We start from the raw sequence: 288,358 nt of genomic DNA, 5'->3' as shown, positions 1-288,358 counted from the left end.
GAGTAAGAGAAATGGGCTTGGAGGCAAAAGTTTAACAGCCATGGATATATGAAGTGACTAAATACTGATTTTAAAATGCAGTCAGCCTGGCACTTGAAAAAGGAAAAATCAGATTACTTTCTTTATTGGAAAGTATTGACATTTTCACTTGATACCATTTTATGGTTTTCCTACTTTTGAGTCAAAAACTGTACAATGTCTGAGGAATAATAGGTTTGAAAAAGCTTCAGGAGACTGACCTTTCTAACATTTCCAAGAATTTGTGTCTTCAGGCTATGTCTGGACTGCAAGAGATCTTTCTTATATTATGTGGTTTTCATTCACGGCACTTACTGTGTGTTTCCTTTGTGTTCTCCGATTGCATGTGTAGGCATGAATATTATTTTGCATTACATCCACTGGGTTGTTCCTGTATAGTTTTGTGGAGGTGGGGTCATACCAAGAGAGATTCCTTATAAATTACCTGCTTAGACTGTTGTTTCAAAACCTTTTTCTTCTTTGTGCAACATACGCAGCACTGCAATATTAGAATATGGACACATATTGAATGAGTTGAGGAGATATATGAGACATTGTTATGCCTGCTCCAGCTATGCTACCTCAGTGAATCCCAAGCTCTCTCCAAACCTTCATTCAAGGTGAAGAATTGTATATATCTCTGGTTGTGTACTAAAAGAGGGGAGGGGGGAATGGTCTGTCCCTGATGCAGGTAATAGAGATGCTGCTGCCAAACACACAAGGAGGGTAGTGGCAGGTGTGGAGATCAGCTGTTTGGTGGATGCCAGTGACGGAGGAAAAAATTGTGCCTTCAAGTCAGTTTTGACTCCTGGCGACTGTCTCCTGCAGTTTTCTTAGCAGCATTTTTCAGAAGCAGCTTGCCAGTTCCTTCTACCTCAGGCTGAGAGAAGTGACTGGCCTAAGATCACCCAGTTGGCTGTGTGGCCTAGCTGGGACTAGAACTCACAATCTTGTGGTTTCAAGTCTGACGCTATAACCACTACACCATACTGGCTCTCTACAATGAAGGAGGTAGGTGTTAAAAAATGTTCCCCTCTGGGTGTCAGATATGCTAGGTACATCACTGTATATCTCTCTTTTGTACTAATGCAATGAATATAAAGGTGGGAAGGCCACAAATCAGGAAAGGGAAAATACAGAAATGTCACCAGGAGTTCCATTAACGTAACTATTTCAATAACAAATCCTTAATGTTAATAATTTTCTTTTAAAAAATCCAGTTAGTTGCAAGCTGCTAAATCCCTGGTGGTTTAAGGGCCCATGAAGATGACCTTGGGGAAAATAGTCAGAAGTTGTTACAAAAACAAAAGGTGCAGAATCATTTGTTGAACGTGAGAAAAGAAAAAGTATTTGGAAGAGACTCAGACTGGTTCCTCCCTGACTCCTTGGGGTGTGCGAGGGAGGGAAGGGAAAACACAATCAGACTTACAAGTTTATATTACTATAACCTATCACAACAAAGTATAGTTCTAGTCTTGGTGTGGAGTCTGTTTCCTGATCTGGACAACCTCAAGGAGCTAACAGGTGGTTTTGAATGCATCTGCAGGTAATTGTGCCACCTGTAAACTCTTATATATTTTCATTTGTTATTAGACAACAATTTTTTCCTGGGAGGATGTGGACATCCCCTCCCCAGATACAATGGAGGATTCAAAAGTATAGGCCAGGCTTTATAGCATAGCCAGCTGGGAAGCCTATAACCTCCAAAAGCACATCTTTTGGCCTCCAGGCAGAACTTTTGGTATGGATTCCTGTTTTATCTGTTGCAGAAACCCCTGTTTGCTCAAAGGACAGAGCTAAGTTGTATCTAGTCCAAGAAAGTCAAGGGACCCAGAATATAGGCCTGGGAAGTACTTCCAGACTAAATGCTTTGAGAAACAGAACTACTTCAGGTCATTATTCACTCAGAAATGAAGCTTTTCTTGTAAGTAAAAGATTTCTTTCAGATCATCAGTAATGACTTGCAGTCAGGGGAATTTGTGAGAGACCAGACTGCTAAAGCTCCCTATCTGGACCCTCTTTAGCCCAACTACTAAATCATTTGCCCAGGACTACACTACGGAGTGAGTTGCCCGTCTTCTGTTCTATGGCCCTCTTTTTATTTGCAATGGAAACAGAGTTGCTTTTGAGGCAAAGTCTAGGCTATTAATTTCAGTACGAAGCATTGATTTCAAAAACTCTGCTTTAAAATATTCACAAGTGTTTTAAATTCTATACCTCTTTTAAAAAATTGTCTTGTAAAAATGAATACCCTGATAGTTAACTATACATTAACCAAATATTTAGAGAAATCTTTGTTAGCATCTATCAAGCTGTCAAAATACTCTGCTAGCTATAATGTATAAGAAGCAGAGTTTCCTATTATGTTTTAACTTTTTTCTGTACTGTACATCTTGAGCCTTTTTTGAACCCATATTAATTTACTTTCTACTTGAAATCTCTTTAGCCCACCATTTAAGATCATTGGGAATATTTATTAGTATTTTAAAGTTTAAGGTCTTTTCTGACATCATTGCATTGCCAGATTTATAACAATAATGAAGTCAGCCTTACAACTTCCCATGATTTTTTTGTTCATTAAATATAGTAATATCCTATTATTCTAAATTTTCAATTACATATCTAGTTTATGGAGTAGTAACCTTTGTCTGTTATTCCATATATTTAATTTATAATAACTATAAAGAATACTCTAACGATCTTCTAATTTATATGACAAAACTGAAGACTTAAGGCCTTGAAATTTTTCAGATATCACTGGCTTGGAAAGAACATTACAAGGGCCAATGTTTTTAATATTGCATAATAATATTTTCATAGATGATACCACTAAATCAATTGTCTAGGCTCCAGATTCATACGAGAACCCTCTTTTGCAAAAATGCAAATTTGTCACAAAATCATAGTGTTACTTAATTATTCCCTATATTTCTGATGTTCAGAGGTGAATGCTGTTGTTTCTATGGGCAAAGCTGTCACTACTAACGTACAGGAGGGTATCTATAAACTTTGCAGTCTTAAATCATTCACAATCTCAGAGAAAATACTTCCAAAGGCAATTCCATAAGGAATAAACTGACATGAAATGCTCACTATTTGGGGTGGTGTAGGGACAATAGTTAATTCTTTGTGGCTTTTTCCATTCGTATAATTGATCATTACACCTTATTTGGCATATTTCTATTGTGTGTCATCAGTCAATGCCAGGGATTACAGAAAAAAATCCAAGCAAACCACCAAACCATCTGTCAGTAAAGTAACTAACCTAACCTAACCTAACCTAACCTAACCTAACCTAGCCTAGCCTAGCCTAGCCTAGCCTAGCCTAGCCTAGCCTAGCCTAGCCTAGCCTAGCCTAAACTGAGTTTGTCCTAGAATTCACTTTTTATGCTAGACATCTTTACTAATAAGGAAAATGCATCCTGTTCCATTTTATTTTACAATATATAGAGACTCCCTGTAAAAATAAAAATCTCTCAAAGGTGTTATCCAAAATCCATAAAACATCAGCAGGACATCAAATGGCAAGTAAGTGCCAGCTAAGACTAATACAGTAATTGTTATATTGATTAATAAATTAAATATTAAAACCCTGTGCCTGTAGCTACTCAGCAGCATGTTACTATCGTCTTACTTTGTTCTGAGTTTCAGTCCTGGCACTGGAAACAAATTAAGCCTGCTTCTCACTGAAAAATGCATAGTGTAAAAAGGAGGTATCACAGGAAAATCTCTTGAACAATATGCTTGGCTCAAAGAGATTCTCTCTTTCTCTCTCCTTGGTATTCTTTGTGCAACGGGAAAAGTACAGGACTATGATTCACCCAGTTGGTCAATGTATCTCTGACAAATCTCTGACAGTATCTCTGATAATTTCTGTATCTCAGAATACCAGAGTGATAAGGTCACAATGATATATACTGAGACTGCATCTTCTCCAGCTCAGCAAACCATAAATCTTAGTTTAGCAGCCACCCTTTCCTTGTGTCTGCCTGTCCTGAAAGACTTATGCAGAGAATGGGGCTACTTTTTCTGTTTATGCCACAGTGGTTAGCAGGTTTTATTTTCTGTTGAGGGCAGCATTCCCTGAATGGCAATCTGTTTGGGACTGCACACCAAGTGGTAGACAAGTCCGAACCAAAGGCCGAGGCATTCATTTTCTCCCTTCTTTATGCTCACCATTTTGACACACACGCCCTTTCTCCCACCATCCAGCAGGATGATGGAAAGAGACAAATCACTCTTGCCACAGCTCTAAATTGATCACTTGCAGAGAGCTTGTGAAATTAGGGTGAGGGCAGTAAGTTTCTTATTCCTGGTTTATGCAATGAAAAATCTCTCTCAAACACTCAACAGTTTATACAGAATTCAGAGGACAGGAGAGAAGGTGATATTTCTATTGGAGTGCCACTTAAAGGTGATGATTTAGGAGGGGGTAAGTTGTACAAGAGATAAAAATAAATGCAGCCAATGTATTCAATAAAACTATTGCACTACAGTTAATTCATGGAAACATAATGAAAAGAGGAACTGTGAAAAAGCCACCTACTCAGCACCCCCATGGATATTCAGCAGAGCCATTGTAGAAGAATCAGTCTGTACATCTAAGCAATGCCAGTAAGTTTAATATTGATGGCATCAAAATCCTACCATGTATGCTCAAACATGCATGGGCATTACATATATGTGAACTGGACACACATTTACAGGATTTCATCATCTTATACAGCCATAAACAAAGGCCATAAACAAAGTTCTGAAAAGTGATCATTTGATTATTATAGTAGAATCAAACCAAAACACACACCAAAAATTAGAACTGCAAATAAACTAAGAATGTCAAGGGAAATAAATAATTTTAAAAACCGTAAGAAGAAATATTGCAGCAAGATCCAGTGAAACTAATGTTGATCTTTATAAGAGTTGGACAAGAAAAGATGGGAAAGGGGAGGACTAGAAATTATCTAAATGTAGAATCAGAAACAGCTGGTAAAAGAAGCTGAAGAACAATATTTAAGCTAGTATACAAGCAAAGCAATAGAGCTGACCTCCATGGGTCTGTGATATGTGTTCCCTGGGCAACCCAGACAGTTATCAGCGGGTGTGTTTTGGCCCATAGATTGTTCTAGAGTTAACAGATTTGAAGGGTTCTCTCCCAATCCCACATAAATATGATCTTTCATGGATTTTAAATGTTCAAAATACGGTATTTATTCTACTATCTGCTTCCATTTATTCTGGAAAGCACAAGAAACGTCTTTAAAGTAGATAGGTAGTTCACATCTTAATATCCTGAGAACAGAAAGGGGGAAGGATCCCTAATAAAATAAAGGAATAAAAGCAAGCAAGCAAGGTTAAGAGCCTCCGAGCCACATCATGGTATAATATACCATGATATAATCATGTATACCCTGAATGCTATCAGAGTGGGTGGGGGGAAGGTTTGTATCTAATCTGGGCAGGAGTTCTGGTGGTGTTATGGCTGTGCATGAATGTAGCAGAGACTCACAATGAAGAGTCAAAACTCCAGCTCCCTCTGCAATGCCCAAAAGATCTTTTTATTTCACTTCAAATATTACAGGGATATTAGATCAATATATATCCATCCTCTAATAGAAAGATTTCTAGGGAGACCAGACAGTTTTTATGAGAACCATCTTCTTCAGGACTCAAATCCAGGCATTACTCATACAGTAGCTAAATTTTTGTGCTGCCGCAATGATAATAAGGCAAAACCAGTTAAAGAAGTAAGGACTTTTGATTATATTTTTATCTTTACCAATAGCCTGGTCAGTTATCCTTTAATAATTTTTAGAGGATATATATTTTATAGCATAGTTTAATATATTGGATCTATTAATGTTTAGGTAAATAAATATGTTAGGTTATTATTGTAATAGGGATCTATAGATTATACTATAATTGCTTTATTTCACATAAACAATTGTTCTATTTTACAGTTGTTTATATACAGTTGTATTCATTTGATTTAGTCTGATTCTTTCTGTTATCTTTTATTTTGATTTTTATTAATTTTATGTTGCTGGTCATTGACTGAATAAATATTACTTACTTATTACTTACTTTCACTTCAGGAGAAGCACACATTCACAGGAACTATTACTTAAACCTTTTGACACTATAGCTGGAACAATATTCTGGCATTATTTTTAGTCGTAAATTTCCTGCATTAAAGACTGCAAGGAGGAGCATTTGGAAGAAGTTGGGGCAGAAATATAATTCTGACCCATGTTCACATGGCCAACCTTTGGGATAATCCCAGGCTGCAAATAGTATCCTGCTTTGCTTTGCTTTGCCTTTTGGGTGTGTAAAATGAATGAGATACGTATACAGTGTACTATATACTGTATACTACAGTATATAGCACACACTCATCCTATTATTGCCCTGTTTTGGTTTGAAAACCATACATTTGTTAATATGGTGCTGCAGTTTACAGATGTGAATGTAAATAATAATAATAATAATAATAATAATAATAATAATAATTCATTAAACATACACTGCCTGACTCTCAACAACTCTGGGTGGCTCACAACAATCAAATAAAGGAATTACAATAAAATCAATAAAACATAAAATTATATACCAGAAACATGGGATTTATCACAATCTGAAGAATTATGGAACTATGAACCATGGGGGCAGCAAAACTAGTCAGTGTTGAGAAAATAGACCCAACCCAAATTTACTGTCTTGGGCTGCAGATATGTACTTGATTTGTATTTATGAGTTTCTCTTTATGGGCATAATAGAAAGGCTGATAAATATTATTTATGCGGTCAAGTCTTAAGGATGCATTTAAATACCAGACTGAATTATTTCTTTCATGCAACACATCTTTTTGTTCTTTTTTCAGTTCATTTTTTGTTTTCTCTCTTTTGTGTGTATATATAACAGATTTTTAAAAATAACTTTAAAAAATGCTTGCATCCCCCCTTTGGGAGGAAAACCTTTTTCATTGGTACTCTGCTCCCTGTGCTCCCTCTGTTCTTGTGGGGTGCTCATGCCTTTTAATCCGTGGGTTAAAAAAATAGCAAGGCGTGAGCACCCCACAAGAACATTTACCTTCCACTGGGAAAGGTTGACATCCCAATCAGTTGCAGTGAGGTTGAGCTCATTATTTCTGAAAGGAGCTGTAGGTGCTGATATCAGTTTGTTGTGCAGGAAATCTGAGTCCCTGAAAGTTTTCTTCCCTTTCCTCCCCTTTTTTGTTGCTTTAGAATTTATTGCTTTTAGAAGAATTTCAGAGCTTACTTTATTTTTATAAGATGGGGTGTTTTTGCTTTGTTACCCATTTTTCCATCATTCTGGGTTGTACACACATCTTAAAAAGCTCAGAAGAAGCTGTTTTTCTCATGATGTCTTCCTTTGGAGTTTAGTTAAAATGTAGAAATTCAGGGAGGTTACCAGTTTCTGGAGAACAGATCACGCAAAGACCCAGGACGTTCACACAAACCTTTCATCCACTCTGTAATTAAAATAAGCACAAAGAACTTTTTCCTCCTCTGTGAGAATTTCATTTGTTTTCTCTTTTGGAAAAAATAATCCAAAGCAGTTTTCCTTGCATCAAATGCAAAAGAGTTTAAAGAAATGCAGAATGAATTATTGCCTGTACATAAAAGCTTTGCCTACGTTTATCAATAGTTTCATGTTCAACCAGATATTTGGAAGAAAGCCTCTTAACAAAAAGGACATGGCAGGACCCCATATATATCATCCTTTGAATTGCACACTAGCCTTGATTCTTTTCAACAGACATAAAAACTGCCATCTCTGAAGAAATACCTCTTTTCTCATAGTAAGGCAAGAAAATTTGAGGGAAAAACACAGTCATGGTTTGATCAGAATAATATGGGAAAAGCTTGTACAATGTTTTCAGAATCCTATTTGCATTTCTTCAGGATATTCTGCTGCCCAACCTTCTGGTTTTCTTTAAACATTTTTTCAGAGGTGATTAAATCTTCTCAGAAGCAACAGTTTATTATCCTTCTAATGCAGTGTTTCTCAACCTTGGCGGCTTTAAGATGTGTGGACTTCAACTCCCAGAATTCCCCAGCCAGCAAGCTGTTTTAATGTATCTGATTCTAATGGTTCTTGCCAGTGGCCACACTTTTCATTCTTTGTTTTGGAAAGAAAGGAATTGACTCCTTCATTTTTCCAAATATTCATTTTTTGACAGACGATAAAGTCTATCAAATCTGCAACTAAGATAATGTGGAAAGAAGAAAATTTTGAGCAGCAGGCAAGACATTTGCTTACTATAAAACTATAGAACTTTGCTAACTTTTCTGTATGTATTGACATTTTTATTTGGATTGTAACCACTTTATTCAGAAACTCAACTTGGGTAACAAATATTTCATTGGACCTTTCATCCTCTGAACAGTGTGAAGTAGTTCATGATTATCTCAGCAAAATGCAGAGACTAAGGGAACAGAAAATACATGGGTTAACCTCTGATACCCCATTCTAAAGGCTAACCACACATTAAAGATTATGCAGATTGTAGGAATTAAAAGCCCCATCCAGATCAAAATCACACCCGGGAACAAAGCATTTAAACATTAACTTGCCATGACAGTTCCAATCTAGGTTAGGTCACTTTATTTATTTATTTATTTATTTAAAAAATTACTGCTGCGGTGGAATGCTATATGTATTCAGCTTCCCCATAACATGTAATTTCTGGCTGTCTCAAAGATACATCGAATTAAAGGACACTATTGTTAATCCAAAATAGAGTCAAAACACATATTATACATAATAAATTTAAAAGGTATACATTTATTAGTTTGATTGATGGGCTGATACCCTGCATTTCATTCAGGTATTCAAGACAACATACAAAGCACCTTTTTCTATTTTTCCTCACAGCCATCATCATGTGAGGTCGATTATACGACTGGTCCAACGTCACATTTGGATTTCTTGCTATTAAAAGTAATGGTAGAAAAATCTTTGTACATGAAAATGCTACAAAGACTTACTCTTTAGGGTCTGCACTGATTGTCAATAGAATAAAAAGATTTCAATTAAGAATATTTAAATCAGGAGATGCTAGTTTTTATGGGGTCAGTGGGATGTTAACAGCATGCACCTGGCCCTCTTGCAAAATGATCATCATCATATGAAGCTATTCCCAGTCACAATATCATTACCATTATGGATATATCCAGGCACAAAATGCTGATTTACAAGTGTGGATGTTTCCTGCTGTCTCCTCCAGCCCCTTCTCCCATCCTTTTTACTACCTTCTCCATTTATCCTTTTCTGTTTATGCAGTCTGTTAGGCATGAAGGGAAATATATATATATATATAACCACACTGCTGCCCAGGGTCACTTGCTAGGGACCTTAAATATGATCTACAAATGAATGTCTGGTATCCTAAAGCTTAGATGGAGCCACCATAATCAGATAAATTAGGCTTATGCATCACAGATGCTGGATACTAAAGAGATGTGATGGAATGGTTATTTCCGTCCTGCTTCGCATATAAGCTTCCTACAGGGCCATGGTAGAATATGCTGCTGAAGCTGAGCTACTGATAACTGATCAAGAAAGTGACACTGGGTGAATAGTTCAAAGAAAATGTTGACTCAAATGTTACCACGGTGAAAGCAACACATTTCATTTTGCAGATCATTAAGAAAATACTGGAACTACATTTGCTAATATCACAATGTTCTTAAATAAATATATGGTGCAATCATGCTTGAAATATTGGCGTCTATCTCAAAGCAGATAAAACACTGGAGGAAAAGAAGTACAGAAGCAAGCCACCAAAATGATGATTATTTCATGGCTTAGTTTTAGGTGGTTGGGGAAGGTGAGGCAAAGATTTGTACAATTAGGCATGGTACAGAGAAACCAGAGATGATTCCCTCTTTCTTTATATTTGTCCCTGGAATCATCCAGTGAAGCTGAACAATGAAAAATTCAGGACAGATTTAAAAAAGTGCTTCCTCCCATGGTGTGTAGTTAAATTAGGGAATCTGTAACCAGACGTAGTGATGGCCACCAATTTAGACAACTTTAAATGGGGATTAGACAGCTACAGTACATGCAGGATCTGTTATTCTAGTATGAGTCATGGGGAATAATGAAGAACAAAGCAAAGGAAGATGGTGGCTGAAAAGCAAATAGTGGACATTTTAAGAAGGATATAACACAATTATTTATTAATTATTTTGAAATATTTTGAAAATGTTTCAAAAATATTTTTCTCATTATATTCAAAAGCTTTTCTCTGACTCCTGTCAAATCTTTAACATCTTTTAAAAAACAGCTAGTCAGGAAAAGCTAGGATTTGTTACTGGCAGTTTAAAAAACGAATAATAGGCTTTATGATTAAGTAACTCGGATGTAAGGTTTGGAAGTTGTGGTTCCTTGATTCTTTACAATCTAACTAGGTAAAAGACAATACCTTGTATGCTGTTTGTGATTTCCTTTCGGTAAAGGAAAAGGTAGACAGATACAGTAAATTATTAGCAATGGTTAATCGCAGTTGCTGGAAAGCAATAATGGAAAGCTGTTGCTTTTATGTCCTGTTTATAGTTAGCTATTATGGAAAGTAGAATAAGAACATAAGAAGCTGCCTTATACTAAGGCAGACAGTTGGACCATCTAGCTTATTTACACCGATTGGCAGTTGCTGGTCAGGTTTAGTCCTACCTAGAGATGGGGGACTGAACTTGGTACCTGTCATATGCAAAATAGAACCAGCAGGATTTTTTAGGCCCAAAGTTTCTTAACCAAAAGATTAGGCAGAGAAGTATTATTAGGAAATTCATTTATGGGAGCCTTAGTTCTTAGCTCACTAGGATTTCAGAGCAGCTTTTGGAATCCTAGATGGCGCGCACGTGTGTGTGTGTGTGTGTAGATAGATAGATAGATAGATAGATAGATAGATAGATAGATAGATAGACAGACAGACAGACAGACAGACAGACAGACAGATACTGACTAAGCAGTAAAAACTACAATAATATTTTCCCCCAGTGGAGCAGAGAGATGTGTAAATGGATTCTGAGACATCTTCTACTCAAAACAACGGGACAGACTCACCGTATACATAATTCACAGTATGCATAAGTTGTGTTCACACTACTAGTTTGTTTTACTGTAGATGCATAAAATAGCAAGATTCTGCAAATGAACGCAGAAGCCTATACATGTAGAGCCTATATGTATGTATGTATGTGTGTGTGTGGGGGGGTATATATGTGTGTGTGTGTGTGTGTGTGTGTATGCATGTATGTGTGTGTGTGTATGTGTGTGTATGTACACATACATACACATACACACACACACGTGCGCATATGCATGTTATATTCTGACAGCATCCTGTATGTGTAGAATCTGAAGAGAGGTCTTACCTCTATAATGCTGATTTGTTCTAATTCTTACCTACTATGCCACAACTATTGTCTGTAGCATGTTTAGTAAAGAGAAAAAACACAATAATTGTGTTGCTGAAAGGAAAGAAATAGATTAATATAGAATGCTGTTTCCCATATCAATCTGGGGAATCTGCTTTCCCCACTTGTGGGACACTCTCTAAAGAGGATTATTTGTCTTCACGTAAAAATGTTTTCATACTAGGCTAAAAAAAAGTTCACTGAAGCATTCCTAACTGCTACCTGTTTTCATTCTAAAATTATCTGTTGTGGTCTTGCTGATTTATGTTGTGTTAACTGGACATTCAGTGCTATGAATCTAAACAAAACTAAGGGTAGAAATAAAATATTTTGCATTATTTAAATAAATGAAACTTTTAGAATAGTTATTCAGGACATTAGCATATGCTATGCTGTGATTTAAAAAATAATTAACAAAAGAAACTGTTATCTGATATGCCACAATAATAATCAAGTGGACATTTTTGAGATACATTTTTGTTCTCTCTGTGTGACTACCTTTTTTGTTTACTTTAAAAAGTCAGAAAAGCGTTTTTTTAGTGCTATTTCAGATAGAAGACTATGTTGCTGTGTTGGGATAATGGAAATTGTACTCTCATATTCTGATAGTGCTAGATTGAGGAAGGCTGGATTCATCCCTTCCAATGATAGGATTTTGTTGGTTTATAATTGGCCAGATATATTTTCTTTTTTAAAAAAACTGTATTTCATTGACACATGTTAGATTTTTCCTCTTCAGTCTTTCCTTGTCTTTTAAACAGCATGGGAGAAAAACAAACACATGTTCATGGTATGATAAAATTACCCTTGAATTGCTAGCTAAACACCATTGCAAGGATCAAGAAAAGAGGCCTCAACAGCATTAGCAGCTGTTATTTGGAAATTTCCCTGCTTGTAAAGTTCAGACAAAAACTCTTTTTGTTTATTGATCTGAACATTTTAACAGGAAACATGGGTTCAGGCATTAAAAAGCAACTTTTTCCTCCCTGACATAAATTTTGCCATTGTGCTGTGATTGACAGCTGTCCCCACTGTCTGTAAACAATCTACAAACCTCCCAGATTGACCATTCAGATCCTGCACCCAACATCTAAAGGCTGAGCAGTTTGCGCCCAATAAAATTCCTTTTCATTTCACCCCGGGTTGCCATGTCTCTTCAAACACAGACAGAAAAGCAGTGCTCTGTGTCCAACGGATTTTAATTTTCAGTCCTCATCCATTCGCACAATGTAGACACAGTCAAACAAACCATCCCCACAGCCTAGCAACCTGTGGTTTGAACAGTCTATGTGTATAAGCTGCAGGGATGAAGGCCTGGACCTGTTCACACATGAATAAAGAAGATTAAGATTTCCTTTCAAAGACATGAAACTTTTTGACAGCCAGTGTCAACAGTGCTGTCTGCCTCTCAATGTGAAACAGTCTTCTATCACAGGTTCCCACAGGGAGGTCCTGCTGATTAGCATGCTTAACACTTCCATTCCTTGTCAGTGTTTAATTTAAGAATAAAGGTGAAAGTTTTGCAAACTCTAACTTACCCACAAAGAAAGGATAACTTACTAGAAACACTGAAAGGAAATATCAGCTAATGCAAACACCTACTGGGTGTATTTTTAGAAGAGGATAATGTGAGGGTACTGAAAGGAGCAGAACATTGGATTCTCTTAACTAAAATATGCCAGTAACACTGATGATAATAAATGCAAATCTTTAAGAGTGGGCTTATTCTGTAAAATATGAGCAATTTAATGCTAAGCATTGTTTCTTGGAAGCGTCTCTTAAATGTGGTTAAGATTGCAGTCAAAAGTGCATATGTGTTCCGGAAGACCTTTATGATCTGTTATAAGATCTTTAATGTTTTTTAATGTTTTTTTTTTAATGTTACTACTTTTTATAGGGGTTTGTAGAAGATTTTTTTCCCCATCCTCTCAGCAATCTACTACCTTTCAGCAGAGGTGCTTGCCCTAAAGAGATTGCCAAAGACACAAGATATAAAATACAATTGCTTCTGTGAAACTAGTCATAGTTCCAGCAGCAACTGAGAAGATCCAGCAAAACATCAGGAGAAATTTCATTTTTAAAAAATAGTTTTGGAAAAGGCACAAAGCTTTGCTTATAGAATTTAGAAGATGAAACATTTGATCTCCTTCTGTGTTGTGAGGGGAAAAAAAACAGCATTTTATTCCATTGCTAATTGTCTTGTCTCAACTGGCTTGTCTTTGGCAGATTTATAAGAAAGAAGGGAAATAGAAATCCATCATATATAATATCAGAAAAGAAAAAATACGAATGATTGTTTGAAGATGATTTCAGCTTTTGTTTCTATTTTCAGGCAAACTGTAGCAGTTGATTATAACTCAGTTTTGCCCCCATATAGGGATTAAATGTTCTCTTACTAATGTAAATTTCACTGAGCACTGAAGTGGAGTAAAGTGGATTGCCTATGCTGAGCATAAATTTTAAAAAATACATTCATTAGGATCGTATGGATCAAAACTGGAAGTTTCAAAGATTAACAAGATCTGAATATTTTCTGTGTTAGAAGAAAATGTACAGCAGATGCTTCTTGAATGAGCAAGTGAAGTGTAATGCAGGCAACTGTACTTCATAATCTGGGTTAGATCACTGACTGAAACTAAAAGTATAATGCTAAGAATTCAACTGTCTTCATTAAATTAACGGGAATAGAAGATTCTGTTTTGTTTTTGTGGACTATTCAGAAAGTTGAAAAAAAAATTTGTATACTAAAGTATCAAAGAAACAAATTGACATTTATTTGTGTCAAAAGGTAGATTATTTGCCTGCATGTGTATTTTTAGATTCATTTTATAATTTGTAATATATTTGCATTCCCCCAGCTACTCATTTGCATAGCAGATATAAATGACATCTTTGGTTTTTCACTTCCTTATGCTTCCTTACACTGCATCCTGAGTGCACATTGCCTAGACTTCCTAGCTGATGGGATGTGGGCAATCATACATTGGTTTTCAAGATTGTTTATATTACAGATCCTAACTTGCATTGAATAATATGACTCTTCTTGGGATAAAACTGTTTTGTTATGAACTTGGCATATTGGACAAAAAGTGCCCAAAATGACTGGTATTATTGCTACCATTAGTAAAAAAAAAAAAATGCTGTATGATGTGCAGCTGTCTGGTAACCTAATTTACACTTTCTTTATCTTTCTAAAAAGCAATATCTGAAAACCTAGATTGGCCAAAACCATGGTGAGAAATGGAAATCAGTATCTATCCATTCTTCTGGCGATTGTGACTTGGAATGTAAGAGGAGTACAATGGGAAATTGATAAAGAACATGAATGATCACATAACGTCAATGAAAGACAGAAAAATAAATACGATGCATGCTGTGAAACTAAGAGAAAGGGGAAGGGTAGAATGGCTCTTTATGAAGGTGGTCTGATCTTAGAGAGTGGTGTCAATAAACAGTTTAGGTATAGTTTTAATTATGAATGAAAAGGCAAAAATGTATGTCAGAAAGTATGAATTAGTATAATTGAGGCTTTCATGGGTGCATATGAAAGAAAGAGTGAATAGGTAAGAGTTAGTTGCATGTTAAGCTCTAATGAATGGTGACAATGGTGACAAGAGATACTTTTTGAGGAAAACTGCAACTTTCTGAATGAATGATTTCCAGAAGGGGAGAAATTCTGCTAGATGACATGAATAGATGGATGGGAAAGAGATCAGAGAGTGATTGGGTCATTCAGAGACCCAAAAGTGAATGAGAACGGTGATTGCTTAGTAAGTGTCTGCTTAGAAAAAGGTTGGTTTGTTTCAGATAGTAGGTGTAAGCATAACTCTACTCATAGGTCTTAAGGAATGCATATAAATCTATAAATAATATTGATTTGATTGATTCTGAGGAAAGACCGAGATAATTAGTGAAGAATACAAGAGTAAAGAGAGATTCTGAATGTGGGACAGTCCATTTCTTAGTTGTGTCAAGAGTAGATCTTGGAAAAATTGGGCACAGAAAAAAAGGAAAGAAGTGAAAGAAATGAGAGCGAAAGTAGAATGGCTACAGGAAGTGATAGTATAAGTCTTATAAGGAAAAGGGCAAGGTGGTTTTATGCCTGGCACAGAGTGTGCAGACCAGATTATTACTATGATTATTATTAAAAGTATTATAGATACTTTTCTAGGTATGCATATGATACAATGGTGTTGGCTAAAAGCCCAAATTATTTAAAATGAAAGATGTAACCAGGAGTATGGACCTGAAAATTCATGTATCAATAACGAAGGTTACTATGTTTTACATGGAAAACGGAGCGAACAATTTCAAGTTAAACGTAAATGGCAAAAAACAAAACAAAACTAGAGCAAGTAGATAAATTTGTGACCAAAAAAACCCCCAGGAGTCTATGTCAGTCTAGCCACTATATGCATCTGATGAAGTAAGCTGCAACTCACAAAAGCTTATGCATTTTAATAAACATTGTTTAAGCTGGTCTATGACCATAATAAAGTTTTGATTTTGTTAATATAATAAATATTGTTAGTCAGAAAAGGTGCTACCAGACTCCCTCTGATTTTTTGCCAACATGGCTCTCCTACAATGGATTAATGTGTGTAACTTGTATAATGCTTAGCAAAGATGAGGAAACAGGAGGAGAAATTTTAAGATATGCAAGTGCTTTTAGAAAGACAGTGGGTAACATGTGGACTTTTGTAAGGAATGAATTATTTGTTAAAGGAAATACAAACGCCAGTGTATAAAAGCATGTTCCTTCCCACTTAGTTATACAAAGGGAAGAGTTGTGAATATTAGGAGAAACATAAAGCATTAGGAACATGTTACTTAGGAAGGGCATATCGTCAAAGAAGGAGATAGGGTTAAGAATGAAAGAGTATTGAATGAATGTGGATTGATACAAAGGTGAGTGACTCTACTAAAAAGTATATTGAAGTGGTTTGGCTAACAGAGAGAAGGAATGAGTTGCAGTTAAATGGAGAAAATGAGATTCTGAAAAAGAGGCAGATGAGATTAATGAACAAAAGGGTATGAAGCAGTGTATGGACATGGTAGGAGCAAGAGTGGTTTGCAAGGATAGAAAGATATGGAGAGGTGTAGTGAAAGATGGGTAACTGGTTGTAGCTATGTTTTCTTCTTATCTCACGCTTTCATTTTCTCCGGCTTATTCCTTTCCTATGCTCTGCATAATGCTGCTTACCCTGAAAGGGAATCTCACAGTGAATATGTGTGCATGTGTGTGTATGCATGTATGTATGTAATAGATCTAGACATCCCAGGAAAAAAATTGCATTGAGCAGAAAAATAGATAAGTAAGAAAAATGTACAAAGGTAATTGACCTATCTTGATTTTATTGTTCCACAATTGGTTATTTATAGATACTTATTTTACAAAGAACATTGCATTCAAGTTTGTGTTAGTGTCAGAGCATAATTCAAATGTAATTGCAGCCATGGGGGGTGGGTGGGGTGTAAATACAATTGTTATTCTTTTTTATTTTTATTTTAGGAGTGGGGGAACTGTGATCCTCTAAATAAAAATATACATTCTGCCCAGGAAAGCCTTATTTTGAGAAGACAAGGTTTCATTTTCACCTTTTCAGAAGAGCTCAATTTATTCATGATATTATCTTTGCATTCATCATATATTTTTAAGTTTCACATCTGACTAAGTAAATGATAACATTCTTTTTTCTTAAACATACAAGACACAAGAAAAATATGTTCTCACTTATAGTTGCTGTATCCATTAGTAGTTTGGGATTTTGCATAGCTGAGGCTGCAGTGCTATGAATACTGATCTGGAAGAAAGCCTCACTGAATTGAGACAGGCTGACTTCTTAGAAACATGTGTAGGTTTACACTCCACAGCTGCTATGTCCAAATGAGAGAACAGACACATTTTAAAAAATTAATATACAAGTCCTCTAGCAATGCAGTACCCAAACAGATAGCAAATGCATTTTATTTAAATAACATTATGGTACCTAGTCAAGAAAGGTCCTGGGAATCAACAACCCCAAATCAATAAGTAATGATATAATCTTCACTGGTTATATTTTATAATGATTCTAATCAACAGCGTCTAATAAAATCCTTCCAATAAGTTAACATCCCACTGATCACTTGTCTGGGCCTGATGGATATCCAAACCATCTGTAGAACACAAGGTTGTCTACCTGTCACATCCTGCTTGGACTAATGAAACTTCAGTTAGAGTATCAACCGGGGCTGATAATATAGAGCTTCATATTCTACTACCACAGCTCTGCTCATTAAGCTTGTAATTATGACTTTGGAACAGGCTATTTGAAAGAACACATATTCTATATGAACCTGCCCAGATTTTAAGATGTTTGGAAATGCCCTTCTCTCTGTTCAGCCACTATTGGAGGAGTAGAAGATAAGGGCCCCTCAGTAGTTGTTCCCAGATATTGAAACATCATACCAAGGGAAGCTAGACTAACACCATCTTAGTTTTCCTACTGGCAGGAGAAAAATATGCATATTCAGAGAGATTTGTTGGCATATAAGACAATTTGTAGCAGAAAAAGAGTTTAATATGATGGGAAATGTTATTTCTTTCTGCTTTATATATTGCTGTTGTTTCATCTAAAGAGCTTTAATATGTCAATTCTGAGTTTTTTCCTGTAATATTAGCTGCCTCAGTTCTATGCTTTTATAGTTAGCTCCTTTACTTGGAAAAGTGAGCTACAAATAAAATAAATAAATGTTTCAACCAAGGACTAGCTAGAAGGTTGTGGTTTTCTTAGGAGAAAAATGTTTTGCTAAAGAAAATAGCTCAAATGAAACATTCAAAGTAATAACCAGTTAAGTACTTCAGCAGAGGTATCGAAGTTTTAAAGGAAGAATCTTTGGGGAGCCACAAGTTAGCAAAATATCTCCCAAAAGTAGTTGGTCTGAATTAAAAGAAAGAATATTCTGACCACACAAGTAATTTAATCCAGCCTTTATGATCTGTGTTCTTTAAGGTTTCCCACTTTTTAAGTTTATATTTCGTAATCAATTATTCAAGGGTTATCTTCAGTTTTGATCCATGGAGTCTTATATGTAACATACTGATATGGTTATGACATAACATCTTCTGCATATTTGATCATGTGAACTTTTATCAGTGGAAACTATTGGAGATTTGAATCCAGCGAGACTGATTCTTCTGCATCTCACCACCTAATAACTACAGGGAGAAATAGGATATAGGTGGAGAATTAAGATTTTCTTTTTGCCCCCTTTTTATCATTCTGCCTGCTCTTTGGCTAAGAAATGGCTAATTTGAGGTCATTTCCCTCTGCCTTTATTCTCAGATACATATGCACACACACACATACCGAGCACATACTTTTTGTGGTACACCTTTCTTTCAGAAAGATTCTCTTTCTGGTAGATGCAGCTAGTCTTTGCCTATCCCTATAAAGCTTCTTTTATAACTATAAAATCTGCTTTACTAATCCTTGTTCATATTAGATTCCTACTCTCAGAAATGTCCCCATGCATACATAGAACATTTAATCTCCAACAGAAACTATGGATATTTTATTTATGAGACTGTTCCCAGATACCTGGGAATTTCTCACTAGAATTTGGAATGCAATGCCGCTCAATGTTTGGAGAATATTGGCTAAGAAACAACTAAATATACAGTATGTGGCAGTTGGATGGAGAGGGAGAGAAACACACAGAGAGAAAAAAAGCTGACTGCACTTAACACATACCGTATATAGCCATGGAGAACTTGTATAGATCATTTTCTGCAGATCTGCTAAATAAAAAGTATATATTCATTTGTTTCTAAATGTTTTCTGGGGTCTGTGTGTGTGTGTATGTATGTGTATATATGTATGGATGTATATATACATCCATACATACACAGACATACACACACAGACATGAATGTGTGTAAATGTAAAGACTTTGCAGAATTGTTACCACCAAAAGAAACTGAACTCCATAACACTTATCCTGGAACTTCTCACTACTACAAAGCAGGGGGCCCGAGGCTGATATTTCACCATCAATCTACATAAAGTTATTATCAGTAAAGAGCCCGTTTCGTTCCTGAGCTTTTGTTCACTGAGCGAATCTGAATGATTATATCCAGCCATCACTCCAATAACATGATAAAATATGTAAGCTGACAGATGCACTGTTATCAGTCAGCAAGTAGAAGACATGGTGTTTTGTCCATGTGAATAAGATAAGATAGGATATAAGCCACAAGGCTTCATATCAGCTGACATTTCCTCAAGAACAGTACCTGGTTTGAATCAGGATATTCTGTAAGGGCCATGCATGTAATGAAAAGGGATATTTGCCAGGAACATGTATTGTTAGCCTTAGGTGGCATAATTCATTGAGATAATGACCATCTGTTTTTGTTTAAGGGGTTAGTGAGTTGAAAAGGTTAACCAATGTTTAATGGTCAAAATGGGTATTTCAACTGCTTTGCACTTGTGTGGATTTTTTCCCCCCACTAACAGGCAGACATCATGCCACACATTCGATTTTTCACCTCTGCATACTTCTTTGATATATTTTAGCCATTCATTGGCTTTCTGAGCTACAGAACGAATGTAATTTTTCAACAGTTTATGGAGAAAAGTCTGAGATTTCAGACTGCACAAAATTATTATGCATTTATATATCCCTCGTATAAATATACAAAAACCCCATTTTAAAAAGCCAATCCTGTCCCAATTATTCCTCAGGGATCAGCTGTAATTGCTCATAAGTGCATAATATGGGGAACAAGGGGAGCATTTACAACTGCATATAACCTCTTCACATAAGAGACTCTATTGGGGTTTCAGTAACATGATCATATTCAGACCTTTTTTCCACTGACCCCATAAGATAAAGATCAATGAGCAACTACTACCTGTAAAAGGCTTCCTCAGAACTTCCTTTGGCATCATCTGGGGCCAGGAAAAAATGTTTTCCTAAAAAAAAAAAAATCTCAGATACGGAAAATATATTTTAGTCTGGAAAAATTCACTTTAGACCAGAATTCTAAGATGTCCAAGAGGCCCTAGAATAGAGGAGAATCTGCCCTTTAAGTCTTCTCAATTTTGAACAAGGCAAGCTCCAGCATTTTAGTTGTCCTAGAGTCAGTAATGACCCAAGAGAAAAAAGGAACAATTCCTTCTATTGCCGTGTTTAATTTCTCTTTGAGAGGCGCCAATGGGAAGGAAAATCCCATGGAGAAAAATGGGCAAAAGAAGAGAGAAAGTGTGCCTCTTTTTACTTTGGCTAGTAGGAACCCAGACGGGCCTTGATCTGACAACCAGTGACCCACATGTCTCCCACCTCTCAATTTGGTCTGCCCACTGCTTCTTCATTTTAATGCTGCATTATATTGCTATTGTTATTTTGATAAGTTACTACATCTTAAGTTTTTTATGTTACATTGTAAACTAACCTAAGGGTGCTTTAGTGAAGTCTACAAACTCAGATCATAAAAATTCCCAGCTCCTAGATTTTGTTTATAAGTGCATTCATCAGGTGGAAGAAAATAACATAATGTATAGCATTTTACACATATCTGTTAAGAATTCATCTTAGCATTAAAATTACCTTGAGTTTGATTAATTTATTGATCCAGTTAGCAAAAAAACCTTTTCCATGTTTTATTTATTCATTTATTTATTTATTGCAATTTAGTTACTGCCCAACTCTAAGTTGACTATTTAGAATACTATTTAGAATACTTTATTCCATTTTGCAACTTTGAAAGTATCCCAGATATCTTTAAATGAATGTAATAAAGTGGCACAAAACAACGATAAATAAACTTAAACAATTATAGTATAATATTGCATAATATTATTGAGAGACATTTTTTATTCTTTAAAAAAATAGAGGATCGGCTTGCTGTTTCCATTGTAGAGCTACATAGTTGATACTATGGTTTTTTATTTAAGGTATATAAAGATATATTGAAGAATAAATGAGAAAGGAAAACTACCAGATGCTTTCTGAAGCTATTAAAGACACAGGAAATATAAATTAATAGCATTTGGCTTTTGTCTAAACAAAACATTTGGCTAAGACAGACAATAATGCTCTGAAGGTCTATTATTTTATTGTAACCAGATCTTCAAATAGAGAAGAAAGGCCAATTAAATTCTAATACCACCACAATTCTAAATACATGGCAAGTTTATGGATTCCAGTGGAGCAAAAATATGCCATCAGAGTAAGTATTCAAACGGAAGATGGATCATGGGTACAAAAACTGGGGTTGGGTCCTATTCCAAACTGCTGTTAAAGAACACGGGACTGGGAGAGTTTAAAAATGAAATAATAGTTTAGTCCAAAAATCTACTGTGGATCCAGCTCTTAAGCTCACCATCATCTAAATCAGTGGCTGTTGGAAAGATTCACGTTAAGACAAAAAGTGCCTTGTTAACTTCATGTTTTATTTTATTCAGCTTTAACTTCAAATATCTGTTCCCTCCTTCTCCCCATGGGTAATAGCAGGAGTAGGGGACCTGAAGCCCTAGGGCCCTGTGTGTTATAAGACCTAGGGTCTTATTTTTGTTCCTGAGATCCATTGAGCATAATTGCTGAATACTGATGGAATAGTTTTTCACCATTTGGAAAAGGGAAAGAGGTGAAAACCATCCTTAAGCCCTACAATAAGCATATCACAGTTTAAAAAAGAATAAAATCTGCTAAGGATGCCCCTGAAAACTAACCATGCCCACATGTGTCATGTAATCATGGCATTTCAACAACATAAAGAAAGAATTTTTTCCCCTGTTGTTCACACTAATAACAATTGCTCAAATTTTCCAGTATGACAGATGTAGAATCCAATAATATAAAATACATTTTGTATCCCCTTTTAAGGACTATACAGAGCATTAAATTAATTCTAAATAGGTATTTTATTGTAATTCCTGATTCCAACCAACCGCAGGGGTCCTAAATTACCCTCGCTAAGGATTCCACCTGCAGTCCCCAAGCCCACCTTCCACAATGGTTAGCATATCCAACCCAGAACTCTACATCTATACAATCATTGACAAATGCAGGCAACAAACCAGACATGAGGTCCTAAAAAATTGAAAATGTGCTAGATGCCAGGCCAGGAGCCTTTAAGACTTTCAGTTTTGGAAGAAGAGTAGGGTCTAAGAGGTTGCTCTGACCCACGAAGTTTAAGAGGTACCAATAGAGGCAAATATGTGTAGCTCAGGGTTGAACTGTGGAGTCCTTGGGGTTCTCTGAGCTTGGTTCTTTTCTTACAAACGTTTCATTACCCAGCTAGGTAACATCTTCAGTGCTAGGGTTCAGTGCTAGCATTGAAGATTACCTAGCCAGGTAATGAAACGTTTGCAAAAAAAGAACCAAGCTCAGAGAACCCCAATGACTCCACAATTTAAGAGGTGTCAGTCCCTTTTTTAAACCATGTTGACTCAGTTGGAGCTATCCCTGGTGCTGCAGCCAAAACCCTTACTTGCTACATTGTGATCCCCTTGGAACCAGAGCAGAAGATGAGACTTGAACAGAGTATGGCTTTCTTAAAACCAACAAGAGTTTCATACAAACAGTAACAGGTATAGTATTATACCAACATATACCATTAAGCTTCTCTAGCAACAGAGATCCTGAATCTACAGAGAATCTTGGTCTACAAGTGCTGTTTAGCTCAACCACTGAAAATTGGCGAGTCTTAATTTTTAGATTAATTCTTAGCATTATAATAAAGGAAAAAAGAAAGAAGCTACAAGAAATCTAAAACAGAGAGAGAAAAAAAGAAGAAAAAAAAGAGCAGTCATGATAAAATATATGAATAAGAAAATAACTTTGTTTTTAAACTACAAATTAAAGCTCTACAAAGACATATTGGTTAAACCTTCTTCTACTTTGGTACAAAGCAAGTTTATAGGTGGAGAGTGAACATATTACATCAATCCAAGTTTTAAAATCAGGTGTAAGAAAACCTTTACTTTGAAGTAAGCTTTTTTTTTAGCTAGAGTTCATACCCAATAAATCTAGAGTTCTTCATATGTTTTGGTATATAGTTCAGTATTACATTAACTTCTTTGAACCTTATTTTTCTTCCCAACACCCTATTAATATTTCTTAGTACTGAATCAAAAAGGAACAACAATAGAGGCCCAAAATATATGTTTCAGTGTCCTTTCCATCATTATATACTTTCAATATATTAAGGATGAAATCCAGCCCCTATGAAATATCCTCGTAATCACATGTTAAGATTTTTTAAAATGTATATTCACCATTTTAAACATGTGAACTCATTGATTTAAATAAAAAAACAGGGTATTCTAACATTTCATTCCTCTTTTCTTGTAAATTCCCAGTATCTGTTTTCATTATACTCTTCAACTATTTGTAAAAGGAAAGTTTTAGAATCAACATATAGCAGTTGGACTGCTATGATATTTCTTTACATCTATATTATCCTTCATGACTCATAATAGAAGGAAAGGCAGAAGTCTGCTATCTTTCTCAGTCATGCTGCCCCATGTATTTCAAAAATAAATGCCACAGGATAAAAGTGATGAATTTTCTAATGCACCAAGAGAAATATGCATGAAATCACAAAGCTATTGAGTCTTCATCTCTCCCTGCCTGCAGCTTTGCCCGGCTCCTGGATCAGCACTCTGCATTCTTTATGACATTCTCATTGAATGATTTGTCCTCTGCTGTACATAACCTGAGGACAACAAATATATTCACCAAATCATAAGTATGTTGAGGGTGTATTTGTGTTCAGATGCAATAGTGTACTCTCAAAGTATCAGAAATCATTTCACCAAAAAATGAAGGATTAGGTTCCCTCTTGCAACTATCACATCCAAGACCCAACCCAAACTGATATGCACCAATACTATACTTTGGGTCTATCGCCTAATAGCAAATATTTCACAATAAGCAGTTTGAAGTCCAGGGTATCCACAAAAGGGGTCAAAAGTCAGGATGACAGGCACAAACATACAATTGAAGACCTGCCTCTTTTCTATGTGGATTATGTATACAATACATTAAAAAACAGAAGGGGAGCTTTAATCATTCAGCTGTGGCTGACATCTTTAATTATTTTTTGTCCCTGCCCTTCATAGACACCTCTGTTAGAGTTTGCATTATTTCCTACATAGAATGTTTTTCTCCAGATCTACCCCTCCTTGCTCAAAAGTGGATTCCTTTGTATGGCCTTTTTTTGCTTGCCTGAACTTTAGAACTTTTCATACCTTTAGGTCCAGTGCTCTTTCACTGCTGTAGGAACAGGGAAAAACTCAAATGGGTAAATGCCTCTTCATCTCCTGTTACAACAAGTTAAGTGTCTTGGCAGCTGTATAACATGGCCTGCTAATGGTAAAACTAGTCAGATGATTACAATCCATGAACATTAAGTAGCATTAAAATGATTACCATGTTAGGGCACTTGTAAATTGGCTGATACAGAACTTCGCAAAGTATTGTATCAGCCAATTTGTATCAAATATTGTAATTACTTTAAATGAAATTAAAAAATAAATCCTAAAACTAATTTCCAATGAGTTGAACCATTTATTGCTCTTCTGTAACAACCCTCTGGATTGCACTGAAAATTTAATCATGTGAGGCCATAAATGCCATTTGTCTTGAATATTATTGAAGTACAGACTTTCTTTGAGAGAACCTACTTTTTTACTATACTTCAAACCCTCACACCCTTCCCTCTATTGAAAATGAATGATCAAAGAATTCACAGATGTTTAACAGACATCTAGGTTTCTTAGCATAGTCTCTTCTGTTTAACATCATACCAAGCTCTTGAGGAAGGAGATTCACAATTGTGTTCCTGAGTATGCCAACGACAGTGAAAGCTGACAGAGTTTGTGAAAGTGAGAACTCTCAAATCAAAACTGATCCAAATTGTCTTATCTACCTCGGCAAGTAAGGAGTGTCAGTCTTTCTGTGACACAGAGTATGATAAATCAAACATGTCGCATTTGTTTTAAATAAGACTATGTAGAACTTTGAAGAGGTGATACTCAAAGTTCAATGATGTGCCAAGTAAAGCATTTATAAAGGTGTTTCATAAAGCAACATAGCTCTCCCTTTTGAAAGAATGAAGCAAAACTTCTGCTTCGTGGTGCTCCTCTTTAGAAGCTGCGGAAGCACCAGAAGAGGCTCCTCCAACTACTGGTCCCCAGAAGAAACTGTCAGAGCAACACTGAGGGTCTCACTGAACTGAATTGTGTCATTGCAGCACCCTGAAGCATCACACTGAGGCAAGTGGCAACTACTTCATTCTGATATAATGTGAACGAAATACACATTCACATAATATTTTGTAAAAGTATGTTGGATTCGACAGATACTATAATTTCTTGCCTGTGAAGATCATTCGGTGACTAGCAGACATGAAGAATTTGAGCATCCATGATAGTTATGGTTCACAAAAACTTCATTGTCCATAATGTAAAATCCCATGTTGACCCTTATTGTTAGTTGTAACACAGGCTTCTCTAACTTAGTCACCTCCAGGTGTATACATATATTGATTATGCTGGATGGGAATTCTCAACACACTTAGAGTGCATCAGGTCAGAGAAAACTACTTTTAAATATAATTGGGAATGGATCACTTATGTCCAAGGAATTCTGTAGAACAATTTATATTCTCAAATCTAGATTTTTTTTAGAAAGGGTCCCAAATCCTATTTTTCCAGGGGCAATGTAGTTGTGCATGAGGTCTTCAATCATATTAGTCATAGTGATGTAATGCAAGCCACAAATTGCCAGCTATAAAGTATGTACAGACAAGTAGGCAGCAGAGTTTATGACATCATGATAATAAATTAACAGCACCATAAACCAAACCAAACCAGTTGGAAAAAAAGGAATGGAAGACAGAAATTCTGTTTTTGTAGCTTCTAGATTCATTTACAGTCCATTTTTATTTATGGATATTAAACTTCATTACATGTCTAGCCATACTTCTTGGCACATACATTCAGATATTTTACCCAAATTAATTTAACAATTCCAAGAACAAATGTAATGAAGTACTAAATTTAGTAATGGAAAAATATTTTTAGCAGGTTAAGAGTAATAACAGCATTTTCATACTTTGTATGATTATGTCAGTTGAGAGTTTGCTTTTTTGAAAAAAATTTAAAACATTTTACTGAACATTGGATATTTTATTCAGCACTAAACTAAGCTATTAACAGAGCTTGTTCACAATCCTATTATAAAGCGGCATGGTAAAAATTTTTATAAGATAACTATTTGTTAGCACTGATGTTATGCTTCCAAATCAGTAATTAATAAATCACTTGCTTTATTTATGGAATAAAAGGTACAATTCAGATAACAGTTCTGTCTTTTGGTAAACTGCTATAAAAACCAGAAGTATTCATTAATTATGATCCACCTCAAGAAAATATGGTTTATGATTCCAGAACTAGGGAAAATTTATATTTTCATCTTCTACCCTTCCATCTCCACAATGCATGTGAACCTGGCCAACAGGTTAATATACTGACTTGTTCCACAGCAGTTAATCACTATTTCCACTGGTAAAGGAAGACTTCTTGATTTGTTTGCTGGCTTATTAGAAAAATTTCACTACTTAAGCAAAAGGCTTTTTCACTATCAGCTTATCAAGTCAAGCTCTTATTCCCCAAACTCTAATTCTTCTGATATATTGCCTCACTACTCTCTACTCCTGAAGACAGTACAATTTATAAATCTCTGCAGTGTAGTTCTAAACATCAAAATGGTCAGTATGTCACAGATAACTTGGGAAGATTCTAGGGCAGTTAATTCACCTAAGCATTGTGAAAACAATATGGTGATTCCAAAGATAAGAATGGATTTGCCAGGCTAACCTTGCTTCATGTTTGTAATTTAGTGATTGTTGAACTTTAAATGGACAGACCCAGGTTGAAATTCCCACTTGACCATGGAATTCACTGAATAACTTTGACCAAGTCATTCTTTATTAACACAGTCTCCTTCATGGGATTGTTGTAGGGAAACATTTTGAGGAGATCCACCATATATGCCACTTTGTGCTTCCAGATAAAAGATGGAATATAAATGCAATAAATAAAATAAATATACTGACTTCAGCAAAGCCTTTGACAAAGTACTCCATTGTATTCTAATTAGCAATCTAGGTAAGTATGGACTGGATAGCGTATATGTTAGATGGATCCTCAGCTAGCTTAAAACATCCTTCAAGAGTGTTCATTGATTGTTTTTCATTAAACTGAAGGCCAACATTGAGTGGGATGCTAAAAGTTCAGTCCTGGACCCTAACTTTTCAGCATTTTCATTAATGACTTGGATAAAAAAAAAGAAAATGTGGGGGGGGGGGAAAGGAGGAGGAGGAATGCTATTAGCAGATGATACAAAGTTGGGTGGGATAGTTAGTATGCTAGAAGCCAGAAACAAAATTCAAAATAAATTTAATTGGCTAAAGAGATGACCTGAAATCAGAGAATGAAATTTAAAAGAAACACATTCAAAGTTTTTCATGTAGGTAAAAGAAATCAAATGTACAGCAGAGAATGGGGAACATCTAGATGTAATAGTATGTACAGTACATCTAAAAAGATGCGTAGAATTTACTAGAATTTTGTCAAGGGGAATGTAAAATAAAATCAAGAGAAGAACTGGTGGCGTAAGGATATAGTTGCCAATAGTTCTCTTATTTACGGTTATTACAAAGATTTAAAGTAGACAAAAGAGTTTACGGTTTTGAACATTGTAAGACTTTATAATGTAAATTTTAGTTATAATAAAGAGATGGAACAATGGGAAAATATGTGGCTGAAAGAATTGAAATTTACACTATGTTATAATCTTAAAGAGGATTTTAATAAAATGATATACCATAGGTACATGTCACCAGAAAAATTGTCTAGAATGTATATAGACATTTCAAATTTATGTTAGAAACGTGAACAACAAGAAGGGACATTTTATCATGTTTGGTGGACGTGTAAAAAAGTTAGAAAATTTTGGATTCAAATACACATGCAGATTCAGGGGATTTTAAAGATTAATATACAATTGAGACCAGAGGTTTTTCTTTTGGGATTGATGGGCAAACAGTTGGAAAAAAGTCATGGAACTTTTTTGTACATGATAACTGCAGCAAGATTATTGTATGCACAAAGAAGGAAAGATTCGGCACTACCTACAATGGAGGAATGGTTGGTGAAGATGATGGAACTTGCTGAGATAGCTAAATTGACTTCTTTGATCAGAGAAAAGACAATATCTAAGTTTATAGCTGACTGGAACCTCCTTATGAATTTTTTGCCTACAACAGAAAAAAAAGAATTTATGATTCATGGTTTTGGTGATTAGACAGGATAGATTATAGAGGGTTATGTTGTAACCATAAAGTAAGAGGTAAATTATTAATTGTAATTATAACTGCTGTAAAGTTCAGAAGCTACTTCTTTGTATCTTTTTTCTGTCTTTTCTATTTTTTTTACTTTTTTTACTTTTTTGCACTTTTAGCATTCTCTTTGATTTCTTTCTTTTCTTTTTCTTACTTTATATTCATTTGTATTAGTTTTTATCTTCCTTTTTCCTCTGTCATTCCAGAGTGCAGGACATGAAATAAAGGTCTTAAGTTACAAGAAGGACATTTCATTTGAATACTAAGCAAAATTCAGCACTTTGATCATGGAATCAATTATTGAGAGAGGTAGTGAGCTCTCCTTCAGAAACTGAACAGATACCAATTGTGGATAATCTAACCATGATATTTTAAATTTAAATGATAATTTAACTCAGTGGCCTAGGTGTCCCCTTGTTCTATTATTATGTCTCCACATGTGCTTACTTTTTATCAATCAATTTAAATATATTTATCACAGTATGATTTGAGGAAGCTAAGAGACAATGTTCTGTAATGGCTTGCTAAAGAACATTTTGACTTTCTAGACTAGTTTTAAAATAATTTTATATTTTAAGAATGTCTAGTGTGTGTTTATGTGCACATCTGTTGTTTAATGAGTTATTTTTATTGTGTATTTGGAAGAATTGCCCACTTACGGGGACCAGTTGATAGATATCTAAATGTTTAGCACACAGGCACACCCTAAAGAACTATTTTATAATTGTATTGTTTCATTGGAACTAATTTAAGTAAATGTTTTCATAATTGTCCTTGAGAAAATTTGTTCTTTTTTTCTTAACCAATTGTAGCAAAATTAAAGAGTCCTATCCCATATGTTTTTCAAGGGTTTTATTCATATTTAAGAAATGACAAACTATCATAGACATTTAGAATGCTAAACAGTTGAATTTTTAATGCTGTTTTTTTCATCTAGCTCCTGTGCACCTCATCCAAACTGGATTCCCAAACCAACAGGACTAACATGTTGCTTAAAGATGCCAAGTGCCAACAAGTTTCCTTACTTAATATCATAGTTTAATTACTTAGCACTCCTGCCAAGTTTTTCCCCCCACCTTTGTGTCAGTTTATACACAATAAAGTGAGGAGAGAGAGAGAAAGAGAGAGAGAGAGAGAGAGAGAGAGAGAGAGAGAGAGGATGGTTCGTGAAATGCAGCTACTGTCTGTTCTATATATATTTTTAGTAAACTTGTGCCAAAAAGAAATTCATACAGAGCCAGAAAGTCTGTATGAAATCATTTATTGCCCCTGCTAAAATATGTTCCGGAGAGAAATTAAGTTCTGAACTTTCACTAATCTGTAATGTGGCTTTCTACAAGTCCAAGTTTATTGTTCATGGGCCAGCACTAAAAATGTGATTAATACTAATTTATAAAATATGCTTTGATCATAATTATTACATCTCTGAATATACCATAATTATTTCTTTAGGGAAATAAGCAAGTAAGGCAGGCTGTTGGCGGGTTTGAAGATGCAGACAGCTTCATAGTTAAAATGGCGTGACTTTGCATGTGTGAACACCAAAGGCCATCAATCTTCAGTCGTTCAAATCAAGCATTCCAGTTCTACATCGCTGATGAAATTCAGATCACCAAAGGGTTACAGCCCCAAAGCCTGGTTTCAATCCACCATTGTAAAGGAGGAAAAAAGGGATAAAACTAAAGCTGATGAGATCAGCCTTTTAAATGCTTTCATGTACGGTACAACATAAAATATTCTAACTATTGCGGTTTTAAAAATATAACTTCAATGTGTCTGCCTCTGCTTTGAAAGTAACATAGGAGCTTATTGCAATTCTGGTCGGTAAAGACAAAATGCTAACACAGCAGCAGAAGATGGAAAATAAAAACACATTTTCCATCTTGCTTCCTTGGAAATATATTCTATTAAGTTCAGTAATGCTTTCTTCTAGCTAAGCATAGAAAGGGATGAGGGCAATCCTGTAGTGGAGGTTACTGAACTAAAGATGATAAGATTTTATGGAAACTTTGCTGTGCTGGCAGGTTCTTGGATTCTCTACCACCACACAAATACCTCAGGAATCCTGGCAAACATTCTTCCAGCATAGTTAGGGAGCAGGGAAGCTATGCTGGCAGAATGACTGAAACAGGATGTATTCAGGGGCAGTTAAGGGAGAAAACATGCTCTGTCTACATCAGGGGTGTCCACAGGAAAGGGGATCAAAAAAGTCATGATGGTGGCCTTGATCATGTAAATTGAAGCCTTGCTTCTTTAATGTCTTTGTGCATGTGACATGTGTAAAAAAGGAGCATGGGATCAATCGCACAGCCTCAGCTGCCATCTTGATTTTTTTTTTTATTCCCACCTGTGGACACCCCTGGTTACATTCTACACCCTGTTTAATTAAAAGTCAGGCCCATTCAAAGCCACAACTTTACATTAACTTCAGACTTAGTAAAAATCATTTCCCTCTCATTGAAGCCAAAGGACAGGGTAAATAAATTATGGTTCAATCTCGCCATGTGCATATGCACACTTAGAACTCATAAGGAAGAACTCTCATGTACTAAGGAGAAAGTACATTTTTCCATACAAAGAATGCACTTTGCATAAAATTGCTCAGAACACCTATGACAGCTAGAGCACATTATTAACAACTGCTAGTCTAAAACCTCACAAGGATCCTGGATTCCAGATATGAAAAACAGAACTTGATTCAATGCAGCCACCCTGGGAAGTCAGGACTGGGTATGTTATGTACCTAAATAAGGAATTTGATGATCTCATGTTTTCCCCACATTTTTTGCAATCCACGGACATCATATTCCAAGAGCTTTATAGACCAATTAGCACAAGAGTTTTCACTATGCTGTAGCATTCATTCAGTGGAGTTTAATCATTTTATTCCACAAATCAGATAAACTGCTTTTTGGAGCAGCCTACAGAACTTGGTTTTATCATTTACTGGCAGATGACCACATAAGCCTAAAATTGTGATTACGGTAATCTTTAGAATAGGAATTCCTTGAAAATTAATTGTTCCTGCACCTTCAGTGGTGACCTAAGTTCACTTTGATGTGCATGAAAGATGGTAGATGTGTATCCTGCAATTTTAATGTATGCCACATATAGCCCATTAGTGTCAGCAAATTATATATATATATATATATATATATATATATATATATATATATATATATATATATATATGGGGGGGTGTATGCTGGAGGGGATCTTGGTCATGCATCTATTTATTTTTTTCACAAACACCATCCTCTTTTTTTACTCAAATGGAAGATAGTTTCTCAGTCAGTGAGTGTTAAAACATAGAAATGTCAAAAGAAAATATTCTGGTTCATTATTTTGAAAATGACAGAAGCCTTTACGAGGTCCTGGAAATTATGGAGAAAAGAGATGAGGAGAAGCAAACTTTTCTTAACAAAGAACTTCTCAAATGCTAACACAATATTAGGCCTGTTTGCTTCATAAAAAATTTTTATAACAGAAATCCTAGTAGATTGTGCTCTCCAGAATGTATTTAAAATATCTGTTTTGTTTTGTTTTAATGGGAAAACTAGCACAGAGCCATTGAATTTATGTTTCTCTCTACTTATAGAAAGAATCTTGCAGGATTAAGGAACAGTAATCAAATGGTATCATTTGTCTTTACTCCTGTCTTGAGAAGTCAGATCACTGCTGAAGGCTTGCAGGGTTGCATAGAAATAATTTGAAATAATTAAAGCTGCCTGACTTTACATGTTCTATTTCCAGTCCTTAAACCCAAGGAGCCAGACTTTATAATCTGTTTGCTGAAGAGACTAAGTATAATGTTGGTATTGTTTTAATTACCATAAACAGAATCATCAACTGTAAAGAATTAAGAAGAAATGTCTGGTTGTGACAATAGCATGTGTTAATGCCTTTTCATTTTCAGGGGGTGGTCTCATATGCAAAGGCATACACACTATTTATTTAGTTAGCTAGCTTGCTTGCTAGCTAGCTAGCTAGCTGGACAGATAGACGGACATGTATCTGTATAACCCAAGTGCAATCATCTCCTTTTCTGAGTTTAACAATGATCAAAAACAAATTTTAGATTGAGAACTCCTAATTATTTTCAACAATAAAGCTGTTTCTGCTCAAATCCGCTATGGCTCTGCTATTCCTTCTTCCACAGAAAGGGAGAAGACAAACATTAGCCACCCAAGGAGCAAATAGATGTACCTTTAGTTCTTAATGTGTCTAAGACTCTTGATGTGTGTAGGGTGCTGGGATTCAGCCTTTTTTTCTGATCCCTATAAACCTTAAATCTGTTCTCAGAAGAAATTATTTATCTACTTCATTTTGAGATTTATTTGGACAGATTTGGCAGTGTTTTGGTACTTATCAGGAGATGAAAAATGAAGGCTTTCTATTAAATAAAATATTACTTTTCTGATGAAAGATAAAAGAAATTGTGAATTACTGAGGCATCAGTAAAGAATATCTGCCAGCACTAAAGAAAAACAATATTCTGCTATGTTTACTAATGACCTAAATTTACCTACTACTGCTTATTTTTACAACCTACCTACTGCTTGATTTTTGAATACTTAAAATACTATCAGACAAAAACGAGCATGAAGGGTCTTTAGACCAAGCAAACTGCAAGGCAAAACTTTGATGCCATCACCTGTCCCATTCACTGTATTTTATTAAAGGAAATCTAGACAACTTTGCCACTGTTCTGTGTTTTTCCATTGTTCTTCCACTGGTTTTTCCTTTCCATAAAAAAAATTGAGGATAGTTAGAATAGTTCACAATTGCTACAATCGCACATCACCCTAAGCCATAAAGTACTTATGGGCTGAGCTGCACTGCCAAGTTGCTCTGTCGTGAGCATGAGCTAGCAACCACTTCTGGAGGGCAAGAACAGATGATGCTCAGCCTACTATGAACATACCTTCCACCTTTGTTTTCCTGCTCCACATCAAAGGTAGTGTTTTCTGATTTGTGCTGGCTTAAGTTGTGCCATCCAGTTTGCCTGTTATGTTTTACTTCAATTTAGGCAAGGTTGCTGAACTAAACACCCTACTCAAGAGGAATTTCCCCAGAGTTTAATACTTATTTGTTTATATAATAATAATAATAATAATAATAATAATAATAATTTAATAATAATTTAATAAATAATAATAATAATTTATTAAACTTGTCTGCTGCCTGATCTCAATGACTTTGGGCAGCTCACAACAATCAAACAAAGAAATTACAATAAAACATAAAAGATAAACCAAATAAGATGGCAAGTGTGATGAAATGAGGGGTCTCACTCTCTCTCACTAAAGGCCTGGGTGAATAACAGCAGAGTAGGAACCATCTGGATCTCTTAAAGCAGGAGCTGGGAGTCCAGGAAGACACTCAAATTGTGCAATATCCTTCAGTGGGGGAGTGTAACCCCATCCAAGGTCAAAGATGGAATAACTCCAGATCTGGGCAGTTCAACACACACAGCCACTCAGTCTTGGTAGGACAGTTCCTCCCCATCCAAACCCATACAGCCTCCAGGCATTGGGACAGAACCTTGACAGCCTCACCTGGCTAGCCCAGGGTTGAAAAATACAATTGGGTATCATTGGCATATTGATGAAGCCAAACCCCAAACTGGTGGATGACCTCACCTAATGGCATCCTGTAGATGTTGAAAAGAATGGGAGAGAGAATAGAACCCTGCGGCATCCCACACAGGAGGAGCCTAAGAAAGGAAGAATCAGCTCCAGAGAAAGGAAGAGAACCACTGTAAAATGGTGGCCCCAATCCCCAATTCACGGAGCCAGCTCAGATGGGTACCATGGTTGACAGTACAGTACTGAAAGCTGATGAGTGATCAAGGAGCACAAGGATGGATGCACCACTGCCATCCCAACTCCTCCACAGATCATCAGCAAGCATGACCAAGGTTGTGTCAGTACTAAATCCTGGCCTGAAACCTGACTGAAATGCATCCAGGTAATCTGTTTCCTCCAGGCTTTTCATCAGCTACAGACTGACCACCTTCTCAACAACCTCCCCAAAAAGGGAAGTTTGGAGGCTGATCAGTAGTTGGGTTTAAGGATTACTAATATTATAATTATATAATTATACAATATAATTATATCATATTAATATAATAATATAAATATTATTACATTACATTATTAAATTTAAAAAATGTAATGTCCTTTACAAAGTTAAAGTATCAACATGCCTACATATAGATACATAGGAACTGGCTATAAAAATTCCTCTCTTGTGTTTTCCCAAGTTTTGCTTCCTAATTTCTTCTGCAGCTACTCTTACTGTAGTGTCCTAGTAATGAAGCCTAATGTGAAGAGTGTTACCAGTCTGAAACGTGGCAGAACTCTTATTTTTAAATACTACTAGACAACCCTGTGACCCATTGGGTCATCCTTTGAGAGAAAGGTAGCGTAGAATGTGACCAGAATGAATATTAAATTTTAAGCTGACCATATTTTTTTTAACCCCAATGCTGGACAGTCCCGTGATCATCTAAGAAGAGTATATATCATAAACATAAAAATAATTGTAGTGGCAAACAAACTTTAATAATAAGTCAATATTTCCTTACCTAAACAGATAACCAGAATGACCACAGGTGGGCAAAAGAGCAGTGGGAGCGGGAGTGACTTCCAACTTCCTGCCAGCTTCCCCATTGACTTTGCTTGTGGGAAGCTGGCAGGGAGCATTGGAAATCATGATCACATGACTGCAGGGACACTGCAATGGCCACAACTTTGCAAATAACACTCATCGTGAAAGAAGTAAAAGAACATTGTGGAAATTTCAGTTCCACAGGAGTAATGGGTCCCGGATTTTTTACACATTCTTTAAGTTAGCAGATTTTAAGTACCTTGATTCAAAAATCGTTGCAGTATAATGCACTGTTTGGGCTAACTTGAGGGTACAAACAGACAAACATAAACGTAATGAGAGTTTTAGTAGTACTGTATATAGATTTTTCTTTCCCCAAGCTACTCACTTTTCTTTTCTTTCCTTTTCAAATGAATGCAGAGATAAGGCCTTTGCAGTAGTTATTCATTTGGGAGCCAGGAGGTGAAACTCTTCTACCTCAAGTGACAGCGAAAATAATGATACAATGCATGGAAGAACTGGTTAAAAATAAAAGCAGTAAAGGGGATTGCTGAAGGAAAGACACACACACACACACACACACACACACATATTCCCTGGCTGGTTTCATACTGGCGACTCTGCCTATCAGGCAAATAATCTAACCCCTGGCTGCAATCACATTACTATAACTGTCGCACAGCAGAGATTGAAGAGCCAAACCTGGGACAACACAAGGCAAGAAGTTTTATTTTAAAGCTGGTTGCTGTGAATGCAGCTTTAATTCATTACAATAATTTTTGATGCTTTAACTTTTGAACAGTTGACATATATCTCTAGCTATCTTGACCCCCCCCTCCCTGCAGGCACCCTTGCTGATCTCTATAAATACCCACAAAGGGTCACATCAACCTGGGCACAGAGAGAACTGCTCCTGTCTGTGCTCCTGTCCTCTGAAGATACCGGTCACAGATGCTGGTGAAACGTTAGGAACCAAAACTTCCAGAACACGGCCACACAGCCCGGAAGACCCACATCAGCTATCTTGAATCTCTTTCTCTCTTTCCAGAAAGGCCAACTCACAGAAAAGAGAGTGAGGGGCAATTGCTTTTCTAGCAAGAAAGTTGTAACAGCACATCAGCTGGGGAATTGTCCAAGGTGGGGGCGTGGCAGCCAGCAGCCTCGACTGCACACATGGTAAACTTCTGCCAAACCCCCCCAGTGCCGACAGCCACCATGTGGGATATGAGCAGCTTAAAGCTGCAGTGTGGAAGGTAAGAATTTGGCTACTGTACTTTCTACATTGCAGATTACTTGTTACTAGCCTTACTTAATACAATAAATAAAACTAACAAAGTGAGTCGGTTAGTTTACTACAATTGGCTAGAATTAAAATGGTTGTATCCCACCAATTCTAAACTCATTCCTGCAATTACCAATTTTCATGTGCAGCCAGAGTAATTCTGACAAAACCCTTTCCTGCCTGTGATAGCAATGGGTTCTTAGCTGGAAATTCACACGCTTCTGGAACCAGAAGAAGTTATTTCGAATCCATATGCAACCTGTGCCACAAATTGGTTTATTGTGTAAGAAAATTAAGTGTTGATAGTTCTGTAAAGACTAATACTGTATTTAAGGGTTCTTGATGTCCAAATGTTACTGTGTTTCAAATGTATAAGGCCAATAACATGGTACCCTTGTTTATAATTCAACTATGCCAGTATAACGGAAGGGGCTCTGTTCTACAGAACTGCAGAAGAGCCAATAACTTTCTAGGACCCCTCAATGCATTGTGTTGTCCCATCCATGGTCTTAGTGCAATCCTCCACTCTTTGTGAGCAGCTGATGTGGATTTGGAGCAAAGGATGGAGGGAGAAATGCCATATGGGGCATACTGATACAGGTTACTGGATAGAAATCAAAAACAGTGTGTGTTGTCATCACTAGTATCCGGCATGGCTTTTTTGAAATTGAAAGCTAATTTTTCCCTCTCAAACAAAAATGTGAAACCAAAGAAGCCATGGCAGCAAATGTTAGATGAATAATTTTATCATGTTGTTTGATTATTTGAAGAATTTCATATCATTCTTTGTACAGATTTTCATGATAGCAAAAGCTTGGGAATTTGCCAAAATTACTACACAAACGTGTCATATAGCACAGCTGCTAAAAATCTATTATTTCAGCCAAGGATTCAGCAAGAGCTCCACTGCACTGCATAAGCTGAATGTAGTAGAAAGTAATAGCGTGTCTCCAAATATACCCCTACCTAATTTCTAACAAAAGATCCCAGTAATGTGCTTGGAATCCAAGCATAGAATTCAGTGCAGAAATTTGAAGAAAACTTGTGACTTGTGGTATGATAGCCTTCCTTAATCTCTACCTGGATAGATGTCAATTTATACTTAACTCCCCAGTTGCAGGGGTGGGGGTCAAAAAAACTCAATATGGTGGTCATAATCATGCGATTGAAGTCCCACCCCTTTCTATGTACAACACAAGATCATGCAGCTGTGAATGCCGTCTTGACTTTTTGACAGCCACAAGGAAACACACACATAAAGCAGGTGCCCCAGCCAGTGTGATAGATAGACTTACCCACACACCTTAAATGCTCCCATTTCTCCAACCTGGAGAACATGCTGTGCTGTTGTCATTGCTGTGCTAGGCTTCACAAATAGGGTTTATAGGAAGGTAAATAAAATTGTCCTGTGACCTGGAGAACTTTCCAGCTGATTATGTATGTGTCAGTTTCATCCAACCTAGTTAGAAAAGCCATTCTAATGACATCTCCTGGGTTTTTTTTTCCCTCTTAGAAGTATTCCCCCCCTCCCCATTTCCTGCTAGAAGTACACTAGGATCTACGATCAATCAAATGAAATGTGAGAATGGTAGTTTTAAAAGGCAAAGACATCTGATAACTATGTGAACATGTTTATGCAGTTTGCCATTTTTCTGTGTTGCTTTTCCAAGTCTGGGCAATAGCTCTGAGATCATTGGTGATCTCCTATCCAAATACTAATGAGATCTAATCTTCCTTATTTGGGATGGGAGAAGATTAGCCAAAGCTAAGTTTTGTGTAGTACAAGAGAGCCAACAAGGGAAAAATGTGCATTGTCAGGCAGTAAATGGGCATAGCAAGAATAAGAAATCTTAAACCTTTTCATCAGATGATTTGTTCACTCAACCTCTCTGCTTAAAACCTTTAAATTTAGGTTTAATATACTTTCCCCAAATTGGCATCAGTAAAGGAAGAAGTTATATTTGAAAGTTGCCATAGAAGCATGATATAGAGAGTAATGAGGGTGGACTTGAGGGAGAGAAGGGATAACTGTATAATAAAAATATAAATAAATAAATATAAATATAAATATAAATATAAATATAAATGAATGAATGAATAAATGAGAAGGAAAATATACATTAAGTCCAGGACATATAGAAAGTATGGGCAAATGTATCAGACAGGTATCTCCCTAAATCATGTGGTTATAAAAGAGAGAGGAGGGGCAACAGAATCAGACTTGAAAGATTATGACACTATAGCCAATCTCAATAAAAGTGGTTTTTAGTCTTCTGTGGAGTTGTTTCTTGATCTGGTCTACCTAGTAGGGCTGACATCAAACTTTCAAGGCTGACTATGCTTTCTTTCATAACCATGTGATTTAGAGAGGTGTCTGCCTGAGATATTTGTGTCCACTTTCTAGATTGAAGCTTGCTGGGAGAAAAATGGTTGGGATACATGTTGTGGTATTACATGGTTTAGTCGCTATAGTTGGTATTAATATGATTGTGTCACATGGAATCAGCAGTTTCCTGTTATTTGTTCAAGAGAGATAATATCTAGCCAACTAAACTGGAAGATCATCTGAGGAGGCTGAGGAGAAATCACTGAGAGAAAAACCCGGGCTTAGGAGGTCACATATACTATATCTCCCATTTTCAAATAATAGTAATTCAGCATGACCTGGATTTAGTGTATCTCATTATTTATTTCACAAAATTTTATGGGATTGTAAGTTGTCAACATAAATTACATATCTTCAACATTGCAAATATATTGTACTATGATAAATGTAGATACATTTCTAGTGTGTCAGTATATACAAATCAATACAATATGTGTATATATATTAATTTTTAAAAACTGTAATGTCCAATTCCAAAATTCAGGGTGGGGTGTGTACACACACACATACACAGTCCTCAGTACAATCATTCTGTAATGAACCATTTGTATTCCAATTAAAGCAGATCCTTGAATAATATGAACGTGTTTCAACAACTATTTGCTATTCAGTTTCCACCTTTTCTATATAATCTTTTCTTGAAAATTGTCTTTTTCATAAACATACAAGCCTTCTGTTCTCTCTCTATAATCATCCATCCAATACAGAATGGTTAGTGGTTTACATTCTTCCAGTATATATTTAGTGGCTTAAATCTTTTTTGACTATAATAGAGATGGTAGAACTGTTTGGAACAGGAATTATTTGGGTTGATTTCAACAAGTGATTACTTGAAAGGGAGACACTTCTGGTAATAATACATAGAACTACACTACATTTGCATGAACCTGACAGACTAATTACATGCTTATGTAACAATTATGCATTTACTGTATCTTTTTATCTAATTTCAGACAAATACTGCAACCCAAATTCATGACATAAAATAGGGAAGCTATGCTAAAATTGCATGTACGATGAATTAGTACTCGGGTTTATCAAATAACTTCTTTTTAAGTATGCTGGCCTCTGTTTACACTATGTTAGGTTATATATACGTGTAGTTATTTGTATGTGTTACGTATATACAACTAGTTCAAGGGTTTAAATAAAACAGGTGTGATGTTTTGCTAAAGACAGGTTGAGCCAGAGGCCCATCTTTTGGGCTGTTGGGCTCACTTTGACAATACTTACATCTTTTTTGCAAAATGGTTGCTGGCTCTGGTTCCCTGTTTTCCCAAATAGCTGTCAATACCACATACTGATTTGCCAGAATGCTACCTGCCATCTTTTCTCATCCTCCTCCTGCAAGATACTCCCCAGTATTCTGGCTTATCCTTCTGTTTTTATTTGGCATGTGGGCACACTTCTAAACTAAGCAGTGGGCTGATACCTCCCATCCTTTTTGTTTTATGAGACAGTTTCTGAAGCTCATTTCAGTTCCAGGGACAGTCTTAGAAATAAAGACAAGGCTGGAGCCAAATGTCTGGATCACAACTTAGAATGCCTCCTTTCTGAGGACTCTGTGGAGCTTTAGGACAAGGTATTCATAAAATAAACAAAACTGCCGTCGCTATGATGAAAATATCGCAATGAATGCGCTACAATCAGTTTGTACTGTGAGTATATTCACAAATCACTTACTACACCCTTTGCTTTCTTTTAACCTGGCCCTGGCCCTGGATGGGGACAAAGCCTGATACTTCTCTAAAAGAGGTGAGAAAAGTGTGCACTGGCTCAAAATAGGAAAAACTTTTTTTTGGAAAACTGTACAATTTTATATAAAATATTATATGAGGTTTTACCATATCTTCACATCCACAAAACTAGGAAAAAAGACAAAGCAATTTGTCCTTCATGAAAAAAATGCATGGCACGTTTGATCTTTGTCTTGCTGTGATCTGCTTTTTTTAACATTACATCACCCTTGAGAAAACCCTAAACCACGAATGGGAAATCATGGCTAAGACTCAAATTACTATATTTCCCAAAGTATTTGCATATTCTGGTGCTCCAGGTAATTCCCTCAGCTGTTTTCAGCAACAAGGGAAAGGAAAATTGGACTTAGATTAGTTGTTTGTCCAGCTGCAGAAGTAGATAGGTAACATTTCCTTGACATGATAAAGCAGCACCACTAAAGGGAACAGGAATCAGCAATGGCTCAGAATGTGAACAAGGGGCTGATGCCTGCTAAAACTGAAATGATGAGCCCTTAGATGTTAGATTATACACATGAACAGGAAGAAACAATGACTGCAGGCAGTTCGGAGGAGTCCTGGCATGTAAGTATCAGGCCCCAAGAAGCAGTCTTTGGAGCCTTCTGGAATTAACTCATGAATTCCTTATGTATCCCACAGATACTCTTGTGATGTCTAAAGGAAATAGGTAGAATAAGCAAATAACTTTTTCATCTGTCCTATGTGAAAGATACACCTTTAGAAAGGGAGCATATTGGAAACTGGTAGAAATTGTTACTCATTGTTGCTCAGGGGAGAGCGGACACGAGATCTGCACAATGTTAGTAGCTAGGGCTGAAAATTATTTAGAAGACCTTTGGATCACGAGCAAACAAGGCAACTCTCAGCTCATAATTAAAGTAGTCACATCTTTTGTGAAACTTCTCTATGAGTCAGAGAACTTTAATGAATAGAGACTATAATTAATAGAGAGATGTTGTATTCATGCAGTGTCCAAAGTATATTTCAAGATAATTTTCAAAGCATGCACAGCTTTGTTGACTTGCTTGTATTAATTTATATATAAACATGCAAACATATAAACAATTATTGTAATTTAAATGTGAGTATATTTCTCCAAATTGGGCAACACCATGACCATGTGGCCAATGTGGCTACTTAATCTGCAATCTAGGAGCAAAATACTGATGGGCAGCTTTGGGTCCTATATTCACCTTATTCCAAATTTTTAAAATATAGCCCCATAAACAGAGGATGCATCAAGAGTACTGCCTGGTGGTCCTTCAAACAGATGACTAATATTCATAGAGTAGGCATATGGATGTCTCCCAGTTCATTATAAACATACTGCTAAAAGAAGTTTGGATCTTCTTAATTTTCTTCAGTAAGAAATGCTACCTGTCGTTGAATATCCTCTTGGTCCAAGGAGTCACCTGTTGCTATCTTTTAACTTCCAACACTTAAAATTCAGCTGTCTGAATTAGTACATCAAAGTTATTTTGTGTTGTGTTGTACTGTATAGTTTATTTTGTGCTATTATAAAATATTTTAAAATCCACAATTATAGAGGCCATACCTAAATATTTAAAGTAAATAATACACTTCCCTTACATGTTTATTCGCCACTTGCTAACTTTGGAATCACAAAAAATGAAGGTCACTACCTTAACATTTGTGATAGGAAGTTTGGTTTTATTCACTATTAATTTGATATTTGTAACTATTGTACCAGTAACAAGTATGTGGTTATGATTCAGAAACTGAAATCAAAGAGGAAAGAAAACAAACTCATGCTTAACTGAACAACAGCACAATTTGATGCAGGAATAAAAGCCACTGAATTAAATGCAGCACACCTCCACTTGCAGCTGAAATAAGTAAATGGATACTGCATATGTAATGATTTCTCTATAAATCCTGGAAGAAATTTCATAGTCAGTCCAAAACAACCTGATTCAAACATATATTTCAAACATACAATAGGCATACATATGTTATCAAACGCTTAAACCAGTTAAGATCTGAATAAATAATATATTTGAAATTAAAATATTTCATTTATGCATGCATAAATTATTCCACATAATTCACTAAGTCAAAGCTTTCATGTAAAAATGTGAAACTGCTAATTCCTGTAAATTATGCTTGAACAAATACACACATGCATATAAACATACCCCCCCCATTCACATTAATAGTTCATTCATTTCTAACTTTATTACAAGGAACAGCTGCCCAGCTGCCTTGAGCTCTATCTATATAGACTCTCAGCAGCATATATAACTCATCTTCCATTTGTTCCCACAACATTAATCCTATTGGCTAGGCTGCAGACATACGTACATATAGATGCGGCTAAATGAAATAACATTTCATTGATTAAAAACGAGACAAGTTATAAAAATATAGGGAATAGAAAATCTTAAACGCAGAAAATCTTTAAGGAGGTGTGCTTTTCACCAGGCAAAGCTGCATATACCAAATGTCAATCCAAAACAAGAGGGATATAAATTAAACAAAATACATTTTATTAGAACTATGCATTAAAAAGTGACTCAGACATCTTCACCTACAGCCGCTGTTACCATAGTAAGATCTGGAGTTTGGTATATTGCAGTATCCGCACTTTACAATAATTCCACTTGCGTTGCATTTATAAAAATAAGCTTCTATTTCGCACAATAAATTAAAATAGCTAGTCATCTGCAAGTTATATACTTAGGATAAATTGTTCTTCATTGCATCCACAATTTCATTCACAAGCCTGGAAAATAAAAAGGGACGAAGCTCCATTAAACTTTAAAGGACCATAAAAATAATAAGAATGCATATTCTTCATATGAATATTCAATTTTATTTCTTAATATAGCCATATCGATGTGGACAGTGAAAACAACAGGAAGATGAAGTTTAAATAAGACTACACACATCTGTATGAACTTAATATGATGTTATAGGAAAACATTTAGAACCTATCAGTAACTGTCACTTTTCCCATCTTATTCCGCTCAGCAATTTGATTCTTATTCCACCTCTATTTTTTACAACTCAAGGTGGTTGACATAATGCTTCTTCCTCCTATTTTCCCATAACAACAACTCTGTGAGGTGGATTGGACTGAGAGAACGTGACTGGCTCAAATGATCAAGGTAGTAATCTTTGGTGTGCAATGCATCAAGAATCTTAATGGATGCAGAATAATGGAGCAGCAAGTAGGCCAAATTTGCCAATGGTTTAAAAAACGCAATCCAAGTTCAAGATGCAATTACGCACACATGAGCAGCCCCAACAACCACTTACCTTTGGGAGGTAGTTGATGGAAGGAAGAAGGAAAGACTAGGGTGCAAGATTCACTTGATGACTGCCAACTTTACGTCAGTGTTTACCTAAACATACCATGCAGTTTATTAAATCTTTTTTTTTTTTTAAGGCACTAAAGCAAAAGAGAGTGCATGAGACAGCTTTAGTGAAAATTTATGCTAGTTGGCTCTGCATTTCATTTTTCACAGGATCACTTTTATTATGACTAAGTAAAGGAGTCAAAAATAAATGATAGAATAAGTTAGGTTTTAGATTTATCTTTGCACATTCCAGCTTTTCTGAGTTTACAAAGGAGGTTCACAAATGAAGTACAAATTTCACAGAATATAGGAAACGGAAATCTATCCTGAAAGCTTAGAATACCATTGGGAATGTTTATTTGAATGTAAGTAAGCTCTTTTAAATCTAAACGACAAGTTAAACATTTATATTTCTGGTATGGTTTATCTTGGCATTTCCTGTGAAGGATATTTGGTGTTGAAATCAAGATGAATTAGGAACTGTTCTAACAGAACTTTAAAATGGAAAATCTTCCTTGCATTTAGCGTTTCACTACACTTTCAGATAAAATGGCTTAAATTGCTTATAGTTTCATTTTACAATGGAGAAATACAATCTCATAATTTGGTACTTCATGATTACAAACACTGAGATTATATTGCTACTTTGAAGACACTGCAACCACTTGACCAAGATTGCGGTCAGTGTTATCATGCCAGGAAAATAATCTTATCAGAAATAGTTCTGATAAGAAAAGTGTGACATATTGGGGAACTCTGTCGTTGTGATTTCTTCCATTAACAACTGACATTTCATTTAAAATTGAGCTAAGACTACTCACATTTTTAAAGGTAAAATCAAAATCAAAATGGAGAAAATCTATCTATGAGGTCGCTAGGAGTTAAAAATCAATCAATCAATCAATCAATCAATCAATCAATCAATCATCAAAATGCCTTTGAAGCAGTTGTTTGTCAGCCCTTGTGAGAGTGTCACGTATTTATCTGCCCTTCCTTCTTCCTCCATGGAAATCATTGCAACCCTCTGATGCCACCCCACTCATTTTAAGCATGGTAAGTAATAGGAAGAAGTACCATTTATGTGCTGAGCATATTCCCATTAACCCAGTTCAGTCCTGTTAACTGAATCTTAAATGGTTTGCAGGGCATCAAAAGACAATTTTATTTTTCATACAAAAAAAAGTAAAATGAAAATTCAGATTTTGCCAGCCTGGCATATGCTGCACAGGACAGTTTGTGGATCGCCTTCTGGCAGCAATCTCAGAATTGGCTAGGTGAAACTACAGCACTAGTAATCAACATGAATCTGAGCCTCAAATCCAAAATATAGTCCTCATTTAAGCTTTTTAGAAAAGAAGCCCATATCCAGCGATCTTGTTTCCCTCAGAAAGGGCTATCATACCTGCACATTTTACCCAATTCAGCTGAAAAAGGCAAACAGCCATTAGCATATTTTCAACAGCAATGGAGAACATACAGTTTCTGATTTACCAATCAAGATGATTCAGCCCTGAATCAAATTGGGTAGCCTCAGTTGATTCTGAAATCTTGTGGTTGGCCTTGGTCCTAATAAAGCACTATGTGTATATTTTGTGCTTTTGATTCTGCTTCCTTTGTTCTAGCACATTTATTTATTTATTACATTCATACCTGACACACTTACCAGGTAGACCAGACAGGAAACACACCCAGATAAACTAAATCTATATTATTGTAAAGCTACATTAATAGAACCTTGCAAATCGGAAAGTACGATTCTCCCGCCTTCACCTTTATAACCCAAGAACTTAGGGAGGGTCCTTTCTGAGCCTCTTGCTCCATCCACTATGCAGCTGTGGGCTATGCTGTCTCTTATCTGACTGTTCCCCAGTCTCTTATCTCTTCCCCGTCTCCCAAGGTCTTTCCCACGTACCATTACAATACCTGCTGCAATCAACTGGATTCTGCTAATTTACAATAATTAACAGCATAAACAAATGTGATTTCTAAGGAGGAGAATATTCCCCTTAAGAGAAAAGCAGGTTCTACAACTTTCAGTGCTATGTACCCTTCGGAAATGGAGGATGCTTCAGCAGGGTCCATGGGAGTGGCAAGGGGAGTCAGTGTGATAAAACTAGTGTTGTAGCATTGGAATGCAAGCCCTGCTCCTCTTCTGCGTGTGATGCAACATCGTACGCATACCCCAAAGGGGCAGAGCTTATGGAGCAACGTTGCTTTCATCATTCTTCATTTGGAGGTTATTTTATTGGTAACTTTTTCACAGAACTTTGAATTAAGAACTTAATTTCCCAGTTTAAAAATAATTACACATATTAACTAATTAAAGATTTCTAATAAAAAAAGCTATTTAATGTAGGTGGGCAAATAATTTTAAAAGAATCTATAGTTTTGAGGCTACTATAACATCTTTTTTTTTTTTTTTTTTAAACCTGTTTTACTTGCTAAAAAAGATTTCCACATCCAAAATAGCTTTATACTGGTGTTGCTATTATCTTGAAATTGAAGAATGTAGTACTTGCTGTATTCAATAGATTGAAAGCTGAGTCAAAGAACACCTGTTATTGCAAAGATTAATTCCACTGCTCTTCTGTTCTCAACCATAAATTATGAACTTTCATTCCTCTTGACACTAAATCACATATATAATGCCCATGCAGATTTGTGTCTCATTTATTAACTTTCTCTAGCATTTTTGGTATATGGCTAAGACCTTTACTTGCAGCGTGCACAGGGAATTGGCATTAGAAATTCTGCCAGGAGTTTTACTGACTCTCTGCATTACAGACATTTCAACACCTGGATGTTGGCAGCCTGCATTTTCCAGGATTTGCCCTTCACTTGTAAGCTTGGCTACAGCAACTGCATTCCAAAAGCAGATGGCTGCTATTAGCCATATAATTATTTTTAAAAGGCTTATTCCTTTACCCAATTTACCATTCTCAGTTGTCACACACAGTACAATATTGCTCAGATCAAACAATGTTTGTTCTCTTTCGATGAACTGCCTATTTCAAGTGACCTCCAATTAAATAAATAAAATATCTACGATGAAAATTGATATATGGGCTAAAATCAAGATTCAAGACTATAGCAGCCTTAAAAGTAAGAAGGTAGCTGTTATTTTAACTGAGGTTTTACTCCTCTCTGCCTTTTGTTCAAGCTAGAGTAAACAGGTTTTGTGTTCATGACAGCAAGAAACAGATTTTGTAATTATAAATCAATAGGTTGGTCTGAAATAGGAATGGTAACAAAATTAGGTAGTTCTGAAATGCAAATATTTACTGTAAAACTCTACTTTCCTTACTGTATATTCTTATTTTTATTGTCTATTTTTTATCTCAAGCATTTCTGATAAACCAATTGAAATTTTAGATAAATACTAAACAGCATGTACTGGCATAAAGTTGTAATTCTAATAATAACATAAAGCTCTATTTGGTATGTTCTCTTGAAACTAAAAGTAATTCTACAGTGGTAGACTGTATGTACTGAGGAAGGAAGAAGCTTTTCTGCCAGGCATATTCTGTGATTATATTTATTTATACCACCAGAGCTACTCTCAACAGCCATAAAAATAAAATAAAATCACAGTATTTTTACTTTTTATATTTACAAAAACAAGAAAAAAATGGAAATAATTAAATAAAACCAAAAAATATAGAATCAAACCAAAGGCCATAATGGTTGTTACTAGCAAAGACAAATGGTCTACTTATCCTAGTGAATGTGAACGATGCTGACAAATACAGCTTATTCTTTCTTGCTTATGTTCCTCCTATTTGGAAAGTTGTTAAAATTAGCAAGGAAACATTTACTTTGGGCAATACCCATGATTTGACAACAATAAACTAAGATCTAGGCTTCTGATATCACACTAAGCTAATGCAAATTTGATACCTAAAACACAGTTAGAATTTTGATCTTGCTGACATGGCCATCATCTCGACTTTTTAACCATACCTTGTGGACACACTTGCTAATGTATCTCGTTTAGTTTTATCTGCTCACCCAAATTTATATTGTGATGCTTCCAATAGACAGGATACGTTTAAAACATTTACCTGGTGATTTTTATCATATCTGTATAATTTTTTAATTTAGTTAAAAATATTTTTCCGTTCCATATGTATTTCTAAAATCACCCACAAGTCCATGTAATGACTGTGTCTTAGCACAGTATGGAAGGAATTTACCATTCTAGAAAGGTTTAAAAAAAACCCAAAACTTTCCAGTCTTGCCTACAGCTCTGCTATTCTCTGGAGGAATCTGAACCCAGTCCCTGCTTAGTTTCACAACTCCTGCTACCACCTGAGCGTTATGCAGAATTCCACTCAGCATTAGGTTTTTTCCACAAAACTGACAGGGTTTTTTTATTCAACAAGTCATGTTTAGATGGTTCCAATTCCACTGACAAGGTGCTAATGAGTACCTGGTTAAACAGCACGTTCCTTCATAGCTTTTAACATCTAAAATAGCTTAGAAACTCACACATTTTTCTCCCTTTCATATCACAAGCTATTGTGACTTTTTTTTTTTTAACAAATGCTATTGTCAGAATAATTCCTATTTCCTCCTATCTTATTTAGGTTTACTGTATCACCATGTATAATTTCTTGTAGCCTCTGCACACTGAGATAAATTCGCACATGCTACTTGACTAAATCTGTGTGATTTAAATGTATGACCTCTATCTTGTGTTTATCGCCAGCAGAACCATACACCTGAGTTTATGAACTATATCTCTGCACCAGAGGTAATGAAATATTTGTCAGTTAGAACTAAATCTGCTAATGCTACACTGAAGTCATATATTTTTCAAAGACTGTTTGAACCACCTGCTCTGTTTTACCGCATTTGTTGGGGGAAAACTTTTGTCACGATGCACAGTTCTTATCCCTGTTCTGTGAATGGGTGACACTTTGCTTAGAAAGAGGGAGGTTCAGGTTTGTGGCATGGAGAACAAATGATTAAGTTAGATGCCTTTTGGGGCCACTTTCAATCTTACAGGCTGAGCTCCCCACAAGAAAATCAGACATTTATTTCCATAAGTAAATGATAACAAATACAAGAATTCTATTACAAATAAGAAGCCAACGAAGTACACATCTGAAATTACTTCATTAAAATGACCTACTTAGTCTCCATGCAATCAACCCAGCACTGATCACTCACATTTATCTCGATTCACTTCCACTTCTTCACTTTCAGTATCAGTTGGCAAAATCCATGGCTGGTGAGCAAGCTGAAGTTGTTGCAGGAAGTCATCCTGCCACAGAAATAATCAATTCAGTCAAGACAAAAATTAGGGTTGCAATTGATGAAACTGATTTTTTAATTAAAAACAATTAAAGGTGCTCCTGATTAATCAGGTAATCTTCCTGCTCTATTTCAGGGGTTTATTCCCCACTTGGTTTTCAGGAAGAAACAAGGGAAATTCTGTGCATGTGTGTGTAACATAGTGGAATCAGTGGAATTGCCTAAGAATTATTTAATTCTAGTCTCACAAAACAGACTCTGAACTGACTGCAGGTGACAGCTACCTAACCTACAAGATTATATATGGAACAGAGCAGTGGAAATCCAATAAAAAAGCTACAGGAAGCCCTTGGGCTGCACAGCCAGTGCAAGTAATTATGCTGATTTTTTTAAAGTGCCTTTTAACAAGTATTTATTACTTTATTTTTTTTAATTTATACCCCACCTTTCTGCTTATATAAGCTCCCAAAACAGCATGCAACAATAAGCAAAGTATAAAACATGACAGCCTCTCCTTCCAGGTTCTGGGGTGCTTTAACTTAACTATCTTTACCCCAAATTAGCCCAAGAGTGGCAGCAATTTTTAACTGAGTGAGGAGGTGAGAAGAAGACTGTTGCTATCTCTTCTTGCCAAATGAATCTGCTCAGTATCACACTAGTGTTATGTACTAGCATGGAAGCTCGGAGTGCTGGTCCAAACCACAGGTCTTGAAAGATCCAACTTCAGAACGAAATAGGAGCATGTTATTGTCACCACCAAAGCAAGATCTTCTATCACAGTGTTTCTCAACCTTGGCAGCTTGAAGATGTGTGGACTTCAACTCCCAGAATTCTCCAGCCAGTCTTGCTGGCTGGGGAATTCTGGGAGTTGAAGTCCACACATCTTCAAGCTGCCAAGGTTGAGAAATACTGTTCTATCATCTACTCTGAGGAAGTAGAGAGCTGCCATTCTGTAAGTGGAATAAGCAAGGGACCTCATGGAAATTCTGGAACTAACTTATGAATAGCTAGGAATTGTTGGGTTTAACCATATTATTTATTATTTCTTTAATTTATATCCACCTTCCTACTCTGGCAAGAGCTCGAGGGTAGCTAATAAAATTTCAAACCAAAAACAGAATACAGAAATTTAAAAATACAATACAATACCAAAACCACCTAACAATTAAAAGCCTGGCAAAAGAGATGCATTATTATAGATTTCCTAACATTGAAAGAGTGGAGCCAAACACAACTTCCAACAGCAAGCATTCTACATACTGGAAGCAATGCAGGACATGTAGATTTATGCAAATTTAATTAATCAAGTAAAGCTCATATGGTTAACCTTCTACTCTTTCTTTAATCTTTGTGACATCCCCAACAAAGCTGACACATTGACAGGTCAACTCTGTGTAGAAAAGTAGCAAACAAATGAATGTTGATATACATTGAACAGATGTAAGCTATAATAGAATCCAGATTTCCTTCAGGCAAATGGCCCACAATTTTAAACTGCTCACCAAACAGGGAGGACATGATTTCACACTGTGGGGCACTGTTGCAATTGTAATTCAGAATTCATAAGAGGATGACTTCCTAGACACTGGCTATATTGTTTAGAGCAGTGTTGTCCAAACTTGGCCACTTTAAGATGAGTGGACTTCAACTCCCAGAATTCCCCAGCCAGTGGAGTTGAAGTCCACTCATCTTAAAGTGGCCAAGTTTGGACAACACTGGTTTAGAGCAATCTTTCTCAACCTTGGCAACTTTCAGCTTTGTGGATTTCAACTCCCAGAATTCCCCAGCCAGCTGGCTAGGGAATTCTGGGAGTTCAAGTCCACACATCTGAAAGTTGCCAAGGTTGAGAAACACTGGTTTATAATGCAGTGACTGTGCAGTGAGTTAGGCAAAAGGGAAACAAGCAAAGAAGTTCTTATTAAATAGACTTTTGTTCATGAAAATAAAGTAGTATCTGAGATTTATAAAGCACTTTGTGCAGCAATTTCAGGCAAATAATATTAAAACAAATCTACACTAAGTTCATTGAACTTGTTTCTACACCACATTATATCCTTCTCATTTTCATTTTTACAGCATTTTTATATGTGTGTTTCTCATCTGGAGCCTTTTTCACTTGATCCTTCTATCAAGCATACTTTTTTCATACTCACCATGAGCATCACATCCACACACTGTTGTGACATTATGTACGTAATTCCTTTCACTCAGTTCCAAGTAGCTTCTATTTTCTCTTTCTTTACATTCACTGTGTTGGGTGTAAACCTACAGTATGCTCTTAATACCTCTGCATACAAGATTTGTAGTTTTCTCTCTGCTCTCATTCTCCTTTCACTGTAGTTTCTTTCATCTCTTTCCTTTTCTCCCTGTTTATTTTTCCCTAAGTTACCCTTGACACCACTGAGAAATGGACGTTCATTCCAAAAATCTCATTATCCATCTATCCTTCACTAATGCACTTAATCTTTCATCTTAAAAAAATCAAATCAATCATACTTTTAGATTTCTATTGATTCCTTTGCAGTTATGAATTGACCTATACTTAAATCAATAAACAGGTTTTTTTTCTAAGCAGATACCCATCAAGCAGTCACCATTCTCATTCATTCTTGAATCTCTGAATGGCCCAATCACTCTCTCATTTCCTTCCCTTTCAAAGCCTAATTTTACTCCAAAGATTCTCACCCCATTCTATGCAAGCCCTGATTTGCAATCCAGAGAGTAACTTGCAAGCTAGTGTACAGTTTTGTGCAACCTGCCAACTGACATTTGCAATGTCCTGAGACATTGGGGTTTTTTTTTCCTATAAGTTTGCTTTGACTTTCCCTATGCCCTTGAGGAAGGAAAATGGACATTAAAACAAATAAATGTTCAACTGTTTAAATGTCCAATGTTCAAACAAACACACAAAAAATAGAATCTCTTTCAATATTAGTAGCAAAACACAGCAAACTAGAAAACAAAAGCATGTTGCTTGGGTATTTTTTTTCCCCGCTGCCAACCTAATATCCAGATACTATCACAGACTCCAACAAATAATGTTCTGGAGAGATAAAGCATTAAGAATCTACACTTCATAAAAGGCTGAAGGAAACAGTAAAGATACGATTCACAGACATATCTGTCTTGCAGTTGGAGAAAGATTTGAAGACTAAAAACTAAACGTGTATAAGTGCGTGTAGAAAAGAATTTAAACCATAGGTTTATACATTATGTAGCAATAACAAAAACATTTATCTAGGTTATATTGCTTGGTTTGAATCTGAACTGAGCTAGTAATGTAACACACCTGCAAGTTCCCTATTGCATTTTCCATGCCAACAGAACTGAGGGCATGAATAGAAGCACTCAGATCATCAGGCAACTTATAATTCTTTCAGACAGGATAGCAAAACTAAAATCTTGGACTTTTTACAAAAAGAACTTTGCAGCTGACATGCTAATCTTTGCCAAATTCTTCACGTATTCCTGTTTTGTTTTTTGTTTTTTTAAACCTGATTATAATGAGCTTTCTCCCATAAGGAAAGGAAGAGTTTTAAAGCATTTCATCTATTAGAAATGGGGCATGGAAAACTGTGTGCTAGAGGCCCCTACTTTGGAAAACAAGGAAACTAAATGATAAAAACTGTTCTGAATTGTGTTGTTCAAGTGCTATGCACTTTTTATAGCACAGCTTAGCATGCATGGTTAGAATACAGAATTGGAGACTAAATTGCTAATTAAAGCATGATAGAACTAAAGACTGCTTAGGATATCTTTTCTCCAGGAGATCCAACCTATTCTATGATACAACTACAGTTCCAAATCTAGCATTAAACCAACAGATGAGTAGGAGGAGCTAAGGACTAGTTCTTGGTTGTTGGCTATGGACATAGCCCCTGGAACGCCAAAAACCTACTGGATGATAAATCATTATGCCACAAGAGTTTGTGTTGAGAAAGAAAGGAGCAGGCATATGAATCTCTTTAGAAGACCAAAAGCCAATATTTCACAAAAACAAAGCATTCAGACACTATGTTTAATTTTCAAGCCAAACACAGAAAAGAAACATAGAGTAATTCTATAAATGCATACACAAATAGACACACATACATAGCACGCTATGTACTGTGATGCATGTGTGTTTGTGATGCATCTACACACAGAATTTTGGGAGCAATTAAAAGTGCTACCAGCAAGTAGCATTAAATTATAATAAATATAAATAATGTGATAAAGAATTCATTCCGATCTACCTGGTATTTTTTGCTTTTAATTAATCTTAATCAAGGATAAGTGCAATAGAGCATAATCATAAAGCTAATACAGAAAGAAGAGTGAAGTGGTGTTACAGCTTTATAGTATTATAATTCTTTTCAAAAAGCTTACTTCAGACATACTGCTTCTTTGAGTGATATTTCCTAGAGCAACTCCAGTTGTTTCAGGATGCCCTGCAGGAGTGCTGATGGTCCTTCCAAGTTGATTCTTTGATATTAAAGACTGGCTTCTTTGCATACTAATGGTTCCTTCTTTGTTTCCTTGGTTGTTAGGGGAAACAGGTCTTTGTAACAAAGTATTTGGGGTTGCAGACCTGTTTACTAGAGTTGGCAGCCCAGAAGATCTGTTGGTCTGTGTATTGGAAGACTGAGGTCTACTGTTTGTGACACTGGAGACTAGCAGGCTATTGTTACTGGATAATGGTGGTGATTTGTTTTTTTGAAACTGGAGCTGAACATCTTTCCCACTCTGAACTGGTCCTGAATCCTGGCTGAGGGTAACTTTAAAATTTCCCTGGTGATCTAGTGGAATTACATGAGTTGATTGTCCAGTGGTATTTCTTGATAGCCTTCCTTCTTCCCACAGCGCTAGGTCCTTTGCAATGTCTGTATATAGCAAAAATTAAGCAATATAATGGAAGAAAAACAAGAAAAGCTATATAATATATATAATCAGCTTCATTCTAACACAAACAAATGGTTAATACACTCTGCTATTAGGAAAGTCAAGTTGTTTTCAACTAAAAAGGTTTAAATGCCTTTTGAGGCATCACTCTTATGAAACCACTCCCAAGTTCCCAGTCAAATTGGGCTGCTTCTGGGAGAATCTATGATGAGATTCCCACTGAAATGAAATCAATGATTTGGTGCTTTGGAAATCCAGAGAAAGTCATATTTTGAAAAGGAAAAAAAGAATCTGCTTTGTTTTTTTAATATGTGAAATATGTCAGTGTACAAGAGACAAAGTTTCCCATTCTTAGCACTGTTGGGTTTTGCATGTTTACTGTACACTGTTCTCTCCTAAGCATGAACATTTGAAGTTCTTTGATAGATTCAGTGTGAGAGAAGAGGTTACATTTCTTTTTGATTTCTCATTCTCTCTAATCAATCAGCCCATTCCAATCAATTCTTATGCTTTTTGAAGGGGTGCCAGGAAGAAGTATCATACAGATTCAAAGTGAGTCCATGGTCTTCATGCATACACAAGATAAACCATTTTTGGAATGTCTCATCCTTCTTCATTATTTCCCCAAAGTACATCAATTATTATTCATACCATTTTGTCTCAGACTTCCTTTCCAGAAGTAAACACACCTTAATCACAAACTCATAAATTATCTTTAAAGGTTGAAAAAACAGATTTATGAACAGTTAACATAATTATTTCCCCTTCCTCAGCTTTGGCTCCATATCCAAAGATTATGTAAATTAGATTATCATAATCCAGCAGCTCATATAAACTTTGCATTTCATCAACTTCTTACTGAACTCCAAAAAGATGACATTTACTAGATATTCATCTAACCCCCAAAAGGGGGACATGAATACATTAACCAAACTTCAAAATGTTGTCAATATCCCTTGATAAGTTTTTGGTTATTTTCAGCCTGTACCAATATAGAATAGTTCTCTTGTCTTCATCACTCTTCCCAGAAATTGCAGATTAAACAATAGGAGGGTTAAATGTATTTTGAAATGTGGTAGGGGAAAATATGCCTGCAACCTTGATATAAATAAAGATATATGTGCACACACATGACCATACACAAACATGTTATAGCTCCTCTTTTAAATAATTGAAAAGCTCTGCACTTGTTTCTCTGTAATCTGGCAGTATGATTCAATCACTTCCTGTGCCTACAGTTTCCACGCAGTCAGTTTCTTAACAAAATCTTGTGTTGGTTCATACTCCTACCCATAGTCATTTGTAAAGCAGGAAATGGTTAATAAGCAGACTTTTCATATTTTAAGGGCTGTCTGACAATCTGGCAATAGTTAAATTAACTATTAACTCTGCCCTCAAATGGGAATAACCTTATTAAAGGGTTCTTTCATTCTCAATTGTATTTTCAGATTTTTGCTCAAGGTAGTTGATTAGTCAAAACTTTCCAGCCTTGAATGCATCCTATCAAGCAATAAGCTGTAGATAAAAAATCTTGGAAGAAAAGATAGTTCTCTAGAATCACAGGTTGGGATATTGTTACCTGGTCAACAGCTCAGACTTTTTTTACTTGCTATGTCAAATCCATTCATGCTCCTTTCTCCCCGCTGATCATGAGCAGGTTTATGAGGCAGTTGTTGCCATATTATTGATATGCCATTTGATATCTCCAACCCTATCACTTATTCTTTATTTAATTTCACTTTATATTCCATCTTTTTATCTTTACTGTATCCAAAGTAAACTCTAGAACTACTGAATCCTCAGATTTAATTCCACATATAAGTACAATGAAGAGGAGCAGGAGAGTGCCACCTAGCCAAACTCCAATTTCCACTTGGAGCAAATAGGCTTTCTTTGTGTTTTCACACAAACAATTATGACCATGAGAAGTAAAATTCCATAGAGAAGTCTACATATGTACATCTTGGTTCAACATACAGATATAAGGATGGTCCAGCTGGAGTTACCCTCTCCTCCATTTATCTATTCAGTGGCTTGGTCTCAAATATGGCTCATACAAGCAGAAATGTGCTTCCTCTTTGGCAATGTAAATTTTCCAAATTCCCTCTCCCAATGCAACCTTTCAGGCTGAAATGGTCATACACCATTCCACAGGGAATCTTTATTTTAGAGGTAGCGCTGGAGAAATCAAAGAGGCTACTCTGTGGCCATTTGGTGGATGAATAGGTCATGCTGTGGGCAGAAAGTTGGACTAAATGACTTCCATGTTTTCCCATTCCATGACCACAGAAAATCAGAAGAGTTTAAAGGCAACCTTAAGTATGGTTTTTGCAATAAGCATTACTGGCACTGTCCATTAATGCCTACTGTTTTAAAGCTAGATGTTTTAAAATTACAGTTGAAGAGCATTATGAACAAACTTGATAAATAAGATCTCAAAGGGTCTCTGATCAAGTCAATATTTTGTTATACAAAATTATCAAAATTACTGTATGAGATTCTGTGCTCATGTGAGGTCCAAAACCGGTGGTGGTTGGGGAGGAGAGATCCCACTCTCGGCCCTTGTTATGTGGGGTGCTGCAGGGTTTGGTGCTCTCCCCCACTCCTATTTAACATCTACATGAGGCCGCTGGGTGAACTCATCCATCACCATAGGGTGAGGTAATTATACATCACTGCCCCTGGCAAATTAAGCAAGGCTGTGAATGTCTCATCCTAGTGCCTGGAGGCTGTGAGGGTCTGGATGGGGAACAACAGGCTTCAGCTGAACCCTGGCAAGACTGAGTGGCTTTGGGTTTTGGGGCCTTCTGATACTAGGGCTATGCCATCTTTGGTATTGAATGGGGTTACACCTGTGTGCAATCTGGGAGTCCTCCTGGACTCATGACTCCTGCTCAAAGAGCAGGTGGCAATCGAGGCTAGGAGGGCCTTTGCACAGCTTCGTGTTGTGTGCCAGTTGTGCCTATTCCTAGATCAGAAGGACCTAATCACTGTCACTCATGCCCTAGTCACCACTTGTTTAGATTTCTGTAATGCGCTCTACATGGGCCTGCCCTTGAAGAGTATCTGGAAGCTTCAGCTGGTGCAAAATGCAGCAGCACGGGCAGTTATGTGTGCCCCTAGGGTGGTACATGTTAAACTTCTGCTCTGCAAGCTGCACTGGTTGCCAGTTTGCTTCTGGGTCCAATTCAAGGTGCTGATTTTGATCTTTAAAGCCCTTCATGGCACGAGGCTGGGTTACTTGAGGGACCACCTCTCCCCGATTATATCTGCCCATTCCATCAGGTCTGGCAGAGAAGTCATGCTGCAGGTCCCGTCTGCCAGAGAATTACATTTGGTGGGTCCCAGGAGGTGGGCCTTCTCTGCTCTGGTGCCTGCCTTGTGGAATCTTCTCACCCCCAGAAGTGAGATTAGCTCAACCCCCCTTAACATTCCATAAGTCCCTCAAGACCTGGCTATGTGATCAGCCCTGGGAGATTTTGCGTTGGCTCCCTTATTAATTTTATACCCTCCTATTTTGTGTGCTTTTATAGTTTTTTACTTGTAATTGTTTTTATGTATTTATTCTTTTTAACTGTTGTATACCGCCCAGAGTCACTTGGCGTGAAATGGGCGGCTATATAAATATGATAAATAAATAAATAAATAAATAAATAAATAAATAAAACAATTATTCTGAATCTTTCTTTAATGATACACAGCCTTGTTATATTTTGTTCTATAGGTAGACACCACTAAAATATCCTTTATTCAATACGAATATGTATTTCATATTGCATCTTTAATCTTGTAATGATATAATCTGAAGATCTCATTCAAGTTATTTTCAAATGAGTTATTTTTATGTTAACATTTTAATAATTTTCCTTGAATTAAGTTTTTAAAATATACATGCAACCCCTTCTTAAACATATATATCACTTGAAATTTGTAGAATACCTGTTAAAAATCTTGGTTTAATAGATGATAACATGGATGCTATAAGTTAAACCAAATGTGCATGAATCCTCTTTCAATTAAATTAACCTGTGTTTTTGCAAAGGGCTTGGTTCATGACTTATCTGAAGTGAATGTGGGATGGTATGTTGGAAAAATGTAGTATTTATGTTTCAGTGAGTTTCAATAACCATTAGAATTTTGGCTCAGCTTCAGTTATCTGCAAAAACTGATTGGTTCTGCTGATAAGCAAAGCATTTAAATCATTTCTCCACAGTTAATTTAACCATTTTCAAGTACAAAACTGTTTACATTTATTTAGCATAGAATGTATCTGATTTTTAACATCAACTTTCACAAATGAAAAACAAAGCATTTCAAAGAGAACAGTGCCAGTAAATACTTATCTGAGCACGTATTTGGCCGATTCATTGTTTTAAATAAGCTCATGTCAATGACATTGAATGGGAGAAAGTACATGTTACAGAATATTATACAGCAACCTTATTAACTATGAAGAGGCTGTGAGGATAACAAGAGATCCTAACTAATTGCTGGATACTTGAAAAGGAAGCGTAGCATTTCGTTATTGGCAAAAAAAAAAAAAGCATTCTTAGAATATTACTATTGGAAATAACAAAGAATGCTGTTTCCCATGTTTTCCAATGTTCATTGTGAATGCCAAGGTAATATTTAAACATCAGAGCCTGAATGTCTCTATGGGCTGGGGAAAGGGCAAGTAGCAATAAGAACTCAGATAGGCAAGGTGAGAAGATCAATAGTTAATGGAAGCCCCTTAAAACCTTTTCACGTTTTAAAAATAATCTTTATTGCCTGCCTCCCAAGGACAGCCTAATAAAATATATAGATTTTAATCAGAGAAAGAGTTGATGAAACACCGCCTTTCCTATGCTAGTGTTGGTCAAGTAGGAAGAATAGGGTTGCATAGTTATTGCCACCATTTAAATATCACCAACACAGGCCAGGAAGCAGATGTATTGAAGATCATATAAGAATAAAATCAGGTTAAGAAGTTTTTCTGTCTCTTTTAGCTAATAACAGCTCAAAACAGAACCCAAATTATAATAAAATGTATGAATTTGCTAGCAGAATTATACCTGCATTCTGTCTCCAATAATGACCCTAAAAAACTTACAAATACCAGATATAATTACTTTTGGTTATAGACATTTGTATTAGATATTAACTAACAGTGTATTTCAGTTTTCCTCTGTTCTTAAGAAGTATTCATACAGTAGTTTCATTTTTTAGGACTTTTAAACTATAGAAACTAAGGATAAGCAATTGGAATAATTTGCTTTCTAGAACATGGTAGCAACAAGAACTTAATAAAGAAACATTCTGTGATGATGCTTAAGATAGATTCCATGACAATTAGGTTTCATTCCTTGATGGTGCTTACATCTGTCATACCTTCTCATGACAATTTTGGTCATGTAAATATAGCAAAACTAAGAACCTAAGGATTATTCTTCATGCTCTGGATAAAAGTCAAATGGCTTGAGGGAAAATTATCACCTTCAAAATCTGGGTTTTCTGGAGTTATTTGGGAAAATGTATGCAGTGCTGCCTAACACTAATAATAAGAACTAGACAATCTGTGACCCGTTGGGCCATCATTTCAGAAATATTTCTTTACCTAAACAGAGAAACAGAATGACCATGGGTGGGCAAAAAAGAAGTGGGAACGGCAATGACTTCCAACTTCCTGCCAGCTTCTTCGTTGACTTTCCTTGTGGGAAGTTGGCAGGGAGCGTTGGAAATCTCCCTCCCTCCCTCCCTCCCTTGTAAGTCTCCCCCACCCGCGCACCCTCCATGATCAAGTTTAGACCTCCTGCCAGCTTCCCCCTTGATTTGTGGAAAGCTATCAGGGAGCCTTGGAAAGGAAGATCATGTTACCGTGGCTGACCGTGGCAGTGCTGAAGCAGCAGCAGCGTGGCAGCACCGAAGTGGCAATAACTTTCCCAAATTTCAATCCCATAGGAGTAACGGGTCCCAGATTTTGGTTGCATTCTGTAAGTTAGCCCATTTGAGGCACTTTGGTTGAAACACTGTTGCCCTATGATGCACAGTTTCACCCAGCTGAAGGCTACCATCAGACGTGAGACTTTTAGTATCTTATAGATTCACTGGCAGGGAAATATTCTGAGATATAGAAATATATGTGTAAGGTAGTTGTTTCCTTTGATTGCTGTATGCAACCTACTGTCAGAGCCTGTCTTAAAAACAACAGAGTAGCACAGCAGTTCAGGTAACCTTTTCTTATCATATTCACCCAAAACATTTACTGCATGGTTTCTAAAAGAAAAGTCTTAAAGTCTTGTGCATATCACTTACCAGAGAGGTGTTTTTCCATGGTTTGTAGTTCTTTTGTGGCCAGTGAATCTTCTAATAGTTTCTGACTTGAAGAGTCTCTACTTCTGGAACCCATAATGTCTAGAGGCCAGGCTGGCTGATTCTAGAATAATTAAAAACAAGGGAGAATACAGTAACAATTTTGTGTACTGTGGATTCATTTACAGTTATATAACAACTCAGATGACCCATTCTTTTAATTAAGTAATTAAGTCAACCTTAGTAGTATCAGGTATGTATGTATGTATATATCACACTTATATAGTCACCCATTTCACACAACGTGACTCTGAATAAAATAACAAATGGATAAAAACAATCATTATGTAAGATTAAAAAGTGATTATTAAAATGCAAACATTATCAAAAAGTTTAAAAATTTTAAATTTTAAAATATACAAATCCCACGAAGAGATCAGAATATCAATCACAGGGGAGCTATCTAAGAATGTCTCTGGTTCCCAATGACTGCCAGGCCTGATGGCATAACCATGTCTTGAGGGACTTCCTAGACGACAGCAGGGAAGGGGCGAGCCTCACTTCGGGGGGGGGAGAATGTTCCACAAGGAGGGAGCCAAGGCAGAGAAGGCCTGCCTCCTGGTACCAACCAAATACAAGTCCCTGTCTTTTGGAACACGTGGCATACCTTCCCTGCTGGATCTAATGGGATGGGCTGATGTGATTGTGGAGAGGTGGTCCTCAGATAACCCGGCCCCATGCCATGAAGGGCTTTAAAGCACCTTGAATTGGACCCAGAAGCAAACTGGCAGCCAATGCAGCTCGCGAAGCAGAGATGTACTATGTGCTCTTCTATACACCTTAGCATTGCCACAAGTTAAGATCAAGGTGATATAAGGCGACATTTTGGGTCAAATCCTGATGATTTAGAGTTTGTGTGAACCCATTCATTTCACTGAAAGGCATTCAGTTTAAGTCAACATCAAATTGACTTCAATATGAATATAATCTACTACCTTTAGAGACAAAAAGCATCTCCAATGACACTATATAATTGCAACAACTCATGACAGCATTACTATACTTCAGAGCACTGTTGGCAAGGAAAACATTCAGCTATTTGGCTAGTGAACAATGTGATATTTAAAATTATATTTATTGAAACTCATCAATTAATTTTAGAAGTTGATTTTAAAATGAAAAACTTTGAAGTGAATTTGGTAGTTTTTTTATTGCAGCCAACAAAACTACGAGCAGGTGTGGAAGGTAATTCATGAAAACAAAGAAGTAAAATTTAAAAATATTAATTATCTATACTTTGCAGTATAACTACTCTTCCAAATTCCCAACATTTGATGATAAATTCAAATCAAATTAAATACCATGTGATTAATGTCCTATGAATAGCCACATGGGAGAAAGCTGTATCGGTCTGTCTTGGAACTGCTCCTGAATAAATGTTTATCAGGCTGGGCTTCACAAACATCTTGGCAGATATTAAAGCAAAATTGTTAAAAGATATTCTGTTTTTCATTTAAACACTTATTGACAAAAGAAATGTAATTATGTTTCCATAAAACATGCTATTATATTTAAAAAATGTAGGAGGAGGAATGTCAGCCATAACTATATAATCTGCTGAGTTTATAAGATATCTAAACCCTGAAGCTCTGCATTAGTACAGAAAAGAAACACTAGCTACATTTAAGTATCACATCAATCAACTTTAGAAAAGCTGCTAAAAGATTCACATATTTTCTTACTCATGCAGAAACTGACTTTGCACAATATTTTCTTACAAAAGAAGTGATCTAATTCAGAGAAGTTTCAGCTTTTGTTTCTACTTCTAACTTTCTATCCCCAATTTACCAAATTATGCATATGGAATAACTGAAAAAAGTTACATATTCCAGTTAGTGGATCAAATCTTTAAAGTTATATTGCTGTAGAAATATTCATGAATAGGGCTACTAGTGAGGAACAGAGTGAGAAGTACTGCAAGTAATGTTTATTTCTAGAGAGGCTTGTGAAATCTATGAAAAGTGGGTCTTCTTTATATCCATACAAATAACATTATGCATGAAGGGAAATAGAATGTGGTTGCTGTTATTAGACTGAACCTACATGTTCAAATCAATGATCAGATCTATAGATTTCCTTCCTTCCTTCCTTCCTTCCTTCCTTCCTTCCTTCCTTCCTTCCTTCCTTCCTTCCTTCCTTCCTTCCTTCCTTCCTTCCTTCCTTCCTTCCTTCCTTCCTTCTGCCAAGCATTTGGTTATAGGGAAGATATGTACTAGGGAGGCACAATTACCATTGGATGAACCTCAGAAGCATAAGAGTTGGAAAAACAACAGAGGATTCTTCAGTATGGAGTCCTAATTTTCATGTCAAACATCTCTGGCCAGCCTAAAACTTCAAACAGCCCTTAACTGTAAAGGCTGTCTGTTCAGCAATATCAATGCTGCTGCATAAATTGGATCTATTTATATACCTACTATGATATTCTGTTATTGATGTGCATAAAACTATGATCAACTTGTTTAGGGTTGGGTTCAAATATTGACGGATGGATCATCTTTTAAGATCCTACACTGAACAAAAACTACTTGTCCTCTACTATATGATCAGAATAAGCGAGGAAGTCTTTATGTGCCCATTTTTCTGGGAGGTGTGGAAGCTGGGGGACACAGAGTTTATGGAAATCAGATCTTATCTACAATATGCTCAAGCCAGAGACTAAGGGGGTGGTTGAATATCTGAAGGTCAAACCAGCTAGTACAAAGAGAATAGCTTTGGCCATTAGACAGTGCTAAGGTGTGTGCTTTTAAGTGAGGGAACAGTTGCTTTATACACCTGCTGTGTAAACTGAAGATGGAATTTGCACACCATCCCAGGTCTGAGACTAGTGTACCTGCTGTGATGTACTCTTCTGTGTGTATGTGTTATACCAAAGCACAGTTCAGTTGAGAATCTGTTTCTTGTTGTATCCTACGATCTGTAAAGTCATCGAAGCTATTGACATCATTCTCCAGAGACTTGCTATAAAAAGATATATAGAGGCCTGGAAATTTACAGAGAAGAACCTTTTTGTAGCTTTTAAACATAGCTATATTCAGCTGCAGGATTAAGTGGTCCTTTTGAAGTATCAATACAGAAACATTAATTGCACACTAAGAACCATGTTTGACTTTCATTCTTTGTTACTATAACTGTTTTTCCCAAAGCGGGATCTGCAGCAGGTAGATGGAGAAAAGCAAAGAAAATTAATAGATAACAGGTCATTTAAAATCTGACTCCACAGAGACATCTAGTGGTCCAAAGGAGACTTTCACTAGCTACTGCTGGTAATAATGTTGAAGCTTCTGTATCCAGCAAAAATCAGTAATATAATAAAAACAAACCTAGTTTTATTTATGGAGGTCAGTTAAGTTCTTTTCACAAAACAGATGTCCATTTTGGCCAAAGATAAACATATCAATATGTCAAGCATTTGCATTTCTTGGGAAGTGGCCAGACAAGTGAAATACTTGGCTGGGAGATATTTGGTGAAAAATTGCAATAGAAAATCTCATACATTTAATTGCATGTGACAAAATTTAAGACAAAACAAACCTATTTTTGCTGAAAAAATAAGTTATTTTTCAATTTTCTAATTCTTGCTTTGTTACTTGAAACACTGTGGTTCATGATTACTTATTGGGACTTAGAGGACAATGAAAGACAAAAGGGAATGGGCAACGTTCAAGTCTTTTCAATATAATTAAAATGAATGGAAATGCCTTAAAAGCCATGCCTTTTAAGATAATCACAGAAAATCTGGAGGAAAAGCTAGGATGTGCAGATGTTACTGAGAAAGGTCTATTTCTATATCCCACGTTCCCACATCTTCTTTCTCTTTTTGCTTGCGGGGATACAGTAACAGAGATCCTTGCTCCAAACAATGCTAATGTTCTCTTTGATGTTACTGTTACTTTTAAAGCCAGGTTAAAATATATGAAAAACATTTCTTAGCGTGAATTTCCCATTTTTCCAGCAAAGGAAATGATCAAAATGTCCTTGTCAATGTTACTTTTGGAAATGGCTTTTGACCACTCTCCTAGCTAACTTTGAACTAAGGCAAGACCCCAGCTATTACAACAGTAGAAAGCTGTTACTCTAATAGATTTAAGATGTATTTGCCAGCAACTAAAGTCAGCCATATGTCAGTGTTTAAAAAGCTTTTTCCCAATTCTTCAATATTTTCTTCACTTACATAACACTTATTTTTGTCTTTACTCAGGTTACTACAGGCAAATTCTTCCTGGCATGAATGTTCCAAATTCAAACACTCCTTTAATTGGTTCCTTATATTCTTGGAAAATTGGAAAAGGGTTTGTAGAAAGATTCTTAATATAAACCTATTGAAGGGCAAGATCAACCATTACTAATGTCTAATTTGTGCGTGTGTGTGTATGTGTATGCATGTCTATGTGGAGATAGAGAGAGAGAGAGAGAGAGAAAGAGAGAGAGAGAGAGAGAGAGGGAGAGAGAGAGAGAGAGTCAGTTAAGTTTAAATTTATAGTACCCTTCTTCCAAAAAATGACTGCACACTCTCCAAGCTGCTGGACTGAAAAATAGTGATGAAGCCTTCTAATAATTTTTCATGGGTAAGGGTTGACTTACAATTTGAGTTCTTTTTGCTAAAACAAAGAACTTTATCAAAAGCAAGAAAAGTAATACTTTTGGGGGCTAAAATATGAAGGCTCATAAGAACAGGAATCTGTACAACAATATACAAAAAGTTGAACTCTAAATAGAATCAGTAGGCTAAAAGCAAATTGTTTAATATGCTTCAATTCAGTCAAGAAGCCCATCCTTTAATTAATATATTTCCACTTATTTTAAGGGCTGTACACTCCTATGAAAGATGAGGAGCCTTTTCTAACAGCATCTCTGGTGGCTTCTAAATAAGCTGGAAATACAGTTTCCATAATTCTAGAAAATGCATTCCCAACACACCTGGAAGATGCCAGGGTGAGATTGATATATACAGAGTATAGGATTGGGGGCATGATGTTACACTCAGAAAGAAAGAATGAACCAATATGAATATGGAACCAGGACAAACTACAAGAGCTGTACAGGATCAACATAGAAGATGCCATTACTTTTACTCTCTCTCCTTCTCTTGGGACACCAAATTGAATCATTACTGCTAAGTTGGGAAGTCCAAGTAATTGTTCGGGATGTAATGTAAGAAATAGTGTCCCTATATACTAAATCTAAGCTTGATTGAATGTGTTAGAATATTTTATTATGCAATGCCATAGTATATACATGTACAAATGTTACATATACAGTAGTATTATCACAACAAAATCCACTTAGATCAGAGTGCAAAAAATGCAGCCTGTAGGCTGCTTGTGGCCCCCCACCCCCTGAAAACAACTAATTATCATTTTTGAGACTTTGGGGCTTTGTGTATTTGAGCAGTGAATGCAGTGAATTTACCCTTTGGGGCTTAATGCATTTTACCCTTTAAAAATCCCAATTCCACCACCCTGAGTCAAGCCCATTTTTAGAGTACAGCCCCCAACAAGCTCTTGGGCTGATGGAATTTGAGCATTCCTGTTTTAGATAATAAAAAAAGGCAAGTTGTACTCTGGCTGTCTTTGAATTCGTAGACCCAGCGTGCAATTTGAGCATCTTTTGCAACATCGATCATCTCATTTTTGAAACTATTGGCTCTCCGTACGCAGATATGTTTCTTTCCCTCTTATATAAAAACAAAGCCTAAGTTTTGCACAGCAATTTCAAAGACAGCTTTTTCCTTAAAAATATCTCTCACACGGATGTATAGAATTGGCACTACCATACCCTTGATGCTAAGAAAAAGAAAACTAAAAGGTGCTAAGGAAAAAACATTTCAAAATAATTGATAGAAGTTTAAAGCCTGGAAATTGTTGTTTAAAAATTAGCTCTTCCAGATTTAATGTGGTCAACTGTACTTTTTATTCTGAATATTTTGTTACCAGCAAATTTATAAAATAATTTCACAACACAGAAAAAATAGGTGGTCTCCAGTAATCAGCTTTACAAAATTTCCAAAATAGAAATACTTGTCACAAATATTTCAAAATGCAGTAAAATATTTTTTTACAATTCCATGAATTAATCCTTCTTTTTTGCTATCCTGATGAAGGAAGCAGTAAGAAAGCTGATTACTATTCAAACAGCTAATGAAATATTTAATATGTGGGATTCTTCTAAGCATTCTCTATTAGAGCTCTATCTTTTTGCTCCATGAGCTATTCATGTACATGATTTAAGCTATTTCATTTTTTAATGTTATCTAAAAATAAGAATCCTCCCCAGAGGTTTGTTGTAGTGCTGCAATTATTTTTAATCCTTAAATATAACATTAGTTTATTTTACTTCAAATGATATCTAATTGAAATTATAACTTTTCTGCCCTGTATGACATGCAACCTGTCAGCACATTATTAATATCAAAAACATACTGAGATAGTTCTTCTCAAACCATGATTCAAGCTAATCAAATACAAGAGAGTGTCACAAAAAAGCTCCAGGTAATTTGATTATGTGAAGCAATTCACTGGCGTATAAGAGTGAGGGAAAGGAAAACACAGTCAGGCTTTCAAGGTTCTGTTATTATAGCCTATAGCCAGTGTTCTTTTTCTTATTTTTAAGAAGCTTGATCTTCAGTGGCTTCTTCAAATAGTCCCACATGATGATTTCTTATAATTTTCTCCCTGTCTGTTTTCAGGAACAACTTCAGAAATTTAATACTTCCCTTCTGTGGATCCAAAATAAGATAACTCTCAGAGTCACTCTTTTGATTTATAATCTGGATGTCCTTTTAATTGTTAAAACATCAACCAGCATAATTTCTAGGTCCAACACACCTTTTTTTCCCATGTCACTCTTATAGTCGAACATTTTTAAGTCCCTTTTCAAATCCACATCTTTTTCTATGTCTTCCATATCTCTTTTATAGTCTGGCAATTTTTAAAAAATCCATTTTAAGATCCATATTCAAATCATCCTCAGCCTCTGTTTTATCGAATAAAATCTTTTCTTCTTCTACAATCTCTGTTAACTCCACTTTAGGAGCAACAAAAAGTTTTAAAAATCCTGAACACATTGTTCCCAAACCATCTTAAATTCTTCTGTAGTAAGATCATGTTTCTCCATTATGTTAGTAAGTATCTTCTTTAATAACTCTCTGGTTCCCTCTAGTTCCTTCTTCAAAGCCCAGTCTTATCTTGTGTTTCTTTTCAGAGTCAAAACTTTCCCACAGTACAGTTTCTTACATTTAATTCCAAAATCATCAGCTGCATTTTTATAAAATTTAAAACAGTCCATAAAAACTATTCTTTCAGATCCGTCTGGCCCCTTAACTCTCCACAGTCAACATTCTAAATTCCCTTTTGCTATTTCAATTTTTTTTTTCTTTTTAATCTTTAAACTTACTTAAATCTTCTTTCTTCAAGGATAGAAGGAAATTCTCCCAGTGTGCAGCAACCTGCCCTTCAGAAGGTTTTTAATTTCCAAATCAATTGATAATAAGTAGTTTCTGTTATCAATTAAAACAGGAAGTGTAAACAAATCTAATGCCCTTTTTAAGGCTCCGAACCTTAAAGGCTCGATGTTTCCCATGACTCCCAGAGTGCTCAACCCGCTGGAGATCGCTAGTTTGCAATCTCTCCACAGGGAGCCTCTGTAAGGAGCTTGTGGGTGATCCAGTCATCTCCTTTGTCCAGAGATGGTTCCGAAGAGCCGGATCCTTCGCCAGCTCTCGTCCACTGCAGCTGTCAGCTCTGCAAAAATGGAGCTGTCTTCAATCCGCCATTACTCAACAGAAGTCCCCAACCTCCAGCAGTGTTGATGGGGTGCAGAAGATTTTCCAGTGAAAAGGAAACATTACCAAAAGGAGAAGGACCAAACATTTTTGGCCAATTTTTCTTTTGATTTGGCAGACCTGGGGAGGGATTTGGAGTGTTTAAGATCATGAATTCTACATGCTTCCATTCTTACCTTCATGTGCCCTATATCATTAAGTTTTCCCCATGCTTAATTTTATCCCATTGACCTGCTGTTCCCAAGGCCACAGTGCCCATCAGAGCTTCCAAATATGCCACCATAACTTTTATTTTCTTATTTAAAGAATGAAACTTTAGGAAGAAGGGTGAAAAGCAGACTAATTGTAGTTACATAAAAGATTTTGCAGTTGCCAGAAAACACATTGTTGATTTTTCGACACCACTATACTATTGAAGACCCAGGGTAACCCCATCAACTCTGACCTTCAGAGTTTAAAAGATAATTTCACTGCTGGAATCTTTACTTGGCTGAAACTGTACCCTGTATCTCCAGATGTGACTCTCCATGATTGAAATAAAAAAAGTGTTAACTGCCTTTTTACACATTAATAAGCACTGTGCTAAAAAAGAAAAGGTTTTTTTCTTTTGATTCAGAGCCAGTCTTTAACTTGGCTGAGAGAGGAGAAACAGTTCCAGAGAGAGAGAGGGAGGGAGGGAATTTAAAACTATAGAAATTGTTTTAATTGAAGACACTATTTAAATTTAGTTAAAAGTAGATATCATCATCCCTGGATTTAACTGAACAGCAGTCCTTTATTCTTCAATTGTGTTTCTTTTGTCTAAATTATACTGTATCCTATATCTAATTTTAAAAATTACAACATTTGTTGAATAAAAATAAAATATGAAAGGACAGAAACATTGTGAAATGAATGTCAATAAAATTTCTGAAAAATCAAGGCTCAAATTTATACATGATGTGTCATGAAATATTACTTTTTTGATTGCCATTATCCAACCAGTACAATTCCTTGTTTGCACAATGCATCTTTCTATATACTCTCACTTTCATAGTTAGCTTACTCAAACCAGTTAGTTTTTTGGTTTAAATGGCATAGGCTAACACATTTATAACTACACTTACAATACAATGTTTATTTAACATAAGCGGGTTAAAAAAAAAAAAAAGTTATGAGCCATCCAGGTCAGCAGTATTAAAACTAACTGATCATGCCAAATAGTCTATCAGGTAAGTTGATACCTAACACTTTCCAGTTAGTGGTATTTGTTTCTGTTTCGTGTATATACATTTATTAGAGATATGCAGAGATTTGGATTCTAAGGGAAAAAAATGGTTTACAGTTCACATATCCAACCTGGTGGCAACTCGTTAAAGTATTTGCATACAATCCCAGAAAAAATATTTGATTTAAGAAAGTGCTAGCAGATATAATTGCATACCCATGTGAACTCTGGATTACCTTTTCCCTTTTGAATCCAGATAGGGATTCAAAGTTAAAATATATTATGTATACTGACAGGTTTAAAGCTTGAATTTAATCCATAATGGTTATACACTATGAGCATTAGACTAAAATATTAACTAATTAATTTATGCATGCCATTTTTTCTATTTACTATTTCACCTAGATGAACTTGGAGTACATAAACCAAATATATATTATGTAATATTCAAGACAGTACCTATAAAATGTTCTTCTTACCCGCTCAGTTGCTTGGGATACATTCTCCACTTCATCAACACTCTCCATTGAGATTTCTGTCCCAGGCTCTGACACTGTTCGAAACAGGCAAACAAGAATATCAGAATAAGAAAACAAGTAACATCAGCCCAGTAATATGTTAGCTTTTTAAAAAGTTATTTTGCACCCTCCCACCCCATCCACAACCATAAACAACAGGCCAGAAGCATGTTTCCAGTTGTAAACTAACTCTAGGTCATTATATGTGACTCACTGGAGCTACAATTGATATGAACTATAGTAAATTCCTAATGCAGCATATCAAATTATGGCTTGTCTAACTTACATAAGCACAGTTTAAGCCAGAGGTAAACAGATTCTTCCAGACTGAAGTCCACATTAGATCTTTGACTTGATATGTTGGGGACTAGGCTCCCAAAACAGTGGTTTTCATTTTATTTATATGTAATTAAAAATAAATAATTACTACTGACAAATTCAGACCTTAGCTTGATATGATCTATGTTTGTTATGACTTTAAACTCATTTTGCCATTAAAAAGAAGTGAAATTACTTTCTAGACTTTTTCTTGCCCAATAAATTATTTACACAATGTACTTTATAGGCTGCCCAAGGTCTGCCTTTTTGTTAATTTTACCAATACTTTGCATGATTTGAGAAATTATTATTAGATGAACTTTTCAAAAAATAATAGATATTGAAATGGTCTATTGAATGAAATATTTACCATTTCCTAGAGGTCATAAGGATTTTGACAAGGACTAATCTTCCTGATAAGGTTACTTCATGATAAATTGACAAGTTTAAGTCTCTATTCACTTGGGACTTGTTTGCGCTGTAGCACTGAGCTGATACAAGGGAGAATTATTTAGGTCTTCTCAAATATGTGTCCAATAGTTCAGAGTGCCCATGTTTCTGCACTGTGTACTAAGAACTGAACCAAAAGACAAATGGAGACAGTAGAATGGAAAACCCTTGATAGAAGATATACAAAGCCTCAAAGTGGTTTGACATTGCCAATCCCAATTTCAATGCCAATATTTTCCAAATTCAGAAGAGTAGTTACTGTGGACAGTGTCAGTTATTAATTCATGGAAGTAGAAAATTTGGCACATAAGATTATGTGGATTGGGGTTTTTGCTTTAACCAGAGAAACTCTGATGTTAGACTCCAAGTCCAACTAAGTTGAAAATGTAAGATGATTTTATTATGTAAAAAGGATTAGGAATTAGGAAAGTCATTTTATATAACCTTTTTGCATAAAATCCAATTATTTTAAATTGAAACCTGTATCACCATCCTTACACAGCTTTATCCACTATACATTCAGGTTGCATTTCCTGTTTATCCTTAGCACCCTGGAATGTAATTATTTCTCAGCATTGATTCATAGCATTTTTTCCTGAGCTCCTGAGGGAAAGGAGAGATACAAAGATAACAAACAAATAAATGAGGCAATCCAAAAACTTACCCATAGATTCTGATCCTTCTTGCTCAAATGTCTGAGAGACAACAGATGGATCCTCTGCTGTTTCTGTCAAAGTATCTCCTTGCAACCTAGATGATTAAAACCGAAGCAGTTGTTCAGTTGTAGAGAATATTTGGTACATTTTCCTCAGTAAGCATGATGGTAGGAAGCCACAAACGTGATGTTGTTATTAGAGTGGCTTTCTATATGCAAATATGGTGCAAATCTGAGATTGATGCTGCTCTTATCTATTCCCCTGATGCTATGGGTCTTTTGTAAATTGAGCCACTTGATTGGCCCAGCTCATGCTCCTGAGAAAATGCTACATAATGGTGAAGCATTCAGTACCTCACTGGCAAGTATTCCTAAACTCCTATAATCAAGGAGCCATGATACCTTGTTGTCATTCTCCTGTTGCTTTTGAATCACACTTTGGGATAAATTTGCCATGTGTCTGCAGAGCAGCCTGTTTGTAAAAAAAACTTTTTCTTTGCTGTATAAATTAAACTCAGCAAGGGAAGAACAAGGAGGGAAAGGATGATAGTTGGCTGCTATTTTTAGCGTTCCTCATTGGCCGGTTCAAGCATATGTATACGAAGATAGACAGTGAGGCAAACCTCCCAGAGGACAGGACTGCTTTAATGCTTCAAGGAGTGATGCTTCTTTTAAATATTTTCCACCCTCTAGCATTCAAACCACTGTCACTGCATCGATTATTCCTGCTTGGACTTCAGGCTTTCTCATATCTATGCTTCATATCAGGGAATCTATATTCAGGGGAGGAAAGCCAATGCCTGCCTGCCTGCAGACCCCTATCCCCTTTTGGGCTGTCTGATTGTTTGCTCTTTTTGGGGCTGTTGTAGAGCTTTAAGCCTCTTCCCACTGCCCACTGCCCCAAAAAGAAAAAAAAAAAAGGTTAAACATTTTTAATTAACATGTCATTGGACACATGTCCGTGCAACCCTACCCAAAAGTTGACTACCCTAATTTTCATAACCAATAAACATAATAGTTAAGATTCTTAAGATTTAAAAAAAATTACACTGATCTTAAATCATAGATTTCCTTGATCAAATTTTAAGAACTTTCATAAAACTGAAGGCTATTTGTATTTCAGAAATCATATAGGCTAGTATAGCAAATTGAAATATTCAGAAACAAAAATGAATACTTTTGAAAAACCATTTTTTTTTGCCATTTTGGTTCATCATTAGATCTAATCTCATTAAAATCTGATTTTTAATAATTTGCTTTTTTCAAATCTGTTTTCAGTCATATAACAAACCTTTTTGTAACTTTTTAGAATTGCAACTTTTGGGTATGCTTAATCCTTAAATCTGCTCCTTTTCCTGAAAAGGGACAGTCACAGGTTCAGTAATATTTCCCCTTATATAGATTGTTATATGTATTTTTAATTTTCAGATATGGCAGTCTCTAATGTGCAGGGCCAGCTTTAGGCTACGACTGATTAGGCACTGGCCTATGGTGGCAAAGCTTAAGGGTGCCCCTCCTTCTGAAAACAAAGGCCAGAACAAAAATGTTTAATTTTTAAATTTAGGGTCCTAATATGTAAAGTATATATTTTTAAAGTATATAAAATGTTAAATCAATTGTTCTAAAAGTGCAAATCTTCACCTCAGCAGGAAGTGATACCATTAATCAATATGGCCTGAGACATCATATATCCTTGAGCCCGGCACTGCTGATATGCACTTTTAGGCATAATTTCCCTGGTAACTAAAAGTACCATTTATCTGTAGAACAATAAGAAACATTAAAATTATGACTATATATAATCAGACTCATTCACAGAATGAATCTCATGGTATATAACAGTACAATCTCTATATAAAAATAAAATCCAGACCACCCATTAATAAAAAATAAAAAACAAAAACAAAATACAGAATGCTAAAGTTCCAAAATACTAAACTGAAGGCACAGAAAAACAAATTTAAAACAATGATGCTGAAGAAGAACAATTTTTACACTTTTTGGTGTGGTATTATCAGTATGCTGATGATACCCAATTGTACATCTCCACCTTGTGCCAACCAAGTGATGTCACCAAGGGGCTTTCCCAGTGCTTGAAGGCAGTGAGGTTTGGATGGGGGAGAACAGACTTCAGCTCAACCTTGGCGAGACTAGTGACTATAGGTTTTAAGGCCCCCCAACTCTGGAGATTTTCCATCTTTAACTCTGCATGCAGGTACACTTCCCCAGTCAGTGTTAATACACAATCTGCGGGTCCTTCTGAACTCACAGCTCTTTCTTGAACAGCAGATGGGGGGCCTTTTCACAGGTTCATCTTGGGAATCAATTCTCCCATTCCTGGACCAGGAAGCCTTGCTCAAGATGATTTACACCTTAGTCACCTCCCATGTGGATTACTATAACATAGCCTACGGTCCTGCCCTTGAAAAGCATTCAGAAGCTGCAGCTGGCCCAGAATGCAGCAGCACAGGCATTTATGGCATTTCTCATGCTCATATAATGCCACTGCTCTGTGAGCTGTACTGGCTTCCAGTAGCTTTCTGGGATTCAAGGTGGGATTCAAGGTGTTGGTTAACACCTATAAAACCTACATGGCACAGGGCCAGATTATTTGTGGGACCACCTCTCTCACATTGTCTCTGCTTGGTGCACCACATCTAGCAGAGAGCACATGCTCCAGGCTTCTTCTATCAATGTCATCTTGTTGGACCTTGTCATGCCTTCTCTGTGGAACAACATCCTCCCAGAACTCCAGATAGCCCCGAACCTATTAGTCTTTTGAAAGGCTCTGAAGACCTGGCTGTTTCCCCAGGAGTTTGAGTCAGGAAGTTAGGCAAACTCTGCTGCTGTTGATGTGCTTTTCTGTGGTTGGGATTACTGTGGTTGGGATTATTGTTGAAATTATTGGGTGCCATGGGTTATACATTATGCTAGTTTTCATAAATAAATAAATAAACAAATAAATAAATCACTCCATTCACTTCTTTGCCATGGGGGCTACTTTCTAGATACCACTAGTGCTCTTTGGAATTGCTTCACCTGGGAAACAGGCTTCAGGGGATCTTGATCTTCCCTTGGGACAACAGAATTCCAATGACTGGTCTGTCCAACTCTTCTTAATCCCTGCCATTCTTTCTGCTGTACCTTCCTCCACCAAATATCATCCAGTCCAATCCATCTTGCACAAACCTTTACTAATTCCCTGTACCTAAGAAAACTCATATGTTTAAATAAGCTAATCACACCATTGTTCACATCATTCACTGTAACTAAGCCCACAACTGGCTAAAAATTCTCTGCCTGATGCTATCTTAAAAAACAAAAACAAAACCTCAAAACTTTTCTCAAGCCCAACGATTCCCATAAAACCTTTGGCTATGATAGCACTTCCCTGTTTACCGTCATTTTTACTTCTGCTTCCTCTGTTATTTCTATGTTCCATTTTTGGTATTCTTATATTCTATAAATCAGAAAGCAATAATCCCTGTCTTCTCCACTATTCCCCCCATGCAGATGAAGATATCCCTCAAACGTTTAGTCTAGAAGCTGCCCATTAGTGAGTCAAACGTCCACACAAACGTGAAAATTTAGACTCCAATCCTTTGTTTAAAATTGGCATGGATTGCTAACTTGTTAATGTCAAAGCTAGAAATTGTAAATTCTTGCCACTTCATCTTCATTCAGTTTTATTTAACCTTTATTTGTAAGATGCAATATCTCATCTTTATCAAGTAAAGAATTAATAATATAGGGAAAGGAAAAATACCATTCTTCTCTGGCAGCTTGTCTTCTCCACACCCCTGTTTTTCCTGTTTCTCAGCAAGCAGCAGGGGAGAGATTAGGAAGAGGAAACCACAGTAAAATTAATCAGGCCTTTTTTCAGTTGGTCCATGGAAAGAGTCCAGAAACAATAAGAAATAAAGCTATGAGGTTTGTGAACTGCCAAAACAGAGGAACCAAATTGTGTATAGAACATCTGGAAGAAACCCACAGGTCAGATGGGAAGACCTTGTTAGGTTGTATCTGGCTTTAAACACAAGAGATTGTTCTGTGACAGGAGGAATGAGAGACACCCACCTTACTGCAAGCCTTGGTAAGTTGATAACTGACCCAAGGTTTACTGCTGTAGCAATAGTACAAGCACTTTAGTTCTTTCCTTACGTTGCATCCATTTTCACTAGATAACCAGCTGTTCCAGTGAGCTGTCCATGGTCCTATCAAATTGTAATTTATCCTGGATATGACATTTGCTGGCTCCAGTCAGTAGCAGAAAACTCAAGCATTTAAATAAAAATCAGCAGAAGCCATAACTATTCATGCTTGTGCATGAAGACATTTATTTTACAAAAGTCTGTTTATTTTAGAAAAGCATATCTTTCTACAATACTGTACACGAGGTTTTAACAATCACATTTTCTACAAATTTAGTCTCATCTATGACTTAGACCACTTTGCAGTCTAATACTACCAATAAAATATGTATAACTTCATATTAATGCCAACAATACTAACATTATTAAAATTATATTAAAATAGTTCCATAGAAGGCTAAAATAATTTCTGTTCTCCCACCGACCACATTTCATTCTTCCAAAAAGGTACTTTGTAAGAAATCATAGAGTAAATATAGACATGTAATAAATAAATAATATTGACAAGATGGCTGCCATTTTTAAGTGCAAATTTTCTTAATGATTATAAAGCAGCTATAGCTCAAGTCTTTGGAAGGATGTAAAATAGAAAACAGTAAGAAGAATATACAGGTTGTCTTTGTTTAGCAACCACAATTGGAACCAACAACTTGGTCATTAAGCAAAGTGGTCGCTAAGTAAAACCTGACTGTGCTTATGATCTTACTTCAGTTTTCCTTTGCTTTACAGACCTATGAAGGTCGTAAATATGATGATGGATCATAAAGTTACTTTTGTCACCATCATAACTGTGAATGGTCACTAAATGAGGCAGTCACTAAAAGAGGACTACCTATACAAATATTTTAAATAAATAAAGCAAAGGAAATTGTTGGGCTTTTTATTATTATTCCACTTGTAATAATTCACAGTGGTGTTTTATTGTGCCATCCATGGGGCAGGGTGGAGAGAAAAATATTAAAGTTGGTTACACAGCTCTGGCAACTAGAAGAAATCTCCTGTTATTTTATGGGGAAAAAGAATATTTCTCATGTATTTCTTACATGAGAATATGAATCCAAAAGCAAAACTTTTGTGTGCTCCAAAATGACCCTCAGGTTTAGCTAGTTTAGCTCTCTTGGCTAACCAGTTAAGTTTCAACTAGGTCAAAGCATTCAACATAGGTAGATTTATCTAAACGGGTTGATCTTTGGGCAACTTTAAATATATTTGCGAGGATTTCTTATTCTCAATTATTTAGCAATGACAACACAAATCACTTCCTTTTTGCCTTAAATTATATACTACTGAAATGAAGAAATCTTGGACAATGGTCTGTAAGAATCCAGGATAATGGACTGTTCTGCCATTTGGTTCAGATATGTGCTCAGAATTATTTAATTTTAATGTTTTAAAAAAGTATACTCTACAAACACAAAAGCTGTTCACTACTAGTTAAAAACAAGCAAAAAGATTTAAAAGATTTACTTTTAAATTGTTTGGGATACACAGATATAACCTGCCACTGCAGTAAACAAATAATTCTAGACTATCTGTACCATGGTCTTCCAAGCAAGACCAGTATAGCCACACTGGAAACTGCATGAGAGAGATTTCTTCCCATCCACTGCACTCTAAGACATGATTTAAAATATACAGACATTTTTCTGTGGCTGTTTTCCCTTTTACAAAATGGCAAACATTAGTATTAGAATTAAGAGCCTGCATAATGGAATTAGTCATACTTTTCTTAATGTTAGCCTGTCTCTGACCTGTCCTGTCTGATGGATAAAAATTGGAAAAATACTGTCTGCAATCCCTCAGACATTCATACATCTTCTTAATTTCAATTTACTGCATCCTGTTTGTCATTATGTGTTCCGGTTTGTTGATGACTGATTTGATACAGTCATGATAACTACTATTCGCCAAATCTATTTCCATACGGTGCAGGAATCTTATGAAACCTGCTGTAGGAACTGGTGCAGGAACCATCAACTCTGCAGCTGAAGAGAAGTTAGAAAAAACTAAGTTCCAGTTAAGACAATTGTTTCTTGTAAAACTTTCATGCAGATCTATATAGGCAGGCTGAATTTCTTTTTTTTTTTAAATAGTAATTTTATTAACATTACAATTAAAAGATAAAAACTCATACAAACTAAGAAAAAGAAAAAAAGAAAAAGAAAAAAAGAAAATTTAAAAAGAAACAAATAATATAGTAAAGAAAAAGAAAAGAAATATATCCCCCCTTCATCACAAGAAGTATAAACAATTTTAGTAACTTATTGCCTTCTCTTAAAATACAGCAAATGATCTCTTCTTCCCATATCTCATCTCTTATCCGTAAACAAAACCTAAAAACCTTGTCATTCAGTCCTGATCAGCAAAAGTTCATTAAGGGTTACCAGAGATAACAATATATCTACTTTAACCTTGAACAAATAAACCAACTTCATATTCTTTCCTTTTACCTTTAACAATCTTAATCTTTAGTCCTTCCAAATAACGTCCTAGAACTTGATTTCTTTTCATTTTTTCTTTGTTCATTCTCACAAAATTCTTCAAATCTTCAACAAATATTTTTTGTAAATCCAATATAGGTAAGTTATCCAGATCACCCTTTTGGTTCGTTATTTGTATATCTCTTTTAATTATTAAGACATCAGCCGGTTTCATTTGTATATCCAGTGCAGCATCTTTTTCCATATCATTCTTGTAGTCTCATTTTTAAATCCACTTTCAGATCAGTCTCATTCTTGTCTGGTGAAATTTGTTCCTCATCCACAATATCTTTTAAACACAGCCTATCTATAGAGGCAGGCTTTCTTGAAATTATCTTCTGGGTCCATTATTCACATCAATGTTAAAGTATTTTGCTCCATTCTATATTAGTAAGTCCAATTTAGGTGTTCTTGTCCTTTAATTGTAAACTTTAGTTCCTTTTAGTTCCATCTAGTGGTCAACCTTCAAAGTCTCATCCTATCATTCATCCATCCATCCATGAATTCAAAACAACAGCATTTCCCCACAGGAAGAATTCTTATAATTAATTTCAAGATCTTATTTCAAATCCATCTGGACCCTTAGTCCATTTTGTAACTTTCTGAAATCAACGTCCAAATCACCCTTTTGCTGTTTACTCTAATAATAATAATAATAATAATAATTATTATTATTATTATTATTGTCCTTAAACTTGTATTTAAAGCTTCTTTCACTAAGAGTTAAAGTAAACTCACCCAGTATATAAAACTTGTCATTCTGAAGGTTCCTAATTGTTGAAAAAGCAATTTCCAAAGATGGTTAGAAAAGGAAGTATGCGAACCCAGTGTTCTTTCGAAGGTGCTGAACTACAGTTTGGGCTACAATGGGATTCCCTCATTTCCCCGAGCTGTTTTGCAGTCTTCTCACAAGGAACAACTGTCTGGAACAGTTGTGGGCAATTCCAGTTCTCTCCTTGTCTGGAGAGGAATCGTGAAGAGTTGATCCATTCACCAGCTCTTCATTCTGCCACAGTCATCGGCTTCACTCTCAGCAGAGCTGGCTTCAGTTTACTATTTCTTCCCTGGAAGTCCCAGGCAGGCTGAATTTCTAAAGGGCTGTCATACATGGCTGGGTTTGGGAATTAACTTCAGAAGGTAATGTAAGGCATGTGTGAGTTATATTGGCAAATAAGCTTCCATGTGCCAACATAAGCCAGAGGTAAACTTTCAGAAAAACAGCAGCTAACTCCCTCTTGCAATGCTTGCTGAAAAAAATATTGCAAAAGCCAAGCCAATTCTAAATTGAGCCAAGAAGTACAGTATTTATCTAATACAAAGTACAATGCAGAAATTAGTAACACAGTTCTGTTTGTGGTCCTGTAGTTACCAAGTCCAGGAGAGCTAGAAAATAAAGCACACCCGTAAAATCATCCCTCCTTTATTCTGTGTACGCAAGTCTAAATTCTAAAACCTGTCTCATTTTCCATGTTTAATACCTCTTTTTGTTGAAAACAGAGATTATTCAAAACTACATTATTCTCAGTTTCATCACACGAATGAGCTGGACATTTTTCCAAGATGGTATAGAAAACTATGGGCTTATTGGTATACACTGTATACAACATTTAAAAAAGAATTGTTAAATTCTATAAAGTTTCCCTAATATAGAAAATATTATGCACTGAAAGCTTTAAACATGTATTTTCTACAGACTACTGCAATGCGTTGTACAGAGGGCTACCTTTAAAGATCACTCAGACACTAAAATTGTTGCAAAATCTGTGGCCAACTTGCTGGCGGATACGAGCTCTCAGGAGCACGCAACACCTTCTATGGGCCAGCACCGATTACCAAAACATTTCTGGTTGCAATTCAAAGTGGTTTGGTGTCTAGGTACTTACAGAACCAGCTTCTCTGACCCACATGCTTGTCCCAGAAGAAGCTGATGGTTACTCCCCACTTCCAGGATGTGAGGAAAACTAAAGCTAGTAAGCATTATTTTTTGGTTAAGGCTCTCCTTTTAGAAATTTGATTGACCCTTTCTTTCATATTGTTCCATAATATGATAAAGACAGAATTCTTCTGGAGGGCATTTTGCAACTTATCTTTGGCACCGATTCCTCCTCCTCCTCCTCTTTCTCCTTATCCTCCTCCTCCTTTCAATTTTTGTCCCACTTTTTAAAAAAATATATTTTTGGTCAAATCAAGGAGGTGAACATACCTAATACTCCTGCCTCCTGTCTTCTCCACAACAACAACCCTATGAGGTGGGTTGGGCTGAGAGAAAGTGACTGATCCAAAGTCACCCAGCCAGCTTTCATGCCTAAGGGAGGCCTAGAACTCACAGTCTCCTGGCTTCTAGGCCAGCACCTTAACAACTGCACCAAACTGGCTCTCTCATCACATTTCACCTTGATGTACTCCCATAGGACTCTTTGCAGTTTCACAATAATACAAACATTACAACACCCAGAATGCAATAAAGTAAAAACACAAACCCAAAATCCAAAAAAACCAAAACAAAACAGAGCAAACTAAAAAGCAGGCATGAAGCTCCAAATACCTGCCTGCTAGAAGAGCTCTGTCTTCAATTGCTTTTGGAAGGCAACTAAAGTCAAGCCTTGTCTAACTTCCAATGCAAAGCCATATCAAAGGGACAGCACCACTACAAAAAAGAGCAGTGACTCCATCCCTTGACTCTATATGCCTTCTGAAAGGCAGGAACCACCAGGTTCTTCTCCTGGCAAGTTCAAATAGGCCAGGCTGATTCATGCAGCTTAATGATAAGCCATAAGGAGCTTATAGATTACCACCATCACTTTAAATTGCACCCATGAGCCTACAGGAAGTCTATGCAGGGCCTGAAGAACAGGTGTAATGTACATGGGCCACTGCATTTTGAACCACCTGAATTTCTGAAAGTTGTTCAAAGACAGATCCATGTAGGTTCTGGAGGGCTGTAAGAGGAAACTAAAAGATTTCTTTCAGATTAATTTAGATAAAGATGTAGACTTAAAAACAGTGTGGGACACTAGTAAAGCAGTTATGAGGGGAAATTTCATTTACCATAATCGTAACCTTAAGAAAAAATCTCAACAAAAATTACAAATGGTTTTGGATCAGATTAAGTTAAAGGAGAAGAAGTTGCAGAAAAAAATCTGATAATAATATTGTTTACCAGCTTAAGTTATTACATCAACAAGTTTCAATGTTGATGGTGAAAGAAATTGAAATGAAATTAAGGTATGCTAAACAGAGACATTTTGAATTTGCTAATAAACCAGGAAGATGGTTAGCATACAAATTAAGGAAAGAGAGAGAGAAGAAAATGATTTCTAAAATTCAAGAAGGAAATGTGGAATTATTGGATAATGAAAAGATTAAAAAGGCATTTCATAACTTCTTTTCCAATTTATTATAAAAAAACAAGAAATCTCTTTGGAAAAGGTTGATGAATATTTGAATAAGCAAAATTTACCAAAGCTTTCACAATCACAGAAATTAATATTGAACAGTCCTATAACTACTTTTGAAATAGCTGAAGCTATAAAGAGATCTAAATTGGAAAAAGCACCAGGACTGGATGGACTACCTGCATATATTATAAATGTTTTGAAGATGAGATTCTTTTACCTTTTAAAGGATTGATGAATTCTATTTTGCTGGGTGTAGCAATGCCAGATTCATGGAAGGAAGCCAACATTGCACTTTTACCTAAAGAAGGACAGGATCCTCTTTAAGGGGATCTTAATTTTAGTCTATTAAGAATTATAGACTAATTTCATTGTTGAATAATGATTATAAAATATTTGCTTCAGTGTTGGCAGAAAGGTTAAACAATTTTTGCAGGAATTTATTCATCATGACCAATGTGGATTTTTGCCTAAAAGACAATTAAAAGATAATGTCACAGTTGTGCTGGACATCATAGAATATCTACAATATCATAATGAATGGCACACGGCTCTTATTTTCTTGGATGCAGAGAAAGCTTTTGACAATTTGAATTGGATGTTTTTGTTTAAAGTTTTGGAAAGCATGGACTTTGGAGAACATTTTATACAGGGAATTAAGTCAATTTATATGCCTCAGAAGGCTAGTATTATTGTGAATGAAGAATTAACTGAACCATGTCATATACAAAAAGGAACAAGACAAGTTTGCTCTTTCTTGTGTTTGCTCTTTATCTTGGTTCTTGAAGTTTTTAATAGAGACATTAGAAGGGATGAACAAATAAAGGGCTTAAAGATCAAACAAGAGGTTTTTAAATTGAGGGCTTTTGCTGATGACTTAGTTTTGATACCACAGGATCCTCTGGAATCTGCCGAGTATTTGATGAAGAAATTGAAGGAATTTGGCTCATTGGTGGGATTGAAAGTAAATAAACAAAAAACGAAAATGTTAATTAAAAATATGACCCTGCCTAATCAAGATCTGCTGATGAGTAAGACGGGCTTCAGGGTTGAAAAAAAAGTGAGATATTGGGAGTGATTTTGTCAACTAAACATAGTGTGTTGTTTCAGAATAACTATGGCAAAATTTGGAATGAAGTGAAAAAAGATTTGGTAAGATGGGAAAAACTACAACTGTCTCTCATGGGGAGAATTTCTGTGATTAAAATGAATGTTTTGCCTAGGATCCGATTTTGACTTCAGATTTACCATTTAAACAGTGGCAGAGAGATACTTCCAAGTTTATTTGGCAAGGCAAAAAACCGAGAATTAAATATAAATTGTTACAAAATGCCAAGGAATGAAGAGGTTTGGGTCTGCCTAATTTAAATTTGTATTTTGATGCTTGTTGTTTGCCTTGGATGAAGGATAGGGACCCTTGGAGAATAAAAAAATTATTACAACTTGAAGGTTATGAATTAAGATTTGGGTGGCATGCCTATTTGTGGTATGATAAAGTTAAAGTTAATAAGGATTTTAAAAACACTATATTAGGAATGTGTTACTGCAGATCTGGAAAAAATATAAGGTAAGATTGTCTCCTAATGTACCTTTGTGGTTATCACCTCAGGAAGCATTTACTAGAAGAGAAAATGTGGGAGAAATGAAGTGGTTAAAATATAAAGACTTGTTAAATTTTGAGGAGGGTGAACCAAGTTTTAAAACAAGAGAACAGTTAGGTTTTATATGTCATTAGTTTACTCATATGCAATTGTTTGAATGTTTCAAGTTGGACAAAAAGAATTATAGATTTGTTAATGAAACAACTTAGTTTGAGATTCAACTTTGTACAAATACTGAACATGTTATTGCTAAAATGTATAAGATGTTGTTACAGATGAATTTAGAAGATGAACAAGTCAAGGACTGCATGATCAAATGAGCTAAAAACTTTGGACACAATATTATGTTGGAACAATGGGAAAATCTGTGGAATAAAGGTTTGAAATTTACGTTGAATTATAATTTAAAAGTTCTATCCTCTTTCTTTGCTGTACTGTTTTGTATTTTAATTGTACTTTTTATATAATATAATAAAGTTTTTATTAAAAGAAAGACATCCCCATGTAAAACATATTGTAGCCATATGGTATTATTGTACTTATGATGTTATTTTTGGTTAGATGATAATGGTTCCATAGAACCTCTGGGATTATGTTGACGTTAACACAGGTTTTAATTATTTGTACCATGGATATTTTAATTATTAATTGTAATCTACTAGAAATCCTTGGCTGATTTAGCAGTACTGAAGTGCAATCAGCTCAATCAATCAATCAATCAATCAATCAGCAAGCTTTGCATTCTCAAAAGTTATTAATCTGGCTCCTTGTGCATTTAAATAAGCACCTTTTTTTTTAAGTTATTATCCAAACCCAACAAATTGGATATATATTTTCTTAGGGTAAAAAATATGAAAGGAGTTATAATTATTTAATGCTACCACAAAATCTAGGCATATATAATTTAACAGCAATATTTTCTATATTATTTTCTCTATCATGTAAGAAAAAAATAGCTTCCTGTTATTGGCACCAACTTCAGCTTCGGAACAAAACAAGAAACCCACAGAAATGTTGACTATCTTGTGACTGGCATAAGCAATTTCATTTATAGTACAAAGGAGCAAATGTTCCAATGAGAGAGAGAGTGAGAGAGAGAGAGAGAGGGAGGGAAGGCTATGTCCATCCTGTGAACATGAAATCACTTTATTTGATGGAAAGTTAGAATCCAAGCCAACAGGGCCACCTTTATCAGTATTTGTAAACACTGCCTTCAAACTAACACTCCTATCTCCAGTAAACATTCATATCTTATTGGAATCAGGTTCTATTACTAACCACTGTTAATTTTGTTTGAGAATATTAAATTGTGTTATTAGGTAAAGACTGATCTGATCTATTAAAAGGTTACTATTTAAAAATCTCAGTGATTTCTTCAGAAAAAATAGGCAAAGGGGATTTTTGGATTTAACTCTGAAAAATAATTTGTCAAAATAAATAGAAAACATTCTTGTACATTTGTCTTTTAAAGGTTTAAAACAAAACCCACAGGGATATATATGTATTATTGCAGAATGTATATTATATACATTATGCAACTGAAGGACAGTAATGTTTCCTTTCCCTAACACTGAGAGCAATTCTTTATGATGATCTCTAGAACACTTTAAAACTGGGAATGTTTTGATTATCACATTAGCATTTTTATGTGTTATTTTTGGATTTACTCAATGGGAAAATGTGGTCAACTAGGGAAATTCCATGTCCCATGAGATTTTGGTTAAGCTGCAACATAAATCTCCTCTCCTATTTCTCCATGACAAAGCTCAGATTTTGGACATAATGAGATTTAGACATTTCTTTCACAAGGAGAAATTCACATGGAGTTCACCATGAAACTGATTTAGCAGCACAGGATTCAAAATGATTGTTTTTAGTTTACTATATACATTTTCTATTTAGCCACAATTTAACTAAGAGTACTACTAAGTTAACAAGACTTAAATGCATGTAAACATATACTTTATACTGTGCTATCTTTTACCTACCCTAACCATGTTTCTGAGAAATATGTTCACTAAATTCAAAGATACTTACTTTACCTGAGAGTGGGAAAACCGTCCTGTGCTTACTTAAACAGACAAATCCCCCTCTGGATTCACTGGGGCGTATTTTATAAGGGAAGTGGTTTCTTCTTTTTGCTTCGTAATTCGCTCAACACATAAATTCCTCCACTTTTTATGAGATTTTTCCCAAATCCCAATAATGATTGATGTGATATTTAATGATATATTATGAAGGCAACATATAAGTGACATAAAGTGAAGAGGGAATTAAAGCTATATTACAAAGGCTGCAAAGGAAAGAATAAACATACCTGTTACCACAAAAATGATGGGTTTGGGTATGTCATATTTCTATAACATGTTTTAGTTATAATGCTCTGTATTTCTCTAACTGCAGTCCAAATATTTATAGAGCTAATCAGCATGCAGTGCTTATAAGCTGTCTGTCTACCATTCTCTCTTATACATTTCACTTATTGAAAATATGAAGCACGAACATCTTCTGGCCAAAATCATCTCTCTGAAACCTAATATTGCCCAGAGACACAGCTGTAGGGGCTAAATCATCTGAGAACTGAGGAAACTGTATTGAACACCTTTGCTCCCCCAAAGCCCCTTGTGTCTGTCACCAGAGTTATCAGAACTAAACCAGTAAAAAGTATAAAGAATTAGTCTAAGTCTGCTTTGACAGCCATTTCCAGAAACAGTTTCCATTTCTCCCACCTCCAAAGTGTATGCCTTAGAAATTAGGCAGCAGAGGGACAATGAAAAGACTGGTTACAGAGAAAGACTTGTAGATATTTTGCACACTATTTCAATTCTTATCTAATCGTATTTTAAAGTTTAAACTTGCCTAATATGTTAATAGAAGAGAAATAACTTTTCCCAAACATGTAGTATGCCCCAAATCTAATGTTGATTATGAATCTGAGGTCATACATCTCACATGACTTACAATATCTCTAAGTCAAACTTAGTTCCTTGGTCCTCTTGTTTTTCTCAAAAGACCCTCATATGACTTAAAGAGGTAGAACAGTCTTTCTGTTGTTAGTAATTGGAGCTCAGGATTTAGCATTGTTTGTGAAATGTGAATGGTACAGGAGAGAAGATCCACAAAGTCATCAAAAAAGTGTGCACTAATCTGTTTAGCAATTATTATGTGATATTTATATCACATAAAATGCAAATTGACAGGAAATAACAGGAAAATAGTGAAGACTATTTACCGTGATCTAACCCAAGGTATATAAGGACTTAAGAATAGACCTACTTTCATCAGGCTAATGGGCCATCTAATCCAGCATCTTCTGTAAGGGGTCATACATGTGTTCTGCTTGCCCCAGAGCAAAGATGAGTTACTTATGTTTTTTTGAAGACACGAATAAACAATGTTTTCCTGATCCTGTCCTCAGCTTGCCTTGCAGGCAGCCTCTCCCTATCTTTCCTATTCCAATACAGGAGTAGAGTGTTTCCATCTTTGCCAGCACAAGCCACTCCAAGTGGTCAGTCTGCAGACAATCATTCTATGCTAGGTTTGGAGATGAGGGCCATAATGAGGGCATGGCCCCCTTTCCAACCACTCATTTTTAGGGTCATTGGCCTTTTGGCAGTAGAAAAGTCAGGGATTTCCCAGTTTCCTTGCCAACTCTTTGGTGCCAGGAAAAGCAGGGAGTGAGGGGGGAGGTGGGTCTTATGACTCCAGTTCTCCCAGCATACAAAGATCCATCCCCTGGCAATGGAGAAGGGGCAAAGTGGTTTTCTGCTCCTCATTGTCTGAGAGATTGCAGAACTAGGAGCAAAAACAACTGTTCTTTCCCAAAAGGTGTTTGTTATCACCTTTTCATTAATCTCCTTTGAAAAAGCATAGTAGAATTTTTAGAGGCATGAAAATATAGTTCATGTGTATGTGTGTGTGTTCTATCTACATCTATACAGACATTATCTATCCAATAATGTTTTTACCCATTTCTACCACTTATCAATAGAGTTGGCTAATACTGCTGCCGAAAAGCCCTGCTCCAAAACGAAGGTTTGAAAAAGAAATCAAAGGATGTGTAATGTTACCTTTTCAGTTGATTTGACTGCTCCAAGTTATGGCTGTCATATGGAAAAAATAAGTTCCAGCTGCCAAAGCCAGAAAGGCTTCGTTTTGATTTGATTCCTTCCAAAGGGTTAGGATTATGAAGTATTATAAGGCAACTGCATGAACTCCCAGAAGATATCCATGCAACCAAATCTTCATTTACACAGGTGTATTTCTGAGACTGTAAATAATTTAGATCATCCTCAAAGAGCCACAGGAATGCAGGTTAATCAAAGTTAAAGGCAGAAAAATGAAAATAATTCCAAGGTGTAATGTAACATTGTCTTGTAGCAATTTGGTATGCTTTTACTGTGAATGTTGCAAAGTATAAAAATAATGCCAGCAATTCTGTCTCAATCCTAAATACAGATAGCCCTCATTTAGCGACCACAACTGAGACTAGCAACTCAGACATTAAGTGAAGTAGTCACTAAGTGAAAAATCATGTGACTGTGACTGTCCTCACAATTTTACACAGGACAAAGCATATTAACTGACTGTAATGGTGAACACATGATTGAAAGAGAGATGCTGCAAAGGTCGTAAATGCAAGTATTGGTTGCAAAATTACTTTTTCATCACCATCGAATGCTGTTCGAGGCAGTTGCTAAGTGAGGACTACCTGTATGTTCAATTAGCAACAGTAGGAAAAGGAAAACACATCATTCAAAATGATTTCACTCCATTCAGATTAAGGCTCCTTCTTCTGAACCTCCCATATCCTCAGATCCAAAGAAAGCCTCAACTAATAAAAGCCACAATTTTCAAAGCTCTTAACTTCTTTGTTCCCAGAAGGTAGATTTCTTACATTCATTTCAGATGAAGAACAATGCAAATCTGAAATAAAAATTAAAATAGACAGTTCCTGTATCTATATCTAAGATAACGCATCTTCCTCTTTTCCAGGCCTAGCAGGTAGAGCTGTAAATTCCACCCTCCAATGCCTGTCTATTATTTACCTGGCACATCTTGCGCAGATGTTCAGGGTGACTTTGGCTTGTGGTTCAGCTGTATGTGAACTTCGAGTCTGGTTAAATTTGCTTCCAGTAGAGACCACGCTGGTTACCCCTTCCATTCTTAAATCATCAAGATCTTCTGTAAAGGAAATCCATTTTTTAAAAAATGTACAGTTAAGCGCATATTTTTAACAACATAGTCCAATGTAATCATTACAGAAATTCTCATGGTAAAACAAATGTAGAATCTGAACAATCAATCAACTTACTTGCCTAAACAAATGGACATATATATAATATACATTTACATATCAGATAAAAATGATGCCTCATTTAGATATCACACATGCTGAGTATAGGTGTCAGGGGTGTGTGAGGGCAGGCAATGTGTCCAAGTCTCTTTACTTTCTTTACTCTCCTGCTTAATCTTGCTGTTACTCTTTGGGTGTGACCCCACTGAGTGAGGAAACAGAAGAGCAAGTCGGAGTTTGGAGAGGAGTTCAACTATGTAGAAGGAAGAGGCAGAAGAAAGAGTAGGGAGGAAAGAAAGGAAGAGCCAAGAAGGGGAAGTGATTGCTGACTGACTGGCTGCTACTGACTGTTTCCTGAGTGCCGCAGATTACACACTGTGCTTCTGATTGCCACTGGCTGCCCATGGGGCGTGATCTGAGCGTTGCTTCCTGTTGACCTAGGTGACCAAGGGGGGAATGTAAGAAAACCAGATTCCAGAGAGCAAGCAAACAGAGAGAGCAGTTTGGCAGGGGAGGTCAGTGGAGAGGCATCTTCCTCTCTCTGTTTCTTATACATGGGAAGAGTATGGAAATAGAGAGATCTGCAAGGGACTTGCCATGTCCAGTTCCCTCCCTGAATATAACAAAAACTGCAAACACTGTAAGTATGGAAGAGAAGGTGAAAGGGCTAGAGGCAAAGTGTCCACCCACCCACACACATACACATACACACACATACACTTCCAGCATATCAGAAAACATGAGGAATTCTTGGATTGGAGACAGGAAGCACCTGCATCCATGACTTAAGGACTATGAAATGGCTCAGTAGCCTTCCTGAAAGGGAAATCAGAGCATAATCATACACAGTATTAAGCAGAAATCCTCAGGTCCCAGGGAGTGAGGAGGTAAGAACTTCTCAAAAATAAGACTCCAATGAGAAAAAAATAAGCAGAAGCTTAGTAAACCATTGTGGATGCATGTAGAACTATCACTGAGCTAAGATTCAAAAAATGACATGTACAGGCAATGGAAGATGGATATAATCACCAATAAGGCATATGAATAAGTAGCTAATAATTGCAAAAAGAAAGTCAGAAAGGCTAGAGCACAAAAGGGCAGCAAATAAACATCAGGCTCAAATTGGTGTAATAAGCCCCCAAAGACCCAATCTATATTTAAACCACTTTTGATTAAAGAAGCAAAAATAGATTGATCTTTGAGTCAAGAGATAAAAAACTACTAGAAACATTTCAAAAAGTAAAAAACAACTTTTCCCCTACTTGTAGAACTATGGACAGAATATGAACGATACCAAAATAGTAATCGCTGCTGTAATTTTCTTTAATTTCGACAAAAAAGTATTCTGTGTATACACAAATGAAATTCAGTTGCAGCGAATAATCAGAGATGTGTAGGCTAATAAGAAATTCCATTTAAGTATTTAAAGGCTGATGCTTGATTAATAAATTAGCTCTTTAATCAGCCCTCTTAAAATAGGCTTTGGCAATATATGTTTTTATGATTTTTTTATGAATTTCAATTTGCATAATCCATTTAAAATGTTCTATACATTTTTGTATTCTTACAATGTAGACTGCATAAGATTTAAAACATAAAATTCTCTGTCCTTTCCTTTGCCAATCCTTCAAAGCATAGGATAAAAGACTATTCCTGATATGGAAGCTTTATTTGGGGAATGTATTATCTTCACTCAGCAAATCTTGGGATATCAATCTCAAGCCTATTGAGTAAGATTTAAATTTTATGGGAAAAGTCTCAGCCTGCATCATATCTTTCAACAAAAGATTATAGAAGGCAAAAATGAACACTGTGAAAAATACAGTATATTTTTAGAAACACGAAGAGTTTACTATTATGTCTGTTAGATTATAACTCTATCTTTTCTCTAAGTAATATCAGTTTTTGAAAACCAAGCCAGATTGCTTAAGTCTGCAGCCTATTGCTTATCATATTTTTCTTCAATACATTTCCACCATAACATACATCCAGATGTGATATATTTTAAGAAACTGTTGCCAATGAACTCAAACTCTGAATTACTGAATTCATTTATTTCATTGTATTGTATAAATAGCTGAATTTTTTCAAACATATATCTATATAGCTTGGAAGTATTTATAGTATAAATCAAATTTTGCCCTAGTAATTTTTTATGTCCTCATAATTTGAGCAACCAGATTCCTGTAGAGTCAAGCTTTGCCACTTTGCCAAATAATCTGATGGAAATATATATCATTTTCCACTTAAAATAATAAAATATGGCAAATTAAGAACACAATCTAACAAGTACCATTTTAAAATATAACAGTACCCCATTTAGAATAATTCGTAAAGACTTTAAAATTTTGCAATGTCAGATTAATATTTCATACTACATACTGGAGACCGGATAGAAGTGTACACTATAATATTTTTTGTACAAAATCCAAAAGCTACTTTATATGAACATGTTTTTAGTGGTAGGGAGGATTGAACAGCAAATTCCTATGCCTTATCACAAGCGCTTTTAAAGGTCCAGATTCAAAAGAATGTTACAACGAACAATGGAACTGGTATTCAAGAAAAAGTAGCTTTAAACCTATTCCCTTTGGTATGATGGATTGGGCAGTGATGATTCAGAACGTACTTTAAAAATTGGGCCATAAATTCAGGTGCTGAGCATTCTAAGTACTGCAGAGTCCCGTTGAGGAATAAAGGGTGGTAAATGCCACATTGGCTGATTCGCAAATCTGGAAGCCAAATTTTAATTATCGAATGTCAACATTTTATACTTTACTTTTCCCTTTGATCAAAGTCAGCAAAAATATACAAGTAACACTAAAGACATTTATCTAATGCAAAGAACAAATAAACTGGAAATATGCATATGAATTGCCCAGAGTCGTTGGGAGTTGGCCAGTGTATAAATTTAATAAATAAAGACAAAAATACAAAGAAATGTGTCAAGAATATAGCTGTGGATGTTTCCATGTAGTTAATAAGGCATAATTTAGAAACCAGGACGAGTGTTGCTTTATTATCAGATATACCATTCAAGTAAAATATGAACATAAAAAAGGAATTAAGACAAAAATGTTAAAATTGGACATTACAGGAGTCTATCTGGATCTACAACAAAGAGCTATTTCTTGTTATTAGGAAATGTGTACATAATCTGTTTTACAGCATTAGCAATTATCTCAATAAAATCTGCAATTTAGTATGATTCATAACTGCATAAAAGCATTCTTGAATTGAAAACATTTATCATTTGATATTTTTCACTGTTACTTGGTTTTAGTGGAATGGAAACACTGGTTTCGGTATGTTTAATTTCATTTCAATTATTCAATTGTTTTGAATTTCTATAATGTATTATTTTTATTGCAATCAACTTTTCTTTTCAAAAGAAAACACTTTTTAACATGCCAACTACACTCATTTATAAATAATTAAATAGATAATTATTTATATTTAATCTCTGGTTAAATATGAAATAATTGTACTCTTTGGTTATTTTCCCAATGTTTGGAAAGTATTTTTTTTTAATAAAATCCAATTCATCTTTCTACTCAACCGACTATATGTCACTTTATATCTCCTACATACAAACATTTTATATTCTATTCTACATTTTCTTTTTGATACAGTCTGAATCCATAAGAAAACACATTAGTGCCCTCAAGTGGCAACAACTAAAGACAGAAATAATGTTTCTATATGAAATTTCCCAAAGAGGTTGCTATATTAGTCTTAGGCAGGTGGAAGGAAGGAAGGAAGGAAGGAAGGAAGGAAGGAAGGAAGGAAGGAAGGAAGGAAGGAAGGAAGGAAGGAAGGAAGGAAGGAAGGAAGGAAACTTGTACCTTTAATGTCAATCAATTTTATCATATCTAAAACTTCTTGGATCATGTCCACCTCCCACTGAAATAAATTCTGAAGACAGAGAAAGAGATTTTATAAGTTCACACTACTGAGAGAAGTGGGGAAAACAGACAGAATTGTTTGGGGTCAGGTGACACAGAAACAAAATAGCTGACATAGTGATCATAAATAAAGTAGTGGTATGTGTTCTGTCAGTTTGATGCAGCAAAATCAATAAAGAATCCTGTAGTCCACCAAAGATTAGCAACTCCCTCATTTCATGAGATTTACAGTATACTCCTGAGATAGCTTAAATTTATCTCATAGTCTTAAGGCAAAGAAAATGGGAATGAGGAAAAATGGTTGCTTTAGAGATGATCAAACATGAAAGAATTATAATATTTGACATGAAACTCTCAGCCTTAAATAACTAATGAATGTAATATTTCAGGAAGACTTAGTCCACATCTGAACCATGAAAAATGTACTGAACCTTCCGATTAATTTCTGTTGTTCCATTTCAATATCCAATTGGTCATCACAGCTCCTTTTCTCAAATGTTTGTTCTTCTGATGAATGTCTTGGGAATTAAAAAAAAAAAAAAAAACCTCTACTGGTCTCAGGATATAGCCATTTCCAATGTCAGATTGTGTTGTTTTATTCCTTTGCCAATTATTCCAATGTAAAGTATAATGGAACACTGCTAACTGAAGATGGCACGCTTCACATTGGAGGAGAAACAAATGTATATTCCCCTGATATTGTTGACTGTATGTTTGCCAGAATGTTGGGGCAGGACTAATTTTTGTATTTGTACCATTAGGTGGTACAATACTGTGATCAATACTGTTTTCAGTTAGGTTACTGAGCATAAGCCAGAGAAGGAAAGAGAAGTGGAGAAAGACAATGCTGCATTTGAGTGGTATTTGAGAGCCGTAGTGACAAGGAGAGTTCTGTTGATTTGTCTTCTCAGCATGTCTTATGCAGTATTTCTGGGATCTGTGTAGCTTTATTGGTCTATTTCATTCATTCATTCATTCATTCATTCATTCATTCATTCATTCATATATATTTCACAGGGTAGCTATTATATTTAGCGAAATGCCTGATTTAAATTTTCATTTTTTGTGCGTCTCAGATCTGAATAGTTATGGTTATATGGTAGGGTTTAGCTGTGCAGAATGGATTATGTGGTAAGCTTTGGACTGAAGCTGGAGGCATGTAAGGAGATGTGACGTTTAGCTGATTTCCTACATTAAGTAGTAGTTGATGCAGTCCTGCATCAACCTGTTATATACTTGATGTAGAACATGCCTGGGTCAGATTAATAGATTTAATTCAACGTAACATTTATGGATAGCCAATGAAGTAAATGAATATTATAAGGCTCTTCGATTCCATAGTTTATGGGCCTTAACTTTTCTCTAGTGCTTGTTTCGTATTTTCTATCTGTAGGTGTCTTCATAAACCACAACTCCAAGGTCCAAACAGTTTTCACTAGTGAGAAGCAATCATTTCCCCTCAGGGGCCAGAAGTAAGAATGCCAAAGTCATCTGTTGGAGACTGCAGCCTCTCCTTGCGTCTACAGGTTTTTTGACCACTGGGAAAAAGGCAGAAAGCAGATAGAATGCCCTTCACGCAGTCTCCTGGGCCTGTTTCTCTTCTGGCCTATTATTAGATGAGAGAGTCTATGTTTAGGAGACAAATGGAACTTCCTGTTTCTCCCTCTAAATATGCAGTTTAGTTAAAAATGAGGCTTTGTATCTTAACAAATTCAATGTTTCCCTCAAATATAATGAGTATCTACTTGTTAGGTTAAACCCATATTCTGCATCCAAGACAATACATAGTGAACATTTTATTTTCATTTTAATGGGAGCCTTTTAGCACTCCGTATATTCTCAGAAGCATGTCCTGTAACAATGCTGAATGTAAACCTCTAGCACCATATGGAAAGAAATTTGCTATTTTCCTTCTGTCTGAAATAACCATGGAAGCTGAATCCCTATATTCACTGCCCCAACAACTCTTCTAGACTTTTCCTTTCCCCCAAAGGGCTTGTTTATGAACAATGTCTGCTCTAAATCCAAGCCAAGCAAATCTTGCCATGTTTGGAGAGGAAATAAAATGAAATCTCCAAAGCAATTAGAGGCCTTTCATCCTATTATACAGGTGTTCCTACAAAGAATGGACAAACACCAAAGACAAGACAAATATCAATAATTTTCTGAAAATATTAAGGTATGAGAAGAGCTGATACTTGTAGTTTTAAGTAGAGAAAGGGGAAAATAAATGCCTATCTCACAAAAGATACTTAAGTGCATCCTAGTGAATCTTAACCTCGTTTAAGTCTCTGGATTATGTCACAACAATAGGGATAATGGGAATTATCTCAGTAAAACCTCACTAGCAGAGCTGGACTACTGGGAATTCAATTTAAGGCAAGAATATTATTCAGGCAATTTTTATCCAGCTTGAATCACTGCGGTATTATGGAAAATGGACTCCATTTATTTGGAAGGAGTGGTCCCAAATGGAGCCAACATAAGCTTTTTGAAATAGGGCTTGTTAGGAAATGTAAACATATCAGAACCAACCACAGCCAAAACCCCCATTAAGGTAATGGGAAACTATCTTTCCAGTGCTATTACAGAATCTGCCTTATTAAAACCCTGATCTTCAAAGTGCTGCATTGGCACAGGCCCCATTCATTTTGAAAAAGTTCTGCTTCAGAAGGATTTTTCAGAAGTAGCAGCAGATTGTCTGATGATTAATAAGTGCCAGATCTTAAATATTCACTGTGGAATTAGAGAAACATCTGAAAAGTGCTGGGCTTGGGGGAGGAATAACCATATTTTTCTCTCTCACTACCTGCTTGGAGAAAATTTACCCTTTGTTGTCACTTTCCATTGGAGAGGACAACCTCTGACTAAAAACCACATAATAAAGGGCTATGTTATCTCTGAATTCTGCATTCTGTTCAGCTTAACTATTGTTGATATTTAATAAATCACACTTCATTCAATGTAAATCATCCCCCTTGTAATATTCATTACAACTGTCTGCATATTAAGCAAGGCAGGACAAAAGTCTGCAAAACATTTGATAGAAGAATGGCAAAGAATAGTTTGATGTGATGGACCTAAAGATAGCTAAAAACTCAGAATGGGAGCTGTGACAATAGTCTAGCAAAGGCCTTGCAGGTAACAGAGATATTAAGAAGAAATATTTAGGCAGCAGTTCCTAATCTATGATTTTCAGTTATATTTGGACTATAGCTCTTAGTTCTCCTGCCTGTTGGCTATACTAGCTCAGAACTCTGGGGGCTTATTATAATTATGTCATTTTATTTATATTATGTAGGAATGTATAAATTGCTTCAGTCAAGGTGACTCTAAGTGCATACAAAAGCAACCGTTGCAGTCAATGCAATGCTTCTTATAAGGACATGAAAGTAGAAGCTATTGTCTCAAGAAGCAAGTTGTTCCAGAGGTGGGGACCCTTTTTGGGCTCCTTCCTGTTGCACCTCCTGATAGGTGGGATAGTAGTTTCTGGGTGGCCTTCAAGGCAGACCTATATAAAGCAAATCACAATAATCCACATGAGAGAAACAAGGGCATGAGTGACTCTCTTCAGTACATCCTGTTCTAGATAAGGCTGCAGTTGAAGCACCAACTCTTCCTATCCTGCTTCTTCAAAGTCCAACTTTCACTTCCACAGTGTCACAGGGAATACCACTGTTTGCACGATTCTGATCTTTGTTTAGACACATCACAGCATCTGAATATCTTTTCCAAGGCCTTCATGGCTAGTGTACCAAGTGCTAGCCTGCAAGTATTTCTTGCCTCCTTGTTTTTTTATTGCTGATGGTTCATCCTAAAAGGTAGAAGCTACCTACCACTTGATGAGTTCAAATTGTTAAATTATTTAAATTGCTGTTTTTATGATATGATCTTGTAATGTATTGTTGCTTCCATTATTTTATTAGGATTTTTTCCCCTGAGAATGGCATTAAAATATGCATTTTAATAAATTACAAATTGAAGTACTAATGTAATTGAGGAAAAGTGGTAGCACTAATTGTAGGAATATTTCCTATATATGATTCCTTTTCCCTTATTTTCCTATAAAACTTCAAAAAAATATGCATTCTGATAAACAATATAAATTAGTTACTCCCTCTCTAACCCTAAAGTTGGCCTGCAAATATACAGACAACCAGCAGATGGAAGAAAGGAGTTGGATGTTAGTTCAACTATCTAATGACTCTTACTGTTGGGAAGTTTTTTCTATAATTCTATTGGAATTTGCCTTCCTGTAACAACTCCATTATTCTGTGTCCTGTATTCTGGAATAACTGAGAACAAGTATTGACCTATATAACATTATTTCATATACTGAAGAATATCTGCCTTCAATTTCTTTTTCTCAAGGCTAAACAAGTCTAGCTTGTTCAACCTCTCATCACAGGATTTAGCCTCTAGTTCCCTGACCACTGCCATTCTTTGAAAATTTTCCAGGTTGTCTGAATCCTTCTTAAAGTGTAATGGCTAAACCTGCCAAACAGAGAATAAAGTGGAAAAATTACTTCTTGTGACCTGGACATTATACTTTGATCGATGCAGCCTATAACTGTGTTTGCTTTTTTTGTATTTACATCATACTGTACTGCTGAGTTCTATTCTGTAATCAACTGCTTTTCTAAAACAAGTATTCCCCATTCTGTAACTTTGCATTTGATTTCATCCCATTTCTCTAAAATATCAAGATTGTTTTGAATTGTACTTCTATCATCTAGGATATTAGTTATCTCATCTAATCTTGTATCATCTACAAATTTGAGAAGCATTCCCTCCACCTTTTCATCCAAGTTATACGAAAAAAATGCTGATGAGTAGAGGAATCACTGAGGTACCTCACTTAATATTTCACTCCAGTTGATGAGAAACCACCAATGAACATTCTTTGAGCCCAACTTTCAAGCAAGCTGCTTATGCACCACTATCCAAACCACAGTTAATTAACTTGGTAATCAGAAAGTCATATACTACTTAATTATTTTTTTTGTTTAAGTAAAGATACATCATGTCTATTGTACTTCCATAATCTACTAAGGAAATTACTGAATCAAAAAATAAGATTAGTCTGATTAAAATGTTTCTTAACAAATTCTTGCTGACTTCTGGTAATCACCACATTGTTTTAATGATGAATTATATTGTTTTAAGGTCTTAGTTTATAATCTTCCCAAATATTAACAACAGACTGACAAGTTCGCAGTTCTCTAAATCCTCTTTTCTTCCCTTTTTGATGAAAGGAACAATATTGTCCTCCTCCTGTTTCACCCATTCTCTTGAGTTTTCTTGGAGAAGTAATAGATAAGGAATATTTAGTTGAGGGAGCAGAAAAAGCAGGAAAATTAGGGGAAACAAACATAAAAACCTAACATTATTACTTAGAAGGGCATACATAAAAATTCAATTAGACCATTTGCAATTTTTTTCAGTACTGTACCTTAGATGCAATTCATTTGACTCTGGAGCTTTAAACTCATTCAAAGTAAACAGGTATTCCCTGACTATGTAATCATCAATCTCAAGCTTTATTCCTGCCCTTCATAATTTCCTGGTAGAATAAATATCCATCTTGTGATAGAAGACTGAGCCAAAATAGGAGTTGCCCTTCTAAGTAATAATATTAGGTTTTTGTGTTCATTTCCCCTAATTTTCCTGCTTCTTCTGCTCCCTCAACTAAATATTCCTTATCAGTTACTATGAAATCTCTGGAAGGGTTATGCTACAGAAAGTTTGTCTTCCAACAGATGTTGGGATGATTAAAATCTCACATCACTACCAGTTCTACTGATTCAAATCCTCTACCACTACTACTTTTTCTCCTCCCCAATTTTTATTTTCCCATTAATCTTCTAAAATACAGTTAGTTGAAAAACAATGACAAATCCAAAGTGCCCAATAGGTTACTGATCTCTTTTATTTTAATTCAACATTTTACCTACTATATTCCTGTTGCTCTATTAAACATACATGAGGGACGTTTTGTATTTTAACATGGATTTTAATTTCTGCCCTTCACTAAGTGTTTCCACATGGTAAATCTAACATTACAATATGCCAGAAACTCTGCAATTACTAAAGCTAATTATAAAGTGCTAATTAAAGTCATAGCATATAGACCACCACCACTCTGAACATATTTACAAATTTATTTTAAAAAATAAGGATTGTACAGGGGATTTTAAACTATTAAGAAGAAAAAAAGAAGTGATGTTCTTAGGTATCATACCTAAATACTTCGGTATCATACTTCTGCCCCACCTTCATGACAACATATGCCACTTTAACTTTGCTGCCCATCCTCTGAGCATCCCTTTCTGAGACCAAAGTTTCTGAAACACTTTCTCAGGATGCAAAAGAAATGGGAAAGAATAGATGTGATCATCAAACTATATCTTGTCACAGTACAGACAGTAGTGAGCATAGTCCACTAGTGCCCATGATTTGCCATTTAAATATCCACACAAAAATGCATATATTTATAATACTACATACAAAAGGGTGTATATATAAGAAAGGTGCAGATACAAAGTACCTATCTGAATTATTAAAATTTTAAAAATCACATATTAAAGAAAAGTGTACGTGCAACTTCACATAGTAGAGAGAGCTAAGTATAAGAAAAAACTTCAAATAGTGACAAATGTGAATTGGGGAGAGGTAGAATGGAACAATAATAAAAAAAATACTGATACTGATACAGATTACATTTAGACTTAGGACATTTTATAGCATTTTAGAAAATTCAATTAATTTGGTTAATTAATACATCCTCATTTTGTAACAGGCAGGCAATCTCTGAGTAAAAATTGTATTTCATTACTAATATTCTCACTAAAAGGACTTGAACAAGTTTCCAAGAAACTTTGAGAGCTTCTTGAGTACAGCTTGAAAATCACTCATTCATTATAATGCTCCATTCCTTGCATATTATTAAATTTTCATACAATCTCAAAGAATGTATGAAATTCAAATTTGTTATCTGTCACTGGGAACCACTCCTAGTTAAATGGTGTGTTCATATGACATAGTAAGATATAAGATGCCTTTAACAATTGTTCTAAAATTTACGTGAAATCTTAGCAACAGTCTAGATATAGCAAAATTAAAACCGAGATTTGTAGCTGACTAAATCCTGTTACTCTCTGTGTTGTGAAAAACCAGATGCATAACTCTATTTTCAGTTTATTGAATGCAATCAAATCTTGGTCCACCAATAAACAGAAATAAAGAATGGAAAGAAAATGGAACTGCTTTTGGCAATATTTCTCCTCTGTGATATCTTGCTAGTAGCACTTTATATAATAATATCTACACATTAGTAGGCAACTAATTGAGTCAGCAATTCTATATATTTTAAAATTCTTTTAAATATTCTTTGTGCATATAATGGAGTGAGTAATCTTTGTGTGGCTGGAGACTACACTTAACAAGCTGCTCATAATCATGTTGATTCTAAACAGCATCTAAGCCCCAGTAAGTAAGTAACTAAGTAAGTAAGTAAAAAAATCAAATCAAATCAAATCAAATCTTGGGGAGGGCAAAGGCCACAGCAATTGCATTTACCCATTTAAACAAGGGTAAGGCTAGAATTTTCTGTCATCCCTCCACTTTAACTCTATTAAAAACAAACCAAAACATACTGCAGAATGTTGGCAGTTTGAATGGCCTTCCGGAACTATAGAAAAGGGATTCTGCAAATGACAACTTTTCATAATCATGCTAGCAGTGGTACAGCATGATAGACAATTGATCCAACATTATAAGGAAAAGACAAAAAAGAACCATGATTTCTTTGATCATCTAGTAATTGGTGGCTGGTGTGGGTCTTCCAGGCTGTGTGGCCGTGGTCTTGAAGTCTTGTTTCCTAACGTTTCGCCAGCACCTGTGACTGGCATCTTCAGAGTGCAGGAGCACAGACAGGAGCAGTTCTCTCTGTGCCCAGGGTGAAGTGACCCTTCTGTGGGTATTTATAGAGATCTGGGGGGGGTGGGGGGGTTGGGTTACTGAGTGGCTGCTTGTTTTGGAGTCAGCATCTGTGTGTATTTTCCTGGGGATTAGGCAGGGTTTTTTCTTCTACTGAATTGTTAACGAGGGGCTGCTGGGGGTGATTAGCAAGTTCATTGTGTGAACTGTTCACATGTCCTGGTGGTTGAGCTGAGTTCGTTGACCTTTTGCAGGCTGTATTTTTCAGGATTGGTAGCCAGGTTTTGTTGATTTTTAGACTCTCCTCTTTTTTATTGAAACTGTGCTGGTGTTTGTGAATCTCAATGGCTTCCTGGTATAGGAAGATATATACTTGATGTAGAACATGCCTGGGTCAGATTAATAGATTTAATTCAACGTAACATTTATGGATAGCCAATGAAGTAAATGAATATTATAAGGCTCTTCGATTCCATAGTTTATGGGCCTTAACTTTTCTCTAGTGCTTGTTTCGTATTTTCTATCTGTAGGTGTCTTCATAAACCACAACTCCGGAGAGCATCAAGCACAAGTACAAGAAGTGCTAAAATCAGCAAAAGACAAAAGGGATCCCCTCACCGCTGCAGGAGTATACCGCATACCATGCAGTTGCAGACAAGTATACATCGGGACCACAAAACGCAGCATCCATACCAGGATAAAAGAACACGAAAGACACTGCAGACTACAGCAACCAGAAAAATCTGCAGTAGCTGAACATGCTCTCAAGCACACTGGACACAAAATCCTATTTGAAAACACAGAGATACTGGACAACACCAACAGCCACTATACCAGGCTATACTGGGAAGCCATTGAGATTCACAAACACCAGCACAGTTTCAATAAAAAAGAGGAGAGTCTAAAAATCAACAAAACCTGGCTACCAATTCTGAAAAATACAGCCTGCAAAAGGTCAACGAACTCAGCTCAACCACCAGGACATGTGAACAGTTCACACAATGAACTTGCTAATCACCCCCAGCAGCCCCTCGTTAACAATTCAGTAGAAGAAAAAACCCTGCCTAATCCCCAGGAAAATACACACAGATGCTGACTCCAAAACAAGCAGCCACTCAGTAACCCAACCCCACCCCCCACCCCAGATCTCTATAAATACCCACAGAAGGGTCACTTCACCCTGGGCACAGAGAGAACTGCTCCTGTCTGTGCTCCTGCACTCTGAAGATGCCGGTCACAGGTGCTGGCGAAACGTTAGGAAACAAGACTTCAAGACCACAGCCACACAGCCCGGAAGACCCACACCAGCCATCGTATGCTGGCCGTGAAAGCCTTTGACAATATATTGTATTAAGATATTTAATGTCATTAATAATTGTATAAGATGGGTTAGTTAAACTCATGAAAAAGTACATGCAATCATAAGAAATGGAGAAAAGATACACATTCATTTAACTAATTACGAGTTAACAGAATATGACTTTCAAAAAGTTGCCCGCGAACTGTGTTCTTTTAATAGCAGCCAAGAGTAGAATAGCCAACAGCATGAAAAGAAATAATATGAATAAATATGCATATTAAGTGAAGCCTATATGAAGCCTATACAAAAGGATAAAACTGTACAAAAATAGACAAATTCCTAACAATTTATTGTGAGAGAAGAAAGGAAAAAACATTCTGTATTGCACATACTGACATTTTCAGTGTTTGTCTATTAAAGTTTACCGTTCAAGCTTACACATTAATGTGAAATAGTCTTCTACATTTTAAATCACCATCTCATCCACAGAGATTTGAAAATTAGAACTCACAATTCATTTTTCACTCAGAGATTAAAAACAACAACCCTAAAGCATTAGTCTCACAGAACTACGGAAACACATCCCCCTACATATCAAATTGTTCTAAGAAGAAAATCTGCTCAGTTACAGTGGATCAATGCAATGCAGTAGACATTTATCACTACTGAAGAACCAGGAGAGACAGAGAATCTGGCAATGGAAAAATAACATATGATATTATTTGGTATTCTAATGAGTGTTCCAGGGCATATTTTTAAATTCATGTTGTGCCTAATTTAAGAATAATCCCAGAACACAACCAAACCTTGCTTGTAATTCCAAATGACAAGGAAACGATGCACAATGATGGATGAACTGCCACTACAATTCCAATTCCAAGAAGCAATACCTCTAGATGTTGACTATATATACACAATTCTCTCTCGATAGATAGATAGATAGATAGATAGATAGATAAAGATGGAAAACATTAATTTGTATAAAATTTGCATTTAAAAAAAACTGGCAGTAGCAATTTATATCTCTCTAGACTTTTTAAACTAAACATACCTATTCCCAAATAAGCACACATTTGGAATCTGACTTCAGATTCCATACTGAGTTTCAAAAGGATAATCAATTGAGGACACCTTAAATGAATTAAGTTTTGTAATTACCCAGTAGTTCCATGGCATCATCTTCATTGTCAATATCTTCTTCTGTTACTGAAGGAGTTGTGCTCAGTAGAGAATCAAATGAATCTTGTGAAAGCATAGCAGCCAGCAATTTCTTATGTTGTTGCTGCTGATGTTTCAGTCCTTTAGTCTTTGGTTTCATCTTTAAACTAGAAATAATTATTAATTAATCTCTTAGTCTCATTAAGAGCAACTATTTGCAGCCCAAAGAGAATCTATATATTTGATAGAGACTAAATAAATCAGTCATAACATAATTAAGTCCTTTTGATTTCATGGGAAGTTAAAGCAATCTCTGTAAACAGGATGTAGATTTAGCAATATAATAAAAATTACAGGTAATCCTCGCTTAACAACCACAATAGGGACTGGAAAATTTGCTGTCAAGTGGGGTGGTCATTACGTGAGGCATCGCATGACCGCACCCAATTTTACATTTTTTGTGGTCATTAAGCGAATCACATCAGTTGATAAGTGAATCACCTGGTCATTAAGCAAATCACACAGTCATCAAGTGAATCACGCAGTTCCCCATTGATTTTGCTTGCTGGAAGCCAGCTGGGAAGGTGGCAAATGGCAATCACATGACCCCAGGACACTGCAACCATTGTAAGTGTGAGCTGGTTGCCAAGTGCCCAGATCGTGATCACGTGACTGTGGGGGCACTGCGATGGTCATAAGTGCAAGGACCAGTTGCACATTACTTTTTTCAGCATTGTCGTAACTTTGAATGGTCACTAAACGAATGGACATTAAGTGAGGACTATCTATATTATAGTAAAAACAGTTATCCCAGACCATGTAAGATAAAATACATATGGAAATAGACTTCCTTATATACATGACAGAGAGACAGACAGAGCTTTATTTCAGTCATTGACCAATAAAAATATATTTAACAAAACAAGCAAAGCAAAATTATCCCCTAAGATCAATAACTGTTGGCAATCATTTGTGGGCAAAGACATTTGCTACTTTTAGATAATGCAAATAGATAATGCAAATAAAATTATCAGAACTGTGCTGTGCAAATAGTTACCATCATACAGAAGGAGCCCATCAGTGGAAACCACAAGTTTCAGAAGAAGAATAATGTTCAGAAGAAAAATAATGTCAATTCTGATGGCTTGTTTGGGGATAGGAACATGTCTTCATCAAGCATACCAATCCAACCATCATGGAAAGCAACACCTTTGTCCCATCTTTTCTGCCTACAGTCACCTTATTTACTTACAAGGTGGAGAGTAAAAATGTAATTGTGTTCAGCTAAACATGGTAAAATATATTCACAGAAGTGTGATAAGCCAAGTTTCCCAGTTTGTAGAATTCAGCTGAATAAAGATTTCTATGCTAGGACTTCTGGATAAATTGGAGCTGGAGGGCTAAAGTTGCCTTTAGTGCTTATCGGTTCTGAAACCCTATATCTTGAAGTCTTGATGACTGCAGTTGACATAATAGGCAGCCATATACTTAACAGTAATTTCCCAAGGAATGTTTAAAAAGGCCTGCAAGTACATATACAGAGTATACCAAAACTCAGGCCCCATAAGCCAATCACAATATGTTTTATTAATTAATTTTTTTCCCGAGAAAATGTTACTGTATTTAGGAACGTTCAAATGAGTAAGAAAGTGTTTAGAAGAAAATGGCAACCAATTTGAATATTTAATGTGATTTATATAATAGATTGTCTTTGGGCACTGAGTTTTGGTATACCCTGTATATATTTAAATGTCTTGAATTAAAATAATATACATCCACATTGTTTTAAAAGTCCTATAGTTTGATATATGCTCAAAGTCAGTAACTATTGTTACTAGTTCTCTGCACAAAACTGCATGTATCATTAGATCATTTAATAACACTACAGCGAATTAGATTGGAAGAATTTAATCAAAAATGTCCTTCTGCTATTAGTTAATTATATAAGAATGAACTCTTTGGAACTGATCCAATAAATGTCTGAATAGACAGTATAACCCAAAGATAAAGCCTATTAATTAAATTCTAGAAACTTATTTTAAATATTGAATTAGAACTAGAGTAAAAAAAACAATGCTTCTCTTCCACTGATGGACAAAGTACAAACTAAGACAATTTTGGGGGGTCTTTCCCCTTCCCAAAATGTGACCTGGGAACTTTGGGGTAGAAATTGCAGATTAGCATTAGGTAATGTCTTGGATAACTCTTCTTATGTATCACTAATGCTTACTGTATACATTTTGTTCTAACTACCGTTTCAAGAGATCAGTTGCTTAATCACTTTTCCCATTAGCTGCTTAATCACTTTTCTCTGCCCATCTTTGCATCACAAACTAATCCTATAGTGTACAAGTTTCAGCTCTATACTGAGAAGTATAGTTCAAAGAAGTGATCTAGGCTGCAGTACCAGCCTATTTGAGCCATGTTTGCTGACTATAAACACCAGTATTTTTCCAACAAACTTTAAAAATGCTTGCTCCCTAATCTGAGTAAATTTCTCTCCAATTTAGTCCTTGTGCAATTTTGACTAATTGTTCCCCTTGTCTTTTGATATCTTCTTTTTGTTCTCATTCTTGACCAGCCCATACCTTGACTATGTACCTGTTTTCTGATTCCCTGGGCCCTTAATTTTTTCTGTGCCTGTTTTGAAACTCAACCCATTCCCCTAGGCTTGGCCTACTTGGATTGGCACACGCTTATCTTCAAATGCAACATACAGTGCAGTAGTGTTTAACATGAATGCATGAATGCATACCCACAAATGTTCTTCTTGCTTAGGTAGAAATGGGCAAATGCTCTTCATCCTAGCAGAAAGAGAGATATCTTTGCAAATGGAACTGTGTCAAGGTTAGACACATGATCCTGGCTTTCAAGGCCCTACTTGCTAGGATGAAGAAAGCCAAATGATGGGATTTGCTCGCAATAATCCTCTCCTTTTCTCCTGATTATTAAGATAGCATCAAATAACAGTAATTCTGATAAAGAGCACTTGACAAATGTTTACTTTCTACACCTATCAACCCTCATCATACCTATCAAGATTGATAAATTATCATAGCTTCTTTCCCACCATTTAGCTGATCACTGTTAATCCTATTGGCAAAGAAACAGTTAAGGCACCTAGAGCTGAACAGTGAACAACTGAAAGCCACATGTGGCCTATAGGGTACAGATGCTCCAGATATGGCATAGACACTGATTGCACTAATTTTTGACATTAATGTAGTTGTATTTTTCCATTGTCTGTCTTACACATATACCTGAGAATGTACTCAAGAAATGAATGGAAGGTCCATGCTAATCTCTACTATGTTTGCATCCTGTATCTCTGTCCTAGACAAAGTATGCATAATGAGGAAAGCTTCTTATACAGCAAAATCAGCTAAAATTAACCTGCTGTATTTGGATACCAGACAGAAAGCAACTATCTCTAAATTATTCACCATAGCTGAAAAATGTACCTTCCTCCAGGACTGCTACTATCTTCACTATCCCACTGTTCCATTTTGCTTCTTGGTACTGGAGGCTGCAACATTTCATCAGCCAGTGGATCTGCATCATTTTCTTCACGTCCAATCCATTCTCCAACAACCCGAGGCCGAAGAAGTGGAGTATTAAAGGCTGCTGTTTCCTATTAGAGAGAAAATGATTACTACTTATTTGCAACAATATGGAGAAACAGAGGAATAAGTGCAAGCAATTTAAACATAATGATATTTTATAGAAAGATACAAAATACATGAAGGAATCTGGAAGACACTAGAGTAGGCGAGACTGTAATATAATATATAGCTTGAAGAAAAAATAACTGCATTTCTGGATAGCTAAAGTTATCCTTTGATTTTGATTATGTGCCATCAAGTTGGTGTCAACTCTTAGCAAACACACAGATAGATTTTCTCCAAGAGGATCTATCCCCAACCTTTAGGTTTTTTCAACAGGGTGCCCATTGTAATTAAGTCCATCCACCTTGCTGCTCATCATCTTCTTCTTTTTCTTTGCACCTTTCCAAGCACTATAGGCTTATAACACATAAAAACTGCATTTCTAGACCAGTTCAAAGAAATGTCTATCCCTAATGCTCCAGGATGATGTTTTCAATTGTGGCTAGTAAGTGTCCCTTAGAAAATCAAGCAAAGATTACTTGATTTTCCCCCTCCGTCCCTCCGTCCCTCCCTCCCTCGTGTTGTACAATATTTGCATCCAAAGCAAGTAAGGGTGTACCCTCTTTCTAGCTGTTAGATGTTCCTTTGGTGCCTGAACATATATTCTCCTGAGTCTGAACAGCTATCGTGCAAGGCCACAAAAAGGCACAGCTTCTTTAATGAGCAGGGTAGAGAGAGACTACCCATGCTAGATCTGAAGCATTCTTGTCCGCTGTGAATCCAAATACTATTCACCACTAATGTACATATCTCTAGACTCTGGGTGGTACAGAAAAAACTTAAAAACAATTCATACAATAAAGCATCATAAAACCCCACTGAACATAGAGTACAATAGCTTTCCCAAATCATAAAAGGATATAAGAGAAGAAACAGTGGCAGTCCAATCAATATTAAGCCTTGAAAGTCAGCCTAAATAAAATTGTTTTCATGGCCTTGCAAAATGACAGTAATAAGAGGGCCAGAGGTACGCTGCTCCCAAGTGTGGGGCCTGTCTATTGGTCCAGGACTTTACCACTTCCCAAAGGGGCAGGATTGTGATGGACTGGAATGGAGGAAGGGGGGTAAAAACGGTGCTCTCGTCTCCAGAGCAACGCTCTGGAGATAAGCGGAGAAAGCTGGCGCATCCCTTAACATTCCAGAAGATAGTAGAGAGTTGTGCCTGGGAACTGCTGGTCAGTCTGAGAAGATTTCTGTAAACAGGTGCTGGCAAATAAACCTTGCTGATTGAACCTGCATGGTCTCCAGAAGTTCTTTGGGCTAGGCCTGACATAAATCTTCTCAGACTGACCAGCAGTTCCCAGGCACAACTCTCTACTATCTTCTGGAATGTTTAGGGATGCGCCAGCTTTCTCTGCTTATCTCCAGAGCGTTGCTCTGGAGACGGGAGCACCGTTTTTACCCTCCTTCCTCCATTCCAGTCCATCACAAGGACCTTGAGCAGATCCTCTCTAGAAGACCTGACAGCATAACCAGAATTATTTTACTGAAGATGGTCCATCACATAGCCTTCTGTATATATTTTGTATATATGGTCATGTGTAATCCACAATGATTTTATGAAATTCCTTTTCACAACCATTATGCGAGTGATCATTGTTATGTGTTGGTGACAGCAAACTGTATAGTAGTAGTTGAATTCCAACAGACTTGCCCAATACAATGCCTTCTAGATGTGTTGGGACTTCAACTTTCAGAAGATTATGTAGATGATTCTTCTCAAACCCAGTGGCTTCCAAATTTGTAATGATATCCATAAACAGTATCAGCTGAAATAGATTTTCAGTTGAGAATGTAATCTACCTAGGCTAAATTCCAGCAAGAATAGGAAATATTCCTAAACTATTTGTGCACACTTATTTTGTGAGATACACAGTTTGATGTAATTTGCTATGCATAGTTACCTTATCAAGCTCATCAGAAACTGCAATGCCTACAAATAAAACAAGATTATAGTCAATTATAAAAGCAAATAAATGAAACACAATTGCTTGAGGAATTTAATGCCTAGTCAAGGCCTGGTTGAAATGTAACAACAACATGAGATTCCTTCAAATTCTGGCTTCAGACTGAGCAAATATGCTGGCATATAATGCCTGATTACTTCCACATGGCTCTTTCTGCTTGTGGGAACACCTAATCCAAGCATAAGCTAATGTTTTGAGCCCATTGCAACATTTGGAACGTTTAAAACATGTAATTGATGCTCGCACAAAGTGGCTGCCATTGGGTGACTTATCTATTTAAAAAATGGCCACCATCATAAGCATGATTAGTCATAACATACCCGTTTATCAGAAAACAACTTAGTTATATTGCTTCCTGTCTCCCTTCTATTATTCCAAGGGATTTTCTATCATCCTATTTCTTTTTTTACGAGTGAATAGACAGTAGGACCTGCAAATTGCTCAAAGGAGGTGATTTGCAATCCTTGGAAAAAAACTAAGCAAAATACCTTGATGTGCAAAGAGAGACAGCCAGGGACAGTGTATGAAGCTTCATGCAAGCAATACTTTAATGATTCAGAGATTATTCATATGTAGTGTGACTTAATAGACACATTTTTTTTTTAAAAAAAGAGGGGGTTATAATCATTTACCATTTTTATTATCTAAGAATGTCTTCTGATACTGGGGGTTAGTGCTTTGCTTTGCAATATGCTGACTTTCCATTATTTGAATTTAAAAAAAATCTTATAAAAAAATTAAAGCCGGTGCAGGGAGTCTAACAGAATCAAGAAAGAGTCTGTGAGGCACACTAATACTCTTGGACACTATATGGCCTATTTCTAAAAAAAAACCAGGAACATAATATAACTCAGCAGCATTTCAGATTCAAAGGAAACAATATGATTCACAGCATATTCAGAGTATGCACACAGCAACTGTTGGAAATTAAAACAACTCTATCTTTTCCTGGGTTCACTATATGATCCTGGGAAAAGATGCATTTGTTTAAGGTATTTCTAACAAATGTTATGTGCATCTCCACTCTTGCTCCATATCACCTCTGCCTTTGAATCTGAAGTACTATACAAATGTAGAACGTAAGTCTATGTTCTTTAATGCTATGTCTAAACTGGGATCTCTTAGCAATTTGAAGAACACCCCCAAATTCCATGGGATTTTTGTTAGATGTAATCAGTGGAGAAGGAACCAAGTGGGGCCAAAGAAACAGTGTAGGCAGTAATCTTGTTACTTCACTCGTTCTGAATCAGCCCATTATGTTTTACATCAGCTAAACAATAATCTCCTAAGCATTACAGCCATGAGTTAAGAGTTTTTATACCTGCCACCACTTTACTATCCAATGCAGCTCATAGATCAGAAACTTTTGTTTCCAGGTTTATCTAGCCATGGTAACTAATTATGTCTGAACTTGAATAAACTGGTTAGCCTTAACCTAGGTTTAGGAAAGCAATTCAACTTAAAACTATGGTTTACAGTTGTGATTTATTTATTTAACTTTTCTTCTACAATAACAATAGCTGTTGACTAATACAAGTAATTGAGGTTAGCCAAAAATGGAAGAGAAGCATCCTGATGTCTCTCTGCACAAGTGGGATATATAATCCAGGCTTAACCCCGCAATGCAAAACTGTACAGAAAGTTCTAAAGCAGATTTGGCAGGGGGCACATAGGACTGCAGGTATGAGAAGTAAAAATTACTTTCCTTCCATTCATGGTAGCCATGCTGGAATAATGGTCTTTCCAGGAACAAAAGGCTGGATCCAATTCAGCACCTTTCTTCCAATAAACATAGCACATGTTTGTTAAGATATATTGAAGAAATATTTGGTTCCTGCTTTTAAAAAGATGTTCAAAACTGCCTAAATGCTGATCAATTTTTCAGTCTAGATAATGTCTTAATTGATTTTTATGTTGAAAACAGGTTAGCATAGTTCAGAGTAGTTAACATTTTATGAACAACTCAATATGTGATAAAGTACATACATTTACAAAGTACATTCATATATTGAACAAAGAACACTTTGCTTCCAGTTGTTAATCAATTTTTAATCCTGGAGGGATTAGTTTAGCAATGAAAGTACATTTCTAGTTCTTCAGTCTTTAGCTGTGTGGGCGCTTGCAAGAGATAGAAAGCAGAATCAACTTTTACAGGCTTAATTTGGTTCAGAAAGCTGAACACATACACAACAGCATCTCAGTTTCTTCCACATATGCATGTTTCACATTTCCCCTAGCCTTTAAAACTTGGTTATTTGTCCTTTAAAAGATGTCTATTATCCCTTATTTATCAGTATCACGTCACTCTTTATCTATCAAGCCTGGTTACACAGTGATCTTACCCTGATTTCTAGGATCAGGCACTTTGGTTTGATAGGCCAGTTTTAGGTTCTGGCTACTAAAGACATGCTAATTTGCTTCTGCTGGTTCCCCTTCAACCATATCCACCAAATGAATCTGCTTGTTATGAACATACCATACCCCTGTTCAAAATTATTGAACAAATACACTGAATGTATACAGGAGAAACAAAATTATGACAGTATGTACCAACTCAATTTCCATGTTTCTTCCAACTTTGAGTGTAAACAAAGCTCTAAATTCTTACAATAATATATGCATGGGGCTCTTTGTACACCTTCACCTGAACGTTGAAAACAGGACACATGAACAGCAGTTGCATTCCTTATTTTCCATGCACGAACATGTGGGTGAATCTCTCCATTCTAATCTAGGAATAATTCAGTAATTGATCAGGGCCAGTAAATGGCAGGATTTACAAATTGCAAACACTGAATTTTCAGAATGTTCCTCATTCCTATTGTATTCCTAGTTCTTGTTCTTATTCCAGAGTTTCTGACTGACTGAAAAGACTATATAAACAGAAGATATAGAAAGAGATAATTCTACAATTATTTTCAAGCTAAGCCTCTATGTTGCTCTACAAGCCAACAGTCTTTTTTTGTGTAACTGCTTCTTCATTTATTCATCCTAACCACATAATTTGGCATGCCTTATATCAATTATGCTAGTAGGCTGCAGCCTTGGTTAGGATAGGATCCTACCTAAACAGTCTAAAACCTCTTTATACTGGTACATTAATCTGGATTTATTCCCCGTTTTAAATTTCTCAGTTGTATTTGCCACCATATAAATTAAATAAAATATGTAATGAGGATCAGGATTGTTGCTCAAGATACCAGAGATTTCAAGCATCCATAACAGATTTTCTTCATATCTTTGGATCATGTGTAGATATTAAATTATTCTGGAATGTTATATTATATTCAACATATGACAGGGGCTATTACAGAGAATCCTATTTATCTGCTTTTTAAAAGTATGCAGAACCTCTAGATTTGCAACATACTAATTTTAATAATAGCAGATAGAATCAGTATAGTACAATATAAGAAATCATTTAAATGTAAGAAATGACATGAGAAAATATGGAAATTAGCACTGCTTTTATAAAATAAATATATTTTCTTAATCAGAAGAAAGAAGAATTCAAGAATGATAATCTTATACAAAATGGTCATCTAGAAGGATAATTACAATTATATATATATACTTTAATATATGTATTTTTCAATATATTAGAAACTATGAAATGCAGGCCCTAACTATGATTGTGTTTTTACTTAAAAACACATTTTACTTTGTATTTATTTAAAATAAATATTTATGTAATTATTTAAATTAAACATTTATTCAAATCAATAAATTAATTACTGATCAATTATTTAAATTAGATATTTATTTTGAAAAATATGAGTTCAGAGTGGGAAGAGGGAACATTTCCATTGTCCCGCAGCTCAAGCAACTGATATGATAGCTCTGATACAGTAAGGAAATGAAGTATACCAAGTCAGTTAAATTCTCTGTATCTATACAATATTATACCCTGAAAAGCAGTAGCAAACCTATTCAAGCATCAATTCTCTCAAATATATTAGAGCTATTTTTTTCTAGCGGGAAAAAGGAAGAAGAAACCGTAAGTGCTAGAGTGCTGTATGGAAAAAACACTGAACTATCAGGCCTATCTTTAAACCTTCTCTTATTAATATACACTTTATTTCGATAGCTATATTTACGGGAATATTTTCCCACTAACAACTAATTTCCATCTTTATGCTTATTCAACTTGAGTCACACAATTCACATAATGTGTCTCTTAAAATGAAAGAAGCTTCACTTCTGCAAGCCATTTGAAATTCATTTCCCAAATGACTTATTTTCAAATAAATGCAGGTGAGTTTAATATGACTCAGGTGATTTTCATTGCACTAGCAGAAAAGAACTCACAAGGGGGCTTACTAGATTCCCTTCTGCTGTGCTATTTCAATGTGAATTCCTCAGATGGTATCAGTTTTACGGAGAACAAAAGGCTGGTGTTGATATGCTTTTCTGAAATGCCAGCAGATGGCCTTATTAAAGACTGAGTGTTTTTAAATCTGTTGAATTAAACATTCTGGTTTTAATGGTACAGTTGGGATCATTTTTCTCTTTCAGACTGACTTCAGCATGTGAAAGTAAAGCAGATCGCCAGTATTGGACTGTATATTTCTTCTGATGTGTTCGTTTTAAGAGTGGTTATTCTACATCCAAAAGAACTGTAATTCAGCAAAAAAATAAATCAACAGCATGAAGTATTTAAATAATTTTTCTGGACCCAACACTACAGAATACCTATAACAAAAATGAAGGAAGACTTAAGTCTTCTTCAAGCATTTTAAAAACATGTTAGTTTTCTGCATAAGGAGGGGAGTGGGAACAATCATGTTAACTTAATGGAGCAACAATGCACTGATTTCTATGTGTTCAAGGTAATTATGGATCTGCACTGGATCGCATTTTCTAAACAGGGAGGCTCTTCAGCTAATTTGTAATTCTTGAGATTTTTTAATTATGTGAAGGGTATTTACTGCCAGAGTTTTAAAGGGTTTCAGCCCTTTAAAAGAGGGCAGGAGGTGACTTTTCTTTCTCTAAAAGAGAGCTAGTGCACTTTTTCCCTTGCCTTTTCTTTGGGTGTATACTCTTAGCACACCTGAATGAGAAACAGCAGAGCTATTTGTTTATTTGTTTATTTCTTTATAATTTGTATCCCTCTAGTGAATGAAAAATGAATCCCTGTTATCAGTAAAGGCCCAAATGAGATTCTAGCGAAGCCAAAAGAAGAAGCTGTATAGAATTTCCCCCCTGTTTTGGTGCAATATAGTGGTATAAAGGTAAGGACAGCATTTGTGATACTAATTAATGCAAACCTATGGCTCTATATATCATTATGGAGTATGGCGCTCTAGGTACACATTCATATGCATAAGTATTAACATTGTCCACTGGTGGCAATCAAAACCATATGGAAGATACAATCGCAACTGTAGAGCAATAACCTAGTACGAAAAGTTGAAGATATTGGAAAATTTGTATTATCTTGATGCCTTATTACAAGAATTCTTGTAACATTATGCTGGCATAGTGATCTGGAGGAGATCAAAAAAATATTTCAACACAGGCAGCATTAAATCAGGATATTATTCTACCATCACTTCTCTAATGAGACCACAGGCCTCATGTACCTGTACGTGCACATGTACCTTCAATATCCATTGGTACATGCAACTTGGTCTCTGTCCTAAAACTGCTCAGTCAGCCTGAACAACCCATAGGGATTTCACAAACATGAAACATATTCACTGCATAATAGAAATAGAAAAGGAATGAAGTACCTCAGTAAAAAAAAAGAAATACTACACTTTAGCAACTGTGACATAAAATTAAGTTTAGATTGCCATAAAATGTATCAAAGAAGATGTCAGCCATAAAAACATATGCTTTTTTTAATGGCACAAAACTGACAGAACAATAAATATAAAGAATAAATCTAAAGAATTTGCTGACTTACTAGAATTCAGTGATGATACACCAAGCTGCCATTCAAAAGTATCTTTCAATCTTAATCAGCTACTGTATTTCAAGAGGCATAAAATACTGTATTTAAAGGCATAAAATTCAGTTACATTTTCTTGGAATGAATAGAGGAGGAAGGGACTGATGAAAGGCTCAGATGGATGCCTTTTAATTTTATTATTAAATTAGATCCATCCCTCTACCTTTTGTAACAGCTTTTCAAAACTCTTAAACAGTTGGAAATTTCTCATAAATTTTAAGGATTTTCATTTTAAAAAAATGAAGAGCAAACAGTATTTTGAAGGTCATCTAATGTGTTTTAAATGGTGCAGAGAAATGTTCAGACTTAATCCTGTTACTCTGTGTATCACAAACTGTTGGTAATATCTTAACGATTATTTTAATAAAACTTTTGTCAAACGCATATTGCCTTCACTAAAGTTATCTCCAATCTTCACACTGTAGGAATATGCTTTTTCAGTATATGCGTCACGTGTTGATCAACTTACTTCGAGAAAGATTTTCAAGAGCTTTGCCAAGTTTCTTACTTTCTTGAAGGATATGGTTTAATTCGTCAAAATCATGATGCTCTGATTTTGACCTCCAATCCCATTTCAGGTGTCCTACTGATCGAGGCACTAAATAAAATAAAGCACAATTTCAGGTTATAAAAATCAACAGAAAAGTCATAAGGCTCCCAGGGGTGCTGAAATATCTCCCCAGTCCTAACATACATGTTGCTTGGTCAGTATTTTAAAACTGAAACTAATGTTTTGTAGCTTTGTTTCTATAGAAATTGATTTTCACATCTTTATCAGCATGCAATCATTTGTAAATACATTGAATTTAAATAATTAAAACTCAACCTCTCTAATTATGCTACAATGAAACTTGAAGTAAACATTGTCAGGAGGATATGCCTTCTGTTTGCAAAGTATTCTGGGGAAAAAACACAGCAAGGGGCTTCATTCTTCATGAGACAAGGGCTTTACATGTATTAACGAGAGAATCTTTAACCAGGACCATAATATTTATGTTTATTGGTAAGATCTGCAGCAAAACAGTGCAGCGCTCTTGACAGTTACAACTCATTTCAAGTTTCTCCATTACATTCCTCCCTTCTCCAATTCACTATTTTGATCCATTGCAGGCCCTCAGCATTCTGTAGTCATGGAGTGTGCTCAATCCTCAGTGGCTTGTTTGGGAATTGTTAGGGAAAAAAATGAAAATATGTTTTAAAGTAACTGCACAAATAAATAAAATTAGGGTTTATTCCCTAATGTTTTGTCTAGGTCCACATAATTCTGTCATGTTTCTTAATTGCTGAATTCCTCACTTCAATTTTGTATTATGTAATAGTCCATAGGGGTTTTCATCATTAAAATATGATGGAGTAAATGATGTAGGATTACTGGACAATGCTAGACTCTTTTTTATTTCCAGGATAATAACCCACTTCTCTGATTGGAAATTACTTTGGTGGTCTTCTTCCTTTCCATTAACTGGGCAAAATAAAAGTGTCATATGAACCCATGGAGTAACTCTTCCCCACTTTAACACTCACCTTCAGAGAACTGGGATAACAATGACATAAAATGTAAGACCCCTGAGTGATGAGAACAAGAGCCCATCAAGTCTAGCATTCTGTGACCTATAGTGGCCAAGCAGATGCTTCTAGAAGCTCATAAATTATTTTATTTATTTATTTTATTAATTAATTAATTTCTTTAGCTGCCTATCTCAACCAAGTGACTCTGGGGGGTGAACAATGCTAAATATGGACAGGATGGCAATAGATTATTTCTACTGTTGCATCCTGACTGCTGGTATTTAAAATATGATACCTGTGATTATAGAGATACTAAAATAGCCATTGACAGCCTGATCCTCCATGAATTTGTTAAATCATCTACATCACCACCTCTGATGGCAGAAATTCTATAGTTCATCTATGTTAAGAAATATTTCTTTATTGGTCCTAAATCTCTCAAATATTTAAGTTTATATACAGGGAGAAAAACTCTCTCCATCCACATTTTCCATACTACTCACAAATTTAATAGAAGGCAGAAAGGCTCCTTTCAAATGACCTGGGGCTTTTTAAATTACTCCCATAGGCAAAAACAATTATGAATCTAAAAATCCTTTGCCAGCAAGGTAACAGAAGGTTTCCTCTTTTGAAAGATTCACTATTTTAAATTAATTCCAATTCAAGTTTCAACTGCATAAAATAAAATGCCTTCAACAAAAGTAGGACCAGCTTCATTGGTAATCACAATGATCACTATAATATTTTTTTTACTGAATGTCTAGGATAACTCATTACTAACATTTTTGAACTTTCCTGAATCTCATTGTTCAGGGTTTATTAAAGCCAGTACTGAAGTTGATTAAATGCCCTGCCATAATTCTTGAATTAGCATTATCTTTTACTCAAGAGGTAATACCTACCAAGTAAGGTAAGTAACATAATGTATTAGATTTGCTTCAGTTTAATCAAAAAGGAATTTTAGGGCTTTTCTTGTTTCTTACTGCAACCAACCACTTTCTTCCTTTTAGATTTTTTTCTGTGCATGTACTTCAGTTAGCTCCTTTTATTCCTAAAAAATCTTCTTGCTATGTAAATATGTAAAAATGGCAAATTAAAATTTATGTACATAGTAGAGTTAGAAAATGCAGAGAAAACCACTAGGGTTGTCAAGAATCTACACTGACATTCTGCTTCCAATTTAATCATAGGCCAAACAAATGTATCCATGTCTCTAAAGAGAAGGTACAGGCTGACTCAGTTTGAGCACTTGACACTTGAAAAAGTACAGTATGTCTACACAAATGCATATCAGATGCATATCCAAAGTATACATGAATCTTGCAATCTGCATATTGATTAGACAGGCAATAAAATTTGAGCTGCATTTTGTCATAAGCAATAGCATTGGATTATTGTTCCATAAGATTCAGCCCCCTGTAAATCACAAGACAGAACATGCATACATTTATTAAATTAATTTAAAAATTAAATTTATAGATACACCCACAGAAACATTAAAATCAAAATACCTGTACAGAAGCTAGGAAAAAATCACACACTGCATTTAATACACTTCCTTACATGATTTAGATTCTGGTGATGGAGGAGAAATGCTGGATACTGCAAGGTCACTTTTTGATTTTTTAGGCTTCTTTGCATTTGTCTGCCAGGGTTTATCATAACTTCTGAAATCCCTTCTTGTTCCCTTGTGTTCTGCTGGAAAAAAGGATATTTGCTTAAATTTTTGCAGATCTTTTACATAAAGTAATCATCACTCCATAAACAAAATTATTCAACATATGTGCATCAAAACAAGTATATAGATCTGTTTAATAAGTCATAACTTTGTTATGCACAAATATTTACATTCCACGAAATTATGACTCTTATTTCATTTTCATCTATGTATGCCTTTGATAGATGTTCATGAAAAAAAGTGTTGTACAAGACTGCATTTGCATAATAGCTTTTTGATATTCTCATATTCCAAACTACATTCTGATAAAAATATATCCAGGTATAGTAAAGAGATTTGAAGGATTGTTTTTGGATATAACCATGTAACCAAATAGTCATATAAATTGCTACTTGTTTAAATTTATGTTAGAAGAAATTATGTAGAAAAAACTCTTAGCATTTATATCTCTGTTCATAGGTTAAGAATATCAACATGTAGAATGAAATATTGATCTATGTCATTAGTTCCATCACCAGTATTACATGGCCAGCACGGCCTGGAACTTTACATCTGGACATTAGGAGGAATATCCAAAGAGGAATTTCTTTAAATATACCTGTTAATATGTGGCAACTTCTCCTGATCTGGATTCCCAACTAAGGGGCATCCAGATTGTATGGTGTCACTGCACATTAATAACTGATAAATTAATATGAACATATTAGTCTGAAATAGTAATTGATAAACCCAGATAAAACTTCTGGACAGATACTTTAATTAATTAAATGTGGATAGATATAAGTACTTTGGACATACAAAACATATGATCTCTAGGCATACAACCTCTAGGCAGATAAATATGATCTAGTAAAATATAACAGCTTTGGTATATAGTGATTACAGAACTGTGTTCACTTAGAATTCCCCAATGAATAATCATTGTTCTACATACCTGAAGCTTCACTCTCTGCCCAGAGAGCAGCAGATCCAGATAATGTCCTCTGAATCTGACCCTGGATCCCCTGTTTAGACTGAAGATGGTCAATGAGAAATGGGATTGGATGATCAGGAGTCTCTGTTATCAGCTTGGTCATCAGTTCCTTAAAATCATCAAATGAAGATGTGTCAAATACATGTCCTGAAGTTCATCTTGTTTCAGTGGAAGTTTAAAATATAATTAATGTTCTCATTAATCAAACTCTCCTTTAGGATTTTTTTTTTTTGCAAGAAAGGCAGAATATTGCAATGCTTGAAGGATTGTGACAAAACTATGTATTACTGAAACCACCTCAAAAGGCACAAAGCAGCCAAAGAAAAATTAAATCAGAAGTACAGAATTCTGTTTCCATGAGATTTCTTCTTTTTTTTTTCCTGCTTCAAAATAAAAGTAAAAACCCAAAAATGCTTCTCCTTTAACCATATGAAAACTCTGGAAGAAGTTATTTAATTGGCAGAAGGCTAGCTGAATACAGTCCATTCTTTGTTTAAATATGGTTTGTTGAATAAACTACATTAGCTGGTTCCATACAGCACAAAGTCATAAATTATGGTTTAAAGGCCACTTTGATCAGAATCAGACATTGCACACTACAACTGAGCTCTTGGTGTAAATCCAGTTAATAATTCCACTTGGTTGGTTTACGTATAAATGATTTTTATTAAAATGATCGTATACTTTTCTTCATTTGTATATTTTTTAAACTCACTCTATAAAATGCTCAGGGAAATCATTTATTTTTTAACAATAAGAACCTGACAACTTCAGCTCCCAGCACAGAAAGGACTCATTTCTAAATTCTTTGCATGCAAGTTAATTATTCTAGATAATTACTTAACCTTCCTCTTTATTGCATCATTTTGTTCATCTGTTCATTCATATATTTGATTTCACCTTGCTGAAACCACTGTCTACATGCTTTAAAAGAAGTCATGCTTTGAAAAGGTTTTGCAAATGTGTTTCTGAATTAACTTGTTTTACTGCTTTCTTTTAATAATCTTTTCTCTTCTGCATTCATTATCTAACAAAATCATCAAAAAATCCAGCACAGGACTATCAAATCCAACTTCTCAGATTGACTTAGCTTTGAAAACCACTCCTATGATGTTCTACATACAGGAGCTTGTGTCAAATACATTTAATTTAAAATATTATCTTTCCTCTTTTTAAAAATGATACAACAGTTTACCTCTGATTTATTTATGGTTTTTATTATTTTACAAGTAACAAAATGCAGCCATGCCTACAGTATTATTCCTAGTGAACACATAGTACCCCAATGAATTTTTTTAGCCTTGGAAGGAGAATGGTGCAGTAGCTGCTGATTTACTCAGATGTTCACATATGTATGGGAGTGAGTATATAGGTGCACGTGTGTGCATAAACCCACCCACGACATTTTCTTCCTCTACGTTGGGCAGACACTGCAGACTATTATATTTTGTCCATTAAGTATAATGTTATACTATGGTTGGTCACACAGTCAGCCAGATGTTTAGGCTGGATTTGGCATTTTTATCCACCTATCGAGTCCTTCCCAAGGACCTGGGATAGGCAGATGTTGTTTGATGGTGTTAAAGGTATCGTCACAGGATATAAGGTGTTCCAAGTAAAGCTGCCTTTTGCAAGTCACCTGGTGATTTTGTTAATGCCGATGGTGTTCAAGTAGTGCTCCAGAGGTTTGGGGATTGCACCTAAGGCGCTTTTAACTATTGCCACTATCTTTGCTTCCTTTTCCCATAGTTGTTCTACTACTATTTGCAGGTCTTTATATTTTGTGCTTCTCTCAAGTTCTTTCTCTTCTATTCTGTTGTCTCCAGGTATTGCAACATCCACTATCCAGACTTTTTTGTCTTTCTTATCAACAGTGGTTAAGTCTGGGGTGTTGTGTGGCAGGTGCTTGTCTGTTTGAAATCTAAAGTCCCAGAGCACTTTAGCGTCTTCATTTTCTATTACTTTGGCTGTTTTGTGGTCCCACCAGTTCTTCCTTGCAGGCAGATGATATTTCTTGCAGATATTCCAATGCCCCATTGTTGCTACTTTGTCATGCTGTTGTTTGTGGTCAGTCTGTGCAATTTTCTTGCAGCAGCTAACCAGGTGGTCCACTGTTCCTTCAGCTTCCTTGCAGAGGCGGCATGTGCTGCCTGTTCTGTCTTCTCAATTCTGTCTTTCTATGCATTTGTTCTTAAGGCTTGGTCTTGTGCAGCCAGAATTAGCTCCTCTGTCTCTTTCTTCAACTTTCCCCCTCTTAGCCATTGCCAGGTCTTGTTGTTATCTGCTTTGCCTGCTAATTTTATTGTGTACTGGCCATGTAATACTTTGCCTTGCCATGTCTCTCTTCCCCTCTTCCTCCTCCTCCTCTCTACCTTTCTGTCCTTTATGAAAGGAGGGGGGAACAGCATCCATCCTTCTTCTCTTCTGGCTTTCAGGCAAATATGTTTTTAAAGGATGGAGTAGTTCTGGCTTCCAGAAAACCTCAAGAGAGCCCTGCAACATATATGGAATCTAGCACTGAGAGTAAGCGCCAGTTCCCCAGCTTTCAGCAGGCAATGCACGGGCAGCAAGAACAGCCAAAGAAAGGGATGGATAGAATACAGCAGGCGAAAGAGCAGAGCAAAGTAGAAATAGTGCTGGGTGAACTGAGATGCATATACAAACAACATCCATGGCAGTTATAACATGTGCTATAAGCAGTGCTTCCTGGAAGTAAACACCCAGCCTAGAAACATGTTATTTCATCTACATTATCCATCCATTTAATTCAAAAGTAAAGCAATTCATATTGTTTCAGGCACGCCAGCTATGCCTTTCATTCCCCTTTCTCCTAATATCACATTTCCCCCCCATAATTAGATTGACAGGCAATATCCTTTTAACAGGTTCTTGAAACAGATCTCTAAATATTCAACTCCTGAAATTCTGTCAGTGAAAACAAATGTCTATTAGAGAGTTTTGCTAGCCTGAAGTATTTCATATCTGACCTTGTCAACCAATATGCCAGACAGGTTGTCCATAGAGTCCACTGGAGTTCGGTGGCCAATCAATTCAAATAAATAATAAATAACAAATATCTATAAAATATATTATTATTATTATTATTATTAATAATAATAATAATAATACATCTGATTTTGGTGCATAGACTGGAGCACAAGCCAGAACCAGTGATATTGTTTTGCCCAATGTGTATCTGTACATAATCTCTCCTCCATTTATAGAACTCCTTGTGGGTCCCAAACTATGGATTTGTCAATTAACCCATTACCCAGGAATACCCCTCTGAGTTTCCCAAGTTTAACAGCCTGAGTCCATCAGGTGACTCTGCCTCCAAGAATTTATTATTTATTATTTTTAATTCAATCTGGACACCGCCTGACTCCAACTGACTCTGGGCAGTTCACAGATAGTATAGTAATGTAAAAAACAATACCAACCAACAGTAAGATGGCATTCAGGCATAACATACAAACAGAAAACAAAGATAACAAACACACCCAAGGGGCTCCATCCATCTCACCTCAAGGCCTGGGAGAACAACTAGGTCTTCAAAGCTTTTCAGAAAGCCAGCATGTCTCTATTAAAATCAGCTGGAAGTATTCTAAGAATGTTTCTTCCCCTCTTGGCCCCCAAGACATCCCAGGAACTTCTCCACCAAGATTAACCTCAAGTACATTGGTTGCAGCTTTTTTCTGACCATCTAAAATGGCCTTTTTAGACCAAAGGAGAAATGTGAAGATTCTGGCTTCAATGTATTTCTAAAAGCCATTACCTCAGCATTCTGCTTGTCAGCCACACACAAATACAAGCACAGAGTTTTGTTCTAAAAAATTATTTCAGATGCTTTCAAAGTGCTAAATAAAAGGAAAACTAAAATGCAAATTGTTCAGAATTGAATTTCACATAGAAATGAAACCTCATTAATTCTACAATAAGAAAACCATTATCAGTTCAGGAAAAAATGTGACATGAACGTAGGATCTACCAGAGGAAAGAAGGACTTCTCTTAGAAAAATAAGTACTTTGGGGGCTTTTAATATCTCTCCACTCTTGCCCTGCAACTCTACTACAATTCCCACAAAAAAAAATCTGGTCCCAACTCTACAAAGTCATTAAAGTCACAGATGTAAGAAAATCCTCTAAACATCACCTCAGCTAACTAAACCCAAATCTGATAAAAAGTTGAAAGAACCCCAACTTATTTAAATAATAAGAAAGACAAGAGAAGTAGTTTTCAAACCATTTCTACAAGTCTATAAATGCAAAGGTCTCTTAAAGCAAGGGACAATAAACTATTGTGGTCATTTTTAGTATTTATTCCTTGAATAAATCCCAAATGCACCTGCAGCAAAAGAACCACTCAAAGAAAGAATTATGGCTCTGAAAGAAAGCATCGTGCAGTTATGTAACATAATTAAACTTACATAAGTGTTAAAACTGATGAACAGGCAGTTTCTAAGCCTGCCTAAGTTTCATCATTAATCAAGTCTTGGAAGAGGGAATTAGATTCAGAATAGGTCATCTAAAGCATTCAGGACACACATATCTTGCCATGTATATCATCCAGGCACCATTAGGGCACTTCAGGTTGGATTCCAAAAGAACTTTCTTAGGTGCCCCCAGCAGCTGATGGCAACACCCAGAAAAGATGCAGCTGCTTTAAATAGTTGCAGACAGCTTCCATCCCTAAGTTTTCAGCCATCCACACCCCGCCACACACATCAAAACCCATTTTTGGAATAGGTGCTTTCACCTTTCTGAAACACTGCATAATCCTAGTCACTACTATTCTTCAGCCCAAATTTTCCTCCCCTAAGAACCAGCATGTATGTTAGCCACTGAAATTTAGTTCCCAAACCCTCTGATTATTTTCCTAGCCTCCATTTAGCTCTACTATTTATTTTTCAGAGAGACTTCTGCTCTTGTTCCAAGTCCTTAAAACATATCAAATTCTGGCCTTTCCTTCAAAGTTAGTCTTAGTTGCCATTTTGCTCTTTCACATTGTATTTGAGGTTACTTTTTTGATGAATGATTATTTCCTGAGTGGAATTGTCAGATTTCTGTGTAATCCCTGAGCCACAATCATAAACTATGAAGAACTTTTATCACATTTTTGTGCTAGCTAGCTACTACACAAAAGTCAGATTTCAACTGTATGTTTACTTCAATGCAATAAATAAAAATAGCATTAAAATAGAATACATACATTATTCTTTTCTCCCAGTGTACAAAGTCTTTGATGTTTTTTGCAAATAAACAGCTGTAACAACCTGGAAAAAAATCAGCCACTCAAATCTTTTTTAGGATAGAAGGTCAATCAAACTGGAACATGTTTTAGAACAGTGTTTCTCAAATCAGGCAACTTTAAGATGTGTGCACTTCAACTCCCAGAATTCCGCAGCCACCATGGCTGGCTGCAGAATTCTGGGAGTTGAAGTCCACACATCTTAAAGTTGCCCCGTTTGGGAAACACTGTTTTAGAGCATTCTCCCCTGAGATGCTTTTGTTACCAGAGGGTTGTTGAAATCTCCCTCATCCAAATCCCTCAGTAGGAAACAAAGCTGTATTCAAAACGTTAGAGTCTTCTAAAACAAGGATTGCAGGTAACTCTTAGACAAACAGTTTTTAACTTCCTAATTCAACTCCCATGGTTACTTAAACAAAATCCTTCTCAAGTTGCAAGAAGAATCTCCTGTGGGGCTGCCAAACAGACCAAGGTACTACTTACTACTGGGCATCCTCCATGTCCATTTCTAGGTAAACTCACACACATGCTTAATGACAGTATGTCCGGATGGAATTCAGAGGTTTTTTTCCACAGCCTGGTATGCATGCACCATAGTGTTACTCTGTAGTACAAACTGGGGAGTAACTACTACTAAAACACCATAGTTTTACTCTGTACTACAAACTGGGAAGTAACTACTACTAAAATAAGCAGAAATACCCTAAACAAGTATTCAAATCCACAGTTATTAGACTCCATTTGCATTTACTGTATAGACAATAGACACAATCATACACATTAGGACATTGTTGCAATGCTTCCAATTCAATTCTGAAAAAGCACTTTGGCACAAGCAGGGATGCAAATCCAATACCAGTCGGCAACTGATTAAAGCAGCTGTAACTTTTATCTGTTGTAGAAACCTCCCTGCAGGACTGAAAGAGAGAGATATGAAATGGATAATTTTATAGTGGAAACAAACATATTTAATAAAAAAAAAATCCTACAGTTGTCATACTCCAGATTAAGAGGAATATAAAGCATTTCCTGATCGCTTATGCCTTGTTAGAAAAATATAATGGGAGTTATCTACCTTCTAGTCCAGAGCTGCACAATTTCTGTCAGCTTTAGGGCTACATAAGCTTTATGTGGCATAGTGAGTGCCACATTCAAATGTGAGTGGGGCTATTTTTTCTTTTTATATTGTATTTATCCATGTGCATTTTTATATCTTTCTTTTTCTTATATTTTATTTTACTGGGGGATTTGATGAATCAAAGTTCCCCCTCCTGAACAATTTGCATTTTTTCCCTTTATCAGTAGAGTGTGCAATGACAGTGAGATCTTTTTTTCAGTATTACAGTTCCGTCTACTGATAAAGAAAGGCATTTCAGTCTTCTCTCTCTTTTTACAGATTATGTGGAAAAGGGAAATCACCAATAGTCAGGGGCAAGATAATGAGGATGATAATAGTATTTTGGAGCCTTGGAATAGTTTTAAGGCACAAAATACCCCCTAAAATGAGAAATATCAGATTGACTTTTTGAGATGCTAGGATCTTCTAAGAAGTGTGATTGTGCACCTTAAGTATTAAGGAACCAATTTTGCCTCTTAAAACCTCTCACCCCCCTCCTTCCCAAAAAACCAAAAAACTTCCCAAATGTTGGCCCTAGCCACTCGGGGGGGGGGGGGGGCTCTGGAATGCAAAAGTGGTGCTTGTGGGTAGTAAGTGGCCTGTGGGCAGGGCTTTTGCACCCCATGCTCTAATCTACTAATTGTTGGTTATCAAGAAGAGGCAGAAGGATTCAGGTTGCTCTGGCACTCTTAACTATTATGTTGTCCAGAAATAGCCACTGAATGATATATCCAATGTCATTTTAATGCATATTTGGGGAGATTATAGGCAGTATAAAGGCTCAGCAGTAAACTGAGGATTCTGAAGCCTCAAGAATTTGATCCAAAAACATTTTTCAAAAGATGCATAAACAGTGGGAGTTGTTCAGGTCTAAACAACTTCTAAACAACATTTCAAATTTTTTGCTTGACTATGTTTACTGGTTCAAAAAACCCTCATATGAAGATGTTTTTCTCACCGAGAGAAACACAGTGGAAATGGGTAGTTCACAATTTACCTTCCCCTGATACATGAAACTGGACTTTGGGCTCATCAGTTACTTCTCGAGAACATCTCTGTGCCAGCAAGAGGGGCAATTCTTTGGACAACCTCGAACCATTGTGAAGAAGCACAGAACACAGCAATAGAGCAATCCCAGTGATATCCAGTGAAGTAATTCACTTCTGCAATACACTCTGAAATGAATATTTCCATGTGCTGCCTATATATGCAACCCACATCAATTGGCAGTCCATTAAGACTCTAGAACACCATCCCTCGCACTCCAATTACCAAAAGGATGAAGCAATGGTTGCTCCGACCTATCTTCTGTGGCTTGACCAGGCAAAGTGATTCTCTGACCCTGTCCAATAGAAACCATGATGACATTGTCATGATGTCATTGCGCAAATGATACAAATCATGTCATTCGTGTGATGATGTAATGATACACATGATGTCACTTCCCCCTTTAGGTCCCCCTCCACGCCCAAGCTGGCAACTAACAGGATACTTTTCTTTTAATATTTTCTCATAGAGCTAAATGGACAATGGTTCCATACAAGGTTGAGTTATTTGCAGCCTGAAGGTGACATATACTCCAGATGGTTTTTCCAATCCTTTGCAGGTGGGCCAACAGGAAAAAAAAAATAATCAAAGGAACACTTTGATGGCAGCAGACATAGATACGCATAAATCCCTTCACAAGTGACAGCTCAACTGTATTTTTTCAAATGTCAAACAGATGAAGCAATAAACAAGTATGTTCAGGATGGAATCTCCAGGCAAAGGAGGGGATAAAAAGAACTTCAGAGCAAAGAAAGGGTATATTGTGTATATTCTGAGTGGATATGATTCAATGGGAGACTGAAGAGTTGGAAAAAAGGAAAAGTACAGAGAAGGGCAAATCAAAGAAATTACAATAAAATCAATAAAACATAAAAGATAAAGATAAAGCTAGAGAATTAGCTCTCTAGATGGGGTAGATGGGGTAACTGCTTCAGGCATTCCTAAAAAGGAAGGAGATTGTTAGTTAGGTGATTTAATAATAAGGAGCTGCACTTGTGAGATTTTGTGTCTCAACTGCCCAAATAACTTGATCAGCCTGAGCTATTAATGCCTGTGCACTAGGGAGAGAGGCATCTGTCACCCTATAAACTGTCAGGAAGCACCAAACCTCTGGCAGCACATGCATAAAAGAGAAAGGAAAGGATATATGGAAGACATTTAAAAAGTAAAGAATAATATTAAAAGGTAAGGAAGACTTATGTGTCTTTCCACCACAGAAAGCTTACAGTACTATTGCCGGATTCCTTGTGGGTGAGGCTTCTTTGTCTCAAGAGACCAAGAGAGTCAAAGAAGTGAGAACACAAGAAGCTGCACCGTCTTCCACCAGAACTCCTTATGACAGGAACACTGAATTTGGTAGTACAAATATTAACATCTCCTTTCTGTGCCGTTTTTAACAGGACAGGACGAGGGGAGCGTGCTCCCGAACTGATTCGAGTGGAAAGGGGAAGAAGGGGCACGCAAAAGAAGAATATGTGTCAGAGGGGAAAAGGAGGCGTGCTATGCCCCGGCAATTCTTTAGGTAAAGCAGGCTGGCGCGCAATTGCCACGGAAGAGAAGAAGAGGACGGCCGGCAGCAGGGTGGAGGGATCAGTTGCAGCGGCAATGGGTGCACCTTTGGAAGACTGAAGTTGGGGTCCGATAGTCATGGAGAAAATCTATCTGTGCGGTCGCTTACAGCCGGCAACGACTTGATGGCACATAATCAATCCATCAATCACCAATTCGCAGACCCTTCGCTTGCTCCCAGCAGCAATGGCAATCTCAATTAAAGCAAACTCGAAGTAACTTGGCATGACCCAGCGCGCACTTGCCTGGACAGACCGCGCGCGCGCGAGCGGCTAGAGCCAAGGAGACCCGAGCGCCGCCGCCGCCGCCGCCGCCGCCTCGGTCCCAGCTCCGAAAGCTGGAGGCTCGGAGGTGCTCTTACCTCGAACAGGGGCCCGATCTTGTTCCTTTCCAGGTAGGCTTGAATCCTGTTTTGCTGGTGAGACGCCATCAGCTTGCCGAGGAACGAGGCTGGTGCTCCCGTCTGCTTCTCCGGCGACTCCCGCTCTCCCTTTCGCAGCTCTCCACAGAACAAGCAGGGTGGGAACGGCAGGGCAGGGCGGGGACTGTGGTACGAAAAAGCCTCAGGTCCGACGAGCGGCACCGGTCCTGGGCTACCTGGAAGCCCCGTCCCCGCTAGAGCCGAGCTGGGGCTGTGAGGCGGGAAAACCCCGGCATCTCTCCGTCCTCCGCCGGGGTTGAAGCTGGAACGCGCAGGCTGGCGCGCAGCGAGGAGGACGCGGCGGGGAGAGCCGTGCGTCGCCTATGCAGGCGCCTGGTTCCTTGGTTACAAGGAGCGCAGCCCCGGCTCCACTTGAAGCCACATCGCCCAGCTGCCGCCCTAGCGACAGCGCCTCTCGCAAAGCCAATAGCAACGGCGCTGCTCTTCCCAAGCCGAGCCAGGCGGGGGCAGCCGCTGCTCTCTCGGACTGCGACGGCTCCCGCGTTCCTCGCTCGGGTCAAGGGAACGGGCTGCAGGAAGGCTCCGGGGCGCGCCGCGGCGGCGGCAGAAGTCGCTTCTGGCCGAGCTGAAATGCCCGCTTCAGCGTCGTGGGCGCAAACGACTTGGGGACGCTGGAAACGGCGCCCGTTCCCGCGCAGCTTCAGCGAATACGCGGCCTCTCTCACGTGGTCTGTAATTCTTTCCGTTATTTCTTTCAGCTCTCGCCCCACTGCCGGTCTGCGCTTGGGAGGCAACCGCGACGGGGGAGGGGGAGAATTACCCTTTCCACTATCGAGGAGGGCGTGTTGAGGGAAGGGTGCGGGTCCATCAGCAGCCCTTGGAGTTGCGTTTCTTCTTCGCTGGATGCTGACGGTTGTCTTAAGCCCATCCCAGTGGCTAGGACAGGTAGCTGAGAACTATCCCGTAACTGTTATTGTAGTGATACCTTCAATTATTTGAGATTAAGCCCCGCTGACGTCTCTGGGTTTGTTTAGGAACAAGGACTGCATGGCTTTTTCCCCCTATATGTTTATATAAGCGTGTGTTTATTAATTTGAAAATTTATATATGAATCTCCACTTCAGGGTAATTAACACACAAATAACAACATGGACAAGGAGAAAACAAGTAACTTACCAGAAGGGTTCAAAAATCGAATAAAAATTCCTTACAAACTTTACATCAGTACTGATGCAAGATAAATAAATAAAGCCAAGGTCTGGGTCATTATCTAGTTCACACCACACAAAACCAAAAGGGGGATTGTTTGATCTTAAGTGTTGGACAGACTAGGCAGTCATTATTTATAAAAGCCATTATTTATGTGTTGTGTGAGTTCAGCCAGAGTGGCTTACTCAGTAAATTATGGTTTAGCGTATTGTGTGAAGCAGATTACCGAACCAGATTTTTTAAAAATTGTTGAACAAGCTGTTATGGCCTGCTTTGAATGTGACACTTAAGCCATAATGGATGGATTCACCCAAAGGTAAAATAATGAAACCACATTCTGGTTTAGTATGATGTGTGATATCACTGGCTAGGTTTACATATTGAGGTAAGCCATAACATTGTTTGTTTGGTTTTAGTTTACTATGTAGTGTGAATCTAGCCATATTTTATGGCTTACTGTGTTTCTTTAATAATTCATACGTAAATCACAGCTTAGCACACTGTGAGGTCCATTACTGAATGCAATACTTTGCCCTGTGGTGGAGAAAATGTTTACTTGTAGTCTGTAGGCAAAATAATGGGTCTGTTCTGCTGTAGGTGTTTGGAAGCTGTTATTTATACGTCCTTTTTCTGGGATATCCAAACTGTGATTCCCATATTTTATTCTTCATGAATGGGTCAAAAAAGGTAAGATGGCTGCCACATGTATGTGTCATATTGCCAGTCTGACACACAGTCCCCATCCAGTGGACACCAGTGAAGTCAAGGTTTAAAGATGTTCAGGTGTCTTTGAATCATGTTCCCCAAATTTGGAGTTTGTCTATTTAAGAAGAGCTTTGTATATAATATACTTCGACTGTTGTGAAAAAGGGTGATTATGTATACTTGGAAGGTTGCATAGGTAGTTGACTCTAAAGTTGGCTTAATGAAAGCTGTCAACTCTTAGCCTCTGGGCTGGCTGTATGTCAGTTGGCAGACAAGAATAGACAGTATAATTTCATGTGGCCTAGGACTGACTTGTCATTTAAAAATTAACTGACTGTATATAAAATATTAGTTTTACTATTGTAAAAAAGGAGAGGTATATTATGGTATGGCATTTTTTTTTTATTTTGCTTTTGGTTTACTTTTAAATTTCACATTGCGGCTCACATTGTTGGAATTGGCTGATGGGGAAATCGATTCTTCCTCCCCTTCTGGGTCATCTTGAATTGTATATAGTCTTTTTATATAGTACTTTTTTTAGCTAATTTAATATGGATATTTATATTTTTACTATTTTTAATTTTGATTTTAATTGTGAGCTGCCCAGAGTCACCCTCTGGGGGAGATGGGCAGCATATACATTTAATAAATAAATAAATAAATAAACAAATAAATAAATAAATAAAATCTTCTTTTGTCTTTTATTTTTATTGCTTAGGATTCTTTAAGTATACAATTTCTTACTGAATAGTTTGGAATGAAATTGATACGTTTTGTTTACAATGGTTATTCTTTGTAGCTTTTATAAAATTAAATAAAAATTATATTAAGAAAATATTTTAAAAGAATGATACTTTCTGTTACAGTAGGTTTAGGATAACTTTGTCAATGTTCCACCTGCTCAGAAAAGGTCAAAGAAAGTACTTGGACTCCAGATATAGGTTGTAATTCTCAACTGCTTGTTTGTTTATTCCTGCTTTAGATCCTACCTTTAAAAGCAGAAAACAAAAAACAAACTCAAAATATCCAAACCCGTCCCCTACATGCACTAAAATTCTTTGTTTTGCTGTAGCTAGAATCATCTCTGCCACTGAGCAGTGTTGTGATTATTTTGCACGTTGCATTGACTCAAGTAAATGCAATTGTGTTGATTCAATCACATTCGGTAATGGCTGTGCAAAAATGTTTGACTGCCTGATGGTGGTGGTGGGAAAAATCAAGAAAATTCATCATTATATATGTTTTTTCTTTCTTTTAGCCATTTCTAGAATAGAGGGGCAGCTTTAGCAATTCTTGCATCAAATCTTTATCTTATATGTGTGTATGTGTTCATTCATTCATTCATTCATTCTCAGACTGCTTTCTGGGGAGAAGAACAGCTGTTTTCTAAACTATTGGCATTTTAGTGCTTCCTTCAGCTAAACCCAGTTGGGTTTCACAACTCTTAGGAAAGATTTCGAGACGTTTCTCTAAAGCATATTATCTTCCATCAGTAATGCCATTTGAGTGCATTACACTATATAACTTTGTATTTGTTGCATTGCATAATTTCAGACATAAATTGGATAAAGTTTTAAATGCATCACTTGAATCTTTGAATTGTTCTGCTCAATTCAGAAAATGCTAGGATTCTGTTTTTGAAGTTACAAACTACATGTACCAGATACACCTTAAGGCACCATAGGAAAATCAGGTACTGGAACTCCTGGAACTCCTAATGTAACAGTCTGGAATATAAACATTAAGATAAATGAAAACGATAATTTGGATTTCTCTGCAAGATTTCCTTCAGATCACAAATATGCAGTACTCATTCCCCACCCGCACTACATTACAGATTGACAGTATGCTATGGAGAGAGGATTTTTGATGCTTAGGATAATTATGTTTATAACTTTCATTTAAATATAAATATGAATACAATTATTGGCCTGACAAATACTGCTAGCAATATATAATGTAAAAAAAATGGGTGTGTCTTTTGGTTGGCATAAACTCTTATCTGCCCAGAAAAAAAAAAATAGTAGCTTTATACAGAAAACATGGACAATAAGGTTTCAGCTGAAACAATAGTATATACTATTTTTAAAAAATATTTAGATAAGGCATTTTCAGAAATAAATTTCTCACATTTTATTCTATTGATTCATATTTGTTTGCACTCAGGGTTATTATTTAGGAGTTAAGGCAGGTATCTCAGTCCCATGTGGTCCTGGCCTTCTGTATTAGATTAGATTGTTAATAAGAAACATAGAAAAAATGAACCATCTTTTTGTGCTGCTTTCTTAACCTTCAAAGTTTTTCTTTAAAGCTTTATGAGCTTCTCTGCCATACTTTTTATGATTATAGACTTTCTATCCTCATTTTAAGACTTAACCCTAGAACTCATATCAGGAAAATATATCTATCAGACTTTTGCTCACGCCATTTCCAGTGTTGACATACTTCAGCATTTTAAATATTGAATTAAAAAAAACTTCATCTACCATTTCATTGGAGACTAAAAACTATTAGATTGTTTTCTGGTTCAAATGAAAGTGCTAGGTGTACAGGAAGAAATAGGAAATTTAGGAAAGAAGAAAATGTTTCTTAACAGTTAATGAAAGTCAAAAAATAGAGCATTCTGCCTCTCAATCTTGGAGAGAAGATAAAGGCCTATAGATAGAAAGAATTCGGCATTATAGGCCCAACCCACATTTTTATAATGACATCTATCACTTTGTGATAAATGCATGGCAGGCGTATCAGATTTGTCAATATAGTATCCTTCTAATGTCACCCCAAATTTCATTGGTCATTTCCTCTTTGGATTCTGGTAAGTTCTTGGTTCAGTTACTTTCTTTGTTCTTGTTCAGTTGTAGTACTTTCAACTCTCTGACCATGGATATTTTTCAAGGACTGTCTGCCAATAACTGCTTGCCTCCTTATAAGCTCATGCTTGTGTCATCAGTAATAGCATCAAGCCACCCTATTTTTCTACTGATACTTTTTGCAATTGCCTTCAGTTTTATTAAGGACCAGATTCTTCTCGAGTGGCTCTTGCTGTTATATTATGTGTTCAAAATGTTTAAGCTTCAGTTTTATTATGAGTGCTTCCAGTGAGCAGTGTGGCTTTCCTTCATATAGTATGGAATGATTTGTTGTTTTTATGGTCTCAACCATTTTATCTAGCACTGCAATTCAAAGGCATCCATTTTTCTTCATTCAGACTTTCTGACATCGACCTTTCATAGCCATACACTATAATTTGGAAAATCATGATTTTCATCTCTTTATTTCATAGCTACAATCACAATTTCTGTTATAGATTTTGAGCCTACCAATTAAAATGGACACTATGATTAATTATATAATATTACAGTAAAAAAATTTAAGGGCCTTGCTTTGAGTACCCCAAAGTGTCTCCACTGATCTGATAAGATGAAATCTGGGCTAATTTCTCTGAAAACCATGTGTTGGCTAAATTCTAGATTAAATTACACTTTTTGGTAATACCATGGCCTCCCTGATCTTGCAGGATGACTTCATGTCCACATGGAAGAAATGGATACTTGGTGATTTAAATATTACAGTGTTTCAGTTCACTATGTGATCTCCTTGGTTCAGAAAGACTCTGGTTAGATTTGCAACAATGGGGCCTCACTACAGATATTGAGCAGGATTTATCCAAAACCCTTACTTATTTTGCCATGGTTGTAGGAAGCCATTCTGTCATGCAAAATACTTAAAAAACATCTTTCATCCATCTCACAGGAAAGCCTCCACTCTTGCCCACTATGATGCTTTGCCTTCCTCCCTTTTAGAAGGAAGAATTCAAAATGTTCCTGTGCAAAATCAGCTTTGCCCATGCCCCCCCCCGAGGAAATAGAATCAGTTTCACAAGCTCTTTTTAAATGACCTGGCACATTGAATTAATACCTTCTCTTCTGATTCATAGTCACGCAATATCTAACTGGGAGATCACTTGTTCCTTTTAGCTGACAAAACAGCGAATATCCCTAGAATGATTGCCAATTTTTTTTTGCAGTTGTCGTTCTGCAAGATGATTGTGTAGCAATCTTATAATTTGTTTTTCTTACAATGATTAGTATTTTTATGCTCTTTATTGATTCCTCAGACTGATTTAGCATATACAAAACTGTATCTTTTTTGCTGTTGTTTTGTATGTATCACACTCTGTCTGTAGATTTAATTTAAAAATCATTCTAATTTTAAAATACTTTCATTTCTTTCCCCCCCCCCCCGATTTTACTGGATGTATTGCATTGTATTATATGATATGATAATATCATTATTATTTTTGTTTTTGGCTGCAAATAAACTTTAACTGGCTAACTTCATATTTCTCCTAAATAACAGGCTTTTGTTTGTTGCTGTAAATATTTTACCCTACAAGTTAAAATTGATGGTATAATTATGTAATATTTCAGTGTACTGAATAAAACAAAATATAAGATTTTTGTCAGCTGGTATGTTTTGATTCTCACTGATATACTGTGAAACTAATCGAAGTTAAAATTAACTTCCTCTGTTCTAGTGAAATGAAATGTAGAAATATATTTCTATGTGCCAGTGTATTAGATTACAACAAAACTGTATGAGGGACATAATAATTCCCAACAGTATTACAAAATTAAATGTATCTAAACATAGCAGTGTACATTCTTCTTAATATTTCCTGTTAGTTTTATACATTCCAGTGACTTTGAACAAATTCTGCATTCTCCATGGTAGATTGGGATATTATAAACAAACATATATTTCAGGATTTTAATTGCTCATTTTAGGGGCAAGTGCATTTTTTCTCTCTCTTAGTGTAATTTCTGACAGTGCATAATATCTCTGAATTATTATCCATTAACTGTTCTATGCCAACTTTTATTCTTGTCACTCTCTGTTGAAGAGAAACAATATGGGTTTAATGCAAACTTCGATTCATTGGATTGCATGTCCTCAAGCAATTTTTTCAGGTCCATTTAAAGCAGACATCTCAAGCTCAAATCATCACAAGTGCCACGTGATAACTAATTTATTATTCCAAAGGCCACATCACTGAAGCCTTTTCATATAGATGAAAAGTATCAATATTCTGGTGAGTCAAAAATGAAGAAGAAGAGTACCATGTACTCTTTTAATAAACATATTCACAATTTCACTTTTCTGCCACTGACCCCCTTATAAGGTCTTCTCCTTCCCTGCAAGATGTTTCAGAAGGGTGAAGGAGCAAGATTGCAGTGACAGTCAGTCCTCAAAAGGTTTAGATGTTGGGCAAGCTATTTTTGTAAGTCTGCAAAGCCATCTGATATTTTTTTCTTGTGTATAGATGATGTTTATACACATACGCATACACACATGTTGGTTTCCTAATCAGTCAATACCATTGCCAAAAATTCTGTATCTTCACACAGAGTGATTCATGCAGTATGTATGTGAAACAGTATTTTCTATGATTATACCTGAGAGAATTTTCTAACTGGTACATTATGGAATTTTATTTGGCGTTATTCTTTATGTACCGCATTGAGGAATTTCATTAAAGCTCAAAACAGTACAAAAATAAAATCATAAATAAATGCATCTGCTTACATCATTTGTAATCCATTGCTTTGTAACTCTCCTCGCTGTAATCAAGTTTCAGTTGATTTCAAAGACTCTTGACGTAACAGCTACAATCAAGAGAAGTAATATCTACAATTTTTCCTTCCACACAGTGTTACAACATGCTGCTTGAGTGGTTTAGAAATGCAAAATAAGACATGTAATGCGAGAGAATATAACGTCCCATGGTGTATATACACCTTTTGCAAAAATAGGCTCTCTGGATAATAGCTAATGCATTTCAGGCAGAATTGCCAATGTCATTGCTGAATAAAGTAGAAGTACTTCATGTATAGAATTTCCATATGTAACAAAGGTTCTGACAATTCTAGTAGATTTCTTCATCATTAACTTATACAGAACTGATAGTTAACTCTGTACATCAATAAAAATAAATTGTGGAATGAAATTAAGAAATATTTGTTAAAAGGCGAAAAGTTAAAACTATCACTGCTTGGTAGAATATCAGTGATAAAAATCAACATACTAGAATGATGTTTCTATTTCAGACAATACCAATATTGAAAAATGATGTACCTTTTAAATAATGGCAAAAAAATTATCAAAGTGTATATGGCAGGGGAAAAAAACAACAACACTAAAATATAAGATTTTACAAGATGCAAAAGGGGGGGGAGGGAGGGAGGAGAATTAAATCTTAAATTATACTTTGCTACATGTTGTTTAGTATGGATGAAGGAGTGAATATTGTTAAAAAATAACAGAATCTTGGATTTGGAAGATCACAATCAGAGGTTTGGGTAGCATGGTTTCTTATGGTATGACAAATGAAAGTGAATGTAGATTTTAAGAATCATTACCTGAAAAATACATTATCAAGAATATGGAATAAATATAACCCAGACTGTGTCCAAAGATATCATTATTGATACCCACACAAGAAGCTTTTTATAGAAGAGAAATAGCAGATAAAAGAAAGATGGTTAACATCTGATGATCTATTATTACAAGATAAGGGAGAAATTAAGATGAAGACAAGAGAACAATTAGCAACAGAGGGACATTCTTTTCAATGGTTTTCTTACAATCAGATGAAAGAGAGGTTTAACAAGGACAATAGGACAATTAGACTCGAGAAGAGGAAAGCTGAATTTGAAGTAGAGTTATGCAAATTTTGGTTATAATATAAATATGAATATAAGGGAGAAAATGTGGGAAACTGGTGTTAAATTTACATTATGTCATAATTTGAGAACTTTTATAAATGATGTATCGATGGCATATACCAGTTAAATTGTCAAAAACGTATAAAGGAATATCAAATCAGTGTTGGAAGTGTGAAAAGGAAGAGGGAACTTTTTATTATGCATGGTGGACTTGTGAAAAAGCAAAAAAAGTTTAGGTGCAAATTCGTACAGTGATCCAAAAGAAATTGCGGATTAATATTACAATCAAACTGGAATTATTTCTATTGGGTTTTATGGATGATGAACTAGAAAAGAAATATGAAAAACTAATATTATATATGATAACCCTAACTCTAATTGTACACCCAAAGATGGAAGAATAATGAAATACTCACAATAGAAGATTGGGTTATAAAATTGATGGAGCTTGCGGAAATGGCAAAGCCAGTTTGGTCAGGGAAAAAATGATAAAGACTTTTTAAAAAGACTGGAAGGCATATGGACTTTTTGTTGAAAGAAGAAAAGACTGATGATTTATGGATTTGGGATTAAAAGGGTCCAAGAGGAAGGGAAAGAATAAGATGGCAATGACTTGATAGAAAAAAGAGTGTAAGTAATATTCTATATTTTATTCTTTTTTCATTTCTATTTTCTTATTTTCTATATTCTTATTTCTTATTCAATTTTATTGCATTGAAAAATTCTAATAAAATATTTTTTAAAAAATAAAGTTCTGTCGATAGGGTTATGATCTAACAATGTTTAAGCTCAGTGGTTAAAAGTTTAAGCACTGTTGATCATTATTCCATTCACTAGGGTATAGGGATTTTAACAAGAAATCCTATATGCCTGGGGAGATGGTAGCAGAAATATATGCAGGGACAGCCACAGTGAGTAAGAGGGGAGTCAAAGGCAAAATGGCAGTCACAATATCACAACTGAAGCCCCCCCCCCATGTAATTGTATACAATATTGATGAATGCTCCTAAGTGCAGGGCTTCAATTTTATTTATTTTCCATAAATAACAGCTAACATCCTGCGACCTTTAATATTATTAAACAACATCTGCCTATCCCAAGTTCTTGAGAAGGATGCGACAGGTGGACAAAAATGCCAAATCCATTCTAAACATCTGGCTGACTGTGCAACCAACCATAATAATAATTTATTAAACTTGTATGCTGCCCAACTTGCATTGACTCTGGGCAGCAAATAACAAACAAACACATGAAATCACAATCAAATCAATAAAGCATAAAAGATGGCAAGTGCTATAAAGTGAGGCGTTTCACTTTTCCTTGCCAAAGACCTGGATGATGAGTTAGGTCTTCACAGCTCTTCTAAACAATAGCAGAGTGGGGGCCATCTAGATCTATTTTCCAATTAGAATTAAATTCTATATCAGATTTACTTTTTAAATACAAAGTTATTCTAGATATCAAGCCATACTCCCACAATTTAGCCATTTTTCTGAAAAGAGAATCAGAGATCTTTTCCAATAAAAGGTACATAAAACCCTGACAGCCATTAATAAATGCAATGGTATTTCTATGTATTTTGAAGGGAATACATAGTTTAGTGAATTTAATAACAATACGTCAAGCAATGGGATTACAACTTTCAAAATGTGTTCTGTTCTACCAAAAAAAAAAAAAAAATCCAGTGTTGTTGTACTTTACAACCACAGGGATTCATGTTTCAATGTTGTTAGCATCTCGCCAAGTTTGACCCTCTCCTATGAATGCTTGAAAATCTGGAAAGGCCCTAGAAGCAAATAACTAGAGTGGTACAAAACTGAGGAGACAGTAACTTCTATATTGTTGAAGATATACAGAATTAGGAATCTTATGGAAAAAAGGTATTGCCAACTTCATATTATAAAACTTCTGTAAGTTTTGAAAGCTTGTATCTTATGCATTGTACAAGCTATCATTCCATATCTTTGCTAAAGATCATTGGTTGCCCTCTCCCCTCTTTGGAAGAACTTTATAGTTCCGGCTGCCTTAAGAAAGCTCAAAACATTCTTAAGGACCCATCCCACCTGGGACATTCTTTTTTTGAACTATTACCATCTGGCAGACGGTACAGGATAATGAAAACAAGGACAAATAGGCTGAAGAATAGCTTCTATCCTAGAGCTGTAACTATACTGAATTCTATCATATAGTGCAGTATTAATGCAGCACCAGGGGTTGTGCAATATGGAATGCGAAGGTTGTGTTTTATGTGTTTTATGTGTTCTATGGTTTTTATATTTTTAAAGCTGCACTGGGGTGGCATTTAATTTCGTTGTACAAGTAGTACAATGACAATAAAGATTTCTATTCTATTCTGTTCTATTCTAAACATTGACCCTAAGATTTTAACAACTACCTCGGCAAGAAGATTATAGAAGATATAGCTGTTACTGTACATGTAATCCTTGTTTAGTGACCACAATTAGGTGTTATGTGAAGCAGTTGCTAAGTGAAACCACGACTATGCTTATGATCTTACTTCAGCTTTCCTTTGCTTTACAGACCTGAGAAGGTTGTAAATGTCAGGCCCAGTCATTTCATTTTTATCACTGTCATAACTTCAAATGGTCGCTAAATGAGGACTACCTGTAATTACTTTTAAGAAAATGTATCTATAATGTTTTTAAAATTCAATTTAAAAATTGAATTTTTAAATTGTTCTCAGATGTATGTTTACATTATAAGTTCTCAGATGTATGTTTACCATTATACCCTTTACTTATTATATGATTAAAGGGAATTAGAATTATTTTGACATCAAATCCCAGTGTGGTAGAGTTAGTGCAGAGGATAGCAGAGATTTGTTCTATACATTTCAAAGGCATCAGAAAAAATGTAGATGCCAAATTAACAAAACTGCACAGCTTACTTTTTCTTGATATTGTGTGTAGTAAATATATTTACTGCAGATAATTTTAGTGACAAAAATCCATCTACACTAGGAAATAATATTGTTTTGAACTGCAAAGCATTTAGACTGTGTCTGCACAGATTCACTGATATTAAAACACTCATTTTTATTGTATTTCAGTCAAGTAATAAAAAATAGAGATCTAACTAGATCAGCTGTGACTTGGGATTTCATTTACACTTTCACATATGTAAATCAGTTACTATATAATTATATTGCTGTGTTTTAATGTAGTGTGTTGGGAGAAAAATGTTCCCTTTAATAAGAAACCAAAGCAATTGGAGATAAATGCAACAAATACGTTTATTGGAATGTGCTCAGTGATCACTGGGCTTTTTGCCAATGGATTGTGAGATAAAGAGAGCCCAATGAAACAACTCTACAAATTATATATGTTTGGTTTGTAACACCACAGAAAGATAAAAGCAATATTGCAAGTACAGTATGACCCTTACACCAAAATGCTTTTTTGATAGACAAAATATTGGAATGACCTCCGTGTTACTTTTCACACTAGTAACAGAAGTTCCTTTTAAATAATAACATGTACAATGAACATTTTTATCGTATCCACATCCTTTCACACCATACCACTCATACTCAGAAAGGACAGCCGTCTGGTTTCAGTTATTCATCTCCATTCCAATCTGTTATCTGTCTCTCAAAGAGAGCGCAAGTGGCACCCAGGTGGGAAAAAAGTTCCTGCCATAGTCCAAACCCAACTCTTCAGTGAAAAGTCCACATTCATAAGCTACAGTCCACCAGGAAAAGATAGAAAGTCCATAATGGTGGGTCAGCAGCATCAAATGCCCATAGCTGCTGCTCTGTCCTTTCCAGGCCCAGGTGCTGCATGTCAGAGACAAGTTGGTTACTGGCCTAATGCAGCATTTACATGGCCCAGGCCACCTCAACAACCTCACTGCTGGCCTGCTCCTGCTCCCACTGCTGTCAGTCTAGGAACGCTGTCTCCTGCAAAAGAGAACTGCCATTCTCTGATCTTCTGTAGCCACCTCAATCTTCTGTGACCACCTCCACTTGCAAAAACATGCCAACTTCCTCCAGCATTGCCAGCTCCATCTTCATCGTTGCATTGCCAACCGCTAAACAGCTGGTTGGCACACCGAGAACAGTGGCCTGACTCCACAACTGCTGGTGACTCTCCACAGGGCTCTTACCATCTCCAATGAGTAGGAGACAATCACCAGGTGCCCTTCCTTCTCAAGGGCCTGACAAGAGACACAATCTATGTTGGAGCGATAAAAATATGGTTCTTCTCTTTTTCCTGCTCCTATGTTTGATTGGCCCGGGGAAAGCCTGAGGGACCCACAATCCCATAGCCTTCCAATACCATTTGCAAACCCACTCTAAACCCATCCCAACACAAATCCAAAACAAAAACCACCTGTAAAGAGGCTTTATTTTTATTTATCATTGTTATTTAAACAAAAGTTGAAATTTATAATACCATATGGAAGACACAGGAGAAACTATTGATATACTTTATAAATGTTTTCATGTACTATTTTTCTTTTGCGAAAACACAGTAGTGCTCTAGACTTCTGTTTGAGTAATTAAAAAAATATATTCTTCTGCATAATCTAACATTGCTAAAACAAAAAAGGCATAAGTATTACTTGATTTCTTACACTATATACATGCTACAGATTAAATAATGCTGCTGTGATATTTTCAGATGAAGAAATGTGTATGAGTTGTGCAAATACAGTACAATATAAATAGTAACAATATGGCCATAGCCAGCAGTATGTGGTTTAAAAGTAGAAATATTTTATAGGCACTGTTGAAATATAATAATTGTTCTAATGAAGTGTAGTTGCATCTCATTATATCCAAAAGGCAGGATTTCAGCTGTATTAAACTATTTCTAACCTGAAAATGGTTCTTCCTGTCACATCGGAGGGATGAGATTTTTCCAATGGCCATGTTGAAATTGCATTAACGTTTTAGAACAGGAGTCCTCAAATTCTGATACTGCATCTTCCAAAAGAATAAATGAATTGTGCAACCCACCCTGCCCAAATAAAACTAATAATTTTCATTAGGATTAGGGTTGAATAAGAACCAAATATACCAATTAAAGATATGTAAAGTTCATCATGCTTTCTTGACTGAGGCTTACTTTATCAGCACAGGCACTCCACAGATTAAGAACGTCTGACTTGTGGACAACTCATACTTATGAACGGGCTGCCTACTACTAAAAAGCCACACTTTTTTCATATACAGCCTGTTTTCAGTGATTCATGAAACATTGTGCAGCTTCAGCAATTCTTTGGCTCGAGGAAGGATGCCATCCAACATTTTTAGTAACAGGAGCCCATCCCTAAGTATGAGTTCCAACTTACATACAATTTGAGTTAAAGACAGACTTAGGAACAGAACTGGTTCTTAACCCAGGGACTGCCTGTGCCACCAATAGATCGTACTTAGCTTTTCTTTTACCATTAAACCAAAACATTTCCAATTTGAAAGAGCAGAAATTTAAAATAACAGTACATTTCTAAAGACACTCCAAAGACTACAAATGCAGTACTACTTCCTGAACTAGAAGTAACCAGACATCAGGAAAAAATCTGCCAATCACAGTGCTGCTGCTGCTGCATTGATGAATGGTTTTGACAGATGCCAGACCCCTTCTGCTGGCTTGCCCAATCAAAGCGGAAACAAGGTTTGACACTGTTCCAGCTTTGCCTGTACAAGCCTGATCAACTAAAAAAAAAAAAAACCCCTTACAATTCCCTTCTAAGTCACAGGGGTTTGAGAAACTCTGTTTTGGAATTTAAATGCTGCAAGTGTATAATCTGGACACATTTAAATATCAATGAAGTTCAGATTTTTAAAGGAACATATGCAAGGGATACTTAAAATTCAGTAAGTGAATCATGCCTCTGGATATTGAAAAGTAAAAGAATTTGGTTTTTGCTCTACAAGGTAGCATTCAAACCCTTCCAGACAGATTATTCTTGGATCAGACATCATTGTATTTGATTTTATAGTGCATATATGAGTATGAATTCCCATTGCCATTCAACACATTTGCATTCAAGCTTTTTACTGTAACTTAGTATCTTTAATCTGGCATGCATTTATATATAATTTACTGTTGCTATTGTGCTGGTAATGAAGGTAATATAAACTAATAGCCATGGTAAAGCAAACTGTTTTATGTAATGTATTCAGTTTTGAATAGAAAATACTGCACAGCTTCCTTAGGGTGAACACATGGAATATTGTGACTGATCTCTTGATTATATTGTTGTAAGACCAGCATTTGCACTTTGTGGTAATTTCCTTTCATCCAAAATGTACATATTTATTAAAACTTTGTCATTGCCTTCTTGTCATTGAAGAAAAAGCAGGATTGGGAAGAAATTAATTCTTGCTTTCAAATTCTCGGGAGAGGTTTTTTTTTTTTTTTTTTGAGTAACAGACTTTCATTATAGAAAATCTCAGGAACACCATGATCTAACAATATAGAGATATACTGTCCTTCTGTGGTGCAAAAATTCTCTGTATTATAACAGAAAGTTTACAGTTCCACAAGTTTTTTTTTCCTAATTAAAAACTGATATTATGTCTGACCACTTCACTGAAGTAAATACCAGAATACATGTTATTTCTATTCCTAATGAATATAACCTAATAAGCACACAAGAATTCTGCTGGATCAGACAGAGGCCTGTTTCATTTGTAATCCTTTATCTATTATTTGGGACTCACTGAATTCATGGGAACTTTATTTGGGGAATGTATGTACAATTGCAATTTTCAGTCTAGCATCCTTCCTGCCAGCAAGTTCTCTTATTTATATAGCTTACTGTACAGGTTACAGATTTTTTTTGCATCATTGTTATGATGTCTATAACTTGAAACATACTGTAATACATCTAGACAATTATCACGGCACATTAAGTGTGGCTTAATGTTAATCAAGTGTAAAATTCATGTAAGTAAATGGATCCTAGTCAACAGAAACAAACAAGTTTTGTTAGATCTCCCCCTTTTTTGTCTGGTTTTTAATTTATGTAAAAATTGTCGAGAAAAAAAAATCTCAGCTGTGTCCTGATCAGAGTTCAAGGCCCTCCGTGTGGAGTGGGGAATGCTAAATCTTCCCCTACTTCCTTGGTTTTCAAAACAAAACCCTGTTTTATTTTGTGATCAATCCTCTACCTTACCTAATGTTCTAGAGGACTAATGGCCATTAAACTGTAGAACTGGATAAGCTATATCGTTGTTAAGACAAGGTAGCCTACAACACACTGTAGTTACAGAATATGTTTAAGGCTTTCCTTTTTAATCATAGTGGATTCAAGGCTAAGGCAAACTGTATATGGCCATGCAAATCAAATCTTGAGTGTTGCGAAGGGGGGGAGGAATTGGAATATAGCTATTAAAATGTTACTTTAAAAATCTTATGAAGTAGGCCACTGAACATAATTTTGATTAATCAGTTTTATCTGTTGTTTCAGTCCCTAACCTGCATGTGAAACAAACTGAGTTTCTTACATTAAAATTTACTGTTGTCAAAGCATGTAACAGAGTTCCTATAACTGTGATACATGTATTAGGAATGCATTTCAATATACAGTATCTCTTCATCTGAGCACTAATTTAATAAATCATCCTGTGGATGGAAATAATTGCTTTTTTGAAATGGTATGATGTAGTGGTTTTTTCCAATCTGTCCTCTTTTGTTTTCATGTTGCTACCCATACTTAATTGAGCAATTGGCATTGCTGAATCAAGCACTTAAAAACAGCCCAAGGAATACACTCACAGAACATGCACATTAAATCCAGATATTATTTTTTTCTCCAACAGAAGTCATTACTCTTTACATAGTCACATTTAAAAAGAAAGGGCTCTATATCCATATTGCAAAGACTGTTATGTTCATGTTTTCCTTCTTTTTGTGGAAATTGGTACATTGATTAATCCTTAGATAAGAATCTTTATTCTTCTCCAACAGGTGGTGGCGGCTGACACAGTTTGTACAATCTGCCAACACAAAGAACAATTATAATAGCTCCTGTGACATGAAAAAATGTTCAAATATTTAAGCATAATTTTTTTTCCCCACTGACTACATCTATTGAGTCAGAACCAAAATACAGATTGCAAACCACAGTAACATTATTATCCTTAAAGCATGCATAATTCATTTAAGTAAATTTTTGTAAGAAAATAGTTTTGCACTGATGTAAGTACTGTTATATTGCTTACTATATTAAGGGCTCTTAATCAGTAAGAAGCGCTTCATTTATTTTAACAATACTGGAACAATACTGAAATGTGTGTGTGTTCTACTTCCAAGTTTTGGTCTGTTCCAGGAATTCTACAATTTCCCCAATATTACTTCTTTTAGAATATATTTAGAAACTAATGGTAAGATATGTTTACATATATGTGCAGAACGGTTGTATGATGAAAGGTTCACAGAATTAACACTCCAGGAGATTCTCAGCACATTTATTGCTAACCACCACTTGTATGGAAAATGATTTAAATTTGCCCTCTTTCTTTAAGTTCCAGCTGTGACAATAAAAAATGACAAGCTAGTCTAGCCTTTCCCACTTCATCATAACATCAAAATATATTCAGATAAGTTTCAGGACATTTCTAGGAAGGATATGAGAAATTACCCATGTCTTCTTGGGATCACTGAAACACAATAATAACTATCACTTATCCTTTGCCAAATTTTAAGAGGTATTGTCTTGGAACTATATGTTCTAAATTCAAAATTAGTGGGGGGGGGGGGAAGCCTATTTATCTTTGATTAAAGGTTCCATCTCTGATTGACTGAGGCCAAATCTGAATTTTACTTTGGAAACAGGAGGTCTCCATGTGTGCAGTTAACTAGTACTGGATATCAACTTTTTTCTTTTTAATTTTTGGTGTAAAAGTAAAATGTATAATAAATGCTTCAGATGGACAGATGTAGATTTTGTGCTAGAGAAGCCTTTCAACAATGAAACAGCAGTTAAATATAGAGAAATTGAATCAACTCTAGTCACTATAAACTTGCATCTAACCCAAAGCAATAAACAGCACAAATGTAGCACACAAGTCTGTATATAGAAAGGCACAGACAAATGTTTGCTTCTTCCATTAATATAATTTACTACAAAATAATTGACATAAAAATGAAATAAGCATGCTCTCTCTGTTGCTCAGCAACTAAAAGAAATTAATATATATTAAGGGTGACTGAATCATTCACTAAACAGGTATTTCAAAAATAAGCCTTGTCCATAAAATTTTAAAATAACTAAGACTCTAACTTATCCCTATACAAACACATTACAGTTCAATTATTTATCAATAAAGGTATTACATTTAAATCTAAATAGAAAAGGGCAGTCTGTAAGCAAAGTTGATTGGCATGATCCTTGTAGGACAAAAGCATAATTCATTCTTTAAGCCTTATCCATTTAAATTTGAGATGTGTGGAATTCATCGCTGCATGAAAATAAATTCTCAGCAATCTAAACTAGACACATTTTTTTAAAAAAATCAAGCAAAATATTCTTGGACAATTTACTGAATCCAGATAAAGACACAGCACTAAAATGCAGCACTTAAATTCTTTGTTACATTGCATTAAATATAAATTCAAATAAATATGAAATAACTGTAATATTTAACTTACATTCTAATAAGAACCTAAGAAATGTCATACTACTAAATAAGACCCAAAGTCTATCTGATCCAGCATTGTATTCCTTCAGAGGCTCAAGAAGCTCTTGAGGGCATCAGCATCTCCCTCACAAGTTCTCATGCAACTGATACTCAGAGCATTCCCATCAGCTTGACCATTGCTAAAATCTTTTGATCCCACAATTAAAATGCAGGCTGGATTATTGGCCAGGCTGTCTATTTCTAGATCTGTTAGGGTATCAGAATGCCATAAAAGCAAACATGTTGCCTCATTTGCAAGTTTATAATGCTTGTAGACAACAGGCAATAAGAGTTTTCTCTTCCTGAGTAATAGCCAAATCAATGCTCATTGCCTGCCAGTTATGAGTGCCTTATCCTGTCTCCTCAGATTAATACCAAAGCTCAAGTCCCTTTTCCTAAGAAAGAGAGAGAGAGAGAGAGAGAAAGAAAGAGGAGAGCGGAGAGCGGAGAGCGGAGAGCGGAGAGGAGAGGAGAGGAGAGGAGAGGAGAGGAGAGGAGAGGAGAGGAGAGGAGAGGAGAGGAGAGGAGAGGAGAGGAGAGGAGAGAAGAGAAGAGAAGAGAAGAGAAGAGAAGAGAAGAGAAGAGAAGAGAAGAGAAGAGAAGAGAAGAGAAGAGAAGAGAAGAGAAGAGAAGAGATAATGTTGATGGCTTGATGTGCTCATCATGGTGGCAGTCCCTAATAGCTATACAGGTAGACCTTGCTTACCAGCTGCCTCATGGAGTGACCATTCAAAGTTAGGATGGTGCTGAAAAAATAACTTCGCGACCAAAGCACACATTTATGACCTTCGCAGCGTTTCTCTCTCAGTCACGTATTCACCATTTCAGTTAGTTAGTACGCATTGTCCTGTGCCTGACCTGTTCCCCCCCCCTTGCAGAGTGAAGAGATTGGAAAGGGATTACAAGAGAGTAAGCAGGCACACAATAGGGAACGCTAGGCAAATAACCAGGGTCAGCACATCCCTTTTGATGTGTATTCCCCATTCTGTGCCTGCTTATTCTCTTGTAATCCCTTTCTCTCCAATGAATGTAAATACAAACATTAATTCCCTTCTTGCTAATTCTCCCAGCGCCAGGGTGAACATTCCAAAGGGCGGGGGAGTGGGGAAAAAGGAAAGCTGAAGTAAAATCATAAGCATTATCGCGGTTACATGATTTTCCACTTAGTAACTGCATTACTTAGCAACCGAGTTGCCAGTCCCAATTGTGGTTGCTAAACAAGGACTATCTGTATTGTCACTGGGCCCTGATGTGCTGCCATTACAGTGGGAGGCAGGGAAAGCCAGGTAACTCCTCCAAATTCACACAGTCCAGCCCCAGGCAAGACAACACAGCAAAATTTGGCTGCTTCAGCCTGTAACCCTCATTACTTGAAAACGTATTTTGTGGGATAGTGAGAAACTGCCATTTTACTTTTGGGATTTGCAATAGTGTCACAGGATTAGCAGGAGGCTCAAGTTCACTCCCAGTTAGATCTGTGTCCCCGTCTGGAAGAATCCTCAGCAAGAGAATTCTTCAGCATTCAGAGATTCAGAGAATAATTACAGATGCCATCTTTTCCCCCATGCATTAACACGTTATCGCTGTATTTACATATCTCCAATGGCATTCCACAACAGGATAGTAGCTAGAGAGGGATGCAAAGAAGAACAGGCTTCTACTGCTTCTCCCAGTTCTGCTACTAATTAAAAGGAAGGGAAGACTGTATTTTGGGAAGATGGCATAATCAATAGTTGGGCATTTTTTTCTAATTCAGAAATTTATCTAAGCTACATATACATTTTGGGGCTTTAAAACACGCTTCTAATATGAGTGGGAGTTTTGCATGCTTTCAAAGAAAGCTTCACTGACATCTCGACATGCTGTAGTTCAGCACCATTCTGTGTTGTGAGCAAGATATAATATTTGTATTATAAGATCTTTGGTATCCAGGGTTCTGTGTTTTCTAGTTTTAGCAAACTCTTTGTAAAAAACAATTCAGGACACAAATTGCCATTTTTCTCTAGTATTACATTTTTTTTAAATGGTCAAATAAGATGATGATCCTGCTGAGGAACAAATTACTAAATAATAATAATTATGTTTAAATCTGATTCTAAAAAGGAAAAAAAACCCTGCACTTAAATATTAGTGGCAGTTCAAGTCAATCTCCAGGAAAGGTATTTGGCAGAAATTGTTAAAATGATTTCAATCAAAAGAAATAGATTGAAATGTTAAGTTACCTTGGAGCAGATGGTGGTGTTCGGTCCCTGACTCCTAAATTCTTTGCAGTGTTTTGAACTCTTGCTCCCTGTAAGAAAGGAAAGTAGTTGTGCTTCCCATACAGTGTTTTTAAGCATTTGCTATGATCATTATCAGATAATGTTTGAAAAAGATAAAGGCAGAATACCTAAGTAATTATTTTTACTTGTATATCAGAAATATATGCATTAAAAATAAAGAGTAAATAACAATACATTGCTGCTTATAACAGTCATATAAAAATTAAAAAGTATGAATATACTTATTAATCTTCAATTCATAAAACTTATTTGTGAATAGACATGTGCTGGATTTCTAATTCATTGCTAACCAATCTCATAAATGTAAAAGTTGCAGCTCCTATATATCCAGATCATAATTCAATAATTGTAAGATTAAACAGAGGAACCTCCACACAAAAATAACAGAATGCCTGTTATTACAAGAGGACATCAAACTGAAGTGCCAACAGGAATTAAAGAGCTCTTCCAAATCAGTTTAACTTCTGATTTTCTTTGTCTACAATGTGGGACACCAGCAAAGCATTTATGAGAAAAAAATATTTATCTCTCGGTAATCAAATATAAAGGAACCTATGCAAAAAGAGAAGGATACACTGAAGCAATTAGAATTAAGGCACAAGCATCACTCAGTTTTGGATTCAGAAGAAAAGATAAAAGTGATCTGTAGTCAAATAGATCTACTGGGAATAAATGAGACTTACAGTAAATAAACTGAATTACAAATAATTTTGTATCTCAAAAGGAAACCTAACTTGGGATCCATGTTTGGATTATAATTCTATATAGGCTTGGGCCCTTAGGGGGAAGGTGTAAAAGAGATTAAGAGATTGACACAATATTTCTTTCAATACAGAATGTAGGAGAATGAAGAAAAGTCAAAGTATTTCTTTATACAAAGTATGCTGATCAACCATATGATGAAAAATGGTATCTTAGTTGCAGGTACTGGAATGTGGCCTGATATAGACATACACATCTATGAACTTGGGGGTTTCTTGCTACCATCAGGGCTGGCTTCATGGACCAAGTCAGAATCCCCATGTGTGTAACCATGAGGCTAGTAGTGGTCAAGACTATTGAAGGCCACTCCTGAGAGTCAGGCTCTGTGACCAAGTTCATCTGAACACCATGAACATGTAGAAACCCTGCAAGTCACTCAGGTGCCATTGGGAATATTAGATGTATCATAGCAGTCAGATAGCACTGCTTGAGCTATCAAGTCAGAAAGCACTATTTTTGATACATAGCAGGAAAAAGTAGACGTTAACTTCCCAGCAAGCTGGGGCTGGCGGGAAGAAAATGTGGGTTACTGCCCTGTTAGTGGCCCAAGCTCTCAGTGCCTCTTTAAAGAAACTGCATCTTTTCCTGGCTTTGTATAGTAGCTGCACAATCTCAAGAAAATATGCATCTGAGTTAATGAAATACCAACACTGTACCCATGCCATTCCAAAGCACCTTGTTACACACTGTTGGTACTTCTCTAACTCAAACATATATTTTTCTGTTATTGCATGTCTACCAGTTGAATCTAAGAAAAAAATGCAGCTTCTTTAAAGAAACATTGACAGGTACAACATGCATGCCCATCCCTGCTGCAAAGTACTTTCTTGGTTTTCAGTCCAAGTATTGCATATCCCTACCAGCATCCTAGTCAAGTGTGGGCTGGATGTCATGCTAATTAAGTGAGTACATAGCTGGCTTGAAAATCATATTCAACTAACACTAATCAATGGTTCCTCATCAAACTGAAATGAGACTACAGGGTTCAGTACTGAGTCCTGTAATCTTCCCTAATTTTTATTGATGACTTGTATGAACAAGTAGAAGGAATGTTTATCAAATCTGCAGATAATACAGAATTGCTGAGATAGCTAATACCTTAGAAGACTGAAATAAAATTCTAAATGATCTTGCCAGGCCAGAGAAATGAGTTGAAAGCAAAGAAAGAAATTTAACAAATAATTGCAGGTTGCCACAGACATAGGATATGAGATCCCTAGCTTGGGAATGGCACTTAAGAAAAAGTTAGTGGAATAATACTTGATTGTAAACTGAATATGAGCCAATGGTGTCACATGGCTGCAAAAAATGGCAAATGCAATTTTAGGCCATATCAGCAGAGAATAATTTCTAAAACAGGAAGTAATCATTCCATTTTATTCTGCTTTGGTCAGATTTTAATTCAAGTGTGGTACAATCTCCAGTTCTAGGCCCAGAGAAATTGGAGGAGTTCAGAGAAGGGCAATGAGCTTAAGTTGATGACTAGAGCTGTAGTCCTATGAAGATAAATTAAAAGAGTTGTGTATTTTTAGCCTTGAGAAAAGACAACTAAAGAGAGATAAAATGGCACTTTTTCAAATATGCCAAATAAAAGATCAAGATCTGTTATTTCATTCCAGAATTCATACAAAGAATATTAGATATGGATTAGAAAAGGGCAGATTCCAAATGCATAGTAGAAAAATATTCTTAACAGTAAGAGCAGTTTGGCAGAGATACCAATCGTTCATGTGGTTCCCCTACACTGGATGGGTTCAGGCAAGGGATAGACACCACCTATTTGGGATGCTTTAATTTGGAATGACCCCTTCCAATTTCACAATTCTATCATCATGGCCCTTTCCCATGGCTCCTTCTTTGATTGAGAATTCCTTCTCTTCATTTATTTGATTCAGTTTCAGCACCACCTGACTCCAGGCTGACTCTAGGTAGCTCACAAAGTAACAAAATCAGATAAAAATAGAACACACAGTAAATGATGAACAAGATGGGGAATCTGGCCAAACACAGAAAAATATATGCAAAATACAATGAACAAGGGGTTCCATCCCCCTTAGCCTAAGATGGGTAGAGAAGTAGGCAGAAGCAAAATAGTATTTAGTAAATTACTAATAACAACAAGAAGATAATAAATAATAATTAAATTTAAACAATGCAAAGTAGAAACCATTTTTGGAAGAACTGTAGTAGTTCCTATGGGAATCTGATCAATACCAGCTTATCTTCAGCCTTGTATCATTACAAACTTTCCTTTTTGGGCAAGAACTATAGAGGGAGGAGCAAAGTCATTAGTATTTTCAGCAAGTTTGTTGTCAGTTAAAAAGGAATAATAATATTCATTCAAAATTTAAAATAGTTGTTAAATATTTTTTAATACTTTTTTGTGCTTTTTTTGTGTTCCTTTCCTCACCTTCTTTAGGATTCACAGGAAACCCAACTGCTGCCTTAGTGTCATCTGAATTCTTCTTTAAATCTCACGCTTACTCAAATTCAGTGCATAATTGACAGTTCTAAGTTTCTGCCATGACTGATAAAATCTGAATCCTTAGCTCATTAGTCTTGCACATGCTACAGTTCCTTACACTTTTCAAACTGGAAGGTTTCTTTTGCAACTCTAGCAATCATTTTTGGAGAAAAGGCTGAGCACTGGATAGGAAAACACCACCAAATTATATTTTTTAAAAAAAGATAACTTACTTGTTTGCGCATCACATCTGTAGCTTGGAGGATATAGCGAGGAGGTAGACCATGACTCCGAGCAAGAATTACTGCTTGCTCTAAAGTGATGCTTAGCGTACAACTAAAAAAAAAAATAAATCAGAGAAATCAAGTAAAAGTATAAAATCAAGTATATTTGTTTTATGGAATAATACTATAAATTAAGACCACCTGGGAATCGCAGGGCTGTAGGCTAAATTGGGAAATTAAAAAAAAAATCCTGGACAAAAGAAGTTGCAAATCATTTCATATTGTTGCCAAGAAACTATAATGACATACCTACGAAGGCACCAACAGTCAAACTCAACTCAAGGGAGAGAGACATAAACTTTATTAATAATATATAGGCACTTCTCAAATTAGGTTCTGTTCTTTCTGTTCTAGAAAGATTTGTGTAACTTGATTTTTGCCTAACTCAGAATAGGACCAACTGTCCCCAAAACATGGAGTGCAAGTACATGTGTGATGAAAAACAGACTATCACTTCCTTCTTCCTTCTTCCTTATTTTTATTTTCTGCTCTATAAAATGAAGGAAAGCCTCCACCTTTAGAGGTGCTATCCACCTAATAGTCTCACTCTACAGCAGTGTTGTCCAAACTTGGCCACTTTAAGATGAGTGGACTTCAACTCATGGCTGGCTGGGGAATTCTGGGAGTTGAAGTCCACTCATCTTAAAGTGGCCAGGTTTGGACAACACTGCTCTACAGTGTTCATCTGCATGCACTGCATGCATAATGTGAATTTTTATATACCTTGAAAATTTTAGATGTGACTTAGGGAAACATTTTAACCTGAGTTTAATTAAGTCAGGTCTTACATAATCTGAGGAATCTCTGCACTATGTGAAAGTCTATTCTTTTATTCCTTTTAGGGGAAAAGCATTCAAAGCAATAGTACGATAATCTATTAGAAATGTCACTGTGTCACAAAATAGCAACCAATTTTTCCAGATCTCTTCTTCTATTACATCCAGCCTAAAGGACAACTGGAGAATTTGAAAGTTTAATACTTTGGTCTTATTTAACTAAGTTACTACACAATTGCATCTTTATGTTGTTATTGGATATATGCACTTATATAATATGGAATATTTTGAGAGACAACTTTTTTCTCAAAATGAGTTTAGTTGAAGCTTACATAGCACACTGAACATATCCATGGTCAAAATTTAAATTTGGTCCTGACAAATGTTCCACATTCAATGTTTGTATTTTCTAGACTATATATAACTTTAATGCATTAATCATAAATCAGACAGGAATTAAAGTTGCATTATAAATTGTAAGCTGCTGGTGTATAACATTTTGTATTTGCAAATTCAATTAAAGCAAGCAAATTACTTACAAAGTTAGTTTGATAATACCCCAAAAAAGAGATGTGGTTCATTTTCATGTCTGATAGTAAATCTAAACATGTTCCACATAATACTATGAGGGTTAAAAGGAAGATGTATATATCATAGTGTAGTACTATGGTACAAGAACTCTGTTTTGCTTTGATACAATACAACTTCTGAGACTGCTCAAACTTGTGAATTTTCACTCTACTTTTTATTTCAATTGTTAGATGTTAGATGTTTAATTCTCTTCCTTGAAATTAAGCAGATATAGAGAATCTAACCAGCAGTTAATATCCCTATAGTTATCTGCAGCTAGCCAAGATGATGCCAAAATAATACAACATGTCTTGCAATGTCATGATGCAAGAAGCTCTGCCTTTTCTTACTTATGTCGCAACATACCACACAAATATGTAAGGGGTAAAGTTTGTATCACAATGTTGTGATGCACATTTCATCACTTGCCCACTTGCCCTCCCCATGGACTCCCATGAATCTCTCATATAAACTTCAAGCAATTATAACTAATTATATATATATAATATATATTGTTTCACTGAATAACTTTACAAACAAGCCTTTTTTAATATTTATTTTAGATTTTATCTTCTCATTTGCAAAATAAATATCCTACCAGCTTTTCTATCTGCCACTTACTCATTCTATTCCCTTTACTGGATTTCACTTATTAATGACCTTTAAATAAATTAGTTTTTATTAATCAGAAAGTCAATGTTATTCAGGATTTTATTCAAAATACAGAGGAGTTTCCAAGAGTCTGTATTGTTAAACCTGTCAGGCTCAGCCCAAGAACAGTGAAGAGACAGTCCAGTTCAGTCCAAAATAGCTTCTTTATTAGCTTGTACCTTATAGACAGAATCTCACCAGACTAAACCTACGCTAGTGGATATACCCTGTGAAACTCTAGGGAGGGGCCAGCCTCATTCTCTTTGTCTTCCAACACTCTTGTTGCGGGGTGACGAGGTGATTGCTCTGGAACGTCTCTCCTCCCTCCTGACAACCTTGAACCTCCATTCCAGAATCTTCCCTGCTCATGCCATCCATCACAAAACCTGCCCATTAAAATTTCACTTGTTTCAGTTCTCTTCTGATGCCTTTCCCAATATTGCTGATACCCTTCACAAAGCAAGATGGATATAGCCTATGTAACAAATATGGATTAAATGTTGCCTCCAGAAGTATCATACAATCAAGGTCTCCAGATGAATTCTTTCAGTTCTACAGGCATCCTGTTTCCCATTATCTTAAAATTTTAACTTGAAAAAAAATAATGGAAAGCCATGTATATAACATCTCCATATGTATATGCACACATATACGCATATACACAAACTGAAAGAATAAGGTAGAGGAAGACCTTGTGCCTAAAAGTCATGGATTTTATGGTCTCAATTTCAAGGAGAAGCCACACAACCTTAATAGAATTCCAGATTCAGGCCCTTATTTCAGATCTGTTTCAGATATTGTCAGTTTGTTTTACATCTACATTTACAATAGTTAATAATGTATTTTTTGTCCTAAAAGAAAGTGCCCTGGGGTACAAACCTTCATTGCTCTCCTAATTTCTAGTATGCACTATATTTTCTCCTCTAGATGCTAAGTGTTATAGAGAATAATAGCAAATCTAAGTAATGGGAATCATAAAACAGAAAACTCAGCTTGGACTTTACATCAGGGGCTGGTTAAAAAAAAATCTTATTGTTATAAAGTAACAATTTGTACAAACTGCAGTTGACAGTTAAAATTCTGATCTAGTCATTATTACTATGTGTCAGAAAGGATTGAAATTTACATTGTGTTATAATCTTAAAGACAACTTTTATAAAATGATGTAATGTAACTAGATACATATTTTAATACAGAAGGTTTTAAAGATTAACATACAGTCAAAACCAGAGACTTTCCTTTTGGGTCTGATGGACAAACAGTTGGAAAAAACCTATGGAACTTTGTTTTTATATATGATAACGTAGCAAGCCTATTATATGCACAGAGATGGAAAGATAAGATATTACCTACAGTGGAAGAATGGATGGTGAAACTGATGGAGTTGGCTGAGATGGTGAAATTGACGGCTTTGATTCGAGACAAGACATTGTGTAATTTTAATGCTAACTGGAAATCTTTTTTGGACTTTTTGCAGGAAACAGAAAAAAATGAAATTATGTTGTATGGATTTGATGATTAGAAATAATACGGGTTAATAGAAATAATGGAAGTTATATTGTAAACTTAGAATAAGAGTTTGATGTATATTGTTACTTATATCTGTTATAAGGAGGGTTGGAAGTCAATTCTTTTTTTCTTCTTTTCCTTTCCTTTTTTTTCTCTTGCTTTTCACACTTTTAATCTTAACTATCTTTTTTTTCCTAATCTCTCTCTCTCTCTCTCTCTCTTAATATTAGCTCTTGTTAGTGTTTACTATTTTTCTTTTAAAATTTAATGAAGTTAGCAAGATCAAATAAGCCCTGGCTCTGGGGTTACTGATGTAATCCAGATGAATATTAGAAAAACATAGTCTGCTGCCTTCTGCTAAGGAAAAAGAATGACTTCAGGCAAAGGTATGGGCCACTTAGAAGCAGTTTCAGATCAGTTTTATTATACAGTTATACCATATATCTCTAGTTGAATTGAAGAGTCTAATGCAATATATAGAATGACACCTCAGTCTATCTAGAGAACTTGGTAATATCACTATGTATTCAAGAAGAATACTAGAGTAGTTTATGCATACAGAAACAATTTATTTTGGGAAATGTCAGTTCCATTTTAAAATATATATTTTACAGAATGTGAAAAATGTTATATATTCTCATGATGACCCAATGGAATTCCACTCAGGCAATAAGGCATTAATCTATTGGAATTATTTTACAGTTTTCTGTGAAGCAATTCTACGTTGCTAATGACTGGAGCAGCTTAAATAATTGCAGGATAGATTTTTGTCATCTCTAAATTTATTATAACAGATTATTAGAATGTTCTGAAAATATAAATCTGTTACAGTAACCTTTGCACCACCTACTACAGAATGAGGAACAAATTATTTGTAAGCATTTTGCACATGGGCAGGTAAATGTTTTTTCATGTTTTCAGTATATATATAAGAAAGAAATGTTACCAGAGACAATATAATTTAAACAGTTTCTTCCTAAGCTAAATCATTATTATCTCAGTCAAACTATAGTTATTTGCAGGTTTCATTGAATTCAGTGAGGCATTTCTGCACATTACAGTTGCGTTCTGAAGCTTTCAGTTAATCAGCAGGATTTCAAAATTCTTAATATAGACAAGATTGTACTGTTGTTTAGCACTGTGCATGTGTGTGTGTGTCTGTGTGTGTATACACACACACACATAATATAAACATATATATTCCTTAATACCAGTAAAAAAATAAGTCACTAATATTATCCCTGTATTAATGAAAAGGCTGAAAACAAGAGATAATGACTTCTCTAAATCTTTTATTATCTTCTAGTCATTAAGATCATCTAGGATGCTGCCTTGATGGTGCTACGTATGCCAGAGATCAGTTACATGGTAATCGGGAAGAGAATAGTCTCCGTACAGGTGCTCCAACTACAGAATTTCCTAATCCCTAGGTACCAAGACTGATTAATTTTCAGCATCAGCTGATGACTCGTAAGTTCATCGAAGTTTTTGTTGAATCCACATTGCTCTCTTCTTTCTTATTATTCCACTGTATAGTGTATTGCTATTTTGTATGGTTTAATTGTTTTTAATCTCAATCTATGCAACTGCTTTTTTATTACTTTGTAATAATGGAATAAAGCATGACTGCATTATGATTTTAGTCCCACCACTCATACTCTTAGTTACATCAACAGTACTATCTATGAAGGATGCACACACACACACACACACACACACACACACCCATATCCATATCCATATCCATATCCATATCCATATCCATATCCATATCCATCCTCTTCATTCTTAGGTCTGGACAGCAATTAACGGTAATTTTTAGAAAAGATAAATTATCATACCGGTGAACTCCACTATTGCACATGATGATGTGGCAAGCTCCCAGCCGGCTACAGAGTTCTGAAGAGACTGACAGTAGTCCAACTCCAGAAGCACCGCAAGCTGTGTAAGCACAGGCTGCTGTGCGCTTGGATCTTATGAAAGATGCCATTAGTCGGTAAAGCTCATCCAAAGAGTTGATCGGTCGCATTAGCTGCAAGTAAATTACAATGCTGCTATCATTAAAAGGGTTTACTCTGTGACAATATATATGTGATATTATATGTTCAACAAAATAAAAAAATGTAACTGTCTTGAACATCCTGTGAGCATCTAGAGAACACTGGTCATCCTCAGGATGAAATCCCTAACTTCTATTCTTTCATATAATGCATATGATGAACATTTACTAAATTTATATCCTGCATTTCTGTCCATACAAAACTTATAGTAACTTACAACAAGCACAAATAGAAATTATAAAACATAAAAATGAAATCAATACAACACAATTAAAATCAGGTAACATTAAAATAAATTAAACGGTTGGAGGAAGAGATGAGGTGTTGCCATTTTCCTGAATACTGGGAGAGTTGGGGACAGCCACACCTTCTTGGGGAGTGCATTACAAAGCCTGGGAACCACACAGAGAAGGCTCTTTCTCACATGGGTCTAATTTTGTTCACCAGGCCTCTTTGTATAGTCTTTGCCAATCTCCCAGGCCATGTCCTTCACTTCAATATGTTCTTAATTCCTTTTCAGTGCACTACAGTGGTTACATTGTTCTATCCAGTGAAAATGACAATAGGATATCCTCTGTTCCTCATCTGATCCAATCCTATACTTTGTTCAATGACTAGTATAACACAAGAGTAATCAGGCAAACAAGAAAAAAGAAAAGCAAGGGAGAATGTGACTTCTAAAATGTAAGTGGAATATAATATGACAATATATATTATATTATAATAAAGAGCACAAAAAAAAGACAAGATATTAGCACTAAAACAATAACTCTAAAACTAACTCTTAGAATATAAAATGGATAATATTGTTAATGTTAAAATGTTGACCCTTAGATAGATTTACAATAATAATAATAATAATAATTATTATTATTATTATTATTATTATTATTATGTGCCTTTGGGTCAGTCTTGACTCCTGGCAACTGCAAGTTTTGCAGAAGTGGCTTGCATTGCCTCCTTCCTAGGGCTGAGAGAGAGTGACTGGCCCAAGGTAACCCAGCTGTCTTCGTGCCTCAGATGGGACTAGAACTCACGGTCTCCCAGTTTCTAGCCTGGTGCCTTAACCGCTGCATAAAACTGTCTCTCCAAATTATTATTATTATTATTATTATTATTATTATTATTATTATTATCACTAAAACTATAAAAATTACACCTAATATATATAATCAAAGGAGAAACAGTCTCTGTATCTGTGCATACACAGCAGTAAAGTTCTTTTGTTGTCATTCAGTGTTTTTATTACACTCCATGACTGACATCAGATGACATTATAATGTAAAAGAAGCAGTCAGTTCACATCTAGCTTTGCAGGCAGCATAATAAAATCTGGTGACATAAATAAAATCCACCTGATCAGATAAAGGAATTTACATATAAAATAAATCAGTATGACCTGGATATTTTACCAAATGAAGTAAACAGGCTTTGATATCCCCATCCCTATAAAACCAGAAATACAATAAAACTTGGGCAGTGGATTCTATAGCTCCAGCGGTTCCTCATTCTATTCTTTCTGGTCATCACAAAACTTTTCTTCTTAACATCAAATGCAGATAAAACAGAACTCTCAACTTATTCACATGAATTAATTGAAGAAACAAGGACTGAGGTAACCAAGTGGTTCCTATCTCTGATGTAGACTTCAGTAGTCAACCTTGGTTGTTTACAGAAACTGAACACAGTTGGCCCCAAAGAGCTGCTGTATGGAGAATCACTTGCAAATTCCAGGCTGTTCGGTAGATTGGAAAGAAAAAAAAAACAACCCCAGAACTAGGCCAAGACAAACCACTTCCATATCATTGCCAAAAACCCTACATGGAAGCAATCACCAGAAACTGAGTTGAGTCAAGCACATCTTTACCTCTTTATTTCTGAGATACAGGATCAGAAATTCTGTAACTGTAATAAAAAGTGTCCTATTTGTCCAAAAGGTAGCCAAAGTAATTCTTTGACTCTCAACAAATGCATACGACAATCAGACATTAACTGCCAATCTTTTACTACAACACAATTTTTTTCTGAAAACATTGACCTGTACAGGGCCAGATTAAGGCTAACTGATGCCCTAAGCACAGCCCAACAACAGTGCCCCTCAACAGAAATGAAGCTGTTGAGATGGAAACAAATGTGGTATCTGACGACACCTTTAAATCAAACTTTTACATTTTAGTCACTCACCATGCCAAACAAAACATTTTTTAACAATGCAGATTAAAGTTGAACATGGCAGATAAGGACAATTACAAAAAAAAATCGACTAAAGTCGAGTCTGGCAGTGAAGGAGTTAAGGGCATGATAAAGGAAAGAATTCTGTGGTACCCACCTTCCTTTGGTATCCTAAACACCTGCTTATTTTGCTGAATGGTTAATCCAGGGCTGGACCCATAGCATCAAAGCAAGTTTGTAACCTCTGCTGACTGCTGATAATACCCATCTATTTTACCTTTTTTGCTGCTTGCCTTTTGTTTTAAATTTGTACAGAAATACGATTGATCATAAAGATGTCACCTTCTTTGCATAAGATAATGTCTTTGTATGCATCTCACTGTGTGTGCTTCTATCAAAAAAACAAATTGCGGTTCTGAATATAATAGGCTTGGAAGATAAATGGGACCTTCTCAATTTCCCAATGTTAAGCACTCAAATCTCATTACTGTGGGACTATGAAAGTATTTCATGTGATTAAAGGTTGTATTAATCTATTATGAAATATAATGTGTTTTTGTTCATGTGGACAGCATGCATTGCAATACTGCTTCATAATTGAGCATATTCAAATACTTAGTTTAATCACACATATTGATTTACCTTATCTATATAAGCAGCTTTTGATGTTGAATTAGGAGGAAGATTTGATTTGTCCAGATAAAATGCTCTGGGAAAAAAAAAAAACACCCACAATATATTAATATTGCTCAAAAACATTAATAAAATAAACTCATTCAGTCTTTTTATGACATTTAAAGTATTTACAACCCAGAAAATTGCAGACATTAAATGTGAACTGTTTTATAAATCTCTATGTGGAACGTTATTGTACAAAGAATAATTTTGAGGCACTCAGAGCTGTCTTGAGAATTAAAAGCATTCCACTACAGAATGTAAACAAAGGCTTAAGAGACAGTAAAGACAGTAGAATCTTAAATTATAAAATTCTTTTTTACATGTTTAAAATTCTTGCTATTCATATAGGATTTGATCACAGTTAACAGCAGCTTTTTTGCAAACCATTACAATTAATAACAATTTGGGGAAATGAATTATGCATGAGAATCCATGCTCGCAGTAGTAGTTATATTTTCATTTCAGCATAACAAATGAAGTTTTAAAAATACCTTTGATGTATAGTGGGAGTGAAACCTTTTGGTGTCCAGGACCTACATAACATCCTTCAGGAAGGTAAGGGCCACAGGGTGCAGCACGAACTTGCAACTACCTATGGTCATGAACGTGGGAAAGGCCAGGAGTCTGTCATCTTACCCACATTATGGGTAGGGATCATTCTGAATTATGTTAAGTGTATTTGTGGTTGGAATTACAGTTTTTATATATTTTCAGTTAAAAATTGTGGGAAGCTATGCTGCTGATTTTACACAAAAAAGGAATGTGAGGACCACATGAGGCTTCAAGCTGCTCCCCTCTTCCCTAAGAAAATGATCATGCAGCAAATTACACGGTCAGCAAATTACATAATATCTGTAATTATCAGCAGTTCCAATGTCTTATTCAAATATTTTAGAATTTCAGAGCTGTAAATATGACATCAAGTTTACAGAATGATAGCTGTTTTCTGTACTGCAGCAAAAAACACAAAGTATTTTGTAGCACCTGTTTAGTTTTTAAAGGATTAAGTTTATATTTTCAACTTTCTTTTTAAAGATACACAAATACTACAGATTCTATTGCTGAAATTATTTTCTCAATGTATTCAAGATCAAAAGCAATACTAAAGAACACATGAATAGCAGAATATTGACATTGAAAAAAGTCTGTTCAAATGTCCTCTACATATTAAAAACTCAGTAGGTATTATCTGCCACGAACTCTCATATTATTTAGTACATATAAAAAAGTAAATGACATTTCCTATCATATTTATCTAATATAAAACTTATTTTGAAAATATATTCCAGTTAAATAAGAACCATACCTCCATATACAGTATAAATCTATGAGTCTTAAAAATGTATTCTGTAGTAAAGATTTATTATGACATAAACTTTCACAGATCAGAAGCACTTTGTACAGAGACCAAAAATTGTATTCAGAAGGTTTGAAAGACCATGACATGCAAAATAAACAATTGCAGAGCTGTTCTTAGGTTCAAATTTTGGCCAACATCTCATGCATCTGAAAAAGTAGACTACTGTACACTCTATGAAAGTTTGATCCAAGTAATTTTGAAACCCTATGCACATTTACTAGGAATAAGAACTGGATTCATTTGGGATTTATTTCTTGGTTAAAATGTTTGAAAGTGCACTATATATTTGTTAGTTTTTACAGACCCACTTTTCTCCTCCTTCTTGCTGCTGTTATACGTTTAAATATAACATTCTTAATATTTAAAAATGGACATACTGGAGATGGTGCTGCAAAATATTGCATGTTGTGTATATGTGAATGCAGAAATTATTTTGTGTGGTACATATCTCCACTACTGTGAGTTCACTGACTTCTATACACAGCCAGTGTGTAGGTGCTGCTGGAAGAATCCTTTATAAATGCTGTTCTTAACTTTTTTTCAGTACAAGTGAAAAATGGCTATCATTGCTCTGCCATTCTGATATCTTCTAGTTTGTGTTTTTTTCTCTCCAGGTTTAGCACAAACTAGAGAGAGCAATCTTCCTACTGCCATAATAGCAGCATTTCTGATCTTGGCATGATGTGGATATAAGACTACTCTTCCCAAATACTAATTAGATTTTTAAAGTACAACCTATCAAAAAAGTAATTTCCTCCACAATTAGCTGACACTTGAGTGAAAACTGGTAGAGCAACTTCCAGTTGCTTTTCACAAAATGAACTTTGGTGTTTCTGAGAACTTGGAAAGCTGCGGACAGCATACAAATTCCCAAAGCACTTCACTTAATTACTAAATGCTTGTTTAGAATCTTAATCAAATGTTATGAGAAAAGCTAATGGAGAAGCTGGCATATTGCCTAAAACAAGACACAATTTTTTAATCTACTTAAAATGATAAAGATGAAATCTTAATGTTTATGGATGCGCAGAAACTGTTTGCCTTACAACTTCCAAAATTTAGTAGATACTTTGGGGGCTTTTGGTGTTTTTTTTGTTTTTTTTTTTGTCCATGCAGAACATCTGCATACTGAGAGAGAAAACTTGGCTTCTGTTCTGCATCAACGTTTGGCTTGTGTGACTGATACCTGCCATTCTCCAGTTTAAGGAGCAGAATTTCAAAACTTCTGTAGGTAAATCCAGGTTACTTAACATAAGAGCATGACATCTGCTATACCAACAGCCACTCCTAACATAACTCACCTTTTCCCCAAATTGTTCTCACCATCTGTAGTTCAGAAATAGTCTGAGGAAACATAGAATTCCCTTGCCTCACCACACTTGACAGGAGACTGACTGCTCTATTTTCTGCTGTTCTACCTTTCTCACTACATCTCAACCAGTACAAAATGAAGCTAAATGTTACAGATTTTGTATCTTACATTTATATATTGTATATGTTTTAATGTTATGTGATTGGGGGGGGATGTTTGTTTTTTGTTGTTGTATGCTGCCCAGGGTCACATTGTTTGAGTTGGACGGCCTTATAAAACTAATACAAGCATACATACATAAAAAATTATGAAGACAAGTTTGCTACCACTTCCTTCCCATCCACCACCCCAACCACATTTTTTTCTTCCTTGTTTTTATGTCTTTGGGCTCTGCAAACCTGGAATTAGGGAGAGGGAGCACAGATAAAAAGCTGGCAGAAGTGAAAATGACATCTTATGTAGGGAAGGAATTCAACTCTCTAGCCTTTTTCTGTGTTGGGAGAAGTTGCATCCACAAGGAGAAAAAGGGTATGCATTTGAATAAATGCATTATTTGAATAAATGCATTGTTTGGCTTGTAGTGAATTTAGGAAAAGCAAGGTCAGGCTTCTCACCCATCTCATCTCACCCATCTCACCACCCTCAAATAGATCTCAGTGGTTTGGGAGTTGAGGAAAAGTGAAAGAGAAATCCATAGAAACTCGAGTCTCACTTTGCAGCGCAGAAGCTGTTCCTGTTCCACTCCTGAGACAAAAGGAACCAAAAAAAGGCTGTTTTGAAATCTGGTTTGAGAGGGAGTTTTTCTCCTCTCTCAAAACAGTAGGACCAAGATTGTTCCAATGAAGTTGATTTGGAGGAGATTTAGAACAGACAAAAGAAAGTACTTATTCACATAGCACATGATTAACCTGTGGAATTCACTGCTGCAAGATGTGTTGATAGATCTTAATATATGATTGTAGAATGTAAGGGTTGGATGACATCTTAGAGATCATCTAGTCCAACCCCATGCCCAGTGCAGAGATACTACACTATCCCCAACAAATAGCCATCAAAATTTTGTTGAAACATCTCCAGTGAAGGAGAGTCCACCTCCTTCCAAAGCCATCTGTTCCATTGTTGAATTGGTCTTACTATTAGAAAACGTTTCCTGATGCCAAATGAAATAAACTTTCTTGTAATTTAGCCCCATTCTTTATTCTCCTTTCTTTTGGAACAAGTCTGAATAATTTGGTACCATCTTCTACATGACAGCCTTTCAGATCTTTGAAAACATCTAGCATGTCTCCCCATAGTTTTCTACAGGTAAAACATACCTAATGCAACTAGTTCCTGTAGGTTTTTCCTTACAGGCCTCTTACCATCTTGGTTGTTCTCCTTTGGACATGGTTGTTTGTCAAAATGGAGTGACCAGAACTGAAAGCAATATTTTAGACATTGTCTAACTAACAACGAATAATGATAACTTCTCTTGATATTGGTTTCTGTTTACTTTTTTTTTGCAGCTGCATCATACTGTTGGTTCAGGTTCCACCAAGACAACTATTTCCCTTTTGTATCCACTGCCGCCCTAGTCTTCTCCAGCCTATATATGATTTTCCTGTCCAAATATACGACTTTTCATTTGACCTACTGAAATTCATCTTATGTGTTTTTGCTAATTATTTCAGCTTGTTGCAATCTTAAATTCTGATGCTGTTTACTTTTTGCTACCTTCCCTATTTTTATGTTTGTCTGCAAATTTGATAATCATATTTTCTAATCCTTCACCCAAATCATTTATAAATATGTTGGATGGCACAGGTCAGAAAATGGAGCCTTGTAGTATAGCACTCAATCCTTCCAACTAAATGAGGAGTCTTTAACATATACACATTGGATACAATTGTTCAACTAGTTCTATATCCATCTAATGGTAGCATAGTCCAACCCACATTTTGCCTTCTTTTCTCTTCTGAATTTATTGGACACTTTTGTCAAATGTTTAGCTAAAGTCAAGGCACACTTTGTCAAGCAATGCGTTCTTTTCTAATGCTGACAAATTGACTGCTTAATAATATTCTACAGAGTTTTGCCTGATATTGACATTAAGCTGATTATTTGTAATTACCCAGGTCCTCTTTTTTCCTACTTGAAAACAGGAACGTTTGCTTTTCTCTAATCCTCTGACACTCTGCCTATCCTCCATGATTTTTCAAATATCATAGAAAGGTGCTTCAGTGTGACATCTAGAAGCATCTTCAAAACTCTTAGATGTAATTGATCTCATACTGGAAACTTAAGGGGCTTTAAGTGGGCTTGTATGCTTTTAAAAATAGGGATAAATTAATGGAGAACGCATAAATGAAAGACTATTAGTCTTGAGACTCAATGATACCTTTGGTTTGGGGGCAGCCAAATACCAGTTGCATGGAATAATGGTTATGTCTCCACTAGCAAGCTCAGCAGAGGCATCTGGTTCATTGTAAGAAACAAAATGTGGGACTAATATGGTCCTTGGCCTGATCCAGCATTCTTAGATTTATTCATATTTTTGCTATGATCAAAAATACATGGACAAAAGTACATGAAGAATAGATACATGAAAAAGAGTTCATAACTGTTTAGTTCTCAGTTATGAAATTTTTTTTGTCAATTTCTCATTTTTAGTTTGCTCACTTATTAAATGGGTGCAAATGACTCTTTACTACAAGTACTAAGTTTACTATCAACAGAAAGGGATCTTTTCTATTACAAAATCTGAAATTGTAATGAACTAGTCCTGGAAACAAGCTATCTATTTTGTTTTAATATATCATCAGAGAATTGCGATCATAGATGCACGTGCTAGTGTATTTCAAGTAAAATCGTATGCACTGCTCAGTAAAAGAAAATGTTTCTTGCTCTAACAGGGAAAAAAAAGTCACAGAATCATGTGGGTTGGTCTCCACACTATTCATATTTGCTGTATTTTTTAAAAATGGTGCATGAAATTTGAGAAAATACAGAAAACATTTCCAGTGGCTCTCTCTCACCATTTTCAAAGCAGTTTATAAATATGAAAAAAATGGGCTCTATAGTTTTATCACTTTAGAATAAAAATTGTCTAAAATAACTCAAGTGGAGTTCAAGTCCTGTGACTACAGGATCACATGCATATAGTTTTTTTGGCCACAATGTGGAAATCATTTGCCTTTTTATCCATTACCTTTAGGCAGTGAAAAAAGAGTAAATTCTCTGTTGAGTTAGCTCAACACCTAATGATGTCATGGACGAATCCATGAAAATTTCTTTGCAACAATATGGAAATAGAAATTGCCACTGTCTTTTTTCCAGGATGTAGTTTCGACTTTCTAATCTAATCTAGAGTCCTGGGATTTCTTGGGTGTCTCCTGTCCAACTAACTCACATCAGACTTTGCTTAACTTTTTCAAATTTGGCTGGATGCTGTCATTTGCTAGGTCAAAAAGTATCTGGAATATTTATATTACATTCAAGCCTCAATTTACCAGATGCAGTGGACCAAATTTCTGCTGAGATTTGCATAATGATATCAGGATGGAAACAATATAATTTACATCATGCAAATGACATGTAACATCATTTGTATCAATTTATATCATTTGTATAAAATCATTATGCAAATAATGTAAATTAGTGTGAAAGATATAATTAGCATAATGTGTATGATGATATAATCACACAAATAATGTACATGCAAATAATGTAAATCCCCACAATGCCCTATTCTCTGATTCAACAGATTTTCTCAACAGAACCTCCTCACCACAATTAGTCTTTTAAAATGCCTGGATCTGGGGCCCCGAGTGTTGTGTCTCCTGGTTGTGCTAACAACCATTGATTTTGACATCCTCCTTAGCTACTGTATATTTTAATTTTTGTATTTATGATAGAAATTTGTTTTTAATTTATTAAGATTGTTCACCGCCCAGAGTCATTTGCTGAGAGGGACGGCCATACAAATTGGGTAAATTAATACATAAATAAAAGGAGGTTTTATCATGTATTATGTATTAGTTTACTTTAGTTCAGTTTAGTTTAAAAAATCCTGAAGGGACAATCCCCAACCACTTAAGTTGATGACTGGAAGACTAAGTAAAACTAACACCCCTGCCTTCCAGCCAATATATCAGTGTGACCTAGGATTGCAGATGAGATATCAGATCTAACTCCTGGCCCCTTAAGGATCATTCTGGAAATTTCTTCTGATTGAGAACATCTTCCCATCAAAACAAGTTCATAGTAAATTTACATTGCTAAACTCCATCACAACCTGAAAACAGAAAACAATATGCCTTTTTTTTTTTTTTCTAAGTGCCAGGAGGAAAACAGAACTAGCAAAGACTAATTACAAAATGCAAGTGCAATCTGGCAGAAAGTTTGATAAATATTGGACTCTTAAAAAAAAGACTGAAGCATATCCTTAATCAGCAGCTTTTAAATGTTTTCTGGCTATGAGCTTAGCTTTTTCTAGCCCACTGATATTTCAGCAATTATATAAAGCCAGCATACTGTAGGAATTTTAAGTGGAAGGAAAACATTTTATGTTAGACAATAGGGCTTTGCAGATTTTGAAAATAGTTTGGAAGAAGTATTTCAGACCTTATGTAAGCATGAGCACAACCTCCCTACTACTACTAATTAAAGCAGCCATGTATTTTTTTCAAGCTTCTGCACAAGTTGAAAAAAAATACTACTGCGCTAAGGACTCAACTTATTATAGTGCCTTGTAGAGCAGCAGTATTTGGTTTCAGCATCACACAGAAGCCTGAAATAGGAAGAGCTGCTTTAATGAATAGTAGAGAAGTGCTGAGCTCCCATGAGATACAAAGCACTTCTTCCGAATCTTTCTGAAGCATTCACAGCCCTCATGGGTAGGCCTTTTCAAATTAAGGGGAATTAAGCAAATGGAGATTAAAAAAACAGACTTAGTTCTTAAGGCTGCAGTCTACTAAATTTGGATCTTGTCTTAGTTTTATCATTTGGCACAACATGAGGATTTATTCAAATTGAAAAGGAATTTTGTTAATGTGCATTGTGAAAACAATATAGGAATAAGCCTATTGTCTGAAACATGATAGAAGGAAACTAAAACAAGAGAGTGGTGCATGCAAATACATTACAGCTCTTGCTAACGCAAGAATTTGTTGATAAAGTTGGGTTCAACCACATAGACATACATACAATTGCTTTGTACGATACAAAATAATGTATGATTTACTAAGAAAGAGAAAGGGAAGATAATATACTGTTCTTACACATTGGGGTGCTGAAAGAACTTTACTGTGATTTGGCTTCTTTCTTTAAACCACCCAAGCAATGAAAGGAGTAATATGTAAAGCATTTGGAAGGAAAGGTGAAATAAAAATCTTAATTCTAATCTCAACATTTATTTGAATGTATGAGAATAATATGAATTATTGCTTTTTTAAAAAATTAATCACATTACTTAGTTAATGCGAAATTCAGCACATTAAAAACCCATCAGCAACTTAAAGATGTTATCATGTTCGTAGGAAATGTTTTGGCATTATACGCCTATCAGTCTTTTTTCTGTGTCTAGTAAGACTTGGGTTCACTTTCCAGATCTTTAGAACGGACACCTGTGCAAGACAATTATCTTGATGTACATGAGGATTCACAGTACTGGAAAAAATCAAGTTATGGCAGTGAAATGATAATACCAAAAACATAACACAGACTTTCACGTGAGATATCAAAACATGCATGTAAAGTTAATTTCAGGCTGCATTATCATAGGTTATGGGAATTATGCCGGAAATTATATCTGATATGTTCAGATATTTGTCTTTATTTTTCCCTCTCTATCATCATTTGATATATTCACACTTAACTAGATTGACTGCAGATCTGAATGTGTTCGTGCACTATGATCCACTAAAACAGGAGTTGTGTCCATACTGTTTTATTTAGCATTGTGATGCCAAATTTGTGCTTAGAAAAAAACAATAGCTGTTCACTCACCTGAGTTTTTGGTTATACTGTTTTACTTTTTCCAATGAAGCTGCATTAATCTGTGCTTGAAATTCTTCTACTGATACATTGTCTCTATAATAGTACCCTTCCATACTTTCCAGGGCTATAAAAGAATACAAAAGAAACAATACAGATTCTCATCAAACTGATCCATTGATTCATTTCTTCCAGTTTTCCTGTATCTATAGATGCTGTAGTCCTCCAAATATGATTCTGCCTTTCTACAGCTAACACACATGGGACTGGAATGTACATGGTCATATTACCTAAAATAAAATCATTACTGAAGGAAATATGTCCTCTAAATAGAAAGATATCGTAAGCCAGTCCTTTTCTGTACCTTTAAATATACTGTATATGTTAAGGAAGAATGTTCTGCATTTCACTGTTATAAAGAGGACGTACACATTCCTATAGTACATTCTCAGGTAGTCACATAAGATTAGGTTAACCTATGTGTCTGCAATAGCCTTTCTCAACTCGGCAACAGGTTTATTATTTACTTGGAGTATTACAAGTGTTTATATTATGCTTTCAGAATAAAAATCATTCTAAAGCAATATAAAAATCCTCTTTACTGGCAAAATTTGAGAACAAATGTTAAACTTTTAGATCAGTGTTTTTCAAACTTGGCAACTTTAATGAGGATAAGCTCCCAGAATTCCCCAAAAGAATGTATGTTTTTTAAAGAAAAATGTGTACATCTCAAGTTCAAACATGCAAGAAGATGTCCAAACAGACAGAATCTACAAACAAATGGATATATTAAAAACCAAGGTAGGCATGAGTGAGATGCTAATATTCAAATGAGTAGAATAATAACATACATACATTTTACTTATGCATGATGTGATTCTCTTCAAAATACTGCTGTGTCCAAGAATGCTGTCAAGCTTCAGAACACCACTAACTGCATTATTTTCCTTACAAGTTCTTAAAAACTGTTAAGAGAAGGTGAACTTAAAAATATTTTACCTTGTGCAAATAAAACTGGGTAAAGTTTAAAACCTCCACCATTTTTCAGTCTTTGAGGAAGCTGTTCAAAATTGTAATTATCAAGATAAAAATAAATTTTCAAAGCTTGCCGGCTTCCTTCTGCTTGATACGTGATTGGCATATCTAAAAATAAAATAAAATAACATTTTATTAAAAGCTACCAATCCAAGGTTTGCAAGTTTTTCTTGCAAAGATTTACAAATATTTTAAGAAAGTAAAACTAAATCGACCATTTTTAAATGGGAATAAAGGAGAAGGAGTTATGCGTAAGACCGGAAAATAGTGTGACATAATGATCTGAATGTTGGAGTACAATTGAGAAAACTCAAGTTCAAAGTCTTTGTCAGGAAGTAACCTATCTCACAGGATTGTTGTAATGAAAAAATGAGGGGAACCACATATATATTTCCTTGAGCTACTTGGAAGAAAGATGGGACATAAAACAAAATATCACATTTAATTGTGGTGCCACGGGAAACATAGTTCAGATTGGAAGTTTATATTGACCTACTATCCAAATGCCAAACATTGAATCCTTGTGTCACACTGTCTGTTTGCACTGTGACACAAGGATTCTATGTCATAGCATCATCACATAGTTAATTTCCTTACCTACGTTCCATATCATTGACTACTGCTGAATAAAGATAAGAAAATGCAGTAATAACATGCTACATGGAGCACAAATGCAGTCCCTGTGATAATACTAGATGGCACCATCTCAGGTTTTAACATTTATTTTAAAAATTACATAGTTTTTAAACGTCTAAAATCTTACAAGACTTCTGTGTTCTTGCACAAGAATTTACAAGACTTCAGCCATTTTTAATTTTGAAAAACTCAGTGAAAATGTAACATTCCTAATCAGAAAGTCTCCTTCCTCTATATTTTCTTTTGTAGATACTGTTACTTTTGTTGGGTAGCTTTAAGATAAAATTTGAAATTGTGACTATGTTCATACATTGTGCTGTGTATGTGGGAGGTGTTGGCTTAGTGTGATGTATGAACCCAGCCGTTATGGCTTACCGAATATATCATGGTTAAACAAAATAGTAGTTTAGCACATTGCAGAACCCAATCAGTACCTTTAATCTTGAAATAGTGGAACCTGAATAAAGACCTTCTGACCATCTTCTTTTCATTTTGTGCCTGGCTACTACCCTAGGTTTTATTAATAATTCCCCTTTCCCCTCTAACTTGTATTTATGCCTACAGCTATCATAAGTAACATTAAACTTACTGCACACCTACTATCATTGCTAGGTGCTATAAATAAAGGAATGGCATCAAGGTTGCAGTAATACTGGATACCATATTACCATTCTCCTCAAAAAGGTTAAAAATGGAAAATGTTGCATAAGCATAAAGCTACAATAGTATTTACCATACAAGCAAATATGACGGAAATAAAAAATGTTCTTATATCCTATAATATTTTACAAGAAAGGGGAGATTTAAATATACTTTGCAATACTCACTTGCTAGTAAAGGCTCCTGTTCAGAGTGTTTAAAATAAAATGTAACTTTCTCCAAGTCAAATAATGCAACCAATGTGTCTTCTAGCATAGCTTGTTCGTCAGTCTGAAAATATATACATACAAAGAGCATCTAGTAATCATGCTAGATTGATTATTATAAACATTAACTGCAGATGGTCATATCCTCTTTCACTGAAGCAATAAACTGACTCATCAGTAAATGAAGATGTATTGACTTCTACTGAATTTATTCCATCTCCTCTTTGTCAGGTTATTAACAACAATGAATACAGAATAGAAATTTAATTTACTGTGTTGGCTGTGTAATTTAATTGCATAGAATTTTAATTGTTGTTCAGGTAAACAAGTATACTTAAAATGTGTTACTACAAACGAAGCTTAAATGCTTACACTGGTTTTTGTATGCTACAATATTTAGTACACTGAAAGGAAAATGAAGTTCTGCATTAGTGTGGCTTCTAAAACAATTTGTAATTTTCTCAGCACATTTTATTATTATTGCTAACAAAGAAAACATTCACCTAGAACTGCAGCTTACTAGAAGGCAAAGATTTATAGAATTTACAAGGAGTTTCTGATTCCTTTCCTAATCAATCCAATGCAAAATAATACAGAAGTACTATATCTTCCAGAGGCATCTTTAACATATTAGGTATGCCACCTTTCATCAACCTAATATCACTCAGTGGACTATATACCACCACCCAGAATTCTCAACCAGCATGGGCAATGGTTATTTAGAAACTCTGGGAAATGTAATGCAACATATTTGTAGGACACAATGTCGGGAAAGGCTGCAATATGGGTTTGATTTCTGTGGACCAGAATTTCTGGGCTTAATGGCCACATTTGAAATTTTAAGGGCAAATCATGACTACACAAGAATATACACACACAGTGGCTGCCATGGCATTTTGACTATTTCCAAAGTGACTTCATTTGGAGGGTTACCAATCACAACATCCATTCAGCAGAAGTATACACGAGATTGCTGATTGTTTCACAATCTAATCCCTTCAGGATTTGTCTGTCACATCACAGATGACTCACTCATTTCTTCTCAGTAGGGGAACACAATTCAAAACAAATGACTAGGTTGAAGCCACATGCCATTTCTATTTCCTAGAATACTTGTTAGGCACAGGTGTGAGGCAACAGGCTTTTTGGTAAATAAAGATAATGATAGTGGTTGACACCTCATTTATCGCTTTCCAAAATTTATCTTTGTTGATGAAAATAATCTGTTCAAAATTAATCTTAGCTGAAAAGGGACCTGATGGGGGCCAAGAGATGTCTGTGGGCCCATTGGTGGCCTCAAATACCATGCTGGGGATTCCAGCTGTGTTCATGAAAACTGCTTCAAAAGTGAGGAGTATAAGATACTGATACAAAACCACAGAAATCAGAAAGAATGAAACATCAGTATCATTTAAGAAGAAACTATATTTTCTGATGGAATAAATTAAAAAATATGTAAATTTAAGTAAATAATGTTCCACAGCATTAACTGCTAAGATATAATGTGTTCAGTCCAGACAGTAAGTCCTATGGGAACTAAGCTGTAGTCAATTAAATGACTAAGCTGTACTTAGTCACTGAAGCTCAAATGTAACTAATGTAGCCTAGACTCAATCCAATGGATCCTGGTATCAGAGATTTACAAAAGGAGAAAGTAGGAGTGAAGCCAAATCACATGTAAGGGAGAGGAAACCGCACTTCACATGAGTGAGTGTTTGAGGACTGTAGTTAATGGCATCACAGAGCCTAGAAATGCTATATCTAGTGGTCTCAAACTCTTCCCAGTTCTGGCTTCAGTGAGCACTTCATAATTACCAACCAGCCATAATTAGGAGCCAACAAAAAGATTTAAAAGGCTAAAAGTAATGTCATATATTAATATGAACTAATCAGCTCTTTTATTCTGGTACACAGTGGAAAAATACAACAGATTCTTGATACAGTTGACCTATTGGTTTGATTTACCAAGTTTTTAGAATAATATAAAATGATATCAATTAACATTCAACAACATTCTTAGAAAACTGCTTCTTCTTTACAGAGTTTCATTTCAGCTGTTTTTGGTCAGGATAATAAAGTATTAGTCAATATTATATAGACATTCATAGGATTTCTCACCAGATTTGGTGACAGCAGTGACTGGAAATAAAGGAGGACACCTGCAGTGGATATCTGTTCCAACCATCTCCTACTGGCCTCTTGCGTTTCCATTTCACACTCCTTGCCATTGTCAAACATCTGATTTAAGGCAGCCATTAATTGTTCTGAAAATGCACAAACTGTAGCTACTAGACTCTGGCAGAAGACCATGTCCCTCCTGAGCTGTATCTCACTATCTGCAAAGAGCATAATAGATGAAAAATTATCTAAGTTGACCAGAAAGTAAGTGTACTCTTAAGCACTGACCTTGTTCTTTGGCACAAAAATCGCTATGAAGCACCAAGTGATATATATGCATATAGTTTCTCTTGATTGCACAGGCTGATGATAAAAATGCCATGCTGTGGCTATATGGTATGCTTGTAGGCTATAGGTAAAACCATAAATGAATTTAATTATTAAATGATTCTACCTCACTAGGCATTCAAGCATTAAAGAATGCTACTTGCTATGAAATTTTGTTTAAATTAAATGTATATGCTGTAATACTTTTCTATTCTGCATTTACATCTAATTCATATCCACAAGTTAGCCTACTTTTATGACAACTATCTTCTGTATAATAAATTATCATTTACCTCTTTATATTGTAATCTTATACATACTTGCCCAAAACGTCCAATGAAATGCACGGGTCTTATTATCACATGCATCAACAGAGGTAGTCCTCGCTAAACAACCACATATTCCACAACCGTTCAAAGTTACGATGGTGCTGAATAAGGGAGACTTACAATGGGTCCTTGTAGCTGCGGCCATTGCAGCATCCCCTGGTCATGTGATCACAATTCAGGTGCTTGGCAACTGGCTCGCAATTACAATGTTGCAATGTCCCACTGTCATGTGATCATCATTGAAGCTTCCCTGCCAGCTTCCCACATGCAAAGTCAATGGGGAAGCCAGCAGAAGTTACAAATGGTGACTATGTGACATCCTCACTTAGCAACCTGCTGTGATTTGCTTAACAATGCCAATTGAGAGTGCCGGAATTTCTGTCGCTAAGTGGTACAGTCACATGACATCATGCTTTATGACTGTGTCACTTAGTGATGGAAATTCCAGTCTCAATTGCCATTGTTAAGTGAGGACTATCTGTAAAAAAATTGTGCAAAAGCCTTCCTGCTCATAGCTACCACATGCTCCTCAAACACAAGTTGTGAGTCCAGAAGGACTCTGAAATTGCGGACTGATTCCATTAGTGCAATCCTATCCAGAAGAGATTAATACCAATTACTAAATATTAAACTATTTTATTTACTTACTTACCGTATTTTTCTGACTATAAGACGATACTTTTTTCTAAAATCCTTACCCTAAAAACCGAAGGGCGTCTTATTCAAGGAAGTCAGCCGAGAATCGCGGTTGCAAAACTGCCAAACTTTGTTTCTGCAGAGAGGCTTCTTCCTATTGCTAGCCTCCAATCACGAGTGAAATAGCTTGTCTCCCAAACAGACTTCCTCCAATCACGAGCCTGATGTAACTGACGTCAGCTGATGCTGAACAAACCAATTAGAGGAAGGCTGTTTGCAGATACAAGCTATCTGCAGTTTCACTAGTGCTTGAATGTAATCAGTTATGCAAAAGAGCCTGGAAATAGAGCTGCAGAGAGACGGTTTGGACCTCCTCCCACCGAGTGTATCAGGTAAATGTTAACTAATTACTAAATAAAAATGTGTTCTGCACTATCTTTAAAATATTGATTTTTTAATTTTGGGCTGGAAAAGTGGGGGTCGTCTTGTACATGGGGGCGTCTTATTGTCAGAAAAATATGGAACTTACTTTTATGATAATTATTTAAGGCCATTAAAGCTCCTAACAGCAAAAATATCTGGTTACTTGAATGAATTCTATTCTTCATTTATTGTTTTTGGGCTGACAGAAACCTGAAGGTGACATATCATTGCAAAATACAGTGGTACCTCTACTTACGAACGCCCCTACTTACGAAAATTTCGAGATACAACCAGCTCCGGCCCCAAAAATTTACCTCTACTTACGAACTCGCCTCGACTTACGAACTGGATCCGCGGCCATTTTCCGTCCGTTCCATGTGGTCCGCGGCCATTTTCCGCCCGTTCCACGTGGTCTGCGGCCATTTTTCCACCCGTGCCACGTGGTCCGCGGCCATTTTCCGCCCGTTCCACGTGGTCCACAGCCATTTTTCCGCCCGTTCCACGTGGTCCGCGGCCATTTTCCGCCCGTTCCACGTGGTCCACGGCCATTTTTCCGCCCCTGACAGGTGGTCCGCAGCCATTTTTCCGCCCTGCTGTGTGGTCAGCGGCCGTTTTTCCACCCCTGACGCGTGGTCTGCGGACGCCGGAATGGATTAACGGTAATTACATTGAACCTTATGGGAAAATTTACTTCAACTTGCGACCAACTCGACTTGCGATCAGAGTCAAGGAACGGATTAAGTTCGTAAGTAGAGGTACCACTGTACTTCCTTTTAGCACCTTGGGCTCACCATAGCATAATACCCCTAGTTCTGGATGAATTTAAGTGCTTGTCAAAGTTTACCAGTATTTTCTTTTATGATTCTATTTTATGTGTAGATTCTGATCTATGGCCACAATAAAGAATCTCTCTCTCTCCCTCTCTCTCTCTGGCCCATACCTGATCAACAATACTTTATATTTTGCATAGATTAAGTAGAAATCACATTTAATGAATTAAATTCATTAGATGTAGACCAATCTTTTAGCAGGCTTATCTTTTTTTAAAAAAAAACATTCAGTGAATACTCCTAAAGATGAAGACATTTGCAACATTTGGTCAACTGCTTTAAATAAACATTACCTGTATATTCAAGAAGTGCCAAAAGAACTCTTGCTTTTACCTCTGGAAAAGAAAAATAGAAGAACCTGAAGAGACAAAATCATGTTTTGCACTCAGGTTGGGGATGGGGAGTTCCTTTCTATTTAAACATCAAATTTCTATTTTTTTTCATAAAGTATGTCTTTCAATACAATATATCAATAGGCAGAGGAGCAACAAGGATCTTCATATCTTTCTATTCAAAGTGACTATTACTATATGTAAAATACAAAGATTATACATATAGGGTGAAAGATTTATACCATCTAAATAGAAACTAGAGAAAACATTAAGTCCAACAGGTTTGCCATCAAATGCCATTTACTTCAGTTATAACTACACCAAGAAAGATTTAATCACATATGCCAATACAGCATATCTAGACTCAGAAAACAGACTAACAGACACAGCAAAAACTACTCAATGAAGATAGGAATGTATTTATAAATTGCTGGCTCAATAAAAAATGATCTCCAGAAAGAAGGAAGGACTTTGAGAAAGATGACAGAATTTGAAACACATTCAAAACCAAGATCACCTATTTTCATATGTATATAAATTGCCATTAAAATATGACACAAAGATAAAACAAATTAAAAGTTGTGTGATAAAGTGGATACAAAATGTCAGAGAAGTAATCACAGTATAACATTGGGAAGAGCTATGAAACAAGTCAAAAATGTTTACTCCAAGTTACATAATAAAGGAAAATTGGTATAAAATGTTTTACAGATGATATATAACTTCATCAATAATTACCAAGATAGACAAATCATACATCAATAAATGTTGGAAGTGCTATAACAAAGAAGAACATTTTATCATATGTGGTGAACATGTAAAAAAATTCAAAAGTACTGGAAAGAAATACATCAAAATATTCAGAAAATTCTAAAAATAAAATTGAACTGAAACCACAAACATCTTTATTAGTTATCATTCCAGAAAACATAAATGAAAAATACCACGATTTAGTAAGATAGATGCTGAGGGCTGCAAGAATAAATTTGGTACAACATTGGAAAAGAGAAACTTTGCTCAAAAAAAAAGGGGGGGTCCTTCTAGGTTTGGCAAGAGATGCTGCTGGAGTGAAAGGCCTCCAGATGGGATGGGGAGCAGAGGAGGCTGCAGCTGGAAAAACCAGGAACTGGAACTGGATGATGCGGGCCAGGAAAAGATATGGTGAAGATATCCAAGGCAGCTGAAGCCAAGAAAAGGAATCTGCAGAAAGAGCCAGCAGAAAGGAAAACAGCTCTGGATTGTAGGTGGTGGCAGAGCAAACTCTGTGTGGTCCAGGTGCTGGGTAATTGGGCCAGTGTGTTAAAGAGAGAAGTGGTTAGCCTTCCTCATCCTGTGTCATAAATGAATATGTGGGGGAGGAGGAAGGAACTAGCAACTAAGCATTCTGTATTAAAAAGTAAAGGTGTAGAAGTTTAAGTTATTTACTTAAAATCTGTTAGTATACCTTATCGTTAGAATTTGTTAGTGTACATATTTACATTTATGCTTGCTCTCTCTCTCTCTCTCTTTCTCTCTCTCCACCTATCTACCCACACAAATAAATGTTTTGCATTCATACAAAGCTTGGCATTCAGACAAATCAGCCATCAAAGAAATAAGCCCCATTCAAAAGAGACAATAAAAAAGCTAAGAAGGAGACAAAAAGACCAGAACACCTCTTCAGCAGCCAACACCCAGATAAGCAGGGATTAACACCAGGCAAACAGTCAAGCAGGAAACAATACCATAATCAAGGAACTACCATGGGAACACCCATACCCCTACCAACACTGGCAGGGAAAGCTACTGTATACAAACAGGGAGCAAACCCCACACTCACTCACACTGATGAAACACCTGCAAGCAAACAACCAATCTCAGAGAGCCCCAAGGACTCCACAGTTCAACCCTGAGCTACATATATTCTCTTCTAATGTGGAGTCCTTGGGGTTCTCTGAGCTTGGTTATTTTCTTGCAGATGTTTCGTTACCCGGGTAGGTAACATCTTCAGTGCTAGAAGGGAGTGGGGTTTGCTCTCTGTTTATATACCGTAGCTTGCCCTGTCAGTGTTGGTGGGAGCATTGTTTTCTCCTTGGTAGTCTCCCCACAGTACAGATTGTATCAAGATGAGAACTTTGGGGAAGAAAAGTCAGGTACTCTGAAATCCTGTTTTTTACCATTCTCTAGGTATTTCAAGAAAGGCACAAAAAGGCTTTTTTAAAAAAAAAGGCTTTTAAAAAAGTGCTTGCAGATTCTCCTTACAGGATAAGATTTTAGTGGAAGTAGGATTTCACCTGAATACGGACTGAATGGGATGGCCTGCCATGCCCCATCCCTACTCTAGGAAAAGAACATAAATGTCACTAATTCACACAATCAGGTTACTAGGATTTTACAACTGTTCTATAATCTGACTTATTATCAAAACACTCTTTTATATTCCAGAACTTCTGCCTAAGAAGCTTAACAAAAAGACCTGCTATAGATGAATTACTAACCTTCGACAAATTTTCTGATGTTTTGAGAAAGGTTTTGGACACTGCTGGGAAGGTTCCAAGGATCTTGCTTAATATGAAGTCTCAGTTTCTTTGGACAGCTCAGCTTAAGTTCAACTTCTTGCTGAAATTCTAGGCAAAAACAAAATTATTAGTTTTGCTACAATAATTTTACTAGATTTTAATACTCTTATAGTTGTCATCCTAACGTTCCAGTTGCACATTTGCAGAGGAGCGATAGCACAAAGATACACTGCTGCTGGCAGAAGGAGCTTGCTATCCTAGCCTGGCAATGTTGAAGAGAGCATTACAAGCTGTATGACGTATGTGTATCACGTCACTCAGCTCGCCCATATTTATGGAAGAAATCCATAAACACCATGTTTCCTGAAGCAATTTGTTGGAGTGGGGGAATAGCATTCATTCAACAGTTCTCACTGGGCATAAGTATAATTTATCTATTTACCCAAAAAGAAGAAGAATTTAAAATGATCTTTCCCCAAAAGGTAGAGTAGAAGGAAAACAAACTTTTAAAAAGATTTTAAAATTTAATTTAATTTTAAAAAACTACATTTTTTCCCCACCTTGTCAACATAGGAATGAATTGGATCTTGAAATCTCTCTTCTTCAACAAAAATATATATATTTGGGTTTGCATGTATGTGTTTGAATGGAAGTAGATATAGATATTAATGTTGAGATAGAAAGGGAGGGCAAAAAAAAGATACCTACTTGCTTGAAGACACACTCATAAAAAGGGAGTGATGGAATAAAAAAAAAGTGTGTGTCTGTGAGTGCAATAACTAATTAAAATTAGTTAGATACCCCATTAACAACATTAAATTATCCCTATTTCCATATACCAACCATTCTCTCACATGTACATATAACTCTCATACACACAGAGGAGCACACACACATACTCACACACTCACACAGACACACTTCCCTCCCTTCTTCCAGCAGAGAAAAGCAAAAACAGACAAAAACTGTGGAGATTATATGAAAGACAGAGGTATCTGCTCTGCTAAAGGAAGGAATGAGAAAGGAGGGAAGAAAACTGCATGCAGATGTGAGGAAAGAAAGAGATAATGAACAGGAAAGGAAATATGGAAAGCTTTGTTTAAGCTTTACAGAAGAATTAGATACATCAGGCAAACCACCCCTTCTAATCTATTTCAGCTTCATCTTCAATAGGTCTCCTTGTGGGAGAGATGTGGCAGCTACCTGTACTTTTTGCTCAATCCTTTCTTTTCCACAGGTTCTTCTGTACTTATCAGGTAATATAAAAGGACCTCTGCCCCCCACATTCACAAATAACAATTTGAGAAAAAAAGCCCTATGCAAATATGGTATTAACAAGTCTTTAAAATCATTATCTTTTTCAGTTGACAATTAATAGAGTATTAAGCAATTCATTTGAGGCATACAACTGTAATAAATAAATAAAATGTTTAAATGTTTACTAGGCAAATCTTTTTGGAGACAGCATTCTACCACTAGGGCATCACATTACTAAAAGCCTTTCTGCTGCTTAATTTTTCAGTAAGCAGATGATATGGAACAGGGTATCTTTAAATGAGGACTGATTCTTGCAGCTGATCTTCCATATGGTTTTTTCTAATCAGAAAGTTAAAAAACTCAGAACATGGAATAGAACAGTGGAGGAAAGTAGGCAGAATTTATATTGAATCTTATAATATTCTGAAATACTTCACAGAGAAAGAAAAATGTACTAATTCTCTTCTAGTTTACAATCAAGTCTCTTCTAGTTGTCTGCTTATTTGCCAAAAAAGTATCTATTTACAAACTGAAAGAAATCTGGAGAAATGAAAAATGAAAAAATCTGGAGAAAAGCAAAATTGAAAGTGGGATGTATGAGAATGGAAAAAAATAATGGCCAAATTCAGACTGTTATTCAAAATGTTTTATTCAAAATATTAAATATTTATTGCATTTCAGTTGAATATATCTTCTACAACACAATAAGAACTAATGAATTTGCTTACTTTTTCTCACAATTCCTTCTGCCACAGCGATCTATGCACTACACAAGGTCCATAAAATGGTTATTCCTGGAGGTTCTCTAAATATAATACAGTGTACATTTCCAATCTGTACATGTTTGGTATTTCCAATTTTTACATGTTTAGTACTAAGAACTTTCAACTATAAAGTAACCCTGTTAACAAGTGCTAGAAACTACATTCACTGTCATAGTTAACTTTGGAAAATTAATACCTTGCAAACTTCTACCAGGGCTGAAGAATTTGGTTTGCTCAAAAGCTCTTGCCACTGTTGGTCCTTTCAGTAGATTAATAATTGAATCTACCTGTTGAATTCAGAAGCGATTGATAAATATTAAAAAGAAGTTTATTTTGATAATCCTTTCAATCTGATTTAAAATACTATAGCATATGGTAGATCCAATTAGGAAAACCTAGACATTTGTTAGAAGAAAGACTATAAACAGAGATGTGGGAGATCCACCACTATATATTTTATTTGGAATCAACCGAGGGAGACAAACCTACCTCCATTTTTGGTCTCAGTGGACCAATGAACGTCCATCCTTCCAATCTTTCATTAATCAAAGATGTCAAAACCAAACAAGAATGTTTTAACAACTCAGCAAGCTTGTCTATGGAGAAAGAAGTAACCCAACTGACATTTTTTCAACCATGTCAGGTTTTAGTTGACTTTAGCTCCTAGCAAAGACTCTGGCTGGATAAATGCATTGTGGTAAGCTACAATATGATTTATTTGCCTTTATTTGCTATGTAAATCTAGCCAATTTGTAAACCATGATTATTCTTTAATGTGACCTGTGACCCAGCCATCTATGGTTTATTCATAGTTGCTGCTTAAATAAACCATAGTTTAGTAAAAGCATAATAGGAGCCAGCATTACCTTATCCAAGGTCCTCTTTTTGCCTCTCATTGTGCAAGAGAGCTATTGATTTTGCTCACCTTGATTCTAATCTTATCCCATTCCCCCCCTCCTTTCTTACAATATATCATGTATCTCATGTCACATGTTGTGAGATTCAGAGTCTAAAATTAATATTGCCTTTAGTAATTATGAATGAGTGAACCCGAAAAAAATACTGTCAGAAGTACAATTAGCATTATAAATTAGCTTCACATAAATGTACTGGATTAGACCCCTTAGATGCAGTTAATTCCTACTCAAATAAGTAAGAATTTCAAAATTTATGGAATATGTGGAATTTTTCAGGGAATAAGTGCAGTCACTGGGAGGAAAAGGTCAAGTAATAGATGCCCTTTTCAGTTAAGTAAATATAACTGAAAATCAGAATTCTTATCTGCAAAATAAATGTACAGCCAACTATGCAGCATGTCATCCCCAACTAATCCAAGCTTTGTGCACTGTTCTTTGCTCTTGAATGTCAGTTCTTAGATGTAATGTTGAAACAGTACATATGCGTGATTAAAGAACTGCTCTTACTGACAGTACATTAAAAATGGAAAGAGACAATACAGCATACAGGCATTCCAAAAACTGACAATTAAGATATTTTACAAACAAAAGGAAGAAAAAAGCAATTTTTAAGAATCCTATACTTATTATATAGGCTGAAGAAAACTAAAATGAAATAGCTCACCTGACCAAAAAGATGCTCCAAACAACCATAAAGTTTATCCTGCTTATCATGAGAAATGCAGATACTCTGAGGAAGTTCATCACCTATTAAAACAATATTTGAAATCACAGTTGACTTTAGATAAGAGATATTCATACTCTGTATCTGCATTATCTTGATGCTGAAAAAGATCTAGAAATTGAATTGTGGCACTAAGCTTGCTACCAGAGTAGGGATTTTCTTCCTGTTTTGGACAAAGGGACATTATATGAAGTAATTACTTCCAATCTGATTTCCCTCTTGTTTCACTCAAGTTCTTGTTAGCTTAACTGACGGTTTCATTCAGGTTTACAGTAGCATTCCATCCGATGTATTTCATTCATTACCATAGGTTTTTAGGATGTTGCAGTGGGAAGAAAAAAAACAGATGTATCCTAGCAACATCATCCTTTGTTTTGTCCTCTTTCTACATCCTATTGATGTTTAGAGGGAGGAAGATTAAAAAGATTATTAAAATCTACCCTGGTTTTCAAGCATAATTTGTCTGCCCCATAGAGTTAGTTATATGTAAACTAGTCTAATATTTCTCATCTATCCTGTTCAATTAAACGGTAAATGAGAATTTCTGAATAAAGATAATACTTGGAGCAGAGTGAAAGAAGGACATTATTTCCACCTACATCCCATATAGAGAACAAGCTTTTGGAGATTAACATCTTTACTTTATTGTCATATGTTATATTGTTTTTAATTAGTGTTATGATGTGATTTTATGGCTGTACTGTTTTATGACTTCAATTTGTCATAAATATATAGCCGGCAGTATGCAAGTAACAGAAAATAAAATAAATATATAAACAAAAGTTCTATTAAACAAAACTCATGCACATTCCCCTAAATAAGAATATAAACACACACACACAAACACATATTTAAAAAGCACCTGAATCCATTTCATCACTATGAAAATAAGAACTGCATTGGCTACTGCAAATACTGGTAAAAGAAGCAGTAGAATTCCGGTTGCTGTTGCAATCACTAAAAAGAACAAGGAAAAATATGAGTATAAATCTTTCAGAATATTCACATTTACATTTGTCTAGGCATTTTTTCAAATACTACAAATGTCAATTATTGACATTATTTGTACTATTAAACAAGGCACACAGTAAATGTTATTTATGTCTTGGGGCAAAAAAGGTACATGCTTGCGTAATTTTGAAGCAATATAGTGCTAAAAACTACAAATGAAGAGGGAAGTGGGTTTAAGTTCACTGAAAATGTACTAACCGCTGAATCCTCTGAGAGAGGAATGGCTGTGACAATGAAAAACTTCATTCCTATAGTATATTGATTCAGAAAGTACAAATTTGGCATGTTTGTATCAAAATGCACATTAAAAATTACCCTTCCTTTGTGAATAAGCACAAATGGGAAGACATCTTTAATACCCCCCCAATATGTATTACTTAATAAGACTTTTAAAAAGTTTAAAATTCTATCATTATACACAATAAAACTGTGAATGTGATCCATAAAATCTCTCTCCTTACTATTAAATGATACATTACCTATATGAGTCCCGGTTGCTTATAGTGTCATGACCAGAATCTTCCTGTTCATCACTTACTACATTGAAGCATACTTTTTTTCCATTGCGTTCTCCTTTTTCATTATCACTGTCTGTTGATGGTAACAATTCATGGGTTGCATGTTCTGAACTTGGAGAATATGTTATTGAAGAGAGAAGGCTGAAATTGATAAATTTAGTAGAGGTAATTAAAAATAGTGCATACCACTAATATAGTATGAAAATTTGTAAATGCTAACATGGCAATATCCTAAAATACAAGCAGAAATCTAATGTGGCTAGGCTCATATAACATCTAATCAAGAATTATTCTGCCCAAATATTGTTCATTTACTCCATACGCATATATCTTTATGTAAAATATATAATACTTTAAAGTTTTAAATTAAAACCAGAGTCTGCTTCAACTGGCAGAAATGCAAAAGACCTGAGGTACTTCTATTTGATATCAGAGTTGTCTTAATGAAATCAATGGAATTAAAATTAGTCCTATTGGTTTGAATAGGTGTTTTAAAATACTGTATGACTATTCAATCCACAAATGCCAAATACTGAATGAAAAGAGTTTCATCACAGACTTATGGTTCTCCAAGAAAAATAAAAAATATAAGCTAAAGCTATAATTCTATCAATGTATGTATCAATGCCGAAACCCTTGGGTTTACTTACTCATATATAAAGATATATACCTCAGGTTTACTTACTCATCTATTTGAAAAACACAGTTTTCCACCTCCTTTAATGCACTTTGTAATTTGCACAACAATTTCTGATAGATGTCTTGCGTTTCTAAATCTTCTTCTTTTAAGAGGTACCTTAAACCATGGCCATCCTGTTGACCTAATGAGTGACCTGATGGAGCTGCCATAGTTGTTATTGTATGTTGTATATAAACCATGGGATTCAGTTTACCTAGACAAAGTATATTGCATAAATAGCTTATTAAGTATACTTAGATTCATTATAACTCAATTAATTTAAGCTCAAAACAAATAGCTCATTTTCATAAATCCAATTAATAGTTGCAATTACATAATTTTAATAGTCAATTTGTACACAACCAGAACACGAGCAACACATGATGCTGAAAATCCACACTTGTGTTGAAATTACTTCATGTGTACAAGCATAGTTCATTTTTTAAAATTATCCCACAAGCTAATGAAACAATTTAATCCAAATTATAATATAAATGATTACACAATATAAATACTGAAGAAAAACCATGAGTAGTTCTTAAAAAATCTATCTGTGTCTATACTCTAGCAGAAACTAGAGACAGAGATAGACAGGCTGACATAGACACACAAATTATTATGATTACTTCTCAGTTGACAGGGGAGTAACTTAAGCAAGCAAACAATACTCTCAACATTCCTCTTTTAAGTGATTGTTCAATGACTACTTCAAAAGAAACAATGTACCACTTATTTAAGTAAAGATGGCACTCATTTTTAAATAGGATGAACTTGCTACTAATGAAAAAAAAAGCTGAAACTGATAAACATTTGCAACATCCTGTTCTTATTACAATCATAATATGACCATTGAATTATTTGAGGAAAAAGAAATAAGCAGTAATCTAGACAATACAGAAAATGACCAAAAAAAAAAAAAGTAGCAGACTGGGGAGATAGATGTATACAATCACAAAATAAGAATTCCTTCAATTAATAGTGGTTACAGAATATATTTGACTCCAACAAATAAATAAATAAAATGGAAATGGAAAATCATATGTCTGGATGTGGCTTGGCATATGTGTGAGTCTGCAACTGCTACTACACCAAACCAGCCATTATGTAGTACTAAAAGTGGCAATTTCCCATCCCATAATTTTTCCTCTCCATAGAATTAAAGGCTGATGGGATGGAAGCTGGAAAGTTTTGGAACTCCTCCAAAGAACTGTAGCCATCTCATCCACTCTCCCACCTGCTCTTCAGGAGGGAGCATCAGACATCCCTGTATGCAGATAAACAAGACAACTTCAAGGAGAAATGCCCAGCTCAACACATTCCCCTCTCCACCGGATTTCCTCTGAGAAAAGCAAGCATGAGTGAAGCCCTTGGAAAGGTAGAAAAGAAAGGCAAAAGAGTGGCAGCAACAGTATTTAGTTTATAAAGCAAGAATAATCCAAACTCATTAGTCCCTGAGTAGATCCAAAATTTCTTCTCTGCCCTTAATAATTGTAGCAATTAAGATTTTTCTACCTCTTAATTAACCCAATGTCTTCATTTCTTGTCACATTAGTAAAGAAACAAATTTTCAAAGAGACGCCTTGAAGTTTACCTTGTTCAGTATGTCTGTTTTCTTTTTCATGTGAAAAATGTTTTCTGCTGTCTAGCTGAACACCAAAGGCACTGCCAAGTGAGGTTGAAGTTTTAGGGTATGACACTTCCATGACATTGATATGGCAATTAGTCGGACAGAAATCACTGCTGTGCAGTGGTGAGATCTTTGCCTTAGCTTGCTTGAAGGTAGGCCAAGCTCGATTTTTTAAGACCCGTGAAAACTACAGGTAAATCCAGAGGGGAAGGTTATATCAGTAACAAATATTTCAGCTTGAACTACATAACTGCAAAGAAAATAACTTTAACTTCAGCAATTCATTTTTCAGATGTGAGAAAATATATTGTTTCAGTCTCTTATTTTTGCACACAGTTTTGTTTCCACAATACATATCTATGCTTCTACATCAGAATAACATACACCTCTATGTTGAATTAAAGACAGTTAAAGACACACCTCTATGTTGAGTTAAAGACAATGTAAGTCATAAAGAATCAAATGCAACATCCACAAAAGGAGCTTGAAGATATCCTATGTTTTGATCAGCACAAATTATATGCTTCCCAGATCATGTAACTTCACATGAGCCACAAATTTCACTTCCAAAAGTGTGGGGGGGGGGGAATCAACCAATCACTCATCCATCATTTCTATTCCCATTCAATATCCAAAGCTGATTTGCTTTAATCTGAAGGTTCTATAGCCCATGGAATTACAAAGTTAAACACAGTAGTAAAATAGATGTTGTCATAAATGTGTGACTTGGTATTACGTTCGCTGATATAACAGGCATATGCTGAATAATCTTAAATGTAGTGCCTTGAGGGTATTTTCAAATTTGATTGATAAAGTGGCATTTTTCTTCTTTTTTCTTTTGCACTTTAGCTTTCTCTTTTATTTCTTCCTTTTTCTTTTTTATTCTATTTTAGTTTGTATTAATTTTTCTTTTGTTTTTAAAACTTTCAATAAAATTATATTAAAAAAAAGAAATGATAAGAACTGCAGGAAGCCATTGGATCTTTATTTATACATTTCAAACGTTTACACTGAAACTAACAGCACAGTTAAACCATTCTTAGACACATTTGTTTCTATGGTTTTACATACCTCCCTGAAAGAGAAAGGCATAACTTTCCATAGAATAAAACACATTACTAATGGCCCCCCAAATAGTAAACATTCTTAAAATAACAATTGTGTTTATAAATTTCTCAAAGATCTTATCAGAGCAGATGGGAAATGTGGGGATTTATTACTTTAGGTTTAGTAAATATGTCTACCTCCCCCACACGGTTGTACCAGTGTACTTGTTCCTGACCCATTATGCTCTTGCTATTCTTGTCCTGGACGCTGCAGATCATTTTAAATTTTCTACAATACATCAGAAATATATGAAAAGGACTTTGTCAATCATAAAAAATTCAATTGCACAGGAATCATGATAAACCTAAGGCCAGTTTGCAGCTAAACTATTTTTTCTGAGATTGTCATCCTGTTCCACTTTCCAGGTACACTCTCAAAATCTACTTTGCAGGTTTAGAAACCTTCCCAAGCATATTTTGAGGTATACTTTACCATGGAAATTCCATCTAGATACTATCTTTGTGTTTACTTTGATTATACATATTTATATATAATTGTCTACCCATACTGAGCTCCAGCTGAATGTTCCAGCAAATTTCCCATTTTTACCTTTTTGTAACTTGTAATTCTTCTGCAAATGTGCTCTATTTTTTCACTGCAATTAGCACTGAATTTGCTTTGAAGATTGGTAGGAATTACTTCATGTATACTATTTAAGCTACTACAGTTTTGCAGAAATTGTTCATCACTTTTTGCTAGAGCTTCAAGGATCTGTAGTAGGACAAAGGTAATTATTATTAAAAGATTGTTATCAATCCTCATACTTAAAATATTTCAGTTTTTAAAAAAGTGTTAAAATGTTTTAAAATATTTAAAAGAGAATCAGGATAAGCATACATGAAACGTAAGACAAGAAAGCACTTTTTGTGTCACAGAATGTTTATGTTTAGGAATTACGTCATGATTATAATAGCAAATATGCAGCACAGAGAGAGATTAGATTTGCCCCCACCCTGCTGGCTTTTTGCAAGGCATTGGAAACCTGGCTTTGCCATCAAGCCTAGGGCCCTGATAGTATGGGTCAGCCCGTTTCTTGATCTTGGTTGGGTTAACTAAGTGTTCATGGCTGCTATGTTATTTCTGTTGTTTTTTTTTACTATGTTTTTATTCTGTTTTTAATTGTTAGCTTCTCAGAGTCATGCATATGAGATGGATGGCCATATTAATTAATTAATTGACTGATTAAATGATTTTTCCTCTAAAAAGTTGGAACAATAAAATCTATATATTATGAAACAACAACAACACAGCCTTAGGTGCAATCCCAAAACATCTGGAGCACCACTTGAACACCAGCGGCATTGACAAAATTCACCATTAGTCAATTGCAAAAGGCAGCTTTACTTGGAGCAGCTTATATCCTGCAATGATACCTTTAACACCATCAAACCATCACACAACATCTGCCTATCCCAGGTCCTTGGGAAGGACTTGATAGGTGGATAAAAATCCCAAATCCAGTCTAAACATCTGGCTGACTGTGCAACCAACCATCATCATCATCATCATCATCATCCAACTGCAAAGCATAGTGCAATAGAAAACCTAAAAGCATATGCGAGAAGGCTCTGCACGTTTTCAAAGAAGTGCTGCTGAAGTGAAGTGGCTGTACATGTACACACATGCAAAGACAACTGGGAGCAGTTTCTGTGTACTAATTCAAAAACAGATGCCTAAATGCACTCACACTGTCCTTCAAAGGACAGCACAGCCCTAATATATGAACCCATCCTTTTGTTTTTGTCATGTATTTAATGTATTTAATATATAATCTTTTCTTCATTAGGTACATATTGATATTTCACAATACTAATTTTGTGAACCCTTTTTAATTAAATAAAACCTTTAAATGGGAACCAAAACAGAAAATGAGATAAAAAAAGCCAAAAACAAAAGCCAAAAACAAAAAAACCAGACAAACATAAAAAACAAATAGCATAACCAAATAATCAAAAACAGCAGCTGGAATAGAACTATTCACAGATAAAACCACAAATTAGAAAGGAAAAAAGTGCAAGATCAGGGACAGAAGACATAATAAAAACCAAAAACAGTCTACTTCAACTTGTAAAAGGCAAGAAAGGGAGAGAAAGAGCTTTACTAAAAAAATATTTGCCCCAATTACCTAACAGAAAAATGTCCAGCTGTCCCATTATCTGTTGTAGGCACCATATTTAATAACAATATATTATGATGGACAGACTCTGGTTCTGACCAGCTGTTCTAATTATTATGGCCTAAATCAAAAGAACCAGACAACTCATTTGACAAGGAGGTTTCAGACTTGCATTTTAAGGCAAAGTGAGTCACCATGATTCAGCCTGGATTGTAGTTTGCCCTAAGGTTAGAGTTTCATCTGTTTACTAATTGCTTGGAAAATGTCACGCAGACAGGTAGAAGGTTCTTGGATTAAGACACCTGTGAGCAAGGATAGCTGCCTTCTAGGACAAGATTTGTAAGGAACAAAGTGTTTGTGCTGTGTGAACTGAAGGTGTATCAAGGGGCAGGGCACTGAAGCCACTGAAGAAAAGCAGAGAATATCCCTGGAAGGAGGAGAAATACACAACTAAGGATGCAGCAGGAACAAGTAGAGCAAGGAAGGAAGAACTGTGGAGCAGACTGGGTGGTGAAAGGAACTGAGCTATATTGGAAAAGACAGACCCAAAATAACAGCATGTAGAAGCGTGACCAAGATGCTGGCTATCCAAGAGGTTCAGGAAAGTGATTTGTCCTTCTTTCCCTCTTCCTCCTCTTTAATTTAGCAAAGGCTGTCTACAGAAGGAGTTAACATAACAACCAATTAATATGTATAGCAAGTGTTCAGATAAGGGATGGAGTGACTGAAACAGACTTGCAAAAAGCTCTGTATATGCTATGATGTATTATATATTATACATACATTTGATTCTTAAGCTAAGACCATCTATATTAGAAATATAAGCAAATGTTATTTACTTTATTTTGACTTTAACAATATAAATCAATTCAGTAGGCAGAACACTGTGTGTGGGTCTGATTAGTCCTTTCCCATTCCACCTGCTGATACATTCCATGAGGAAACTCTTTTGAAACAGGTAAATAAGGTTTCATCCAATATCATGGTTGCAGGAAGGAGTTTAGGAAAACAGATTTTCCCATCTCCTCCTTTCCTCAGCATCATCCAAAAATCTACACAAGAGATAGGCTAGTGTAGCACTTTCCAAAGGCAGGATGGAAGGTGATGGCAGCTGTAGCAACCGCATGAAAGGTGGCACAGTAATGTGTCACTGTGCCATGGCAACAATGGCAATGGAGCAACAACACAGTGCACTGATGATGGAGGAAAGGAAGGGGCAACAGTAGTATATACTGTTACGGTCTAGCAGTAGATTAACATTTTGGAGTAAGGACAAATTTGTTAACTCTGTTCTTAAATGTTTATTTTTCATGGTTTTCAAAATATTGGGAAAGAGAATTCCAGTAAGTCTGCAAACTCCATTGACAACCCATTGAGAATTACTGAATTCTCATCAAACATCAAATGTAAAGAGATCCTCTTACAATACCACACAGAGACTGAAAGAACAGAAGAACTAGTAATCTCCATTGACAACACATACTATAGACAAATCCCTGTTGCTGCCAGCAAGCTCATCAAATAATGGACTCAATACTGAGAGAAAAAAAGAGACCAAGACTTTTCCCTTATGTGAAATGAAACCCTGGATCAATTAGGGAGGAACATTATCTGCATATGTTAATATAATAATTTAGTCTTTCCATGATGATTTTGATAACATGGGAACAAAGAGGAGGGTAGAACAGGTATCTGCAGCAAGCTAGCTTAGCTTGTTTAGCGTCTTGATTCCCTTTATATGATCTGTATATTTAGGGGGGTTGTCATTTGATCATATACTAAGAACACCTTTAAGATCTTTGAGCCTATATCTTCTTCCTTCTAATTCTGCATATTCTCCTCCTCCTTGCTTATTAGATAAATTATTTGTAGAGTTTTGCTTCTCTGAACAAATAATAAACATGAAACTAGGAATTTTTACTGTATAAATAGAACTGAAAATCTGCTTAATTTTGTAACCAAGCATGTTCCCCTGTCTATGTTGTACAAAATGATAGGTTATTTCCTAAATATTACTATTAAAATACAGTAGCAGTTTTGAGGGAGGGGGAATGTTGTATCTAATAATCTCTTATTCAAAACAGTTTTAAGAAATATTGGGAAACAAAAGAAATGTTTCAGGACTAGTTTGATATTTAGCCTCTTTGGCATTTATCATTTATTGCTTTGAATTTAGTAAATAACCATGATTCATAACCTTAAATAAACATCAAAAGCACACAAATGACTGATTTGAAATAAAATTATTATAATTTCCAGTACGTTTCTTCAGTGAGAGTATAGAAAATAAACAAATAAATAAATGTTTTATGCATCATACCTTTGCAGTCAGGCTGAAAAAACCTTTTGGTTCAATCATTTTCTCTAAAACATGGCATTTTATTCCAGCAGTACTGTCATACTCATAAACAACACCATATTCCAGATGAACATTATCAACAGTCAGGCAGACATGGTCCTTTCGTCCATCAATTATTGCCATAGTATTAAATTTATCAATTGCTTCTAAAGACAAAAATTTAAATCAATTTATTTTGCTTCTATGTCTTAATTAAACTAATTAATGTAATAAGAAACAACTAATTTTCATGGTTAAATAAAATAATTTAAAAAATTAAACTAAACTTTTAAGTGAATGAGTAAATTAGTTGCCAAGGTAACAGTGTATACAGACTATCTCTGAAACATGTATTATTGATTGCACAGTGATTTAAGAAATTATTACCAAACAAAAATGTAGACCCTCCTTGTGATGGTCTAATGGCTGGCTAGTGCTAAATAGTTTTTAAGTTTCCCAATGAGTTCAAAAGCCATGAATATGTAAGGTATGACCGCCTTTCTTCATTCTTTACTTTACTAGCTAATAATTAATGTAATTGATGAAAACAATGTCTGAAGAAGTCATGCATTTCTCCATAGTTTGCATCCCACCTTTGCTGGCATGTATCTCACTTCAAGAGAGATGTGCAATTTTGCTCTGGCATGTCGTATTTGCTTTTCCTGCTTTAATAAATGGCTAAACTTTTATTTTGGTTAATAATAAGAGACAAATAACCCCACCTTCAACTTTATAATCAAATGCATCTCCTCCATCATCACCCAATGGTTTAGTATTCGCTTTCTGAAAATCCTCCTGTGCACTGTCAGTGTTGTTATATATCCACTGAATAGAATCTTGCTGTAGGAGGAGGATAATGATAATGATAATAAAATATCTTTAACAACTTCAAACCATCAAACAATATCTGCCTATCCCAGGTCCTTGGGATAGGTGGATAAAAATGCCAAATCCAGTCTAAACATCTGTCTGACTGTGTGACCAATCGTAATAACAACAACAGCAACAACAAAAGGTTTACAAGTCTCATTAAAATCGTAATGCATATAAGTTTTGAAAAAGGAAAAAAGTGGGGAGTTTTGCACTAAATCAAAATGAAACATATTTTTTCCAAAAGTATTTACATGGGGGAAGGGAGGACTGCTGCTAGAAACAGACCAGGTTTTTGTTGTTGTTGAAGTCCATGGTACATTTTTATTGATCATATGAAGCTATATCTGAGAGAATGGTTGAAAAAAGATCTAAAAGGCATTTTAATTTATTTAATAGGGGAAAAATCAAATACTGATTTACAAAATTATTCCCCCCCCCAAATTCTATCTGACCTGTAAAAATAGCTTGTATTCTGACAGATTTTAAAATATAGAATCTAAAGGGAAATGTGGAGGATAAAATAAAGCTGAAGCAACAATATCAAGGATTACTGTTTTTTATACATGCAGCATTGAAATAGGTCCCCTTTCAATATAATTGAATTATATTTATGAAGAACTCGAAATAATTTTTACTCAACAGATTAATATAGAAGGGTTATAGACCCACGCACAGTCACATATAATGATGCATCATTGTATTTTCTCTTGTTTTTAACCTTCATTTCACAACAACCAAAAATATCAACACAAATTGTGTGATGTTAATAAAAAAGAGGCTAATCCAGCAGTGTGCTATAAGAATATCTCAGTGTTGGCCATTTTTTAATAGTGAGAACCAAACAGCAGGATTTATACATCAGGGGAAGCCATGACTGTTCCCATAAAGTTTTATTCAGTTCTTTGCTCATACAAGAGAATGAAGCCTTCTGTAGTCCATGCAGAAGCCCACAGTTGATCAGAGAGAGCTTTGAGTTATTCTGAACAATGTACAGCTATTCAGAGCACAAAAGGTTTTGTTTTAGCAGGATATTCAAGTCCTTCAATGCAAGTTTTCCATCTAATTTTTGTCTCTGATATTCTCAGGAAAGGTTGTCAAACAACCTTAATGCTAGGTAAGATGCCTCTATATGTTTTTCCTTTCTCTTTCATTTCCACCCTGCATGTATTACAACAGCAACTGCATTATTTTCACTTGCAGATTGTACCTGAGTAATGGAAAAGAGTACAATATTCAAGGATGGTATCCCTACATTTAATTTTTTTGTTTAAAGATGTGTACTCTTTTACAGAACATAGCTCTAATTAGATCAGATAGCAGCCTTTATCAGATAGCAGGACAAGTTAAAAAGGTTGATATGGTGGGTGCTTCCTTGTCAGCGAAGGCTACCCCTTTTCAACATGCATCACGTGCAGGTAAAAAATCCATTCCATCCATTCATGGTGGAATGTTATATTAATTATTTTTTTTCCATGAACTGCCAAAGATAGATAATAGATATGGGCCACTGAAATAAAAACAAGGACATATATAATGAACAAAATAATTAGCATTACATGCATTGGACGTCTGTATTTCCTACAGGCTGTCACATGGGCAATAACACTTGCATGTGTTTCTTTGCTGACATTAATTCCATTCACTTTGATTATGCACTGTCCAGGATGAAGTCCAGCAGCAGCTGACACAGTTCCTTTAAAATAGTTAAGAAATTAAGTTAGAAATCTACTTAGAAATGGAGAAAAGCCACACTGCAACTGATTTGTGTCATTCCTTTGCAATTCCAAATTATATTAAATTGAACCAACGCTACATTTGTAGTGTTGAATTTAATTTGAATCAACACTGATTCAAATTAAAGAAACACATTAATTTGAATCAGTGAACACAGTGTAAGAAAAAATTTATTCAGTTCTTCCTAAGTGGCCACCCCTCTAAAATTCAGGTCATATTTAGTTTTTCCTAGTTGGCAACCTCTAAAACTCAGGATGCAAACATTGCATTTTGTTAGTTTACTCCCTTAGACCAATAAAACAAAGCATAATAATATTTTAAGGCTTTATTCTATAAAAATTAATACAATTAATTATTGGCTGCAAACAATACAGCTGAATACGGTTCAACCAGAATAAATGCACTGAAGATGAATTTATAGTATTGGATCCCATGCAGTCTGAAAGCAGTTATTTATAAAATCCCAAATCCTATGCCACACTAAATTACCATATCAGAACCTTATTACTTTGTCATGCTAAATTAAACAGCTTGCCCCTGCATATAAGAACCACCTCCTCCTTATTGAATTTTTGAAAAGAGGTAAAAACTTAGCTCTAGAACAGACCACTGGGGGATATTAGGCTTTCTTATCTACCTGGGCTGATTTGTGCTATTTGAAAATATTTTAATTGTCACTGTTTTGATATCAATACATGTCAAAATGCCAATAGATCTCAGACTATTTTCAACAACAAAAAAACAGTATTTTGGACTTACTGGACCCCACTGTGTTTGTATAGAAAATGAGTAAGTAAATCATCCAGCCTTTGAAGTTGCAATGAAAATAATACTTATTCAAGTAGGTGTTTTTGTGATGTACTGGGAAAAAGTCATTACCTATATTAATCTGAGTTTAAGACAGATTTTAATATTTTTCACATTAAATATTTGTCTGAACCTACTATATGGAAATTGACGGCTGAAGAATGGAAGTGGATTCTCCAAGCCCTTCTTATTGTTAAGAGACCTTGCCAAAAAGGAAAGATAAATTTATGTCCCTAATTATGCAATGAACTGAAGACCTAATGTACTTGTGACTTAGAAATAAGTTCCTTACAGATTTAGACTATATATGGGCAAATTACAATGAAATATGGTAGTCCTTTATTGATCATATATTTCTGGTCATATAATGAAATATGTTTATGCTTTACTGCCTAATTTTTTGCATAAAACCTTCTATAAATGTTTGTGTAAAATATATTTTGTGGGTGTGTACACACACCAGTGGTATCTATATTCATTGTCTTTTTCTATTTTATTTTTCTGTTTAATCAAACAAAGGCAATAAAAATATCACTCTTATTTTGTTCATTAATGATGGTTAAAAATATCTTAATTTTCCTGTTTCTTCTTCTATATCTATATGTATATCTATATCTGTATCAAGTTGAAATGTCACCTGGATGCTTGAAATAAAAGGGAAACTACTTAATGTACAGCACTGCATATTCCATGTGACTTCAACATGATGTTCATCTAAAAACAAATATCCCCTGTCTTTTCATACCCAAAGTATATGTCAAGATATGACAGTTCCCTGTCATGGAAACCTATTACTTAAATACTCGTTAACTGGCTGCACATAACAATAGAATTTCTTTTCATCACCACTAACTCTCCATAAGTAAATTCAGAACCATGCATCAAGTTTTGAATATTCTTCAAGCATCAGTCTCAAGATTCTGTGTGCTTGTGTGTGCATTTATTACACTTGGTCAAATATGCATAAATGCAGGCCAATTCATACCTCTTCCAACAGCGTGAACAACAGAAGGGCCAAAACCTCGTATTTGGAATCCAAGGCCATCCACAGAGTCAGGAATTTTAACTGTCCTTTAAGCAAGATAAACCTCAAAATGAAGCATCTAATACCAACATTTCTATTTATGTGTCAAATTTTACATAAGACTCAAATAACATATTGTACTCAATTTCTAAAAATAAAGTTTACATTCAGTGGAAAAATAAATACTGCCCTTAACATCAACTAGCTCAGTGAGTTTTGCTCCCAGAAGCCTGGACACCAGATCATAGCTTTAAACATGTTAATTATTACTCGATAGCCAACATGAATACAGGTAGACCTCACTTAACAACTACCCTGTTTAGTGTCTGTTCAAAGTTAGGACGTTGCTTAAAAAGTAACTTTATGACCAGTCCTCACATTTACAGCCATCCCAGCATCCCACAATCACATGATCGCCATTTGTGTGCTTTACAATCACCTTCCGACAAGCAGTCAGTGGAAAAGCTAGTGGTAAAATTGCAAGTCACACTCACGTGATGTCTTACTTAATGACCCGTGGTGATTCATTTAACAACCAAATGGGAAGTGACACTGTAAGTCTGTCGTGGTCATGTTATGTTTCACTCAGCAACTGCATCACTTAGCAACGGAGTTGCTGGTCCCAATTGTCACTAAGCAAGGACTACCTGTATTCAATCTGAATAGAAAACTGGCATATCAAGCAAAAAGATAAACGTTGCTGCTATATAATATGCTAATTAAGATTAACAGAAAGATAAATGTAATAATTTCTTGATATTTTGGTATTATTCAGTGATTAGTGGTAAAAAGCACTGGATTGTGCATCCATAACAGCCATAAGCCAGCCAGCCATGCCAGCCACCCTTCAGATGTGCTGGACTTTACCACATTGACTAGAAAGAATGATAACTGAAATCTACATCTAGAGAGCACCAAATTGCAGACGGCAATTTTATACAAAGAGCTTAAATTCAAATTCAGACATTAGCTTTTTCATCCAGTAAATTTATTCAGAACTACAGGGGAGGATGAAAAAGCCATTCTGTCCGGTTTATTTATTTGGCACATGGGAAAGCATCTTCTGCACTACTCCCAGGCTATGAAATGCATTCTTTGGAATTGTGTTTAGACCCCACTCAGTGAACAGCTAAGATGTATTTCTTTTGTTGAGATTTTAGTTACTGACATTTCTGTATTAGTTCTAACTTACATATAGTAAACATTCAAAAATATATCTTGCATTTTACTTATGGTTAATCACCTTGAATGCACAAAATTGAGTGGAAAGGCAGGATATAAACTGAATTCATCATAATCAAAATATATAAAATTTAGCAAAACTATTTCCAACATAATGACATCTATGTATATGCTTTTGCAGTGTATTTTGATTACTATTTTTAATAATTTCCAAAACCAAAGAAACAACTTACTCCCTTGGCTTTGTGCTCACAAGGACCCTGAGGGGCTTTCTGCTGTTTAAACATGCTTTCAGAAAGCTATCCACTTCAGTGAAGGGCCTTAGAAAAACTAGGTCACCATTAATGGTAAAGATCTTTTTCCCAATTTCCAGACCTGCCACCTAGGTAAGAAAGAAAAATACATATATAATCCATTAGCATCACAATATCAGTGATCCATTATTAATATCTACATATACAGAGGAAGAGCTTTAAACATTTCCCATATAGCTATGTTCATTTTTCTTGAGATCAGAAAACATCTTTATGAAAACAACTAATCCTGGAAGTTCAGTATTATTGGAACCACCACCAATCTCCTGTATTTGTTATTTCGTTATTTCTAATATTTTTTCCAAGCTTGACAGCTTAAAGTTTAAATTAATGGTGGTCTAAACAGATTCGCTTATCTATTTACCAAAACCGCTTCATTCAAGAGTTACGTATGAAAACGCATGAGTAAGTTTGTAGATACAGATTTTTAAAAGGTACAAAAATCAAATGGTACCTTCAAAACTCTTTTGACTAAAATATTTGATTTGCCCCATCCCAAAAATCTTACATATCCAGATTCAACTGACTTTTGAGCAAAGTGGACTTACTCAGGAATATTCCCCAGTTTATTTAAACACTCAACATTTTATCACTGAAATTTAATTTCTTTTTCAACATTAAACTCTTGTTTCACAAAAATACAGTTGAATTCTAGATCTAATTTTAAACATATATTCCTATACCTAATTGCATATACAGAATGTATGTATACTGATATATTTTATTTATATATTTATGTATTTATTTATTGGATTCACATGGCCCCCCATATTATAAAAAATAACTCTGCGCAGCTAACAACAATTAAATAACAAAAGACAAAAATATTACAAAACCTTTCAAACCAACAAGCATTATAATAATCCCATCACAGAACCACAAATGCTAGATTCACCTCCCCTTCTGACCCAGCACCTAAGGGAAAAGCCAGATCTTAACTGCCTTCTGGAAAGCAAGGAGTGTAGGGACTGTTTGGATGTTATAAGTCCAAAGTTGAGAAGACAGAGTAAGCATCACCTTCTTCTACATCTGAGGGAGAACAATTCCTCAGAGCTGACTCGCTGAAGGCACCATAGAACAGTTAAAAGTTGAACACATTACTGAGCCAAAAAAAATCCCTAGCAATGCAGAGAAAAAGTTATGTGGAATTATTTGTTGCTTTAAATCTCACCCATAAATTACATCTTTTAGAACAGAATATTGTGTGAAAACTGTAGTCAGGAGAAACCAGGAATATGAGGTCAAAGAAATACAAGTCTGGAAACAAGAGGCTGTTTATTACATGGGGGAAAGCCTTGGAGATGCTATTAAATAGCTGGAGTTCTGGCCTTGCCTAATTAGAAGAGCTGACATCCTCTCCTCTCAAGAAGACAGTCAATCTCCACTGTTCAGCCCTCCTTAGCTAACAATGTATTTTAGGGTTTGACACTCTCCAAAATTCAAGATCCAATTCCTATAATCTTAATTTATAGCCACTTGTCCAGGGTCTGACATACTTGCAGATGGCTGACAACTTGCTGACAAGCAGATTCTGCCAGGTTTTTGTCTTCAGCCTCAGAATTAGAGTCTGTTCCCATAGCACAACATTAAAGGCTTTAGTTGTGGATTCACATGTGAAACAAATTAGCTTGAAAATTATAAGAAATAACAAGCTACAAACACTGAAACAATGTTCCCAATTAGAATATTCAAGATGAAATGACCCATGTATAGTACAATGTCTGATTTGAATAAATAATGCAATTTTAAACACTCCTTTAAGCATTGAGCAAGATCAATCTATGCAGTTTCTATGGAGCATATGTGAGATTTTTTTTTCAGTGCAACTGTAATACATGTTGGAAATTAAAACTACATATTGTGTGGATTTCTGTTCCCATGCAGTACAGAATCCCAGTCTTCTTCTAAGCAGATTTTTAAGATCCACAACATGAGTAATACATTTTATTTATCTTGGCAATGCAGGATCTTTGGAATAGTATGCCAAGTGGTTAACAATTTTTCCTGATATGCCTCCACAGAGAGTTCAGAAATGTAAACTACTTAATGGAATTGCTTAGCTATAAGACAAAACAAGATTAAACTTTTTTTCCTTTTGCAATATTTTCTCTGTTCCTTGATTCTGAACCAAAGAGGTACACTGTATACTAGTGATATCCTCTGTCCTATCCCAATGAGAAAAACATTTTTTCATCTGCAGGCACATGGAAGTCTGAAAATATGGAACACCTGAAATAAATAAATATCTGTCTGTTTTGTTTTTAACATTTTTTCATATATTTTAAAGAGAGATGGATTGCTTTGGTTCAGGGAAGAGTTCTACTGCTATATTATTAAAATAGACTTTATGGAAACCCTTGTAGTAGTGGGTTTTTTTTATTATTATTATTACCTTTATAGATTTTCTTTGGAATTTTTCTTCTTGTTATTTTCTAGTTTTCGATATGTTTTTCACTAGGGGGAACACGGTGGTACAGTGGCTTAACAACGCTGAAAGTTGCCGGCCAGAAACGGTCAACACTTCAGCAGTTCAAGCCCAGGTAGCGAGGAAGCCGTGCTTGCCCGAAAAAGGCATGAAGCAACGGAAACCCCACCTCCTGCGCTCACCAGCTGGGCTCTGCTCTAGGAAGGAGGCACTGGCAAACCACTTCCGAAACACCTTGCCTTGAAAACTGCAAAGGACTCATCCAAAAGCAGTCACTGCAGTTGGTAATGACTGAGTGCAGATTAAAAAAAAAAAGTTTTTCACTGAATATCTTCAAAGTTTTTTTACTTTTAAATTATCTATGTTTTTCAAACTTTCTAGTTTTGTAAGAAGTTTGTTTCGGTTAAATATTTTTCTTTTTTCTTTGATCTATAGAAATTTTAGTTATTTTTAGTTATGTTCATGTTATCTTTAGTTCTTGAAATATAAGAGGCATCAGATGTTGTAAGAAGAGATAGTTCTTTATTAGACAGGTAACTGAAAACCTGAAGTTCTTTTTCCTAACAAGAAACTCATATTCTTCCACATAAATTTTTTATCAAGAAGATGGGTAGATCATCTCTGTTTTGGTAGCAATTCAATACCTGCTAGGGATGTGGTGACTTTGATTAATAGGCCTTCAAAATGTGTACTAGAACAAATTAGTAATCCAGAAGGATTTTTTTTAATATCGTTAATTTAATATTGTAACAATCACGTGAGATTTATTCATTTTAATAGCCCTACTGAAGACCATCCAGATATGGTGGGGGCAGTGGAGGAGATACTACTACTGGTAGAACAGATAATTCTGAATGCAGATTTTAATAAGTATTCTTTGCCAGATTGTAACCTTGCTCCAACCATAATTAATTTCTTGTACATGGAAAGTCTTACATGCTTATCCATGAACCTACTTTTAAGTAGTTATATATAGGACAGCATTGTACAAATATATTTCTTGTTCTACTAAAATGATTCTCAAAGTTCTGCATCTAGGTAACCTAAAAAAATTACCTGTCATATGTAGACATATCTACACCCAATCAATTCTTCTTCCCCTAAATTTGAAGGTAATGTTTCTTTCAATAACATTAGGATATCAAATTTTAATGTTACAATTTCACATTTTAGGAAATTACAGATGTTGACTATCTGTAAGCTTAAATACCAAGAAGGTGTGCCTAGCTGATTGCAATTCTTTGTACACTAGTGATATCCTGTGTCCTATCTCAATGAGAAAAACATTGTGCTAAGTATAATTCTTAGTCATGTGTCAGGGTTAGGCAATTGTAACCCCTGGGCCTCATGCACTCCCAAACACTATTTTTCTGCAGCCCCTAAAAAGCCCTTCTAACCATTGCTGCTGAAAATCAACATTTTGAGGTAGAAAAGGTGTGAAAAGTGTAAATGGAAGCTCCAAATAGGTTTAACATAATTTAAAAGAAAACATCAAAACTCCAATGCCAAAAACTGAAAATGCCAGCCCTTCCAGGTATCAGGGCAACATCCAATGTAGTCCATAACTGGATTTTCACAACATGCTAAGTCAAAATCAAACAAACCACAGTATGGCTTAATTGCAATGTGTGAAATCATCCATATTGTAAGTTTTTAATTTCTACCTGAAAAGTAATACAAACATTTACATTTTTAAATGCTTTTAGATATTCTTTAATATTTTAAGCACACACATATCAGTTAAAAATCATTAAAGTAAAACTCACTAATTGAAGTAATTCCACAAACACCTGTGAACCTTTTCTATGAGTAGAAATTTAATAATTGGGACAGTTATGAATAAGGTTGTATTACCTCAGCATTTGAGCCCTTTTCTACTGTTTTAACAATTGGTGCTTTGTTTTTGTCTTCCAAGCCAAAACCATAGGTCCCTTCAGTTGATCTGATCTGAAAAAGGGAAATGTTTAAATTAATATTCTGAATAAATACTGCTGACAGAGAACTATTACCACTTTATGATTGCTACCACTGTGAACAAATATAGCAAATATTTTCATCTGCAAAAACTGTGACATTAATCATATGCGTCTATTTGGGCATTGTATCAGCATTTAGCCAACTCAGCCTAAGTATATGCTTTGCTCTCTGTAAAGGGCCTGTATGTTATTCTCCAGCTAATATGTATTTTCCACTCAAAACTGAAGAGTACAAACAAATGGCAAGGGTTAGAACAGCAAGAGGGCTCTAATGGGATTTTAAGCTGATGGACAAAAGGGTGGATCTGAAAAAGTTATAAATTATAGAGTTGTCTATGGGCAAAGCATGAGAGTCACTGGCATCAAAATCAAATAAATAAATAAATATACACACTCCATTTTTAAAAACTCACCAGCAATGATTTTGCTATTACATTTTCCACTACTTTTAAGTCATGCTTCATAAGTCTATGCTTCATGTTGGAGCCTTCCATTTCTTCATCCGCAAAAAAACGGAAAAGAAGTGGTTCATCTTTGAATTCGCTTTTTTCCAGCACTATTTGATAGAATAAAAGATTAATATTATTTGTGTAACACCTACAAACTTATTGATTTATAATTCAGCTAAAATGTATTTAGTATATGTTTTATTAAATAAATTCTCACTACACAGGATTCTTTCAATAGAGAAACTATGTATTTGTTTCTTCACGTCTTCCTCTACTTCCCTTTTTTTTCCTCTGTTGTTTTCCCCACACTGAATTTTAGATTGTAAATATCTTAGAACAAAACCCATTCCATTGTACTCTATGAAGTGTATATTGTTGCAGGCACAATGGATAGAGAATAATATGAAAACACCATCACTGCCCATTGACTGAGAGAGACAAGGTATGATGTGGTAGCACGGTAGGCAAAGATGGCTCAAGAAATATCATGGCAACTGAGCAGTCACTGAGCAGCCAAGTAGTATTTAGAATGAACTAGTTGATGGCATACCAGACACTGCTTTTTTTTCTTTTTAGCAACCTTCAATTCTAATCAGTCATTCCTGTATTTGCTGATACCAGATGATTTCCACTGAAATACTCCTTACCTGTCAACAGCAAGAACTTATTATACCCACACATACTGAATGCATTTCAGTGGAGCTCCTTTAAGAGAACTTTCACAGGTACTGTGCTCTGATAATGGCCAACTATCAAATAAAGAATTCATTTAAATAAGGTTTATTCTAGAGAATTGTCCCTTTAGAATCCAAAGACTGGATGTATCGTGAAGTACAATTATCATTTACAAAGTTTTTTTCTTACATTGGTTAAAGTCAGAAATTATATCACAAACTATGAGTGGAAATTAAAGGGCTGGCAAGTCCTTAGTTTTAACTATAGCAGTAATTTGGTCAATTTTTCAGTGCTGAACGCATTTTCAAACACTTTTGGACCTAAAGAAAGAAAATTAAAAATTGACTCCAATTTGCATCAAAAATTGACACTCTGGAATAATACCTATTTAAAAATAGCTGTAAAAACTTTCTTTGGGACAATTTGAGCTGCGAATGGGGTTAATACTCTCAGACAGGTAATAAGTAATTATATGTTAAAGTCTATGAGTATTACAAAAGGAATATAGTTTTCCTAACAAAGCCAAATAGCAATATACGTATATAGCTAAACCGTTTGTTTGTTTCATTGTTTGGCTGCAATACCTTACAGCTTCTGAAATTCTGTAAGTGTTGTGTGTATTGGAGAAGGTTTTTAGCAAGGCTAAACCATTATCTATTAAACATAAAAAAATCCCTTAATGAAAATAAATTGGGATAATATAGAAAAAATACAACATGCAGAGTCAGAATAGCCTGTATTGCAAAATTAATTGTTTTGAGTTTTAAGAAATTTTAAGTATCCTTTGTAGAGTTTACAATTTTGTTTAATTCGGCAGTAGTTTTCCAAGTTTCTTGGACTCCTCAAATGATCTACAGATCTGCACCTTTGGAATCCTCTAGTATTCACAGCTACTGAGGAATGGATAAGTGAAGGCCATGGCTATGGGATTTCTGACCAGCTTTAGCTGGTGAAAGCATTTAAAGCCTTACCTGGAGAAAGGGGACTTAGCAATGGTATCTCACATTCTTGCCAGCGCATGACTACATTATTGCAATGCACTGTACATGGGGCAATCTTCGAAGACTACTTGAAAATTGCAGTTGGTGTAGAATGAAGTGGCCTGTTTATTGGTGGGCTACAGTTGCCTTAGTCATATGTGCTACAGGCCTGCATTTGGCTTTCAATGTGCAATTCAAAGTGCTGTCTTTAATCTACTAGCTTATAGGCTTACTTCCCAAGTGTATCCATGACTGCATCTTCCAATCCAAACTGAGCTGTTACACATGTTATTTTTTATGATGTTAACTGCTAAGAGTCTTCATGGATCATGGCAGTATGTAAAACTAATAAATAAATAAGAAAGCGGATCCTTGTAGTATTGCATTTCTCACTAGCTAGTAGTAAGTAACTTTACAAAGGAAACAGTGTAGCACTGTATACCGAGCAAGAATGGGTGACAGTATACTGTCTGTAATCTGTACAAGTATTCTAAAGGAAACTCAAGAAAGTTCTTAATTAGTACTTTTTAAAGTATAAATCACAAAACAAAAGTTCTAGCCACAAACCATAAATGCTACAGCCTGCATATCCTAGGGAACCAGCTTATCCTAGTACTCGCATCAGATTCTAAAGTTAGAATGTTTATATTAAAAAAAATTTTATATTAAAAATTTTTTATATTTTAATTTTTATTAAATTAAAATTAATTTAAATTTTAATTTAATTTAATTTTAATTATATTTTAATTTTAAATTAAAATTAATTTTAATTTAATTTAAATTAAATTAAATTAAATTATATTTTAATTTTTATATTAAAAATTTTTATATTAAAAAAACTTTTTATATTAACTTTAAAAATTAAAAATTAAACTTTTTTATATTAAAAAAACTTTTTAAAAAATTACATAAATCTATAGTTTACCATGATGCATAAATCCATTGTCACAAAGTGCTATTCCAAAGATCATTGCTTCTTCTCTTGTTCTGCAATCCCCCTGCAAATAATACACTAATTAATATAAAAACATAGGCAATTAAAATAATTTCTGTAGTATCTTGGATTATATATGCCCACTATTTTAATGTCAGAACATAAGCGATAAGAAATTTACACTTTACTTTGGTAATAAAATAATATACACTTGCATAATATAATGTATCTAAAATTTTAAAAAAAGATAAATAGTGTATGGACCAAGAATGCTTAATACTTTTGAGTTCTTCAAAAGATACTGGCACTCTAACAGTTGGCCAAGAATACCAAGACATTTATAGCTTAACTAACAGATATATAAAAACAGTCTTAGATAACAGATATATAAAAACAAAGTTATACAGCATATGAAAATGTTAATTTCTGATGATAATATATTGGGATTTATTTCATTTTTCTAATCAAGTTTATGTACTTCAGAAAGCTGCCCTACCTGTGCAATTAGCCAGTCTATCATTTTATTAGCCATTATGACAGATTTGTAGGTTCTTAAATGGTAATCTTTATCTCTGGGGAGGAGAAAAAAAACATAAAATAGTTCATCCCCAAAATATATATTCTACAGAAACTGAATAACACATTCAATACACCCCAAATATAATCTAAGTAGTTCCTTAATCTGTTCAAAATTATTTCCATTTGTATTAGTTTCCAATAGTAATGCTTTATTTTAGTTACAATTATTGTGTATTTTAGCCATGGTTTGAAGTGTATTACAAGTATTAACCTCCCATATATCTCCAAAAGTAGGCTTTTTTAATTTATGGAATTCCCTTGAGGGGAGAATAAAAGGAAACATTATAGTACAATATTATAATTTGTCTCACACCATGGAAATTTCCAGATGAAGTTTTTATCTAGCAATCAGTCTGCCTTTCTGGAACTTAGATGACTGTATCTTGTAACACTCCTACTTTTTTCTGCCCACTTTTCCAATATTTCCACATACAAATACATATGCAGACACAAAACACAAAAAAATCCAAAACCCCATTAAGGAAATAAATATTCTTGATCAGCTGATTAATTAGATTTATATCCTGCCTTTCCTGCAAGAGCTCAAGCTGGCTTGTCTAGAATCTCCCTTCATTTTATCCCTACAACAGGCCTGTGAGGTAGGTTGGGCTGAGAGTAATAATGATTAGCCCAAAATCATTTAATGAATGACTGAAAAAGCACTTATACCACTGAGAGCTATCCAGGTGGAAGTACCCTTTGTTTTAATATTTTTTTATTTCATAACCATACTCTCAATATTCTTGGAGCTGAGCAACATATACTATGCTCAGAAGGTTATGGTTACTGAGATTAAGGAATGTATATTTCTCAATAAAAAACTATTTGGAACAATAGCGTGTTTAGGCAGACGCATACCTGAAAAAAAAAGAGAAAATGTGTGCATCTCCAGATCATCTGAGAGTCTGGAAAGGCAACTGCTGCCTATCATTTTATCATTAAAGTTTAATGAAGTCTAGTTTACTTTCCTAGAATTTTTCTTAATTTATGGCATTTTTAAATTAATTCCTTTTATTTCTGGCATTTAGCAGTTTGAGAATTGCTTGCTACTTGTTTATTGCGTTGATTTAAATGACACTTTAAAAAAATTACTATTTTGGTTTTGTTTGAAGTAAGCTGTACATGCATAATTTGTGGAAAGAAAGGGCAACTGGGTTGTTTTAATACTAGAAGGGTATATGAATAAATAAATAGGAATCCTGCCCCCGCATGAGGTAAGAGGGGTATGGGTTAGAAGGCACGACTTTTCTGCATTAACCCCCACATTGGAACATGCTGCCTCTTGAAGTATGCTTGGCCCAATCCTCCTTGCATACAGAATCTTTTTGACTGGTCACAAATATTGTAAGTAAATAAATAAATACAAGTAAAAGATAAATGAGATTATATATGTATACTTATATACACAAAAACCTGTGTACCCTAAACAGTTATTTAGGAGTTAGTAGTTTGAATAAACAATTAACTATACATATATAACAGCAAGCAGAAATCCAGTAGTTGAACTTTTGTCCAGAATGGAGATGTAATTTTATTGCTAAGAACCTGCTGGCAGTCATAAGAGACAGTATTTTTTGTGTGGTGACTTCATTCTTTTTCACAGGAAATGATTGACTACTTCTTTGACCCTTTAATGTGGTCTTTGAAGACCAGAATGTTTCAATATTTTTAGGGCAATTGGTCAATGGTTGCAAGCTTTAAAGAATGTTAAATTAATTTTCATCAGATTTAAGATTAAAATTGATTCATCAAGAGATTCTATTTTGAGTTTATTGGATGCCCCAAAGAATGCATATGAAAAGACAGATTTTCTCTATTACCAATGTGAAAAAAAAAGATGGGGCATTAAATCATATGATTTAGTGTTGTGAGTTATTACTATCTTTTTGGAGCAATATTTTAATATACAGTATATAAGTAGATTTATGGGGAAATCTTTCAGTGTTAAGGATACTAATGTCAAGTTGAATTATGTTCTAAAATGTGGAACTTGGCTGTTGTTTAGGAACTTTGGTTATATCAGGTGTGAAAAATTGGAAAACCACTAATTTTCTGGATGTCAAGGACTGGATTCAAGATATATAATTTATTCTTTTTTGAAAAGGCATTTTTTCCACTAATCAAAACATAATACATTATGTTCTTCTTGATATACATTTCATAATATTTTAGAAAAAGTTTTTTTTATTTTAATTTTTCACTGTTTAATACGTGACATACAGGTGACATGCCCAGATGGCTTATAATTTTTTTCTTTTGGGGTTGGTATTGTTTGTTATTATGTTTTTCTGTTTTTTATTTTTGTTTTTAGTTTGTTCTTATATTTTTTGTACAGTAGTTAGTCTGTTTTGGGTATTTTTTAAAAAAACTTGCAATAAAGTTTCCAACTATTTTTTTAAAATTACTTCAATGGTGCTTTAAACTATAGCTTAAATAGTAATTGTCATGATCTCAATTTTTATTCACTGTTGATTAGCATTAGAATGAAATATTGTATGCATTGTTTTAACTAATTTTATGCTATTATTATCTGTGAATCACCCTAAGTATGCTTTTTGCTCTTTAAATAAATAAATAAATAAATAAATAAATAAATAAATAAATTTATTGCAATATTCATTTGTTGGAAGGAAAAGCATGCCTTGTATTAATCTTACACTATTTATTGAAGGCTTTGCTGCTCAATGATCAAAGTAAAATGACTGACTTTATGGAAGATTGCTGTTCTTGCAGCACTTTCTATGGCAATAATTTCATCTTAGTTTTCTGTTACTAGACCAATGAACAATCATTTAGCTCTGCATAAGTAGGTAGCAACTATTGTTTAATTTTATTAAACTAAACAATTGAAACCCAAACTTACCTTATCACAGGAGAAAACAGACTGTGCAGACGATAATACAATCTTACACCCTGTTAAGTATACGAACAATGTTAAACCTAAATTATTCAAAATCAAGTAAAGCCAATAGACATTTAGGCAAAACCCACTGTCTCAAATAATGGCAATTTATGGCCATAATTTAAATTGCTTTATAAAGTGAGAGGGGGAAAAAATCCTTCACAAACATATTTGAAACCCAGGAAAATTCCATAGGTACCTCTTCAAAAATAAATATTGACTTTAGTTCATATTATTTGTTGTTTTAGTATACACATTTTTACCTGTGCCCTCTTACACCTTACACCTAAAGGTGCCACTGACACCTAAAACAAACACTTATCAAATATGAGAAAAAGTGATAGCTTTGTCTAATGAATTAAAGAACAGGTGTCACTACTTCTTGCTGAAAGTTTCTTCTACTGTTACATTTTAATTATCAGCATGATGTTCAAAGTGTAGCCTTGAGAGTGGTTATGCACTTCTGATCCCAATACTATGATAATGTAGAATTTGTAGCTTATTTAGTTACAATGCTCTTTTGTTCCCACTTTACTTCTTCTTTCACAAGAGCAAATAAATAGATCAGGCAATTTTTTCTAATGATTTATTACATCAAACAAATCAGGATCATAAACCAACATTTAAAACAGGGGTTCTTGTTAGCTTATAAAGTATGGCTTGTTTGCCTACCACAAAGCATTATCCTAGGTTCAGAACTTCACACTAAGGCAGTGTTTCTCAACCTCAGCAACTTTAAGGTGTGAGAACTTCAACTCCCAGAATTCCCCAGCCAGCATGTTGGCTAGGGAATTCTGGGAGTTGAAGTCCACACATCTTAAAGTTACTAAGGTTGAGAAACACTGCACTATGATATTCTTGCCCAATGTATTTATTCAGTTAAATGGGGCAAAAGGATGACTGAAAGGCTGCATGTAACTCATACACACTATGAGCTTATTTTTAATGAATTATTGGCCTGCCTTCTAATCCTTCAGCTAATGAATACAGTATGTTATTCACTGAAAGAATGCTAACATTAAACTGAAAAGCAAGAGAACACAAATAACATTGCTAAATTCAATAAACATTTACTCACCTACTAATACATTATATTAGGGTTGTATATTATATATCACAACAATGTAATTTATCTTCCTCTTCACAAGGCTCAACAGAACATAAAATAATTTTATCTCCTTATTTTTGCACATCAGTAAAACAGGAAATTCAATTTATATTAATAAGTTATAACACAAATCTTATAATGGCATGTGTTTAGTTTTTAATCAGAATGTTTGTATTTTTAAATATACATTATAACTTTGGGATGTTTTACCTTGGAAATGACATCCTGCATTTCATTTCTTGGATAATATGTGCCATCATCATAACGGAATCTATAGAGCATGTGTTCAGGTTTAAACTGATGTTTGTCTGTAACTAAAGCAAAAGCAAACGTAAAAATAAGTCTATGCTTTAGTCCATAAAGAAAATACATGAAAAGAGTTAGAGGTATGTTGTTTCCTAAAATTAGCTGTAATGGGTTTGTACTTTTTCACTATGGAAAATTACCATGGTAAAAAAACTTTAATGAGATTTCATTAGACTCCACCTTAAGCTTTTATTTTATTCTGCCCTGAATCATAGCAGCAAGAACTTTACTTTTCAAAAAATGCTGCACATCGTAGCCTTTGTCAAGGACTCAGAAATCCCATTATTATAATTGTTAAGGATTTAGAACAGGAAAGCATAACTTAGGAACCCAAAGCTTTCCTGCAACTACCAGATTTATTCCAAAAGTCATTGCCAAATTTGAATCTATAATATAAAGAATATATCCATGTCCATATCCATCTCTCTCTCTAATTTTGTGTTAGGCCACTGCCAGCTGCCTGAACTGATAATAAATCATCTTCTCAAGAATGAATCTCATGATGACCTCATTATCAAGGTTTATTAAAAATAATGTAGGAGTGTTACAAGTATTCCAGCAAGTGAATAATTCTCCCATTAGTATTAAAATATATTTGTGTATGTCAGGGCAGGAACTTTGAGATTTTTCACACAATTTATTGGTATAACAGTGAGGATGTATATTTTCTCTCAGATGTAGTGAGGGGAGTCTGCAGCTGTGGGTTGTTTAAGTAACAATTATTTGAATTCTCATCAGTTTCAGAACAAATCTGTTTAAATAAATAAATAAAACTTCAGCATTAGGTTTTGCATTAGTCTTTTACTGATTCTGCTTTCTCATGGTCCCACTGACTATTGGAGTGTCCACTCAGTGAAAAGTTTTAAAACCTAAAAACACCTCTAGGATTTAATGAAGGCCTGCCTTTTAACATGCTTCATATCCCTATCAGAATAAGTTTGGAAGAAGCAAAAAAAGGCATTGCAAGGCATTTTTCCTAAATCAATGCCCAGCAATGTTTTTAGGCTCCTGGCATCTGGGTGCAATTTAATGGCCACAGAAATATAATATTATATCATATGTCATGTTGTATCATCTCTCTCTCAGAGACACAGACACCCACAAACACATAGTTAAAAATTTAAAATAACCCAAAGCCTATATAAGAGTTCAAGATTTTATTTTGTAAGAGTCTGTGCATTTTTTATTTAAAAATATGACTACTACTTTGCAGACCCATTTTGAAGTATTAGGAGTGATATGCCTCCAATTACATTCCTAATGATGTAATTGTGACCCTGACAATATATGGGTCTCAATTACCTAAATCTAATTAATACATAGTCAAAATCGTACCCAAATTAATCCATTCTAATAGAACACACTCCAAACTAAAACAGAGAATCTTATTCATAAATATATATTGTTTAATCCTACACTTTCTTCTCTGAACTAACTAATTTTAGTTCAATATTAAGATTAATACACTTTGTTTTTCCTAATGTAGTTTTGTTACTTCTGCACTCTTTATGCATATATCACTCAGTCGTTAATCAGATTCATATTTCCGTTCTCTATTCATTTTGCCTCATAGCACTACCAGCTATTGTGTTCATATGTGTCCATTCTAGAACATCTGTATGTGTATCTTTATTTGGCTTGCTATTCAGAAAGTATGGACTTGTAACCAAACAGAATTTGATAAACAACTGAACAGAGGGTTTTCAGATAGACTAACTATGCAATAGGAGTAAACAATAAGAGAGACAGAAACAGCAGAAAAAATAATTAAATGCAGCATCTGGACATTTTAAACAATTGAGCTGCAAAACAGGAAAAAGCAAGTTGTATGTTGATCATATTTAGTCTGTACCACCAATTATACTATTACCAACAATTAGTAACTAAGTTATTTGAAAATCAAAAGAAATTCTAAGAAAAAGTTCATATCCGTTTATATTCATGATTGAAAAGATATGAACCTTTATTCTGAAACTCTGAATTGCTTTGTTCTGTTGTATCACTAACAGAACAAAAATATTAAAGATTTAAATTAGACATTTCTTCAGCTGCATCTCCTTTGCCTGGGCTTGGAAAGTAAACAAGGGCAGACCTGGTTTGTACTTAAGATGGGAGAGCTCCAGGAAACTTTAAAGCTGTAAGCTAGGCATAAAGTTAAAAAAGAAAAACAAACTAGAGCATGCTGGCTGGGGAATTCTGGGAGTTGAAGTCCACTCATCTTAAAGTGGCCAAATTTGGACAACACTGAACTAGAGGAAGGCCGTGGCAAGCCATTTTAGAATTGCTGCCAAAAAAACCAACATGACTTTGTACTCAATAGGAGTTAAACTTGACTTGAAGAAGACTTTAGTTCTTACTTTCTTCAGCTGTTCTGATATGAACAGCATAAGTTTTGGAGTATTTATTGTTAGATAAGATTATGCCTCATTTAAAAATTTAAAAAGAAGTAAATTAAGAAAACACCCACAAACCTCACAGCAGTTCTGAGTTAACCAATTATTGCAAGTCAATAATAATACTGAATAATATTGGATGAATAACATCATTAAAATCCTTAAATGTATAATTAATGTGGATATAGCAAATCCAGAAAATAATACATTTCTAATGTAAACCTAATTGTCTTTCAAATGCACAGTGATTTTCTGCTTCTGCACAAAAACAGATGGTCCATTCAATTTTATTTTAAGAATTCAGTTCCTGTGGAAACACAGCTGGGTCTACATACTAATAAGTACATGAGTAAGTTCCTTTATTTTGGTCAATAACCAGCATAAAATAATAAGAAGACAAAAACAAAAACAATAAAGTAGGGGGCAGCTATAAGGGACAAAATGGAGAATACCAGATCTATCTAAGCTCTTAAACAACATTTGGATATAGTATAATACTGGTATAATATAGTATAATAAAAGAGATTATTCTTTAGGCTAAGGTTGAAACTCAGAACTACAACTAATATTTTAATCCCATCCTCAAAGCGGGTGAGCAGAAAATTATTACTGTACTATTGGGCCGAGAAATTGACTACAGCAATTTTAATTAAAGGAAGAGAGTTCCGTTTAAAACATTGTCAATGGCTGCAATAATGATAACAAATAAAAGAGAGGGATTTTTCAGTGTATTTGCTCACATCCCAGCCTGCTGACTAATAAGAATAGTATGTCTGGCTCAAACTTCCATCTTCTAAAAAAATTACTCCATCAGAAAGGCTTGTAAAATAGTCATTACATTTCTGTTGGGTCTATTTAGGAATGAATTCTGTTTAAAGCAACTGTAGCTTTGATATCAAAAGCTTTCTTCTAAAAACAATTTAATATAGTACATATAAACTAAACACAACCTGCACAAAACAAGAAATATGAGCCCTTAAAAAAAAATCCAATACTTCATCACATCCAAGCATCAATTTTACCTGTGCTCACTTTAAAAAAAAAAAAAACTTTAATTGTTTGGGCAAAAGTGGAAAATACAACTGCACTATATGGTCTAGTCAGGCTGATTTATCTTGCAATTCATCTTATTTGGTTGTACAAAGAATGATCCAAATTCCACATAAAGAGGCAGATAGCTGTGGAGCAATAACCAACAAATATTTATTATAAGCATTTAATGCAGATAGCTTCTGCAGTAGGTTACCATTTTAGTTAGGAGGAAGCGAGGAGGTTAATGAAAGCAGTGAGAAAGTCAGCCTAACTCCAGCTGCAAATTTCTTGCTAGATCTGAAGACCTGCTTTTTATTGATAGTCAAGAGCTTCTTCTCTCAACAGCCTTCCATACCATCAACAATGTTATCCTTCTGGACTGCTTATGGGGATTGGAAGCACAGTTTTACAATGGTTGTACTCCTCCTTTGCAGTTAGTGTTAGTCAGTGGCCGTGTGAGAGGAGAGGTAAGCCTAGTGACCAATAACTAGAAGGAACATGACTATATGAAGAACTCTACTCCTATCAAACTCTGCATCAACTGACTGGTCTGCTATCAGCAACTACACTGGGCATCAATTTATGAGCACTGTCTTCTCAACTACTGACTCCAGACACTGACTCAAAACTTCCTTTGCATCAGTGGGAATTAAGTTTATATAACATAAATTAAAGCTATATTTCTATGCTATGAGCATATTTGATAACACTAAATCATGGTCATCCACAGGGGACATGACATCTGCGTGACAACATCATTCAAACGCCATGACTTACCAGTCGTTAGGATGCACGTACATAATGGTGAAATCATCACTGTTCATATTTATTGTGGATGCCACTAACAGAACTCTAACCCCCCACATAAGCTATTCTAGCCAAATAAAAGCTGCTAACATATCTCTGACAGTTAGGACAAATAATAGACCAAACTGTTCCAAAGACTTATTCCATAACTTTTGGCTATAGCAAATGTAACTGACATAAACAATTATGTACTCTGTACGCCTACAGACAAGTAAAAAAAGTTAAAGGTTTGAAAATAATTGTTGGGAAAGGTAACTTATTTACCATGGTGGATAATGCCATTCTCTAACAAAGCCTGACCAAGATGAACACCTTCTTCCGGCCTGTGAATCTCTCCAGTTTCCAATAACCAAGATACAAACTCACTAATTAAAAAAAAAGCAATTGAACAAAAATTACTTTAACATATTTAAGTTAAATATAGTAGAGAAGCAAAATTCCTAAAGAAGCAACAGAATACACTTTATTAATGTTGTAATCCAATTCATGTCTACTCAGGAATAAGCTGCTCTGAGTACAATAGGAATGATTCTGAGAGAAGAGGATATCAGATTAGAACCTAAAGTTGTGGTTTCAGAATTCATAATTTTTTTGTTTCTTTAACAGCTAGGGGTCAGTAAAATCTTGGTGGTCAGAGGTTGCATTTAATATTTTTGAAGAACTGAACGCTGCAATGGATGAAATGATGAACCACACTGGGGCTAGTATTCCATTCCACCACCACCACCACTTTTTTTTTTGGTTTTTTTTTTTAGGTACACTTGGGGAGATTTCTTTGTTTTTTGAGATTTCTTAAAAGGGTTTCTATGGTAACCTTTTTAGAGTTTATACTATAGTTTTCATATGTGTCCTGTCCCAAAGGGCAGGGAACAACTGTGCAATCAAAGTTCAGTAATATAGCCAAAGGGGACTCTCAGGGCTACTAAGAAGGCATTTAGGAAAGATGTGAGACTTTATGGTTACAGATTTCTATTCCTTATCTATTCTGTTATGTTCTGAATTGATCTATGTCCATAGGTACAAATTTATTGCTAGAACCTAAGGCCTGTTTTACACTGATAGTCTGGTGAGCCAAATGTCTGGGCTGCATGAAGAATCTGATGTTCCTAGAAGCAATATGCAATCAGTTTTATTATATAATATCTTTCTTAGTTTAAACGAAATAGCACTTATCTCCTAGTGTGGCACCTGAGACTATCTGCAGAAAAAAAAAAAGGCGAAAAATAGATTATTTATATAGTAATCTTTATAGGCCATGGCTATTTTATCTCTTTTTAATACCTTGTGGGAAATATTACAGAATGTTTTATAACATGGCTTTATATTTAACAAGGCCAACAAAGAGCTATTTATGCTACTCTCGTTCATCCATAAAAAGAATGGGAAACTGTAACACATAACACATTCTATTTAAAGTTCTAAACTATAGGACACAACTCTGTCTACATGAAAGACTGAAGGGCAATTACTTTTGCGTATGTGGAGTGCTTTCAACACTGCATTTTTAAGCTCAGGGGACAGGCAGACAGATACATCATTGTATTTGTTTATATCATCATTCCAGAAAGATGTGTATACTTGTATAATATCTGCTGCTTCCTTTCAGAAAGATTGTTTAGAACAGCCAATCCTCAGAATTTGCTAGTCAGCATGAGGGTGAGAATATGTGGGCTAAAGCAGGAATCCAAAGAAGTCTGATCATTTTAAAGAAATTTCTTTCAAGTTAGATAAAGAATAGCTAAAATAATGAGACTAAATTTTAAACAAATATGAAACACATACTTTCCAAGGAAACATTTTGGAAAAGTAGTTAATTTTCTCTTTCGGTCTTTGATCAAATTCCCTTGTCTGCACATCATTTTGTAAAGTTTTTCTCCCTGTTCAGAGATCATCACCCAAGTATCTTGTTCCATACCAAGTTTTAGCCCTGAAAAACAAATCACAATATAATAATTCTGAAATGTTTCCAAATACTGTGTTGCTATCTATCTATAGTTGCGGAGGGGGGGGACTCCTTCTGCTTTCAATCTTAATAACATTGGATGTAAAGTAACGTGATTTCTTTTAAAGGCTTTTAAAATCAGAATGGTAACATCACTAAGAACAGCTGGACAAGTTCAAACAAAACATTGCAGACATCATTTTCTGTAAACAAATATATATACACACACACACAGACACACACACACACACAAAAGAGATACTGAAAGATTCAGGTTAAAATTCCTAGTATAGTATTCACTGTTAAAATGATCTCAAGAAGCAGCTTGGGAAGCTCCTTTTCAAGTACACAGTGACTGTAGAGTCTTTTCAAAGTACCCCATTCATTCTTATCTGAAAATCATTTCAAAAGTTGAATGGACTAGCCGTACAGTTGCCAGAGAAACTAAGAACCCAAAAGTACCAGATTAATAAAACTGGATAATGAAGACAAAGCCTAAACACTGACAGTAATACATATATACATATATATCCTCCACTTCTATTGGTGAAATAGTGGGTGACTCTCGCTCATACTGGGGTAAACTGGAAGTGCAAACCTGCCCTAAGAGTGACAAAGTCTGGATCCAATTTACAGTTTTCAAGGAAGCCCAAAGGTTTCATCCGAACTGGGTTGTAAGGGTTACATTTAGTGACATATTATGTTAAACCATAACAGAGTTTGTTTTAAAAAACTATGGTTTAACTTCTTTAAAGAAATTGCCTGTCCCAGATATCTGAGAAAGGCAATTTCCTTAAAGAAGTTAATGATATAAATATGCGTATATCATGCTTAGGCACATTATTGTTTAATTATTTATTAAATCTTCTAAGTTGCCTGATGATGTTAATGACCGCTCTTTAGAGAAGATAAAATTCATGTTCTTGGACATTTTTTTGACTTACGCACACAAAACAGAGATTGCACTCTAACAGCTACGATATTGTGCAGAACCCTCAGACTCCCAGGCCTCTGAGACTGAGGAAGACACATACCACCCATAGGGATGAGAAGAGAATTTTTATATAAGTAGTATATATTATGTACTATTTTCAAGCAAAATTCTTTATTTTTTATTTGTTATATTTTTTTAATTAAGCACTTTTACTAAGCATTAAAAATCCTTATTTTAATTTTTATTAGTAGCATTATTTCAACTTTACCCCATCTTTATATTCAGAGGGTGTTCAAAGCAGCTAACAGATTAACTGTTAAAATATTCACAATTAAAAATTAATAAAATTGCAAAAATTATTCAGCAATATTCCATTGTGGCAGAATACACATAATGCTTAAAATCTAAGAGGACAGAAAGAAAGAAAGAAATCTTTTTCCATCTCCCTCACCATTTTTTTTAAATCTTTCAAGATCATAATCCTACTACTTCAGAGAGTCAGCTAAATTTTCTTTTCACTTACACTTATGTAAACTTTTTCAATTACTCTATATTCATGAAAGTGAGCAAAATTATAAAGTAAACAAAAGTTTCTTTTTATTCATGGTGAATGGAATGTTGTTTACAACTACTTTTAGTGAAGGCATTTGAATTCTGCAAACTGTTTTGTCTATGAATCATTTGTTATTCCATATGTAATTAAGTCGGTGCATCCTGATTTATAAAAGAGATGTTTACACAGATGTTTTGTAGATGGGATGGCTGGGTTATCCACATAGATTATCAAAATAAAATCTCTAGATAAATGTTTCAGAAGCTTTTGAGAACTAATGTGATAAATAATCTGACTCTTGCTCTTATCTTGTTTCCCTCGTTGTTGGCTATAATTTTCTACTGTGCCTGAGGATCTTCCTTGCATATCAAACTAAAATAATGTATAAAATCTTCATATGGGACCTAAATTACATTCTCCCATCTCAGGGTCAATGCCCTGGATTATTCTGGTGCTCACATCAATTACTGCTCCTTGCTGAATACTGTTACTACAAAACATTTGTTCATTTACATAGTATAAACCTAGACAGATATATGCTAGAAAGGGATGGGGGTGCAGTGGAGAGAAAGAATGCATTTCAAGTAAGAATTCTCTCTACAAATCAGTGCCAGCCAATGTCAGCATTAACTCCACAAAGCTGAAAATTTTGCTTTCAGGTAATGTATAGAAAGAGTACATAATTCAAAGACTAATATAGATGTCATTGCTATGTAAACATTAGGCATTAACATGGATAGGATTTTTTTTTTTTAATCATCCGGGGTAAAAAAATCACCAATTTTTTCAAAAGATCTAGGGAGTTCTGCTATCTGTTGTTGAATTTTTATCACTCATCTCTGCTTAGGCTAAGAATCTAAGAATGGTGCATGGGAGGGTTTCTGGGGGCTTGGTGAATCTGACTCAACTAGAGTAGAGTCATTGGCTCCACCACTACTTGAATCACCCACACCAAGATTATGTCCTTAGATGTCTAACTCAACTTCTTCCCCATCCTCCTCATCAGAGGAATGTCCAGCAGGATCATAACACTTCAGGTCCGTATTCACCCACTAGATCTTGCTGTGGAAAGTAGTTGGTGTTGCCAGGAGGTATAGGGAACAGAGGTTCAGAGGTGCTGTTGTTCTACATCCCTCAGGTGAGAAATGCTAGGAACAAGAAGTACACAGCCAGTCTTGCTCCGGGTGTGATAGTGCATGGAAATAAAATTCATGCTCTCACCTTTTCTTCTTTCTCTTTCTTTTAGGATAGCTTCCAGCCACTCATGCTTTTCTTCAGGTGTTTTGGCCATACACACAAACCATTTATTCTTTGCTGTGTTGTGTATCTTCCAACCATTGAGAACAATGTGACCACTGCTGTGATAATCAGCTGGAAAATGATCGCAGAAAGGAAACATCTGAGATGTAATCTCTGTTTGATGGCTACTAAATGCTCTGAGCTGTACAAAATTGTTTCTGATCTCACCTTAAGCATTACAAATAATGAAAAAATGTGCTTTTACTTAAAGCAAAACCTCCCTAGATAAATGCTAGCATCTGTGTGTTTTCTTCCATGTGTTAAGTTTGAGAAACAGGAGGAAGCTATAATTTATTTAATTTTTGACTGGCAGCTCAGAATTATGAATGTAGTCATGCCTAACCAAATCAAATCAAGTATCTTTCTGTTATTTAAACAGAAATACCAATCTCAAACTCCATCCATTTGCCAAAATATTAAAATAAAACAAATAAAAACAAAGCATGTTGCAAGCAAAGAAACACTGTAACACAAGTGGCAATTTCCATTGGAAAAGACAGTCATTCATGCCCTGGTCACCTCATGGCTTAACTACTGCAATATGCTGTACGTGGGGCTGCCCTTGCAGACCACCTGGAAGCTTCAGTTGGTCCAGAATGCAGTGGCATGGACACTAACGGGCATGCCTTGGTATGCCCATATAACTTCTCTCCTTTGTGGTTGCAGGTTTGCTTCTGGGTGAAATTCAAGATGCTGGTTATTATCTATAAAGACCTTCATGACATAGAGCCTGGTTATGCTCTGGGTTCCTTTGATTAAACAATGCCATCTTTCGGGAACCCGGAAGTGCATCTTCTCTGTCACAGCACTTGCCTTTGGAATGAGGTTCCCCCCAAGATCCAGATGGTCCCCAACCTACTGGTATTTTGAAGGGGCTTGACGACCTGGCTCTTCTCCCAGGCTTTAGCAAGTGTAAGTAAAGCCCCTTAGATTCTTTTTTCCATTCCAAACAGGTTTCTGTCAACTTGCTATCATTTATTTCTTATTTTTGTTTCTGATTTTTTAAATGTTTTTACTTGTGAGCCACCCAGAGTCACTGGGAAGCATACAAATTTAATAATAAATAAATAACAGCTAAAACACTACTATATTCCAGATGCAGCAAGAAGATATAACTCTGCATCTTCATTACTCAGTGAATGACTACTGCTAATCTTTTATTACCTTTGTATTACTATCAGAACCCTTGGAATATGCTGCTTCAGCACAGCAGCTCACAGGATCAGGGCTAATAAAGATCAGGGGCTGTTGTTTATAAATAGGAGCATAACTTTCTTATTTGTATAACCTTTGGTCTTCCATTTATGCCAAATTTATTTATGTCAAATAACTGCATACGTTATTGAAATTGTATACAAGTAGTCCTTGTTTAACAACCACTCATTCAGTGACCATTCAAAATTACAACAGCGCTGAACAAGGAGACTTATGAATGGTCCTCATAGTTGCAGCTGTCACAATGTCCCTGTGGTCACAATTCGGGCGCTTGGCAACCAGCTCACAATTACAACAGTCACAGCGTCCCGCTGTCACATGATCGCCATTTGAAACCTTTACAGCCAGCTTCCAACAAGCAAAGTCAATGGGGAAGCCAGCAGTAGATCGCAAATGGCGATCAGGACATCGCACTTAATGACCATGCAGGATTCACTTAACAATGGCAACTGGAACTGGTGCAACTGCTGCCATAAGTTGGTGCAGTCATGTGACATTGTGCTTTATGACCACATCGCTTAGTGACAGAGTTACCAGTCCCAATTACCGTCTTTAAGCGAGGACTACCTGTATTATTATATGGGACACAAAGTTAACATCCAAAATATATCAATAGTTAAGAAAGTGATGTATATTCATGTACCTGTGCCATCATCTACATTCTCAACTTCCATCACCTCTGTATTTATTCTGCCCCGGAAAAGGTATCGATGACCTTCTGGAGATGCTTTGCTGTTTTTCAAGCGTCTAATTGAGGAAAAGCATTGTCCAAACATTAAACAATGTTGTACTTCAGGCTCATCAAGATTGTTTATTATTTTTAATAATTAGCTTTACACTAAAAATTGAGTACTATCTAGACCTCGTTTCATTTTATGCTTTTGTAGATAAATTAACCTTCATAAGAAATTTTGGTTGCAATGAAAGACAAAAGGATGCTTTGTAGCCTTAAACTTTTATTCTAAAATCTTATTTTGTTTTGCATTAGATGGAACTTTGTATTTCAAGAATTGTCATTATCTGAACATATAGTGGTTTAAAATATTTGGATATTTTAAATTCATATAATTTATATATGTTCAGTCTTGAAAGCATAAATCAATGAATGTGCCTTACCTATGCTTTCTTTTGCAATAGACCAAAAGATTGTCAAAAAGAAAGAACACTCGCTCCTGTATATTTCCTGCTGAGATTTTCAACAAAACTCCACACATCAGCATTTCTGTGCAAGTGTCTGTGATGTTAGATCCCTAGTGAAGAAACATATGAAGAGAACAATTAAGTGAACGCAAAAGCTGACTGACAAACCCAAGAAATATTCACTTTTCTACACACATAATGCATTTTAGCTAATCAAAACAGCAAAGTAGATTCAGCATTCAGAAAACAATCTTGATTATGAGTTATTATTCACATTATCTACCCATCTTGTTTTAAAAACTGATTTATTATGCAGACTAGTGATGTACCATCTGGAAATACCATCTCAATAGATGGTCCTTTAAAACCATGAAACTAAATTACTCAGAGGATCCCTTTAAAATGGTCTCATAAACAAATTTTATATCAATCATCCCCAATCAGAGAGAACAAAGAAGATGAAACTCAATACATCTGGAGGCAGAAGATTGGGGATGCTGCCTTACGGAATAGTTGCACTGATCAGAAGCTGCTCTCCAAAGTTTCAGAAAACTTCTCCCCATTACCATCAGGCATAGGTCTTTCCATTCCCATCACTCCTGATATTTTTACATACCAATAGGGATTTCTATGTACAAAGCATGGGTTCAATCGCTGCCCCCAAAATCTGGAAGCTGCCTCTAAAAGCCACAAGATGACTTTTAACTTTTGTTCTGTGGAGACATCTTTTGAAGAGATGGTTTCAAAGACCTGCATATGCTTTGAGACTGAAACCACAGTAATTTGGATATAGGAAAATGTGGACTGCACTAAATACATTTGGTTAAATAAAAATTTTTTGAAATCAGTGAAGCTTGCTTTAAAATAAAAAGATTTAAGCAGAATTTTCACCATATATGTCTGGATCAGACTGAAGTGGTAAGCCATTTGAACAAAGCATAATTCTGCTGAATTTGGGACTATAACACTCTAAAAATAATGGGCAATGTTCTTCATTGACAAAGACATTTTTAATAGGCACTCTAAAGAAAAGGTTCAAAAAACATTAATTATACTGTAGGCAGTATTTTTCTTAGCGCTTTACTATAGGCTTATTTAAACATACTGTCTATTTCATTCTGCTTTCCTATAGCACAAAATATTATCATATACAACATACATGATGCTTTATCCTGAGTGAAATCATTAGTATAACTAATCAAATATAGGCTCTTCTGTCCTCAAACCACTGCATGCATACTTATTCATATTATATCTTTGCCTAATCACATAAATAATTTATCTTTATATCCCAGCTGCCAAATAATGATTTAGTGAGATCTCCAAAACAAAATTACAAAAATAATTTCACCCTGATTCTGCCTGAGTTCCCTTTTCATTGTGCAAACACAACAATTATCAATTTGCTTTGCTAGTTGAGATCCCTTAAATGGAAATGCAATTAAGCATGGTTTATTATTGACTTATGAACCATAACCAATCAATGAAATGTCTGCAAAGGGTGCAAGTAAGAGCAGAACTGTGTTATTATTTATAGAAGAAAGGTTGGGTCCTCTGTACTGTTTTTCTCAGTACAGGCTTAGTGAGCCTTAGACAGGCTCTCAGTCCTCTTAGGAAATACTGTATATCAGTTATATGCATTGTAAACATATTATTTACACAAATAACAACCAGTAAAACACAATATAAATCTCACTTTCTGTAGAACTCACTTAAAATAGAAAGCTCTTCAACACATAAAGTTTCCTAAATAATGCAATTGCCACTTTATATGAAACTCACCCCAGAAAAATAAAATCAGGTCATACACATCATTTCAATTTGATTTAACGATGCTTCCTATAATGCACAGTGGCCACTTATTTCTACTTTTCTAAATTTGCACAATCTTTTAATCTAAGAGTTAAATTGGATTTTTATAACCAATACAGGTAGTCCCCACTTATTGACCACAATTGGGACCAGCAACTATGTTGCTAAGCAACACAGTCATTAAGTGAACAGACTTACGATGTCAGTTCTGCTGTGGTCATTAAGCAAATCACCCACGATCGTTAAGCGCAATATCATGTGACTGTGACTTGCAACTTACTGCCGGCTTCTCCGTTGATTTTATCAGAAGCCGGCTCTGTAGTGCTCAAATGGTGATCACGTGACTGCAGGGATGCCACAACGGTCTAAGTTCGAGAACCAGTCATCAAACTACTTTTCAGTGACATCGTAAGTTCAAATGGTTGCTAAACAGGGCAGTTGTTAACCGAGGACTACCTGTACTAGTTAATCTGTCACATAATGAAATGTTGTGTTCTTACAATTAGATGATTTTTTGCAATTTTGGTCATTTGTCCAAATGGGACATTGTATAGGACTGCAGAATGCAGCCCAGAGCTTGAAAATGTTGCCAATTCCTGCTTTATATTAAATGAAATGGCAGAAAAAGCACCTGGAATGCCACCGGAAGAAAACAAGAAGCTAATACAGTATGGTGAACCCATGACATGCGTGTCAAAAGTGACATGCCACGATGTTTTGGGTGACACACCAGCATTCACCAACACCTGACAACTATTTTCCCTGTTTGAGTTACCAAAGAAACTGAGTTTGTTTTACTCGTATTTCATTTTTGTAATTATTTGACATTTATATAACATATAGCACGACCTATAGCACCACACGATTGGACTGTATTTTTTTTTAAATAAATGAATATGTAAAGAATTGTTTCTCTTTTGTTCCTGGGGGGGGGTGTGACACACCAGCAGAGTCAAGTTAGGCATTTTTGGAATTTTTGACATGCCAAGCCCAGAAGATTCACCATCACTGAGTTAATATGACCAAACACAAGTAGGAACCTTTACCAGGGACTACCTTTTGGCAATAAGACTGCCAAATTATTTTTCTGCTGTTATCATGTCCACAGAGACCTGAGGAGAGAGGGCTTACAGGATCTGTATGGCCACTATAAGAAGTATTCTAGGCATCTAGCATATAAAGTCACTCAGATCCACTCTGAGCTGGACTCTAGCTATGCATATCTTATGGAGTTGACTTGGAGCATGGTCTGGCTCTGTTATCTGGAAAATGGTTAAGTCTGTTGGTCCTGAGGAAGTGGACAGAGTTCTCAGAGCTAGATCCAAGTCCCTCCTGGCTGGTCAAGGATGCCTGGGAGATGATGTATGGGTGGGTCTAGGCAGTAATTAATTTAGTCCTTTAGTGAGGGGGTGGCCCTCTCTGCACTTAAGGAGTTGGTGGTCCATCCCCTCCTCAAGAAACCATTGCTGGAACAAGTAATACAGGACAATTTTCAGTTTCCAACCTTCCCTTTTTAAAGAAGATTATGAAGAAGTTAGTTGGGCTGCAGCTTGAAAGAGCTCTGGTAGTAACAGATTATCTGGATCCTTTCAGTCAGGTTTCAGGCTTGGGCATAGTGCTGAAATGGCATCAAGATGGTGGTGATGTAACTTCCAGGGAAGAAACTGTGAACTGAAGACAGCTCCGCTAAAGGTGGAGCCAATGACCATGATGAAATGAGGAGCTGGCGAGTAGACAGGCTCTTTGTAATTCCTCTCCGGACAAAGAGAGGATTTGACATTGCCCATAAGTGCCCCAGACAGTTGCTCCTCACAAAGAGACCACAAGACAGCAGTTTCTGGCAGGTTTATTGTTCTGCGTGACAAGGCAATAGCCATCTTTTTGTTCAAACCACAGGAGGCTCCTTCAAAGGCATGACGGGTTCACATACTTCCTTTTCTAATAACTTTCTAATAACTTTCAGAAATTGCTTGTTAACTGCTTTTCAGCTATTAGGAACCTTTGGATCAACAAATTTTATAGCACTGGGTGAGTTTCCTTCAATCCTTAGTGAAAGAAGTTTTAAATACAAGTTAAGGACTAAAAAAAATATATTTTGGAATAAACAGCAAAAGGGTGTTTAGAACTTTGATTTTAGAAAATTACAAATGAACTAAGGGTCCAGATGGATTTGAAATAAGATTTTGGAATTAATTATAAGAATCCTTCCTGTGGGAAAATGCTTTAGTTTTTAATTATCTTAAAAAAAACCCATGATAGATAAGACTTTGAAGGTTGGACACTAGAGGGAACCAGAAGGAACTAAAGATGACAATTAAAGGAAAAGAACACTTAAAATTCACTTACTAATAAAGAATGAAGCAAAACATTTTAACATTGGACATACTAAAGGATATTTTTGAACAATGGACCCAGAAGTTAATTTTAAGACTGTCTGCCTCTATAGATAGACTGTGTTTCAAAGATGTTATGAAAGAAGAACAAGTTTTATCTGACAAGATTGAGACTGATTTGAAAGTGGATTTAAAAATGACAGGCTACAAGAGTAATATGGAAAAAGACACTACCCTGGACATACAAAAGAAACCGGCTGACATCTTAATAATTAAAAGGGATATATAAATAAGAAACCAAGAGAGTGACCTCGATAATTTTTCTATATTGGATTTACATGAGAGAGTTGTTAAAGCTTTGAAGAATTTTGAGAGAAGGGACAAAGAAAAAATGAAATCAAGTTCTAGGACATTATTTGAAGGACTAAAGTTCAAGTTTGTTAAAAGTAAAAGGAAGGAATATAAAGTTGGTTTATTTGAACAAGGTTAAAACAGATGTTATCTCTGGCAATGGAATTTTGCTGAACAACGAGGCTTTGAGGATTTATTTATAGATAAGCGATGGGATATGAGAAGAAATCATTTGTTCTATTTTAAGAGAAGGTGATAAGTTACTAAAATTGTTTATACTTGTGATGAAGGGGGAAGTCATTTATTTATATATTCCTTTTCTTTTTCTTTACTATATTCTTATTTTTCTTTCTTTTCTATTTTTCTTTCGTTTTTTCATTTCTGCACTTTTTCTTTTTTCTTTTTTTTCTTTTTTAGTTTGTATTAGTCTTTATCTTTTTAACTGTAACTTTTAATAAAATTACTATAAAAAAGATGGTGGTGGTACATCTTCCTTCCTCCAAGTTGGTTCCAGTTAGTGTTGATTGGGGGGGGAGGGAGAAATTGAGCCCTAGGTCCTTACTTTGTGGAGTCCCTCAGAACTCTACCCTCTCCCCACTCCTCTTTAACATCTACTTAGAACCACAGATGAGGTCATCTGTTGGCATGAGGGAAGCTATCAACTTGCATCAATTCAAAATATCCTGAATTTCTTCTGTCATGAAACCAAAACAAAAAACCTAAGTTATTTTAATAGCTATGATTCTGTAATAAAAACACCCACTCAATAAAATTTTGCTTATAAAGTTTAGCATTAAAGAAGAAAAAATTAAGTTTTAAAATGTATTCTTCAAGATAATGTCTGCTTTTCCACAATTTTCTAATTATAATAATCAACCAAGCCCAATTTTATGGCACTTTGCGTAGGAATTCAAGTAATGCTTTGATCCTCCATCAGATGCTAAATATAGGCCTTTTCCTAACTAAGCAATGTGCTAAACATTTTCTTCTGACAGAAAATCTCTAACAAGTATGTTTCTCTGTTCTTAAGCCTTATAGCAAACCAGATGTTCAGTTAATTAAAGCTGCTCTTTTAGTACCGAAGGATTTATTGAAGAAATGTCTCATAAAATCTGGTAGTTAAAAAAAAACATTTAAATGAGCGCATTAAACTCTCATCTGAAGAAAGTTCACCCTTAAACATTTAGCAACTAAGTTGCAACCAAAATATATTTTGCTTACAAAAGATATTTATGAAGGTGTAAGGTAGCAAGCCTTCACTAGTAAATCATAATTACCTGGCAATATGTTTTCAGTACAGAACAGTGTTGCCATACATATTTATCTAGCTATCTGTAGTAATGTTTGTTTTTAACTGGTAGCAGCTATCTTGGAGTCACAAAGGCCATTGCAGAAACCTGATTACAGATACTCCTCATACAGCAACCATTCGCAGTTATGACTGTGATGAAAAAGTAACTTTGCGACCAATCCTCGCATTTATGACCTTTGCAGGTCTGTAAAGCAAAGGAAAGCTGAAGTAAGATCATAAGCACAGTCATGGTTTCACTTAGCAACCGCTTCGCTTAACGACTGAGTTTTTTTTTTTTTAAATGAGGATGTCAAGGATTGAACCAAGAACTTCTATATGCAAAGTAGTTGTTTAGCTACTAAGCTATTGTCCTTTTATCATATGAAAACTCTGACAATGCAGTGAATGTCCTTTGCCACAAAACCTATTCTAAACTATTGATACTTCACTCATTTCAGTGGTCAATAAGCATATTATTTCCATTTAATTTGGTTAATGGGGAAACTTGTATTCAAAATGATCTGAGAGATTGTAGATTTATAATGATATATAACTATTTCTCACTAATACACAACACTGATTACATGTTTTGCTTTTATTGCCTACTGTTTTTGTAACTAATTGTTGTATACTCAATACAGAATAATTGTAGGATAAAGGAGAAAAAGGAGAAGGAAAAGGAGACAGTGCATGGATTGTATTCATCTCTGTTAAAAACAGAGCAACTGTTCATTCATTCACAGAGCCAACTAAACAGAAGCCAAGTTGACAGTGACTGAGTTCATATATCACACAAAGCCATGGTTTGCTGAACTACAATTTCATTATTAAATCATAATTGGCTGAGTTTGGGTATAATGCTAAGCAAAAATCTAATAAATATTGCCTAGCAGGGTATGAGAAAAAGCTCTATAGTTTCATGCTTTGGCCGATACAGATTAACTCTTTTTGCTTCCATTAAACGTCTATTCGATCATGTACTGTGATTCACTTCATCTATTATTCCCTTCTGCTGAGTCCTCTTTTATATTCTCGTCCAAAAATATTCAGACCCACTTTCTATCTTGTTTCAAATAATTTTTCCTAGATCATTTATTTTCACCTCCATTCTTTTGAATTTACTTCATATTTCTGTGACAGTACAGAAACTAGATGCAATGGTTACATCAGGAAGTTATAAAGGTTTAGCCTTTTTTCCTTGCAAATGCATACACTTCTATTTTAGTCATTTCTTTTAACTTCACACCTCAGTCTTATTTCTATTACTACAGTGAAAACATTAAAAAAAAAACTTCCACAAATATACTAAACTTGAAAATTCCTAACCATTATAAGAATTTTTAGGAATTATAGTCCTAAGACCTGCAAGCAATCATATTGAGAAAGAGGCAAGACAGGCACCATTTTTCCTCAACACATGTTTCTTCATCCAATTTATTATGAAAGGAAATGTACTGAAAAGGAATTTCACATTATTTGAAACCTCTGCCCTCCCCACACTGGAAAATACAGTTGATTGTAAGGGAAACCTGTGGCTGTCCTTTTTCCTTTTTCCACTTGCTCAGTCTTAAAATTTCTGTTATTAATCCAGATGTGGATTGATCAAATTTCACAGAGATAATAATCTAATCAGTAAAACAAAGAACAATGATGTATTCTAATTATGAATTATGTATGATCATGTCCTGTCAGGAATAAAAAAAAATGTACTGATTTCTCATTTTTTTTCCACATTTGCTAAAATATCACATTTTGTACCTCCCATCCTTCAATGTGAGACTGCCATTCCTCTAAAATCTCTAATTTTTCCATCTGTCTCTTGGCTTCATTTATGCTGGAACAGACAGCTTTCATTGTTTGGAGAGCTTCCATTAAGGCAGAGTAGTCACTGTGCTTTTTGGGAGTGCGCTTTAACAATTCCTATTTTTTTAAAAAAAGAATAATAAAGGGAAAAATCAATTCTTACACTCTTCCCAAAATGGAAATCAATTATTAAAATTTCACAGTTCATGAACCATGCATATTCAATTGGGAATAAATTTTGTTAAAGGTGTAGGCACCATAGGATTGTAACATCAAACTGACCATGAGATTAAAATTAAATATTTAGTGTCATTATCCACTTCATAAAATGTACAGTTTCCTATTCAAATCTTTAAGATGCTGGATCATATCTGAATCCTGCTTTATTTGGTGTCTTGCTGAACATATTTTCACTATCTTTATGAGAGCTATAATCAAATAGCATAAGATTCAGTTCTAATAATTTGTATCAGCAAAAATCATGGACTGAATACAGGCGTTTGTGCCTACATAAGATTTCTCTTTACTACATCTGCAGATAGCCAACCAGCAACTTTATTCAAAATTATTCACTGGGGAAAGTGAAGCTAGAAGATCTGCTGGCGGGCCACCGTAGGTATAGAAGCACAGTGACTCCAGAAATGGTCCATCCATAGTTCTGGGCAGGACTGTACTTCCCCATATGGAACTGGCTCTTTTCCTAGACTCGCAGCTCCTGCTTCAGCAGCAGGTACAGATGTTGGCCAAGAAAGCCTTTGTACAATTACTTCTTGCGCATCACTTGTGACCCATTCTGCACATGGTTACTCATGTCCTTATCACCTCTTATCCAAGATTGGATAACTGCAACGGGGCTACCTTTGAAGACCATCCAGAAGCTTAGAGTGGTTCAGCTTGCAATGGCCTGAGTAGAAACGGGTACACCTAGGTTTGTGTGTGTAATACCTCTATTCTGGGAGTTGCATTGGCTGCCAGTCACCTTCCACGTTATCACCTTTAAAGTCCTGAATATAGATTTTCAGCTTCATTCATCAATAGGCAAACAAAGAACATCCCTGCTGCACACTTAGCAAATACACAAATTATTCTCACTCCTTTTCAGATCAAGTACATGCAGCAATTCTTTATGCTGCATGTCACTCCATGGTCTGAAAATTTCAAGCATGCCATAGTTATATAATTTGAATGGAGGGACAGACTACTTATATCCTTTAAAGATATAGATGGAAGCAGGTTTTGGAAAGAAAGGAGTTTGACACCCGGGGGAAAAATGGAAGTAGGCAAAATGACTCATTATTATGAGTCAATATGACTCAATATTAGCACCAGATTTACACAAGAAAGGGGTAAGTAGAAATGTGTTCCCCTGAGCAAGGCCCAAAACAGTTTCCATCTATTTCTTCCAGTCGAAATAAGAAACCTTATAGGCACAAAGGAACTCCTTCCTAGCAATAGCAAAGTTCTCTTCCAAAAATCTCTGCTGAGGACCTTTACTTCACAGGAGAGATTCCAGTAGTGTCAGCATACTAGGTTCCATCTTTTGTTTCTGTGCATCTATCTTTAAAGATACAGGGTATATCTTTAAAAAACAATAATTGCATTTGTTCTGGCAAACAAATTTTTATTACTGAATGACAACCAATTCATAAAATAACATGATTTCTATGTAACATGTAATATGGTTGGTCTAGTGGTTAAGGCAGCAGGCTAGAAACCAGGAGACTGAGAATTCTAGTCCCTCCTTAGGCATGAAAAACCGGCTGGGTGACTTTGGGTTAGTCGCTCTCAGCCCAACTCACCTGACAGAGTTGTTGTGGGGAAAATAGGAGGAGGAAGGACTTTAGGTATGTTTGCCGCCTTGAGTTAGTTATAAAAATAATAAAGGCAGGATAAAAAAAATATTTAAAAATCTAAAATCTAAATCTTCAAAAGAAGAACATATCTTTACACTTCTTCAAACAAAAATGCATACCTTCAAAAGAAGTGGATACTTGCATATTCTCTGGATTGGCGTTACCAAATAACCTTCTAAAGGTACATCTGTATTCTTCCGTCCTCCCAACAGCATGCAGTTCTAGAAAGCAATTAAATCATTTGTATTTCAACCAAAATTAATCTTTTATAATATTATACTCTTAGATTTGCTTGGCTACTCAATTTTCAAGTGGCTTCAATGCCTAGGAATGTTGCTCACTTCATTTTACATATTAGCTGGCTGCTGCTAGACATATTACAGTACATGTTCTCTTGCTAAATCTACTAGATATAGATTCTTCAAAGTAGATTTTGCTACAGATTTTTGGAAAAATTGTTAAAGATTTTACTGAGAAATGTTCATTATAGAGCAACCATACAAAGAACAAGACAACTGCAGATGGTATAAAAATTCCAGAGTTGTCTATCTTAGTATTTACATCACTTAGAGATAATTTTTGAAGCAAAAGCATAATGGAAATTTGGTAGCCTGTTGCCTGGGACTTACTTCTTGAATACCTTTCACAACATAGGCATAAATAGATTGAAATAGAGCAGACATTAACATGAACCTGGGTAAAAATAATTTACTCTTGGTAATATAATGTAACCAGTGTATTGTTTAAAATATAATAAAAACACAATGAAATTTTAATTAACTCCAGAGCAAAACACGTTGTATCATTTTATATATATTATGGTAAAATTCTGATCTAATTATCCTTTGTTTTTAAGCCAGATATGCAGCGCTGTTCAGCACTGATGCAAACTCAGATTGACTGAAATCAAAGGGTAGTAGATTCAGAACAATGGGCAATGCAGCACATAGCACATAATTAATTTATTAATTTATATTATAAATCTTACAATTACAAGATCAGGTGATCTTATGCCATTTTATTGTTCTAAGTTATTTTATTAATGGCTATCAGCCATGTTGTCTATATGGAATCTCCCTATTCGGCTTTAGGGTAATACCTGTTGCTAGGGTAGAAATAGGAAAAAAATGTATTGAGCAGAGGACAAACTTGCACTAGTCCAGACATTACCTGACAACAACTCACTTCATTTCTATTAAGCATGCTAATTCAGATTAATGTAGAAGTCAATAACATTTGAATAGCTGCACATTCTCTATCCCTAGTCTTCACGCCCTCTTTAGAAGTTTCTTAGAGGCATCTGGCAACTTTGGGAAGCAGAATATTGAATAAAATGGGCACTTAGTCTTGTCTAGCAGGCTACTCTTTAGTTAGTTATTTAGCCTTCAAAATAGGTACGTGTCACTTAGGATTTTTTTTTTTGGTGCCTTTGAGTCATTGTTGATCCCTGGCAACTGCCTGGACTAGTCCCTGCAGTTTTCTTGGCAAGATTTCAGAAGTGGTTTGCCATTGCCTCCTTCATATGGCTGAGAGAGAGTGAGTGGCCCAAGGTCACCCAGCTGGCTTTGTGCCTAAGGCGGGACTAGAACTCCCGGTCTTCCGGTTTGTAGCCCAATGCCTTAACCACCACACCAAACTGGCTCTCCTTAGAAATGTACTGCAATCAAATTACTGCACAAATCAGAAGACAGAAATACAGAATACAAAAAAATATTTATTTACCAGTAAAAATGTCCGTACTGTTTTTATTTTGTTAAGTTCAAGCAAAAGTTTTTGTGCTTTTTCATGATTGCTGCAATATTCATCATAGATACGAAATCTGTCTCTCTGAAGAAAAAGTTTTTAGATTAGTTACTATGGTCATATTTTTCTTTTCCCTTAACAGATATTTTTAAAGGAATAGTATAAATAAAAATATAAATAAATACAGTATCTGCAAACTAATGCAAAACACAATTGGTTTACAACAAATACCTAATGTTGACAGATCAATTTATAAAAAATTAAAGGTGCTTTCTTCGTTTTTATTTTAGTTTTATAGTTAGGTTCAAGTAGTGTTTGTACCTTCTCAGGGTTAAGATTAGGCTTCCATATGGGCCTTATTGCACAATGAATATCAAGTGTAACTTTAGAGTGCATTTTAAAGTCGGTGAACTAACTGCTGTTCACTTACATATCTAATGTGTTCTGGTGTGAAATACATGTTATCTGCATCTTACTGGTGAAAAACGTTATTCAAGACAAACGTAAAAAGTGATTATTGTTCAGTATGCTAGGCCAGCTTCATGAAAAATCATGATGACGCCTACTCTTTCTACTGAATAGGCTGCAAATTCAGCTTTCAAGCGTCCTTAAAAGATCTCATAAATTATGCAATCAAGATCATTTTGTCCTCTGAGTGGAGTATACATGAACTACCATGCCAGCAATTATTTTTTTAAAAAAAGCAGCACTGCAGCAAAGAATAAAATCAATTACATAAAGCTTATATTATCGGATTTGACATACAAAGTGGAGAAAGCAGGATCCCACTTCTTGTTGCGAATTAGGTTCAGGATGCAGACATTCTTCAATCCTAGATAGGAAATTCTTGTGAACTTCTAGAATATCTTCAATATTTGAGAACAATGTCTGTAAGTAAGAAACCCAGAGTATAAATAAATCAATTCAAGATACAATAAAAAGGAAGTGAGAATAAATAAGAACTGACCTTAACCGTTTCCTCTGTTACGTTTTTATCAACCTTGGTAATAGCCCATTGCATTATTCTGTGAAGGAATGCCTGGATAGAGATAAAAGGAAAAAGAAAAAAATGATCAAGGCACTAAAAAGGTAGACATGGTAGCCCAGAACAGATAAATAAATAAATACATAAATAAATGATACAGTGATAAATTTTGACATGAATGAAAATGATACAAGGGTCAGCACTCTTCTGGATGTCAGCATCTTTGTGCAATGATCCAGCTATTTCTCATACATGTACACAAAATTAGCAAAGTTCTCACACAGAATCTCCAAACTATGAGCTTTCAAATGATTAAGTAATCTCACGGAATTATGTAAGAACTTGTAATTTCACAGAATTTCAGGATAACTAGGTCAGGTAAGTATCGCTCTGCTCATCCCTGGTCTATGAAATCACATAATATAGATGATATTTTAGTTTAAAAAGAAGAAATACATAATACATCCTCAAGCAAAAAAAAAGTTACTTGCAAATATCTAAAGTTATTACTGAGGATAATAGGATGGCATCCACTCACCATGATCAAACCCAGTTCAAAAACCCCTAATTCAATGCACAGCTGCTCAGTTCTTATTTCCAAATATTTTAAGCACAATATGGGAAAATCAAATCAAAAGAGACCACAAATAATGCATATATATCCTTAGGGAAAGCCAACAGATGTTGACACAATAGATGCATTTTAAATAGAGAGCAACAAGAGACTTATATATATTTAAGCATTATCTCTATTTGCATGTTTTTTACATAAAAAGATGAAAATATTTTTCACTTCAAAATGATAAACTAGAAAACATGCTTTCATAAATTTCTCTATAACTCTATAATTTCTTACAATGTGATCACAGAAAGTATTAATTTATAAATACTATCCTTAATTAAACATTTTACTTAATATTTCTGATATTGAATACATTTGGATGGGATAACATTTTTATTAATTTATAACCTGCTTTTATTTGTACAATTATTTATTTGTAATAATTCTCCTGCCTCTTATTTGCATGACTGCAAGGTGGGCTGGGCTGAGAGAGCAATTAGTCCAAAATCAACAGCCAGCTTTCATGTCTAAAGAACTAGAACTCATGATTTCCCTGTTTCTAGTCCAGCACCTTAACCACCAAACTTTATGGGGAAAGTGTTGACATTACAACAATTTCTTTGAGGATCCATCTGAAAATGTGATTTTGCTCTTCAAAATATTCAGATTTCTTCACAGCTCTGAACAACAGGCAACAACATAATTATATTATTTCTTATTCATATTATTTATTTTTCTGTCCAATTGCAACTATTATCAATTCTGAAAGACAATTAAAGATTGCATAAAAATCAAATTGCAACATTATTTTTATATCCCATTTCACAAGCCATAGCTATTGTTAGAAACTTGGCAGCCTTTGTAATAGTTATGTCTTGCAGAAGGAAGATTGTCATTTCTTAATGAGAAAGATGGCTACAATTTCTGGCAAACAGGTTTAGGAACGTCAGATGCCATGGGTGGTATAATGGGGAGTGTAACAAATGGATTACTGACTCTGTATCTGAGCAGAAACACATGAATGATGAATGGGAGATCAGTATACAGTATTTCTCTATAGTCTTCATAACAGGCAACTGCCAATTCGAACCAAGGTAAAAAGTCTCCTATGTGAAATATACAGTATGCAGAGCTAGATTTCAGCAAGGAGTTCAGTTCTATAATGAATGGATTAATCAAAGGATTTTCATCAGATCACACTTTATATTTTTCTTCAAATACACATACACAAATACCCATTTCAGAGCAACAGTCTGCATCTGATGAATTTTAACAATACCATGCTATTGCCTTCTAGGATTGTGACTTCCCAATCTATCCTACAGCCCCAGTATTTCCTGTTGATCTCCCATTGTTTGTAAGTACTGACCTGGTTGGCCTCTGATCAGTCAGGTTCAGGTAGGTGTTAGTCTTTGTACCCAAAGACCATTGTACATTATCTTACTGAATTGCACATTACATAACCTACCATAGTTCAGTCCTCAACTAGGGATTCCACAATAACTACACAGCTATTTTTTTGTCTACATGAAAGCCAAGAATAGCACCCAGCTCTTTCTTTTAATCTTTTTGATATGCATTAAGATACCATTTTGTGCGATGATCATCTTGCAGACCAGGGCAAAATTTGTCCAAGCACATAAAGTAACCTGTAAAATCTAATACATATGCCAGTTATTAACTACAAACAGCACAAGCATTTTTCTTCCCTGTTATTCTTGTGGTACAAGATAAAAAGGAAGCAAACATAGTTTTATGATTTAAAAAAAAAAAGAAAAAAAAAAGTTAATGCTGGGATACTTACTACAGATTCTTCCCTCACAAAAAGTATGTTTAGAGACTGAATTACCTGAGAATATGCCTGGCCAAAAATAACAACAACCTGATAGGAGTTACAGCTAAGGACATCAATGGCTCAGGCATATTTCCTTTGAATCAAATGTATATTCAATGAGAATTGCCATCCTTAGCATAGTTTACTATCTGGACCTATACTATTAGCAGAAACACTTCAAGAAGTAGAGATATTTGCACCAGATTTCTGAAGTCAACTGAGAACTACACATGGTCTTGGAAAACACATAGCACAGCTCCAACAACAATATTTTTACTAAGATAAGGAGGTGCATGTGACCAGGGATGCACATGAAAATTGATAGGGAAAAAAAGGATAATGAAGCTTTTAGTGCACTGAAACATGCTTCCTGTATTTCTTGCATTACATCTACTTTAGTATTAATGGTAAGCGGCAAAAAAAATATTAGAAAGAAGGTGCATTTCTCCATTTTTGGCAATCATAAATAACAATAGCAATACACACATGGCTATAAAACATCTCCTTAGAGATATAAGGTATTTCCTTATACCAGATCAGATTAATTTTTCTTAGAGTCAGCATTGTCTAGTCTGACTTCAGAAGTTGTCATTTCAATTTGCCAAGGCTAGAGTTTTTTGCCCTTACATCAGCACAAGTACATCTAATTAACACAAGCATGTATAGATGTGGACTCAGCTTTCTGCTACAGCGAAACAACTCTTGTAAATAACCAAATGTTTTACATGTGACTACAAGCAATTTGTAGGTTGAAGCAATTAGTCCTTGTTCTTTTTCAAACAATTTTTCATCAGCAACAATCAACATTTTTTCTTGAAAGATTTAAAATTATTGCTAACTCTATTGATTTATTCTATTTTCCAAAATTCATTCAATTTTTTTTAAAGTCTTTTCATTAAATAAACGTTGACATTAGAATCTATCAATTTAATTAGAATCTACCAATTTAACTATAATAACTTTCTGTGGTGTCTACTTCTCAATAATAATTCAATTAATTTAAGAGGTCTTTAGGTTTTAGCAAAATTGTTCCTTATGTTTTCCCTAACACTCCTTCAACAATATAAATCACCACAAGTGCAGCACATTAACATTCCATCTGAAAATTCTGAAAATACTATTTTCTTGACCAATTTTTAAAAATTATTATACTTTAAAAAACTAACAATGCATATTTTAAAGTGTGTTAAAATGTGATATAACTTGATTTTTAAAAAAAAGGGGGGGAGGAAAGAGCCTGGAAAATCATATCACAAACAACACATTCAACTGAAATGCTCAAAAGTCCTTTCTTGGTCCTTATCATTAAAAACAAAAATCTAATTGAACAATTGTTGGCAAACATCGTATATTAGTAAACTAGTGCTGCAAATCAGATATAAATGCACTTTTCTATTGTTTTGGCCATAATTCATAAGCAAAAAGTCCATAATATTTGAGATCTTCATAGCATCCTTGATACACAAAACCAGATCTGTGGTTTTCAACTCCAAATGTTGCAGTAATAGGACAAGCCCAAGCCATGTAAGTTAATGTTCAAATACCTGGATTGCATTTCAAAGAGTAAAGCAATTATAAGTAACTTTTATTCAATGTTCTTTAAGATTTCCAATATACATAAAATAAATGTTCTGCTGTATTACCCTATTTTTAAGAGAGAAAAAAGCTTCTTTCATATTTTAAAGCAATGGTGATTAACAGAACCAACACCAACCAACTTCTTATTCCAAATGTCACCTAAGTAATTTATCTCAATTAATTACTTTAGTAGCTCTTTTTAAACTACAATTATCCCATAATGTATATTTTAGCAAGTAAAGAGATTCAAAATTTTCCCTTCAAACCTAGTATTTTTGAAACTGATTCAACTTACAGGTAGATACTTGTCTATGCTTAGAAAAGCCCCAATCCCTTATCATTCCATACTAGAATAAGGAATAGTTAATATTAGAAACAAAGAACAAAGATATATACCATATCCTTCTTGAGTAGCCAAGAAAACACTAACCCTAATTGATGCCAAGGAAAAAAGGAGAGTAAAGTAATGAAGGAAAGAAAAAACTATTTAAAAATATATATATTTCCAGGTCTTTAGTACTTAAGTGTATTACAAAATGTATCCAACACAAATGCCTAATTAGGAAACATAGATAATTGAGGTGGGAGTGCATTTTTGAGTTAGCCATAGCTATGGTAGCAAAACAACATGAAAAGATATCCAGATGCCATTAGGTAGCTTAGTAACAAAGCTGGCCAAAAATCTGATAAAATATTGAATACTCCTTTAATGTCATACTTTTTACTGTAGAAAATATCTTTCTACATTCTTGCACTTCTTTAATCTTGTCTATAAAGAATGTAATATAGTACATAATCACTAAAATAGGGTAACAAAATCTAGGATAACAAAAATCTGTATGACCACTAGAAGGCACCAAAGAATTAGTTTATTTGTTAGCCTTTGCTACCATCTAGTGGTCATCTGGATTTCTGAAGCCCAGACCTGATTATCCTAGTAACATAATGTCTGGGTGAAAGAGTCATCATTAATCAGACACAGACATTTTAATGGCTCCTTCCCAAGGGTGACGACTTAATGCAAATGCTAAATTGTAATACTTAACTGCAAGGTATAAGGACAGTACTTAACTGCAAAACCAAAAATGATGACAGAAAAAAAAATAGTATTGCAATTAAATGCTATATAAAAGTATTCAGCACTGTTCTTCAATAGTCACCTTTGGTAAGCAGCCTTTATTAACATGATGACAGAAAAGCATCCTGGTGATGTGTCAATATACTACAAATAAAACTTGGTTGACGAGATGTGAGCAACAATATGTGCTTAGCTTACACAGAACAGTATGAGCATGCTTGGGATAAAGCTAGGCTTTGGTTGCAATTTAGCATATTGGATAAAATGGACTAGTACTGTGTATTGTCGAAGGCTTTCACGGCCGGCATACGATGGCTGGTGTGGGTCTTCCGGGCTGTGTGGCCGTGTTCTGGAAGTTTTGTTTCCTAACGTTTTGCCAGCACCTGTGACCGGCATCTTCCGAGTGCAGGAGCACAGACAGGGAGAGAACTGCTCCTGTCTGTGCTCCTGCACTCGGAAGATGCCGGTCACAGGTGCTGGCGAAACGTTAGGAAACAAAACTTCCAGAACACGGCCACACAGCCCGGAAGACCCACATCAGCCATGGACTAGTACTGTTCTTGCCTTTAGTGGGGAATGAAGCAAGTATTATGGGAATTCTCTAACTGACCAAAGCCATGAAGGATGGTAAAGGTTGATATTTAAGGACCCATGTGATGATGATCACAGAATATGGAAATCTGCAACTTGGAATGTATACTATGATATGATATGAGATATGATATATGAGATATGATATGATATGGCGTTTTATCACTCCTATCTTTCTATTCTTCCATCCCTCTATCTAGGCTTCCATGCCTAATGGAGGACTAGAACCTGCATTTAACCAGGACCAGCATGGTGTAGTGGTTAAGGTGAGTACCGTAGGGAGGGAGGGAGGGAGGGAGGGAGGGAGGGAGGAAGGAAGGAAGGAAGGAAGGAAGGAAGGAAGGAAGGAAGGAGGGATCTGTGTTTGTAAAACTAAGAGAAAAGGGAAGTATGTAATAGATTTGAATGAAAATAGTTTGATTTGTGGAGTAAGTTGATAAATACATATAGGGAAATGAAGATGTAGTTAATGATGAATTAAAGGAATGAATTAAAGGAATGAAATGTATCTCCAAAAATAAGAACTTGTGTCAACCTGACCAGTGTTGGCAACTTTAAGATGTGTGGACTTCAACTCCCAGAATTCCCAAGCTTCCATGCTTGGGAATTTGCTCCCATGCTCAGGAATTTGCTTGGATTCACTCCTAGTTGGATGCCAGTCTTGGTATAGGTCCTGTGGAGATGGCTGAGGTACAGTCTTGCCTTGTTATTTCAGAGGAGTTTGAACCTATTGGGCCGGAGGAAGTGGAAAGGGTCCTCATGACTGTGAATCTGGCCACCTGCTTATTAGATACATGCTCCTCTTGGTTGGCAAAAGCCTCCCAGGAGGTAATGTATTGTTGGGTACTAGCAATGGTAAGTTCTTCCTTGAGAGAGGGGGTTGCTCCTTTGCCTGTTAAGAAGGCATTGGTTTGCCCCCTCCTCAAGAAACCATCACTAGATCCAACTGTACTGGACAATTTTCACCCAGTATCCAACCTCCCCTTTTTACGGAAGGTTACTGAGAACATGGTCACACAACAGCTTCAGAGGTTCCTAGAAGAAAAAAATTATCTGGACCCAATTCAGTCGGGTTTCAGACCTGGGCATGGGATTTTAACAGCATAATGGGACTTTTAGCAGCATTGGTCGTGCTTTTGGATGACCTGTGGCAGAAGCAGGGTAATGCATCCATCCTTGATCCACTTGATTTCGGTTGTTGATACCATCAACCACGGTATTGTCGGTTGTTGATACCATCAACCATGGTATTGTTGTTGATACCATCAACCATGGTATCCTTCTGGACTGGCTCCAGGGGTTGGGGGTGAGCGGCACTGTACTGTGCTGGTTCTCTTCCTTCCTCTGGGGTCAGTTCCAGTTGGTGTTGATTGGGAGATTCTGAATGTAGCACAGATTATTATTTGGTAGTGATATGAATGGATCTTGAGGAAAAACGTACATGGAAAAAAGTGAAAGAGTTAATTGAAGAGAATTGTTGGAAGAGACAGTACAAGCAATATAAAAATTATTAGAATATAGATTAATCTCTCAACAGAATGAATGGAAGGTGGACTTAAAGAAAGAGAATGAAGAAGCTGTTTGGAACAGAACAAAAAGAATATTAACAAAGTGTCACAGAACAATGTGGAGTTATGTTAATTAGAAGTATGAAAATGGATGCTTCATGAAATGATGAAATGGAGGAAGCTGTAGATTAGAAAAATGCAGATAAAAGAATGACTGCTGCAAAAAAATGTAGGAGGAGAAAAAGGTACTGTGTAAATGTGTACATAGAAAAGAGACAGTTGCACAGAATGTAGTTAAAGAATAGAAGGAATGAAACTAAGATGAAACAGGTAGAAAAAACACTGACTTTAAGGGGGAAATTGTTTTGGAAGTAAGTGAAAATGGCTGAACAAGGAGCTTTCAGCACAGTGAATGAAATTAAAAATAAAAGTGACGAAATTATTGGGGATGAAACTAAAGCAAGGAAAAGCTGAAAGAAGTATTTCAGAGATTTGCATGAAATGATAGTGATATGTCAAATAGTAAAATTGAAACAAATGCTGTAAGTATTAGCATCCAAGAAAAAAATGATGAAAAGGCAGCCATGAATGCTGTAGAACATTCAAAGATTATAAGGCTGCAGTGTGGATTATTTAACTGGAGAAATGTTGAAATATGGATATTTATTTGGACTGTATATTTGTTGTGTTATATTTATGCTGTGTACCACCTAGAGTCAATTGGAGTCAAGCGGCATCTAAGTTGAAAAAAATAAGTAAGAATGCTATTAGTGTTCTCCTATATAAAGGAAAAGGTAGCAAGAATAAATGCAAAAACTACAGGGGGATTAGATTGCTAAACGTGCCTGGGAAGGTGAGTTTGCAGAATTTTAACTGAAAGGATACAAGAGGGAGCAAAAATTGGGAAGTACACTCCAGCTTTATGCCAAGCAAAGGGTATGCAAACCACGTTTGATCTTTAGCAGGTCACTGAGTAATGTATGAATGTGAGAAAGAAACTTCACTGAACATGTGTTAACTCAGAAAAACGTATGATTAAGTTAACAGGCTTAAACTATGAAACTACTGTGTTGGCACTGAAGGTTGTTTACTAAATGCTGTGAGAGCAGTATATATGGAAGTAAACCATATGTAATAATAATTGGAAAGTTTAGTGAATGGTTCAACATTGAATAGGGACAAAGATATGTGGTGTCCCTTTGGTTGCTAAAAATATGGACAAACGTAAAGAATGCTTGGAGGGACATTAGAGGTGTATTGGCTAGGGACATGAATGGATGCAGGTGAGGTCACATCAAAGACAAAGGTAGTTTGAAAGTTTTACATAAGTGGCAAAAAAACTACAGCAAGTAGGTAATTTGTCTACTATGGTAAAACGTTACTACGGTAAAGTGTTAACTAAAAATGGGGAAACAGATCATGAAAACTTGATATGCACATGCCAACAGAAATGTAATGGGAGGTATGTTTTGTTGAATTAATATTTGTTGAAAAAAAGTAAAAATAGCTCTATATAAGGGAAGTTCCTGCCCATTTTATTATATGGAAGTGAGAGTTGGGAGGAGAAATATAAAAGTTGATTGCTGTGAGAAGAAGGTAGTTAAGAAATGTGAATGGTAATACAAGTAGCCCTCACTTAGTGACACCTGGGACCTGCGACATAGTCGCTAAGTGAAATATCACGTGACTGCGACACACTTATGACATCACTTCCCATTCGGTCATTAAGCGAGACATCACATGACACTGACTTGCAATTTTACCGCTGGCTTCTCCATTGATTCTGCTTGTCGGAAGCCAGTTCTGAAGCATGCAAATGAAGATCACGCAACTGTGGGATGCTGTGACGGCCATAAGTGTGAGGATCAGTAATAAAGTTATTTTTTCAGTGCCATCATAAGTTTGAACAGTTGCTAAACATGGCAAACGTTAAGTGATATCTCCCTGTACAAATGGCAGGAATAAATAGATGCTGAATGAGCGTGGATTGAATACAAAAGTGAGTGACCAGAGGAAAGAAGTATTCATCTCTTGCAATTAACCTACAGGTACTGAATCTTGCAGCCACTCATTATTATGTAAAACAGAAGGTCTACTGTATTTAACAACGTGTAAATAAGTTACACTGAATAGTTAATGAATTTTATATACATCCAGTAGAGACACTGATATCTAAGTTAAGAAAAAAATTTTGAGAAAGGAGAGAAAAAATGCTTGCTACCATGAGCATTCTCCAGGAATGGTATTATAAAAATATAATAAAGGGGGAAATGAAAGTGACCTACCCTTAGAAAAACAACTAAGCTTTTGGAATGGGGAAAGCACTGAAATCCTTGAAAAAGGATCACATATCTGAAATGTGTTAAGTAATTTTAATTATATCAAGGCATTTCTGAAGACAATTCAAGGAAAAAAACCCTTTGTATCTCTGTCCAACAGACTTGGAAGAAAAGTACAGATTTTTTCCACACAAACTTAGAAGAAATAGCAGGATTTCCTCCCTCATTGTGTACATAAATGGGACTCCTCCTATCACTCAAGCTTCTACTACCACTTGTGTGAGTATGTGTGTGTATATATACGTGGCTCTGTTCTTCCCCAGCTATACTGTACATCAGTTTATTCAGAAATAAATAATATTCATGACCAAACTTCTTTATTTTGCTGATTATGTTTACTGAACTATAACTGAACCTTGAAATAGTTCAAAATCACCTATTTAGAACAACTCTTGACTTCTTTCATTTTATTTCATTCTTACTTTTTATTAGTAGGGTTCTGTTTTATTCCTATCCAGTTTTAGTACCATAATGGCCTATTTAGAAGACCTAAAATCAGAACTTGCTTGAATATAACAGTGTACTATTGCTTAAAATTATATGTATCAAAGTTCCATTGGGACTGGCAGAGTCAGTTTTCTGAGGGCCTAGCACATCATTGAATCAGGGACCACAGCAAGACTTCAACCAGCAATGTATTACTGAAAAGAAGGCAAGGAAGGCTTCACAGATTTCAAACAAACAAAAACTTTTCTAAAATTTAGGACTACTAGAATTTAGGGCCACAAAAACAAAATTAGATGGCAGCGAATAGAGAGTTCTCTGTTTCTCCTTGCTGACACTTAGTGATTATCTGAAGTTCTGTAGCCCAGATCTGGTAGCTCTGCTGAAATTTTCATTTCAGCATTTGGAATTTTCATTTCAGCATTTGGAATTTTTCCATTACCTCCCTGAGAATCAGATTTTATGTAGACTTCTAACCTTTTTCTCAGAAATCATCTTTCCAGAGTCTTAGACTGGATTGCTGGTACACAATTTTAACTTCAATGTATCATAAACTAAGTCTGAAGTTGATTTGTTTAGTCATAGTGAAATGTAATCAGTTGCTATAGTTTAGACACAGTAAACCAGCAAACAATCTATTAACGGATTCATTGGATGAGGTGGGGAGATAGGATTGTTTGTAGACATAGATATATTGATATATCTCTAAATTCAACACAGCAAATGAGCGTTTGGCCTGAAAACTCATCAAATTCCTTTCTTACATACAGTACTATTTATGTGAATGTGCATCAAAAATTCTACCTTATTCAGATCTATCTTTCAACTACTATTCACTTTCATATGCTGGCTAAGGGCCTGAAATTGCAATCTGAACTGCTGCCTTTATTCATTCATTCACACATCAGTGGTTGCTTTTTTTCCAGTACTTTATGTTTCAGATTTCACTTCCCACCAATGATGAAATGCTGCCAAATTGTAGTCTCCACATTGTTGTGCTAAAGTATTCAAAGAGCAGCATGCTCTGCTTCTTACATTACACTAAAATAGAGATACAAATTCTTCTTTCATTGGTAAATCAATTCTCAAAGGATGTGCTATTATTGGGAACAAGGCAGCTTTATGGTACTTGTTTAACTTGGATAAAAGCTGTTCTTTTCTTCTCTGTCCAGTTGTCAGTCATGAGAAGCAGCCAGCATCTCCAAGTCAAGCTGTAGCAGCTGTCCAAACACTAGCCACTATTAGGGTTACCAGATCTGGGTTGGAAAAAATCCGTATTACCACTAGACGGCAGCAAAGTGATATAGAAAACTTTAATTTCTGCTGCCGTCTAGTGCTCATCAGGTTCTTTTTTCAACCTAGATATGGTAGGGTACTGACTACAAGCATGTAGACCACAAAATCTCTCCACATACAAGTTACTATGGTTAGATAGTAAAGGATTTATATACTAATACAGCTTTGATGATCCCTGTTAGTGATTGGCAAAATTGCCCTTCTTATTCCCTGAGATCCAATCAGTATCAGAGAAAGCTAACATACCTTACAGATTTAGTTGTTATTTACCAATGCACTCATATTATAAACCTAAACAATATACTTTTACAAACAGGCACCTTCCTGACAATATAGATCCTTCTTACACAATTCTACTACCATAAAATAATTCTTCTGGCATAAAAATAGAAGAGGTTTGTGAAATGCTGCTGAGTAATACATCACTAATTCCCTCCACAAACAAGAAAAGTGGGGAATTCACTCTAGTTTTTGGTACTCTGTCTAATGAATAACAGTAATTTCTTCCTTGAATTTAATTTTCATGTAGGCTAATTATTTGGAAAGCAAGCAAACATTTTAAACACACATTGTTTATCACACATCTGACATAAAATTTCTATTAGCAATGATACAGTGAAGCAAAATACATCCCTTTCTTTAAAAATTATCAGCATAAAGAATTGCATGATTTTCAAAGGATTACCCTACATACTGTAATATAGGTGGTTTTCTTTTGTAACTTCTCTAATCTATTTTAAAAGAAACAAATTTAATTAAATATATTAGAAATATTCAATTATTAATGTATGGGCAGATGAAGAGATAGGCATTTCTAATTAGAAAATTATTTGAAACTCATCTGCATAACAAAAGCAGATACTTTGCAAGGCTGAAATTGTCTAACTGAAAGCTACATCATTCACCTCTCAGTCTGTTACATGGCTCATTTTACATGTTTATTCTGGATACTTTATCTCACATAAGTCAATATGAACAAAAATATTCAGAGTTCATCAAAACCTTACTAAGATCCTCACTGTATCATTGCATCTCAACAAACCAACCATGTTGAAAAGTTAATATAGAATAGTATTTCAAAACATTGTTCAAGAACTGTACACAATATTGTATGAGTCTCCTACATTTGATATAACCGTTCTCTGACTGATGAAATAAACAAGTCGCTGTAAATGAAAAAAAAAAAAAAAGAACATTGCATCTAATCAGCTACATGAATTGTAAAAAAAACTGTGCTGCAACAAAAAGGAAGGAGTCTTTGGAGCGTGAATGAAATTGTATATGGCAGGTACCCATCTCCTTCTATCTGTACCTCATCTTGAATACCTGAACATATTTACTGCTTCCCTTGCTTAGTAATCAGAAAAATAAACTGCTTCTTAATTAATTCAGAAATGTATTTTACATTTTAAAATGATTATTTGCAGGTTCCTCACCTAATGCAATACGTTTGTATAGGTATCCCCATATAAGTACGTGTGTACATACAGGTAGTCCTTGCTTACCAACCACTTGTTCAGCAACTGTTTGAAGTTACAACAGCACTGAAAAAGGAGACTTATGACCAGTCCTCGAAGTTGTGGCTGTCACAGCACCCCTGCAGTCACACGATCGCAATTCAGGCGTTTGGCAACCAGTGCACATTTACAACGGTTGCAGCGTCCCACAGCCACATGACCACCATTTCTGACCAGCCAGCTTCTGACAAGCAGAGTCAATGGGGAAGCCAGCAGGAAGTAGCAAGTCATGGTCATGTGACATCGTGCTTAACAGCCCACAATGATTTGCTTAATGACTACAGCTGGAACTGATATCATAAGACAGCGCAGAATTGTGACATTTTACTTAATGACCACGTCATTTAGCAACAGAGTTGCCAGTCCCAAAAGCAGTTGGTAAGTAAGGACTACATGTATACCTAACAAAAATGTTTCAAATGTCAGGACAGAAAAATAAATGTATATTAACTGAATTTATAAATACTGATTAATTTTAATTGCCTATAAAAATATAGTCTATATACAAAATTAATTGATCTCTCTCTGCATATCCCAATGATTCTCTCAAACATATACAAACCACTTCCACATACAAAAAAATACAAATTTGTCTCCTTCCAACAGAAGAACAAAGAAAAGTAACAGTGGAAAACAACGGAAGGGGTAGTTGCACTGGGAAGGGAAGAGAAGGGGGAGACTTGGATGGAGATGGGAAAAGGGTAACAGGTAAAAAGACAGGAAAAGAAAGACAACAAAGTGAAGTCCTGATTAAATGTTATACAATTGGGTCAAGCTCACCACAGAAACAGCCCTTAATCTTCAAAAGCAACCATGCTTTGTGCCAATAAGGGCAGTGAAGCGTCATTACTCCTCTGCTCTTATTGCATCCAGAGATAGACACCCTGCAGCCCCATTTCGGGTGACACGAGCCCTCCTGGGTAAAGATGGCTCGGAGAACCTTCTGCAGGGACATGGAGGAATTTTCCTGGCATCTGTTGGATAAAATCGCTCAGATTCATTCTCAGTTGGACATTGGCTTTGCTGAAGGCCTGGTGGAGATGCCTAGGGAGGAGTGTTGCCCTGTTATCTGGGAACGGTTTGAACTGTTGGACCTGAGAAAGTGGACAGGTTCCTTGGGGCTGTGAACTCAGCCACCTGCTCTTTAGATCCATGCCCCTCCTGGCTGGTTAAAGCTGCCTGGGGAGTGTCGTGTGAGTGGGTTCTAGCGATGGTTGCATCTTTGAGTGAGAAGGTTGTTCCCTCGCCTCTTAAGGATGCCTTGGTTCGCCTCCTCCTCAAGAGACCATTGATAGATCCCACTATAATAGACAATTTTCGTCCAGTATCTAACTTCCCCTTTTTGGGGAAGGTGACCGAGAAGGTGGTTGCGCAACAGCTTCAGAGGCCCTTGGATGAAGCAGATTATCTGGATCCCTTTCAGTCGGGATTCAGACCTGGGTATGGGACGGAAACAGCATTGGTCGCACTTTTGGATGATCTCTGGTGGGGGCAGCATGGGGGTTATGCATCTATCCTTGCCTTGCTTGATCTTTCTGCGGCTTTCAATACCATCAACCATAGTATCCTTCTGGATTGGCTCAGAGGATTGGGGGTGGGCAGCACTGTGTTGTGCTGGTTCACCTCCTTCCTCCAGGGCCGATTCCAGTCAGTGGTGGTTGGGGAGGAGAGATCCCACCCTCAGCCCCTATTATGTGGGGTGCTGCAGGGTTTGGTGCTCTCCCCCGTCCTATTTAACATCTACATGAGGCCATGGGTGAGCTCATCCATCAACATGGGGTGAGGTATCATCAGTATGCTGATGATACCCAATTATACATCTCTGCCCCTGGTGAATTAAGTGAGGCTGTGAATGTCTTATCCTGATGCCTGTAGGCTGTGAGGGTATGGGGAACAACAGGCTTCAGCTGAACCCTGGCAAGACTGAGTGGCTTTGGGTTTTGGGGCCTTCTGGTGCTAGGGCTATGCCATCTTTGGTACTGAATGGGGTCGCACTGCCCCAGATAGACCCTGTGCTCAATCTGGGGGTTCTCCTGGACTCACAACTCCTGCTCAAAGAACAGGTGGCAGTCATCGCTAGGAGGGCCTTTGCACAGCTTCATGTTAATACTCTGCCCTTGAAGAGTACCTGGAAGCTTCAGCTAGCGCAAAATGCAGCAGCACAGGCAATTATGTGTGCCCCTAGGTCGGTACATGTTACACCTCTGCTCTGTGAGCTGCACTAGTTGCCACAGCATGGGGCCAGGTTACCTGAAGGACTGCCTCTTCTCAATCACATCTGCCCGTCCCATCAGGTCTGGCAGAGAAGGCACGCTACAGGTCCCATCTGCGAGAGAATTACATTTGGCAGGTCCCAGGAGGTGGGCCTTCTCTGCCATGGCGCCCGCCTTCTGGAATCTTCTCCCTCTAGAAGTGAGATTAGCTCCATCCCTCTTAACATTCCGCAAGTCCCTCAAGACCTGGCTATGTGATCAGGCCTGGGGGTCCCAAGGGACCGGTGAGATTTTGCAATGGCTCCCTTATTAATTTTATCCCCTCCTGTTTTGTGTGCTTTTATAGCTTTTTATTTGTAATTGTTTTTATGCATTTATTCTTTTTAATTGTTGTTTGCCACCCAGAGTCAGTTGGTGTGAGATGGGTGGCTATATAAATACGATAAATAAATAAGGTAAATGCTTTGCAGCATCCACTTGCACCTTATACGTGTAATTCCTTTATTTGTAACAGCTTCTACTATTCTCATCAGCTAATATAACTCAATGTCCTCTCCCATTCATAGGAAGTCATTAGATGCTGATTTAGATGCCGATTTATCCATATACTACTAAAACTCTCATGTCTGTAATCTTCAACTGAGGGAAATGATGCATCATAGGGCAACAATTTTTGAACCAAGATACCTCAAATGGGCTAACTTACAGAATGCATCCAAACTCTGGGACCCATGACTCCCCTTGGATCGAAATTTCAGAAATTTGTGATTGCTTTGGCATTACTATGTTGCCGCAGCCAGCCCAGGTCACATGATCATCATGGGCATATCCCAGACCTCTTTCCCACCTCCCTCTGTCCCCTGCGCCTAATCAGCTGGTGGCAAGGCCCAATGGGCAAGCAGCAATTGGCTACTTTGGAAACAAGGCAGAAATTTGAAATCTCTTAACAGTGGTTGACATTGAGGCAAGGAGGAGAGTGTGACTTGGATGCCTGCTGGTGAGGTAGGGCTGGCTGGGGGGCACCAGTGGTCAATGGGTGAGCCCTCCTCCTCCGAGGGAGAGGGCCTTGGGAACATGCTGGAATGGGGAGCGGGGGTACAGTTCTCCTCAAGGTCCACAGCTCCCTTTGTTCCACCTTCCCCCAGCAAAGTGGCAGGCAGTTCCGCTGGTCAGCTGAGGAGGAAGAGGAGGCTTCATCAGGACTCTTCTGAGGGTTGTGAGGAGAGGGCAAATGGCACAAGCCTATATTATATGTGGAAGGGAGAGAGATTTCTGATGCTCCCTGCCAGCTTCCCATAAGCAAAGTCAATGGGGAAGCCGGCAGCAAGTTGTAAGTCACTCATTCTCTCACTGCTTTTTTGCCCTTGGTCATTGTGTTTCTCCATTTAGGTAAGGAAATATTTCTGAAATGATGACCCAGCAAGTCACGGGTTGTCTAGTCCATCTTAAAATTTGAAAACTCACTCCATCTCCTTCCAGTGCTACCATTGTTGCCATTAGAGTGAGGCATGAGCAAGGTAGACTTAACAGGGTATCTGTACAACTATAATATAGAGAGTGCTTGTGAATATTGTACATATAATGCCATGCAAGAAGCACTAGCAGAAGGGTAACAGCAACCCTGGACTTGAACTACCCATTTTCAATCTGTCTGTAAAGGCTAGGATTTACTCTGCTTAATGAGCAGGTTGGTCTCATCTTTATTGTCCTCAATGGAAATTCCATAGAAATCCATGTGGGAAGAAAAATATGTTTTACGCTAAGTCATAAACCATGATTCACAAATCAGAATGGTTTGTAGATAACAATTGTTACTTGATGTCAGAGTTGAAACTGAAACTAAGATACCAGCTCAGATTCCGTTCTCATGTATATGAAATTAAGACTGCTTGCCCCAGTGTGCATTATATTATAGTTTTTATACTAAGCAGAAGTTACCTTTATAATGCCCATTTTCTCTGTTTGGAAAATCTATTTTTCTGTTTCAACTACTCTAAACAATTGTAAGTACCTTTTAAAGTATCTCTTTTCAAATCATTAAAGCAGCTGCATCTTTCCCCAGGCTTGCATAGCTGGAAGGCAGCAAGGATTAGCAGTCACATAAGGCTGGAAAAAACTGCAGCTGTTTCAACAGTTTGAGAGAAATTATTTGTATGTGCTCCCTCACAATCTGAAACTTCTCTCAGTGAAACTGTACAATGCAAATACAGTCAGGACCAGAAATATTGGAACAAGGATAACTGTTTTGGTATTTGGTCTCTGTACACCACCACATTGAAGTTAAAAGGAAACACACCCAGATGGGAGTGAAGTCAGAACTTTCGGCTGTAATTCAAGGGGTTTGACAAAAGTGGGGCACTAACCATTCAGGAGTGGCATTCACACATACCCAACATTGGTGGCTCAAAAGTAATAGAAAAAACCAACATCATTACAAACATAAGGATCGCCTTTAATACCTGGATGAAAATCCTTTGCAGTCAATGACTGCCTGAAGTCTGGAACCCATGGACATGACCAAATGCTGAGCTTCCTCCCTCAAGATGCTTTGACAGGCCTTTACTGCAGCTGCCTTCAACTGCTGCTTGTTTGTGGGTCTTTCTGCCTTCAGTCTTGTCTTCAATAAGTGAAAAAGCATGCTCTATTGGGTTGAGATCAGGTGACTGACTTGGCCATTGAAAAACATCCCACTTCTTTGCCTTGAGAAACTCTTGGGTAGCTTTTGCTATATGTTTTGGGTCATTCTCCATCTGCAATATGAAGCGGCGTCCTATCAGTTTGGCAGCATTTGGCTGAATCTGAGCAGAAAGTATAGCCCTATACACTTCAGAATTCATCCTGCTGCTTCTATCAGAAGTCAGGTCATCAATAAACACCAGTGACCCAGTTCCACTGGCAGCCATACATGCCCATGCCATAACACTGCCTCTACCATGTTTGACAGATGATGTGGTATGCTTTGGATCATGAGCTGTTCCTTTCATTCTCTACACTTTTCTCTTCCCATAATTCTGGTGCAAGTTAATCTTGGTTTCATCAGTCCAAAGAATCTTATTCCAGAACTGGGCAGGCTTTTTTAGGTGTTTGCTGGCAAAGTCTAATCTGGAATTTCTGTTCTTGAGTGTTACCAGTGGTTTGCACCTTGTTGTGAAGCCTCTGTATTTACATTCATAAAGCCGTCTCTTGACTGTAGATGTTGACAATGACATGCCTTCCTCCTCAAGAGCATTCTTGACCTGGCTAGATGTTGTGAAAGGGTTCCTCTTCACCATGAGCAGAATTCTGCACTCATCCACTTTAGCTGTCTTCTGTGGTCTTCCAGGCCTTTTGCTGTTGCTCAGCTTGCCAGTTAATTCCTTCTTTTTCAGGATGTTCCAAACTGTTGTATTGGCCACTCTATATCTCTGATGGGTTTATTTTGTTTTCTCAGCCTAATGATGGCCTCCTTCACTTGCATGGGCACCTCTTTGGATCTCATGTTGAGAGTTCCACTGAACAGCTACCAAATGCAAATGTAACACTCAGAACCACCTCCAAGACTTTTATCTGCTTGATTGGTCATGGGGTACCCAGGAAACTGGCCTTGCAGCTACTTGTCAGTCATTCGTCTCATTACTTATAAGCCACCAAGGATGGGTGTGTGTGTGTATGCCACTGGCTGTACTTCCTGAATCGTTAGTGCCCCACTTTTGTCAAACCCCTTGAATTACAGCTGAAAGTCCTGACTTCACTCCCATCTGGGTGTGTTTCCTTTCAACTTCAGTGTGATAGTATACAAAGGTCAAATGCCAAAACAGTTATCCTTGTTCCAATATTTCTGGTCCTGATTGTAATAACAATAGACCTTGTGTCACAACCTGAGCAGCACTTAACAGTTACATCCTTTCTAGTTAATTCCCTAATTAACTAACCCATAGCACAGTAATTTATTCAATAGATTTTCTATGTCCTGAAAATACATTTACTCATTCTAATGTATCAAACTCTCTAATTTCTAATGTCACAACTTGAACAGTCACTGAACGAGTGGTCAGTCAGTGAGGATTACCTGTAAACACTATCTTTGTTTTTTAAAAAACACACAGACATGCACACTTGTATTCTGGCTTCACTGGAAATATATACACACATACACGTGAGATAGACAGAGACAGACAGACAGACAGACAGACGAGGAATGCCATCTGGTAACAATAATAATACACAAGACTGCATTAGTAAGGACTGTCAGTGGCTCAGTCTAATGTTTGCCAGTTTCTAGTTGAACTACAGCCCAAAGTTCAGAATAAAAGGACTTTTCTTTTGCATAAAATTCATTTAATTTTATTTTATGGAAGAAAAACAACTAATTCTAATTTGATAAAGAAAACAGGTGGTACTACTGATTCTTAATTCTGAGTCACCAAATGTCCATTCATGTTTTTCCCACATACACAATAGACAAATTAAACTTAAGAACAGCAGAAACTAGAAGCAAATGGAAGAGATTTTGTCTTTCTATGGTAATTGTGTCTCAATTTCCGTTATATTTACAAGATGCATCTGCCATACAAATGGTATGTAATGAAGCAAAGGAAAAGGAAATCACACAACCTTATCAAATAGCACAGCCATCTGAAGTTCTTCCTCTCCATTTAAAACATTCACAAAACATGATGAAGTTTTGAAAACTATTATATAGAGATAAATTACAAGTTATTCATATTTTTCGGAACAATGTTTATAGAAAGTTTAGAACTGAGTTGTGGAACATATACCCAGATAAATAATATATATGAAATGTAAATTTAACTCCAGGTTACTTTCTGACTTAAATTAGGAAAAAGGCTTGACAGATTAAAAAAAACACATTGTATTACATAACAGATTTGCTCCTCCATTTCTGTGTAAAGAAAAAACAGCTGTTTGGAAACCTTTAGTGGTATGTGTCCTTAATTATTCATGTTACAAAGGGGAAAAAACACTTCTGTTTATGAAGGTGTAATTTATTATTCTCTCGATACCTATCTCTCAAAACATCTATTTTTCAGAATAATCCCATCAACACAAGTACATTTGTTTTACAGATCTACTCTCATATTGTCATGTAATAATGCATCTAGTCTCTGGTGTGCTATCATCTGTGGACTTCATTACTGATCCTGACACTGTTATTACAAGTTGTACTGAACAATCTATCTCTTATATAATATATGCCCATCTACATTAGAGAGCAGACTTTCTGATTTTTTAACAGCCTACCCATGATCCAGTTAGCAGGAAGTTCTTTTCACTGATAATGGAGAAGCTTGTTACTGGCTATTTACAACATTATCTCCTGAATTTTTATCCGTCTGGGAATCAGCTACAATACCATCTACTTTCCAAATCTATTGAGGAGCAAAGTTCTCATAGGTCAACTTGTACTTATGCAATCTAAAAGATTTTTTTCCTCAATGTAAAACAATAGAAATCATTATTTCTTTTCTTGGAGCCAGCCCTTAAGTTCGGACCTCATTATTCACTTAATAGCCTGTTTGCCAAGCTATTTTTAAACATGGGATTGGTATAATGAATGCCTCCCATGTGCATTCAGAGTGGAGCCCAACATGTCCCTTCCAAGAGTGGAATGGGAAAGGACAGGCTGCCACCTATTCTCTTTTGTCCACTAGGCCATGAGATACATCTTGGAGAGCTGGTCTTGTTCCTGCTATGGTTCCTTGGCCAGCTTGCACAACTCAGATTCCTTATCCACTATGGACACCAGCAAGGTTAGAAAGAGGACATAGCTGGTACCAGAAAACTAGACAGCTGTCTCATCTAGTACAATAAAAGCCAAGGCCAGGGATGGAAAATACAGTGCATTGTGTGCAAGTCACTCTTTCCTTAATGGGCTCAGCCTCTTTGAATCTACTGGTTAGGGAGGATGGGAATTGGAATCTAAAGGATGCAAGCAAAGGTGCTGTCCTGCAAGAAACAGCAACTCAGCACCTCCTGGACACTCTTCATTGTCATGCTGGATTCCATCTGTTCAAGATGCCATATAGCAGTGGAAGTTCCAACCTTCTGTTCTAACCTAATGTTCAGCCAGATATGGGAAATCCCATGGAAGGCAGCAGCTTCATCAAACTGAAGCAGGGGGTCAATAGGATCCCCTAAAGCTACATAATCATTCCACTGCTATATCAACTGCAGCAACACTGGGCTGGAAACAATAAACTAGCATGCAGAAAGAGATGTTCACACAAGAAGTCAGCATCTTGGCAGCATCTGAGAAACTTAAAGCAAACAAGCCACTGCTGGGATGGATTAGTATTTTTAACAAATAAAGAAAAAATATGCAAGTTTTTGAATCACCCAAAACTCTGACCAAGATTTGCACGCTGCCGATTTCTGTCGGTGTCCCCTGATTTACATGCAACCACTGGGGCTGACTCTCAGGCTGGGAAAGAAACAGGAGTATCTTCAAGCATTAATAATTAGCAGATGGAATATTTCAATATCAGTCTTATCTGAGAAAAGGATGGTTGGTCCTTTGGTCTTGCATTCTGGGAAAGAGGTTCAAATCACTCTTAGATATCCTGCCTGAATGAATTCACTAATAAATGCCAAATTTCGGCTTACTTAATTTCCAGGATTCCTATATTAACCCTTTACTTTCTTGACAATAAGCCTAAGTAATGAAATTCATTGTGAATCTTTCTTTCCGGGTCATACTCTGTTGATAGGAGTTTGACACTTGACACAACTATTTCTGCCTGCAGCTCAGGGAAAGAGGAAAAGAACTCTTGGTGAATAAGCTGGAAACATTCTCTGCATTTGGGGATGGAATGGGGCACTGTAACTGAAAAAGAACAGATTTTTTTGAACTGGCAAGTCAAGGCTCCTAAACGTCAGACTACAGGGTGGAGGAGTACACCGCGAGGAAGTCCTAAAGTCAAGCATTTAAAAATAGAAATGTAAAATCTCTTATGCCTGTTTTCTCTCTATCCACTCACATACTTGGAAGTTTTCAGAAATGGCTAAACCTCCAGTCAAAGCTTATCTTCACACCATCCCACATTAAAGACAGTGATTGGTAGATGTTTTCCTGCTGTCTGGTGACATTTGGTGGGAGGGGAGGGAAACAAAGTTGGGGGAATACAACAGTCCTTTTTCTTAACTTCCTCTGTATATAAGGGTGCCACCTTTTGACAGCATATTTCCTGTCGAAAGATAATAATCAACAATGGGAGCCATTTTTTTTTAATGTCAGTATAGTTTTCCATAGACTCCAAGATCAGTGAACATACTTCAGATGGGCTGTGAAGAGCAGCTTGTAGTCTCAATTACAAATAGAGGCAATAAAGTATTCTGGGAAGAGTAAAGAATGATTGAAAGCTTATTTTGCTTGCTCCAGGACATTTTATTTATTTGATTGATATCCACCTTTCAAAGAAATATTCAGGGCAGAAAATGTGAATGATGCAAATGATACTGACAGAAAGCAATATTTAATTTACTATAAATGTTTATGTGGCTCCAGAGTCTTGAAGATGGCAAAAGTCATCTTGAGCATTAGCTACTTAGGTACACGCCAGCTGCGTTCACAGGACCAATTTGGCTGAGACTGCCATTGCTCCTACGTAAACAATTAGCAGCAGATGATACACAAAGAATAAGGATACCCAAATTTAACAGGAAGCATCTAATTTTGGCAGGAAGCCCAGCCACCCCAAGGGAAGGCTCCCTGGTTTGGGTTTGTTTGATAAAAAAAAAATAAAAAAACCAAATCCCTAATATCTACCCCAAACACAGTGGGAGAAGGCTTGCACATCTGTATACCTTTGCTGTCCATTGCACAACCCATGTGACAATGAAGTATAACTGCATGTGTGAAAAGCTAAAACAATCAGAGAGACAAAATGCTAAATCAGTCTTCTTTCTCTAGGGCTATTCTAGGCTTTCTTCTCTCTGCTGGCAGTAGGAAGAAGGGGTAACCCTATATGGTTTTTATATGCTTTTATGTGTTTTTATGCTATACTTTGTTTTTGGGTTGTGTTTTTAATTATGTACTTGAAATGGGCAATCATATAAGTTGAAGTAATAAATATACAAAAATAAATAATAAAATAAATCCTCTCTTCCATGTTCACATAATATGGCTGACTAGGGGAATTTAGCCTACAACAGGGCTGTCTTGGATTAAAGCTAATTTTCTCTAATCACAGTACAGACTAAGTTATGATGTTCACATGACATGCTAATTTCCCTTAACCCACTCCAGCATTATGCTGTATTCACACAACATCACAGTGATCCAGAGTAGCAAATGAGCAGTCAGATGATTTACTCCCTGAAGTGCTTTTTATAATTCATTTAACAAGTGTATATTGAAGGCCCTATTTTTTTTTCTTCCAACAAACCAAAAGTCAGAAGCCAAGAACAAAACATTGTTTCTCACCCTGGAAGCATGAAAATCCAATTGAAATAAGTAGATTTAGACTTTCAAAGTTTATTTATTTATTGAAATAGCTAACTGTTAAAACTCCAGTGAGCATTCATACATGAATATCTTCACGGCTTAATCTGTCTTTTTTGCATTCCAATATGGTGCTACTACTATAACCACTACCAGAGCTAAATTGTCATATTACCTTGACAGCTTCATGCCAAAACACTGCACTAAAAATGTAGACAGATTTAGCCATGATTTCATAACTATGATGAGTTGAATAAGTTATAATTGTCTGGATTCATACAACACTATTCCAGGGATTCTCAAACTATGGATTATGATCTTCTGGGGGATCATGTGCAAATCTGAGGGGGGTTGTAAATTTCTAGGTGTCCAGAAGGTTCAGAAGGGGAGAAGACAGAGATTGCAGGTTCTGTAGAGCTCTGATCCCAGGGAAGGCAGCATGTGACACTTGGCCAATATAAAGGAAATGAGGAGGAGGAGAAATGAATGAGGAGTGCTCTGAAAAGCACTTCCTCAATGCTGGGGAGACAGCAAGGCACTAAACTCACCACTTTGTGTAGCTGCTACCAAAAATGGCGCATTTGCTCAGCATCACTGTGAGCAACTATCAGCAGCATGAAGGCCTAGAGTGCTGAAGCAGCAGACAGAATCTGCTTAGAGTCAAAACATCCTCAGTCTATATATTACTGGAGAACCTGATATCCTGTGTGCCAAGAGAAGCCCCCTTTATCCCCTGCTGCCTTGGTACTTCAACCTCCTCCACCTTCTCCACCTCTGATGCTAGACACACATCTCTCAATTTCTCTCCTTTGGCCAACCATATAAGTTTCAGGGTTCTTCAAGAGCCTTAGAGGATCCCAAAGCTGACATAGCCATCTTCCTTATATAGCAAAAGGCATGCAATCTTTATTTCAGGAAGTCCCTCCACTTCCCCTGTAAACTTTCCCCCAGGGATTAAAAGAGCTAAGTTCCATTCCCTCCCGGGGGGGGGGGGGTGTCACTGCACCTGCTAGATCAATCACTATGCCTTGAATCCACTAGGAAGTTCAGAATATCTGGAGGAAAGCAAATTACAAATTCTCAGCCTTCAGAGTTGTCTCAGTTCCCTCGGGCCACTTTCCCCTTCTTCCATCACTCCTTCCTCTCCAAAATGCTTTTCCCAGCCCCTGCCTTCTCCTCCCTGTTTCACTGCCTCTTGTTAAGGGGACCAAACATTCGCAAGAAGGAACTCTACAGAGCGAACTGCATTCAGGAAGACAAATGCCTCAGTTGCTGCCTTTCGAAAGCATTTGTGCCCAGCAGGAGGATGAGGATGAGGATGATTTATTAAACTTGTATGCTGTCTGACTTTCAAGCTCTGGGTGGCTTACAACAATGAAACAAAGAAATTACAATAAAATCAATTAATGATAAAGATAAAAGATGGCAAGGGTGAAAGACCAGATGGAATGAAATGAGGAGTTTCACTCTTCTTCATCAAAGGAGTGGGTGAAGAGCCAGATCTTCATAGTTCTTCTAAACAATAGCAGAGTGGGGGCCATCTGGATCTCGTTCCAGAGGGCAGGCGCTGCTACAGAGAAGGAGTGCTTCTGGGGTCCCAATAACAACATTATTTAATCAAAGGAACCTGAAGTGCACAATCCTGCAGGAGCAAATCAGCCAGGCAGATGCTATGGGAGACAGGTGGTCCCTCAAGTAACCAGGCCCTATGCCATGCAGAGCTTTATAGGTAACAACCAGCATCTCGAATCGCACATGGAAGCAAACTGGCAACCAGTGCAGTTTGTGAAGCAGAGGTAATGCCCATTACTGCTTGTGCTGCCGCATTATGGACCAGTTGAAACTTCTGGGCAGTCTTCAAGGGCAGCCCCATGTAGAGTGTGTTGCAGTAGTCAAGCCATGAAGCGATCAAGGCATGAGTGACTGTCTGAAGGCCAACCTGCCTGGGCACCAACCTTGGAAGAATATGGAATATCCCCAGATCTGGGTGGCCCAAACCCCTTCAGCCACTCAGTCTTGGTTGCACTGAGTCAGAGACAGTTCCTCCCATCCAAACCCGCACAGCCTCCAGGCACTGGAACAGAACCTTGACAGCTTCACTTCACTGGCCAGGGTCGAAAGATATAATTGGGTATCATCAACATACTGATGATGATGGGTTCTTTACCCAGCAGGTGACTTTACCCAGTGGTTTCATGTAGATGTTGAAAAGGAGGGGAGAGAGACTAGAATCCTGCAGCACCCCATAAAGCCTAGGGAGTGATCTCTGTCCCCCAACCAACACCGACTGTAACCAGCCCCAGAGAAAAGAAGAGAACCACTGTAAAATGGAGTGGCTCACAAGGATACCATGATTGATGGTACTGAAAGCCATGGATCAAGGAGATCAAAGAGTGCAAGGAGATTGAGGAGTGATCAAGGAAATCAAGGAGTGCACCCCTATCCCAGCTCTGCCACAGGTCATCAATAAGCATGACCAAAGCAGTCTTAATACTAAATCCCAGCCTATAACCCGATTGAAATGGGTCTATATAACCCATTTCCTCCAGAGTTCTCACCATTTGCAGACTGATCACCTTCTCAACAACCTTCCCCTTCCCCCAAAAGATAATTTCCTAATGGTAATTGTTGAAAACCACTAGGTCCAAGGGCGGCATCTTGAGAAGGGGGTGGACCACCACCTCTTTCAAGGCAAGAAGTACCATCCCCTCCTTCAGAGAGGCTGACACCATGAATTGGACACAACTGTAGGTCACTTCCCTGGCTGCTTTTACAATCCAAGAGGGCCCAGATTCAGTAAACAGATGGCTGAGCTGACTGCTCAGAAAAACCTCTCCACTTCCTCAGGAGTCACTAGCTCAAACTCATCCCAGATCACACTATCAGCCTGTGCCCAAATACCTCAGCCTGTGCCCAAATACCTCAGCCTGCACTGCCTAGTCAGAGTCCAAGTCGAAATGAATATGAGTGACTTTATCTCTCAGATAGCCTCACAGTAACCCAATAGGGATCAGGTTACCCTAACAGAGCTGCTGAATGGCAATCAGCAGACGCAATAAAGACAGAAAAATATTGATATTTTGCTGACATTATCACCATGAGGTAATCCCTAATATGGGCTTTTCCCCATGTGCAGTCATACTTGCTTCAAGTCTTCCTCCAATGGTGCTCCAGGCATCTCTTCTGTTGCATCATCTCCCAGAGTCCTTAGTAAACCAAGATGCATCCAAGGATCAGTGCACAGGGAGAGGCCACAAAGGAGAGAGATGATCCACAGCCCCAGCCACTCGCCCACTCCAGGTAGCAACTAGGGCTTCAGACAAACCACCCACCAGATCTTCAGGGAAAACTGCAAGCTCTCTCTGGAATCCTACTGGATCCATCAATCTCCTGGAGTGGACTGATCAAACGGGCCCTGTCTCCCTGAAGGGATGGGTGAAGGGAGCCAAAAGGCAACCAGAGAGTGATTTGTTCATGGCAATAGACTGATGCTAATGTCCTCTACTGCCAGATCACATCTCAACCGCCCCAAGACAAAAACCAGATATAACGTGCAACCTCCAATATGTGTCGGGCTTTCAGTGACTTGGGACAGGTCCATGGCTGCATAGAGGCTATGAACTCCTGAGCCATCCCAGATTCAACATCACCAGATGGCAAATTCAAATCCCCAAGCACCAACAACCTTGAGGACTTTATGGCAAACCTAGGAACAAAATCCAGCAGCTCAGGCTGAGATGCTGCTGGGCAGCAGGGAGGATGGTATACCAGCAGCAATGTCAACTGTTCCCTTAAGCCCAACTTCAACCAGAGCACCTCACATCAGGTTATCTGCAGAATGGAGCCCCTAAAAGCCTGTAACAACTCACTGATAACAACAGCCATCCCTCTTCTCCCCTTCCCTGGGCTCTCAGCTGGTGTAGAACCCTAAACCCAGGTGGGCACATTTCCAAGAGGGCCCAACCAGGTCTGGGCTCAACCAGGTCTTGGTAAAACACCCCAAGTTGACACTCTCCTCCAAGATAAGATCATGGATAAGGGCAGCTTTGTTACACACTGAACTGGCATTCAAAAGCAACAGCCAAAACCCAGGGCCACTGAGGATCCGGTGGCCAGTGCCAAGCACTGAGGGTAGAAACTGAGACCCAGACAGTATGTTTGCTGTCTAAACAGCAGCCTAGTGTCTGAGTGTGGCCCACCCTTGGATTCCTGCCATATCTTCCTCAGCCCATCACCATCAAGATGGCTCTGCCTACCCCTCTCAGCTCCCCACTTCCCACCCCTGCTATGCTTCCTTCCCAGATCCAGGCACATATATCCAATCTCCCCACCACCATCACCACAAGACAATGCTCCTATAACTCACTATGACCCATCAGGAACTCAGTCACCCCTAACCACACCTGTCTCAATGCACTCAGTGGCCTGGGGGATCCAGTCCCCAGCAGGAGAAAGGAAAAAACAAATACATACACAAACAGGATGCAGGCAGGTGAAGCAGAAGCCCATCCCTACAGACCAACTGGCCTCTCCAGGAACAAGACTTCAGCAGTAGTTTTTCCACTAATTGGCTTGCTTCCTGGTATGGGAAGGAGTTCAAATCCCATCATCTCCAGGCAGCTGACTGGAACTGATGGGAACTGGCATTTCAGTCTTCCAGAGTGCAGTGATAAAAAGTTCACACAATTGGAGAAAGCTTGATTCTTCCAACAGCTATTGATATCCATATAAATATTGGTAGTAGTCATAATAGCAGTAGTACTGTTAGTCATTTATTAGTTTGAGGGGAACAGAGCACCATGAATGTTGAGAACTCCTTCATTAATCCATAAACTATGGTTTAGAAACCACAGTGCTTGGGTTCACACAACATACTGAACATACCAAACCTAAACCAAACAAACTATGGTTTGTACAATGTGTTTTGTGATGTGGGCAAGTGCTTTCAAGAAGATACAGAAGAAGAAAATGGGTCTGATTATTTCCAGCATGGAAAAAGAACATAAGCTGACCAAGCAAAAGCAGCAGAAAGTAATAATGGATGGACTGGTCAAAATGGGATGGAAGAGGGCATGGCATCTATATTGTAATTTGGGGGGGGGCAGTTTGTCCTCTAAGTGGCTGAAGAGGCCATGGGCACTGATGCCTCTAGAGTGATAAAAGAGTTGGCCTGTTTGGGGCATGGCTGAACAGTTTAAATGGTAAAATGGTTGCGCCTAAGTCCTGTGCACATTTGATATTTTGCATTAAAAGGCGAATAACTACGCTACTAAAATTTTGCAGTTTCAGTGCCAAATTTCATTGGTGTGATTTTGGAGAATATCTGGGAGCTACAAAAACTGGGCTGCTGGACCACATGTGACTTGGATCACCTATGATGCAGAGCTATAAAATGAGAAAAACAATGTGAAGAAATAGATCAGGATATGTAATACGTAAATCCAGTTAAAACAAGTTGGGCTTTGATGTTCAGGTACACAGTAGAAACAAAAACCCCCAAAACTCACTTTTGTATAAAACCAAATGACAATGTTTTCAATTAAATTAGATATAGTGATATACACAGAGTTTACCAGAATAGACTTGAAAGTTATTTTATACATCATATTTTACTTCATCATGACTGTTCTTTCTAGCAGACAAGCTAAGTATTTTCTCTCACATGATAATCAGCAGAAAGTTCACATACATCAGAAAGCTAAACAGGAAGTTTGCTATTTGAAAGATTTCCCTTTCAGACAGGATGAAGAAGGGAGGCGGAAAAGAGGAAAAAATGTGAAACCTATTATGGCAGGCACTCTACAGAACTAAGCAGATAACTTGATTACTTCTCAATTATGCTGCCAATAAATCCTGAAGATATTGTAGGTGGAAGATAATGTAGTTGATGTTTATAGCATAAACCTGCCCCAAAATAGTTCTATCTTTGTTCCCTTAAAAAAGACAATTTTATCCATATACAAAACCATATACTGTTATATTGATTCTAGCAAAACAAACCTCTGTCCAGGAACTGAGTGTGTAAAACCAATGTTTTTAAAATCATCTGTTTTATGCTTTTTTAAGACTTACTCAGATTTATTCACAAACTAAGTCAAATAAATGAATTGGCTTATTAATGACTAAATTGCAAATCATGGTTAAAAAATAGTGGCTAAGTTCACACAATACATTAATCCAAAACTTAAAAACATACATTTTGGTTTACTGTGACGTGTGCATCTAAGGCACAGAGTTGGACCCAGACTTAATCAAAGTAGACCCATTGAAAGGATGTCTTAAATGCCACTGAGCAATAATAGCACATGTTTAAGTACAAAGGAGCATCTTAAGTGGCATTAATTTAAATGGATTCACTAAGTAATTAGGTTCAATTCCCTGCCATGCTTTTTTCCCCAATGATCAGTCACCAATCATTGCCAAGACAAGATTTGTGTAGGAGGGTTTCAAAGAGGAATAAGAGAAGAAAGAGTAAATGCTACATGTGGCTTTAATGTTATACAGATGCTGTAGATCAACCACCCCCTTTGTACTTTTACTCTTTCCCTGGTTACCCCATACCAGCACACAGGACAATATAGAGATTTTAGAGCCTTGAAAGTTGTAATTCCACACTTCAACAACTAACATCTCCCTAAACGTACCTAAACTCAGCAAACGTGATTTTCTTTTTCGGTGCATGAGCGCTCAAGAGAAGTTATCGGCTAGGAAACGACCTTTTGCAGGAAGCCGAGATTTCAGCTTGTTTGTTTGAACTGTTACTTTCCTCCTCTGTTGGCACGTCAACTAAGTAAGCCCGCGCCACCAGAAATCCAAGATGCGCTTCTAAGGTACTGCGTTCCTTTCCAAACGCTGCTGGCCAGGACGCCTCAAAGGATCGCGAGCGGCATCTTTTCACATTAGACCCTGGAGATTTATTTCCTTCGCATTATCCCGCTCTCCGCTGGCAAGCTTGGCAAGGAGGAGAGGGGGAGGGGAGGCAGGGCAATTCTTTGTGCACAGCAAGCAAGGAAAAGGCCGGGGCGTGGGGGGGGGAGAGATCTAACTCACCGACACCAAAAACTCCAAAGTGTTCACGTAGTCGCGCTCCGTCTTCAGCAGCTCATTCAAAACGCACACCCGCAGGCGTAGCTGCTTCTCCGGATCCTTCCCGCTCTCGCCTTTGCCTTCTTTGCTTTCTTCTGTCATTATTTCTCTCCCACCCTCCAAAAGAAGCGCCGCTAAAACTTTCGCCTTCCTCCCAAGGCGGCCAGTAGGACTCGGAAAAGACCCCCGCTACCACCCCCAACGGAGTTCAGAAAAGAAAACAGTCCAAGCGCCCGCACGCTTCCATTACGGAGAGGGGACCTAAGGGGCTGAGACAGGCTCCCACGGCTACGCAGCAACTTGCCTCTTCCCGCCCACCCGTAAGTGCTCGTTTCCAGTAGGGAAGGGGGACCCTGCAGTAGGAAATGAGCGGCCTCCTCCGTGGAGCAAAGAGGTTTGGAGGATCGCAGCAGGAGCAGCTCTTGAACATTAATCAAACGCGTTGCATCCATGTGACTCCGACCCCTTCCGTCGCCCGCGCCAAATCTCAGGAAAAAGGGAAGGAAGCCCAACCTTGGGAATGGTTGTGTGCCAACAACGGCTTGTTTGACACACAAGCGTGTGTGCGCTTGAGTTTGTTCTGGGCTAATTGGAGATCTCCCAGCTGAGAAGCTGCAGCTTTAAACTGCCCCAAGCAAGCTGAGTTGAATTCTGAATTCTGGCCCTGAATATATTATTCTTGGTGTTTAAGTCACCTCGTGGGTCCTGCTTCCAACCCACATATACTTGTCTCAGGTAAGTATTATGTAAAAGTCACACAATGGTAAATATAAATTGGGGAAAATATCTGTCAGAAAGCCCCATAATTAGTTTGCATAATTACATAAAGTACTTACTTAGTACAACATCGTACATGCCACTTATAGTCAGTTACCAAAGTTATTCAACAATTTATGCTGCTGAATGTATTTATCATAGCAAAAGCCATACCCCCCACCCAAAAAACAAGAAAGAGAAATTGATAATAGTTATAAGTCCATCTGTTGTAGTAACAAAATCTGTCCCACCAAAAAATTATGAAGGTACAGGTTCAATCTTCATAGAGGTTGTTCAATCCATCCTGCTAGCTTTCTAACATTTCAGATCTCTGTGCCTTTGGGTTAATATCCACACCGATACCTAAGCATATGCACCCAAATATACACAGGTTTCCTACTTGTCATTCATATGCTTCATTGGTGCAAAGAACAGATGATTCATTTATACGATGCATTCTTAACTTACCCTTCAAAAACAGAAAAAAGCATTTCCTGGCAGCTGGGAAAGATCAGCTGATTTCTCAGATGGGGTGGCCTCCCTTTCAGTGGATGTGTTCATGTAAAGGTTAGCTAGATTGGGGAATTAAATTCAACAGTTTTACTTCAAAGTAGTTCTGCAGAATGATTATTATTATCATCATCATCATCATCATTGTTAAATTTTAAGCTAGGCCTAAACATCTATCAGCACTAAGCTATCCTTAAGGGAGGAAGCAGCACTGCTAAGGAGAGAAAATACTATTTAGTATTTGTTAGAGAAATTGTTAGTATTCCTGATGCAGGAATAAGCCTTGACCACAAATAGTAGCTTAAGTTAGCTCAGTACTGCAGCTAAGGGAAATAAACATGGTGTCATAGTTTCCCCCCTAATGTTTAGTAGATATGAGAGCTTATTTCTAACTTCACTCACAGCAGATACTGCTGAAACCATTTAGGTACTGAATTATAATTCCCATCATCCCTGACCATTGGTTATGCTTGCTAGAGTTGTAAATTGTGGTAATTCAGCAACTTTGAAATGACTGCAGGATCCCAAAACCTGATTTAAGAAGAGATCTAGTAGATGTCTTGTGAAGACCCAAGGAGTAAAAACCAAAAAAGGTGCTATTTGCTTCTGAAGTTATTTAATACTGGCAGAGTTACATAAAAGAATGTGTCACTGTTGTTCAGCTCTGCTACCATAATTGAAGATTCAGACTTGCTGGGAATTTTGTCACCTATCAAATATAGCATTAAAAAGCATTAGCACTTATTAATATTATAGGATAAGTGTTTGTGGTGTGCTGAGTATGCTACCAGAATATCAGATTCATGTTTTCATTGAGACACTTACAATGAAGTACATTCCAATGTGCTTACCCTCTCACATGTACTTGGTGAGCCAAAATACTAATGCCTCTCTCAATAGCGAATAAACGAGGGTTCATTCAAAGACAGCTTGTGAGCCACCAGAGAAAAGGCAAAGAACAAGAACAGTCAATCCTCTGTTTTCTTCATTTTAATGTGTATAGTTTAGGAAAAACCACACCACAAATTGTGTCAGGAGCCAGGACATAGAAAAGCAATTATTTCCTGTGAAAAGGAAAGTTATATAAGATATGAAGATGCTGTGCCTATGTATACACATGTGTATGGAAGAAAATGCATTCAGCAATACTTATCCAAGCTTCTTTAATCATGCTTGTATAAAAGAAACTTCGTTCTTTAGACAGTAAAACTGGGGTCCCCAACCTTTTGGGTCCAGTGAGTACCTTTGGAATTTTGAGAGCACATTATGGGTACTTACAAAATAGTTACCATGGTGAGCGTGGCTGATCACAGAACACCCTTATACCAGAAAGCAAACAAAAGCATTTGGTCATAGCTACTCAATTTTTTTTTTCATAAGAATACCTACGAAATCTATGTGGGGTCCAGAAGCAGTGCTGGATATAAAAATTATGCTTGAGGACATTCTGTTGCAGTCTATTCCTTTTATTTTAAATTAAAAGAGTTTTAAAAATCAAATTAAGTAGGGCAGGGAGCTTCACAACTGCCAAATAACATGTCAGTAGACATTCCGTCAACCCCTAGCTCCAGTCTGGAGATTCAGAGTATAGAATGAAGACATCGTAGCTTTTTTTTCTAGTCCAATATGATAGCCTCGGTATTTCAGTATTTCACCCAACGTAGTATATTTTAAGACCAGATGCTAACATTTCCTTTGTTTGCAAAAACCTTTGCTTAATTGTATTTAAGGGTGGTTTATAATTTCAGTCTGTATTAGCTTGTGACATAGACATTGATCCTATACTTAAAAAGCTATAATAATTTAGATTATACACACTGAACTTTAACAAACTCTAGAATAGCAAACATCCTTTTTGGCTCTTTATCTGGCTCTGCTTTCTCATTATCTTCCTTCCTTCCTAAAGCTCAAGGCAACATATACAATACCTTTTCTCCCACTAACAACTGAGATGGATTAAGCTGTGAGTGATTGACTCAAAACCATCCAGCAATTTTCAAGAGTGAGAGGAGATTTTAAAATGGAGTTCCACACCAATAAATCTTTTATGATGATAAAAAATCATCTTCCACTTCTCTTTTTGGATATGGTTTCCCATTCTTGCAAGAGAAGGTAAAATATTCTTTATTCAAAAAAGTTGCATTTGGGAAAGAAACATTTAACCATAGTCTCCATGCTAAGACACCCTCCCATAAAATACCTTCTTCAAAACAACTGGTCTTCAGAAAGGCTTCTGATGACTCCTTCATGAAGGCTGAAGTTAGAGAAGAAAGGTTGACCCTACTCTTTTTGCACACTTTGACCATCTCCCCCCAATCATACCATTGCAGTTACACTTAATAAAAGGTACTTTTCCATCTAATTGTCTCACACAGAAGAGGAATGTCAAAGGAAATTATCCCTCTCTTCCCTGTACTGCAATTGCCATGAGTTTATTCCTCTCCCAGCAATATGTCTAGAAAAAACTCTGGCGTCAATTGTTGTCAGAAGCTTTTTTTCAAACCAAACTGCTATAAAGGTAAACAAGAAAAGAATGCAACTCTCTGGCTAAAAAGCTGCCTCTCTGCTATTTTAAACTAACCAAAGTTGCCTTCAAGTAAAATATAATGACAAACTGATTAGCTTAAAACAGGAATTGAGCACTTGTGATTCCAACCCTACCTCTGAGTCAAAGGGAAGGGAAGGCAGAAGAGCTCATGCAAACTTGAGACTTGCTGTTCACTCCCCTAAAGCAACAGTTTAGTGTTTTACATCGAAATGGCCTAAGTCTTACAGATTTCAAATGTATTGTAACTGATTTCATAGTATGTCCAACTGATTCATTCAGTGCTTTAAAAATGTCAGCTTGGCGTTATACTAGATATTTTACTATTAATTTACTTAGGAAACTCTGATTTAACTTATTTGGTTTAGTTGCTGTGATTAGTTTAATTCTACTTATAGCTTATCACAGTTATATAATTCTTGCAATGTGCATTTTATCACTCCCAGATAAACCTTAATCAAGTGGTCAGCTCTTTCAACTGCTGAGATTAAAAATCTGATAGCTCATCTGAAAGCTGGAAAGCTTCTAGTAAAAGTAATCATAATGCAGCCAAGCTGGTTAAGAAAAATATTGAATGGCAGGCACCAGTTTTGGCTTTACTTTTTACTTACCTCCATAAAAAGGCCCTCATATCCAGTGTTAGGGGATCAGAGGTTATCATACCTATAGTCATATATTCTGTCAGAAGAACAAGCAAATTCTGAGCAGAACAATCTTAAAGATTGATATTACTACACATGATGGAAAATTTTCAAACTGAAATATTAATTGATGCAGAGAATTTTGTTTTACTTTAAGAACTTTGCAATCCATATCTTCAAATGAGAATAAGCATTTTTGGCAGTTTTAGACATGTTTATTAAACTTCAGTTATGGGCAAACAAGTTGCATAAGCCTGTTGAATTAATTGTTAATGCATCTAAAATTAAACTGGGTTCCTTTTCATTAGCGTACTGGGGCGGATTACTAATGCAGAAGAAAGGAATTAGGAAAAAAAGAATTAGATATGCATACATAAGAATAGCTGAGATTTTATTTTTTATTTATCAAATTTGACACTGCCCATCTCGTTGAAATGACGAAATAATGTTATAAAGCTTTCAATTATCCTTTGTGACCTATCTTGATTAAGCTATCAGTTCTATATCCACCTACTCAAAAGTATGCTTCATAGAAACTGGTGCAACATATTTCTGAGCAAACAAACTCCACTCTAGATACTTAGAGAATATCCAGAATATCCACTGAAATTCATTTTAATTAAAAACATCTTAGATTCATATTTTCATTTTGGAGAAACTCTATTTGTTTTATCCAGTATAAGATAGGTTGGTAAAAGTTTGCAAACTAAACTCTCTATAGTTGCACAAATATGTGGCCAAATCAACATATCTTTCCCTGAATTTTGAAAATCTAATGCAACTGAAATGCATTAATACAATTTTTTTTGTCCTAGCACTGAGTTTCACAGTACACCTTTCACAGGGCTGGAGAAAATACGGCAGAATACATTTTAATAGCAACAGAGATATTAGTACGCTTCACTAAAATGCATTCAATTGTTTAATAAGTCCCTATGCAGTAAAATGTTATAAACGTACCATTTTCTATAACAGCATCCTTCAAATTTACGCTAATGAAATGGCTGATACTGAATCTAATTTCTTTCAAGAGTTAGCTTGCCCCCCTACTTTTCCTGTTTTTTCATTAACATTAAAACTTTTTCAACTACCCTTTTTCTGGGCTTTCCCAGTTAATTCCTGTTCAACTAATGCATTATACAATTGATGGTAGGTGCTCCTGTGTGATTCATGGAATCAAGAAAAGAAATCCTAATTTAATAAATATTAATGAAGACTAAACATGTTATCTGGACAGTGTCATGGCTAAATTCATACACTAGATATCAAAAGCAACCAAAGAAAGGTAAAGTTAAAGCACAGTAACAGAATTTCAGAAAGATTTCCTTACTGAAATTTGCAAAATGTTTGAGATAAGTGGATTGCAGATTTTCCTCAGATAATTAAACTACTCTCAAATGATAGTTTCTCACCCTTATAGCTCTATCCAATTAGCACCACATATATTGGGTGAAGACTCATTATTGTTCTGTTCCAGACCAAAAGAAGAAAGTTCTTCCCACCACATTGTTTCTCCAGTCTTGCTTCTCCTTTTTGCAAAATTGCTATTAGTTCCTTTTTGCAAAATGAAGACCTGTATTCTACCTATGCCCAACAGATCAAGTAGCAACTTAGAAGAGATGATTCAGGTCAAGCAAATGACTCAGTGCTACTGGTGTAGTGGTTAAGGCATCAGGCTAGAAATGGGGAGACCATGAGTTCTAGTCCCGCCTGAGGCACGAAGCCAGCTGGGTGACCTTGGGCCAGTCACACTCTCTCAGCTCTAAGAAGGAGGCAATGGCAAACCACTTGTGAAATCTTGCCAAGAAAACTGCAGGGACTTGTTCTGGCAGTCGCCAGGAGTCAAAACTGACTCAAAGGTACCCCCCCCAAAAAGGGGGGGATACCGAGAATACTGTCACCTTATTTACTAACTTACATGCAGAATATATCTTGAAAAATGTTGGAGTAGAAGAAACAGAAATTGGAATTAAAATATATGGGAGAAACATCAGCAACCTCAGATATGCTAATAATACCACTTTGATGGCAAGAAGCAAGAAAGACTTAAGGAATCTGACGTTGAAGATGAAAAACAAGAGTGCAAAAGCCAGAACTCTGTTCAATATTTTAAAAACCACCTTAATATTACTGTACGTCAACAGATAATGCCAACCCAATGCATTAGAAGAAGAAGAGAATGTGGAGAAGAAAGTGAAGTACTAACAGACCTTATCATCTTAGGCTTAAAGATTCACAGGGACAGTGGTTTTAGCCATAAATAAACAGACAACTGGTGTCTGCTACTTGGGTGAAAGACTATAACAAGTCTAGACAAAATACTAAAATGCAGAGCATTGCACTGACCACAGAGATACTTATTCTCAAAGCTATGGTCTTCCCATTCCTAATATATGGCTTTGAAAACTGGATCATCTTAAAGGCTAAGTGAAGAAAAATCAGTGCTTATCAGTTGTGCTGAGAAGAATCCTTAAGGACCACAATAATAACAAATAATTCACTACTAGATGAAGTAAAATCAGATTGCTCTGGAAGTACTAACAATGAAGCAAAGGCTCAGCTATTTAGAGACTTAATGCAAAGACATTACAGAAGAGTCTGCTGCTTGGAAAAATCATAGGCAATTGAAAAAGAGGCTAACTAAAGACATGGTGCCCATATACCAACAAAAGCATGAGTTCACAAGAACTCAGAAAAGCAGTTACTGAAAGAGAGTCTGGGCAAAATTTTGCCCATTGAGTTACAAAGAATCAGAAACAATTGAACAACAACGATTTTGAGTTTAAATTATTAAAAAGCCTAGTGATTCCATAATAGAGTTCTTGCATCTTGCCTAGCTTGCCTTGAAAAGAATGCATGTTTGGTTGTACTTCAAACAATATACATTTTTCAGCATGCATAGAATTATATTTCTGGAATATCTTAAAGATACAAACTTGAATTACTAGCTAAACTTTCCAAACGCTACAACCATTTTCTAAAGAATATATTGCAGAGCAGAAGTAATGAAGATATGGTATACATATACTTTGGGGTACACTTTATGGAATCTATTGGATTCATTGTTTCTTCCTCCTCTACACCATGTTACTGTAACAAATGGATCCAGCATAATTATCACCATCTTTATTTCTGTGCAGACGAAATATAGGGAAAGAATCCATGCAGGTTTTCAACTTCTTTGGTAACTGATATATTTTTATTTCTCTAGACAAATTCAAAATCAATTTTAAGACCCACAAACTGTCCCTTACATTGGCAGCCATGCTATTGCACTTGATACCCAGAAAATCAAATTAATAATGTTTCTAGATTTTTCTTCAATTAACAACATTCTTTAAAATTCCATGATTGTATAGTGTCACATTTTCATTATTTCTGTATTAATGAATAATTTATTCCTGACATTATTATTTTGCCATTTGAAATAATAATTACATATCAAAGTCAGCATCACTAATTGGCCATCTGCAAGAGTTATCAGCATGATTCATATTTACTTCACATGGAACACTTGATTCAGCAGTGCATTCAAGGATGCATAAAAAAGTATTTTTCTTATTCAATACTAGAAAATGTAGGCAACAACTTGGAAAATTCTATGCTTTTAAATTTAAGGATGAATTCATGTATAACACAATCATTATGTTCCCCACTAATCTTCCAAAATTATATTAACAAACCAGAAGATTGTCACTGACTTCTACCTATACAACAAACTAAATTCATTAATAATAGCAGACACAGATCTAAAACACAAGTTTTCTTACACAATGCGTATGCAAGGGAAAATATAAGCATAACTACTCATAATACTAAGCTTTATAAACATTAATATATCATAGAAATAAACATATGTAGAATCCAGTGTGGGTCAACCAGATGCATATCAAAGTAATCAATGTGCATGTGTTTAATAATATGAAAAACAACCAAAGGGTGCTGTAGCATTAAGGCTATGTCGGGTTAGTAGTTAACCTGTATTCAACCCATGTAGTCCCACTGAAAATCATCTTCCTAAAACTACTGTCTGCAGGAAGAGACACCATTAATGGCTTTAGGAAGTTACTTTCAATTTTTCTGACATCCCTTACAGTTCTGATGCTGCTACTTTTAGGAGGAGAACAGAGAATTTCATTATTATACATGCAACCTCTCTCATTATTTACATTTACAAACCTAATTGTACAGCAAATAACTTTGGCTATAAAGGAATAATAACAACAATAACAAAACCCCCAGTGAGGCACTACCTTGATGTGGTTGTGGTTCAACCATACCGGGCAGGTCTCATCAGAGGAGTCAAATGAAGAGTGCTTCTCCCATAAACAATATGGTGAGACGTAACAGAAACCTATACTGGATCAGTCGTTGCCAAGGTCAACAATAACCACACTAAGTGTTGGAGTTCCTGGACAACTGGTGACTAGTGGGCTACACAACTCAGGACTGTTGGCTGAGCAACCAGGGCTAGCAGCTGCAGAGCTACTAGAAGAAAAGTTGCTTACCCATCGCAAATATACAAAGATTGAAAACAAAGAAATAATTATTTGTTATTACAAATCAAGTCCAATGAGAAGAGGATATCTGAAAAGAATGCACTGGTTCTAGAAAGAAAAACATCCGGTATCAGAAATAACAGAATAGAGGCTAGCAGATCAACATTGATTTATAATACAAAATAAAGAATTCACAGAAGTAGAATTGGAAGAACTGCAAAGGTCTACCCAGGGCAAAGAAATGGAAGCTTTGCCAGAAGTAGCTCAGACAGTAGAAACAATCCTGAGGGAGTCAGTAGCAGGGAAGCCAGCATCACTATTGAAGCATTCTCATTCCCAAACCAGGCACCCTCTCCTCTACCTTCTCCTCAGAAAGAACAAAGTCTTCTAACTGAAAAACAAAAGGAACTGAAATGAAGAATAACTGAGCATCTAGAACAGTACAACAACAACAGAATAAGGTTGCCTGAATTGAAGCTTGTTAAAAAGAAACAGTACAAGTATTAAAAGATGCCAATACTGTAATATCAAATATAAGCACCAGCTCACTACAAAAACAAACCAACTGATGTACAGCACAGCTGCAGTTATAACTAAAGATCCTGGATGCAAAATCAACAAACAAGAAAAAAAGCCAAACTGTGCATCACCAAAATGGAAGATCAGATTGGAAAGTGAGACCAGCATGCTAAGATTAGATGCAAGCAGGCTAGAACAGATGAAAGAAAAGAAACTGAAGAACAAGAAGACCAAAGAATATCTGATCAAGAAATATCACCTAGAAACCTAGAAGATCAAGGAAGCACTGGAAATAATAAAGCAACAAATAACAGCCATAGCCAAGAAGATCAGCAGATACGAAGCTCAAATTGCACACCACAGGCAGAATCTCCAATTTCGGTCAAATCAGAAACGTTTCTACCAATCCATCAATGGAGAGACTGCAATGAACCAGCCAACACCTGAAAAATAAGAAACAGTACAGTTCTGGGCACAGCTATGGGACAACCTAAAGAAATACAACAAGAATGCAGCTTGGATAAAGGAGGTACAGAAGGAAAAAGAAGAAGCTAAAATGAAAAAACTTGTAATAACAGCAGAAACGGTGGAGAAAAGGGCAAAGAAGATCAAGAATTGGTCAGCACCAGATGAAGATGAACTGCATGGTTTTTGGTTGAAACATCTGACTGCTCTGCACCCACTCATTGCCACGCAGTTTAACAACATACTGCAAGGAGGTGAAATTGAAGATTGGTTAACATCTGGCAAAACCTACCTGATAATGAAAGATCCAACAAAAGAGGCAGCATCAGGCAACTACAGACCAATTACCTGCTTGCCAACAACTTTCAAATTGCTAACTGGTATGGTAGCTGATGCAGTCCAACAGCATCTAGTTGAAAACAAGCGCTTTCCATCTGAGCGGAAAGGAAACTGCCCAAACAGTAAAGGGACAAATGGTCAGCTCCTAATTGACAAATTGATTTTGGAAAATTGCAAGCAAAGGAAGACCTTGAATGTAGTTTGGATTGATTGCAAGAAGACATTTGACTCCCTGCCATATGCCTGGATAATCAAGTGCCTAGAAATAACAGGAGTCAGTAGAAACATCAGAAGCTTTGTGCAAAGATTGGGCTTCCATGGACAGCAATGGCAGACTGAAGACAGCTCTGCTTTTGTGGAGCTGACAACCTCAGTGAAAACAGGAGCTGGGGAATGGATTGGCTCCTCAGAACCCCTCTCCAGATTAAGAAAAGGACAAGAATCACCCACAAGTTTGCTCCATATAGAATCTCCCTGTGAAGAGATTGTAAAATAGCAATCTCCAGTGGGTCTGAGAGTTCTGGGAGCTGGGGGAAAAATGTGCTTAAGCCATTTTCAAAGAGACACTGGGTTCGCCCACTTCCTCTCTTAATTACTTTAGGAAGTTGCTTTTTACTGATTTCTTAGAAGTTAAGAACCTTCCAAAGGGCAAGTTTTATTATGCTGGGAGAATCTCCTTCAGTCCTGGATGGAAGAAGCTCTATGTAAGTGTAAGGATTAAAAAGAAAAGATTTACTTTTTGGAAACAGCAAAAGGGAGACAAGAAAGTTAAGGGGCTAGATGGACTTGAAAGAATATTTCCTTCAGGGTGTTTACAAATTTACGAAAGAATATGTGAAGTTTCTGAAATTAATTGTAAGAAATCATCCTGTGGGAAAGTTTTGTTGACTGGAAAATAAACAGATGATAAGAGGGACTTGAAAGTTGTCTAGAGGGAATCAGAGAGAACAAAATATTACAATTAAAGGAGAAGAGACCCATTAATACAATGGAGCAATATTATTTGACTACAGAAGAAATTAAGGCAGTTTGGGAATAATCTACTCAGAAATTACAAGATTGTCTCATACTGTAACAGAGTGTATAGAACCTATTTTACTGAACTAAACAGAGATTGAGGCTGATTTGAATATGGATTTGGAGTTTTAAAAAATGCTGGATTATAAAAGTGATATGGAAAAAGATGCTGTGGATTTGAAAATGGATTTAAAAATGCCAGAGTATAAGAGTGATATGGAAAAAGATGCCAAAATGGATTTATGAATGAAACCAGCTGATGTTATAATAATTAAAAGGGGCATACAAATAATAAATCAGAAGAGTGATTTGGAAAGCCTTATTTTGGATTTACAAAAAGAATGTGTTAAACCAATGAAGCTGTTTCTAAGAGGAGACAAAGAGAAGCTACTGAAGTTGTTCCTGAAAGAAGACAAAGACAAAATGATAAAAAATAACTTGTGGGACACTATTTGACAGGATTAAAGATCCAACTTTTATAAACAGAAGGTTTACAAAGTGAACTTATTTGACTATGGTTAAAATATATGTTGTGGTCTCTGGTAGCCATCAGTGGGATTTCTTTTTGACCAGGACTGAATGACGAGGTTTTAAGGACCTGTTTATAAGTGGGGAGAGATCTCTTTTGCTTTTACTTCTTAGAAAAACTGGATTACAAAATGGATTTTTATTATTAAGTTTAAAATACGTATGTTGTTATTTTTGGTAGCTTTTAATAATCACTTAATTTGCTGATTAGGATTGAATTATGAGTTTTTATACTTCGATTGTTGATAAGAGATGAGTTATGGGAAGAAGATTTCTTTTTTCTTTTTTTTATTGAAATACTAGAGAATGTGTTGTTACTGAAATTGTTTATACTTGTCTGGAGGGAGGGGGGACTCGTCTTTTATATATTCTCTTTTTCTTTTCTTCTTTTCCTTTTTTCTATCTCTTTGCACTTTTTAATTTTCTGTACTTTTTATATTTTCTTTAGTTTGCATTAGTCTTTTATCTGTGTACTTGTAAACTCTAATAAAATTATTATTAAAAAAAAGAAGCTTTGTGCAAAGACCAATGGCACAATAGAAGTTGCTGGTCAATGGTGATAGACTGGAAGCTTTTAATAGGAATCTTTGAAAGAGGAATCTTTCAAAGAGACTCACTATCACCACTACTATTTGTCATTGCATTAATTCCTCTGTCAATAATACTGAACAAGTCAGGCCATGGCTATCAAACATCAAAAACATCTGCCAGACTATCCCATCTCCTTTACATGGATGATCAGAAGCTATATGGAAAAACACCATCTGAAATGGAATTGGTGCTCAACACTGTCCAAATATACAGCCAAGATATTGCAATGGAGTTTGGACTGAACAACTGTGTCACCCTTATCACCAACAGGGGAAAAATAGTGAAAACTGAAGGAATCAAGATGTCCAATGGAAATAATATCAAGAGTCTGGATGAAGAAGATAACTACAAATACCTGAGCATCCTTCAGGCTGACAACATCAAGCACACTGAAGTCAAGAAGGTTAGTAGTGAATACATCATGTGTGTAAGAATATCTTAAAGTCTAAACTCAGTGGCAGAAATGCTATCAAGGCTATAAATGAAGGTTGGAAATTCTGCTTATACTTTTCCAAGATTCTGCATTCACCCCAAGACTAACACTAAAGATACCTTACTGAAATCTATGTAGTTTTTGATCTTGCCTAGCTGTGTAGGGCTTGACACATCCATTTCATGCGTGATATAATAATAATATAACAACAACAACAGTAATATATTTTATATGCTGCCCAACTCTGGGCAGTTTACAATTGTTAAGAACATTTAAAAACAAAGAACAAAACAAAAACAAAACAAAAGAACAAAGGCGGCAGAGAAAACAAACCCAAAGGGTAACAACAACGAAAAGGAAGAAATCTGTTATAGCACAGGGAAAGTGTCCACTTTGTACCTTTAGCTGAAGTAGGAGATTATACTACCATAAGCCAGAACATTAATTCAAGCACAGCACTTCATCTTGCTTTTTATACTGCTTTTATACTGTCAATTTTTAAATGGTTTTAATAGGCAATATCTTCCATATTAGAGGAACCCTGAGCCTAGATAGCAAAAATACAGTTATCAGTCTCCAGCTTGTTTGCACTGCAGTCCAATTTTATAGGTCCCAAGAGGACTATGTACATGGTGTTTTGCATGTGCATCCTTCTATTATTCATTAGTGGTTGCAACAGAAATACAGGATTTCTGTGGAATTTCTGTTTCTGCCATACTATTTACAATGAAAGGTTAAGGAGGGAGTAATCTAAAACTATGTTTCTAGTATAACTCAGAAGGAAGGGATTATTCATTCTTGTTTGGAATCTGTACTGTTTGTTTCTTCATGTAAAGGAAGGAGATAGCTCTCTTTCATCTGCAATATGTTTTGCTCAGTTTTTTTTTTAAAAAATCACAATTTGTAAATAGGACTCATTGCATAGCTAATGGCTTGAATAACATGCTGACAAATTCTTCAAATGAAACTCAAAGAATTCCAGGAACTCAGTACAATGCTGCAATACAAGTGGGAGACTGTAGAATAAAGATTTCCTGTGGAAGTACTGAATCTTTTGCTTAACGTAAGTATTTCCCATTTGGTCACATGAATTCTGTGTTTCATGTATAGAAGCTACTTCAAGGTTAAGACGGAATGACTATAAAAATACATTCTTCATCTTGGTCAAACTGAGATACCAATTTATGAAAAAGTAGGAATGATGTGTGGATTAATCTGGAGCCTGGATGATCATAAATTTTAGTGTCATTCTGGCCCTGTGGTCTTAGCTATATAGAAGAGGTTAGCAGCCTCTTACTCCAGGGGAACATTTTGAATGTTGAGAATATGTAGTGGCACGTTCAAAACTGGCTGCTAAAGGAGATTTCCTATATACAAAATAGTAGGTATAGCCAATCACAACATTTCAATTTGCCAGAAGACAAAATAGCCCCCTAAGATGGTCTCAGGCTTCCCAATGGGACCTTTGTGGGGACCAAAGATATTGTAGCATTTCCAACACTCCAGTTGTCTGTCTCTGTTTTTTTAAAAGGTAGGGCAGAGAGTCTGATGAACACCAAGTGAGATATTTGGAAGAAGAATGGCGCCTTCTGACATTATGGTGCCTGCTCTTGGTATATTGGTTTGAACATACTAATTTGTGATTTGAAAGAATTCACCTCTTTGTGTAAGAGAATGTCACTGTATGGGGCAAAGAAATTTTTGAGAAAAATGTCCAAGCACAATATGAAACATAGATCATGCACAAACATGAAAGAATCAGTCAGAACACAAATTCTGTGCTGGTAAACAAACAACTGGTATTCTAACCAACAACAGCTCAATCTGCTCTGAGAAATTAGTTTAGGCTGAGCAGTCAAGGCAGAATTAGTATTATAAGGCAGGATAGACATAAAATCATCTGATCCTGCTGGCCATGAAAACGGAAGGGATTTTATAGCAGTTTTTCCCAATCTAGTGCTCTTCAGATGTGTTGGGGCCACAATTCCAAAATCACCACCAAAACTTTGGCTGTATTTACCAAGAGTTTTGGGAGCTGCTGCCCTTGCATAACTGCAGGTCACCAAGTTGGGGAAGACTGTGCTACTTCTATTACTTTGGGAGTAAGTGTAGCAGGAGGGAGGAAGGGTAACAACTAAGTGTTTTAAATGATAAAGGACAGTATAAGAGCAAAGGTTTGAATCATTTAGTTAAAATTCTGTTAGTATACAGTAGTTCCATAGATATTTTGGCACTATGTACATAAATACTTGGTCACTAGAATTATTGTAAATACATTTTGCACTAAGCTTTTAGTAATAAACAGCATTGTATTTAACTCGTTAGCTGATTGTGCATGTCTGGCTTCATTCCCATACATACCCACCCTCCAACATCCTGCCAAACAGATAATCACTAGATTTGACAGGGACCTAGAAAGAAGTAACAATTGAAAAATGGCTATATGGAATGAAGATCCAAGCAGTGTCTGTGTGTAGGGCAAAAATATAACATGCATGTGTAAGGGGGACACATGCATGTTACAGTTTTGTTCTGTATACCCATTCTTAGGATTCATGAAAGAAAATTTTCCATTTTAATTCTTAACATAGAATGTCCTATGATGGGGCTTTTCTATAATTTTCTCAATCTCTTTTTCTGTATTTGTTTAATATAAGAATAGTTCTACAAAGTTTTAACTGTTTTGAATAATACACTATTCTACCATTATTTGGTTTTCCTTTTAAACTCTACTGGACCAATTTGACTGCAAACGTTTTATAAAATCAGAGGTAGAGAGTAACTAGACATTTACCTACATATATTTATATCTTTGAGCATGAAACTGAGCAAACTCAGGGAGGCAGTGAAGGACAGGAAGGCCTGGCACGATATGGTTCAAGGGGTCACGAAGAATCAGACATGACTTAGCGACTGAACAACAGATTTATATCTTATCAATCTACCAGCAACATTTATTCCCACTGCCCCAGGGATCAATGTCCCTGATTATTATGGTACTCTATTCTTTCTTTATGCCTAAATATAAGGAACTCTAGGAATTATCATTCTTAGCAGAATAGGACACATATGGCACTGCCTCTCTGCCTCCCAAACTACAAGTCCTAGTTTAAATATGCCAATATACGCTCTCAGCCTCGGCCAGCAACTCACTATACAGAATTTTGTTTATCTATTCTGCTACCACTGGTGATCAGCTACACTAAATCTCCCAAGATATGGACAACATGGAAATTGGTTTCTGCAAATATTTTCAAGCACAATCTACTGTTTCCTTTTTCCTTATGGAAATTGAGTTAATGACCTTTGTGGATCTTTCTGGATTGCTGGTTCCAGTGAAACCAGTGTTACTTCTTTTTCACCTTCTATGTCTTCATGAGAAAATTAGCTGGGGCTACTGCCTCCCTATTTGTCATGACAGCAGTTAGTTTTAGTTGGTAAAGAACAATGAAACAGTGACAGTATAGAGTGTCATGCCTAAGAAAAAGGATCTACGTTACATAGGGGCTCCTCCTCACAAATTCACAGCCATCAAATGTGATAATTGCCACCAGTTTAAATAGTTTTTAAGTCTGGACAAATTGATGAAGGATTGTGCTATTACCAGTTATTAGTTTAATTATTGCATATTGGCTGTATACCCTCTCTTGAATTATTAGCAGCATACCTTAAGCACCAGCTGCTAAAGAGCAATAGCAGAAGAGAACTATCATCCATGTCTATGAGCTTCCTAAATGCATTTAACTGGCAACTGCCTGACACAGAAGCCTGAACCACAGAGTTAAATGTATGTTCTTATGGCAAAATAGAGCTATAAAACCTGGCCCTATGATTGCTTTAGAATATTGTTGTTCCATTTTTGAATTTGGACAATGTTTGTTAATTACTTTGTGTTCAGAAATTAGTACAATTGTAAATGCAGTTCAGGTGTAAGGTTTGTGATGGTATGTACTTTTTATTTCTTACTATCCATTTAGTAGCTGTACTTAAATGAGAAATACATTTGTGGGTAAGATCATGTTAGTGTGTTTATTTGTTCAATTCAGTAGAATAAGATATGCACTTATTCTTTTTCCCTTGACACTCAAGGGAATTGCATTGCTATTTTGACATCTGAATTTTCAGTATAATGAGATTTCCTGGTAAAAAAATTCTTTACTCAGTATCATTTCTTTTTCTTTGCAAGGTTTTGTGACTAAGGCAATAGCTCATTTCTGGAATCTGCCACATTACCAGTGTAACATTATTAACCTTATTTTTATTCTTATTTTACAACAGTTTTTGAATGTATTTCAATGCATGTGTGTCCAGAACTCTATTATTAATTCATTTCTAGATTGACTCTGCAGCATGCAGTATTAGAATGCATATCTACCCTGTACTTCACCTAAAGCTGTTATCATTCTTATGTTTTATATCTTGCTTACTTTTACGATATCAAAATTGTCTTTGGAAAGATATGTGTACTTTTACACTTCTGCATTTCTATATCTGACCATCCATGCACAGCTTATAGAAAAAAACGTGTTCCAGAATATTATGAATGCTTATCAATAAAACTTTTTTATTTAATTCTTCATAGTGAAACAGAAACTTTAAAAGTACTACCACATGTGTAGAGCTCTGAGTCAAAACTTTATAAACTGCTATTTATATGAAGAAATATTTTTAATGAGAAATTATACAGGCTTTTACTGTGAAAAATCTCCAGCCAAAATCAGAATTTTCCTTCTCTTGAAGAGAAAAGGATCATATGCATGCACAGATCATAGAGAGGTAACTGGAAAGCTGTGTGCAAGGATATATGGCTGTTTTATGTCCATTGTACTATACAGAAATGAACCTGTATTTGGTGCCACTTATTAAAGCAACAAGAGGAAGAAACCAATCTGAGTGACTCTGAACATGTATAATTGTGAAATGTGATGCATGTTAGTTACATGCCTTAAAACTTACTGAGTGCATATAAAATGTTTGGTTGGCCCTTAAAATAACAACAACTTTGAGAACTAGCAGCACAGAAGATTAAGATATACATAAACTCATGACTACCAAAATATTGTAAAAGTTCTGATTAAACAGGTATACAGGTAAGTCATCAATGTAATACAGTATGTGAACTTAGCTTCCATATTGATTTTTATATGGAACCAGAAAAAAGTCAGACTACTGGTAACTGCTGAGGTCCTCAGCGCAACAAAGATGTGGCCGGGGGCTGACTGTGGAACAGATCCCAAACTGCTGATGTGTAAGTTCCAAGTCAAGCTAAAGTGGAAGAAGAAAGCCAACCAGTTTCCATGATATGATCTTGAGCATATACCACCATTTTCAAGGAGAACATCACAAATTGCTCTGAAGTCCTAAGTCTTATTGATAGGAAACCAAAGGAATTATGGAATAAAATCAAAGAAGTCATCAAGGAGGAATGTGAAAAGGGACTGCCAAAGACCAAAAAAGCAGAAGAAAGCAAACTGGACCTCAGAACAGACAGCAGAAATTGCCGAGAACAGAAGAAAAGTGAAAGCCAAGACAGACAAAGATCTCAGCAAGGAACCTAACAAAGGATTTTATGAACTGTTAGAAGAGATAAAAAGCAGTATTACAACAATATTTGTAAAGACACTGAAGATGGAACAGCCATGGAAAAAGAAGAAAGTCTTTCAAAAGATCTCTGAATTCAGAAGGCAGTTTCAACCTCAAATTGGTATGCCAAAGAATGCCAATGGACAGATTCAAATGTACTGATTCAAAGAAGATCAAAGAAAGATGGAATGAATATACTGAAATACTTTACAGTAGAAATGACAATAGCCAAAATACCTTAGAAGATACTGTATTCCCTACTTACAAGAATCTCTAGTATTAGAAGATGAAATTAGATCAACACTCTGGTTCTTGCCAAGTCAAAAGGCTACAGGAACTGATGGAATACCCACAGAAATATAGCAAACAACAGAGGAAGAGTCAGTAAAGGTTCTTACCCAGCTATACCAGCAAATCTAGAGAACAACATAGTGACCAAAAGATTGAAAGAGGTGAATCTATGTTTCAATACCAAAAAAGGAGACTTAACAGAGTGTGCAAACTATCTATGAGGGAGTGTTGGGGTTGCTACCTGTGCTTGGGAAAAGTAGCTACAGCCAGGCAGAAATGCTTCTTACCCATTTCCGTTATGCATTCTTTCATTAACTCAAACTTTACTCACAAGTATCCAAGCTGGTGTTCCAGCTGCCTGTGATAATTGAACCACAACCTGGCATTTTCAAGGATGTGCCTACGTCCAAAGGCAGCCTCACCCCAATCAGGCTCTTAGCTTACAAAAACAAATGCTAAGACAGATGGGGAGGTGTGTGTAGGAAGAAAGAAGATAAGCAAACGGCATACAGATGGGGAAGCAAAGGCGACGTCTGCAGATTGGCAGATTGCAAGCAGGCAAGAGAACTATCATTCAACTTCCAGGACCTCAAACTAGGGTGAGCAGTATATCCGGGTGGGAGTCCTGCCTACAGCTTGAAGCTTTGCCGGGAGCTTGGTAACAACTAGAAAAGGAACAACCACACTGAAGCAGCACTTCATCCCAACTAGAGTAAGAACATTTGGAAGGAGGCAAAGGTTGTATGCTACTTTACAAACGTATAGACTTTTTATTGAACTAAGTATTAAAGGACTCAGTATTAAAGACATATTTACATGGCAACATCACCTTGCAAGTCCTAGATGGGTGGAGAGCAGTAGTCTATTGTTGGAGAAGGTGTGTGCTGCAATAAAGCATTTTGTACAGATTTGCTACACTGTGGTGTATCCAGTCCTTGGAAAGTAAAGAACCCACACGCTGTCGTACAATCTCCTTAATTTTACATGCCAGCAAAATAATGTTTAAGATCATCCAATGCAGATTAGCCCTACATGGAAAAGGAGATGCCAGATGTTCAAGCCAGCTTTAGAAAAGGCAGAGGAACATTAGATAGCTGCTGCACGCTGGATAATTGAGAAAGCCAAAGAATACCAAAAAGAAGTCACTATGTTCTTCATTTGATTGTGTCAATCGTGTCAAGCTGTGGAATGCTCTTAGAAAAATGGGAAACCTATATACAGGTCAAGTAGTCATAGTACAAACAGAACTTAGTGAAACAAACTGGGTCCACGTTGGCAAGGGAGTGAGACAAGGCTATACACTCTTCCCTTATTTATTCAACCTATACAGTGAATATATATTAAGGGAAGCTGGATTGGAAGATGAGTGCGGTTTTAAAATTGGAGGAAGAAACATCAATAACCTGTGCTATGCTGATGACACCACTCTGATAGCTGAAAATACAAAGGATCTGCAAGCTCTAAAAAAAACAAGAAGCACAATGAAAAAAATGGGACCAAAATTAAATATAAAGAAGACCAAACTAATGACAACAGGTACAACAACCAGCCTTAGAATTGAGAATGAAGATAACAAAGTGGTAATTAGCTTCTGTCTTTTAGGATCAGCTATCAATGTTAATCATCAATAATACTCAATAAATATATCACAGATAGCACGTGGTAGGACAGCAATGAAAAATATTGGAAAAAAACATTCACATGCTGTGATGAATCTAAACCTATAAAGATTAGACTTATGCAGGCAATGATTTTCCTTGTGATACTCTATGGAAGTGAAAGTTAGACTTTGAAGTAGTACGATAGAAAGAGTACTGATACCTTTGAACTATGGGGTTCTAGAAGATTCTTGAGAATACCATAGATATCCAAGAAAACAAACAAACAGATTGCAGAACAAATCAATCCAGAAATCTCACATGAGGTACAAATGACTAGACTGAAATTATCATATTTTGGATATATTATGTGAAGACTTTGCTTCCTTAAGAAGTCCATAATGCTGGGAAAGATGGAAAGAAAAAGAAGAGGAGAAAGAGAAGAAAGAGAACAGCAGCAAGGTGAATAGACTCGATTACAGCTGCCCACCACTGCTTTAGGCTATATTATGAATGCACAATTACACTAGCTAAGATTAATTGCTGATGCATCATAGCTCTTTTTCTAAACAGAAATAACTGCAGTGAAAAGACAGGAGCAGCTAATATTGTGTCTATTATAATGCAGTCAGTTAACTGATTGAAGTAATTGGCTTTTCCATTCAATTAAAATGGCATAGTGTTTAAGGTTTTGGATTAGTACCAGAGATACCTGGGTTCCAGTCTAGCCTCATCTGTGGAACCCACTGGGTAACTTTAAGCTAATTCCTACTTGTCAACCCAACATACAAGGGAAGAAAACTCTAGAGGAGTGAGTACAATGCCTTAAGCTGCTAGAGAATAGGCAGGAAATAAGTATAATGAAAGAAAGGTTTCCTTTCTATGCAGTATTTTTGCATGAAACTCTTGCCAAGTACATTTCTAATTCAAAAAATGGTCAGATCCAGATCAGCTTAATTTCATTGAGCTTTGTGAGTTTTCGAACTATGCCCTAGGATGTGCTTATCTTTATTAAATGCTTTCTATTTAAATTAAAACTGCCTATGATATTTCAGAATCTGATAATTTCAATACCTTGTATTAAATATGTGATTTGTCTTTGGCAAAACTTTTTCATTTATCATCAGCTGTGCCAAGGATATGTTTCGCCATTATTCTCATTTCTTGATGTTTCTCCAGTCAATGTTCTCTTCTATTTGTTGATATTACTTAGACAAAATGTTAGAGAAATTTCAAATGTAGTATTCATCAACCTTCTGAAGAGTGAAGAGTTATCTATTAGCAAGTTATGTAGAACATAATGTATACGCATCAAATTATTTAATATTTTGAAAGCTTGCTTTCATAAAAAGTTGCAGTCAGAGAGCCTATTTCAAAAATCACAGCTCTGCTTTTGAATTTTGTTTAATGGTTATTGAACAAAAGCATTTAACCTCAACTTTTATCTGATATTGAAATGACTTCTTGCTCCATGAACTTTTCACTTCAAATTACAGCTGCATGTTTGATATATTGATTAATTTAAAAAATCATTTTTAAAAAAATTTACTAAGATCATCTTGCTTACTTGGACAGCATACAACTTGCCTCCTCCTATTGCTCACTGTATTTTTTATAATATAAAAAAATTAAGTTGTTCATACAGTATGAGGATTATTCCAGATGGACAGATCCTAGTGCTATCAATCAAATTATACCACTATACCAGTCTTCACATTTTCCTGTGGTAGGCAATATGGCATTAACATCAATGGGATGTTAGAAGTGTGGAAATCAGTGACTTGAGGATCTTTGCAGGTCACTGACTTCCAGGGGTGATTGTATAAAAGCTCTTCTAGAAGCACACAATTCAACTCGTAGTAGCTAAAGTAGAGATTAGTATCCCTTTGCTGCCATCTCATTGAAGGATAGCGAAGACAGTTTATATAACCAAGGTTTGTTTAATAAGCCATAAGTGGCTCAGTTTATACAGACCACAGTGGTTAGGTTAATGCAGTCAGCTAAGCCAAAAACAAACTACAGTTCAGTGCAACATCCCTCCTTCCCTCCATTCCTCTATCTCTTCTTCCAAAAAAGAAGACTACTATTCTACAATAAAGCATGCAAAAATCAAAAAAGGCCTGACTATAAATGTGAAACTCTTCTTCCTTCCGAAGTATAAGAGTGCACTTAGTTTCTAAAATGCACAGGAAGTATGAAAGTGCTTGACTAGCAGACTACACAAAAAGAATTAGTCTTCCACACAATAAAATATTTGTTTCAAGGGACAAAGTATAACCAAATAGTCTTGTGGGGGCTTGTAGAGTAATTGAACAGCAAAGAAGTAACTAATGCATCACAATATTTTGGACTCATTATAAATAATATGACATCATACCACAAAGTCTGAAGTGATTTTATTAATCTCCAAAAGACCAAGCAATATAATCTAATTAGAGCCACCATATTTTTTCACTACTGTACTGTTTCAGCACACTGAAATTTCCATTCAGTTCTTCATTCAATTTATAAAAAGATAATTTGAACACTTTAAGTGGGTCATTTTCAATGAGGTTTCATTAACAGCCAATAGAATGTATGGCAATTTAACCTCATTTTCTCATTTTCTTATACTTTTAATATATAGGCTAAAGAAATTCTGTTTATATAAAAGGCAGCTGGTTTGAATGGACTGAGGATTAATAAATACACATAAAGCATGGTTTTTTCAGCATTCTAGGACATGGATATGTATATTAATTCCACTCATCCTAAAATAAATGTGGAGATAGGTAGAAATTATATTTCAGAAGCCACTGAAGTGGCAAGACAGCATTTGGAGAATTATACAAAGCAAGAAAGTTCAAGTAATATAACATATGATGCTTTGCAAAAGTGAAACCTATAGATAAAAGAAAAACTATGCTCACATTTACACAAGGACTTGTACAAGAGGTCTGTCATGGATAATTGGAAAAATATTTGTTAAGCTACTCTGAAGTGTCCCAACTTTTTAAACTATAATTCACAGGTGGGCAAATCTGCAAACTGTTTACATTCTTAAATATACATTGTGTTCGACTGCACCTTGACACTAACAGAGCAATCCAAAACAGATTTGAGGAGTGAAACAGTAGATTCACTGCCACACTGCAAACCCGCTCTGGCAGTTAATAACTTTGCATCCCACATATCTGAATTCTGAATATTTAAACTGTGTTTTATATTTTTTAAAAATATTATTTTTATTTAAAATTATTGCCAAACAATAAAAGAAAAAATAATCAACTTGGCAACGTGTTGGATGACTTGTGAAGTTGACAGACATGTTTTGCTCTGTATTGACCTTTCTGTCATTTACCTTTACAAACATACACACACACACACACACACACACACACACATAGAGAGTCAATTTTGAATCAATATATCAAGTTATTGATATTCAATATCTATCTATTCAAGATACATGGGATTCTGGAAAGGAGTTGATGAAAAGGCGACCAAGAATTGTTTTTAAAAATAAGCAATTAACTGGCTATAGTACAGATACAACACACACAAACCACATACACACAATTATTTATATATGTATCCTGCTTTAAAACTGAAATGGATAATTTGGCACCA

General features: G+C 36.0%; 2 protein-coding genes across 2 annotated transcripts; both read right to left on the bottom strand.

The window, feature by feature from the left end:
* Nucleotides 1-43,349: 43,349 nt before the first annotated feature.
* CUNH8orf34 (chromosome unknown C8orf34 homolog) lies at nt 43,350-128,299 on the bottom strand. The gene is made up of 14 exons (XM_088130646.1): nt 127,942-128,299; nt 118,561-118,708; nt 117,512-117,646; nt 114,909-115,037; nt 108,424-108,452; nt 106,316-106,485; nt 102,855-103,021; nt 88,306-88,441; nt 71,640-71,725; nt 70,169-70,242; nt 60,646-60,766; nt 53,839-54,332; nt 49,387-49,480; nt 43,350-43,637 (listed from the first exon to the last, which is right to left on the bottom strand). Exons 1-14 carry the CDS (start codon nt 128,008-128,010, stop codon nt 43,630-43,632), a joined length of 1,860 nt encoding a protein of 619 aa, XP_087986772.1. The 5' UTR covers nt 128,011-128,299; the 3' UTR covers nt 43,350-43,629.
* Nucleotides 128,300-139,851: 11,552 nt separating this feature from the next.
* PREX2 (phosphatidylinositol-3,4,5-trisphosphate dependent Rac exchange factor 2) lies at nt 139,852-264,863 on the bottom strand. Its single transcript, XM_007423167.4, has 40 exons — nt 264,399-264,863; nt 233,931-234,002; nt 233,729-233,851; nt 232,943-233,047; nt 231,340-231,441; nt 229,323-229,484; nt 221,754-221,887; nt 221,281-221,384; nt 219,345-219,494; nt 216,477-216,621; nt 214,959-215,059; nt 210,367-210,470; nt 209,010-209,059; nt 206,064-206,139; nt 205,559-205,631; nt 202,943-203,085; nt 202,408-202,500; nt 198,048-198,196; nt 196,594-196,679; nt 194,624-194,760; nt 192,917-193,034; nt 192,177-192,361; nt 188,290-188,451; nt 186,598-186,820; nt 185,013-185,220; nt 184,289-184,468; nt 183,661-183,755; nt 182,739-182,821; nt 181,354-181,444; nt 179,116-179,244; nt 176,600-176,641; nt 173,762-173,979; nt 171,605-171,707; nt 170,106-170,249; nt 169,119-169,233; nt 160,426-160,492; nt 157,393-157,583; nt 151,995-152,097; nt 148,476-148,543; nt 139,852-144,570 (listed from the first exon to the last, which is right to left on the bottom strand). Exons 1-40 carry the CDS (start codon nt 264,534-264,536, stop codon nt 144,525-144,527), a joined length of 4,818 nt encoding a protein of 1,605 aa, XP_007423229.1. The 5' UTR covers nt 264,537-264,863; the 3' UTR covers nt 139,852-144,524.
* Between the last annotated feature and the right edge of the window lie 23,495 nt (nt 264,864-288,358).

This window comes from Python bivittatus, unplaced genomic scaffold (assembly GCF_059951505.1).
Source record: "Python bivittatus isolate LINGU-HERP-01145 unplaced genomic scaffold, Pbiv_v1 ctg000840_np1212, whole genome shotgun sequence".
NCBI classification, from domain to species: domain Eukaryota; kingdom Metazoa; phylum Chordata; class Lepidosauria; order Squamata; family Pythonidae; genus Python; species Python bivittatus.
This window is presented reverse-complemented; position numbering and strand designations above follow the sequence as displayed.

Coding starts and splice junctions, on each gene's coding strand:
- CUNH8orf34 (XM_088130646.1), bottom strand. CDS start 128,010: ATGGCGTCTCACCAGCAAAACAGGATTCAAGCCTACCTGGAAAGGAAC. Junction 88,442..102,854: donor TGATGCCATGGAACTACTGG/GTAATTACAAAA, acceptor TTTCCTTTACAG/AAGATCTTGATGATTTAAGA. Junction 54,333..60,645: donor CATGGAAAAACACCTCTCTG/GTAAGTGATATG, acceptor TGCTATATACAG/ACATTGCAAAGGACCTAGCG.
- PREX2 (XM_007423167.4), bottom strand. CDS start 264,536: ATGACAGAAGAAAGCAAAGAAGGCAAAGGCGAGAGCGGGAAGGATCCG. Junction 202,501..202,942: donor TAATAGCAAAATCATTGCTG/GTGAGTTTTTAA, acceptor TCCCTTTTTCAG/ATCAGATCAACTGAAGGGAC. Junction 170,250..171,604: donor ACAGGAGCCTTTACTAGCAA/GTGAGTATTGCA, acceptor TTTTATTTTTAG/ATATGCCAATCACGTATCAA.